The sequence below is a fragment of the Mirounga angustirostris genome, unplaced genomic scaffold (genome assembly GCF_029215605.1).
Source record: "Mirounga angustirostris isolate CCGP_5_RB_7025 unplaced genomic scaffold, mMirAng1.0.hap1 SCAF_3, whole genome shotgun sequence".
Lineage (NCBI taxonomy): Eukaryota > Metazoa > Chordata > Mammalia > Carnivora > Phocidae > Mirounga > Mirounga angustirostris.
The window spans coordinates 190,921,491-191,209,848 of record NW_026991711.1 but is presented as its reverse complement, the minus strand read 5'-3'; the positions used below and the strand labels follow the sequence as shown (position 1 = coordinate 191,209,848).

Below are 288,358 nucleotides of genomic sequence, written 5' to 3'. Positions count from 1 at the left end.
GGGACCTCATTTACGTAAAGAAAACATATTCAAGAAGACAGATTGCAGTAAAACAAAATATTAACAATGTCTCCCCTCTGGTTAGCGAAACTGTGGCTGGTGTGTGTGTGTGTGTGTGTGTGTGTATATGTATTCACTTTTCTGTATTTTCCAAATTTTCAAAGCAAGTATGACGTTGGTGATCAAGAGAGAGTTTGTCTGACTTTCATTTATGGTTCCCTGGACAGAAATCATATGGAGGCGCATATCTTCCCAGTCTTTGAAGACGACTCTAGACTTGAAAGTGTTAAAAATTCTGGTGTCAGAGAAAACAAAATTCGACTTCAGGTTGTGAAAGGTCCCGCCACAGCCACTGGCGGATTTCACACGGGGCTGCCAGGCACAGGCGAGGGCATCGGTCCCCAACCCACAGCCTGTTCTCCGAGAGCCACCCTGCAGGGAAGGGCAGGCTGCCAACAGGGAGCCCTGAACTGCTCTGTTCCTAGCTACCTGTAAAGGGGTGTGGGAGAGAGCAGCTGCCTTCTGCCAAGGACACAGCTAAGCCCAAGTTGCAAAACTCCCAGCTGATATTCCTCGTTATGGTTGGGTCTTACACTCACCACCTCACTAAGCCCTCAAAACCCACCAAGGAGGTCAGGGCTATATTGGTCCCATTTTACAGATGAGGAAACTAAAGGTCAGCAAGTTACAGTAAAATAACCAGGCGTTGGATCTAGGTTCCATCCCCACTGAAACTTTCGGCCACTAGGCAGAGGCAAACAGACCCTCTCCCCTTGACCTGAAGCCTCCACTCCTTTGCGGGACTCAGTACCAACTTCCTCAATTACCGCCTGGATTCTTTTGACTGGATTTGTCCTTATGCGGGGTCTTCAGTCCTTCATCAAATATTTGTTGCAAGCCTGCGTTCCCTGTGACACCCGGCGAGGCTGGGGGTTTTAGAAGGTGTTCAGTACACATTACAGCTCCCAGTCCTTGCCCAGGGGGCTGCTGGACAAGATGCAGAGAGCGGTGTCTGGAGGTCGTCATTAAATCGTGATTCCTGCCTGAGCTCGCAAGGGGCTGGCAGCCCACAGGTCAGATGCAAGCTCAGGTTATTTTAGCCACAACTGGCCCCAACCGCCTATACCAGGCAAACAGGCTCCACCTTGACTTGAGAAGAGCCACAGCATCCCGGCTGGCGGGAAGGGCAGCGTGCAGGAAGGGAAGCAGGATGAAAGGAGGAGGGATGAGTAAAAGGATGAGTGGACAGCGAGGAGACCTCAGGGGAGCAGGGGCGCCTGGCCGAGAAACTCCGACGGCGGGTTCAGTGCTCTTCCCACGCCACCTGTGGCCTCTAGCCTAGGACACGCTGAATTGTGTGACAGCTGAGCCTGGGGCCACAGGCCTGCTCATTCGGGAGCCTCCTGCCGGGCATTTGCTTCAGCTGTCCCTGTGATTCTCTCCTCTGTCAACCACACTCCAGGTCGTGGTGGGTGGGAAATGACTCATTGATAAGCACAGAGGGCTAAGCCAGTCCAGCCCCAAGGCTGTGGAATACGATGTGTGTTTTAAGAAACTGCCAAACCAAGATGCCCAACCCTGTCTGCAGAAACTTGACCCATTCATCTTCACATGGCCCCACTGCCTGGTTCCGGATGTGGTTGCTGCTTCACGTAAGCTGAGTGTCCCCGCAGGTAGACTTCCATTGCTGTCAGTGTAGCTGCACCCAAGGACCCCCACAGGGCTGGGCAGGAAGCTCACAAGACCTGGGAAGTCAGCCAGATCCGGGCTCGAATCCTGCCTCCGCCACCACGGCCGAGGCCACGGCTTGGCCCCTCAGTGACACAGTTCTTATCCGTAAAACAGAATGATTATACGTAGGGGCCAAGGCTGGGCTAGTTGCAATAAGCTTGGTGCGTAGGGTACAAAATGTAAGGACCTACCCTCAGATCTGCAGGTCTGGAGACCGAGCACTTCCTTAAATTTCGTGCCTTTAAATTAGACGGCTTTCTTGCCTCACCTTAGTCCTGGTCCTGCTTGTGGCCACAATTGCACGAAGTCTAAACACCTGCATACCCTCACCTCATGCCCATAAACCTGGGCTGAAAATCCCCCTCTGGTCTTCCAGGTAATTGCCTAAGACATTGTTTCACCCACGGAGGGTCTCAAGCCACTAATGTAAATTGATGTGAAATCAATGTAGAGAGCCATGGCCAGCATTTAAAAAATTGACATAGACTAGACTTGCCTGGAGTGGAATAAAAATAACAGAATATCAGAATACATCTTACGTGCTTTTCATAAGATACGTACTTTTCATAAGATTCTTGCTTCAGGGGTGTGTGTGTGTGTGTGTGCGTGCTAGATGTAAACTGTGTTTCTTATCGTGGCCTAGGACAGACCTGCTCCTCCTGGCCTGCTGGTCTGCACCTTGCCAGTCCCCATCCCATCCCAACCTGCCTCCAAGCACACGATGGCTTAGATGCTGAGTCTGGCAGGTCCGTATTTTGTGTGCATCACGGTTTTTTGTGTGCTTTTCCTCCCCTGTGGGGACTCGTGCTCTCAGCAGCCAGTTTCTGGGGGATGATAATGACCTACTGGACATCAGCACTGTAGGTTCTGGCCATGGTCATGGCCACAGCTCAGCCCATGGGATGGGAGGGTCAGACCTGTGGACGAAGCTCAGCCTCCAGGCAGATTGGGTGGGGGTCCTCTCGTAGTCCAGGCCCTGGGTAAGGCCATGATGCAGGACCATGGAAGGTTAGTCTCGGGAGTGACAAGGGGAGAGCCTTACCCCTGCCCTCACTGCCCCTGAGGAAATGAATGGAGCTGGCTCAGAAAAAAACACCTGCTTCCTCAAGCAGCTGAAATTATGCTTGGAACTCCCTCTGGGGAGAAAGGAGATGCCAACACACATAGGACATATTCCCTCTCCTGGGGGTAAGATACAGACTCTTACCTAGCCAATAGTAAAATGCTGTATATAAAGACACCAAGGTGCTGAAAGCAGCCAGGAAAGGGAGCTGATGTTTCCTGAGTGCCTAATGCAAGTCTGTGTCCCTAGTATTTCATTCCATTATCAGAAGAATCTATGGAATGAGTGTTATTCCATCCACGACAGATAAAATGGAAATTGACCTATGTTTTTAAGAGTTGGGAACCGGACTCCTACATTCACCTATACTTGATGCATTCCTTTATTTATTCAACAAGTAATGATCAAGCAAGTATTACAATCACATGCTAGGCAAGATACAAAATATTAAAAAAAGTTAAATGCCCTCAAGATGTTCACAGTCTCATTTGGGAAGATGGGTGGGTAACATTTAAGTGCATTCAAGTCATCTATATTCTTTTGACTCAAAGTAGAAGGTCCCGTGGGGGAGTGGGGAATTCTGCCAGGACAGGGTGGTTGGGGCAGGGAGGGAAGAGGGTGTAGGATAGCAATCCTCATCTGGGTAAGGTCAGTTTTGACTGGAGAACCAGTCAAAATAGGTTCAAATAGCAAGGGCATTAGCAGAACAAAATAAGCATAGGGGTGGAAGGGCAGGAGGGAGGGTCAGCCCTACAAAAGGAGGCCATTTTCAGGAGACATGTGGGCACCAGTGCAATGTGGCCTGGAATCCCCGAGGAAGATGGTGGCCAGTGGGTGGATGGGAGGCAACTCTCAAATCCATAGTAAGTATTTTTATGAAATAGATAAGTCCTTCATCTTCATCTGCCCTGGTCTTAATCATGGAAGTCACATTTTCCTTAACATCCAACTCAGAGGACAACCAGTCTCAAGTGTTCTTGAGAGTTCAGAGTTCAACGAAGACTGAGAAGTACAATGGGGCACCTGAGCTTACCCTGCGAAACGGAAAGAGCGATGCAATGTTCATGGGCGCTGTTGTCTTTTGAGGACTGCAGAGGTCATCACTTTGGAAAGTGTCTGCTTGCTCCATTTTCCTACAGACTCACCTGCATCCATGTGGCATAAACACCAGGAGGGAAATGCATTCCTGGGGCAGGTAAGTGAGCGAGAGCCAGAGAGGTCTCCTAAGTAGGTGGGGTAGCCAGGCACGGAAAGAGGTCATGGTCACTTTCAAGGAGCTGGGACAGGTTTCAGGCAAGCAGAGAGATTTGGGGGACTTTAGCTCCTCTCCACTGTTGAGCTGTTCCAGATGCAATCTGATTTTTATGCTAAAGACTCGTGCACAGAAAATGATAGGACTGCAGGCACTCGTTAAAAAGTTTATGTTCTTAGTGGCATGTGGGGATGTGTGTGTGTGTGTGTATGTGTATATACACTTGAGGTGTTGGAAATATAAACATCTTGAATATTTTATTTGCTTTTCTTCCAACTCAAAAAAGGCCTTCCTTCTGGTTTGTAATCTGTAATCCCCTTGGAAACCCAGGATGTAATCTGATAGAGAAAACTAAAACCCAGCAAGGTTTCACAGGATCCTGACTTGGCTTTTCTTGGAAAATGGCTTCTCCCGAGATTGCTTTCACGCGTTTTTACAAGGCCATTTTGGAATACTGACTATGACATTTGATTGGGCCTTCCTTTAAAAGGTCAGGTTTGCTTTAATAATGGTACGTGTCTTTACTGTGCGTTAATAGGAAAATACTGGCCAGTTGACAGACCTGAGGCAGAATGTATATTTTCAACCATTTGATTAAGACCTTCTAGAAATGGCAACCCAGCAGTGTACATAAATATTGGAATGTGGTAGTAATTATAACGTGTGAACAGGACAGAAAGGTTAATTCTGCTCATTTTGACACCTGAAGGTGTCCAGTGAAATGTCAGTTAAAAATGTCCATATAAAGCCATGCTCCTTTCAGCTTTAAGTAAGAAATACACATCTGATATTAGCCAAAAAGCCGAAAAAACCAGATAATTCAAACCATATTCCATTATCTACCCTCTGAAGACTGATATCCTAAAGAAACGGCATGTAACAATGTGGGTTCTTCAGAGTTCCAAAGAAAGAGGACGAGGTTCTTAAAGTAGACCCAGAGAACATCCAAACCCCTTGCTCTTATGCAAGAGAGCACAGTCTCGGTGGCCGGGCGGTTGTGCGGTTGTGCTTGTGTGGTTGTGTCTTCCTGGACGCTGAGCTGCGGGAGCCTGGGTGCCCCTGGCGTTGGAGCACTTCGCTGATGCTCTACCTTGGACACCCCCCCAGACTCACTGCATCAGCCCGGCAGTGTAAGAGCCCCCGGGGAGTGCCCCAGGCCTTCGTGGCTGCATGCCCACTCTGCCCTTGCACGTCCTCTCCTCCTCTGCACTCTGCACGCCCCTCCAGGTCCCCATGCTCCTCTGTGCCTCCTGAATCCCGAATACCCATGAGTTCCATTCTGGCCACCAGAGGAACTGGAGGCCTGAAAAACACATGTGGTTCTTAACTCTGTGGCTTTAAAGGATGCCTTTCCCTCATGCCTCCATAAAATTCTATGGGCCGTGGCCCTGCTTGCTGGCCGCGCCTGCCTTATAAGACAGATCATGAGGCCTCAGCACAGATTCATGGTCCTATCAAAAGCATGAAAGTTTTATGCAATGCACCCTCATATCTTTTTCTACCCCTGACCAAATCACGCACTTCACTCTCAGCAGGAGTTACCCCAAGGAGACTTGTACGAGGACCGCCTGGATCAATGGCCGCCCTTGATTTGTCTTTAGAACTCCTGTAGAGCTCCCAAATCCATCCCTGGGTCAGCCCAGAGTAGCCAGCTTGCTGCAATGACCCCCTCTGTTCTCCGGTGAAGAATGAGTGTCCAGATCATGTGTCCGTGGGACCCCGCCCCCTGCCCTTATGAGAGAGATGAGAACTAGGCACGATGGGAGCCATCCTCAAGCTGCAGGGCCAGGCAGCCTGCCCCTGGAGTGGGGGACTCATCTGATGACCAGGGGAAGTCACAGCCAGACCATGATACTGTGCAAAACACAGGGACTTGGAACCCACACATTCCTGAATATAGCTCACAGCTCTACTCCTTACCAGTCATGTGACCTTGGGCAGGGTGCCCACCTTTATGCCACAAAATGGGAAACTCTAGCCCTTAACAGACTTCTGTGGAAATTAAATGAGAAGTTAAATTCAGTGATGTACATAGTGGTACTCACCAAATGTTCGTCCTCTTCCCCATAATTCCCACTCCAAAATCGAGTCTCCACTGCACTGCTCCCTGAGCTGCCCAAACACCTGTCCCACCGCCAGTCCTCTACAAGGGAGCCTAGGGAGTGTCTCCAAATTGTCCCATGAGGAACACAGATCCACATGCTTCCCACAGCAGGCAGGACACGTTTGTGTGTTTGCTTTGTTTGTCCAGAGCACTCAAGGACAATCGAAGAGGACCCATCACCCACCTCTACCTTCCTAGGCAGGTAGCAGGATGCCTGAGTCTCTGGGGCCCTTGGAAAGAGAATTTCACTTGAGTACCTAACCTTAGAATATGCAATTTGCTATGCAAATATTTGCTTGGAGTCTCCCTAGACTTGCGTGTCAGAGAGGGCGACTAGCAGTTCTGGTTTTCTTTCCTGAGCAAACACTTCGCAGTTGTCTGACACTTGGAATTGTGTAAACCATAAAATTAACAATGGCCCAAAGATCAAGACCAAATTGGACATTACAGAGCAAGTAGTAATACGCAGGCTTCATTCCTATGGTGCCAGATAAATCTCTCCATCTAGGCACACAAATGAAGACCTGGTTGAATAGATCTCCCCTGACTCCTGAGCAAAAGTTGCTCCCCAAATTTTGGAAAAGTGGAAGGAATTATTGTAGGTACTCACTTCGCAAAAATCAAATTTTCAAGTAACCTAAAAATAGAAGTGGGTGTATTTTTAAGGACCTGAAAAATCTTTTTTAAATAAAAAATCATACTAATTTTCAATTATAAAATGCCCAAGTGGATAACAAAAGTAATAATAATAAAATTTAACGTTAACAATCCATTACTTGACGTCCAAAAGTCCCAGCTTTGAAGGGATTACATATGGTGTGTTTACCTCTGCCAACTTTCAGTACAATTCTAGGAGATTTTATGATTGCAAATCGCAGCATGTAATAAACAAATACATTATTAAATTAAGCATGGCTCTGGATGCTTACTGCTAAGAAAAGAAACTCAAATAAATAAAGTGAGAAATAATTTCACACTAAATAAAACATTCAACGAACTTTACAGACCCTTTCCTCTGCCCCCAGAGTGCCCATTCAGTCCTGTTTCCAGCAGCCCACGCCTGCCTTGCACATGCACACGGGGTTGGACCTGCTCCGGGGCTGAACTGTTGCCGGGGTCCCATCATGGCAGGAACTGCACTCACACACCAGAAGGATCAGATGTGTAGGTAGGAGCCAATGTAAGGGGGTCCAGGTCACTCATTCAGTCATTCAGCCTAACTGGATGACTACTACTCCAAAGTGCTTGTATATTAGGAGCTGGGGGTGGGGGGGTAGGGAGAAGGGGAAGGGAGATTGCAGTAAGACACAGCTCACAGCTCCTACCCTCAGGGATCTTACACTCTATCAGGCTGGTAAAGCATATAAAAATAAATAAATGCATAAAATCAAGATAACAGGAATCGTGAGCATTCATGGAGCCTTTCTCTGTGCTCACCCAGGGTTGAGTGTTCGGCAAACATGAGCCCATTCGGGCCCCCTCCCACAAGCCCTGGGAGGTGGATGGCTCTCCTCTTCAGTCCCCTCTTCAGTCTCCTCGGCTCACTTTGAGCAAACTTCCAAGCTTCATCCTGTTCCCATAGCCCTGGATTCCTAACTTCCTTTGCTTAGCGTGTATTTTGATAAGCCGCCTTAAATCACTTTCTAGAACATGTGATACCTTTACAAGAACATGTTTACTAAATTCAGCATGTCTGAACTCAAACTCCTTACCATTTTCTCCAAATCTGCTTCTCTTCTGGATTACCCTATTTTGGTTAACGGTCGTTCCAGTCCCCAGAGCTCAAACCCTGAGGTCACCTCTACTGAGTCCCTCACATTCTCCCAGCTCTGTCTCCCTCCTCTGCCTGAGTAGCCCTGGTCACTGTCCAGTCCTCCAGCAGCATCTTCCTGGCTCATTCTCACCCACTTTTGCCATCCTGGGTAGTGCCTAGACCATTAGTAACCTGGGATGAGGACATGCTCTTCCAAGCCCTCCTCCGTCCATGCCATTTTGTACATTGTTGCCATACATTGGTTTCCTGAAGCAGAGTTCTCATGACATCATATTTAACCCAGATTTAACTTCATGTAGCTGCTGAAGCCTGTCCCATCCATCCACTCATCTACCTACCCTCCCTCCCACCCAGCCACCATCCATCCATCCATCCAGATGGATTAGGAGCCTTTTCTCTGTGTCGGCCTTGTGTTGAGTGTTTTACAAGCACTAAACCATTCTGTACCTACTTCCCAACCCTGTAAAGAGGACATTTCTCCTCTCCTCAGGTGCTAAGCACTTGACCAGATTAGAGAGATAAAACACAAAAAGTATGAGGGACTCAGCAAAGGCCACTGACCACAGGGTTTGAGCTCTGTGGATTGGAACTGCTATTAACTAAAATAGGGTATCTAGAAGAGAAGCAGATTTGGGGGAAATGATAAGGAGTTTCAGTTTAGACATGTTGAATTTAGTCAATGAGTCCTTGTATGTCTGGACTTTGAGAGAAAGGCTGAAGTTTAGATCTGGAAGCAAATTAACAGGGTGAAAAATAATGTTATCACATTAAAGAGACCACCAAGGGAGAGGATAGAGAAAGAATGTCAAAAGGCCAGGAAGGCAAATTTGGAGGTATCCCAAATGTTATGAGTTTAGAGCAGGGATCAGTAAATTTGTTTCTGTAAAGAGTCATATAGGACTTATTTTAGGCTTTGAACGCCGTATACCTCTGTCACAACCACTCAGCACCGTCACTGTAGGGGGAAAACAGCCACAGACAACGTATAAGCAAATGTTTGTGTTCCAATAAAACTTTATTAACAAAAACAGGCCAGGGTTAGATTTGGCGCACGAGCCATAGTTTGAAGACCCCTGGTTTAGAGGATGAGAAGAGGCCTATAGCCATGAAGCCCAAGGGAGGGGAGTAAAGAGAGGGCTGCAAGAGCGGGGACCACCGTGCATTGGTGCATCGGGCACCCCCTCCCCCCAGTGCCCTGCAACTTCCATCTGCATCTTCATCTCCTGCGTTTCTCACACTGGCCACGTCTTTGTACCGATGAACAAAACAGAACTAAACTGCACAAGATCTCATTGCCACGGCGTGTGGGATCCAGGTTCAAGTCCACTCTGTCCTCTGCTAAGGAACAACAGGACGGTGCACAGACTCAAAGAGGAAGGATGCATAGAGGAAGCAGCAGATGAGATCCTGCTGGTCAGAGCAGACAGAACAAGGCGAGCTTTCTCTCTGTGTTTACTGAATCCTGCTTCCCGGGGCCTTTCCACGGACCCTGCAGTTCTGGGTCTTCTGAGCCCCTAGACTCTGAGCGCCGCACGGGGCTTCCATGCCAGGGAGCTGGATTGCCTTAGAGCCTCCCAAGAAAAACTCTGCTGGGACAATTTTGACGTTCAGACACTTCCCTTCCTCTTTCCTCGCCTCAGCCAAGAATCCCGTGTCAGGAGGACCAAGTTTCTCCACCTAAAAACACCTCGCTAGAGGGACCTGGAGCACAACACTTGTGGGCAGGAAAGTCCACACTGGGCCAACGAAGGGGTGAGCCCTGGCGGCCCTGAGCCACTGGCCACTCCAGACTATAGACTGTCAGAGCCTGCCTGCCCACAAGTGAGAGCTAACTAGCCACCGCAGAGCCCTGCTCTGAGCCCCTGTGGGACAGCCCGTTCCATGTGAGGTATGCTGCCTTCCTTCTAGCAAGTTCCTCTCCTCAGCCTCCTTCCTGCCCAGCAGGGACTTTGACACCTGCAAGAGATTTTATGCCATGCCTCCCATGCTGCTAGCCCCTCCCCGGCCTGCAGGGTGACAAGGGTGCCCAGGGATGGGGTTATAGGCACCTGGAGGGGCCCATCTCCATGGGTAGGGCCAGAGGCTTGGTCACAGTGACAGTTGCCCACCTTTTCTCTCTGACCAAGTAGGTCACCTCACCCCCTGGCCACCTCGGGAAGGTTGTTGTAGACATGTCACACTCCACGTTCTTGGCCATCTGATTAGAACAGGGGCCTCCCCGGAGGCCCGGAAGGGTGGACTCCAGGGAAGGAGGCCCCGATCCAAGTCCTCAGAACTCCCCTACGTGCAAATGCGATAAAAGAGAACAACTCTGTTTTTTGCAAGGCCAGGATGAGAGAAGGGAGAACGAGCCTCCTGGCCATGAGGCCTCGCCTGGCTGGGACGTGCCTCAGGTGTCCGGGCTGGCTAGGTCCTCTTCCCCTCAGAGGGCAGATGGGCTGCGGTGGCTGCTGGCCAGGGATGTTTCTGATCGAGAATCAGGGGGCTTAACTGTAGAGGCTGAAGGACATGGGGGTGAATCCTGACCCCAGGTGAGGGAGGCGGGTGCACTGTGCCGCCATCTGTCCTGTAAGCCCGGAACAGAGCTGGAAGGTAAAGAGGAAGGAGCATGCTTGATGCTCGGCAACAAATGCTTCTGATAGTGTGGAGGGAAGCCAGCAAGTTCAGCTTCGGCATCCTGGGAGTTGGGGGGGGCACCTACTGGACACCCCAGGAGTTAGTAGAGTATCAGACACGCATGCAGGAAGATAGGGATTTAGAAATCATCTTGTGCTGTGCTGAGAGCCGACTCTTCAGAGAACATGACCTTTCCCCCCCAGGAGAGTGGGTGTTGAGCAAGAAGGGAAAAATAGATGAAGTCTCGAGCTGCAGGAAACCTCATACAGAGGGGTGCAGAAGAGGACAGCTCTCTGTCCGTGTCTTCATGGAGAAGAAATGCCCCCAGCCTCCCTGTCCGCCTATCTTCACATATACACACAAGTGAATGAATGAACACACACACGCATGGACCGTGCGTGCACTTGACAGCTGCTTTTGAATCCAAGGCCAAAAATAACCACCTTTCAACTTGGGCAAGTCACTCCAGCTCACCAGTATTTGTTTGTTTGTTTATCTGCAGAATGCAAATAATAATTCCACTGGTTATGAGAAGGAGGGAAAGCTCGACCCAGCGTAGGGGTCCACTGCCTGCCACTGCCCCTCCCGTCCTTCCTGGGCCACGTTGTCTTTTCTGGAAACGGAGGCTATCTGGAGAGGAGTGTCTGAGGTCCCTTCCTGCTGACATTCTGGGACTCTAACTGCGCACGTGAATGCACGGGCTTGGGGGTATGCGGTCCGAGGGGAGGGCCAGTCCCACAGGAGGCCGCGTGTGGAGGCGGTCGGCACGGCTGGATTCCCGTGTCTTGGCTCAAATCCGAGATAAGAGAAAACATTCTTCCTTTTCAATCACCATCATGACTGACAGGTTCTGCAGGGTTCCCTCTGCCTGTGTGGAATGCAGAAATGTCAGAGCGAGGCATTCCAAAACCTGGGCCTTAAGAGCGGAGAAGTCCATCCCCTGCTAACTGCATCTGGTAGCAGCGAGCACTTCGGCCCCACGGCTCCTTCTCCTGGGGGAGACTCTGCAGAAAGGAATGTATGGGCGCGCTTGCAGTCTGACCAAAGGAAATCTCTACGCTTCCTTAATGCAATCTAAAGCTAAAAATATAAAGTTGAGATTCTCCACAGCTCAGTGCGGTATTAATCTTATTCTACCCGAAAATCCTATAGGATTTATCTTACAGCAGGTCATAGGTAAGTGGACTCAAAAGTTTGAAGGAAAATGTAAGGACCACCTTTTCCAACCACAGCCAATGAAGGAGGCTGAACGTTTCACCAAAATTTGGAAAAGAAAAGAAAAACAAATGGTCTCCTAAGAGCTAGACTATACTATTTACACATAAAAGGACACACCTAAGTGTTGTGCAGAACTCTTTTTGTGGGAGAGGGGCCCTGCTCCCTTGCCTGCAAAGCCTGCTGTCCTTCCATTTGAGGACAGAAAGCACAGAGACACAGGACGCCGGACAGAGAGCCACCAGGGAAAGTGAGGGTTATGGCCGAGGGAGATCATGTCCCTCTCAGGAACAGGACAAGTCCCAGGACCCACCATGGGCATGGATTGTTGGGAACTCTCAACCCAGTGCCCTAAATACAGCAGGATTGTCATGGACAAGGGCTCTGGGCTCAGACTCACCCTGTGCTCAACACAGTGTCCCCGGCGTTTGTGAGTTCCACAGCCCTGGACCTGCTACTTTATCTAAGTCACATTTTATGTAGATAAATATTATATATATGTGATATTTTTGAACATGGAGCAACCATCCATAAATGTTAGTTTAAAAAAAGCACACACTAGACTCACATAATTAGCCACTCGGTAACTACCTTCCGAGTTATAATTTGGCCCCACCTCCAGGGAATGGATGTATGGTCGGGCTGTCTGCAAGCACCTTCCTACACACACCTGACCTCGGGGAAACGTCTTGCTTTAGGAGCCTCATTTCAGAGAGGCAGAGGGTGTCTCCGCTTCCAGGGATGATGGCCAGTGCCCCCACCGCAGCAGGGACCTCAGCGGCTGTGGTCATTCTGCCCCTGAGAGCCGCCTGGGAAATGACCCTACTGCAGCCTAATGGTCGAGCCGTGGGGAAACCGTTCCCCACACGAGGGGCAGGACCTGCTCGAGCTCCTCAGTGCCAGAGCTGTCCCTGCCCCAAATGCCCTGATTCCAAGACCTCCCTAAGCCCCACTTTAGCCCCTAGGAATTGCTTAGAGTTCAGGCATAAAAAGGTTACCTTGCAAGTTTTGGCCAAAGCAGTGGGTGCCCCAGCAAGATCTCAGATTCTGAACTAAGTGCAGAAGAGCAAGGGAAATGGGGACCGTCTGACCCGGCAGGAGCGGAAGCGGCCGCTGAGAGGAGCCTGCAGGTGCCCAGCCAGGGTGGGCGAGCGCACGGCCACTGGTAGCCGGGGCCCCGACGGGTGGGTTATAAAGGGCCACGTGGTTGCTTGCTGCTTATGAAGAATAACTCACTTTCAAGCAGAATATTCTCAACAGCTCCCCAGTTCCCAGGGTTGGAGTAGTGATCTGGGAAGTGAGCGGAGCGTCTATTGTCTATTGTCCGTCGTCTGCCGGGTGGTCCCAGAGCTACTTGGCTTCCCCCGTGTGTGTTTCTATAAGAAGAATGCCTGTCATACTTTGGATATGCCTTCATTTGGATTCAAACCACTTCAACATGCTCAACCCCACATCAGCATTCCTGGGCTCCCTCAGTTGGCAACATGACCTGCTTCCCCCCGCAGATCCCACAGACCCCGCCCGGGAGCCCCCTAGAGGCATGTCCTTAGCACCCACAGTTCCGTGGGCAGTGCAGGGCCCCATCTCCAGGCTGGTGTCCACCCCAGGTCTCCTAGATCCCCTGGAGCCTGGCCAGAGGGGAGGGAGCTGTGCCCAAGCCTATGAGCCTCGGGACGGAGAGGTACCTTGTGGCATCAGGAGAAAAGCAATAAGACCCTTTATCAGGTGCAGCTGCTTCCTCCTGAAGACGTCACAGCTGAGGCCCGCCTGAGAAACTGGATCGCCTCCAGGTCCTCCCTACAGCACCCTACCCCGGTCACACTTCACGGCCCCTCCCAGCCCAAACATTGCCCTGGAAACCGGGATGATTCCCCAAACATCATCTTATTCCCACGGCATTCAGGAACTCTCTGTGGAGATAGGTGGGGGCCTTGGGATTCTTTTTACAGATGAAGGAGCTGGAAGCCAGAGCGAGCACATCCTCTGCAGCAGTCTCCATAACGAGCCGCATGGCAGTGGCGGCTCTCTCAAAAAAAAAAAAACCCGAAGAGTGAAAACCCAAATTCTCAGAACAAATGAGAGGCATATTGATCATTCTGCGGAAGGAACCACCAGCGGCTTCACCTCAACGGATGATGGCTTTCCAGGAGCCCATGCAAAGGCAAAGCATGGCCCTCCAGGGACGGGAACACACCCACGGCCCCTGGGCCTGTGTCCTGGAGAGCAGGCTAGATAAGGAGAGGGCGGGAGGCAGCAGACAGAGGTTCAGGCCTGATACCGGCCCCTGGGCAGGAGGGAGGGCCCAGGAGTCTCAGATACACCCATGGTTCACCAGCATAGCGGCAATGAGAAACAAAACCCCTCCGCACCCCATTTCTGATTTATTCCACATGCAACGTAAAGCCCCAAAGGGAGGGCGTCCTATTCTGGGACAAGCTCCCAGGTATGTGGGTGACCCCACCGGGAGGCGTCCTTGTCACCAGAGTGTCAGCTCTCCGGACCCCTAGAGGAGTGGCTGCAGAAAATGTGATGCCCACACCAGTGATCCCGGCAGGTCCCCTGACCCTTGACACCCAGCCCTCCGTTGCAGAGTCTTCCATCTGAGTCCTCTGTGCCCTCTGCCTTCAGCCCGGAGGCCCTACATCTGAAGCCGGTCTTCCTCCCTTCCTTCTCCACACACGTCCGGGTGAGGCCCGCTATGACCCACCGCTGTGGAGCCGGCCCTGGCTCTGGCCTGGGCTCTGCACCATTCGCCCTCCGCCCCGATGTCCAGCTCCAGCCAGCAGCCGGTGACATCAGCTCCTGATGAGGGCCCCCCAGCTGCCGGGGCCCCTGTCCAAGTGCGGGCAAAACCCCACACACCCAGAAGGGCCTGCGTGACCCCAGAGACGTCCCCTTCTCCACTTTCTGTCTGGAAAGGATATCACAGCTGTGCCTGGAGGGAGTGAGGAAGCTTCCATTGCAGGCTAAGAAAAGGCCCGCTTGGAGCAGGAGCTGCTGTGGGCCCGGGGCCTGGGGCCGGGGGGAGCTCACGGGACGAACGCAGGCTCCCATCTCAGCCCATGACCACTGCTACCAACGAGTCAGCCTTCCCTATGGCGCCAGCATTCTGGTCCCGGGGCCTGCTTTGTGGGTCCAACGCAAGAAGCTCTGGCTCGCCATAGCTCGTCTCAACGTGGACATCGCTCGGGGGGGTTGTGGCAGAGTGATGCACACGCACACACGTGCACACACACACGCACTCGGGACGCCAGGCGTGGAAGTGGATGCCTGGCTTCCACGGGCCCGGTATGTTTCCGCCTGAGCTGGGTGAACACTTGGCATGCAGTTCTGGACGATTATGGAAGGAGGACTGGGACTGAGAGAGGCTCGGGGTGAGGCGTGGGAACGGGCTTTGCGGTGAGAAGGGTATAACAGTGGCAAAGTTCAGTGTGTGCAAGGACCCACCCACGCCCACCTGCTGACAGGCCCCAGGGGACACAGCGGTGCTGAGTAGGGAGGGTCGCCCTCCTCAGAGGCTGTGACTAAATCTGCTACTTGCTGTGGACACAGGCGGGAGTAACGTGGTAGAACACCGAAGAGGCAGGGAAACCCAGTGGATAGTTTGACCAGCAACAGCTGAGGGGTGACACTGAAGCCCAGAGGTGAGGGATGAGAAGGAGGGAGCCCTGCTCATGCAGTGGGGAGTGGAGAGTCAGGCAGAGCACCTGCCACATGTGCAAAGGTCCTGGGGCAGGAAAGAGCTTGCCATGAGTAGTGATGAAAAGAAACTCAGAAAGTGCAGGAAACAAACTGAGGGTTGCTGGAGTGGGGGGTGGGGTGGGAGGGATGGGGTGACTGGGTGATAGACACTGGGGAGGGTATGTGCTCTGGTAAGCGCTGTGAATTGTGCAGGACTGTTGAATCTCAGATCTGTACCTCTGAAACAAATAATGCAATATATGTTAAGAAAAAAAAAAAGAAGAAGGTAGCGGGAGGGGAAGAATGAAGCGGGGGAAATCGGAGGGGTAGAAGAACCATGAGAGACGATGGACTCTGAAAAACAAACAGGGTTCTAGAGGGGAGGGGGGTGGGAGGATGGGTTAGCCTGGTGGTAGGTATTGAGGAGGGCACGTTCTGCATGGAGCACTGGGTGTTATGCACAAACAGTGAATCATGGAACACTTCATCTAAAACTAATGATGTAATGTATGGGGATTAACATAAGAATAAAAAAAATAAATTAAAAAAATAAATTAATTAAAAAAAAAAAAAAGAAAAGAAACTCAGAAAGTATGGGAAGAGGGACCCAACAATGTTCCGATGAGAGGGTGGAGACCAGATGGGGCCAGAATTGACCATGATGAGGAGTTAGGGTTTATTCTATTTTATTCTGAATGCAATGTTAACATTTTACAGGGCTTTAAAGAGGGACGGGATAGGATTTTTTATAAAGCATTACCCTGGCTGTTGCGTGGAGACAGGACATCATGGGTCAGCTTGGGAGCAGGTAGTACAGCTTCTCGCCAGGATCCCCAGCACGTGGAGACAAGTAGAAGGGCAGAAGTGTGCAAGATGCATTTAGGAGGGGAGGCAGGGCGGGAGGGACAGAGAGGTCACAGGTTTTGAGACTCTAACTGAGCAGCTGAGTGGGCGGGGGGCTGGGGAAGCCAGCAGGGGAACATGGGCAGGAAGCCACAGCAAACGGCCCCTGTCCTGGGACTTGCATGGATCAAGAAGGAGGAGAAAGATGCCAGACCGTCCACATGCAGGGAATTCCAAGCCTAGGATCTCGGTCTGGGATAAGCTCAGAGCATGAGCAAGGCTGGGAAGAGGTACGCTAAGAGGAGGCTGGCTTCTTCTGCACTCTGGACGTAGGGGAGACGCTGCAGGTGGAGGCCAGGCTCTCTCACACTGGGCCCCTGGAGGATGGCCAGGCTGGCCAGGTGCATCCCCAGGGCAGAGACCAAGTGATGGCAGAACGAAAGGACCTTCTCCTTATGCCATGAGCATTCTAGGTAGGGCTCTGACTTAGACTCAGAAATCTTCCACCCTCAGAAGTTTCTGGAACTAGGTTTCCTATGGCCAATGCAGGCAGGCTTCTGGTATCTTATAAGAGGCACAGAGGGGAGGGCTGGCACAGGCTTCTTATCCAGCTGGAATGTGCCGGAACAGCCTAATATCCAGCTTCTCTTACACTGGGGCGATGCCAAGCCAGTGACTGGGCTAAGCATCGGTCCACTAGCAGCACAGAACTGGCCTTATTCATGGAGTGAAATTGGGGTCCCTCTGTTCACACGTGGTAGCTAACGCCCACAGGTCATGCACAGAAGGTCTTTCAATCCTGGTAGAGGAGAAGGGTTCAAAATGCACATGTCTGGTTGAGGCAAAATAATGGCCGAAATACATGAACGTTGTTAAACTGGTAGTATTATCATTAATCTCTATTAAATATTGAATTCCGTCTCTGTGCACCTAGCACATGTCGAGGTCCCACAGAATTTTCTCATTTCATCCCTACAGAAAACCCGAGGGTCAGCCAGCATGACCTCCCCTCTACAGAGGAGGAGGAAAGGGAGCTGGAGGGTTTAGACACGCTCTTCTGAAGGGGAGGGAGTGGGGCTCAAACACTTCCCCATGTCCCACGCTCTTCACCATGACTCCCCAGGTCCCACATTCTCCACCACCAAGCAAGAAGGGTCCATGACATGAGAAGTGGCAGCAGGAGAACCCTAATTCTATTCTCAGGGGAGAAAGGGTTGGGGAGAGCAGGCTGCGGGCGCTTGGGTGGGCAGGATTCATAATTAGGGAGAGATTTAGACTCAGAATAAACATACATTGGCTCACCTTTTTGCCTCTAATTGTAAGCAAAGAACATTTTTTGGAGACAGACGCTCTGATAGCTGACTCCCACCTGCCGTTCACAGCAAGCATGACGTCAGGCAGGTGGCCTCACCGCTCTGGCCAAGTTTGCTCATCGCAAGATGGAGGGGGTGTTGCTCATTGTAAGATAACTACCCGCCCCCCCCTCTTCCGCCGCCACCTCCGGCCTGCACTGAGCAGAAGATCCTAGTACATCCCACGGCTGCTGGGGAGCAGCTCGGTCCTTCCATGACAGGCCCAGGCCAAGGGCCAGGATTTATGAAGTTGTTTTGTTTTCTTTTTGAAGCAAGGCCAACTTCATTTTATAGGCACTAGCTTCCCAGAAACGGGCAGATCAAGGTGTCTCTGTATTCACTTTTTTTTTCCCTCAAGTCCATGGAGACAAGAATAAAATCCCCCTTTAAAAAGGACCCACACCCACTTTCTTCTTAGTCAATTCCAGTAAATCAAAACCGAATAATAATAATATGCCCCAAAATACCAGCGTCTGATGGGCTTGAGAAGTGTCATGGCCTGGAAGTACTCTTTGTCTGGTTATGTCCCTCACTGATGTTTTTTAGAAGTTTGTTCACAGAATTTTCCTACTGCAGAAACCCTGCCGGGAAGGACAACAGTCTCAGGATAGAGAGCCACAAGGACCCAGACTCCAGCCTTCTCGCTAACAGCGGCAACCTTGATTAGTCCTTGGCCTATCTCATCCTTGTCCTTACCTGCAAAATCAGGCAGAGAGGCTGCCGGTGGGGCTGGCTCGAGGACCAGGATGGTGGCAGGACCAGGTGTCCCACGAGTGAGCTTCCTCCTTGTAACTGCTCATGGAGGACAGAGGGCCTGGGAGTGACAGCCCCAAGACCTTGTATTTCCTTAGCTACAAACTGCACGGGAAAACCACAATAAAGTTCCCAATTAATTGGTAGGCCATGATGAGAACCAAGTAATTCCAAAACCGCTCGCCTGAGAGTCCCAGAATTCTGGGTAGCTCAGAGGCAGGGTTCTGGCAACAGAGCTGGAAGCCGTCAAGCCTGACCTCCCTGAGCAGCATCATCCGTGGAAGTTACAACGTTCCTTAGCACCAGGCTGCTCTGCCCACAAGGGGCTGTTGCGGAAGCTTGAGCCTTCGGCTGACCTGAAAAGGAAGAGGAAGAAAAGCCAGAGCTGCTGCCATGAAGTTCTGCCTCCTTCTCCCTCCGAACCTGTCTTCCGGCCTCGGGAGATGGGTTTCTGATCCTGGCAGGGCTGCTCAGCTGCGTGTCCCATGGCATCAGCCTTGCCCCCCAGCCCCGGAGACCTGGCTGGCGTCTCAGTCCTCCAGCCAGCTCGGACACTGTCAAGAAAATAAGGAGCGGAAAGGCACAACGATGTCTTTGCATAAAATAATCCTAGAACCATAGCCCCACTGTGATTTCCTAGTGCTTAGATGGTGTGGGAGCCAAGTCTTGTAGGAAAAGAATATGCTAGCCCTACTCACCTCCCTGCAACAGGTCAGGAAGGAGCTGGGTTACTAAGGTGGCAGGTCCCCACTGCGTGGGACCAAACACCACCAAAGAAATTGAAAATGGCTTAGATGGTGTTATGTAAATTCAATAAATAATCTTCAGGGGGGTCTTATATTCGAGGTTTTTATAAACTTGGTTTGGGGATGGGAGAGTATTTAGCAAGGTTTCCACTTGGCTTACTCACCCTCTCAAGATGCTCATGTACCCTGCTTCCAAAGGAGATTTACGGACGATACCAAACATTCAGAAACTGGGTTACAGGTGCTTTGCCTTCAACATACAGCATCATCTGTGATGCCAAGTCACACTGCATGAACAGTATTGCAATTCTCTTGACAGAAAGCACATTGCCAAGGACACTGGATGGAAAGGGATTACATGAAACAGACTTATGCAGGTCAAGAATGTCTTAAATGAGAGCCAACAGCAATTCCATGAATACTGTTTCTATAAACCAATCAAGCCATTCTTGGTGGAAGCGAGGGGATTGCCAGATTATAAAATAGAGGATGCCCAGTTAAATTTAATGAATCATTAAATGATTAAATGATTAATGGATCATTAATGAATTTTTTAGCACACCTCATGCAATATTTAGGACATGCTTACACTAAAAAAAAAAAAATGAGTCAATGTTTATCTAAAAATCAAATGTCTCTCATGACCCTACGTGGGGGCCCTGACAATTACACATTGAGTAACCTCCTTTAGCCCGATCCCGCCACCTTATCGCTCCTTTTAGGAACGGGAGATCCTTTCTCAGTATGAATTACTGCCTCGTACATATTATGGTTCCAAACTAGATGCTTTTGTTGTCAACCTTTGTGCTTCATGAGCCTACTTTGCAGAAATGCTTTTTTAACTCTTCCTTATGACCAGGTCCTGCAAATAATCATTGAATTGTATAAACCCATGGATCTATCCTAGTATTCTTTGGTTTTTTTGCTTTATAGCAATGTGGAATTTTTTTTTCCAGTTTGTCCATAAGGTTTGCATGTTGTTATATTTTTGAGACGCAAACTTGAACAGGGCTGGAAGTGTCACTGACGTGTTAAAGCTGTTGCTCTTTGCTTAGCGTTTCTCAACATGAAAACTGACTTTGTTAAATTTCCAGCAGGAAATATTTGGCCTGGCTGTTAAGTTCTTGGTTGTGTGTAACAGAATCCCCACCAGCCTAGACGTATGTCAGGCGAATCCACTGATGTGTCGACAGCGGTAATCTTAGATACGGTCTAGGGCAATACAAGGATTATTAAAACAAGGTTGGAGGAGGCGGATAGCTTCCAAATCCATCCGAATCACCTAATCTATCCGTCAGAATCTCTGGCAGTTAGATTCTGGACCAACGCGTATGTGGGAGTGTCTGGATGATTGTACCCTGAAGCTATCATTCGGAACATGGCTCAGACCAACTTGTCTTGTCTACACAGGCCACTGCATTTCTGGAAATAAAGTTCAACATTACAAACTGGTTTCAGGATTAGTAAGTAGCTCCCGGTTATCATGCAAATAGTGGAAATCATCAAGTGGGACTTGTTCAGAAATCCCTAAAGTTGCTCATGAAAATGTATCTAAACGAGTGTGTTCTAAGTATAAATTCTCTGAAGATCTTACACTGGCCAAATCCACACAGTGAACCATCCTGGACCCACAAGAAGTCACTGGATGTTTCCCTCGGCTGTTATATGTCAAATCCTCCCATTTGTCCCCCCTAGCATCCATACATATTTGTCTATTTTGATACCTAATTAATACATACCCATCAAGACAAAGTGGAAAATAGCCATAAGCAGAAAGAAAAAAGTGTGTGCATTATCCCACCACCCACAGATAAAACATAACCGCAGCTTTAAAAAGTGAGATGATTCTATAGTCTTGGCTTTCTTACATAAAACGTGGGCATTTTTCCATGGCAGTAAAGATGTTTTCACAGCCACATGGCATTTCATGGTAGGGTGAGCCATAATGCCTTTAACCACCCCCTCATTGTTAGAGATTCTGGATATGCCATTTTTCACTGTAGTAATCAATGCTGTCAAAGCATCATTCATCACTGATGCTGAATTTTTGTAAAACATCAAATATTTTAATAGTTTGTAACTGTGGTTTTGATTTTATCTTTGACCCATCAGTCCTGTAGGAATGTTTTATTTTGTCTTGCTTTGTTTTAATTTTCTAGGGTCTGCAGTGTCCTGTTTATATTCCTCATTTCTCTCAAGTTTTACTGGATTGTGGTCAAAGAATGTGGATAGTACTATTTCTGCTCTTTGAAATTTATTGAGGTTTTTTTTTAATAGTTAAACATTAAGTCAGTTTTTGCAAAGGTCCCCCTAGCGTCAGTTAGAAGGTGATGGATTCTCCCTTTGTTTTTTGAGGGGGCACTCAGGCACCCCTTGTTTATCCTTATTTTTTCATTATTTTTTGTATTATGTTAGTCACCATACAGTACATCATTAGTTTTTGATGTCATGATCCATGATTCATTGTTTGCATATAACACCCAGTGCTCATTGCAATACATGCCCTCCTTAATACCCATTGCTGGGCTAACCCATCCTCCCACCCCCCTCCTTTCTGAAACCCTCAGTTTGTTTCCCAGAGTCCATAGTCTCTCATGGTTCATCTCCCCCTCTGATTCCCCCCCTTCATTTTTCCCTTCCTTCTCTTAATGTCCTCCATGCTATTCCTTATGTTCCACAAATAAGTGAAACCATATGATAATTGACTTTCTCTGCTTGACTTATTTCACTTAGCATAATCTCCTCCAGTCCCATCCACGTTGATGTAAAAGTTGGGTATTCATCCTTTCGATGGCAGAGTAATATTCCATTGTATATATGAACCACGTCTTCTTTATCCATTCATCTGTTGAAGGGCATTTCAGCTCTTTCCACAGTTTAGCTATTGTGGACATTCCTGCTATGAACATTGGGGTGCATATGGCCCTTCTTTACACTACATGGGTATCTTTGGGATAAATACCCAGAGTGAAAATGCTGGGTCATAGGGCAGCTCTATTTTTAACTTTTTGAGGAACCTCCACACTGTTTTCCAAAGTGGCTGTACCAACTTGCATTCCCACCAACAGTGTAAGAGGGTTCCCCTTTCTCCACAACCTCTCCAACATTTGTTGTTTCTTGCCTTGTCAATTTTTGTCATTCTAACTGGTGTAAGATGGTATCTCAGTGTGGTTTTGACTTGAATTTCCCTGATGGCTAATGATGATGAACATTTCTTCATGTGTCTGTTAGCCATTTGTATGTCTTCTTTGGAGAAGTGTCTTTTCATATCTTCTGCCCACTTTTTGACTTGATTATTTGTTTTTTTGGGTGTTGAGTTTGAGAAGTTCTTTATAGATCTTGGATATCAGCCCTTTATCTGTAGTGTCATTTGCAAATATCTTCTCCCATTCCGTGGGTTGCCTCTTTGTTTTGTTAACTGTTTCTTTTGCTGTGCAGAAGCTTTTTATCTTGATGAAGTCTCAAAAGTTCATTTTCACTTTTGTTTCCCTTGCCTTTGGAGACGTGTCTTGAAAGAAGTTACTGTGGCCGATGTTGAAGGGGTTACTGCCTATGTTCTCCTCTAGGACTTTGATGGAGTCCTGTCTCACATTGAGGTATTTCATTCATTTAGAGTTTATCTTTGTGTATGGTGTAAGCGAATGGTCGAGTGTCATTCTTCTGTATATAGCTGTCCAATTTTCCCAGGATCGTTTATTGAAGAGACTGTCTCTGAAGAAGAAAGCAAAATCTCTCTTTTCACAGATGACATGATACTTTATGTGGAAAACCCAAAAGACTCCACCCCTAAATTACTAGAACTCATACAGCAATTCAGTAATGTGGCAGGATATAAAATCAATGTTCAGAAATCAGTTGCTTTCCTATATATTAACAATGTAACTGTAGAAAGAGAATTTAGGGAATTGATTCCATTTACAATAGCAAAACCATAAGATACCTTGGAATAAACCTAACCAAAGAGGTGAAGGATCTATATTCTAGAAACTACAGAACACTTACGAAAGAAATTGAAGAAGACACAAAAAGATGGAAAAACATTCCATGCTCATGGATCGGAAGAATAAACATTGTTAAAATGTCTATGCTACCCAGAGCAATCTATACCTTCAATGCCATCCCGATCAAAATACCAATGACATTTTTCAAAGTGCTGGAACAAACAATCCTAAAATTTGTATGGAACCAGAAAAGACCCCGAATTGCCAAGGAAATGTTGAAAAAGAAATACAAAGCTGGCGGCATCATGTTGCCTGATTTCAAGCTATATTACAAAGCTGTGATCACCAAGACAGCATGGTATTGGCACAAAAACAGACATATAGACCAATGGAACAGAATAGAGAGCCCAGATGTGGACCCTCAACTCTATGGTCAACTAATCTTTGACAAAGCAGGAAAAAATATCCAATGGATTCTCCCTTTGAAGAGCACACACCTTGACTCTTAGCTCTCAATTCAAAGTTATTAATTATAGTATTCAAATTCTCACCTTTTTTTCCTCGATCTCTTTTTTTTTTAAAGATTGATTGATTGATTGATTGATTGATTGATTTGTCAGAGAGAGACAGCACAACTTCAGGAGAGGAAGAGGGAGAAGCAGGTTCCCCACTGAGCAGGGAACCCAATGTGAAACTCGATCCCAGGACCCTGAGATCATGACCTGAGCCGAAGGCACTTAACCAACTGAGCACCCAGGTGTCCCTTCTTACGTGATCTCTTAAAATGCAACAAATGGTTTCCCGCTGCTGTTTATTTCCAGCAAGGTCCAAGGCAGGTGATTTTTGTCATCTGCATGAAGTACATCCTTCCGAGGGTTCCAAATCTTTCTTGAGGAACAGAAGTCATCAGCACCCAGAAACATCGCTGTGTCTCAGCCATAGCGATTATATTTTTTCTAACATTACCCTGCCATGTTTTTACCTGGTCCTAAAAACAGATCCTAAATATGACCTAACTCAGCTTTTGGAATTCTGGCTGACTTTTACCTCTTCTAACCCATTTCAAATTCTGTTACCCATTTTTCTTTTTCTCTAACCACTTCTTCTTAAATCTGCCATTTCCTTATTCATGTCTGCCTGGCTGTGTCCTAATTCCCCTCAGACTGGGCAGAGTATGTAAAAGGGGAAAGAAGCTGATGTCTACATTTCCCTCCTGTTTCCTGTAATAAATTCTTCTAAATGTGTTTGCTACCCGTCAGTTGCAACATGAGTTTGCCTCCTTCTGTGACGTGGCCGTCTTCCCATGGGTAAGGATGCAGGTCTGGGCCATCCATCAAGGGATGCTGTCTGACCAGAACGGCATCTCTGGGAGTCACTCTCTGGGCCCCTCCTCCCTCCAGGCACGTCACCCACCCCAATCTTCAGCTGGCGAACAGGCCCCTACAGATTTACAGGGAAGGTGCTGACGGCTAGTGTGGCCCTGCTCAGTCCCTTGGTCTCTGCCTAATGTCTTCTCTCACTGATGAAACCCTCCCATGGAGACCCAGGTGTCCAGCCAGGCCAGCTCTCCCACACCCAGGGTGGCTTTGGCTGGCTTTTTATCTGCCGAATTGGAGGATTACTACCTCTTACCTCGAGTAAGACTGCGGATCACAAACGTGCCCCATGAAATCAGACGATCCTCCTGGGGTCCGGAGGAGCCACTTGGAGACAAGTTCCACATCAACTGGCTTTCCATTCGGCCTCCCTGAGGGTCACTGCGGGCAGGGCAAAGGGAACACAAGAGGTGACTCCACCTGGACCCAGTGTCACCTTAAGTCCTGTGTCCCAAGGCCCGGGTTGTGGTGAGCTTCCCTGAAAGACCACCTTTCCTGAGGACCCATGGCCCTCACTGACTCCTGGGGAAAGAGGAGGTGCCTCCTGGAACTTCTCGCCTACACCACACCCAGCAGAAAGCCCTCAACATTCGCGGCCATGGAGCCTTCCACCTCCACGACTCCCAGCACTGGTGGCGTTTGCCTCCCTAGTTTTGTCCTACCGTCCATCTTGGTCTTCAGTTCCAAGGAGAGAGACAGAAGCTGCAGGGTTGGTCTTACCCCCGTGACATGTATAGGAATAACAGCTAGGACACGAATGAGGCCCTCATCGCGTGCCAAGAACGGTCTTGAGCACCCAGCATATACCAACCCACCTAATTAGGATTCCCAGATTACAGAATCAGGTGACTGCTCCCCAACCATACAGGGCTGAGTGGCGCCAACGGTCAAACTCAGTCCAGCTGTGTCTGCATCTTAGCGCCCCCTTTGTGCCTTCCCATCCATGCGTGGAACTGGCCCCAGCTGCTATACTCCAGCATGTTTTTCCCCAGGTGACAGAGAAGGGAAAACACGAGGGACAGTCATGCAAGCTTAAATTCTGGCCCCTACCAGCAGTCTCAGAGCGGACCCTTGGACTTTGCATCAGCTATGAGATAAACAGATCGCAGGGACAGGGGCCTCCCTGGAAGGGCTCCCCCAGCTCTGTGCCGGGACTGGTGAGCAGACGCCACCTCTGTGGTCATCAGGGCAAGTGCGTGGAATGGCCCTTCCACACCATGCTTCGGAGAAGCATCTGCAGACAAACTGCAGCTTTGCTGCACGTGGAACACGATGACGTCTTGGTCTGCGCACAGACCCGTGAGCGAGCACTTGGACCAGAAAGTTGCTGCTTCCTTTAATCACCTTCAACTGGTTCGACGCAGCATGTTCTCCATCTCAGGCACAATACAAAGTTTAAGAGAAGTATAACTTGGCAAACGTAAGGAGTGCGAAGAAAATGCTAACTAACCATCTTCCAGCCAGTGCCTGAGAATAGCAGATGCCTGGATGGTAATAACATTCAGGTCGATGCTTTTACTAGTTGGTGATGTCACAGCGATCTCTCTGATACCATCCACCCCGCAGCCCTGTGATTCCCCACTACACACACACACACACACACACACACACCCAAGGGCAAGTGCGAATTTACTCTGGAAGCCATGGAAAAAAATCACCACGATGTCGTTATCCAAATGGGACACCTCCCAAACTGTTTATTCTCTAGCTACCAAAATGCTAACTTCATTGCAAGAGAATCCAAGTACTTAAAAGATACTTTGCCAAATTAATGCTATGACATACAAACATAAGTGTTGTGGGGTTTTTACTCTCCTTAATTAAAGATCTCCATGGAGAAATAAACAAATAGTTTTCTATTCAACAACATTGAGGTAAGAGGTTGGGAATGCATCACCATCTGAGGTACAGGAACTTTTAAATGTCAGGAGGTGTGTGATTAATTTGGAGTATTCCGAGGTCTTCCTGGGTGATCTCAAGCAAATTTCCATGCCTCAGTTGACTTTTCCAATCTATAAAATCTTGCAGGGATATTAAGATCAGTCAAAGAATGCCTATAAAGTGCTTTGAACGCCTCAAGTTAGACATTAAATAAATACCCTGTGTTATTAGAACTCCATTGGGGCAATAGAATGTTCGAAATGGGACTTTATTATAAATACTCCTTGAAGTTTGCCAAGAATAAGTTGAATGGGCAAAGCCAACATACTTGGCTGTAACTTAATCCAAACTTGGCATATTTGCCAAAACTTGGCATCATGATGCATGAATAGGGAACTCTGCAGTGAACATGAAAGGGTTCTATTATTTTGAGCCAACTGTTTAGCTGAATTTCCATACCATTCATTTACTTGTTCTATCCCTTAAATCGCTGCAGTATAGAGGAAAGCAGACGTACAAAATAAAAATAAAAGTTCCGTAAGCCTGTTTGCATTTTCCTACAATTAATGTGAATGAATGTAAATTGGTTTAAATATCACAAAATCAACCCCCACGTTGATTGACGAGGATGGATAAAAACCAAGATCCCCTTTCTTAAGTTCCCACAGCAAAAGTTACAGCAGCACGAAACTGACTTTGCATGGTAATAACTATGTTCTCTTGAGTTGATCAGAGAAAGCTATGTGTACAATCAAATTAGATATATTTTAACGTCTAACATCTTCCAAAGAAATCATGATTTTCCGTGAGTTGGAAGGAGGGTTAGAATTGCAAATTCAAACCTTTTGCATTGCCTCAAAGCGTGCATTATGATTTTGGCGTCTTTATAAAGACACAACATGAGGCAATCACCATTATTCAGAAGAGGGGTATTCAGTCACTGTCAGGAGATCAGTCAGGGGAGATAGCGGGGTGCACAGAAAACCCCGACTGATCTTGGAGTTGGGACTTCTGCAGTCTGACCTCACCTCTGTCATGAACTAATTGTGTGGGAAAGTCAATCCCTCCCGGCACCACCCTGTCCTTAGCTGTAAAATGACAGTGCAGATCCAACGACTCCTCTTCTCTCAACGGCGTTCCTAGTGAGGATGCGGCTGAAGGATACGTGCCAGGGGGAAACCGCCCCAGACTGATGTTCAAACCCTCACTCATACCTGAGAATGAAAGTGTGGGAACAACATTCTTTAATCAAACCCGATGTCTAAGTGTCCTTCCATCACCTGCTCACGGGAAAAAGAAAATGACTTACTGTCCATTCGAGGCTGTTGGGCACCTTCAGCAGCAGACCCAAGAGCCTGTGTGTCCCCGAGTTTCAATTCAGCATGTAGTTCAATTCTTGCATCCGCATGCATACTCGGAGGTATGTTTCCAGATACGCTTAGCAGGGGATGGCATTCCCCCATGATGGGTTGCTGGGGTGGCTGGTGAAAGACCTCTGGATTGAAAATACGAGTCGCATGGGTTCTGGGTGGATACATGGGGGACAATACCAGGTCCAAGAGATGAGCCCACAAAGCAGCACATTCAGGGTTTCCGCCTTGAACACACGCTTTCAGCAAATGAGAAGACCATCTGAATGCTCTAACTCATCTTAAGATGGAAAATAAACGCCCACCAACATGGCCTTCAGCAAACTACGGGAATTGCAGCCCCACATGCAACCAGCCCCACACTGCATCCGGCTTTCTGAGCTGCCTCCCCCACCCACGCCCGAGCCCCGGGAGAGTGGCCGGGACGCCGCGGGTCTGAACTCTGCCTGGGGTCTGAGCGTGGGCCTCGCCGCCAGGCTCGGCCAAGCCGGCTGGCTGAAGTCTGCAGACTCGCTCCATCTCCAAGAGAAAACAGACACAGACGCTGGAGTTTGGGACGTGCCTGGCTCGCCAGGAGGAGAACGCTGTGGTGAGCAGGCATCACCCTCCTGCCGGAGAGGAGGTGAAAGACGTCTGAGTCGCACCCCGGGGCCTGATGAGGAAGAGGGGCCTCGCTATGCCCCGGCCCTGCCCGGGCTCCACTGCAGGTCGGGAGCCACACCCGGCTCTCCTGGCCCCTGAGGTGCTGGACCCAGAGCCCGGCCCAGCCGCTCATTAAACACAGGCTCGCCGTGAGGACTGAACAAGATCACATACCAAGGCACTCGGCACCGGGCCCTAAGGAGCCGTGGGTGCGTGTTGCCTACTCCTCTTGCAAAAGATGCAGATTCCCGGGCGCCTGGGTGGCTCAGTTGGTTGAGCGACTGCCTTCGGCTCAGGTCATGATCCTGGAGTCCCTGGATCGAGTCCCGCATCGGGCTCCCTGCTCGGCAGGGAGTCTGCTTCTCCCTCTGACCCTCCCCCCTCTCATGTACTCGCTCTCTCTCATTCTCTCTCTCTCAGATAAATAAATAAAATCTTTAAAAAAAAAAAAAAGGTGCAGATTCCCACGCCCTCGGTGATCCCACCCCCAACCTGAATATTGTGCATCCTTGCATCGAGCTTCCCGGATTCTCGCCAGGCAGCAGCTGCAGAACCATCTGGGAGTCCTGTCTACTCCAGCTCATCGTACCCACCAAAGTTTACCATTAAATTATCAACCCCCGTTCCTTCATGGTGCTTTGCACTGATGCAATAAGCAATAATAGCTCTCAAATAGGAGGGGGAAATGGTTATTGGCTTCATTTCCCGGTGGGAACGAAGGTTTCCCAAGAGCATCCTGTCCTGCCGATTTCCCCAGGCCACCGGAGGAAATGTAGAACATTCACCTCATTGTTCCAGTCGCCCCAGCGGTGGGCTAATCTTAGCGTAAATACCACTCACCCCCTTTTCCACATCCGTGTCCAGAAAGGTCAGAGCTGACTCGTCTCAAAGCCAAGGCCTGGCGATTTCTAGCCCTCGTCTGAACTTTGGCGGAATGTGAGAGAATAAAATCGGGAATGTTTGCCCTTCTTGCGGCACGGTGGGGAGAGGTGACAAGAGTCACAGCCAACAACCTCCCGCATTCACACCAGCGCACATGCACGCCCACGTGCACCATCACGTACACACGTGCACACTCAGGCAAAGGAGTACACACACTCATCCTCAGAGACACGCGTGCAAACGCAAACTCACCCACACATGCACACACAGCCTATAACACCGCAGGCCCATAGCCCAGGGTCACTGCCCAAATCCGTGTACCAGGGGCATCGCTACCCGAGCCTGCGGAACCCTCAGGTCACAGAGGGCCTTATTTGTGGATGCTCTTTGTCGACAACATAAGGGTTTATTGGGCAAAAAATCGTCCACTCTGTCCCTCAGCCAGCGGGCAGGCCACTGGCGGGCAGGCCTGGCATCACTTGTTGCTGCAGACCGTGACCCTGACTGAGCCCTCAGATCGCGAGCCCTGGGTCCCCGCCCAGCAGAGTGCATGCACCTGCATGTACCTGCACACATACGCACGCATACACACACACACACACACAGAGTTCTCAACCACCATTGTTCAAGCCCCGGGCCTGGACCTCAGCCTTGGTTTACAGAAATTCAGCTGCGTCTGGAACATTCCTTGAGTCCCAGTCACTTGGAGGAGGTTCGAGCTCCCTGATGTTCAATGAACCTCCTTTTTTTTCCTATGAGATAAAACTTGGCAGCATAGTAAGCATCTTGTACTTTTAATATCTATGGAAGACTGACATTTCGATTTCAAACCTGCATTACAAACTTTGAGGCAGCGGAACTTTGGCATGTCCACAATGAAATGAACTCCACACGCCCTCAACTTACTCCGAGTCAAACAGCAAGACGCGTCCCGAGCTGGGCTGTCTCGCACATGCCACACGTCCTGTCCGTGACGGTGGCTTCTCCCGTCTCCTGGTGGCCACCACTGGCAGGCCGGGGCTGCACTCACCGCCGGGGTCCCCCACCGTGTGGTCACCACCCTCGGTCCCTCCACGTCAGCCAGTATGGGCATCAGAACCTCCATGTCCCACCCGGGCACAACGTGGGGGCTCCCACGGAAAGACCAGCCAGAACCCAAAACTGTCCCCACCAGCCTCCAAGTGTGGCCACTGCCCAGAGGTGTCCTCCCCGCCACCGCCCCCACCTTTGTGCACCAGAGACCCATCTGGCGTCCACCATGCTGGCTCAGGATGAGGGGTGCAAGAAGAAGGGGACCCACAGATATGCACTTCTGCGCTGACTGCTGCCTGGGACGGGTGCTCTGGCGGAGGGAGGCGGGGACACACGGCGCCCACCGAGGGGTCAGGGGGGGCCATGGGGAGCAGGGGTGGTGAATGGGTCCTAGTGAAGGAGCGAAGGTGCACACCCTGCTCACACAGACGTGGAGATGCTCTCATTGGATTGTTTATAATAATGAACACACATGACAAGGTCTGCATTCCTTTGCTAGGACGGCTGTAACAAAGTCCCACAGACTAGAGTCCTTAAAACAACAGAACCTCATTGTCTCCCAACTCTGGAGGCCAGAAGTCCAGGGTCATGGTGTCGTCGGCCAGGCTGGTTCCCTCTGAGGCTGCGAGGGAGGAGCTGTCCCGGACCTCTCTCCTTGGCATGTGGACGAGAACCTTCTGCCGGTGTCTTCACATGGTCCCCCCTCAGTGTCTGTCTCTGTGTCCAAATTTCCCCTGATATAAGGACACCAGCCATTAGGTTTAAGACCCACCTGAATAACCTCATTTTCACTCGATTACCTCAGTTAAGACCGTGTCTTCAAATAAGTCACATTCTGGGGGTTGTGATGCCAACAAATGAATCGGGAGACACAACCTAACCCATCCCAATGTCCAAATGTAATGACTAGTCAAATAGGGGTAAATTACAAGCCGTTAAAAGGTGGTGAAGGACACTCAAGGTCGATGTGCATGGGTTGTGACATGAACTGATACGCAGAAGAAGAGACCTGAGAGCAGCGCATGCGCTGGGGGCAGAAGTTCATCAGGGAGCCCGTCCTTGTGCTGTTGTCCAAGTGTTATTTGGTGGGGCCCCGCCACGGTTACCACTGCGCTAGATGCGGGGGCCCCAGCCTCTGCCCCACACGGCAAGCAGATGTCAGAGCTACACAAACATTCCTTTCAGTTCTCGAGAGGCTGCAAAAGCCGCCGGGTGACCACGGGGCCCCGGGCACAGCAGATGCCTCGTGCCTGGTCAGGAGCCCCACCTCCAATCCGGCGAGGAGCCAGGGCGGCAGAGGGGCCGGGTCTTCCCACGACCCAGGCTCCCGTGCAAGGAGATCCGGGAGGTCTGTGTGCTGTTATCGGAGCACCTGCACCGCTGGCCCAGGGGCAGGACGTTCGTCCTCAGGCTGCAGAGAATGCGCTGAAGGGAACAGGGAGTGAAACTGGACATTCTTCTTCCAGCCCAGTGGGGTCCTGTGTTGTGAAAATCCAGGCCCTCCAGTGGGTCGTTGGCTGGTGTGAGGGACAGGGAGCAGTGCTACGAAACAATCAGCATCTGCCTGACGCGACAGCAGCCTGGCTGGTCAGGGGACCCCACCTGCTGCCCACCCATGAGGGAGCACTGACATAACTCGCGGATGGGGGCCCCAGGCTCAGATGTGTGACCCAGGCAAGGAGATAGCCAGCACAGGAGCAAGGAGCATGCTGCTCAGAGTCAGGCTGAGTCCCCAGCTTCAGAGCCCTTACAGGCTGGAAAGGGAGGGGCGCCGTAGAGTGTCGGGACATGCCTGTCTCTCCAGCTGGTCATTTGGCTTCATCTTTGAAGACAGATTGCTACTCTGTTTGGGGAAAAATAGTGATAAAACACTCTCATAATCACTGTGCAAGGGAAAGCCAGAATCCTTCCAGGGAGGGAGTGTTGGAGACAACCAGGAGCCAGACTGCTGTGTGTGGGAAGAATGGCAAAGGCTGCTTTTGTTGTTGGCACATTTGTAACAGGGAAGACGTGGTGACAGGGGCCCCAGGGGGACCGTGGGGGTGGGGAGGAAGCTGTCCCTCAAAGTGCTTGGGAGTGTGGCCTCCAGGAAGGGAGGGCATGGTCCAGGAGGTAGGAGGCACCCCTAAAACACAGCAATGAGGGAGAGCCACGGGCAGATGGAAAGAGACAGCCAGAAGTCCCCACCACGTTGACTTTCCTGCCTCATAACCTCCCTGCTGGCCCGGCCTTCAGTCAAGTTGTGTGGGCCATGACAGCGCCATCTTTGCTATACTTGGAGTAATTCATAGAAGGTGCTGTGGACTTCCAGTATGGACTGGGGAAAGGCCAGGTGCTCAGGGGGGTGAGCAGTCAGACTTGAGATGTTCAGACAGAACCTGAAGAGGCAGGGAGACCACCAGCTCCACATGAGTGACCACCAGGATGGTCTTGGATCTTGTGTCACCAGGACCACCAGAATGCAGTGGGTGGACAAAGGGTGAATTTCTTGTGATTTGGTTGTTAAGAGGCCACCTGGGTGGCCTGAGCCTGTGGCTCTGGGGGCAAGAGCTCCAGGGAGATCTTGCCATCGTCATAGGGGCCCCCGAACATTGAGGGCTGGGGGCAGTGGACAACAGAGCCAGTCCACGTCGTCTGTCAGGATAGACCAGGTTACACTAGTGATAAACCATCCCCACCCAGCTCCTCTAGGCCCTGTCCCTATAGACAGACAAGGTAAAGCCAAGCTCATGCCTCCCCTCCAGCCACTGTCTCCATCTGAACGTGAAGGCAGATGCCCCAGGGTCGCAGAGCTTGGGTTCCACCAAGAACACGGGGACATTGAACACAGTCCAGATGTGCGGCTGGCTGAGCCAGAACCAAAAAACCCTCTGCCTGAGTCCTGGAGAAGCAGATCTACTCAAGACCTCAAGACCCGAAAGCCATTCACAATGGCAACCTGACTTCAACTCAAGAGAAAAGGATTCATCTTGGATTTCCTAAGGCGAAGTCCCGAGATGAAGAACCAGAGAAAGATTTCCTTCATTTTGAACTGTTCCTTTTTGTTCTTTCTACTGAGAAGAGCAGCCCAAGTCTATCGGTAAATGTGAAAAATCCTTGTGGAAGCATGACTCCCAGGCATGCAGTGGGCACGCGGTCAGGTCCGTGTGCGATTACACCTGCAGCACGTAGCTGCAGATTCAATCAAGACCAGGCGCCGAGGGCCTCAGCACGTTCCAGTGACCCTCGCTCCTATCTCCCCGGGCCACATCGGCAGTTTGCTCCAGTTCGAGCAAAACCAGTTCTGACCAGTGCTCAAAATCAGCAGCTGATGGGCTGAATCCAGCCCCCACCCCCCCGAAGTGTTCTGTTTGTCTCCGGTATTTTTTAAAATCAAGTTGGTTGTCAGTATTTTAAACGCTAACTTAATTTTAAATATTTATAAACTAGTTCACGATTTCGAAATTCCAGCTATCTGGCTTCCTCTGAAAATCCAAGTGATCCAAACTGACTGGGCCTACACCCCTGCCGGGCAGCCTGGTGCCCACATCATCCTCATCCACACCACCCACCCCTGCCTGTTACCCACCTGGCCCCGAGACATCGAAGGTTGTGGCCCCCGGAGAGAGGGTGTGTGCTATGAAGACGCAGGAAGGCAGCCGTGCACCTGAATTCCAGCTTCAGCACCTAGAATCATGTCGGGTCCTGGGGAGGTCAGTGATCCTTGCTGAATGAATGATTAAATGAACGAATGCTCACATCGAGAAACAAACTGAGCCTTTGAGTCAGGCACTTGGACTAACCCCTTTGCTCAGCTTCTTCTTAGTTTTCTGAGCCATTCGCTCACAATAATATACACCAACTCTGCAGGTGTTAGTTGAAACATACAGCTGGCAGTGCCCAGCTCCCCAGGCCACAAGGGTCCTCCCTCCATCACAGCCCATCCTTGGAGTCAGCAGTGACAGTGGCCAGAATTGGTCTGGTCCTCGCACCTGACTCTGGCTCACCTTTCCACCTTCCTTTTCCCTTTTGAAGACCCTGTGATTACACTGGAGCCACCGGGATGATCTCCCTACTTTCACATCAACTAATTAGCAACCTTAATTCCCCTTTGCCAAGTAACACAACGCTTTCACCAGTTCCAGGGATGAGGATAGGGACGTCCCTGGGGGTGGCATTTTCACATCCACCTCGGGCACATCCCCAGGAAGTGATGAGATGACACGGAAGTCCTGCTTGCGGGATTTTCCTTCTGGTGACGCTCGCCCCTGAGCAGATGCAATCACAGCTTACGTCAGACCAGGGCAGCCAAGGTCAGTCTTCAAGGGCACACAGGATGCGGTCGGTGCCATTCGAAGGCGCCAAGTGCTCCCCACGTGTTAGGTGCTATGAGGGGGGCTCAGGGTAAGAAGAGAAGGGGGGCACGGGCGCCCTGAGAGAATGTGAGGGCCAGCGGGGAGGGAACCATGGGCTACCGTCCACATGGTGCTCCCCCCCGGCTGGTGGGAGGGCAGGTGCAAAAGGCACAGTTTTCAGGGCGCTGTGTCTGGGCAAATCATTTCACTTCCTTAAAACTTCATGTACTCAGCAGCAAAACGGAGTTGAGAATGGCCACCTGACAGGGGTGTGGCGAGGAGGAAGAGATGGGGCATGTGTGCGCCTCGCCGTCCCCGGTCCTGGGTGCACGGTGGCCATCGGGGTGGGCTGGCTTTCCACCGAGGCCACGTGAGAGCAATTCGAGTCTGCACTCTCGTCTTCCCACCCGGGGCTTGCTCACCCCGCTTCCATCCCTCAGAGGCACAAACCACTCCCCACCCCACTGCTCATGACCCATCTCTTAGCTTAAAGGAAGAGAAGAGTGGCCTTCCTTAGAAAACCACCTGAGGCCTGTCTTCCAGCCCTGATGAAGTTGTCTTTTCTGAGACCGGCGTTGCGGCAGGTCTCAGACAGCTCGGGCTTGCTTCACCTCCTGGCTGTGTGATCCCAGACCACTCACATAACCTCTCTGGATCCTCTTTTATAATCTCAGGCCCTGGACCCATCTGCTCATCTTGGTCCTCACTTAATCTGTGAACAACAGAAGACCGTCGGCCTCTGTGCTTTTCCAGCTCACACCAAGGCCTGGCTTCTTTAAAGCTCAGCTGAAACTCCTGGTTCTACGCCATCCCTGATCAATATCCTGTTGCTGCGTGTGGTCAAAAAACCCCATGATTCACCCAGAAACTATGCTCAATGATAGATAAATTAAACGGTTATAACTTGTTCTAATTACTTCATAAAGCCTGTAGAAGGCTTAAAACCCATCTGGATGAAAGCAGCATTATTAATATAAAACATTATTGTTATGGCAACACATGCCGTTATGCCAAAATTCCCGAGTCCCACCCTTCAGAAAAGAGTACTGAGCGACGCCCTTGGTATCCGGCCGCTGGAGGCTGCTGTGTGAACAAACATCCTCCCCGGATGAGGGGACACCTGCCTGATCGGGGCGGCTCTCCGAAGGGACAGTATTCCCAAGTCTCTGTTCTGCGAGAGCGAGGAGTCCAGGCAGGCTTGCTAAACTGTGAGCCACGTGCCTCGGTGATTAGGGCTGCAGTTTGGGCAGCCGTTCAAAGACGCCCCCAGGAGACACTCAAAGCCCTTCTCAGCCCCGAGCAGGATGCTCCGTGTTTTTATTGCAGGGCGATCCAGAGTTTCTGGGAGAGCAAGTGATATCCTATAAGCCATGCACGCACACTCATTCCCCGCTTGTGTCCTAAACTTTGCAGTAATGGTTTGCCTTTTCTTCTCCCCTTGCAGGCGAGCTGTGCAGGTTTGGCCGCAATAGCCGGTCCCATTGACAGGACGCCGAGGCCGTTCCAGCAGGAGGGGAGCCAGGGAGACTGTGCTCGTGGCCTTGAAGTGTCCCGCAGGTCTGCTCCTGGAATTTCAACCCTCACTGTCCCCACTTGTCTCCTGGCCCAGCGTGAACGTTGCTGGGGCCAGAAAATCAATTGCACAGGAACGGCATGAAGTGGGGGCTAGAACAGAAGTAAACAAAGCGCACGAAGGAAACCTCAGGATTTCCTTAACTGTGAACGGAGGCAGGCCAACGGCAGGACTTGCATGAACCTCCCCTCGGGGACAGCTAGCAGGTGGTCCTCAGAGAGCCAAATCCGACCTCGCCACAGCTTCCCTGTCCTATACCTGCCTCTGCAATCACAGACTGAGTCCCATCTCTTTTAGTAAATGAGTGTATGCCCTTCTGTGCACAGAACTAGCCACCACACTGCCGGGGCTTCCCTGCACACAGGTGAGCTCCCTGGGGTCTCTTGGCCCTTCCTACTCTCACAGCTGGGCACCTGCTCGTTAAGATGGGGGTGGGTCTGGGGTGGGAGGTGCTTCTCCTGTGCAGAGTTTCTTCAGCTGCTCTGTCCCTGGAGCTGTCCAACCTGAGGCTGGAAGAGATTCATTCACTAGGTAGACACTAGGGTGTCTCAACCTCGGCACTATGGATGTTCTGGACTGGATCATTCTTTATTGGGGGGGGGTGCCCTGTGCACTGTAAGATGTGTAGCAGCCTCCCTGACCTCTACCCACCAGATTGCCAGTAACGCTTCCTCCCAGCAATGACCAACCATGTCTGCAGACATTGCTAATGTCCCTCGGGAGACAAAGTCACCTGGTTGAGAACCACTGGGGTAGAATATTGATTAGGATTCTTCCACCTGCAAGGTCCTAACCTTAATGATTCCATGAATTTCCTACCTTTTCCCGGATCATCTGCTCTGTTCAGACTATGAAACTACTGAGAGCATAAGACTAATTTAACCAGGACAGCAACAACAAGAACAAAAGAACTTGGTATTTTGAACGTCCTCGAGGAGTAGTACAAGGATTATGATGGTGAAGACGAAGGTATAAACATGTCCCATTCCCATGTAGGAGCAGGAGGGTGCTGAGCTAGGCAGAGGGGAGGCCACAGAAACAGGGCTCCTTTGGGATTTCCTTTGGGGCCAAGAGCACTCACAGCAGACAGCTTCGTAAATGAACTTCACAAAATGTTCTTTCCACGTGGAGACAATGGTTTCCAGTCATTCCAGCCGCAGGAAGGGGGAGGAACTGAAAGAGCCAACGTTTACATAAAATGGGGTGACTGGTGCTTAGACCTCTTCAGACAAATGGCTGGCTAAAGCAAGGGATGGTTTTTAAAAGTTGAGAGCCAGCCTTCAGACGCCTCTCTGCTGCTGGCTGTAGGAAGGCCAGAATTGCTGACTGGTTTAAGGATGCCCCCGGGAGAGCCTGACCCAAGATTTCAGAGCATCTGATTCTGGTTGCCAGAGAACTCGGAAATCCAAGGGAAGAACGTCCATGCCTCCCATGTCTCCTATGTCGTGGAATTTCATTATCAGAGCCCTGAACGTGGGATATAAAGCCAAGGACATGATTCCTTCCCCTCACTGCCTGCCTGAGTCTTCTCAAAAACATCTTTTTAGCTTGGGTTCTTCAATAGGGGTAAGATTGGTGGCTAGGATTGAAATGAGTGCTTTTAAAGAAGTTCCTACACTATTCTTATCCCTAAAACAGATATACCTGGATGTTGTCCATGATAGCCACACAGGTGAGGGAATCAAGACTGAATGTCAGGACTGGCTTCCCCACCTGCTGCTCCTTGGGACTACCTGCTGTCCCAGGAGCTCACTTGTCTCTGTTTTAAATGCTCAGTATGTCTGAGCACAGACAGCAAGAAGCTTCTCTGTTCCCAGAACTCAGCAGAATCAGGGTGTGAGTGAGAGAATCCCAGCTATGAAGGCTACTGATAAAACAACCCAGAACCCCAGTCCCAGACCTACCTCCTGCCACCCACCAGAGCCTCAGTGTATTCCCAACACCTGAGAAATGACCCATTTTGCCATCAGAGTTACTAGTGGTGAAGAAGGGCTCTGCACTCAGGTTGTGGTCTATTCTAGAAGAAGCAGTGGTGTAGAGACATATGCTAACAACCTCACGGGTGCTTGGTGTGAAGAGCCCTGATCTGCCGCTCTTGTCAAATGAATAATCCCACCATGGCCCATTTCCGGCTACCCATGTGAAGTCAGCTAGCTCTCCCAATGGCTGAAAATTTAACATTCAGCTCTTGCAAGCCCGTGTGAGCCACCTCGGGCATGCCACGGAGTCTGGGACTCTTTCTCCTCTGCAATACCACCTCACTTAGCTCTCCAATGTACCTTATTTACTCTTGTCTCATAAATGCTGAAGAATTAAAAACATTTTTTGGCAAGAGAACCAGACACTCTGGCTCTGGAAAAGACAAAGGGGAGTTTCAACAAATCTTAGTTTGCTTTTTTTTTTTTTTATAAGAGACATAGTAGCTGCAAAAGAGGGCAAGAAACTTTAATGCTCTCAACCGCGAGCCCTAAAGAACACACACTATACCCAACATCAAACACAGCCAGATTTTTATCTCCCAGAAGAGGGGAAGGTGATTTATGTTTCTTCAACTCTTCTCAACTAGGGAGTAGCCTGCCTCATAAAATGAGGCTAATCTTTATTATATATCAGAATTGCTTTTACCCAGTAATTTTTTATGGTGGTTGAATATTGATAGTGTCTCCAAAAACAACTGACTCTATTTTACCTGCCTTCACCAAATGATTTTAGAATTTTAGATTTCTCTTTAGTAGCTGTGTAGATTGATTTGCAAGGTTAGGGTCATCTCTTCCTTATTTAAAAATAACTGACCACTTCTGATGAAATGATGATCACAGGTTTGCAAGATACACTCTGCTATCACTCCCCAGGGCAAAGAGAGAGTCTGAGCAGTTGGGGACTCCAGGACCAACCATCAGGAAGAGAAACGGCTTTATAAACATAAGAGAAATGCAGTGATAACCCAGAAAGTTTAGGGAGAGAACTTTATTATAACACCTCAGAAAACTTCATATAAACATCCAAAGCCACCCGAAGTCCCCTTCTCACTCATGTTTATTCCAAATGACAAACAGCTGGAAAGTGTTGAGGAGAAAAACAATGGCCATTCATTCTTCAGGATTTCCGAGGAGACAATGTGCACGATTTTATCTTGATGGCCATTCTAACTGGGTTAATTTGTAACCCCTTACTTAACCCAGGGCTGGGGTAGGGGGTAGGTGAGGGGTGGGCAATGGGAGATGAGAATGACTTCAGAGCTAATTGCTGGGCTCCTTCTTAAGCAAACTCACCGAGCACTCATAACTTGGAACCAGTTCAGGTCACTCTAATTTGCTAGACATGCCCGCTATTATCCATACTTTAATGTACAAAGGCAACACAAGAGCCAAGGCGGCAAGGTGGTGCCAAGACTCAATCACCATTAATGTGCATATTAAAGGTCAGCGGGCTGCATAGTTCAGTTACACCGTGCAGTAATCCGTCATGTCTAGTGTAACCCAAGGACTCCTTGAGACAGCCCATAAAGCCATCTAAATTTGACTGTTTATGAAGGTTAACCCAAGAGCACTGATTACAGCCATGGAGTTGACACACATAATTAGGTTAGAAAAGCTCTCTAAGTGAAACCGTAGACAGAATCTTATAGAAACAGATGTTTATCCAACTAATGCTGTTGGGTGAGTGCCATGTGGCCCTGGCCGTGAGATGCCTGAGTCTGGAACATCCTCTTACTCTATAGCCTAATTATAACTCAGAGGTTTCTATTCAATGGCAGATGATTGTACTGGCCTGGGACCAGCCAAACGTGGCCAGAGAGGTCCTGCCTGCCTGCTGCCCTGTTCCTCACACCTCTTTTGCAGCCTTGGACTTACACCAGGCAAAAGACAGACTGGAGTTTCGCACAGGAAGAACCTGGCAGAGACAGCAAAGTCACAGGGAAAACAGAAGCAGCCATCCTGATATCAAAGCAACATGGCAGTCAATCCATAACTCCAACCAAAATGCCACTTTCTCCTACACAATTAGAAGAGGAGCAAGTCACAAGGGAGGATCCCTAAGCTGGGAAAATGGAATAAGCCAGAGGACACAACGTTCAAAACACTGAGTTAGTGGGCCCCCTTATCTTCTCACCCTGGGAGGGAAAAGGAAGGGAGTGGGGACTGATAACCAAGATAGACCTCAGAGGGCAACACCTGCTCCCCACCCTCCCACCACCACCAAGGGGTTTTCTTTCTGGGTCACAAGTGAGATAATCCCTAGCCACAACTCACCAGAGAGGAAACACTCTCCCTTACCAAGGGACACACACTGGTAACCTGAGCAACTTGACAAGCAGCACTAGTCTGTGCGTGTGTCCCTGACATCCTTGAGAAATACAAACTCCTTTCCCATTCTAATTCATTGTCTTCCTCTTCCTGCAATTTCACAGATAACAGAAGTCTAGTATATTACCATAAAGTGTGACGCCCATGGTTGCTCATCTCCTTCTATCCCCAAACTCCCTCCTGCATTCCATTCCCTCCTCACTAACTGGCCATCCATCAGATAGTCTCTGTGGCCTCATCCCCATTCCCGCACCACCACTGTTTCCTATCAATTCTACTTCCAAAATTGCCTTGAGTCTGTCCTCCTTTGCCCATCTCCTCTGCGGCCACCTGCTCCAGGCCTCTGCACTGGTCTCATGCTCGGTGTCCCTCCCCCCATGCTTGCCCACTGCACTCCATTCCCCATGTGACAGCCAGAATCATCCATTTAAATCCTTATACAATCAGGTCATCTCCCTGCCAAAACCCTTTTATGGTTTCCTACTGCCATTTGGATAACATCCAAAACCCCTTTCATGTCTAAAAGCATGATGGAACGTAATGAAAAGTAGTACAATTAGAAACCATCTTAAAGAAGCAGAAGGGGTGGGTGTCCCAATATCCTGATATGAGTTTATTGTAACAAGTTAACATTAAATTGAGCTGTAAGTTCCCTAAAAGCCAGTCGAAAGTAGAACACTTTGGGCATAATTGGCATTTTTTAAAACAAAAGGTGCCATGAAAATACATCTGGAGAAAGCTCCTAATGCTAAGCCCAAGGATTTAACTCAACCTTTGTCTAATGATGGGAAACCCATTCATCATGACTGGTGTGATAATGAACCTCTCTGCAAGTCCACGGGGCACAACATGGACTAATACGTGGCTCAAACAAGACACTCTTGTACATGAAAGTGCTTTGTAAACTGCAAAGGGCATTAACCAATCTTAGGTAGTCTAAACTGAAAGCCGTATTCCATTTCCATGTTGTTTGTATTGCCCCTCTGTTCTCATAACTGAATGGGAAACATTTCTGTGGGGGATAATTGAGGTCATGTGGTCAAGGTATTTTGTTTCTTAATGAACTAAAAGTGTTTGGCGAGTTTGCCCATTCTAAAAAAAAAAAAAAAAAGAATAGACAAGATCTGTCTCCCAAATATCCCATTTCTTAAGCAAAGCTGAGGCACGTGTACAGAGGGGGTGCTGCAAGTCAAAGGAATGTGAGCTGTAGGTTTTACAGCAGACATGAAAGTGGGGCAGTGTCATTCTGTCATGAAATTTAATACGGAGCTCTATGAATTTAGTTCTTTAGGGATAACGAACCATTCATCCTTCCATCAATTCAGAAGAGACATCCAAGTAATGATCAAGTGTCTATTTATTGCTTTTGGCCATGAGCACAAATCAAGAGCATTCTCAATGGAAAATGGTCAATCGTGTAATGAACCCAAGGAAAGGATTTTGTTTCAATGTTGTTGGAAAGTGATGGTGTGTGCTCCTTAATCCAAACCTCCCTGCTGCCTGACTCTCCTTCACTCTTCTCAGTTCTCTACCTCCCACACCCCACAAGTAGCCATGAAGGTCTCTACTCCTCACCTTCCCAAAGCAGGTGCCCAAGAGCACTCTCTTTAGAGACATTTGAAACTTTAGAACATTGATGTACAAGGAGGAGTCCTATCCCCCGGCTACCTGTGTGATCATGCAAGTCTGTATAGTGCACATTCCAGTGAACACCTTGTTATGATGAGTGATTTTCTGCTCTACGTTGGACATCTGGTAGTATATTAGGCATCTAATATATCTGGTTGGTAGTATATTAGGCGATCTGGATCTCCTATTTTAACAGCAGTCACTCAGTCTATATTTAGTGCACGGGTCTTGGCCTGTATGTGTGGGCTGTAGGTTCAGTGACAGTTTGGATTGGAACCCTTGCAGTGCTATTCTGGTCTACTTTGTACACTGCTCAGAGGCCATGTCCAGTTCTCAAAATTTCTGGTATATTTATTAAGGTCATTTCATATTTGAGCAGTTAGATGTCTGCCCAGGACTTCTTATGCAGGTTTGAAAAATCCCTTTCTTCAGCTCCCTCCCATCTGAAATGCTCTGTTTAGTCTCTAAGTTGGGAGGAGTAGGGGCACCAGCTGCCATGAGAGAGGAAGCCTAGAGTCTCCTGTTTGTCTCCATTGACACTAAAATAGTGAGGAAAGGGAGTGCCTCTCCAGGTCCTCAGTGGCTGCCCAGAGTGGGGGACAGGGGTGGGTATCTGCACTCCCCTCTCAAGCTCTGCAGATACCACCTTGGGGTGGGAGGTGGGGGGCATCCATGCTGTTGGGTTGGGGCACAGGATGTTGCCAAAAAACTTCCTGTCCTACTGGGTTGTCTGTGTCCTGGTCTTTTGGCCAAAAAGAGCAAGACTGTCTTGGTGTTTTTGTTGTCTACTCCTCTTGGCAGTTCCGGGTTTCAGGTTCCCCTAGCATGCAGTCTGGGATATATGGGACATAAAAAAAAATCGTTTTTAAATAAAAAATTTTTTAAAAAGCCAGAGAACGTATCACCATGCTGTTATTCCTCAAGCCCTGAGGGTCATAGCCATCCCTTTTTTTTTTTTTTTTTTTTTTAGGATAGAACAAGAGATTCTTGTGATGGAATTGTTCTGTATCTTTTTTTAAGAATTTATTATTTATTTATTTATTTATTCATTCATTCATTCATTTATTTTAGAGAAAGCGTTAGCGTGAGTTGGGGGAGGTGCAGAGGGAGCAAGGAGCCTGATATGGGACTGGATCTCACAACCCTGAGATTATGACCTAAGCCAAAAAACCAAGAGTCAGACGTTTAACTGACTGTACCACCCAGATGCCCCACTAGCCAATCTTTTTGACATTCAGAGTCATTTTAGGATTGATTGTCTATTGCCTCTGTCCAGGGTTTTATTGTACTTAGCAGGAGCAGCAGAGAGATGAGTCTACACCATCCTTTCCAGGCTCAGAAGTCTAACAAACTTTTATTTTGGAATAATTTTAGATCTATAGAAAAGTTGCAAGGACAGTACAGAGTCCCTGTATATCCATCACCCAATTTCCCCTAATGTTAACATCTTATATAACTAGGGCACGTGTGTCCAAACTAAGAAATTAACATTGGTGCATTACTCTCAATTAAATTCCAGATTTTATTGGATTTCTCCAATATTTCCATGAATACCCTTTTCCTAAATGCATTTAGTCAATCATGTGTCCTCCGTCTACTCTAATCTGTGATCTTCTATCAGTACATCTTTCCTTTCTGTGATCTCATAGACTTGAGGAGTACTGGTCAGGGACTTTGCAAGGCCCCTTAATTTGGGTTTGTCTGATATTTTCTCATGATTAGACTGGGGTCATGGATTTGGGGGAAGAATCCATGGAGATGCAGTGATCTTATCATATCACAAGGGACACGATATCAGTGTGATTTATCACAGGAAATCCTAACCTTGATCACTTGGTTAAGGTGGCATCTGTGAGGCTTCTCCATTGCAGTATTAGGATTTTTCCTTTCCATACTTTGTTTTTTGGAAGCCAGTCTTTACATCTGCCCACTTAAGGGTAGAGGATTTTCAGCTCCACTTCTGGGAAAGGGAATTCTATCTCTCTGATTTGGAATTCTTCTGAAAGGAAGACTTGTTTCTTCTCTCCCATTTCTTTATTCAATTCTTTATTTACACCAGTGTGGAGTAATGTGTGATTACTTTATGCTGTATGTTATAATCCAATATTACATTATCTATTTTGTTGCCAAAATTGTTCGAGCTTTGGGCACTGGGGCCTCTTTCAGGTCATTCTTCCTCAGTTCTAAGGGTGAAACTGGGCAAGAAAGTCCAACGCTTTGTAGGATCCCCCATAACCCTGCCCACACCCTTCTCCACATACATCCTAACACTCATAATGAATACTGAAGTAGGGATCTTTGGCCATATTCAAAGTTTCCAAAACTATCTTTTAAAATAAAAATTTATTTATTAATCTTATAACTAAAGCAAATTCTTCCCTTGGTAAACAGAAATCAACTTTGAGTTACAAATACCTCCAAACATGAGATAGCTCAAGTGAAATTCTCACTACACTACTGCTATGAGCTTTGTTGAACAGCAACTGAAGTATTACCCTTACACCAGTCAGAGGAAAAGAGACAGTGCACTCAGGAAATTCACTTTTAAATAAGCTACATTTGTAAAACATTATCCTAGGGGCGCCTGGGCTCAGTCAGTTGAGCAACTGACTCTTGGTTTCAGCTCAGATCATGATCTCAGGGTCATGAGATCAAGCCATTCACTGGGTTCTGTGCTTAGCACAGAGTCTGCTTGGGACTCTCCCTTCCTTCTCCCCATCCCCCCTGCTCTCTCTCTCTCTCTTTCTCTACAATAAATAAATAAATTTTCAAAAAATGGAACATTATCCTAAGAATTATAATTCTACTGAGCTTCCATTTGAGTATTTGTATAATCACTTAACTATAGCATCAAAATCAAATAAGACAAATTCAGTATTACTTTCGAAGAGAGACAAAACTTCACTGTTTCTGGATCAATAGAAAATATTGTTAAATAACAGTAAGAAAAATACTGTTGTACCATCTACAAATAAGATAGGATGGAAACAACTGACTAATAAAATTCACATTTGTATAATATATATTTATAAAACACCATCCAAAAAATTATGAATCAAGTCTCCATTTGAGATGTTATATAGTTACTTAACAACAGTAAAAACAAATTAAAACAAATTTCAAAATTATTCTAGAAGAAAGACAAAATAAAATTCTTGCCATGTTTTTGGATGATTTTAGTGGACTTGTTAACAACAGTAAAGATACTATAATTGCACTATCTACAAATAAAATAAAATGGGATCAAGTAATTTATGAGTCACATTTAAATAATCTGCAGTTATAAAACATTATCTACAAATAATAAAATCCTATCAATTTTCCATTTGGGCCAATAAAAACTAACAGCAGTAAAACTAAAAAGAAAAAAACAAAAATTATTTTGGTAGAGAGAAAAGTGCCTTGCTGTGGTTCTGGATCTTCAGAAGCAGCCTCACTGAAGGTGGGGGCAACTCAGAAGCAATTCATTTCTGCTTTCAGGCTTTGTGGACAGTGCTTGGTGTAGACATATTTCTCTGTAACTCAGGAGAAGATGTACTGGGCAAGGTGGCCCCATGGGTGGGGAAGACTCCCTAGGCAGTTTTTTCCTCCTGTTCTAGAATCTGGGGAAGGACAAAGTCCTCCTCCCAGAAGCTACCCCCCCACCCCAGGGCTCCTGGAACCCATGGCATCTGACAAATAATGATGGAGCTCGGTCCAGCCGCACCCCATACTCTGGCAAGGTTGGATCAAAGCCACACCCTCCTTCCCATGTTCAGTGAACGTTTGCCATGTGGGGATGGGACTGACCTAGTGGAGGCTCTTGCCCCAGGGCCTTGAACCCTGGACCCCCACCGGCCACAGCCCCGGTGCTCCTGTTTTCTCATCAGGTCTGCCAAATGCCCCATCAGCAAGAGCAGGGACAGATGGATACTTGAGAAACCTTTAAAATTCTTCCCCAATATTTTCGGTCTCAAATAAGCACTGAAATAAGCATTTTTTAAGTGGTGTGGGGGTCTCTCCACCAAACGCATTTTCCTGAGCTTTTTCTCTTGGAAAATAAGCTGCCTTGGTTAATAGCCAGTGAACCCTTCAAATTTTTCCAAAAGAACTTTGGCTTGTATTTTATAGGTGTCATATGCGACACCTTCACATGTGTGACTGCTCCTATCATGTGCTTTGGAAGACTCTCCTTTACCTTGACAGGTAAATCAGATAACTGGTGAACATTCTTTCTTTTCCATGATGCAGTTCAAGAGGACACAGCCTCTTCCTTCAGACTGTGATTTTCTAACTGTGGTAAAGCTTTCTCAGGGTAATGACCTCTTGTGTGATCTTTAAGGGCATTGATTGTTTTATCTGCTTCAGTTAATCTAGTACATATTTGGATCCTTTTTTCCTCAAGAGTTTTTACATAGGTATTTAACTTGATCACATCAATCCGTGTCTTTAGAATCCGTGGATTCATCTATGACACAATCAGATCCCTGTTAATGGCTCGGAGGAAACTTGCCCTAATGAACCCTGCCACCTTTCTCCTTCAGTTCCAGAATCCAGCTCTGTACAAGGATTAGAACCCTGGGATCAGAGTTTCCACAAGGTGCAACCCAGTTTCCCAAACTAGTTTCCCTATATCACCCTTGTCTGTCCCAACATCCCATGACACTGATTAACATGTCCCCAAAACAGCATTTCAGGGCACACAATGGGAAAGATAGATGTGCAATCATTGTAGGTGTTTAACAAGGTATGTGAACTTGGATTTGGGAAACTGCCCCATCCACGTAGAGGACATAGCACAGCATCTGACTCCCAAAGAGTGCCCAGTCTTGGAGAATGGGTCTGCTCTGTCCCCCAGGACTCTCTTCTTTGGCTTGAGTGTCCTGTAGATGCCCCCAGCCTTCTTGGGAAAATATTCCTAAGATCTTGTCTATGACAGGGAATGACTCCAGCCCTTCTTGAACCCTTTGGATCTGACTAGAACCAGGTTGTTCCATAGTTAATGGCTTTCCACATGTGACCTCCCTCTCTCTGTGAGCCTCACAACCAGAAAGTTGAGAAGGAAACTCCAACATGACTTTGATGGACTTCTGGTGTTAGCTGGACATGTAAAGAGCTTGGAAGTCAGTGTTCCATCCTTGAAATAAGAAAAGCTGGATGAACTGAATAAACAACTTTTCTTGGACCCTTCAGAGAACTGAGGTCTCGGGGCAAACCACCACCCTGACATCTGAAGAAATACGTGCCCTGAGGAGATGGAGGACCTTATATTGACTAACCTGGAGCAGAAATCACCAGATGCCATAAGCCAATAGGAGCATTAAGGTAAGAATTTTGAGGAATTGCTTGACTCTGAGTGTGGTATACTGAGTGAGAAGCTCCTGGGGGCCATAGTTTTAGAGAAGGCCCCACATTTCTTCAGGTTTTTCCTCCAGGAACTCCAACAAACTCTCATGGAGAGGACTGGGTGAATGCAAAAGGAATACCCCTGGTACTTCTCATGGTCCTGATAGGAGGAAGGAAGGAAGGAGTGTGTAATCCAACCAAAAACTTCCTCCTTAAGGAACAAAGCCTTCATCCTGGGAAGGACATTTCCAAATAGCAGCAGAGATACCCCATCCAGTGTGTGATTCAACCCCGTCCCCATTCCCTAAACCACCTGCTTAGGCCTCCAACCATAATACTAGTGGACAATAGCTGAATTACTGTCAGAGACAGACTCTGAGGAGAAGCACAAAGGGAGACAAGAACAGTTGAGTTCAGTGATGCCAGCCCCCCAACAACACTGTTCTACGTTCAGCTACCATGGCACATTAACTGAGGAATTGCATAAAGCACAGGCTTCACCACTGACTCTCCAGTCCACAGACCATGACATAAATAATGACATGCATCACATCAGCCCTGAATCCCATCACTTCTTCCAGAGTCTGTGGTGGATGGTCACTCTCTTACCCAGTGCTTCATGGACAGCAAAGTGTCTATTTCTGTTGCCTCCTGTGTCCCAGTGATAAAACCATGCAGTATTTACAAAGAATGGATAATCATTGTTTTAAGATTTTATTTACTTATTTGAGAGAGAGGGGTTGAGGGGGGAGAGAGCATGAGTGGGGGAAGAGGCAGATGATGAGGGAGAAGCAGATTCCCCACTGAGCAGAGAGCCCAATGTGGGGTTTGATCCCAGGACCCTGGGATCATGACCTGAGCCAAAGGCATACACTTAACCAACTGATACACCCAAGCACCCAAGAATGGATAATCAAAAGAGGAAATTGGCCAACATACATGAGAGTGCATGGAATAAATGAAAGTGGTTTGTTCAGGGAAAATTCAAATGGAACAAGAATGGATTTATAGAAGAAGCAGATGACCACGGCAATGCTGGCACCAACTGCCATGAAGAGGCCCCACCTGTGAACCAGGAACTTAGAGAGGCACACTGCTCAACACACCTGAGGACAGTGGTTCTTACAAAAATGATGAGGATTTCCCAGTGCCATGGTGCTGGATCAATTTCACGCTAAAGGAACGCCCAGAGATATTTCATGACGTTATAAAAGCAAAGGAGAAAATGTTGGAGGCTGATCAAAATGGCAACTTACCAAAGCACAGAGAAGATCTCAGTACCTACAGAAGTTATATGTGAGAAGAAGGCAAGCACTGTTCACACACTGTCAGAGACAGACTCTGAGGAGAAGCATGAAGGGAGACAAGAACAATTGAGTTCAGTGATACCAGCTTGATAAAAAACTTGATAGTTTTTTACAAAGAATGAAACACTAATTCTTAATGTTTCTAATGTTTTACATTATGGTACTCTAAGTAAATATTAGTTTTACTATTTCTTTTCATTTTCCTATACATTGGTAACCAACGGCATGAGAGTTTTTAATGTTTTGACAAAATATTTTTAAAGTTCATGGAACCATCATATTTTTCACATTGATTATTGAGATCACTCTATGTGGTTTCATCTTCCATGGTCATTTCTAGAGCCCTACACAACTATACAAAGCAACGATACCTGTATATGAACAATCACTTTATTTTTTTTATTTAATTTTTTAAGTAGGCCTCAGATACCCCTGAACAATCACTTTAAATGCAAATGGTCCAAACACAACAGATAAAAGACAAAGACTGTCAAAGTAGATTAAAAGGAAATAAAAGGACTCAAATACATGCTATCCATAAGAAACACATTTTAAATATAAAGACTCAAATACAGGGGCGCCTTAGCTCAGTCTATTAAGTGACCAACTCTTGATTTTGGCTCAGGTCATGAACTCAGGGTCATGGGACTGAACCCCAGGTCGGGCTCTGCCCTCAGCAGGGAGTCCTCTTGTGATTCTCTTTCTCCCTCTCTCTCTGCCCTTCCCCTCACTCATGCAGGCATGTGTGCATTCTCTCTCTCTCATTCTCTCAAATAAATAAATAAATCCTTTTTTAAAAAAAAAGACTCAAATACATTGGGTATTAAAAAAGAAGAACGATATACCATAGGGATAATCTAAAAAATGCTAGAGTAGCCACATTAGCCTCAGACAAAGCAGAATTCAAAACAAGGAAGATTATCAGGAGCAAAGAGAGACATTATATAATGATAAGTGATCAATTCTTATGGAAGACAGCAATCCTAAACATGTATGCACATAATAATAGGATGGTAAAATACAAAATACAAAAAGCAAAACCTTATAGAACTGAAAGGAGAGATCGATAAATTCACAATCATAGCTGGAGACTTCAACATCCCTCTCTCAGTAATTGATAGACAAAGCAGGTAGAAAAAAGGAAGGAAGTAAATGACCTGAACAGCACTACCAATCAACCTGACCTAATTGACATCCAACAACATTAGAGTATACATTCATTTCAAGAACACATAGAACATTCACTAAGATAGACTACGTTCTGGGGCATAGAACACGCCTTAACAAATTTTAAAAGTTAGAACTCACACAAAATACATTCTCAGACCATAACAAAATTAAGCTGGAAATCAGTAACAGATAGAATACTGGAAAATCCCCAAATATTTGGAAATCATACAATACTCTTGTAAGTAACTAATGAGTCAAGAAAGAAGTCAGAAAAAAATATTTTGAACTAGGAGAAAATGAAAATAAAACAAAAATTTGTTTGATGCATGAAATCAATGCTTAGAGGAAAATTTATAGCATTACATGCATATTTTAGAGAAATATATTTAAAACCAATAATCTAAACTTTCACTTTGGTAAAATAAGGAAAGAAGAACAAATTAAACCTAAATGCAAGTAGAGGAAGGAAATAATAAAAATGAGAACAGAAATCAATGAAATTTACAATAGAAAAATAGTAGACAAAAACAACAAGCCAAAAGCTGGTTCTTTGGAAAGACCAGTAAAGTTAATAAAACCTCTAGCCATGCTAATCAAGAAAAAAGAGAGAAGACACAAATTATTAATACCAAAAATGAAAGAGGGGTAAAAATAAACATGTAGATCTATGGAACAGAAGAGAGAGCTCAGAAATAGAACTCCAAGAATATGATCAATTGATTTTCAATAAATGTGCAAAGGAAATTCAAGGAAAAAAGGATAGTTTTCAACAAATGGTGCTGGAAAAACTTGATGTCCATACACAAAAAATAAGCCTTGATCCATCTGCCACCTCATATAAAACTTAAGTCAATGGGTCATAGACCTAAACGTAACATGTAAAACTGTAAAGCGGATAGAAAAAAAATCACTGGAGGGGGCATCTGGGTGGCTCAGTGAGTTGAACATCTGCCTTTGGCTCAGGTCATGATCTCCAGGTCCAGGAATTGAGCCCTGCATGGGGCGCCCTGCTCAGCAAGGAGTCTGTTTCTCCTTCTCCCTCTGCCTCTCCCTCTGCTTGTGCTCTTTTTGTCTCTTTCTCTCCTCTCAAATGAATACATAAAATCTTTGAAGAAAAAAAAGAAAAAAACACAGGAAACAAATCTGTGACCATGTGTTAGGCAAAGAGGTCTTCAATAAGATAATGAAAGCACAATCTATAAAAAAGAAAAAGGGGAGGGATGCCTGGGTGGCTCCGTCAGTTAAGTGTCTGCCTTCAGCTCAGATCATGATCCAGGATCCTGGGATCAAGTCCCGTGTTGGGTTCCTTGCTCAGCGGGGAGCCTGCTTCTCCCTCTGCCTGCCTCTCTCACTCTCTTATTCTCTCTGACAAATAAATAAATAAAATATTTTTTTAAAAAGGAGAAAAACTGGACATCATCAAAATTTCAAAACATTTGTCCTATGAAAGAGAAGACAAGCCACTTAATGTGAGGAAATATTTGCAAGTCATGTAACTGACCATGAACCTGTATCAAGAATATATAAACAACTCTCAAAATTCAACCAAAACAATTTTTTAAATGGACAAAAATCTTTTTTAAAGATTTTATTTATTTGAGAGAGAGAGAATGAGAGAGAGCAAGCACATGAGAGGGGGGAGGGTCAGAGGGAGAAGCAGACTCCCTGCTGAGCAGGGAGCCCAATGTGGGACTCGATCCAGGGACTCCAGGATCATGACCTGAGCCGAAGGCAGTCGCTTAACCAACTGAGCCACCCAGGCGCCCTAAATGGACAAAATTTAAACAGACACTTCACCAATGAAGATACACAGGTGGAAAATAAGCACATGAAAAGATGCTCAACATCGTTCCTCCTTAAGAAAATACACATTGAAACCACAATGAGCTACCATTACATGCTTACATGATTACAATTTTTTTTTTTGAACAGACAATACCAAGTGCTTGCACAGATGCAGAACAACTGGAATTCTCACACATTGCTTGCGGGAATCAAAATCAGACAGCTTTTCAAAGCAATTTGGCAGTTTCCAATAGAGTTAAACATACTCTTCCCATATAACTCAACTAGCCACTTTCAAGTTCTTACCCAAAAGAAATGAAAACATGTCCACAAAAAAACAAAACAAAACCAAAAAAAACCCACAAAAATCCTGTACTGGAGTGTTTATAACATCTTTACTTCTGATTGGCAAAAGCTGAAAACAACCAAAGATTCCCTCAGTGGGCAAATGAGTGAACAAACTGTGATACATCCATACAACAGAATATTGCTCCTCCATGAAAGGACCAGGCTATTGATACATGCAGCAACAAGAATGAATTTCAAATGTTCTATACTAAGTGAAAGAAGCCAGACTCAAAAAACTACCTACAGCATTATTCTATGTATTTGATCTTTTGGCGAAAACCTAACTGACTATAAGGACAGAGAACAGATCAATGTGACTATGAAGAGCAGCTGGGGGACTTGGGGTAGGGGTGAAGCTGCTCTATATCCTGATTGCACTGGTGGTTCCATGACGATGCATTTGCCAAAACACACAGAATTGCACACCAGAAAAAGTGAATTTTACTTTATGTAAATTTTTAAATAACCTTAAGAAGTCAAGGTCCATTGTAAGTATCCACTAATTTATGCACTCAGTGTTTACCAAGTGACTATTTTATGATGCAGACTTTGCTGGATTCTGTGCAGTGGCAAACAAAATAGATATGGTCTCCACTCTCTAAACCCACTGTCCAATGTACGAGTTGGCAAACTATAGCCCAGGGGCCAAATCCAGCCCACCCCTTATTTTTGTAAATAAAGTTTTATTGGAACACAGCCATGTCCATCTATCTATCTGTGTATTGCTATGGCAAAGTTTAGTTGTCACAGAGACCTATGGCCCACAAAACCTAAAACATTTACTATTTATCCCTTTAAAGAAAATGTTTGCCAACTCCTAATATAGGGGGTCTCAAACTTTATATTGACCTAGTATCTTTTGGGTGCCTGTTAAACTCAAGTTCTATCTAGAAAATTTCTAACTGAGGAGGTTTGGAGCAAACCCAACCATCTAGATTTCTAGATGATTCTAAAGCAAGTGGATCTGGACCTCACTTGGGAAAAGCTATTTCAGAAATACAGACATGAAGCAAAGAATGGCAATTGAGTGAATCTTGTTTGCAGGGTTCAACTACAATTCATACATTAAACTCAAGCTTGACAGTCTGGCCCTTTTAGAAGTTGTTTTAACTATTTGAAGGTGGCACCCTCTGGGTAAAACAATATTTTGAAAACAGATGTTTCAGAAGAATTATGGGCACGGGGTTATTTTACTCACCTTATCTCCCATTATGAATACATATAAAACTGTTCAAGAATTTGGTAATAAAACCACACATTATTTTCTGTTTCAGTCCCAGTCCAGGCCAGCCAGGGTTCATCAGAGAGACAAGACGGCCCCTCTGCAGGGAGGGTAATAGCTGTCTCCATGTGTAATCCTGGCAGCAGAGGGGTTGAGGTGGGGGGTGGGAGGCTGGGGCGAGGGTCATGGGGGTGCTGTGGGAGTGGGGAAGGCATGTTGGAAGAACCAGAGGCACTTTGGGGGAGACTTGGCCAATAATGCTCACTGCACAACTACCCCCAGTTCTAGAACTTTCCACAGTAGCCCAGTCTGCCAAAGCTCCCTGTCCCTGCTTGGCCTGCTTCACCCTTCTCAGAGCATGAAGGCCAGTTCCTAGCTGGACCCAGGTGTCCCCACACTCTTGCAGAACTACATAAAATGAAAGATCAAAGCAGAAGAGAGACCATCCTCAAGGAGCAGAGGATGTCGGTGTGAAATACTCACCGCCCGTGAATGCTAAACTTGCCTCTGAGTTTCCTAAAAGCTAGAGTGGAAGACAGAATAAACAAACCACAAACTACTCATTAGCAAAACGCCCTGGCCATGGGCAGCAGCAAGTCACAAAATGGGGGGAGGGTCTGGAGCAGATGTGGTATCTGCCTTTCTGGATGTGCCCATCAGCCCGTCTCCAACAGCAGCCCCAGGGGGACCTGTGGTTAGTTGATGTCTGTTCATTTCAAAGGACAAGTTTGGTGGTCGATTTCGGGACTCTGCAGTCAGCCCAAAGTAATCCAGAGAATTCTGTCGGCTTTAGGACTCTAAGAATAACTATTTGAGAACATTGCAAGATGGGAATATAATTGCTTTTATTAGTAATTAAATGACATCACAGCTGGGAAGACTTTATTTTGAGAATGAAGCTACCCATGATGAAAAGTAAAATTATTTTTGGTCTCTTGTAACATCTCCTTCACAGCTTATAATTCTGAAGTCTCACAGAACATATGAACTATGTCCAACATGTAAACATAAACTTTTTTAATACTACTTACTTCGTAAATATACTTAGCTTGAACTCTGCATCTGAAGCCAAGATGGTCTTGCTCTATAATTAGTAATGAATTCTTGTCTGTCTTCTTTCAATTATTTTCTTTCTGGTTATTATTTGACAAAGGCAGTATGTCCAACAGGTGTCCCAGCTGACCTTTCTCATCAGATCACATGACTGGAGCATTCCACCATGATGGATGGGGAAGGAGATGAAGGGGATGCGTTTAGTGCATGCAGAAAATCAGAAGATAAATTCCAGACTGGAATGAAAAGAATCCCCATTGCTCTCAGGACAGTAGGGCCATAGTGAGGCTAACAGTGATTGATGCTGCCTGAAACATGACTTCCTACACCCTCACAAAGGAGCAGAGAAAATCAGAACTCCAGGATCCCTTTCTTGATTAATGGTCATGTGAAGACAGAATAGAAGTAGTTATGGCTCATCTGGCCCCTTGTGAAGCCATGACTCATTTACCTCTCTAGATTTCTTTAGAAATATTTGTTCTAGGGGCACCTGGGTGGCTCAGTCAGTTAAGCGTCTGACTTTGGCTCAGGTCGTGATCTCGGGGTCCTGGGATCAAGCCCCAAGTTTGGCTCCCTGCTCAGCGGGAAGTCTGTTGCTCTCTCCTTCTGCCTGTCTCCCCAACTCGTGCTCTCTCTCTCTCTCTCACTCTCTCTCTATCAAATAAATTTAAGGAAATAAAATTTTAAAAAAAGAGAACTATTTGCTCTATCTAGGACTGTCTTATCAAAAGCCATATTAAAAGAAAATACCATTTCAGAGAATGTCAAACTCTAAAGGCTGAGAAATAAAAGTGACAAAATGCATGATCTCTAGATATTGTATCTGTATTTTAGATCACACAAATAGTCATGGTAAATTTAGGATTTTTTTTGCCCTCAGAACAATATTCAGAATATATTATGAGTTGTATTGTGCTGAAAACCTTTACGTCATTGACATCCTCTGTGCTGTAAAACAGTCACTATCTCAAAAGTCAACACACACACCTCAAGGTGGATAAGAAAAATCATCAAGACTCTTCATCAAAATCCAAAATGCCTCAAATCATCTTTAAAATCCAAATGATAAGGAAGGAGTCACAGAACATATTTCAAGGAGAAAAAATAAAAAGTCTCAGAGGACAGCTGTGTGACAGGGATGTGTAGTTGATGAGACATCAGGCGTGCCGTGGAGCTGGGGCCACTCAGGGCAGCCTGGGGGCCTCAGGGGCAGACACAACAGGCCAGCTGAGCTGGTTCCAGAAGGAGAAAGGCCCTGGAACCACAAGACAGTGGCCCCTGCTAGGGGCAGCCTAGGTGTCAGGGCAATGGACTTCAGACCAGTCAGCTGAGCCCCTCCGGCCGTGGGGGTGCGCCGAGGCACAGAACTGAGGGTAGGACATTCCGGGACAGCGACCTGGAGACTGAGGCTGAATAGTGGGCATCTGCTGGGCGGATCGCAGGGCCTGGATGGAAGGGAGGTACAAGCCCCTGGGGGTGTGATCCTGGTGTCTACTGTGCCCTCCATCCTAGCTGCCCTCTGGCTCCCAAAGGGAGTCCAGGCCTTGTGTGTGTAGCCTGCTCACCAGGGTGTGTGTGTGTGCGTGTGTGTGTGTGTTTGCGCGTGCATTGTTTTCATTTTCTGGGGCTGCCATAACAGGTTACCACGAACTGGGTGTCTTCAAACAACAGAAACTCTCACAGTTCTGGAGGCCAGAGTGGGAGGTGAAGGTGACTGCCGGGCCACATTCACAGGCTCTGGGTGAGGGCCCTTCCTGCCTCTTCCAGCTTCCAGTGGCCCCAGGCACCCCTTGGCATGTGGCCACATCGCTCCAGTCTGCCTTCTAGGTGTCTCTACAAGCACACTTGCCACTGGATTTGGGACCTACCATTTAACTAAGATGATCTCTTCACCTCAAAGACTCTCCTTAAATTTTGTGTATTTTACTTATTACTTTTTTTATTAAAGTAACATTCCCAGATACTTGTGGTCAGGGTGTGAGGTCACCATCCAACCCGTACACCTGTGTAGTCCATGTTTTAATGAAACCTTCTGCTCTCCTTTCTCACAGATGTCAACATAAGCTACAGGCTCCTATTCAGAGGGACTGAATCTCGAAAGGTGAGGCCCAAGTGGGCCAGGAGGTGTCATTCAGGAGACCAAGTGGCTGCAGAGACCATGGGAGCATCAGGACAAAGGACCCCAGTGGGTCTCCAGTCCCTCCCTGTTGACCATCAGTGACCTTCCCCTGGGCTTCTCAGAGAAGGGCCCAGAGAGGAGATATTAGGTGTTTGCCTGAGATGCCAGGCAGGGACCAACCAGGAGCTTAATAAATGTGTTCTGGGGCAGCTAACTACTTGGGCTACAGTATTTTAAACTAATAGAAACACAGAAAAAAATGAGGTCCGGGGCGCCTGGGTGGCTCAGTTGGTTGAGCGACTGCTTTCGGCTCAGGTCATGATCCTGGAGTCCCGGGATCAAGTCCCGCATCGGGCTCCCTGCTCGGCGGGGAGCCTGCTTCTCTCTCTGACCCTCCCCCATTTCATGTGCTCTCTCTCTCTCATTCTGTCTCAAATAAATAAATAAAATCTTTAAAAAAAAAAAATGAGGTCCAAAATCCAAGGAATTCTTAGGAAACCAGCCCATAACACTGCTCAGACTGTTTTTCTCTCATATTTTGAACAATTCATCTTTGTGTTTAACACACAAAAAAGCACGTTGCTAGGCCAGGCTTTGGCTTTTTCTTGGAAAGGGCATGATTCAAGTGAACCCCAAGGCCGATTGTGAAATAATGCTGAGCCAGTGGTCGTGACTCAGCGCTCCGAGGCAAAGTAGGCCCAGGAAGAACTCCCTGCCCTGTCTGCAAACACACTTCTTTGAAATCAAGCCCATTTGTCATCCCATCGGCTATTTTTCCTTCACAGCACCACTTGGGCTCAAATGACCCTTCAGAAGGCTCAGGGCTGGCCACGAACATGAAAACATCCCTCCCCGGAGTGGAGGGGTGCCGTGCGTCTAGGGGAACAGCAGATGTGAGCACAGAGCAGGGACTCTGGGGTGGCTCAGCCTCACTCGGGAAGAACGTGCATGACCCAAGCACTGAGTCACTCCTTCGGCGTTGTTTTTCTGAACCTCGGAGACGTTTTGGAAACCATTCACCCGCCCCTCCCCTGGAAAGAGCTCTGTTGGACGTCATTCTGGTCTGGTGGTTCTCCAAGAGACACATGTGTCAGAAGACCCCGTGAACTTTCTAAAAAGTACATGCCTGCTGGCCCCACCCAGACCTGCCGAAGAAGAACCCCCAGGAATGGGAGCCGGCCATGTGTTTGGTGGTTTTGATTTTTCTTTTGTGTTCATGTTCCACAGGTGACTCCAGTGTTTGCCACGGAGCCACTAAGAAGCCCTGAGTCCACTGACCCGAGGTGACCATCCAGGACACGGAGCCCAAGGATACACATTGAGCTCACAAAGACCCTGATCCCTAACTCCCCAAGTACTGACTCCTTTAACATGCCCACGGACGGCCCTTTAGGGGAGAATCAACCCCACGATGTCTGAGAATTCAGAATCCCTGACTCATCCTGGCACATTGATCCAACCCCCACGGAGGAAGCAAGGAAACAAGGCTGTTTGGAAAAGAGAAAAGCACAAGCAGCTTACACGTGAAGGCATTTTATGAGGCAGAAACCCACCCGTTGAGAAATAGTTGTGGCCTAGCCAGGAGGATGTGGATACACCAACAAAATCTTCTTCCATAGATTCCAGGGATCCAGGGGGCAGGTTATGGGACAATTGGATAAAGCAGATTCATTCCCCCACTGGAGCCAGAGCAGGAGCCGGGGAATGACCTGGTACCCTCGAGGAGGCAGGATTACAGGGCAAGAGCTTGACATGCAGAGGCCTGGCAGGCTCCTGCCAGCCGATGGGACCCTCCCGGCTGATGGGGATGGAGGGAGCCCCAGGACTGCAGCAGGCTGGGGGCTCAGTCCTGGGAGCACTGTTCCGAAGGCGACCACACAATAGAAACCAGAATGGAAGGGCCCCCTCCTCTCTGAGGCTACATTCACCCTCCCCAGTTGTCCAGGCATGCCTCTTACAGAGGTTGTACTTTTTGCCCCCAGAATCCAATTAAGCTTCTCTCACCATATTTTATTGTTTTTATTTTTTTTTCTTACTTTCTTTTATTTTAGAACGGTTCTCCATCTACCACCCTCTGGTGTGTTTATTTTTCATGACATTGAACAGAGAGTCTAGGCTGGTGGTCTTGCAGAATGTCTGGCATTCTGGATTTGCCTGATCATCTCCCCTTTATTAACAGCTTGGAGAAGGCCACATAGGTGCTGTTGCCGCACATAATTATTGTTTTGATAGATGATCTGTCTCCTGGGAGCCCCTCCTTGCTCGCCCCTACGTCATCTCACCCAGGAGCACCCCCCTCCCTTGCTTCCGAAGTTAGATGTTCCTAATTTCGGTATGCCTCCCTGCAGGCAGCCGCCATCTCTCCAAGAGCCCTGGTTCCCTTTGGCAGAGAACAGTATTTAGAAACCAATGTCTGGGTGGTAGGTGTGCCCATCACATCTGGAATGTCACTGCACCTCGGCGCTGTTGGTGCTGGGTAACAAATAAATACACATTCTACTCTGATACTTCGAACTCAACCCAACACCACAGGCTCCTCTCATCTCCCCCATCCCATATTTGTGTCTCCCTCTTCTACACTGAGAGCCCTGGACCCCAACATGGCAGATTCATGTATTTTATCTATCCTACAATACTTACAAAGTAATTTCAAGATTACATAATTACAGCAGTCATGCCATTATCAATAACAAATCTAATTAGCCAAGTTCAAAGTTATTTGAATTAAATTTTCTCTTGTACAGTTAGAATTATCAACTTGACACACAGCTAAATTAGTTTATGCTTTTAATACTCTAAGTTTGTTTTCTTCTTACCATTTTGTATTAAACTCTATCTATGAGGGGTGCCTGGGTGGCTCAGTCAGTTAAGCATCTGACTCTTGATTTCAGTTCCGGTCATGATCTCAGGGTCATGAGATCAAGCCCAGTGTCAGGCTCTGTGCTGGGCATGGAGCCTGCTTAAGATTCTCTCTCTGCCTCTGCCCCTCCCCCTCCCTCTCTAAAAAAACAAAACAAAACAAAACAACTGTATTTTTGAAAATTAGAATATATATAGTGCAAAAATCACAATTATATACAAAGTTATACTCAATCTATCTTCCATCCCTTCTTTCTACCCAATTCTTACCCAACCCCCAAAGGTCACCACTTTGACCAACTTCTACTTTATCATTTCTGTGTCTCCTTTTGCACAATTATGCAAATATAATCATCTATTCTTATTCCTCCTTTCTGACAGTCTTTTGCACCCTTAAAGATATATCCTCACCTAATCTGGAAATCTTATCATATCAACTCTTAAAGATCTTCCCCATTATTTATCTTACTGATGAACGTTATTCTGTTGCTTGTCAAGCCTTCCCATTTCATTGCCTCCCTCATGCAGAATTCCCACCAAACATCAACTGGGAAGGAGAACATGGGGCTTGATGAGGTTGTGGAAAGGGGAGGTTAGAAGGGAGACCAGAAATAAAGGCAGGTCAGGTTCAGATGGTAACTTGATGTCTACCTGTGATAGAATTCAACACAGCATGGCCTCCCTTGGGAAAGATGGTTTCAGCAGGACAAAAAGGAGAAGGGGTCCCATAATGTCCAAGCAGCAGGGGTTTTTTTGCAGGCTCAGAAGCTGTCCAGACAGCCACTAGCAATGAGTAGAAGGGTTTCATGGGCTATGCCAGAGACACAGTCCTACTTCAGCAGATTAGTCAATGCATAGGGTGCACTGTGTATCAGATGCAAAGTCAATTCTGCAAATCAGAATGTTAAAGCATTTGTGTAGGATTGTACATACATATGGCACAGTGACAGGTAACATGACACTTAACAAAAGCAGCCTTGTCCTCAAGAGCGGGGATTCTCAATTTGGGTATCCGTGAGCCCTCTGAAATCCCTTGCAAAATGTGTGCGTGGATTTCCGCGGGGGGAGTAGGCAGAGTTTTCATCAGGTTTTGAAAGGAGTTTGTGACTCAAAACATTTTAAAAGTTAAGAAACACAGATGTGGGGGCCAAGAAACTAATGGCAGAGCAGATGGCTGTGGTCATTGCATTGACTATAGTTAAGCCAATGCAATCAGGGAGAATGACCTTCCTGGGCTTCATCTGTTATAACCATGGGTGCCCTTTGCCTACGTTATCTCATGCATCCTTATAACAGTGCTTTTACTTAGCCCTGTCCCAGAGGGGTCGATAACAACCCCAAGGCCATGACATTGGCAAGTGGTAAAGCTGGGATTTGAGCCCATACCTGCCTTATTCCAGAGGCCACATGCTGAAGCCCACATCAAATGGCTTCTCGCCAGTCTGGCCATGGCCAGCGCATCACATCTAGTCCTGTGGACTGTACTTAGAGACCAAGTGGGAACATAGCCAGGGAACATAGCCAGAGAAGAGTGGCCACATGGTGTGAGCGCTCACAACCCCATCACTGCAAAAACCAGTCAGGTGCTCTTTCAGACTCACCTCTCCTCAGAACCACAGCCAGCCGAGCCCCCTGCAGCCTCCGCCTGCCAACGCCTATATCTCGGGGCTCCCACCTGGCCCCAGGCTCTGGCCAGCTCCAGCACTAGCTCCAGCTCCTGGGGCCAAGTCACCACCTTTACCCACCTCTGGAATCTGGGTCCTCATGTAGGTCTGCATTCTGCTTCCCTGGCCCTCTGCCCAAGGTACCCACGTGGACCTTACTCCTGCCGGCTGATGCACTCCAGGAAGCCTCAGCCTCTCCATCTGCTGGCCCGGATTCCCACCCTGGTCCAGAGCCTTGTTATTGTACACACACCCTCGCCGGCATCGGCTCCACCAGAACCCCCTGCCCTCTGGACACGTCATGTTCTCTTCCAGATGGAATTCCTCCCAGAGACTCCAGATGTCTCTGCTGTTCTCAACAGCACCTGCAGTTTTGTCTTTAGAGACACAATGTCCTTAAAGGTCATGAAATGAGCTCTTCTTATAGAAATGCATCATGTTAGGGCGCCTGGGTGGCTCAGTCGTTAAGCGTCTGCCTTCGGCTCAGGTCATGATCCCAGGGTCTGGGGATCGAGCCCCGCATCAGGCTCCCTGCTCGGCGGGAAGCCTGCTTCTCCCTCTCCCACTCCTCCTGCTTGTGTTCCCTCTCTCGCTGTGTCTTTCTCTGTCAAATAAATAAATAAAATCTTTAAAAAAAAAAGAAATGCTTCATGTTAGCAATCAAGAAATTAATGTCAAAAGCTAAATTATGGCTTATTATTATTTTTAAGTTCATCCTAAAAACTTTGTATCATATGCCCACGTTGTTAAAAATGCACCATCCTGCAGAGGAAAGAGTGGGGCATCCCTGCATTGCAGGACTGGCCAGCGGGCCCAGAGTTCCTCGTGAATATGGATGCCAGTAGGTAATATCAGTACTGAGGCATCCAGTGGGAATACAATTAATATCAAATGGAAAGAATCCACTTATTTGAAATTATAGCAAAATGTTGTATTCCCACTTTCATTGGACTGCATTTTTCTTGAGATTGGTCTTTTTCCATGACTTTTCTCTGGAGGGAAGTTAGGAATATTTTCCAATATTTAAGAAGGAATCATCTCCTTCTTAAGGACATCCCTGTGTTTTGAATCCGGTGTTTTTCCTCAATTGAACAGATGGGATTTTCCATTAGCTCTTTCAGAGAAAACTTGGAATCCGTGTGTCTGTAATCAGTCCTGAAATCCTACCTCTCCCAATAACACTGCCACTCAGCTAGGTGCTTAGCAAACACATTTATAGCCCTTAGCATGTGCCTGGCACAGTTCTGAACACAGCAAATAGTAACTCCTATGTACAGAGGCATGACCCCATAGAATTAAGTCTGTGAAGATGGGATTCTACGTGTCATTTGGAATTTTCTAGAAGTAAAATTTGTTTTTAATTTTATGCTATCTCAAGGAAAAAAAAGACGTGTACAATGCTATGGTGAGAAGTTAATAGGATGGGAGAGGGATGAGTGACAACTGACTGCTAAAGGCTTTCTTTTGGGGGTGATGAGAATGTTCTGGAATCAGAGTGGTGATATTTGCACAGCTTTGTGAATATTAAAAAAAAACACGCACAACTGATTTGTACAATTGGAAAGGGTACGTTTTCTAGCATGTGAATTGTATCTGGATTTTTTTTAACAGGATAAGAAGACAAGAGAAGCACCAGTTCTGCTCCTTTCCAAGTTATTGCTCAAACTCCAAACTGGCCATGACATTTTCCCCTCTTGCCTGGGACTCAGATGGAGAGGGAGGAAACAATAAAATTGAAGAAAGAGAGAAAAGAAGGCTTGATGGTGTGGCAAGAGTAACCAGAGAGGCCGTCATCTCTTGGAAGTGGGGAACATCTGAGCAGAACGTGAATATCCTGGCCCCTCTGCCTGGCCCCAAGCCTTGCCTTGCATCCTTTGCATTCAGCAGCTTTCACCAGATGACCACCAAGCCAGGGCTGACGGACCTGCCTGGCTGCTAGAGTGGGGCAGTGGGGACAGACAAGGGACAAGCAGATAAGCAGAACAGTGTCCACGCCCTGAGATGCACAACCTTCAGGAAGAGAGAGAGAAGGGGAAGGAGGAGCCCAGAACCGGGAGATGTTCCTGAGACAGAAGCAGAGCTCAGAGTGGAGGGAGCAATAGGTTCTGCTGGGGACTCAGGAAAGCTTTCCAAAGCAGGTGCATTTGAGCAGGGTCTTTAAGGATGATTAGAAGTCCACCAGGAGGCCAGATGGACCTCTGGAGAGGGCGCACTGGAGAATGGGGTTCAGGAATGAAGGTAGAACATAATGCATGATGGTGGAAGAGGTCAGAAAGGACAAGCCGAAAAGGCCTTGTGCGCCATGCTGAGAAGGAGATCCAGCAAAAGCTTTCAGAAGGTGTGTCTGAGAGCAACTCCACTGGACGTGGCAGAGATGCTGGGTCCAGGGAGGAGGGAACAAGATGCCAAGGGAGAGGACACAGTCCTGGTCACTCCCAGGGCTTCTGGCTTCACCACAGGAAGCCCTTTTTGGAAATGCTGAGATGCCCATGCTGTGCAGACATCCTGAGGCTCTTGTGGGTCTGGAGCTCAGGGTGCAAGGAGAGCCTGCACAGAAACAGTGGGGTTCGGCCTGCCTGGAGCACAGAAGCTGTGACGGGGAGCGTGGGAAGAGAGCTCAGGACAGACCCGCGGGGGATGGAGAGAGGAGGACGGTCCACAAAGGAACTGAGAACAGGAGAAGGAACGTAGCCAGACAATGAGGAGAGGTGGAGAAGTCGGGGGAGGGAAGGCCCTGAAGGTGGTCATCCAGAAAGGCGGGCCTGGTCTAGGCTGAACGCTGCCCCCTGTGCTAAGACCAGATCTCATCCCACGTGCTACCCAAATACACTACGACTCCTCTTAGAGAAAGAGCTTGCCTACTCCTTCCTCAGTGAAAAGGATGAGGCCCTTATCTGTCAAACATGGGCCCCGAGCCAGGGGCAACGCCGCACTCCCCACACGCTCGTCCCCTTCATTCTGCTCACCTTGCCCAGAGTTTATGTTCCTGAGGCAAACTTGTGCTCCTGACTCAGGCTGTGGAGGACGCTCCAGAACAGAGAGCTGTTCTGCCAAGTGGCTCACGGCAACAGAGAAGCCTCTTACAGATAGCCTTCTGCATGGGCCTGAGCATCTTCCCCAGCACACGCACAGAAAATGCTTTCTGGAGGCCTTTTGTAAATGCAGGATTTCCTGCATCTGGCAAAGGATCTGTTGAGGGAAAAAAATGAGCCATCACATGGGAATGAGAAGTGTACGCGGCTTTATGATATGGATAATGTAACCATCACACGCACACACACACGCGAGCCAGGACCTTCTAGCTATTCCTCGCTTAGCCCCAGCAGTGGATTCTGCTGCTCTGGACTGGATTCTTACTCTTCTAGGCTCCAGGATTCCAGGCCATCTGAGCCAAAATCATTCTGTATTTAAAGCCTCATTTACTATTTGAGCAAATTGGTTAGACTTTGATCTGAAGCTTTGATCAGATCCCCCATTTAAATGCATTCTTTATCTGAAGGTTTCTACAAGGCTCGAATCTGCCAAAAAACTTTCCAAAATGGAGGTTTCCTGCCTGCCCTGTGGGCTCAGGAGTGACGGGTGGTTGGAAGGACCAGCAGCCTTGCAGCTCCTTTCTCTCTGTTCTTACGTCCCATCAGTGTTTGTCCTGCCGAAGGGGAGGCAGCTCCAGTCCCCCTTCGGAGCCCCCGCTGAACCATCATCTCCAGTGGAGCAGACCCTGGACTCCGGTCTCTGGTTCTAGAGAGCTCCTGTGACCTGAGCACGGATGGTCAACTTCACCTAGGCTACCCCAGTAGCTCTCAAAGACTCCCAGCAAACATGTGAAATCCAGAAGATTCTGACGCAGTTAGTCTGGTGGGACTTGGGAGACCACAACTTTAAAAAATGCCCCATTTGTCCAGCCAGGTCATACTCTGAAAAAAGGTGCCCAAGAGAAGTCTTTGTGACCCCAGCCGTCACTGCTGGCCTTCCCTGGGGCCTCAGCACTTCCTTCTATCACATTAGCAAGGCAGAGCTGACGTCGAGGTGCCCGTGTGGGGCACAGTCTACACACACCCCAGTTCATCCCTTGTCAAACATCCTCAAATTTTTTACAATAAAATAGTGAAATAATTGAAAATTATTGAAAATAATTTTCTCCTTCCTGGCTCAGGTCTGCTGCTGGTAGAGATTCTGAGGGAGCAATATTGGGAAGTGAAAACAAGAAGAGGGTCCCCAGTGGCTCCATAAAGCCCCAGGCGGGGGGCAAAGCACTTACTTGGGAGCAGAGGGGAGGCAAGATCAAACATAGTAAGAGCCAGTAGGCGGAGGCCCTGAGTCAGAGGTACTGTCTCACTTCGTCTTCCCAATCATCTCAGTGAGGGATGGGACAGTGTGTATGAGTTTCTGGCGGCCGCTGTAACAAAGCACCACAACCTGGGTGAACAAACTGTGTGCATTCACACAACAGAGATGTTTTTTTCCTCACACAGTTCTGGAGGTCAGAAGTCCAAAATCTCGGTGTTGGCAGGGTCATGCTCTCTTAAGGCTCTCGGGGAGAATCCTTCATGTGTCTTCCCAGCACGTGGAGGCTCCAGGCATTCCCCAACTTGTGGCCGCCTCACTCCTACCTCTCCACACGGTCTTCTTCTCTGCACATCTGTTTGTCCTCTCCTCTTCCCATAAAGACACCAGTCCTTGGGTTTAGGGCCTACTCTCTTCTCAAGATCCTGAACTAATTGCATCTGTAAAGAACCTAATTTCAAATAAGGCCACATTCATGGGCACCAAGGGTTTGGATATGGACATATTTTTTGGTGGGTTGGGGAGAGACACTAACCAACCAACTGCGGGGGAGGATGACCATGCTACCCCTATTTTAGAGATGAAGACATAAGAGGAAAACCTCAGTAGCTGATACGGGCACACAACTGGCAAGAAGCACAGAGCACAGTGTGGTGGTGTGTGTGAGTGTGAGCGTGCGTGTGAGTTCTGGAGAAAGAGAGAGATGTCTTTGATTTCTGATTATATCCCAAAGCAAAACTGAGTACCCAGAAATGTAACTGGTGTTGAGCCTTCTAGAACCGGGGCGCTCAGGCAGACAGTCTATCCCTAGAATGCAGGCCACCCAGCCATAGTGTGGCCGACAGCAGGTAGCCGCCCGCCCGCCCTGGGTCTGTCCTGGTGGCACCTGAGACAACTACCGCGAAACAGAAGGACACATTTTTCAACAAACACACTCACTGGCTTTTCTCCCTGAGTGAACAAGGACGCTTCCCGTGCTAATTAACAAAGACTCACTGGCAAGGGTCTCACCTGGGACTCACGAGGCAGCCTTAATTTATGAGGATTGATCATAAATCCTGATTTAATGGTAATCATTCCTCAGCTTGTGGGGAATATGTCAGCTGTCACAAGAACCCAGGGGCTTCACTTTCCTCCCCTAGTGAGTTGAGCCTGATGCTTGGAGAGAAGGCGCCTGAACCATCCTCTGGAAAAATTACAGAAATCTAGGAAGAGACATCTGAGATTCCAGACCACTGATCCAAGACTGAAGAAATGACAGCAGAAAACGTGGCTGGGGAAGGACACTGCATCAGCTTACGCTTGCCACTGACTTCGAGGAAGAGGCAGGCGGGAGGGAGAGGACAATATGGAAAGTTAATTAACCTGCCAAATGGATAATCCGTCACCTGCATTTCAGAGCTGAGAAGAGAATGGTGCAGGAACAAAGGAGAGCTGTCCCTAAAGCCAAGAGCATGTAGAAGCCGTCCCCTGGACATGCAAACCCGAGACCAGGGAAATTGGGAGGCCATGTGGAGGTCCGGGCTCCCGCCCCGACTCAGCCCATCACGCCAGAAAAACGGGCTTCCCGTTTTGTGAGCTGCCGAGATGCCCCCGTGACTGTAATCAACACCAGCTAGGACCGCTTTCTCAGGCTGGCCGGGTCTCCACTTAATCCCCTGTTTGTCTTCCCTTACTAACATCTTAACTTATTTGATCCTTTTCTCCCAATTGCCCCGTCCTGGCTGAAGTCCTCCCCTGCGTCTCACGGAGCCCGGGGCGGTCAGCTCCCAACTGCCCTCTCGCACCTGCTTCCATGAGGGCTGGCCCCCTGGCTCCCTGAGCACCCTCCACAGCCTCTGAGCCTACACAAGGAGGCCCAAGTCCTGGCGTGACCCACAGGCCTTCCACAGTCCCAAGTCCCCACCACCGTATCAACACGATGCCCTAGAAACACAAAGCCACCCCAGTTCTGGCCCAGTGCCCACTCATGTGCTGAGCCCACTGTGCTATACCTCTCCCCACTGCCCACCTGGCCATCCTTTAAAAACCCTTTCCGACAAGGTGTCCATAAAGCCTCCTCTGACAGCTCCCACCCTATGGGGTCAGTCCATTCCCGCCCCTCTCTCCCCTCCGTGCCCCTCCCCCTCTCAGGCCCTTGCACCTGTGCCCTGCCCATCACCCGCCTTGCCCTCCACCCCATAGTTGTCTGCATGCCTCCATCCCTTCCATACTGTGACTGGGAGCTCCTTGAGAGACACCTGTCTCCTGCCTTTCCAGATCCCAGAGCCCACTGCTCTGCCTGGCACAGGTGTAGGTCCCTGTCCCCCTGCCCCGCCTCAGGGACAGCATCGACCTTAGACATGATGTGACAAGAAGGGCACTTCAGCTCTGTGGGCTCCCTCCAAACCCCACAACCCTGGTCAAACCAGGAGAACAACAGACAAACCCAGACTGAGGATAGATGCGTACAAACATCTGACGGCCCTCTTTAAAATACCCCCCCCCCCCCCAGGCAGAAGTAGATAGCGTGGACACAACATCCACAGTGAGCCTGGACCCTTGTTCTGTGGCCACGGAGGATCTGTACTTCGGGCTCAGGGTGAAGACCACCCGGCCACCTCCTGCCCCGGCCCCACCAGTCTGTGGCCCCACCAGTCTGCGGCCCGAAGACACATGGCTATTTCAGGAGTGACTCACCGAAAGCCACTCCCCACCTAAAACCACCCCGTGCTCCCCTCTGCCCTTGGGAAGAAACCCAGAGTCCGCACTCGGGTCTGGAAGATTCTGCTTGGCGTGGCCCTGCCTCTGCTCCACCCTCCTCACCGCGGGAAGCCATGCTGCGCCCCTTCCACCCCTCAGACACCCCAGATTCTGCCTCGTTGGCCTGCCCTCCCCCAGGCCGACGTGCCCACTGGGAAACCGGCGTCCCTCCAGAGGGGGCTTTGTCACAACACCAGCGGTCATCCTCAGATATGACATCCTGCCTGCTGACCGCCGCACCCACTGAACCCTGGGCCCTGGGCCCCATGCAGGCAGGGGTCGCAGACGATCCCTGCAGATCCAGGGCCCCGCGGCTCCTCAGGGGCTAACCCAAGGGATGGAGGCAGGAGGCTGTCTCCGGGCTCAGCATCCTGGAGAGACGGTGTAGACTCTGGTTCCAGATACACGGGGATCTGAAGTGGGACTTTGAGAAAGCCCATCGACTGCAAAGCCTCCTTCCCCATAAATCTGCAGAAAGAGATACCACTTCGTAAGGTTGTCAGGATTACATAAGACGGCGTGTTTGAAGAGCCAAGAGCCTTGTCTGGCACGGAGTGCGATGCTCATTATCCCCTAATTTTTTAAAGATAGAGGGAAGTCAACAGTGTGTGTTGTTTAAATCCTTTCCCAAACCAATTTCATTGCTGTCATTCTTCCACACCCACAAAAGGGCCTCACGTTTTCTCCCCATCCGAAGGCACCAGAAACAGCCCATTTAAAAAAAAAAAAAAAAAATGTTAACTTTCTATCTTTCCCACATATCCTGAGTTCCAAAAAGATATCATAACAATGCGTTTTGAAGCAAATGTCTCTTTTTCTGCTGCTAGAAAATACAAGGTAAGTGGTAAAACTACCCCGAGGTGAAGGATGCCCACTTCGGTGAGGTTGCCGTGCAGTTTGCTGTCAGAGAAAGGACCACAAGAGGAGGCGGATCGGAACCGACAACAAAAGGGGAGAAAATAAAACCAAGGAGCAAGACTGTTGAATCTCAGATCTGTACCTCTGAAACAAATAATGCAATATATGTTAAGAAAAAAAAAGAAGAAGAAGAAGAAGGTAGCAGGAGGGGAAGAATGAAGCAGGGGAAATCGGAGGGGTAGACGAACCATGAGAGACGATGGACTCTGAAAAACAAACAGGGTTCTAGAGGGGAGGGGGGTGGGAGGAGGGGTTAGCCTGGTGGTGGGTATTGAGGAGGGCACATTCTGCATGGAGCACTGGGTGTTATGCACAAACAATGAATCATGGAACACTTCATCTAAAACTAATGATGTAATGTATGGGGATTAACATAAGAATTAAAAAAAAAAAAAGAAGCCCACCCTCCCTGAGGGCTCGCCCCACCTGCCTCTGCTCCCCGGGGGGTTTATGTAAACTTCCCTAAACCCTCAGGCTGGCTTCTCTCACCTGCTCCGCCTCCTTTCCTAGGAGTTGTATTATTACTACCAGCTCCTTTCTGGGCTTGCATGAAGTGCTCTCTTCAGAATGGCGGATGAATTGGATTAAAAAGCTGGAAATTGTTAAAGGGAAATCAGCATCAGGAAGCCCGTTCCCGTTTGCACCGGTTTCCGGCTATGAGCAAATGCGGAGGCTGCCGTCGACAGCGCCGTCGACAGCCCCGGGCGTAGGGAGGCAGAAAGCAAAGCGAGGCGTCGTGTCTCTGCCAGCACAGTGGACACTCGTGCCCAGGCCCCCAGCTGCCTGGATGGCCTTGTTTCCCCTGATGGAATCAGGTTTCACCTCCTCTCTGTGACCCCACTCGCCCAGGCTCACGGCCCTCATTTTGTCCCCAACTCTTCGTGCCACACACCCCCAAACCCAGCCACTGGGCCTTCCACACGGCGTGGTTCCAGGGCACCTTTCATATCATGCAGTGAATAGGTAGCACCTTACAGTTACCCGGGTCTGCGTTTGCCTCCCCACGATGTCCCAACCCCTCCACCTGGGCCCCTTAAGCACAGGAATCCCATCTTATTCATCCTGTACCCCAATACCTACCTGTGCTTGGCACCCGGTGGGAGCACAGCAGGGCTCGCCTTGGACCCCCGGCTCCTAACATTTCCATTGTGAAACTCCTCCTCACTTCTGCTAAGAGCCGCCAGCCCCAGGCTGCCTCCCCTGAGGCCCTGAGGACAGAGGGCTGTGGTTGCCTTTGCTCTGCACCTTACGAGCTCCATCAGCGTCTGTGACAGTGAGCTGTGGGATATCCCAACGACACCCCGGGTCCATCTCAAGATCTAGACTCCCAGTCCTGAGCTCGGCATCCACAAATCCACCCGCTCCCTCCTCACCCCCTAAATACACTCACTAGTAAGCAAAGTCGCCAAACTGAACAGGCCAAAAATTGTTAAAATAGGAACCTTTCTGAGGCCGAAGCCATCCAGAGGAAGTTGGAGAGCACGCCCGAGGTTCCCCTTTCCAGCAGACAGAATTGCCACGGGTCAAGAAAGGCTCAACTTTAGAGACGAGGAGCCAACCAGCTCCCCATCCCTTGCATGTCTCCTCCTCCCCTGAAAGTGCCCCTGGATGGTTTCCAAGTCCTCAGCCTCCCACTCCTCCTCCAGAACCTGCTCCCCAACCCACACCAAGCAGACGAACAGCAGGCTGCTGGGCAAAATGTGGATTCCCAAACGAAGGCGAACACGGTGGCGTGCTAGACACAGAGAATCGAAGCAGCCAGGCTGACGTGCTCAGGTTTCCCAGGTCCTGAGGATGTGGAGTGACCGACTCTCGAGGCTGGAAGCTCAACCCCATTTCATGCACATCTCTACACTGTCCAAGATAAGTGGGTGAACACCTCCTCTTGGATGCCTCTTTTGACTGGGACCTCATCACCACTAATTCACATTAGGCACTGATGACATCTCTACACTGAGCCAGCTTCTGGCTCCTCGCCCTGGAGCCCCTCACCTGGGGGCACATAGAATGAGTTGAACCCACGTACACACGCACTGTCTCCAGGCAGCCCTCTCATTCCCTGACCAGTGCTGCCCATCAGCTTGGCACACTTGGCCTGTCCCCTCCGCTCTTCACATCAGGCCTGGGACCCAGGGCCACACTGCAAATGGGATCTGAGCAGCGCACAGCTCTGGGGAGCCCACGCCTTGACGTGATGGGCTATTTCCATCCTGAGGCCCGGAGATATTTGAGCAGCCACCCTGCTGTCCTGACTCGCTCTATATTTACAGCCCAATGCCCCTCACGTCATTTTCAGATGAACAGTTGTGAAACCAGCTCCCTCAACTGTCCTTTCCCAGTTGGGCTTTTCTGTATCTTAGTGTAAGTCTTCGAAATAACCACTGCTGTCTATCTCTCAAGATATCTGAGTGTCTTATAATGAAGACACATGTGGGCAAAATGGAGTAGCTGCACGTATATAAAAGAAAGGCACAGCCAATTCCTTCCATTCCTAGAAATGAGATGCTTATTACATTTGAGCAAGCTTTTGCACAGAGCTTCCTAGAAGACAATGCAAAAAGGGAAGCATGACAGGTTTCCAGTGGCAGCTAAAAGGAGGCATTGTGAGCCTTGAGTCAAGACCAACTTTTTCGTGGCAGGAATGCAGAGAGAAGTCCATGTCACATGTTTGCTTATGTGAGCACCATTAGGTAACATAATGGGGAAAATTGGTCACAGTGGGGTTCTTCAGGTTGGCGTTTCTCCTAATCAGACTAGGGGAGGAGAAGCCGTCTGGTGCTCACACTGGGACGCAGAGGCAGCCCCATCGAGACCACATTTCAGCACGTTCAGAGCACTGCGTGATCCAGCCCAGAGGGTCTTTCTGGACCCAGAGATGCTTCCAGCAAACTGAATGTCCAGCACAGTCTGTGTCATGTGAGAGCATACGCAGGCAGTTGCTGGAGTTTGCACCCCGTGACACTGGCAGGAGGGTTGAGCAGACGGGAATGGGCGGTGTCGGAGGGCACTGCATGCGTGACTTGGACCAGAAGATGCGGACTTTGCGCCCCAGCTGGAACAGCCTCCCACTGACCGGCATCTCCTTGGCCAAGCACAAAGCCGGCCCCCGCGGAGGGCAAGCAACCAGGGACAGAGAGGCGCCTTGAGGGGCCAGGAGGGGAGCCCCAGGCACCCGTCCCACACGTGGAACTGGCCGCTGCTGAGCGCACGAGCTCCAGGCTGGCCCTGCACCCCACCAGGCGGAGGCGTCAGGGCCCCGGAAGACCCCTCAGACCATGTCAGAAAATGCATTCGAGCCTAGATTATTGGAGGCATCCGTTTCCGTCCTTTCTTCCTGGCTTCCACTGCCTCAATCACAGTTTTCCTTTCTAGTTTATGTTTCTCGTTTTTCTGAGTATTATTTCCTACTTACTTTTATTTTTAGTCCTAGTTTACAAATAAGGTAAGCAGGAAGCAGGGTGAGGAGAGTCTCCACACTCGGCGCCTGGACAGCCTTCCATCCCCCTCCTCCCAGGATAAAGCCTCCATCCCTCCAGTGAGGATCCCCATGACACTGAACGGCCCTTCCAGACCCGCCGTGACTCAGCTCCGTGAGAGCGCATGGGTCCTGCCAGGGCACAGGCACTTCCCGTCTCTGATCCTCCGCCACTTGGTTTCACCTGGTCTCCACCTGTGAGCTCACGGACATCCGTCAGTCCTCGTGAAAGCCTCCAGCCAGCATGCTGCCGGCGGCCCCTGCGGCCTGATCTGCCCTCACACCGACCACGTCTCCCGGCCTCGTCCATGTGTCGACGCACCTCCTGGGTGCTGACGATCAGAATCGTACGTGGCTGCACAACAAGGCGGAAAGAGCATGCATTTTGGATTTGGATTCTCAAAGCAGCATGTCCTCTTCGGCCCCCTCCCCATGTGCTCCCAGGCAACACCACTAGCCCTTCTGAACCCCACTCCCCATCTGTGGTTGGGGTGCCGTCTGTTCCCCCTTGCTGCAGAGCGAGATCCACCCGTGAACTCCCTGCCACGAGTCTTCTCGGGCTAGATGCAGGAGGTAACATGCATCATTACGACTGGAAACCTACAACAGGCTGCTTCCAGAGAAGTGGCACCCCATCCCTGCAGAGTGTGCCCTCCTGGGGTGACCGCTGATGCCCTGGAGAAAAGAGCTCAGCCAGATGCCCAGGAAAATGCATGACCCTTCCCCGCCCTTCCTGACCAGCAATGGTTGCGGTCTCCTCGGGCTTGTCCTCGCCCAGGCCTCCAAGCGCCGGCAGTGAGAGGGCGGGAGGCGCCGGGTCCCTGGGAGGAGCTGCGAGGATGTAGAGAAGTGCAACGGTCACAAAATCCAGCACTGAAGGATAAAGGCCATAGGGCTATCAGAATGAAGATATGACAGTCAGAAGAGAAGGGAAGGGATTCAAGATAGACGTCGGCCTCCCTGTTGGGTAAAAGAGAGGACAGGGCGGCCAGAAGTGGGGGGCCACAGAACTGAGCATCCTCACGTCCCTGTGGGACAAGCAGAGGCCAGTTTCACGTGGCCAGGGCAAACACCTTAGAGCCCCTTCTTCCTTCTGAGCTCTTGCTGCTCCCTTTTCTTCCTCTGGAAAAGGGGAGTGCTCCCACCGGCCTCACTTGGTCATCTCGCTGCCCGTCCGCAGCCGGTCCCGCCACTCCCCTGCCCGTCCTCAGTGGCTCACCGCCCCGGCCAGCCCCGACGTTACTGGCCGCTTTATGCAGACCTCATCTCTCGCACGGAGCCGGAGGGAAGCAGTTTGCATGCTCATCACCCAGCAGCTCCTGCCGACAGAGGCCGGCCCGTTTCCTCTTTGTATTCACAGTGCCCGGCACACGGTGGACACCCCCAGGTGCTGGATCAACGAATGAATGATGGATTCAATGAACAGCCCTACAGCCTGGGGTCTCTCCTACTAAAGAGTAAACAGAGTCTTACAGAGGGCTTATTTTGCACTAACTTGCAGGGGCTGAAAAATAAATAACTTGCTCAGAATCCTAAGAAATCCAATATCAAAGTCCTTAACGGGGGGGCCGACACGTGCACGTTACTGGCCCGGCAGAGGAATTTTAAGGAGCTCTGGGTTCACAGCATCCGCGGGTCCGTGTGAGCCCCGAAGCCCCCGAAGCCTTCTGCAGGGACAGCACTGCCATTCATCGCGGCCTGCCTCGGCATCGGCTCCGGCTGGACGTTTTACTCCACGTTTATTTTGCAAGCAAACATAATTAAATGTGAAGGGCTCCAGCAGCTCCAGCGAATAAACAGTCTGCTGGACGGAGCGGAGCGAGCAGGAAAGACAGTGCGGAACACGGCTGGCCCTGCGAGGCCCCGGGTCGGCCCTTCCGTCCGCCGCAAGCCTTGGGTTAGAGCCGGAACGCAGGGACATTCTGGGTCTGTCTCAGAAGCAGGAAAGACTCCAAGAGGCGGAATGGTTTCTGAATAATAAAGAGTCGGCTTGCTGGCATGGAATCTGTTCCTTGGTTTACAGAAACGAATGATCAGGGGCTCAGTCCCTCTTCTTCTCCTTCACAAAGTGGGACAAAACCCAAAGCCTTCAACCTCGCCGCGCTCTCCCCTCTGCCTGCCAAATCCCCATCAGTATTCGCTCCACGGGCTTCACCTTTTCTCTGGGTTCAATGCAACCTTGCACAAAGCTCACACTCCGAAGGCGGCCCCAAGCCTCTGAAACAGAGCAGGTGGAGGGCCCGGCCCCTGTTGGGGCCCAGTTCCCGTTTCTGGCGCAGGTCATGCCCAGCCCTTGTCCCAGATTCCCACGGGGATCCACAGAGCCCAGCGTGGGGACGACACGGACCCAGGAGCACCCGCACAGCGCCTTCTGTCAGAAGAAGGAATCTTTTCATTTATTCCTCTGTCAAAAAATACTTGAGTACCTACTTGGCGCCAGGCAGTGTATCCACGGTCTGAGGCACCGAGGGTACCCCAGTGGAAAAGTCAGGGCAAACCCCGAGCTTTCTCCAGCCCAGCCACCTCCTTCCCCTTCCAACACCCACCCCGGCCCAGGACCGCCGGTCACCACATGGTCAAGGACCCTCGGATTTCACGGCTTCTTTCCTCTGCCTCCCCCACTAGCTCAACTTCTCCAAACACACACGGTGCCTCCGATAACGCATTCCCAGCTTTACTCTCTCCGGCAGCAAGTTAATAACATACCACCACGACCCCCCAGGAAATCAGCCATGCCCTAATCCCTGTAATCTGTGACTGTCCCTGGAGATGGAGGGATTCTCCCGGATTGTCTGGGTGGGCCTTAAATGTCATCGTGACACTCCTTCCAGAAGGAGCCAGAAGGTAGGCTTGGCCCCAGAAGAGAGGGGTCACGTTGACAGCACAGGCAGAGGTGGGAGGGATGCCCTTTGCGGATGAAGGAGGGACCATGAGCCAAGGAGCATGGGCCTGTAGAAACTGGAAAGGCAAGGAAACAGAATCTCCCCCGAGCCTCCAGGAGGGGCCACGTGGACAGCACCTTGATTTTAGCCTAATGAAAGTGATTTCAGATTTCGGACCTCCAGAGCTTCAAGTGTGTATGGTTTTAACCACTAAGCGTGCAGTAATTTGTTACGGCAGTCATAGAAAACTAATGCATGCCTCTTCCCTCGGGTGGGGCTTTCCCGGCTCCGTAGTCTGCAGGCCTGGGAGGGCTCCTGGGCCCCCTGATATTTCTCCTCATTTGTAATACACATCAGTTCACTACTTGGGCAGTTATCATGGAGCATGTCTGAGTCAGGCCTGGTGCCTGGTCTTGTGGAGTTGCCTCCCAGCTACAAGGCTGTTTGCAGACATCCAGTGATGGGGAGCTCACTCCCATCCAGCGAAGCCCATTTTATCCTAGCACCAATCTTGCTGTTAGAAAGTTCTTTCTTTGACTAGAATATAACTCTTTGGAAATCACTTCTTCCAAGGAGTTCTGAGAAGCGAGCTGCCCAGGGATGAAGGCCACACTGCCGGGTCTGTTCCTGAGTCTTCGTTCCACATGCCACACTTCTGTGAATGTGGCCGCAACTGAATCACTCACCCCTGAATCCGTTCCCTCATCCCCCCGGAATCCCAGCCTCTAACACACCTGCTATCATCAAACACATCCTCCTTGTTCCTACATACTTGTTTTTTTGTGGCCAAGTCAGATTTGCTTGTGAAACTCCACCTTTTTAGAGATGATGTAGTATTTGTCCCTGACTGTGTCATCCATGTCATCCAACACGCCCATAGGCTTCTCAGCCGTGTGTGTGTCATCCGAAAAATAGTTCTAGTTTTGGTCAAAGTAGAAACCTCGGTGATGACATCTCCTGACCCCCAGGCCTGCCCTGCTGAGGACCACCAGACGCACACTCCAAGGCCCTGCCATCGGACGCCTACCACCACTTCATCAGCTGTGCTGTCAGGCAGAGGGGGCTTCTCCCAAGCAAGAAGCGGTTCACACATCCCTGAGCTTCATCATCTGGAGGCCCAGCTATCAGCCCTCCCGTGCGTGCATTCCAGGAGCATTAGGGTACCAGGCAAAACCCTCCCACAGGGATTCCGCAGAAGACACGCGGAGACAAAGAGCATGCTCATCAGGCCACTGGCCTCCCACAAAGATTGGTGAAGCTCTCTTATCGGTCTCAGGAACACACACTACCCCTGCCAACAGAAAACAGATATCGGTAATTAGAGGCCTGCCATTCATCAGACGCGAAGGATAGTACAACTAGGAAGCTAAGTGTGGGAGGATGGAAAGGGGGCACTCAAAATATATCATTAGCCTGGCGATCCAGAAGGGGGCCCCCGAGATCCCTCCAGCCCCCCAGCGAAACCCCCCTCGTGCTGTGGGTCCGTGCAGCTCATTGCTCACAGGCCGGTCACAGCCCAGGAATGAAGGGAAGAGACCAGCCTCCATGTGAGAAGTCGGCTAAGTCCCACGGGGCCGTCCTGACACAACCTGTGGGTCATCCATGCAGACCCTCTCCTGGGCAGGTACGCACATGACCCTACTAGGGACACGTGTGGCCCGAGTTTGTCTTGGCATGCGGACACTCACGGGTTCTGCCTCATCCAGCGAGGCTCTTTGTCTAGTCCACAGGGCGGGCTGCAGGCCCCTTCCTGTCTGTCTGTGTATGCAGACTTCACTTTTAGGGCAGCAGAGCGCTGGGCGGTGGGAACACACCTCCACTTGCCCTGTCACCCCTTTCATGACAAACGATGTGGCCGTTTCCAACTATTTTCTGTTACTGACGACACCTTCCTGAAGTCTTGTGAGCCGGCCAGGCCCTGCCATCGTGGGCTGAGGTTGGTGGAGCCCCCCGCCATGCCGTGGACACGTGGAGGCTCCCCCCCGCACCTGACGCGGCCCTGCAGTGGCCCACTGGAATGCCCTCCCCACGACCTGTTGGTCACCCACCAGACCTGCGTCCCCACCTGCACACTCAGCTCCGGGGAGGCCTCTGCTGAGCCCACCGAGTGTCCTCCCAGGCCAAGCCTGTTGCTTTCCATCGTCAGAACATTCCTGTCTTCCTCATCCTCATTTTGCCCCCAGCACCTGCTACGGTGCCTGGAATACAGCAGGCGTTCAGTACCTATTTGCTGAACAGAGACAAGAACAAATGAAACTCATGCAACATATGACAGATGTGGGACTTCCTGCATCCCATGCTCACCCCCGGGCGGGACCCAGCTCACCGTTGTGCGTTTGCAAGCCTCCACACATCTGCATTTCCAGGTCATTACCGGCCACCCCTCGACGCCATGGCCCGTTGACAAACATGTCTTCCCCTGTTCTGCCCCGGCGAAGCTCTTGGTGGTGCAGGAAGCAAAGGGGGATTTTTGAGCCCTGCTGTGTGCCCGGTACCAAGGGAGACATTTTGAGGCATTGTCTCACCCAGTCTCATTCAGGAATCACCAGGTCCATCTGTACTGGGTCGGGCAGTGTCCCTCAAAAATTCAGACCCACCCAGAACCTGGAGATGTGTCCTTGTTTACAAGAAGAGTCTTTGCAGTTGTAACCCAGTTAAGGTGAGGCCACGCTGGTTAAGGGTGGGCTCTAAATCCAATATGGTAGAATTGGCCTTATGGACTGAATGATTGTGTCCCCCGCTAAAATTCAAGTACCAGAACCCTCATCCCAATGCGATGGTATGCGGAGGTGGGGCCTCTGGGAGGTGATCAGGTCATGAGGGTGGAGCCCCCGGGAATGGGATCAGCGCCCTCGTGAGAGATGGCCGGCAAGCTAGGCCAGAATTGTCGGAAATGGATGTGTGGTGTTTATAAGCCCGCCGGTCTGTGGTCCTTAGTTCTAGCAGATTGAACGAAGACCTCTGGTGTCCTCACAGGGAAAGAGCAGACACACAGACACCCAGGGCAGGGCGGGAGGGGAGGCTGCCGTGCGCAAGGGAAGCAGGCATCTCCAAGCCCATGAGCTCCGAGGGTGGCCGGCAGCCCCCAGAAGCTGGAGGAGGCACAGCAGGCCTCTCCCCTGCGGGTTTCGGAGGCTGCGGGCCCCGCGACACCTTGCTTCAGACATCTGGCCTCCAGACTGCGGGACAACACATTTTACTGTGTTAAGCCGCCCGGCATGTGGCACACTGTTGTTGCAGCCCTCGGGGACGGCCCTGCCATCCTTCCTTCCTCCCTCCCTCCTTCCCTCCTTAGATAGTGAAGGCGGGGAGCGGTTACACAAATCCTCTGCTCATGGGCCCGGCACTCACACCCTCGGGAGTGGGGAGCTGACCCAGAGCAGACACACAATCTGCAGAGCCCAGCGCAAAACCAGTGCGCACGTTCTTTTGCTCAGAAGCGTTCTCTTTGCCTCCTCCGTCTCTCTCGACCTATCACAGTGGGTTTATCTGCTATTGATGTCACTCTCGCTTGGGCACAGGGATACAGGCCGGGTGACTGCAGGCTTGCATGGGTGTCGGGCCCCACCACGCACCCACCCAGGCCTCCGCCGGGGCTGAACACCATGGAGGCGCCTGAGCAGAGTGGCTGGGAAATGGGGGCTCAGGGAGGCGCAGGGGGTGCACCCTCCATCGTCCCATCAGACTTCGCTGACAAAACACAGATCCAAAGATAAATAGGATTTCCAGACGGCGAGGCCAGGAAGTGCAGGCCCTTCTGAGCACACGCCCTGTGACGGGGCTGGTCCCACCCCTGATCACACCAACCCAAGGCCACTCAGGAGAAGGACAGGAACATCTAAGGAGCCTGGTGCAGGCCCGGCTCGGCAATTTGCAGAGGTGACAGGTGAGCAGTCCCTTAGCTTCTGTGCCCATCGTGACCCCCAAACTGTCCTTCCAAAAGATATAAAAGAAAACTGGAACTTTAGTAAAGAGAGATCATTTTTGGCTTTCCTTTGCGTAAACTGGTCACCTCATCTCTACTGGGCCTCCTGTTCCAGTCCATCCACTCAACGTGCATGTCCTGAGAACCCCACACCACGTGCAGGTGCTGGGGCCAGTGGAGAGGTGAATGGGGTTCAAGCGTGCCCTCGGGGATTACGCAGTCTAACGCAGAAGGAGAACCACAGTGGGTGGCTGTCACAGTCAGACCCTCTGTTAAGTAGCAGCGAGCTCAACCCCATGTGCTTCGAAGAGCAGACTTGAACATGATCAACAGGCAACGGCCAAGCTGTCTGGCCCCCAGTCCCCACCCCCACATGACCCAAAGGGAGATCCCCCCAATTTCAGGCTTCTTTAGTGCTGGACGCCTCGAACCAAGGTGGCTGACAAGTTTCTCCTTCAGGGCCACCCCCAGCTGATTGGCAGAGCGTCTGTGAACACTGTGTTAGAAGGATTTCAAGCCCTCCAAATGTATTTTGCTAACGGTCTCAGGCGAGCTGTACCCCGGGGCCAGGCAGGCCTCCTCTTGTGCACTCAGACCCAGCGGTGAGTCGGGAGGGGTGGAGAAGGCTGCCCTACGCTCAAGGTCACTGCTCCAGTTAGGGGAGCTCTTTTTAGGAGTTGGGCCATTCGCTTTGGACATAATGAGTCCCCTCAAGCCGTCCACCACCAAGAAACAGGCTAGAAGGTTTGTGCTGATGCATACTTGTTACTGACACTGAAAGTAATTCGTATATGACGTTGAGCGGTTGAAATGAACTCCGCTGAGCTGACATCACAAGACTGAAGCATCAGGACGGATTCCTTTCAAAGGGCTAGTAGGTATCGCTGGACTTCCATGGCTCTCACCTGTGTTTGAACTAAGGCCAGTACCAAAGGCTCGCGATCAACTTGACGTTGCTTTGATAAAACCTTTGTGGGACCACAGCGCCAGAGGATTGCTTTATTGAGAAATCCCAATGCTGAGTCCAGGACTGAGAACACCTGCGTCTGGGGGTACACTTCCCACTGGCCGGTTTCCCCCACTGTCCCTCCAGTGAGCAGTGAGGCTCTCTGGTTGCAGCTGGCCTTGCTACTCTGTGCCCAAAGCCTGGCTCTCCTCCTTGTCTCTTTCCTGTCAAGACTGACGTGTCTACGGAGCTTTGCTTTGCATATACTGCTGTGGTTGCCAAAAGCTTTTATCACGTGACCGGAAGAAAGCCCCTGGACTTCATCTTCCTAAATCTGCCCCTTGAAGACCACAGCTGGTCCATGCATTCCACTCGAGTACCTTTTGGGTGTGTTCGGTTTGTAAGAACATGACATCTGGCCCGGGGCACTAATTTTCAGAATAAGTGTGTACGTTATAGGGCTAACTCCCAACTTCCTGAACAGCCCTGGACGGGCATCATGAGGCGGGCAAGCCACCACCCCGGGTTCTCATGCGTCATGGGCTAACACAAGTGGGGTCACCACAGGGGTAGCTGGCTCCGCTCTTGCGTGACGTCGAGTGTATTAATACATAAGGCACCTGGAAGAGTGCTTGGCATGAGTGAGTGCCCTGTAAGTCCTCACCTTCACCAGCCAGTCACAAACCACCCCTTTCTAATTCATCCCAAGTCACATCAAAAAGAAAACCCATCCCACTGTCCCCTAAAGAAAAGGAGGTCTTGGGGCACCTGGGTGGCTCAGTCGTTAAGCGTCTGCCTTCGGTTCAGGTCATGGTCCCAGGGTCCTGGGATCAAGCCCCACATCAGGCTCCCTGCTCAGCAGGAAGCCTGCTTCTCCCTCTCCCACTCCCCCTGCTTGTGTTCCCTCTCTCGCTGTGTCTCTCTCTGTCAAATAAATAAATAAAATCTTTGAAAAAAAAAGAAAGAAAAAGAAAAGAAGGTCTTGGCATTAAGCAGCCCCGTGCGAGGGAGCGATCAGAGGTGTGCCCTCTTGCAGAGTGGCCGAGAGCCTGAGGGACAACGAATGACAAGCCCTCATCACACCATGGGCACCCCGTGAGTTAGGGCTGTTGTCCTCGGGGACCTGGTGGCACAAAGGAACACCACCTTCTCCTATATCTTTATGCCTCGAGCACGGATCTTTCCACCTGCAGTTGGGGCACAGTTCTTGTTTAGTGATACCTCATTAAGGAGCTGTCATCTAAAACCTTCATTTTATCTTGAAAATCAACATTACATAAAACAATGGGGGGCCATGACGGCTTTGCATTTGCATTGTTTTTCTCATTTTTCCATTTCTTTCTTTAAAAAAAAGATTTTATTTATTTATTTATTTGAGAGAGAAAGAGGGAGCGCACAGACGGAGAGTGAGAAGGAGATGCAGGCTCCCCACTGAGCAGAGAGCCCAATGCAGGGCTCGATCCCAAACCCTGAGATCATGACCTGAGCCGAAGGCAGACGCTTAACCGACTGAGCCACCCAGGTGCCCCTTCCATTTCTTTCTACAACAAATCCAAAGTAGGTCACAAATATAGATAGTAACTTGGTTTTTTTTAAATACCAAACAAAAGTGAGAAAGGAAAGAAGTCAGGTGAGCTAAGAAGGTGGCTGGGATTAACTATAACTTGACTCTGAGTCTTACATGTGGAGATGGCAGCTGGAGCCCATGAACTTCATTCCCCTCCACTCTTAAGCATTCCCTTTGAATTGTCTTTGAAAACAGGACAGAAATTCGGTAGCTGAACTGGAAAATAATGCCATGGGTAATAAATAACAAGAACTTCCCATAGGTATGTCGCTGATGGGACGAGGACCCCACTTGCCTTTGGAGGCATGACCAAGTCACACGGCGGAAGAGCATGCATCAGAAGACATATTGCAAATCTTCGGGAAATGCGATCTGTCACGGTACTATGGACTATTTTACCTTAACCTGTAGTATTATCAATTAAGGAACCAGTTCAAATAAGTGTTATGGAAATAATTGTTTATTATTCATCTGTATTTCAAAATAAAATTCATGAGGAGTCCCTGGGTGATTTTTCATGAAGGAGTATAAGCAGAAGGTAGCCTCCAGTTGGGTGAAGGGTAACAGGCACAAGTAACAAGAATGGTAGCTTGATTGGGTCTTAGCCTGTTGCTGTGGTCTTTGCACCATGTTCTATGCCAGTGCCCTGGGGTTCGCTGGCGGGAGGCGGGGAAGAGGGAAGCCTCCTTCTCCTGACTCACACCTTAACCAGAGCAGCTGTGATTCTTCTGTTTTTCTCTGTATTTCATTTCACCTGAACAAAAGGTCATGTATCTCAAAAATGTTTCAATACCATCAAGCTAGTCCAATCTGCCTTGTTTATACATAAAGAAACTGAGGCTGGCCTCCATGGGACCTACTTAAAGTCCCAGAGCTGCCTGAGCAGATCCCAGGGCCCAATTCTGTACCCTTAACCTGGGATCCTTGCTGAAACATCGGGCGGCCACCACACACCTGAGCTTCTGAAATCGGCGTCAGTCACATTGTCCTACCTGGGGCCTAATCATATGTCTGGGTCATCAGGTGCTTTTGTTATCACAAGATACAAGCTTGAATTATAACAGCAGAAATCACACAATGCAAGCAGCCATGGCATTTTTCTCATAGGACTTGATGGAAAGTGGAGATATTAGATCATTTTAGATTATTTCAGAAAACTCATTGCAAAACAAACAAGTCTAAGGACAAGCACGACCCTTGGATTCTCAGAGGTCTTTCATTTCTGCTAGACTTGCTAAATAATGTCAAGACCCAAAAATGTCAGTGACGTCTATTACCGGAGACTATGATTTTGTTTTTAATGGTCAAAACCTGAGTTATCTCCTGTTTAGATCGCAGAAATGTCAGGACATGCACCACATGAGACCCAGCCAGCCCGACACACAGCTAGGACAGGCTCGCGGTCCTGGTACTTCAGATCTCTCATCTGGAATTCATTAAGTGGTAATATTATTAAGCTCCTAGTCAAATGGAAAAAAGAACTGTATTCATTGGAAATGTGAAGGTATTTGAATGTCAGCAACCAGGCTCTAGCTCTAGGGACAAGGTTTTCTTGAAAGAAGTGTTACTACGGCAACACGTCTGTTTTCCTGGTCATTTCACCATTTCCATGTTGTTGTCACCAAACCTCGCTGTCAGAAATGATGTGGGATATGTAACAATGCTTCGTGTGGGTAGGGCACCTTCCCCCACTGTGAGCCAGCCTCCGTTCGCGGCACCCCAGGCCCGAGGCATGAGCAGGGCACCTCTCGGCAGGTCAGACAGGTGGCTGGACGTGGCTGAGGTCACCCAGGTGAGAAGGGGCAGAGTTGGTTCTAGAACACTGCTGCCCGGTCTCCTGGCTCAATGCACCACCCTGAGTAACCCCTCCACAATCTCTGAGCCCCAAGTGCTTCTGCTGTAAGCTGAACTGGGTTCCCCAAAATTCACACATTGCAAACCTAACCTGTGGTCTTTGCACCATGTTCAAAGGGACTGTATTTGGAGGCAATGCTTTTAGGGAGGTCATTTAAGTTAAATGAGGTCACAAGTGAGGCCCTCAACAGGTAGGGCTGTGGCCTTCCACGCAGAGGGAGAGGCACCAGAGATGATCCGTCTCTTCCTCCTCCCACCACATGTGCACAAAAGAAGGGCCATGCGTGGGCACAGAGGGAAAGTGGCCGTCTATAAGCCAGGCAGTGGGCTTTCACCAGAAAACATGTTTGCCAGCACCTTGATCTTAGACTCCTGGCTTCCAGAACGGTGAAATAACTACTGTTTGAGCACCCTTGTCTGAGGGCTTGGCTATGGCAGCCCAAGCTGACTAGGAGGTGAAGGCCTTAGAGGGCCAAGGGATGGAGTCTAGGAAGCAGGGCAGGGGTCTTTTCGGAAGGAGAGCAGACGGGAGTGGAGGCGTGAGGGCCACAGGACGGGGCAGGGCTATGCGGTCACTGCTCTGTGTAGGTTCCTGCCCTGGGGCCTATGTAAAGCCATGGCACTCCCGTCTGGGGCAAAGTCCACTGAAGGACATGCCCAGCCAGGCTGCAAGGCAACGGGCCCCACTCCTGCCCGGGGGAAGGGTGAGCTGGAGATCTGGGCATTACCTAGCAATGCCGTGGGAACCTGGCCAGCCCTGCTAGGTCAGGGGCAATCTCAGAAGGGACCCAGGGTCAGGGGGAGAACTGGAGCCCTAACAGCCTCCCTGGACAGTCAGGCCCCAAAAAGTGCCTTTGGGGGGCACCTGGGTGGCTCAGTTGGTTAAGCGACTGCCTTCGGCTCAGGTCATGATCCTGGATCCCTGGATCGAGTCCCGCATTGGGCTCCCTGCTCAGCAGGGAGTCTGCTTCTCCCTCTCCCGCTCCCCCCTCTTGTGCTCTCTCTCTCTCTCACTCTCTCTCTCAGATAAATAAATAAAATCTTAAAAAAAAAAAAAAAGTTCTATATTTAAAAAAAAAAAAAGTGCCTTTGGTATCCGAGCAGTTGTCCCTCCTCTTCCGGCCAGTGCCAGAAGGAGCATCTCAACTCCTCAGGCTGGGGCAGGTGGAAGAAAAGAAGGTTGGTGTGGGCAGGCTGCTTTGCTTGAGTTCCTGAGAAGACACCATGAAGTGTCCAGAGAATGGGTAGGAACATGGATCTGGGTCTCAGACGGCAGGTCGGGACTGGACACGCAGAGCAAGGAGTCCACTGACTCAGAAGGAATTTGGAACCAACATATGAGAAGAGCTGTTGTAGGTGAATGGTCCATGCACCCCAATCCGTTTGTGGAAGCCCTCGCCCCTGTATCTCAGAAGGTAGCCACATTTGGAGATAGGGCCTTTAAGGAGGCACATAACTTAAAACGAAGCCGTCAGAGAAGGCTCTGCTCCAGTCTGGCTGGTGGCCTTACGAGAAGAACTGTAGACCCCCCGAAGGACAGCAGGGATGCCCACGCACAGAGGAAACACCAGGTGAGGACTCCGCGAGAAGACAGACATCCGCACGCCGCCTGCCGAGGAGAACCATCTCCGCAGAAACCAACCCCCGCAGCACCCCGATCTCGGACTTCCCGCCTCCAGAACTGTCATTCCAGCCCCACCTGTGGTTGAGGACCCCTGCGAAGAAGCAAAGGAGCAGCGAGCAGCTTCCGTGGGGCACCTACTCCAGCAGACACTCCCGGGGGAGGCCATTTACCTGCCCAAAGCAAAGGTTGCTTCTGTGAGCAGGAGGGACAAAGCCAGGGCCCGGACTGAACGCAGCCGGGGGAGGGCCAGCTGTGGACACAGCAAGAGGAGCGACCCTTCAAGAGGCTTGGGGGTGAAGGGCAGACCAGATGCAGCAGCAGGCTCAGGACGCCAGGCGTCCGGGGAAGATCTGACAATTTCGGTTTCCTTTTGTTCCTGGTAAAGAGCGTGTTTACCATGTGAGAAACTCAAGACTGCTTTTGTGGAAGAAGTAGCAGTGTATGGCTGGGATATGATGCATCCTACAGGATCCAACAGAAAACATATGGCACTCAGCTGGGACTGTGGACCGAATTTAATACTGAGAGAACGGTGGGCAGCATTAAAGGAACTGAAAGGGATGCTGAGACACCCAAGGGCAGTCATTAAACACTCAGACCCAAACACAAGAGAGCAAGAAGCAGTGATGCCCCCATCAGGCAAGAATGGGAACCGTGGAAGGGAAGGTGTCCTGCATTAGAGGGGCGCCTGGGTGGCTCAGTCCATCAAACCCCCGACTCTTGCTTTCGGCTCAGGTCATGATCTCAAGGTTGTGAGATCGAGCCCTGTGTCAGGCTCCAAGCTTAGCCCGGAGTCTGCTTGGGATTCTCTCTCTCTCTCTCTCTCCCTCTCCCCCTCCCCCTCCCCCCACTCCACTCTCTCTAAAAGAAATAAATAAATCTTAAAAATAAGAAAAGAAGGGGTGCCTGGGTGGTTCAGTTGGTTGGGCATCTGCCTTCAGCTCAGGTCGTGATCCCGGAGTCCTGGAATTGAGCCCTGCGTTGGGATCCCCACTCAGCGGGGAACCTGCTTTTCCCTCTCTGCCACTCCCCCTGTTTGTGCACTCACTCTCTCTCTCTCTCATTCTCTGTGTCAAATCAATAAATAAAATCTTAAAAAAAGAAAAAAGAAGTCATGCATTAGAGGACATGGTGTTTTTCTCAGAACTACAGCATTGACCCAGGGAGGGACAGAAAGAAAGACCTGATGTCTGCCTCCTTTCGCCTCCTATCTCCTGGAGGCTCCTGTAGACAAACCCATCCAAAGACCGAGGGCGAGAATGCACAGCCAAGGAGCCAGGCTACTGGGGTCACGCCCTGGGGCACAGGGCAATGGGATCATGAATCTGGGGGATGTGATGGGTAGATTGTGTCTTCTCAAAAAAAGTACTTTGAAGTCCTATCCCCCAGTCCCTCAAACCGTAACCTTCTCTAGAAATAGGCTCACTGCAGATGTTCTTAGTTAAAACGAGGTCACACTAGAGCAGGTGGGCCCTAGTCCAGCAGGACTGATGTCCTCAGGACAAGACAGCTGTGTGGAGCCAGAAACACAGGGAGAACACTGTGTGGAGACAGAGGATTAGAAGGATGCATCCACAAGCCCAGAATGCCAGGGATGGCTGCCAAGGATTGAAGCAGAGAGAAAGGCAGGGGCAGATTCTCCCCTAGAGTCTCCAGAGAGCTCACAGCCCTGCTGGCACCTTGACTCTGGACTTCTAGCCTCCAGGACTTTGGAACAAATGCCTTTTGCTTTCAAGTGGCAGTTTGTGGTACTTGGTTAAGCCAGCCCCAGGAGACTGCTACGGGGGCGCTGCACGGACCAATGGGCACATTTGGGAAACAACCATAAGCAAAGCCCTTGACTGCACTGGGGGGTGAGCAGAGGGGAACTGCACTGCAGGGTCAGGAGTAGAGGCAGTAAGTGAGCCTCCTGGGAAGAAGGAAGGGCAGGGCGGTGCGTGGGGGGTGGACATTCCAAAGGGGATTAAGGGCAAGCCCTTCCTTCTCCAGGGTGTGACAGGCAAGGTCATCTGCCCTGACACAGGGGTGGGGGCTGGAGTAGGAGTAGGAAGGGAGAGCGAGATTTCTGAAGAAGGGCATAATTGAAGCGTCTGGGGAATCCACCTGCACTAAAAGGCATCCATATGATTGGCACCAGTCTACACAGTCTTGGGATTTTTCTCCAGCAGCAACTATCCTGGGACGGGACAGGATGGGGATGTGTTTATCAACCCCGGGCTGGGGATGTGCAGTGTGGACTCAGGGAGCAGCAAGACCCAGTAGGACTTTCTATGATGAAGGAAATGTTCTTTATTTTTTTTATTTTTATTTAAATTCAATTAATTAACATAAAGTGTATTATTCATTTCAGAGGTAGAGTTCAGTAATTCATTCATTCAGTAATTCAGCATATAACACCCAGTGCTCATTACATCACGTGCCCTCCTTAATGCCCATCACCCAGTCACCCCATACCTCTCATCCCTATCGCCCTCCCCTCCAGCAACCCTCAGTTTATTTCCTATAATTAAGAGTCTCTTATGGTTTGTCTCTCTCTCTGATTTTGTCTTATTTTATTTTTCCCTCCCTTCCCCTATGCTCCTGTTCTGTTTCTGAAATTCCACATGAGTGAAATCATATGATAATTGTCTTTCTCTGATTGACTTATTTCACGTAGCATAATACCCTCCAGTTCCATCCACGTCGTTGCAAATGGCAAGATTTCTTTTTTTTTTTTTTTAATGGCTGAGAAATCTGCACTGTCCGGTGAGAGAACCAATAACCACACATGGCAACTAAATGCTTTAATACAGGCTGGTGCAACTGACCGACTGAATTTATTTTCATTAACATAAATGGAAATAAGCACAGGTAGCTCTTGGCTACCATATTGGATCCGGCATGCAGTAGAGCAGGTGAGGGAAGGCAAGGCTGGTTTGCGCCAAGGAGTGCACTCAGGAAGCTGGGACCACAAGGTTGGAGGCCCAGTTGGAGGCTCATCCAGGCAAAAGAACAGTCTGGAATCATTAGATTCTTTCCTTATTAAACTTCTCAGGGAGGAAATTGGTGATGGTCTAGAAGTTGGTGGAGAACGCCTTGGGCATGTTTAGGGGTGACAGCTGTATTGAGGCGTGAATCTTGGAAATTATAATTATTATCTAACACCATATTCTTTTCTCAGTTGACACAGGCCACTGTGTCCTCCAAGGATCCTGGGCTTCTCTTACATGTGAGCGGCTTTCTGAAATGTTTAAAAGCTTCCCAGATGTGCCGAGGAGATGTGTCCTAGAGACACATGATATGGTATTTCCATGGTGCTTCATTGTACCGTTGGATGCTTCCCCCAATGTTTTGGGGGAAGAAATCCCTTAGAGGGGATAAGATGCCTGTTGATTAATTAAATTGTGCAATAAGTCATTTGCCCTCTCCTGGGCCTTATTAAGCTACAGGTATTCCATAAAGGAGCCCCCAAAGGAACTATAATGTCTGGAGAAAAATATTTAACCACCCTGAATCATCTGCTAAATTTCTCACTGGTTTTCTTGAGGACAAAATGCATTTTTAGAAACTTGGCAGTTCCCCTCTGCTCACCCCCCAATAAATTCTTGGATCCTTAAATAGGGGAGCCATGCTGCCCAGGCTTATTCCAGAAAAGCAAGCTGGGACAGGTTGTCTGGGCAGAAAGTGCCCAACCCAGACCTCCAAACTCTCAATTCAAACCTCTTCTGCTATGTAATGTCACCTCCTAAGCACCACTGACCCAGAGCAAAGCAAAAATACCTTCAACTTAACCCTTCTTCTCAAAGTTCCATAAATTTCCACCATGGTATTTGCTCAGACACATGAGGAAAAAAAGAACTGTCTTATAAACAGCCATACGAAAGAATTCTAAGTACAGAAGAAAAATAAATGTTGGGAAATCTATACTTGTGTGCATAATGGAAAGATGTGCCCACTGATACATTTGAGAATGACTGATAAACTGTCCCTTTAAGAGAGTAGGAAACGTGGCCACAGAGCCAGGCACCGTGGCTCACACAGCCCTGGGGGACAGTGCTCTGTGCCCCAGATGCCAGTGACTGGTCATCATAAATCTCCAAGTGTAAATCCCCGGGCGGGGGGTGGGGAGTGGCCAGGTGTTCCCAATGATAAAATTCACAAGGTAAATGAAAACTCACCTTATACAATATTTTTCCTCCATTGACAAAAGATACCTGCTACCCTTTGTTGAGTCCAGCTGTGGTCTCCGTTAGTGCCGACCCTGGGGTGCCGGTCTCAGAGCCCCCCTGCTGCGCACCCCCCATGCCCCCACACCCCCTGCGACCCCACGCCCCAGCCCCCATAGCTGCGGCTCCGGGAAAGGGACCCCTTTGTGGGCAGCTACTCATCTGGTCTGTGGATTTTTCATACCTAACCCCTCAGTGCTCTATTTTTGCTTTTTCCCGTTTATTCAAACATAATTGACCAAAAAAATCATTCAGAAAACCCTCATTAAATCCGGTGGTTTTTATTCTAATGTAGTGGTTATGATGTCATTTGAGGACTTTTGAAAAACAACCTTTTTTTTTCCCCCAAAAATCTATGAAGTTGGCCTCACCTCTTAAAAGGCTGGGTGTTATCTCAGTAAAATGAGTATCCCCAGGCGATGTTTTCAGAGGGTACAGCCTGGTCCACCCATACACAGGTGACCAAAATGGCAACATTTCTCTTTAGCCAAACAGCACATGAGGTTTCTCTTACTAAAGTAACACCCAAAGCTCGCCTTTGGCTCCTGCTGGTAAAAATCCATTTTAGCGCCAGGATGGACAGCAGGGTTTAGTGATTAATGGAGTCATTCTAGGTAAGAGTATTTGGCAGTACAGCTAACGTCTTCCATGAGCCACAGAGCTAAACAAAAGTAACTCACTCTGACTTGTGAGTTTTGTTCTCAGTAGGAAAACGGAACCATTCAAAATAGTATTTTGTGTGTCTCTTCTTCTGAAAGTAACCTGCCGGGTGCTGCGGTGGAGGTGGGCGTGGGAAGCAGCCTGAGGTCGGTTCGGAGGCTTCCGCATCATCCGTCTGGAGCATCGTCCCCGTCACGCCACATTCCCAGGACTCAGGAAGGCACAGCATTGACAGCTCAGGGTCTGTTGTGATGACTGGTATTATTTGCGGGTCCGTCTGATGCTCGGCCCCACCACCCGCCGAGGCTGCTCCCCGCAGACACACTGCCAGTAATTAGAGAGGAGCCTGCTTCCCCGGAGCTGTCGCTGGTGAGTCCTGGCACGATTTACGTTGTTTGGTTTTCATTAGGGAACCTGCAGATAGTTGCTTTCAAAGAACGCAGCCTGCCCTGAGGCTAGATGTGGTAAGTCTTGGCCAAATTTCGGAGAGCTTCGTGAAAGTGCATAAATCAGTCAGCTGTGTCTGAATGAGTGAAGTCTTTGTTCTCTCAAAGGGCACGGGTCTCATTCATTCGTTCCTTATCCCAGCAGGTACTCAGGGCTCCTCTGCGTGCTGGGCACGTTTGAGGACCCTGAAGACACCAAGATGAGCGGGACAGTCTCCTGTACAAAGGTTCTGCTGCCCTCCCCCCAGTGCCTTTTGGGTGAAAACTACAGCAGGAGATGGAGAACCCGCAAGTGAAACAAAACCCAGGCCCTTCTGTGTCTTCTCTTCTCTTCTGTGTCAGGTGCTCCCAGGTGGGTCTGTGTCAGGTGCTCCCAGGTGGGTCTGTGTCAGGTGCTCCCAGGTGGCTGTGGTGCCTGATCTTTGCTGTCCCTTCTCTGCCATACCTGAGATTGCATCGAGATGGAGTTTTGAAGGCTCTGGGTGCTCAGGGACGAACAGAGTGGACAGCTGCCTCGAAGAAGCATGTGGGGTAGATTCTGATGAAGGTCCCTCAAGGACTTCCACCTCCTCCAGGAAGCCCTTGAGGGCCGGTAGGGCGAGCTGGAGCCCCATCCCTGTTGCCAGTTGGTGGTGTGCCACAAACTGAATTAGTTGACCTCAGGGAAAGCAGCCTGCTGACCACCACGTGCTCCGGCCCTAGCTAAGACCGAGGGTAACATGAATTGAGTCATCGTAGGTGGGGCCAAGAATTTGTTTTTTATTTTCCCCACTGTTAGCAATTTTTGGAAATCTGTGAATTCCTCAAATATTAAGCACGTAACCACAGGGTGGGGTTTCAGAAACTAATCGCAAGGGGCTATTAAAACGGGAAAAGAACTTAACATTTGAAATGTTAGAACAAACAACCTCTAGTAAATATGGATAAAGAGAGTGATAATACGGAAAGAATTCTTCTTCGAGGGGACCAAGAAGAGGGCACGGCAATCAGCCACGTCCGGACGAAGTTAAACCTGCCAAGCTTCCTGATGGGGGAACAGAGCTAATGCCTGGATTCGTGTGATAACCTCCAAGCCCCGCCTGCAGGCACAGGCGTCCCCAGCAGTGTCCAGGCTGGCCTGTCACAGGCTTCCTCACACATCCTCCCAGCTGTCCCTTGATGAGAATGTCACACACTTTAGCAAGAGAGGAAGAAGAGGCAGACAGGCGAGGGGACGGGGAGGGGGCACTGACAGACAAGTTCGGGGTGCTGGACTGTCGCAGAACAGTCTAGATCACCTCTCACCACACACTTTGAGACATACACCAGAGTGGAGTCCGTATTCTAGAGGAGAGAGTCAAGGCTCAGAGGGGCTGAGTCGCTTGTCCAGAGCAAGAATTTGAATCTAGATGGGTCTGATTCCTAAGCTCTAATGCCATCTCTGAACCAGAACATGCTGGAAAGAAAGCAACAAGCAATTGGCGGGCAGAGGAAGCCAGCTTTGGGGCATGGGCAGTACTTGCTTCCAGAGCCCAGCTGTGAGTTTGGTGGTCCATCCCACGGAAATCTGAAATGGAAGTCTGACTCATTGAGCTCCTGGCTTCAAAGACTCAAGCTGGAGGAATCCCCTGAGGACTGGTCCCCTGGTGTCATCTGGCCCGCCCTAAAGCCAGGGACATTTGGAGAAACATAACCCAAAGTGGAGTGAAGCACACTTCAACTGGCGCAAAGCCAGACCTGACCCCCATAATCATCATCCCTTCCGTCTTGACCAATTTCTTAGAGCTGAGTTAAAATCCAAATGGGTCCACTCATTCTGCATATTCCCTAACTGAAGGAAGTGTTGCCAAAAAGAGCAGTCACTCAATTATTTATGGAGTCAATGAGCCTCTGGGAGGCCGGCTATGTGGCCAGGCACAGCGTGAGACCCCAGAGCCATGGAGGTGCGGTAGCCGTCCCCCCAGCAAGGCCGGCTCTTGGAATATGATTGAAGAGATGCTGCTAGGCACAGAGAAACATGCAAACACTCTGCTTGCTGACCATTCGAATGTAGGGGTGTTTTCTGGATCAAGTAACCAAAAGTAGGCGCTGCACATGAGTGAATAGCTCATTACAGAGATGACTGTTGAAACAAAACCCTGCTTTATGATTAGAAATGCAGCAAAAAGCCTGGCCCCCCCGCCATAAAGGATCTTAACTGAGTAGTGCAGCCTCTGATTGGCTCCCCCTAAAAACAATATCAAGTTTCAGACATTTCAGGAGTTTACACCAAAAAATAAGCCACGTGGTTTGGGGTTTCCGCCTTCATCACCTACCATTTCTTTGTGGCAGGGATCCAGCTTCTAAGAATAAGCTTTCTATCCATATGGCGATCAATATTACTTTTCTCCATTGTCAGGAAAAAGAATGAATTGCCAGTTTAACAAGCTCAGAGTAACCTCAGAAGACCAAATCTAGCTATCAGAGAGAAAGGAAGGGAAATGAACCCCCAAGTAGAAATGGATGAACTTTGCTGAGGTTTAAACCTACTTCTTCATCTGTCCTTCCTTTTGAGTAGAACCCCAAAGGTCCAATTAACTATTTTCAAATACTACTCCTGGGAGGCAATCTTGTTTGGCCTTTGGATAACCTCTGACTTTGGCAAATTCTATAAAATACACGTGTATTTTATCAGAGTATCTGCTCTTGGAAATGAAGAATCAAGGACTTATGCTCAAATCCATAGCTCGGAGGGATGGGAGGAAAAAGAAAATTCTTTAGTAAATTGGGTTTGGGTCTCTGGCAGTGCTGGGGTTTGCTCTGGGTGGCTGGGCTGGCTGGCTCAGAACCCCCACTGGGTCCCTGATACAGTCCGCTGAGACCAAGTCCTTCTGGGGGCAGCGTAGGGGAGCAGCCTCAGAACCCGCCCATCTTAGGTTCAGACTTCAGCCTCATCATTTACCCTCCTGGTGCCAGCACCTCTATGCATGAAACAGGGCTGATAAAAACACCTCCCTCCAAAGCCCAGATGGAGATCAAGAGATAGACTCAGCCCAGAATCCTTAATCGCAGGAAACAAACTGAGGGTTGCTGGAGTGGGGGGTGGGGTGGGAGGGATGGGGTGGCTGGGTGATAGACACTGGGGAGGGTATGTGCTCTGGTAAGCGCTGTGAATTGTGCAAGACTGTTGAATCTCAGATCTGTACCTCTGAAACAAATAATGCAATACATATTAAGAAAAAAAAAAAGAAGAAGAAGAAGGTAGCGGGAGGGGAAGAATGAAGCGGGGGAAATCGGAGGGGTAGACGAACCATGAGAGACGATGGACTCTGAAAAGCAAACTGAGGGTTCTAGAGGGGAAGGGGGTGGGAGGATGGGTTAGCCTGGTGGTGGGTATTGAGGAGGGCACGTTCTGCATGGAGCACTGGGTGTTATGCACAAACAATGAATCATGGAACACTTCATCTAAAACTAATGATGTAATGTATGGGGATTAACATAAGAATAAAAAAAAATAAAAAATAAAAACTTACTGAAGTTTAGCTTCCAGCTAGTCATGTTTTAATAATTTCAAATATGGATTAGAATATATGCTATGTTCAGACACATCTAAGTCTGAAACATTCTGCTTATTCATGCCAAAGCATACTTGTTTAAATTTTTAATTTCTAATTTCAATTTCTTCATATTAAAAAAATATATTCAGAAAATTAAAAAAAAAAGAGAGAGAGAGAGATAGGCTCAGCCCAGCGCTGAGCATCTACACTGGAGTTTCCTCCTTCCACCTGCTGCCAAGGGCTCTGAATTGGGCTGTGCCCACTCCATTGTCTCCAGTGGTTGCTCCCGTGGCATTCACAGCCGGAGCCACCGAAACACCCAAAGCTTGAGCAAAACTTCCAGGAACTCCTGCTTTTATACGCTAAGAAAACTGTAGGTTTTTTGTTTTTGTTTCTTTTCAGTTGTGTGGGCCTCATACTACTGTGTCAGTCAAAACACATGGAGATACTTCTTGTGCCTTTGCATGGAGAAAAGAAAATCCATATACAGCTTAGTATCTCAGTTTCCAGGTCTCCGAGCAGGAAACCATTTGACATTGTGGGAAGGCCAAGTCCAAGGCCACCTCCTGCTCAGATGAGCATCTGTGGACTCAGACGCCCTATCCACTCTCACTTCTGAAGGTAGCCATAGACGAACATGCATGAGACCACCCCTTAATCCACTAACACCGATCCTGGTCCTGCTTTCACTGTGTTATCACTGCATTCCCCCTGCAGGCAATATAATGGAGGGAAGCTCGGGGTGCTGGTCATCCATTTGTCTGTTCAACAGCTCCACACTGAGCAAGCAGCGAAGAGCCAGGCTCAGTGCCGGGCGCTGGCTGAGCAGAGACAATTTCCCAGTCCAGGCCCCCGCGTCTCCCTGGGGAGACAGGAAGTGAAGGCGGGCAGGACAAAGTTCGTGGGAAGCTCAGGAGACAAATAACATCTGCTGACTGCACCTGCCCTATCGTGAGGGCATACATTTATCAGGCATGGTGCCCTGCAGTTTATACACTTCCTCTGATTTAAACCTCAAAACGAGCCCATGAAGAAGATCCCTCCAGGATCCCCATAGTATAGTCAAGGAAACTGAAGCTCTGAAAGCTTATGTAACTTTCCCAAAGTCACACAGAGGTAAGTAGGGAGTAAAACCCAGATCGACGAGAACAAAGTGGGAGTTTGTGACAATTCTAGTACATGCTGTTTGTTTGCCTATGACCTTTGAGTTGCCAGCCACAACTTTCTCTGTGTTGTCTGCTATTCAAAACCCCTGAGGCACCTTGATAGTGGAGGGTAGGAGGCAAAAAAAAAAAAAAAAAAAATCCATATATGTAAAGGATTATTAATAAACTCCTGAGTTTTCTGTACAGGGAAGTACTTGGTGAGCGAAGCATGATTGGGTGCCTTAAACAACCCTGAAACTTAATTTGAGGATGAGATATGGTCACTTATTAAACATAACTTATTCAACTGATTTTCAGATTCTTTTGTGCAGCCAAGCCTAAACACACGAGGTTTGTAAGGGTGGCACGGAGGTTCCCAGCCCAGCTCCAGCTCACCGCGGGGTCCACAGGGCAGGGTGCTTGTCCCAGGACCTTCTGGATCTACTGGAATCACCACTGAGTGGAGCTCCGTTCCATGAGAGTGGGAGAGCCCCGACTTTTGCAGGTCGCTCTGTCCTACGCGGACGCCACACCCAAGACATTTGATTTGGCGGCCAGGCCCACCGCTCAAGCTCCCCTCTGCAAGGGGTTTGCAGGGCCTAATTGCCCTCCCGGTTACTAAGAGTTACTTGTGGATCAGTTCTAATCCATGGCCTTGGGCTCTTCCTACAGTAGTTTTAAATGGGTCCACACACTTCTCAGATGTCTCTTATGGCTTGATTTTTCCATGTTATGTTGAGCACAGAACACATTTCCCAGGCTGAGTGGAAATGTGCTATAAGCATTTGCCTGGATGCTAGGGAAGCCAGGGATGAATAAACATTCACCGAGGAGACCATTTCCTCCTGCGGCTTCCCAAAGGGAGAGCTGCTAATTTAACAGTCCAGGGCAGTGCCTCTGGGGGAGACCTTTTCCTGCCACTCAACATCAGGGCAAGCCCCCCGGGGTAAAGTTACCTCCCCCACAGCAATCATGCCCAGCCCTTGAAAGGCATGACTGCTCTATCAAGGTCTGTCCTGCATTTTCCGGGATGCTCACCCACAAGGTGAGTCTGAGGACGGGTGTGAACCACCACTGACTTCTTCCCTCTCCTGGGATGCTCAGAGGTAAGTAGGGAGTAAAACCCAGCCCTACAACTCAACTGTTGGGCTCTGCGGCCCTGAAAATGCTTCCATGGGCACGTGAGTCCAAATTCTAACCTGAATGATGACCAGCATCACCTGGAAAAATTTTAAAGACTGTGGGTTGTAGGGTTCACCCTGGAGCTCCCAAACCAAAACAGCCATGGGCCGACCCCAGGAATCACTTTTGTTTCAAAACCTTCCCAGTGGGTAGCCCTGTTGCCAGGCTTGGAAACCCTGCCAGGTTCGCTAACCCAGCTCTGCGGGCCAGAAATACAAGTTCTGTAAGGACTGGGCTCCACACAGCCAACAGAGCTGAGAAGGTTTCTTTACTCCAAGACATCTCAAGCATCAGGTTTGCCCAGGTACAGGTGAGGTTCCTACAAATGCAAGACAGCACGTCTTAAACCTGTCTGACCACAGAAAGCTCTTTCTCAAGGAACGCTCCGGGACGCTGGCAGGGCTGGGCACAGAGGAGCAGTCATCCCCTTCATTCGTCATCCTCAGGTTAGTATTTGTGCCCTTGGAGCCCAAGCTGCTCAGAGCTGAACTCGGCTGAAATGTGTTTCCCTAGAACCAATCCCAGTGATCCTGCTGGCTGACTCAACCAGGACCCTTGCACTCACTGGGTCTGTTTCTTCCCCATAAGACAGAGCTGCCTGAACCCCACGGGCTCACATCTGAGAAGGCAGAGTCTGTCCCCTGTGAGCATCCAGCCTGAACATTCAAATCTGGTTCTGAAGCCGGACAAGGACCTGGAGCAGTCAGCGGAGACCGAGCAGCCCAGAGATGATGAATGGATTGAGGCAGCCGCGAGGCAGGCCACCAGCGACCACACCTAATTACTCACTGGCCACTCGGGGCCTCTCTGCTTGAATTCCGCATCCCGGCTCAGGCCGCTGGTGTGTGCTTCTTTCCCCAGCACACATGTCATGCGGATGCCCCAGACCGCTGGATGCCTTCTGTTAGCCTTTGGTCACCATCAGGCAGATGTGACCCCCTGAGTGCTAACCAGGAGGCATTTGGGGTCACAGGAGTCTACATGGACAGCATCAGAAATAACATAAAGTTTGACCCATGGCGTGACAAGTATTAGAATTGACTCCGAAGAAAACAGACAAGGAAAATATTGAGTGCAAAGGGAGAGGGTATGGTGAGTGAGAATCAAGGATGCTCCCACGCCCGCACTGCCCTTGGCAGGAGACTTAGTCAGGTTCGGGGAAGGACTCACTAACTCATCAGATTCAGCCAGGAACAAGGAGAGCACGCCAGCCACCGAGAGAAAGAATGTAGCTCAGGGGCCTTCGTAAAAGGTGCTGACAGCCCTGAGAAGCCATTTGAGGACGATGAGACAACCCAGCCTTCAGCATCAGTAGGGCCCGAGGGACCCTGGAGGAGGTGGGTTACCCGAGCCAAAAGGTCAAGGCCACCTGGCAAGAGATGCTCCATGGTCAGGCATGACGGGTGCACACGAGGACCACAGAGGATGCAGCCATTACAGAGATGCTTCCCAAAGCAGGGAGGGAGGAGAGAATGCCCTGGCGTCTCCCTCCTGTCCCCACCGGCCCAGGGTGGCCGGAAGCCAGCGACTGGGGGTCCCCAGAGTGCAGGGCACCGGAGAGAACAAATCTGACACTCATGTGAAGGATGAGTCAGTGGACGGAGACAAGGTTGAGGGTCAACCAACACATGAGACTGAGCCGGGAGCCGCCGTGGCAGAGTGACGGGGGGCTGCCGACCGTGTGGGGACGGCAAACCCATCAGACACTTGCAGGCACTGACTTACCCTCACCGCTCCGGATCAGTCAGTCCAGTCAAGAGAGGAAATTGGAACAGAGAAAGTTTAATAGAAAGGGTCATAAACGATAGCAAGGAATCCCTGGCATATCTTCCAAAACCTTCACCACAGTGGTCGTGGAGAAAATTCAAATAAACATAAATAAACACATAGGCACGTGTATCATCTTTTACTTTCTATCTTCTGAACCTGGAATAAAATCCGAAGTCCTGCAGAGAGAGAAACCAATAAAAAAAACACATTTATTTATGCCTCAAACCCCAGAGTACCAGCTTGCAGACTCACACTTCCAGAACTCTGTGAGCCAGGTACTAAGCACAGCCATTATTAAAACTACATTATATGAACTTCGTAATAAATGCCCTTTTGAAAAACAAAGGCAATCAATACTCAGAACACATCACTTCCCGATTCTTCTGTTCCATCTCGCTCCTCTCGGTGCTCTTGGGGCGACCGACAGGATTGCATCTCCCCACTGGAAGGGCCACCGAAGGTGTGCCACGGACCCTCTTGCCTCCACTCTGCCTTTGGGGACATCACACGGGGAGTGGGAAATCGGCCACAGTGGGAATATTTACCCCAGGGGAATCAACAGATACTAGAAATCAGGACTTTTTCTTTCCTCCAAAGAGCCAGTTGTTGAACATTTAGCCAAGACACCCCTGGGTGGCTCTGAAAACACCACAGTCTTAGACCCTCACGCTCCATCCTTGCTCCACAATCGGGAGAGACCCCCTCCCCTGTGCACCCTAAACTAGGTGCCTCCCTTGGAGAAACTGAATCAGAGTCTGGGCTCTGGGGCCTCAGGCAGGGCAGCCAGTGGTGAGAGGCAAAGGCTAGAATTGGGACAATTAAGCAAAAGTCACGTGGCTGGGACACTCCCACCGCCCGCTTCCCTATCCCCTTCCGGAATGCCCCACGTCAGGGCTACACCCAGAGAGAAGGATCTGGGGAAAGAGGCCAGCCTGGGAAGAGAGCCCTGCAGGCACAGAAGCTCAGGTTCTCAGCTCGGTCAGGTAGTCTTCCTGCGAGGTTCCCTGCCAGGACCCTCCTCACTACACAGCGCTTCCAAGCTTCCAGTCGGGCTTTCAGCATCCCGCTGTGAACCTTGAGTAGATCGCCAAAGGTCAGTAGCTGTTTGAGAAAAACCCCGATGGGAAAGACAGAACCCAAAACCAGCAAACCGGAAAACAGGAGGAGAAAGGTTAGGCTGGAGCCTGGTGGACACAAGCCTCATGCATGCAGGACTGGGCTGGGATCAGGGGGCACACCTGTCTGCCCACCTGGGGTGTGGGCAGGAACATCCCTGCAAGGGGCTGACTGGTGTCCCCTACACAACGTGTCCACCCAGCAGGTGAATGGGGGCTGATTTGAGAATGATTTTTGCGGATATAATTAAGGGTCCTCAGTCCAATGACAGGGGTCCTTATGAGAACAGGGGGAGACACAGAGACGCAGAGCAAGAAAGCCACATGAAGCCAGGGGCCCCAACGGGAGTCCTGCAGCCCCAAGCCAATGAAGGCCTGGGGGAGCCCCCAGACGCTGGAAGGGCATCCGTCGGGAGGAGCCAACCCTGCCAACGCCTGGATTTGCGACTCCAGGCCTCCAGAAGTGTGAGGCAATGTACCTCCGTGGTCGTAAGGCCCCCAGTTTGTGGCCCTGTGTTCCAGCAGCCCCAGAATAGAGCCTTCCCATCATCCCGCAGGAAGCCGAGTGCGCAAGTGGTCCTTGCCCAGGACCACAGACATTCAGATTCCAGATCCGCGGCTGGACGGGCAGGCTGGGGGAGCCCCCACCAGCCCCTTCAGCCCCCAGTCCCCGGCTGGCGGGACGGAGCATAACAGCACGTGGACGTGTCTTCCCATTTCTGCAGCTGAACTTTGAGAATGTCCACGAGGGGCCAGGCCCCCCGTAAGTGCTCAGTAAATGCTCCTGTTTCATTCATTACACCCCGTCTGTTATGGACTGGGTGTGGGTGCCCCCTCCCCTCACAAAATCCATACGTTGAAGCCCTAACCGCCCCCTCCCCCTGCCCCGAGTGGCTGTATTTGAAGATGGGACTCTAAGGAAATAATTAATTAAATGAAGTCATAAGGATGGAGTCTGATGGGATTAGCGTCCTGATAAGAAGAGATGCCAAGAGCTTGCCCCCCGCCATGTGCACAAAGAAGAGGTCATGTGAGCATGCGGCGAGATGGCAGCTACCCACAAACCAAGAGAAGCCCGCGGATGAAGCCTCCCTGGCCAGCACCAGCCCGTGGTACTTTGTCACGGCAGCTTCCCCCACTGAGCACCGATGGCCCAGGGAGGGGGTGGGGGAGCAGCAGGGAGAAGGGCAGAAGCCGATGGAGGTGAAGCCAACGGGAGGAGACCCAGGGGAACAACTTACCCGGCGTTTGTCCTGCCCGAGACAGCGGGGCTGGGGCCTGATGCTCCCACATTCCCAGGCACTGGCCACGTGACATTTCCCGGCTTCGCTACAGACCCGGAGCCCCAGGGCCCAGGGCAGCAGCTTGAGGGTGCAGGTCAAGTGCACAGACCAGGTAAGAAAGGCAGGGGCAGCTGGGCACACGGGACACACACCCCCTTCCTGTCATCTCTGGCAGTGCCCCGAGTATGCTTCGCACATAGCAGCTGACCAAACTCTCAGCCTAAAGCCCCTGTGTGAGCTGGGAGGAGAGAAGGCAATGAAAACACTGAATTTCACGGGGCTTGGGGACATGGAGAGAGGCCGGCACTTACAGCGTGGTCTCCGTCCCCTCCACAAGCCGCAGCGAAGACCTGGCAGGCACCCGTGACCCACCGTCACCCCGTCGTAGGTGCCACCGGAGTTTAGCTTGCAGAGACCTGCTCATTCCTTTTGGAACCAGGCCTCCAAAGGTACCTTACAGAGCGGGTGAGAACAGAGTGCAGATTCCCACCAAAGCCTCTCTCACCGTTCCCCAGACATTCTTGTGCTAAAGCCTCATTTTCCGTGGGGGTGGGGGTGGGGGTGGCCATTAAGACCTTTAATTCCCACTTAGAAATCAGCTCCTATCACACAGCGATGAATGATGCCAGTATTCGTTAACTTGTGGTCACCTCTCGGATGCCTTCCCCTTTCCGTAACACATTTACTTTTAACAGCGACGGCATCCCAGCGACTCTCCCGAAGCCTGCCGTCCCACCCCGTGTCCCCTGGGCCTGCCTACTGGAGTCCGTCCGTCCCCGGGCTGGGATAGGAGCACCCCTGCTTTGTAAGCCTTCCCTGATTCCTTCTGTAAAGGCTCACTCCCTCCCGTCAGCCCTATTTCCAGAAAAGGGCCACCAGGATCCTTCTCGCCACACTGCCCTGTAACGGTTTCTCTAAGTCTCATTGTCCATCTCCCCTTCCAGGCTGGGAGCCTATCAAAAGGAAGAACAAAGCCCCGGCCGTCTCTGACGTTTTAAAGACAAGCACAGTGCCTGGCACACCGTGGCCCTGCACAAAGCTCGTGGGACCCTTGATTGAATGAACAAGCGCATGGATGGATGAATACATTAACGGAAACAAGCGTGGAATAAATTGCAGAGAAAGACATCCATCGGTTGCCCAGCTGGGCCACTGACGACTTTTCATTTACACTTCAGGCTCCACACGAAATTCAAATTCTCATTACAGGACCGCATAAAACACAATCCGCACTTTCAACAAGGACCCTGAGAAATGCAGCGGCGGGAAAACCTTTAATGCGTTCTTCCTATTGATTACAGCGCTGCAAAAGGGAATGAAAAGATTAGCTTCAAACACTTTCATGTGAAAGGCTAAAAGGAAGCAAATCCAGCATGGTATAGCGGAGCCCGGGGCCCTTTCAGACGAGTGGCGGCCACCGACATGTCGTGTTTGCGGCTCGCCCCATGATATGTTGCCGTGCCAACATACATTCTGAGTCACCCAAGCAGATTTAATGCCATTGCCACAATGACGCTCTCTTTGCTGTTTCTTCTAAAACTTGTTAAAGGGAAGATTCCGACCTACCTAGGAAATGATTTTAATCAGTTTAGTTCCGGAAATAACTATGGAAATTCAGACCTTTCCATTCTGTAGCTTTCGGCACACTGTCTTGTGACAAACGGCCGATGATCACCGCGTGTCCCCCAACACGTCGGGAGAAATGACATATGATTGGCAGCCGTTCTGAATCCCACATGGAAAGGTCTGAGGGAATAAGCATATGAAAAGCCAACAAAAATGAAGCTTTTGGAAAATAAGAAAAACGCCAAAATTGCCCATCACCCTTCCCATCCCATACAGATGACCATCTGCATTCTTCAGTGAGAATCCTCCCCTGTGACCATTTATCTCAGTCCTTGAGAAGCCCGGCCCTGGGGAATCTAGACAGAGGCCACAGGTACCGTGACGTGTAGCCATACACAAGTGAACAGAAACCCACTCGTACCCACCAAACAAGCCTGGAAAATAATGTGAGTGCACCAAAGGTTGGATACACAGGTCTTCCCAGCTTAGGATGGGGTTACGTCCCAAGAAACTGAAGAATCGTTGCAAATGCAAACTGCCTACAGTAAGTCAGTTTCCTGTAACGCCTTAGGCAAACTACAACCATTCCATATCAAGGGCTTTTGGTGTCAAGATTTGGGGCTGCTCACAGGAACTGCATATCTGTGCACCATCCAGGATGTAAGGGGCTTTCCCTGGGAATTCTGGGACTAAGACATGGGGTGGGAAGTGCCTTCTAATACTGGCAGATCTTCTCAAGCATTTAATCCCCTGGAAACCATCACCCTGGGAGGTCTGAAACGTCAGGGGCATGCATCCACCCAGAGACATGCCTGGGGTTTAGGAGCGAAGCCCAAACCTCCAGTAGGGGATTCCGGGGACCTCCCTGCACTTATCATCCCTTGCATTCGACCCCATCCGGTGCACATCCGCAGCTCCCTATGGGTCCCCAGGTTCTGAGATACTGGGCTTAGCGTGGATAGGGAGTCACCTGGACCCAGGGAGAAGAAGCCCAGTGATGCAGAATTTCCAGGTGCCTCATAAATAGGCCACATTCTCGAGTTGCCCCCTCAGACCTCCAGAAACAGCCAGCCTGTCGACTTTAAATTTCTTGTTACCCAGTAAGAGATCTGGACACAAGCGTCTGCGGGGTCTCACGCCAGGTTGCCCTGAGCCTACTGGGAGGACTGAAGTCCATCATCCAGGGGACAGATTTATTCCTTGATGCCCACAGGATTTGACATCCGGTGTTTTCTTCTTCACTCGCAGGGACCCAGGAAGCTGTGTATACGTTGGCGCACATGGAAAGCATTCACGAGTAACTCCCTGACGCAAGCTGCCATCAGATCAGGGCCACTGGTCCTGGCCTACCTCTGCCTTCGGAGCAGGGTCAGAGGGAGGCGGGAGAGCAGGAAAGCCTCCCCCTCTCTCCAGTGGGGTGGGGGCTCCAGGCCGCTTCTCTCTCCATCCCACACCCCACCCTCTGCTGGAGCTCCAGCCACCCCTCCTGGGGTCCAAATGCCATCGTGCACAAAATCACTCACAGCTTCGCTACCGTCTCGCGAGGCTAGCATTTTCAAAGATCTTTCCATCAGAAGCGATGCCAAGCGAATGAATCTCCAAAGGGAGAAATGTCAGCGTCGGGCTCTCTGGACAATGAATTTGAGGAGAGCTGGGGGCTTCTGCACTAAACTTCTTCCCTTAGAGCCCACCTCCTATCTAAAACCTGGCACATGGCTCCTTCTCCCAACTCCACATCCACATCCACATGGGTAGGATGGAATTTCTTTAATATTAACTCATTATCCGCCCCCCCTCAGAGTTCTGTACCCCTTGACCCATGCCTCCACCCTCCACCTGCAATGCCGAAGTCCAGAGCCAGAGGTCCCGGGAGGGCTGTTACAGCCAGAGATCAAAGGAAGGGCTTTGGAGTCTGGGTAACCGGGATGAATCAGAGCAAGTCTTCAAGCCTCAGGCAGGGCAAAGAAGGGGATTTCTAGGAGCAGAGAGAGCTTCGTCGCCGCAGCATCCCTGAGACGGAGCTTGCACACCAGAGACCCCACAGTGGTCTGAGGGCACCGTGTCCTGGGGTCCGGGCGGAGATGGGAATCCCACAAAGCAAAAAGGGCTGCATGGTTTGTCTAGAATCAGTTCAGCGTCTGCGCACCCGCCCTCCACCCCTCAGTGCAGGAGGGGGCAGCTGGGTGATTGTTGTGGGCAAAGGGTGGTCAGAAACCAGAAAAAGGCCAGGACAGGCCACCAAGTCCCATCCCCATGACCCAACATGGGGTTGGGGAGCAATAGAAAGAGACCCTGCAATAAGAGGACACAGAGGAGACCTGCATAAGCACCAGGCAGGCGATGGTGGGCATTTCTGAAGTTCTTGGCAGGAACAGACAGTGAGGACCACCCCCACTTCCCTACGTCACCGCCTACAGAGCTTGCCCAAAATCCCAGGGTAACTGGGCAGGGGTGGGGAGCATCTCTGAATTGACGGATATGAGACCCCGAAATAGAAATTCGGTGGAGTTACTTCTTACGTTACACCTACAGCACAGCTGAGCTTATGGCTTATGCCTCCACCTTGAATTTACTATTTGGTAGAGCTTATTTCTGTCTGGACTTAGACCACTAGAAGCTCGGAGCCAACTGCAGGCCTTTCCTATTGTCAGGAACACTTGTCTGGGGCACGAATCAAGGGCTTCTCTGTGCCATCTGCTCTTACTTGCCCTGGCTCTTGGGATCTTTGCCTGTAGTTAAGCTATTGTCCCACTAGCTACACTGTTGTTATCCAACTGGAACCCTGTTTGGAACAAGGCAAGGCACATATGCACCTGAGAACATGTGTGTGTATCAAGTAGATATTTAGAGTAATTTATAACCCTGGTTGGAAAACTCTCAGCCATAAGGAGCCATCCTGCAGCAGGCTCAGTCTATGGGCCCTGGGGGGCTGTCGGGGCCGGGGGGCGAGGTGCATGAGGACTTTCCAATATGGTAGCAGCCCCCAAGCTCATAGTGAGAGCGGAGCTCCTGGCGGGGTCCATCCTTGTGTTGGCAAATAGCTCCCTGTGCAAATCAGTCCCATCAAAGGTGGAGGTGGTGAGGGCAGCTTTGGGGAGCCGGTCGTTCCCCCCTGCCCGCCCAGACGCACCTGCCTGCTAAGGCCTCCACCATTCTTTCTTGTGGACCCACAGAGCATTGGTGAGGGCACAGCAGAACTGGCCATTCTGACCGTGCTCTTGGAAGCCACTCGTCAGGTGGATTTATTTGGTAATGCACGAGCTGACGATTCGCTCATTGCTTGGCCTCAAGAAGACGGTCACTGATCGGTGTTATTTTTTTAAATGAAGAGTTTGTCCTGTACACGGGAAGAGAAACAGGACTTAAACCACAGAACCTTAGCAGAGAAGTGTCAAGGGGCTGTGACATGCGGCCCTGGGGGCACATGGGGGTACACATAATGATGTGAGTCCTGGGTCCTGAACAGCTCTGGGCCAACAGCAGCCAAGAACCTTCTAGCACCAGCGTGGCCTTGAAAGCCACACCTACCAGCCATCTCTTCTCCCGCAAATACGTTGCATGACATTTTCTTAAAAAAACCAAAACGCTCGGGCGCCTGGGTGGCTCAGTTGGTTAAGCGACTGCCTTTGGCTCAGGTCATGATCCTGGAGTCCCGGGATCGAGTCCCGCATCGGGCTCCCTGCTCAGCGGGGAGTCTGCTTCTCCCTCTGACCCTCCCCCCTCTCATGTGCTTGCTCTCTCTCATTCTCTCTCTCTCAAATAAATAAAAATCTTTAATAAAAAAAAAAAAAAAAAAAAAAACGCTCAATACGCTCGAATGTTTTTCCTCTTATCTCATTGCATCCAAGTTAACTCCTTGGGTTTTGCCTTTATGGTAGCGCTCTTTCCTTAAGCATATTAGGTCAAACTGACATGCGGTATAGATTTGTACTGTTATTATCATGCACGCCACCTGAAGGCCAAACATGCTTTTTAACATGGACACTCGGATGCCTTTTCAGGAAAAACAAACCTTTATTTAAAAAAAATAATAATAATAACTTACAAAATTGAGAGAACTCTCCGAAACGAGACTGTTCGTTTTGTGCACAGCATTGCAGCCTGGAATAGTTTTGCTCCACTTTGCTTCTTTTTAACGTAACTTTACAAAACTATGAATATCACAAACTGCTTTACAGAGTTATTCCTGTTCCATATCCCATGCTAGTACAGAGCACCACACAGATACAAAACTATCGTAAATAAAACACTTCAGCCAGGCCTGGCATAGATATATAGATTTATAGATTCATATATATATATATATATATATATATATATAAAATTTCAAAACAGCTAACAATTAATGTCATCCTTAGTCAAAACTGAAATCAAACTAGCTTTAAAACTACAACACTCTGAATATATGTCAGCGTCTTAGCTCCCATACAATATTTAAAATATATTTAAACTTTCAAATACATTTATAAGGTACACCGATAATGAGAAAATAAAAGTCTTAAGATTTAAATACAAATCACCATATAAAACCTCCAGGGAACACAGAACGTCCTATTGTACAGAAGTGCAGGCTAGCCTGCCCCGCGGCGGGCTTGGACACACGACGGGCCGTGGACGCATTGGGACGCACGGCCTCGCACGAGACCCACCACCACGGCCCGAGAAAGAGGGGAAGGGTGCTCGGCGGCCCCCGCTCCCCTCTCCACGCTACTCCGGCCTCAAACCCCGAAGCCACCTTGCTTTACTCTTGGGAACGACGCAAGCCAGTGCCGTGGAGAAAGCAAGCAGACTTGTCCTGGAGACCCCGCAAGGCGCGTCACTTGGTGTTCTGCTCCAGGGCGGAGTACTCTGTTTCCGACACCCTGGAAGCATCGATGAGCTTGGTGAGACCTGTCTTGGCCGAGTACTTAAAGATGAAGGCCTTCATCAGCTCGTACCTGTAGTTACGACTGATGAAGCTGTAGAGCACGGGGTTGACACAGCAGTGCACCAGCGACAGGCACTGCGTGACGTGCAGAGCCGTGAAGAGGAAGTTCTCCAGCTGGCAGGTGAAGGGGATGTAGTGGAGGATGGAGAAGATGTCCAGGAGCACCACCACATGGTAGGGGAGCCAGCACACAAGGAAGACCACCACATAGGAGAAGATGATTTTGCGACTGCTCTGCTTCTCCTGGTCGCTGGATGCGGCGATGGCTCGGGCCAGCAGGCAGTAAAAGACGGCGATGATGCAAAAGGGGATGGCGAAGCCCAAGACCACAGAGATCAGCTCCATGCTGATGAGCCACTCCTTGACGCTGTGCTCAGGGTAGAAGGAGCGGCAGTAGGTCTCGTTGTTGGACGCCGACGTGACAGTCTTCAGGTAGTAGGTGTCGGGCAGGGACACGCAGAAGGCCAGCAGCCACACCAGCGCGCAGATGGCGCGGCGGACCACCTTCTTCCTGCGGCTCGAGGTGCCGGCGAAGTAGGCGATGGAGAGGTAGCGGTCCACGCTCATGCACGTGAGGAAGAAGATGCTGCCGAACAGGTTGATGGAGAAGATGAGGTGGGTGATCTTGCACGTGAGCTCTCCCATGGGCCACTGGTTATGCTGCACGAGGCTGACCACCCAGACGGGGATGGTGACCACCACCCACAGGTCGGCGATGGCCAGGTTGAGGATGTAGCAGTGCGTGTCGTAGCCGGTGGTCTTGGCCTGGATGTTCACCCAGACCACCACGGAGTTGGCGATCATGCCGGTCACGAAGATGAAGATGTAAATGAAGGACAGCGTGTACAGGAGCACGCTCTTGTTGGGCATGTTGGGACACAGCACCGTGTCGACGACGAGGCAGTCGCTGCCGTTGCATGGCCAGCTGATGTCGGAGAAGTTCCCTGGTTCCGAGTAGTCGAAGAGGTGCAGATCCATGGCGCTGCGGGCAGCGAGCTGACGGCCTGCGCAAAAATCAAACAGAAAGGATGCAATGGAAAAGTGGCTCCGTTAGGAAACACCGGAGTGCCGGTCAAGACGCTTTTCCGGCGCTCCGCACGCTCGGCGGTGTCTTCCCAAAGAAAGGAGAAAAGGAAAAGCGTAGCAGAGCTCCACACAACGACATAAAACGGGCCCGGCATCCAGGTTCGCATGGTGCCTAATCGAGAAACAGGGACTGCTGTGTTCTCCAGACATCACCAGCCTGGCTGTGCCCACAGTGTGAGAGCGGCATGGTCCGGGGGCCCGAGAAACATCTGACGGCCACAGCGACGCTGACGGCTCGCTCAATCCTAGCAGAGGACAGTGGAGCCATTTTCCCCACGTCCCAAAGAACGGCAGAGTCCATCTGTTCCTGGCACTGCTATATGGTAAGTATCCTGCCCTGGTGTCTTAATGAGAGTGCTTGAGATCCCCTCCCACATGTGCACCAAAAATGGGACTCAGTGCATTTTCCCTTCCTGCCGAATGTGTGTGGAAACCTGGGTCCTGGGCCACCTTCAGTTCTCATTCATGAAGACCAGAGGTGTGCAACGCCCTGCAGCTTGATTGCACCCCAAACCTGCAGACCCTGGGTTTGTCGTGGGGTTTTCAACGAAGGGCAGCCACCCAGCTGTCTGGAGCTGTGGGCCACTGCCTAGGTTCCCCTTCTTACAACTTGTGCCAAGCACAAAAGTCACCCCCTGCTGCACTTCTGGGGGAGGGGGAGGCAATCGTCTCAACTGTCTTTCCTGCTGACCTAACGTGAGGCCAACACTGAACTGTCACCAATATCCACAGAGAATTCAGCTCCAAAGTACCACTTGTGCCAAGAAATGATCATTTCTCCCCAAATGCCCCAGCTAGGAGAGCTGTCTTCTACTGGGGCCCCATCCACTCGAGGGCCCTGAAGTCCCTGCAGGACACGGCCCTGGGTCGGCAGCCCACTGGGTGACCCTGGGAACAAGGGCGCCCCGCTAGGAGTGATCTCACATGCAAAGGTGGTTTTCCTTCCTTCTCACGGGTCATAGGTAATGACTGATCCCAAGTTAAGCTTCTGTGCCAGGTTCATCCAAAGTGGACCCCAGGTCACACAGGAGGATGGGCAACCCTGGTCCACCTACGCTAACGGTATGAGGACACACAGCTGGGAAAAGCACCCATCCCGAGACCAGACCTTCCTGGGTGGGAATCCTGATTCCTTCCTCACTGCTGTTTAACTTGACTCGCTAACCTGTCTTCAGCTGTATTCTCAGGACACCAGCACCATCTTACAGAGGCACCCAAGAACCAAAGGGCCCAATCCAGAATCTAGCGCATAGCAGATGCTCTGTAAATCTCCACCCTCACCCTCCTGTCCCTTTGGCAAAAAGCACAGCCCCCCTTAATTCTTGCTCCACATTTGAAACGACCTCTTAACTGCCTAAGTAATACAAGTCCCTGCCTGGAGGGAGATGCAGGGGAGAGCAGGGACGGGCAGTTTGATAGGTTTACCTTCAGAACAGAATCCCTGACGAGTGAGACATTCTGCTGCCTCCCAGAACCGGCTCCTTAGCCTCAAAACTCACAGCAGGTGACCTAATCCTAAATCTTAGTTAATGGGGACCACCTGCAGGCTTCTGGGCAGTTCTTCTCCACGTGTTTGAAGTGGCCATCAGTCCCTGTCCCGGTGACCCAAGCAGGTCCCCGTGTCCCCGCTGCTGAGGGGAGAAGCCCAGGCCTCCCAGCTGCAGGGCCCAGAGCCGGGAAGCCGGTGGTCCTCAGAGCACCCCACCAGGAGGATCCCCACGCCCTGTGACCACCAACTTGGGCCAGACCAGACAGACACACAAGCAGAGGAAGCACCCGGGGAGACTCAGCACGATCACGTTTAGGACAAAGAAACTCCTCACATTATGAGACTTTGGACCGCCCCGTCCTAAGAGGCAGCTTAAGGACCCCCAAAGGACGTGGGCACAAGGGGCGGCAGAGGACACTTGGAGGAGCCAGGGCTCCCTGACCCACTGGACTGGCCTCGGGGTGGCGTGCTTTGAAGCTACGATTTCCACCTCCCCCTGGCCACTAACCTGCCCGGGGCTGACCCTCCCCTTCCCATCCCTCGAAGCCCCCAATTCCAGAAGAGAACAAAGCAGGGATTTCGTGGTTCTAATGTGGTGACCCCTTTTTTCTCCCATTTCCTTAAAATGAAGCACACCTGCAGCATGGCCTAGTTTATGAAGTGCTTTCGCCTCATGACCTCATCGGACCCCGGAGTCCCTGCAGAGCAGAGGAGCTCGCTGGAGGGCAGGCCGCAGCCCCAAAGCTGGGCAGAGGTGGGCCTGGGCCAGGCAGGGCTCCCTCCTCAGTCCGCACCGGTGCAGCCCTGAAAGGCCTCGGCACACACAGCCACAGAGCCCGGGGTCCGGGCCGTCCACGGGACCGTCCACAGGCCGAAAAGGAAGGAATGAGCCCCAGCCCTGGTTAGCCTGACTGGGTCTAAGCACCCCCAGCTCTTTGCTCACCACAAGAAGTCAGTGAGTGAGCTCGGGCCTCCAGTACGATTCAGCGGACAGGCGCCGGGCACTGCTCAGTGTGGACAGCCAGACCCACGCAGGCATGAGGGTCTATGAGAAGTCACCTGCCTCTCACACCTGCCCTTTTGGAAATTACCAGGTCAAGGTGTCCGGATCCACCCTCTGGTGCTACAAACCGTCGCTAATGCCAGAGCTCCAGCCATGGTGGGGGAGGGCTCGGGCCCCATCTGTGGTTTTCACCTCTGCCCTCTGGGCAATGAGCACCTGATTTAGCGATCACCGGTCCTCTGAGCCAGAAGCGTTACCTGCTCGCGGGGCACGGCTCCCCTCAGCTGTCCTCTCCCTTGCCTTCGGGGGGCACAGTGAGACTCTTCCAGCCAGGGCTGAAGGGGAGAATGGAGGCTTCGAGGCTCCTAGCTCGAGCGTGAAAGCCAGCTGGCCCCCCGTCACTGATCTCCCACCACCCATCAGCCCAGGAGCTGAAGCCCGAGGTCCGTGCCCTGACCACCCCCTCCCCCAGGGGGACCCCCTGGGACCCCCTCCCAGGGCGGACGGCCTCAGTGATCAAGAGAAGGAAGGAGGCACAGAGAGGAAATGAAACAAATTGTAGACCTCAAACTCCCTGCAAATCCAAACGGGGGACTAAGGAAGGAACTACGACTCACAACAGCTCAGCCCTGTCCTTTCAGTATTTTATATGCGTTTGGTTTTGGAAACAATCCAGGGCCACTTCCAGAAAAGAATATGATTTGACAAAGACAATCTGCACCGTACGTCCCATGTGGTCTGCAGCAAAGGCCCGTCTGCCCGAGCGAGTGTCCAGGAGGGCTGGGGCAGGGACGTCCACTCGATGCCTTCCCAGCGACGGTGTGTGGCCACCACAGGAGAGAGGAATCTTCCTCAAGTGACACCCTCAGAGTCACCAATATGGCGAACTATGGAGTGTCTACCCAGGCCCCTGGATCTCAAAGGCCTGGCGACAAAGCTCCTAGCAGGCCATAGGAAACCTCCCTTCCTGTCCCGGTGGAGGGAGGGGGCCGCCTAATGGACCACAGGGGCCACTTTAACTCCCTGAGTGTCCCACACCAGAATCCCAGCTGCCTTCCTGCAAGAGCAGATCGCCTCAGCGGGTACACAGAGAGCCGACAGCATTCTGCGTCCTTCGGGAAGGATCCGCGCTCCTGTCTAAGCGGTCAGGCCTCTGGGCCAGTGTGCTGGTCTGTGCCTGCCGGGAAGCAGCAGTGGTCTGACCCGGACCTGCAGGAGACCACTCTTCCCACTGGGACCAGCCACTCTCTGCTGGGATAAACCGGCAACTCCATTGCCGCCAGCCCGGGGCCAGAGCTTGGGAAAACTTCCAGAGTCACACCTGAACACTGCCTGCCTCCCTGAGGGCTCGGAGCCTCCCCCAGGGCAGGCGGGAGGATGAGACCCCCTCACAACCAAGTGGTAAGGCAACTGCGTAAAGGGTCCTGACAAAAGGGAAAACAAAAAACAAAAAAACAGGGCTTTGAATTTTCTACAGCTTTTTGATTTTACAAGTTCACACATTTTTCCTCTCGAAAGACTCACGTGTCCCCAACTGTACATGCATGTACTAAAGCACTCCTCATTAGCAAAAAACCGGAGACAACATAGATGTCCATCGGGAGAGGAATGGTTTGATAAAGTAGCGCGTATCCACCACCTGAAATACAACAGAGCTGCAAGAAGACAGAGGGGGTCTGCTTTTGTGAAGCGCGGAAGTTGCGGCACATCTGAATACACGGACGTAAAAACCAGAGCAAAAAGTGCGCGCAGCTTTATGTGTGAACACACGCGCACGAAGGCAGAGAAAAGAGACCAGCGGGAAGGAGGAAAGCTTTGGGCGGCCAGGGTAGGGTGGGGGCACAAAGGGGGCTTTGTAGATTTTACTCCGTCAACTTCTGGACAATTTGAAATTTGACATCAAGAATTAGGTAGATTCTGATGGAGGGATGTTTCACAGAACATTAGCGGTTCAAGTTCCATTGTCCTAGAGCCCAGAGACCCGACTGAGGGCAGACAGCTGGACCTTGCCCCCGTCCGCTCCCTTCTACCTCGCACTCCCCGTGCTTTCTCTGACTCTCCTCTCCACAGCGGCCACGTGCTCTCGACCTTGTCCCACACCCGCGCGCAGGGAGCATCCCCCTTCCGCCGGGACAGGAAGGGAAGTTTCCGATGGCCTGCAGAGGACCCAGCACCTGGCCCATCCTCCCCACCGGCCTGGGGTCTGCAAAGGGACTCATCCACCAGCCCCAGCCCCAGTGGCAGAAGGTTCCTCTTGGTCAATGTGAGGACTTGCCTGGGAGATGTGCCTCCCACTTCTCAGGCTCCTTATTCATCAACCCAGTATCCCCCGCAACAAGTGAACTATGGCAAGTGGCCCGGGGCGTGTCACTGCCTCCAAATGGTGGCCTGAGCTCACCCAGGGAGCTGGCGGTCAAGCCAGAATTAGACGTCCCCAAGGGTGGTCTGCACGGGGTGGCAGTTGGCCTGCAGAAAACAGGCCCTCTCTCTGGCCCAAAGTCAGTCCCTCCGCGGCGGAGCCTGCCACGTGTTCAGGCTCCTGGTTGCTGTTCCCCGAAACGGCCTTCAGCATGTTGGCAAATCCCCACTGCAGACCTGGAAGATTCTTCCTGACCAACCCCCTTAGCCGCTCCTATCCCAGGTGACCGTCCCGTTTCTCCCACCTCGTCCCCCACCCAGGCCACACATCTGTATGTTGTGTCACTCCACGTTCTTCCTGCCCAAGCCCCGCAGCCTCGGATACCACACCCAGCACGAGGCGGGTTTTTGGTGCGTCCACGGTCAGAAGTCAGTAGTGATAAATCAGGCTCCACCGAGACCAGGGGTCTGAGGCCATCACTGGGAACAGGAGTCCACAAGAGGCTTTTCTGAACCCCTCATCAAGCGGAGACGAACATCAGCCATTTCAAGCCCCCAAACGTTTGTGGAGCCTCCTCTGTGAAAGGGCACAGCTCTGGGCCTAACAGACCGGAATCACCATGCCCCGTCCCCCAAGAACTCGCCCGCCAAACAAGAAGGGCAAGAAGGCAGCAGGGTGGTGGTGGGTGGCCCCCAGAGCTGGAGGGTGAGGGATTTCCAAGCCAGTGGTTTAGGAAAAATGGAGGGGTGAGATGATCAATGATATGGCATGAGGAGGGTCACTGAATCTAGCTGAGCCCAAGCTCCCCATGAAGGAAAGCTGGCTGGTGACCAGGGTCAGGAGCAACGGTGCGGGCAGTGGGGGAGTCGGGCTGGGCCTGCCCATGCAGGAGCCACAGAGATTTTGAGCAAGGGTGCGGCTTGCAGCAGATGGTTCTTGGGGGCACAGGTGTCACAAGCCATGTTGAAGGCCGGCAGTGGGGTGCTCTGAGGACAGGGTGCAAACAGGCTGGAGGAAGGTGCTCCTGCCCAGTCCCCGGTGGTGCAGGTAAGATTACCCTGGCCAGGCCGGGGCTGGGCACTAGCTGGGACAGTGAGGGGCCCTCTGGCCCTCGGGCTCTTTAGGACCTCTGCCTCCAGGCGACATTTTTTATCGGCTTTCTGCAATTTGGGATCTGGGTCCTCCCAGCAGGAAATTTCACAGAGCAATTCTGTGCTGTTCAGACTGGATCACCTCGTTCGGCCTCTCACTGCCGCACACCTGCGGACCCAGGCCAGGCCAGGAGAAGAGACCCGCTTATCCATGGCTCACAGTAACTCTCTGCACTTCCCCAACTTCTCCAGAGGCTTCACCCAGGGGGAGCCATGCTCTGGCCTCCTTGCCAGAGTCCCACCCCTTCGACGCTAGCTGGCATGCGGTTCAGGTGAGGAGAACCCACACCACCTCTAAAAAACTGTCAGGCAATTGCACATCATTGGGGTCAGCGTTTTTTGTTTTTTGGGGATTTTTTTGTTTTTGTTTTTACCGATGCTGCATTAAATCTACAGGGAAGTCCAGAAAAGCTTCAGCCCCGGCAGACTCCCTGCGGCCATCTGCTAGGGCTGACAGCAGATTGGGGAATGGTCTGTCCCCCAGTGCCAAGCAAACAGAAACAATGCTGTCTTGACTACGACTTATTTCACACAAGTAAGGAACTGGTCTAAATCATTAGAAAACTCAAAAAAATAATAGAGTCAAAGAGAAAAAAAAACTCCCTATCCTGATTCAGATAGAGGCCACCTATTGCTGGGGTCCTCAAAAGACTTCCTGTTAAGGCACGGGGTGGGGCATCCTCACCCACTTTCAGGTATTTGGGGGAGAAAACGAACCCCACATCCAGAAACCCGATCTGGTCTATTGTGCTCAGCTGCCCATGGGGAAGCAGGGTTGTGCCCAGAAGGGCAGATCCAGAGACCCACGTCACAAAGGCTGCCGGCTGGGTTGGCCGGGTGTAACCAGAGCCCTCGTTCCCACCCAGCTCAGGACCTGGATGAGGCAGTGGGAGGTCAGCCAGGCTCTGGGCCAGACACAATAGGGTTCTCAGGAGAAGGCGACTCCATCTTGGCCTCTTCTCATAAAACTCAGTGATGATCCCCGCAAAGGTATCTGTTACCACAAGAAAATTCGAAGACGCGGGCTATCCGGACACACAGTCCTTTCGCTGTCCCTTAGCCAACAACGGTCCGAAGCCACCTGAGTCACTCAGTCCCTCCACTCTTCGAGCGCTTAGAACAAAACAGAGTCAGCTCCCAGACCTACCTGTGGCTCAGCAAAATGTTCACCATAAAAATATGCAATCCCCTCATTACTTTAACAAGGAAAGCACCTACTTTTTTTTTTTCAATTCTAAATTAGTAGATCCTTAGGTTAAAAAAACATCAAATATTCCCTGCAGAAAACCATCAAGTATTCAAAATCAGATAATCCCCTTTTTTTCCCTTTTCTTTTTTTCTCTCCCTCTCTCTCTCTTTTTTTTTCTTGCTTGTTTGTTTTTACTTTAATAGGAAATGTGTGTCCCAGGGCTATAATTTTCTGGACTTGAAAAACACTTGACATGAGCCAGTCTTGGGTTTCTTTCTAAACTCTACCTGAGTGCGTGGAACTCAACTAGAAAGGCGTTCTAAAACCGTTCTTGTTCCTAAAAGTAAAACGAAGTTCAAACCCTGTACTTTTTCGTTCCAAATTCCATTTGTGCCCGGCAAAAACCACTGAGAAAAATCTAAAGTCCTGATCTTGAAGGTTTTTCTCCTCCTCGGTTTACTCTTAGGGTTTCTAGAGTGACGGTCAGCCAGTCTCAGGTCTGAGTAACTTCAGCCACTCCCTCAACGCCTCCCTGAAAACAGGAGCCCCTCTGCCTAGATGATCGCACAAAAAGCCACTGTTCCTGATTAAGTAGGTTTTTTTGTTTGGATTTTTTTTTTTTTTTCATCCAGAAAGCCTATACTCTGCCTGTTCTGGGTCTGATTAGAAACCATAATACCTTCTCAATTCTCCCGGGACTTGCTGTTAATAAGGGAAAAACTCACCTCCCAAATCCTGACTCAGTTAAGCCCCGGCAGCCTGCCTCGACTATACTCTCTGGAACTTTTTTAAAACTATGATTGCAATGCATGACCCCTTTTAAAAACTGGACAGGCAGCAAAATACAGGCATTTCTCAATTTTCTTTCGCTCTTCCGCACCCCGCCCTGCACCCCCACCCCCTCCCCCCATCCCCGGGAGGCTGTGGCATCCAGCTCAGCAGTTGTGCACACGTTCAAGTGTTTATGGCAGAGACCTGGGGAAAAAGAGCAAACTGTTTCCAAGCTAGAGCTCCCCTGCGCAACTTTGCTTTAAAGAAAGGCTTTGCATCTGGGGAAGCTCCTGAGCTGATGGAAGAAGGACAGGGAGTTTATCCATTTAAAATCTATAAAAAGTTAAGCACAGACCCCAGCAGCCTCCACTTTCTTTTCTAGGCAAGCCTATTTGATCTCCACATTTTCCTGGAATAAATAAAAGGACACAAAGGCAGCATCTGAGCTTAAAAAGAAAAGAAAAAGTTACCACATTGAAACTTTGCAGAATGAAGTTTCAGGGGATGTCAGAGCACCAAATACCTTCAAAGAGCTATAAACCATGTCAGGGGGCCCTCTTCCACTTTTGGAAAACCTAATGATCCTGTTGTGAGCAAGTGAATGGAGAGAAAGAGAGAGAGAAGAGAAGAGAGAAAGGAAAAAAGAGAGACAGAAAAGAAGGAGGGAGGGAGGGAGGGAGGGAGGGAGGGAGGGAGGGAGGGAGGGAGACAGCTAGTCTGACTTTTACAACTTCTCATTCTCCCTGGAAGTTACAAGTCTTGGCTAACCACCCACCCCTGACCTCAGTCCAAAGCTCTGTCAGTCACCCCTTCAGTTTTCATGCATGCTAACAATATTGAACAAAAGTCACGCTTTACCTGAAGGGTATATTTAAATTACAAAATCCTAGACTTGTGTGTGTGCCTTTTTTTTGTAACTGAAGTTGGACTTACCTTCTGAGAGCACAATAAATACTCAAATTAGATTAGCAAGGATGCAATCAAAGTCACGGAGACCGAGCTGATTTAACACTCATTCTTACAGCTTCTGGGCTTACAGGAGCTGGTAATCCCCCAAAGCCCCGAATTCAAATACATTCTGGAATCACAAAGATTCACAGCGCAGTTTAGTGCTTCACTTAAGGATGCCCCTTAATAAAGTGCACATCTTCTGCAGTTACATATTTACTGGCAAGTCCCTCTATTTGCCGACTGATCTATCAGTCAAAAGGGTTAGCAGTGTGTTGCCAGGCTGTCCCCTATGCCAACTCTGAGCAAGCAGAATGGCCAGTCTGCATTCTTGCTAAGTTCTCCACTTACCCGAGCTTAAACGCCCACAGCAACAAATAAACACCAGATTCCTAAAGCCAACACACACACGGAGCGTCCCTTCCACGAGTGACTCAAGGAAACCTGCCCTTTTTACTTTCTGCAGCAGAAAGGTGAGCGCCCAAGTTAGCGGACAGGCTTTTTGCAAGGCAGCCATGCAGCATGCAGCCCGTGCTTTTCAGAAGCCAGACCTGCAGACTCTCAGCAACCATCCCAGCGATTCAGAAAGAGCCCTTTGAAAAAGACCGCTTCGCTGAAGAGCAGAGACCCTGCCCGCCGTCCTCCCCCTCTTTCCCCGGCAGGGCTGCGGAGAGCAGTTTCCTTACCTCGGGGCTGGGCTCGGGCTCAGGGCTTCCTGCGCGGCTTTGGCAGCGCTCACCGCCTCGGGGCTGAGCAGTTTGCAGGACTGAGCTCTCCGGCGGCGGACCTGCGTTATATACACTGCAGGAAGGCGCCTCTAGGTGGCAGCTCTGTCACCCGCACCTCCCTCCCTCCCGGCCCGCGCCCCCCTCCCCACACACACGTGCAGGCACACACACACGCACACACGCACACGCACACACGCGCGCACACCCCTCTCGTACACCCGGGTCTGTCTTCTCCCGCGCAGCCCTGCACCCCACAACGCACTCTCGGGAGACCCCAGCCGCCCTTGACTTGCAAAGTCTAACGAAGCCACAAGGTCCGGACCCCGCGGGGGAACATGTGTCAGCAGAAGAAAAACTGCAGAGAAACCCTAGTGCTTTGCGAAATCATCAAATATTTATCTGGTCTCAGGTATATCTTTAATAATCCCATTACCACCAAGAGTTCCTTTGAATGCCTCTTAGCTCAAAGGGAAGACTTTGTTCCCAAGACAAATTGCTCTGACCCTCTGAACTTCGGTGTCGATTTATTTGGCCTGGGTTTTCTTTGTCAATCCCTCCAAAACAGAAGTGACAGTTTGGGTATGAGCAGTTAATCGGCACCATTTTAAATACCCCAAGAGTGGGGGAAAGGGCTTTAGAAATAGATTTTAAGATTTTATTTGCATACTTTTATTTGGAAAGGATTTCGGGTCCAAAGTGCTTGAAAATCTAAACAAGATGGTGTTCTGAAATGCCTACCCAGTGCCAGGCACACGTTAGGGGTATAATAAAATGTCTTTTGATAGTCTTTTTTTGAGGTGGGTTTAGCAAATGCTTTATTGTGATTAAGTACTATTATTACTGAAATCTACATTCTTATCAAGAGGTGTAGAGCTAAAGTTCTGTCCGTGGGACAATTCAGCCTAAGAATGTGTTCCGTACCGTAGCCACCCCCAACGCCCTATCTAGAAAAATCGACCATAAAAGGGCGACCTAAACTTTCACTTTTACAACCCGTGCTCGCTGAGCTTTTTCCCCTAGAGTAACGTGCAACGCTTCGGTTTGGGGCTTGCTTTCTGCTTCTCGGGGGGTTCCCCAAGGGCACAAATGCGTGGAGGCACCCGCAGGTTCCCACTTTCTCCCCCGCTAAAACTTTTTGAGATTCTTCTTATACTTCTTGCTAAAAATAACAGCAGACAGCCAAACGCAGAGCCTGGAGGGGCTGGGAGGTCGAACTCCCCCGCGGCTAGAAGGCCCTGGTGTGGAGAAAGCCCTTGGCAAAAGAAATACTCCGTTGAGATCAAAGCTTCCCATTTTTCTCCCTCAGCCAGAGCACCAAACGCGAGCGCCAAGCGCGCACCTGCTCCCCCCCCCCGGGGGCCACGCTGCCCCGCCCCGCACGGGTCCCCTGTCGCCTGGGCACCCGAGCTCCACCTCCAGGCGCCCGGCGAGAAAGCTGCGCTAAAGGAAGACCGTGGGCAGCTGGGCGCGCACGCCCGGGATTTAGGGCCGACCGCAAGAAGGCTTCTTCACAGCTCTTTGGCCCCGGTTTCTTCTTGTGCGTGACCCTTGTCTGAGCCTGATGGAAATGGACACATGGCCAGCGAGCAGAGGGCGCCTCCGCGACACTGGCGCACGCGCTCCGCTTTCTGTTTCCATGAACTTGGCCGTCTCTTCTGCGGAAAACGCGTTTCTCCCTTGGCAAGCTCGGACGGACGCAGGAGCGAAGCCCCGGGCCGGGCTGGAATCCGCTCTGAACCGTCTCTAAAAGAAAACGCGCCTGGACGAGAAACGTGCTACAGGATGCAGTCGCCGAAGTGGAGGAAGGAAAGCCCGACGTAGTTGTCAAGAGCACCACCGCCACCACCAACAGCAACGCCCCGGGTTAGGCGGTGAGGCCCGCCCTCCCCACCGGGTTTGCGGAGCTCCCGGGACCCCGCCCCTGCTCGGCCGCGTGCGCCCCGCCCCCGACCGGGTGCCACCACCCAGCCCTGGGGAGCACGAGGGGCCAAGTGAGCACCGCTTCGTCAGGGGGCTGGATTCCAGCACCGCGGGCCCCAAGATGTCTCTTGGAACCTTTGCGGGCCTGCCCCGGCTTTGTGGAAGCATCGCGTTGCCAAGGGAGGCATCACACGTAGTAGTGGTTAGCTTGGTAGGAATGAGTTTGGTCACCCCCGCTAGGAAAGTCCGAGAAGGCAGGATTGGGCAGGTGCCGCTAGGGCTGTCCCAGCTGACTCAGGACTGAGCTCCTGCTGCGCTTTCTAGCCCTGAATACTCGGCGGAGCGCGCGGTGGAGGGGTTTTCAGCCGAGCTCGACGCTCCTTCCCTGCGTATTGTCTGCACCCGGCATTTTAGACTCCACCGAGCAGACTCTCCCCCTCTGACCTGATTTGCCTGCAGACAAAATCGTTCCAACAGAAGCCTCTCTTCTTGCGGGGCTGTGGCAGCCGGATCGGCCTGCTGCCGAAACCCCACCTCACTGTAAAAGCGCCCTTATCCTTAGTAGGCTGGGCCTGGGCTCCTAGGGAGCACCATCAGAATGGAGTCAGCATGGATTCTGGCGGCTGCAGCGTGGCCCCGGACACGCTCAAGGGCACCATCGGCCTGAAGACGGAAGGCTGATTTTGCACAACTTGGGTCTTCAGTCCAACTTCACCAGTATCACATTCCAGACTCCCGGAGTCATGGCCCTGGAAGAAGCTGCATCATCTAGTACCTCGGCCTGGTGGGTATCCTCTCAGCTACCGCTGGACATTGCCCCTGAACAGCAGACACAGGCCCCTTCTCTGGGGGAAGGACCTGGAAGTAAACACAGAGCCCCACCCCCCAAGGAGATGGGGTCCCCAGCCTGGGCTCCCTCCAGACGGGTCTGACTTGGAGCTCCAACTTACATACTGTGTCTCCTTAGGCAGCTTAGCCTTTTTGAAAATGAAGTTCCTATCTTTAAAATAATTATAATAGGGGAGGCTGAGTGGCTCAGTTGGTTAAGCCTCTGACTCTTGATGTCGACTTCGGTCATGATCTCAGGGTGGTGGGATGGAGCCTCACACTGGGCTCCACGCTCAATGCAAAGTCAGCTTAAGGTTCTCTCTCTCCCTCAGCCCCTCCCTACCCCGCTCTCTCTCAAATAAATAAATAAAATCTTTTTTAAAAATAATAATTATAATAAAACCTTCTCTTCTTGCCAGGTGCTTCTCAGGATCAAACGAAAGGATGCCTATGAGAGACACCTCACCCGTCCCAGAGCAGCTACTTCTCCTCCTCCCCCTGCCCCAGGCTGAGGCAAAGTCCAGTGACACAGCGTGGTTTTTTAAGGAATAAAACAGATGTATAACCCAAGGCTTGCAACATTTTATGAACCCTTTGGTAACGTCTGGACAGGTTTCATAATAAGAGCGTTTAGCTCCTTGCTGATCTAAGTGTTTTGCTTACCTTCGTTCATTTAATCTTTACGGTGACCCGATATTGGCACAACTTTTGTCCCACTTGTGTAAGTGAGGAAGGTAAGGCCCAGAAAGAGTGGATAACCTGCCCAAGCTAGTGAATGGAGGGGATTCAAACCCAGGTTTGTCTGACTTCCCAGCACAGACTGTCATCTGGTGCCACAGAAGACAAACTCTTGAATGAAAAGAGGAAAAGCCATTGCAAAATATAGATCAGGCTGTCTTAGGTTGGGCTTCCTAAAAGCAGAACCGTGGATGAGAATTCGGAGCAACCCATACATTAAAGAAGTGCTCAAGAATAAACTAGCAAGGGAAGGGAAAACCCACCCAAAGCTATGATCCTGGCCAAGTCTCAGCGGCAGTCTGACCCCCTTCATGAGCCTCCGAAGCCGGCAGTCCACCCTGACTTCATTCCAACTGCAGGCAAGGATGTTGGCTTTCCTACTCGTACACCCTTCAAAGCCTGGATCGGGGCTGCCGGGTGGAAAGGTGGGGAACATAGCCTCACCCTTCTTCCTGTTCCCACCCTGTGTGGACAAAGCAACTCCAGTAACCTGAGGTCAGTCTCTCAAAGATACGTCCCAGTCACAGGCAGGCCTGGGCAGTAAACCCACATTAAGTGGACACACAGACACACAAGGAGGCCGAAAGGATCTGAGAGCATGCCACCCGAACCCACTGTACTAGGCATCAGTGGCACCTCTTATGTCAATTTTGACCCAAATAAGAGAATACTCACTAATTAACACTCAGACCAACTTGTTTCTACCTCAGGACCTTTGTACCTGACATTTTCTCTTCCTGGAAAGCTCTGATCGTTGTATGGTTATGTCCTTCCTGTTGTTCTAATGTCGACTTAAATATTTATTTTTAGAAAAACCTTCTTTCGCTGCTCTGGTCCATTCCAGTTACTCTGTCATTATCCTACATTCTCCACAGAACTTACTGCCAACCAAAGTTTCCAGTTTAGTATTTGTCTTCTCCCCACCAGAGTATAAATTCCTTGAGGGTAAGAATGTTGCTATGTTGTTCACTGTTATATCCCCGTGGTCACACAGGGTGCTTGGCACACGGTGGGGGTTCATAAATATTAACTGAATGAATAAACTCAAAAGAATCTCACTTTTGAATCAGGTTCTTGCCCTCCCTGTATTTCACTCACCTTCTGCCTCATAGAAATGGAAAGTGGGGAAAAATATGAATAGGTACTTCACACCAAGTTGTGACCCCTAAAAATATGAAAAGTGTGCAACTTCCTTAGTCATTGGAAAAATACAAATTAAAACACAGTGTCGTTAAAACTGCACACCCCCAGAAAGACTAACATGAAAATTGGAGAATGTTAGCAAGATGTGGAACCACCAGTGTGCTTCTCAGACTATGTGGTGAAGGACAGTGTTCTTTTTGGGGTTTTTTGGGGGGGGGGTGTTGTTTTTCTTTTTGTTTTTTGTTTGTTTGTTTGTTTGTTTAGATTTCTAGTGCAATGCACACTGAGACATGGTCCCACTGAGCATGACTAGGAAGGAGCTTCTGCCACTGTGTTTCATCACGCAAGTGCAACATACGAATTGTCTATGCAGCAGCCTGTCACACAAGGCTGCTGACCAGGTTTTTGTATGTCACAGGGATGTCATGTTTTTTTATTTATTTTTTTTATTTTTTTAAGATTTTATTTATTTATTTGAGAGAGAGAATGAGATAGAGAGCATGAGAGGGGGGAGGGTCAGAGAGAGAGGCAGACTCCCTGCTGAGCAGGGAGCCTGACGTGGGACTCGATCCCGGGACTCCAGGATCATGACCTGAGCCGAAGGCAGTCGCTTAACCGACTGAGCCACCCAGGCGCCCAGATGTCACATTTTTTTAAACCTTCCTGAATGGTTTCTCACTCTCAACTTCTAACCCTGCTTCTTTGCAGAATAGTAGAAAATAGCTCCCAGCCCACAATTCAAGCCACACTGGGCTGTATCCCAATGGTGGAGGTGTAAACTGGCACAATAATTTTGGCAGTATTTACTAAAGTTGAACGTATACATGCATATGACCTAGCAATTTCATTGCAAGGTAAAACTTAAAGGTGTATACATTGCACCAAATGAAATACACAAGAATGTTTACAATAGGACTATTTATAAGAACTCCCCAAACCAGAGATAAACCAACATGGGCAGAAAAGAATATAATAAATGAATATCCTTCATGAATGTAGAGATAAAAATCCTTCAAAAAAAGCAAATCAAATACAATATATACCATGACTAAGTGGGACTCATCCTGGAAATGCAAGACTGGTTTAACATTTAAAAATCAATATAATTCACTAAGTTAACAAAATAAAGCATTTGAAAAATTCAAAATCTATTTGTGGTAACAACCTTCAGCAATCTAAAAGTAGAATGATTTTGATTTAATTCTTCAATTTGATAAGGGACATTATGAATTTGATATAAAGCATGTATGAATACTTAAAATTCACATCATACTTAATGGTGAAAAATTGAACACTTCTAAAACTATAAAAAAAAAAGGAAGCTATCCATTTTCACCACTTCCTTTCAGCATTATACTAGTAATCCTAGCTATTGCCAATAAGGAAGACTTAAAAAAAATAAAGACATATGCATTAGAAAGAAAGGTGTAAAATCGCCTTTATTAGCAGGTGACATGGTTATTTACATAGAAAATCCTGACAAATCTACAAAACAACTTCAAGAACTAAGTGGTAAATTTAGAAAGGCCTCAGAATACCAAGTCAGTATACAAAGGTCAGTTGCATTTCTATATATCAGCAGCAAACAATTAGAAAATAAAATTGTAAAATTCCTTTATAATAGCACTTAAACCCATAAAATATCTAGGAATAAATTTAACAAAAAACACATGAGACCTCTACAACAACAGCCCTGAGAGAAAGAAGAGCAAAATAAATGGAGAGATATACCATGTTCATGGATTGGGGGATTCAATACTGTTAATATGCCAATTCTCCTCGAACCGGTCTATCGAGTCAATGTCATTCTAATCTAAATCCCAGAAGATTCTTTTGTAGAAATTGGAAAGTTGATTTTTTAATATTTATGGAAATCCGAAAGACTTCAAAATAGCTAAAACTGTCCCATAATGGAAGAATGTTGGAGGACTCACTTTGTGATTTCATGGCTTACTATAAAGCCATGGCAAACAATCTACTGTGGTATCAGCAATATAGGCAAATAGAGCAAGGGAACAAAATAGAGAGTCCAAAAATAGACTGAAAAGCACAGGCAATTGATATTCAACAAAGGCACCATAGCAATTAGCAAAATTTAAGAACGATTATATTACTATATCATAGTAGAATAAAATAATTGTTGTTATAGGGGTAGAGATTAACTGGAAGGGAATTTTCTGGGGTGAGGGCAATGTTCTATATATTGATTGGGTCGGTGGTTACATTGGGTGTTTATATTTATCATATCTCATCACCTGTACACCTAAGATCTGTGCTTTGCATTAAAATTTACCCCAATTTTTAAAAAACGTTACACAATGTAAACATAAAGTAACACCATTTATTTAAAGTTTTTTTTTTTAAGATTTTATTTATTTATTTATTTGACAGAGACACAGCAAGAGAGGGAACACAAGCAGGGGGAGTGGGAGAGGGAGAAGCAGGCTTCCCACCAAGCAGGGAGCCCGATGTGGGGCTCGATCCCAGGACCCTGGGATCATGACCCAAGCCGAAGGCAGATGCTTAATGCCTGAGCCACCCAGGCGCCCCTTTTTATTTAAAGTTTTAAGGCAGTCACAGAAAAGTACATATTATTTATGGAACTATGCAAAAAGCCTACCTAGAGGTAAGAAAGGCTATATACCAACTTGAAGACAATGGTTACCTCTGAGGAGGGAGAAAGAAAAAGAGGATGGAGTGGGATACACAGGAGTATCTACAGTCTCTACAGTATTTTTATTTCTTTAGGCAAAATATTCACATTTGTTAGATCTTATTGGTTGAGCCCACGAGTATACTTTATATTACTTGCTGTTCTCTGTGTTTGAAATTTTTCATTTTTGCTTTTAAATTTTAAGGGGAAAAAAACTTGAAAGTTCTGAGTGAAGCCTTGCTTTCTCTCCACTTCATTGTGAAGTTTGACACAGAGAAGAATGTTTTCTGATCTCTGAGTGAGTCCAGGAAACTTCTGCCATGAGAGTATATCAAAGCATGGAGGGCCTAATGAGATACCAAGCATGTCGGGTCAAACCGAAGTCTCATTTTTCTGAAACTTTGGCAACATTCTAAAGTACTGTGATTTCACACTCCTCAAACTTCAATATACAGATTTTTAGCTTCAAAGCCTAAAAATGATTCAGCCCAAAAATATCTGACCTGAAGATAAGGAAGAAACGTCTGAATATAACTAATAAAATTATTTCAGCTGATTTGAGTTTTGAGATTACAAATTTCATATATGCTAATAGAGTTACACATTTTCATTTCCACCTATGTTTGAAGATACCTCTAAAGACCTTAACACCATGGGATGTCAAATTAACAAGGGAGACTTATTTCCTGTCTTCTTTCTTTCCTTCCTTTTCTATTTTTATTTTTTATTTTTTAATGATTTATTTATTTATTTTATATAGAGAGAAAGAGAGCAAGCACGGGGGGAGGGGCAGAGGGAGAGGGAGAGACAGAATCTCAAGCAGACTCTCCACTGAGCGTGGAGCCCCACGTGGGGTTCAATCCCACGACCCTGAGATCATGACCTGAGCCGAAATCAAGAGTCAGATGCTTAACAAAATGAGCCACCCAGGCACCCCTATTTTTATTTTTAAATAATTGGAAACTTGCAGAAAATATTCAAGCGAAGAGTAAAAACTCTTTTTCCTCTGAATCATCTGAGAGTAAGTTGTTGACATGATGCCCTATCACCCCCTAAATACTTAAGTGTGCATTTCTCACGAACAGGGATATCCTCTTTCGTTATCTGAATGCAACCATCAAAATCAGGAAGTTAACACTGATACATTCCTACCTCCAAGTGCACAGATCCCATTCAAGTTTTGCCAATTATGCCAATAATACCTTTTGCAGAGAAAGGATCCTCTGAATCATGTGTTGCATTGAGCTGCTACCTCTCTTCCATTTCGTTCAGTCCAGCACACTTTCTCAGACTTTCCTTGACAATTATAACATGGAACTGTTTGAAAGTAACAAGCTGATTATTTTATAGATTTTCCTTCCATCTGAGTTTGTCTGATTGTTCCTTTTGATTAGGCTCAGGTTGTATGTTTTGGTGAGAATTTCACAGAAGTGAGGTTGTGTTCTTATTACAACCCATCAAATGGTGAACAACATCAATCTGTTCCATTACCAATAGTGTTCACTCTGATCTCTTGATTCAGAACTGTCTGTCAGGCTTTTCCGCTGTACTTACTCTTTTCTCCTATGTAATTTTGAGAGTAGATAGCTTGAATCTGGGCAAATATGTCATTCTTCCTCAAACTTTCCATTTATTCATTTTTTTATTTGTATCTGTACAAACTTGTGGTTTCCTGTCTTAGCGAGTTATAATCCATTACTGTTAGTATTTATTTTGCAGCTCAAATTTTTCCCTAATTTGGCCAGTGGGAACTGGCATCTGTGTCCTTTTAATATACCTCCATCATTTTTTGAAACTTCCATTGTTTTCTGGCACAAGAAGATGATCCAGGCTCATCTTGCTCTCTCTCTAACCCAGTTTGGAATCAGCCTTCCAAAGAGCCTTAGTAGACAGTGGTTTTTAGAAGCCAAGATCTGGGTGCAAAATGTGCTTACATCTAATGTGTATTGCAATTGCCTTCTCCTCAGTGACAATCCTGGCTTCCATTATCCTTATTATGGTAATTCATTTGAACATTATATTGCATTACTTGTATTACTTTCCTGTTGCTGCTGTAACAAATCACCTTTTCTTACATTTTTGGACATCATAAGCCTAAAAGCATTGTTCCAGTGGAGAGTCTTCCCTTCTGAAGGCTTCAGGGGAGACACGTTCCTGCTTTATCCAGCTTCTAGAGGCCACCCGCAGGTCTTGACTTGGCCCCTTCCCCACATCACTCCAACCTCGTGTTCTGTCCTCATGTCTCCTACTCATGACTCTGATCTCCAACTCCCCTTGTATAAGGACCCCGTGATGACATTGGACCTACTTGGATAATCCAAATAATCTCCCCATCTCAAGACCTTAGCTCAATCACAACTTGCCATAGAGGTAACATTCACAGGTTTGGAGGAACAAAAAATGTGTTTGGGGATCAAAGATGTGGACATCTTTGGGAGACCTTGTCATCCCTCTTCCCCTTCTGTGAATGTCCTCCTCACTCTCTCTGGGCCCCTACACCCACCATAGGACTGACCTGTGAGAGTGCCCTGCTTATAACCCATTCTGAGTCTCCATGGCTTCCCACTGTGGGAAGGACTTAATTGCTTTAGGACTGAATTGCTCAGGAAGAAAACGGAAGAGATGGGGCGGAGTCAGATCTTATTTTCTAGATACACTTTTTCTAAAAATCATTAACAACAAATTCCCAGAGTTACTACTTAAAATTATATTAGCTTCTACAGAAACCCTGTATCAAAGAAGTGAGCCAATGACACCCTTGCCTTTTTTTTTTTCTTCTTTTAATGTTAGGAAAGGTGGATTGGTATTCTTTTTTGGTGATTGCCAGAAACCCAACTTGAATTAGTTTAAGCAAAAAAAAAAAAAGGAATTCATTGGCTCCTATAACCAAACCAAGTCAAAGAGGTACTGGGACTGGCCTCAGGGATGGTGGGCACAGGGGACTCCAGTGACATCGGGAGCTTTCTCTCTGCCATCCCTTCGTCCCTCTCAACTTGGATGCATTCTCTTTAGCTGGAGTCAGGCCTGGAGGCAGCTTTTTGGGTTCATAAGATCTGTGCTTCATCATCCGGTGTGAAAAGAGACTTCTCTTTCCTACTGCCATTTTGAAACGTGCCATTTCTGACATAGATCGGGAGTCACTCCTTAGATCAGTCACTGTGGCCAACAAGACAGATCAGTTACAAGTGCTCCATTTTGTCCAATCAGAGCACATTGGAAAAGGTTTTGGGGGAGATATGACCAAGTCTTGAAAAGAGACCCAGACACATGGAAGTGCATTCATCCCCATGCTTGGTAGAGTGAAAAGGCTCTGAATTGTCAGAAAGGTCATAAGATGTGTAGTTTACAAGAGACAGAAGCTTTGGGGAAGAAGCAAAGCAGAAGGACTGGGTTCATATATCTGAAGAGTTTATCTCATATCAGGTGGCAGACATAAGGTAAATCAGAGCCAGAACTGGAGACAGAAGGGGGCTCAGGGTGAGGAGGGGCTGTCTGACCATCCCAGGTGGTGGTAGGCGCCTTGCTGTGGATGTCTCACAAGCCTGACAACCACTCAATGGGGATGTGAGGATTGGGACACAATAGGGCTTCGAGCGTCCCTTCCAAACTTGACATTCAGTGAAACCTTGCTGTACGCTTACTGACTTACTGCCCCTCAGCTGAAAATTCACCCTTTTTACTGTTCTGTAATGGGTATGAGTCCCTTAAAAATTTTTACTGTGCCAGTTGGCATGATGTACAGTTTTGTCGGGGGGCCGGGGGCAGAGGGGCGTGGCTTCCTAGTTTGGGTGTGCGGGTTATGGAGTTCCCAATGTGCATGGCAGCCAGCAGCTTCCCCCAGCACCCAACATGGTCTTGTAGCAGAAACTTGGGTGGTTTTTTTTTGTACAAAATCTGGGTTGCCTGTCATGAGACATTTCCACAAGAACAGCTTTCCCCAGTTCCCTAGAGGACAGAGTTCTGATAAGTCCTGACAGTGAGTCACCATAGTAACATCTCTGGCGTCCAGGAAGCCCCAGCCTTGCCCTGTGTTGTGAGGTCTGGGCCTCAGCCCTGGGGTGATGGCTGCTCTTATATCTGCCAATCCTATCTTCCTTAGAGTTCTCTCTACTTCTTGCCAGCCATTCTCTCCTTACTCTAGTCCTCTGTTGTAGTTAATAATGCTCTACATTAAACCTTCCCTGTTCAGGTTACTCTCTCCTGTTTAGATCCTCATGGATGCACCTGCCTTGTTCCTTATGATGCTTTTCCTCTCCCTCCCATTCAGAGTATATCACCCCCTCATGGATCCAGGGACCTTTCATATAGATCCGTGGGCACAGGCCTTAATCACATAACTCATATTATTAATGTAAAATGTACAAAGGATTAATAACCCCTCAAGGGTAAGGGAATGTGTCTTAATCACTTATTTTCCCAAAACCGGAGAAAGGGCAGGTATCAGAATCACCTGGAAGCTTTTCCAAAGTCCCACTGAAGGTGAGTCCAGCTCAGACTCCCAGGTGTGTCTCCGAGTTGCTCCTTAGGACACTGTGTCCTGCCCCTCAGAAACAAAATCAGCTTGTGAGCCTCTCTCCTGGACCCTATCTACCAATGGTGCAGAGAGCAGGCGTGCAAGAATTTTCAGAACAAAGACGTACACAAATGGAATAACAATGCAGGACAAATCTCCCACAGTGACTGCAACAAGTTGAAATGAAATAATTAAAATATCACCAAAGAGAACACTTTCTTTTTCTGAAGGTCATAGTTTTTTGAGAACTTTTCCTCTCCCTTTACTGTTACAGATGCTTACAAACCAAACCACCTCACTCCACAAGCCCAGCACTGGCTCATTCAAAACTGCTCTGAACACAGGCCTCCCGGGGCCCCTGTGGTGCACAGCCAGCCTGTCCCTCAGGCCTCCGACCATCGGTGTCTCAGGGGCTGCCCATATAAGTACTCTCAACCATGTCCACGGACGAGGAGTTTCCTTATTCATCTCAGATTTTTCACCAGGAACTTCTCTATCTGTGCCTTAGTTTACTGACCTTACGATTCTGTTCAGAGCAACCGGGCCATATTCCAGCTCAACCAGTGTTGTTCTTATCTGGAACCTGTCTTCTCTGTTCTTGCTCTTCTTCATTGGCTTCTCCAGATCTTGGACTTTTCCACCTCTAGCAGAGCTCTCTTTAAAGGATCGCAAGCATAAATATGCCCAAATGTCACTATCTTTACATGGGGGCTATCTTTACATGGGGGGACATATGGGGTGCCCTTTAGATCCACACCGCCCCCTCCTCCACCTGCTCCCCACCCGGGAGGCTGAGCCGGTGGATGCATCCATGGGCTCCGGGGAGCTCTGGCTTCTGGTGGGACCAGGCAGCAGATAGCAGGGGAATGTCACCCTGCTCTCCACCCTCACCCCACGGTGTCTCGCAGAGCCACCAACTCCACCCAACTCTGTCTCCGTAACGGTAGATCCAGGTGCTGTGGGGCTCACACAACTTGGGCGGTCCCCTTTCAGAAAAAGAATGCAAAATTATGAATACAAAACACCGGGGCCACTGCCAACTCCCAAGTGGGCGGTGGGGGGGAGGGAATTGTGCCAAAGGGAACTTGTAATCAGAATGTGTTTACCCAATGGCCATTAAAATGTGTTACTTCTACAAATGTTCCAAAAGATGGGGTAATGTGAGCAACCATGACAGCCTGTCCTCTCCTGGGGCCCAGGAAGGGGCCTGAAGAGGCTGGCATGAGGTGTCCCTGACAGTGCCATGTGCACTCACGTTATTAGTTTTAGGGGTAGAATCCAGTGATTCATCAGTTTCATGTAACACCCAGTGCTCATTCCATCATGTGCCCTTCTTAATGCCCATCACCCAGTGTCCCCATCCCCCCCCAGCAACCCTCAGTTTTAAGAGTTAAGGGTCTCTTACCTAATTTTTTGACAAGAGCAGACATTTACAATTTTTTCCAAATAAAATGACCCCTCCAGCACCAAAACAGAGGTTGCTTTGGGTCACGGCAACCCGTAGCAATCACTACTGTCAAAGAATAAAGCAGAGGAGGAAAAGCGTGGGAAAACACACCAAAACTCTCACGGTGGTTTTCTTGGGGTAGTGGGGGCCATTGTTGACATTCACTTACTTCTGATTTTACTAATTTCCTCAATCGTTCACCATGTGAAATAGAAACAATGTGAATGAACAAAATCGATGACAGGTAGGTGGGAGGAGCTCCTGCCTCTGTCCCTTGCCGCCATCTCCATGCACACCCGAGGACAAGGTCAGTCACCTGCCAGGAAGCTCTCCCTAGGTCCTCACACCTCCTCTCAGGGTTTCAGAGATTAAGGGGTTAAAGCAGATTTAAGTCTTAGAAGATAATCGCTACTTGCTCTGGGAAATCCCCCTGGACTCCCCTACAAAAATGTAAATACTTCAAATCAGGGTATTGGACAGGAAACCCAGCAGAAAGTCCCACCAGGGAAGAGACCCATTTCAATTACTAACATGGGGATAGAAAGAAGAGTTTGATGATAAGAATCAAGGCCGGAGCCCAAATACTGGTACCTGAGTTCCAAGGCAGATGGGACCCACGGCCTCCAGCCCACGCCCAGGACAGGGCAGGCTGGCGCAGAGGCAGGGTGGGGACCGACCTCCCTCCTGGCCTCAGCTGCAAGAATCAGAGGACCTGGGGCCCAGAATGCAGGCAGACAGAGATCTTGGAGTTCTGTACTCAAATATAAACCAGTGCTGGTAGATGCTGAAAATGAAGGCAAACAGCCTAAGGCGCATTTTCTAAGAAGTTTGCAAATATTCCATTTGCCTTTTAGAAGCCATCATTCTGTGGGTTAAGGTTGGGGAGGGAGAGCAAGTGAACAGTCCCAACACAACATGTTCTGATTTGGGGGGTCAGTTAAATCAATGCCTGGATCCCACTCTCCCACAGAGACAGGGCGCTTTGGGAGGTAAGCTCCCACGACAGCCCCTGAATGTCAGCTCACAACAGTGTACCAGCCTCCATGGGCCTCAGAGTTTCACGGGGAAATGCTTTCTGAGTCCCTCCTGGGGGGGTGGGGCAAAAGCACACTTCCCATCCTGCAGCCACCTTCAACTCAATGTCCCCGGTGGGGTCTCCAGACACCGCAGCAAGGGACTTCACCTGGCCAGGCAGGAAGGGCACTAGGGCTCTGGAGCATGAGGGGTCAGCGTCTTGACTGGGACCCTAGGAGGAGCCCTAAATGCTGCGAGGATGAAGGAAAAGCAGGGAGCTGGTCATGCAGCCCTGCATTGGCTTACCCAGGCTCCTCTGACACCAGCTGTCAGGTGGGATGTGAAATGCAGCGGTGGGTGACCCCCCGTCATGGCAAGAGACCCGAAGGGCAGGTGCATCTACGGTGCCAAGGGAGACAGGGGAGACTAGGGCGGGAACTCCCGTGGCAGCGAAGACACAGCCTCTGAAACAGGACTGAAGCCGCTGGTAAGGCTTAGCAATAAGACATCAGCAGCACAGGGCTCGGGCCTTCCAGCCATGGGAGCAGGCAGGTACAGATCACTGCGGCCACTCACTGGGATAGCCAAGTAGGGATGTACATGACACGTCAAACGGTTTTATTAGCAATAAACGTAACGTAATGACAGCAACAATAAGTAAATATCGAGTATTTATTCTTTGACAGGGCCTGCATTTATCTTTGAACCTGCAGAGAGTATTAATACACCCATTTTACAGATGAGGAACCTGAGGCTCAGAGAGGGGCTGTGCCTTGCCCAAAGCCATGCACAACTATTAGAGTCATTCAGTCCCCAGCCTGGTGAGGGAGGCTGGGTCCTTTGCTATGCGAGGACTGACCTTGTCTGGAGCGGGCCAGCTTTAGGTTCACCCTCAACCTTACCCTTAGAAAGTCGCACTTGCCTAAAATAAAGCAAAGCAGGGGTGCCTGGGTGGCTCAGTCGTTAAGCGTCTGCCTTCCTCTCAGGTCATGATCCCAGCGTCCCGGGATCAAGCCCCGCATCGGGCTCCCTGCTCCGCGGGAAGCCTGCTTCTCCCTCTCCCACTCCCCCTGCTTGTGTTCCCACTCTTGCTGTGTCTCTGTCAAATAAATAAGTAAAATCTTTAATAAAAATTTAAATAAATAAATAAATAGATAGATAGATAGATAAAACAAAACAAAGCAGTCACACCGGCGTGGATTCCCTGAAAAGCTAACGCCATCAATCAGCACAGATTTCACTGCCCCATAATGCGGAGAATGTTGACTCTTGGCTGGACACCGAGACATTGTCTTTAACCTGGACCGGCCAGATAGCAGGACCTCATCGGGCCAAGACCTGCTCTGACATGCCAGGCGCACTCGTGCCCACACAGGGGCACAAGGATGATGTGATTGATTTCTCCCCACACCCACTAACACTGCACAGACTGGCCTGGGAAAACCAGCCCCTCCCGTGACCACGGGGATGGGAAAAAAAACGGGGTATAAAGAAGGAGTCCACACTGCTGTGGTCTGGCTGGCTGCCTGCTGCAGAGCTGGAACCCCTGATTAGCCACTTTCAAGGAGCACTTCTCAGAGGGGGCATCCCTGGCAGATGGCACTTGATCTGTCAAAGACAGTCCTTGCCAGCATCATCACCCCGTGCAAGATTACAACAGGAAGCCTAGATGGGTGGAAGCTTCTCAGTCACTTTAGAGAAATCGGTGATTTGCAAACACCATTTGCCCATTGATCCTCCAGAAATAAGTGGATTGAAACATGGTTCATAGCCCATTTTTTTCTACCAAACACAAGACATCATGTCCACCTTCAAAAAGCACCCCACAGGGAAGTAGTGGGCACTGCAATCATTTGTACCTGCCATTACACGAGGGCACATCAGAGGTGGCTAGCTCCCTTGCACCTGCAGCATGCATCGGCTGGCCATGAACCATGCACCAATCTCCCAGCCCTAGCCGTGACCCTGTTCTTATTCTTACATCCAGAAATGCAGCCAAGGGGAGGATGTTACCCTGAAGAACATCTTTAATCCATTATAATTTAGCTAAACATTAAGTCACCTGCAAACCTACTGGTAACATGCGTCCCAGTGATCCAGATCCAACAGTAGGTCAAGACACCCCATGGAGAAAAGTCCTTGGGAGAGATGGACATGCCAGTGCACTGTGGGGGAAGGGGGGGGCACCGAGGATGAGAGCCTTCTCATTGAAGAGGAACACAGGGTACCAGGAGTCACCCTCCTGGCAGGTGCAGGGGACAGATGGCACACTCAGAAGGGTGGCTGAGTGGAGATCCATAAAGAATGATGGGCAGCCTTATAGAGACCAACCAGGGACTGCAAAGCAGTCTGGGGCCAGCAAAGCTGGAAGCATCCCCTTTGTGCAACCCCCTTGGGCCTGAAGAGTAAGAGCAAGGGGTGAGAGAAGAGCCTGAACCCAGCAGAGCTAGACTCGCAGGAGAAGCTTGCTCCACGGCAATTGTGGGCTCAGACAAAGCCCCATCAGACAGGGAGAGAGCAGGGGCAGAAATGTTTCAGCCTTTGAAAACATCTCAACTCAATCTTAGTGGAAAAGAGAAGAGCTTACCTCATTTCATTTTTTTTAATGTTATTTGTTTATTTGAGATAGAATGAGAGAGAGAGCACAAGCAGAGGGGCAGAGGCAGAGGGAGAAGCAGACTACTGGCTGAGCAGGGAGTCTGACATGGGGCTCAATCCAAGGACCCTGGGATTGTGACCTGAGCTGAAGGCAGATGCTTAACTGACTGAGCCACCCAGGTGCCCCTCATTTTAGATAAACAAAATTTATCAGTTTGTCATGGGTTCTTACTAACTCACTAAAGCAGTCTCAAATTCTCCCAAAGTTGAACGAAGATAACTAAGGTTCTATATTTAATTAAGCAATTCTAATTTTTAACCAAAAGCTGCTTAAGTTAAAGTTTTAAGAATAGCATAAATGTGTGTGCCCTTGTTGTTTGTTTAGGAAATATATTCCAGAATGATAGTATGTCCTCTTTAGATACATGTAAATGAGCTTTTAATAAGCTACTTGGCAAGAAACTCATCCAGTAAGTATAAATTACAATTAAATAAATACTGAACCGTGCTGATGTGAGTTTTTATTGGCTGTTATGTCAGAAAAAGCTGACATCTGTGATTCTCCTCAACAATACTCCCTGATCTTCCCATTCAGTTGCATGGGGCTCCCTTCCCAAGCTGAGCAATTGCTCCTGTCCAGAGGTTGGCAATATCCACTCTAGCTGGATTAATTTGCTCATGAAAGATGGGACAAGGGACAGAGCTGAGAGTTTAGATCAGAGTCTTCCACACACAAATGCCACACCCTCTGTGGGATGATTAAGAAAGACGGTGAAGAGGGGCACCTGGGTGGCCTCTGGTTAAGCGTCTGACTCTTGATTTCAGCTCAGGTCATGATCTCAGAGTCATGAGATCGAGCCCCGTGTCGGGCTTCCTGGGTGTGGAGCCTCCTTAAGATTCTCTCTCTCCCTTTCCCTCTGCCCTTCCCACCCATGCTCATGTGCACAAGTGCATTCCGGCTCTCTTAAAAAAAAAAAAAAAAAAATGATAGTGAAGAACCTCAGTCCTGGATAGGGAGAAAGGGATAAAAAATATTCCCTGACAATTCATAATAACAGACCAGAACTTATGCAGGTTTATGGCCTAATTTCTCCCACCTTTGTGGTCCAAAAATATCTCGGCTGAGAATTTGGTATGAAGTAGACCTTCCTGCAGCAGGCAGACTAAAGCAAACACAAATGCTCCCTGGAAGAATGCACTCTCAAGCCAGGCCTCAGAGTTCCCTGAGATGAAGAACACTGGTCTTGAGTTCACAAGTGAAATAAACCTAGAGGGGCATCTGAGTGGTTCAGTTGGTTAAGTGTCTGACTTCGGCTCAGGTCATGATCCCAGAATCCTGGGATCAAGCCCCAAGTCAGTTCCAAACTCAGTGGGGAGTCTACTTCTCCCTCTGCCCTCACCCTGCTCATCCTCTCTCCCTCTTTCTCACTCTCTCTCTCAAATAAATAAATAATAAAATTTAAAATAAAATTTAAAAAATAAAAATAAAATAAACTTAGAAAAATCACAAAGCTCTTGAGGAAACAACGTACCATGGTCACTGAGTCAGCAGACATGACAAATGACAGATCCAAACCTGCAAAGACACAGATACTGGACTTAGTGGATACAGATTAGAAAAGAGGAATATGGAAAACCACAGACATGGAAAATGGGAATAACAGATGAAAAGATATGGAGGGCCAGTGAAAGTGCCAGTCACGTGTCTAATGGAAGATCCAGGACAGACAGAAGAGAAAGAGGATGACACAGTAATTGGGGGAAATGGTTCTGAATTTTCTAGAACTGATGAAAGACACAAATCCACAGGGTCAGGAAGCACAAGGACTCTCAAGCAGAACACACACGAAACACTCCACACTTGGATACATTACCAAGAAGTTTCAGAGCAAAGTCAAAAGTGAAGATCATCAGAGCAGACCCAGAGAAAAGACAGACTAGCACAAAGAAATGGCAGTCAGGCTGAAATCTGACTTTTCAGACCACAGAAGAACAGAAGCCAGAAGTCAGGGGAATAATATCTTTAACAAGATGAAAGACTGTAGCTGTTAATCTGGAATTGTCAACCCAGGACAATTATCTATTAAGAATGAGTGCAAAAGGGGTGCCTGGGTGGTTCAGTTGGTTAAGCGACTGCCTTCGGCTCAGGTCATGATCCTGGAGTCCCGGGATCGAGTCCCCCATTGGGCTCCCTGCTCGGCGGGGAGTCTGCTTCTCCCTCTGATCCTTTCCCTCTCATGTGCTCTCTCTCTCTCTGATTCTCTCTCTCTCTCTCAAATAAATAAATAAAATCTTAAAAAAAAAAAAAAAAGAATGAGTGCAAAATAGGGCGCCTGGGAGGCTCAGTAGTTAAGCGTCTGCCTTCGGCCCAGGTCATGATCCAGGGTCCTGGGATCAAGCCCCACATCGGGCTCCCTGCTCAGCAGGGAGTCTGCTTCTCCCTCTCCCTCTGCCCCTCCACCCTGCCCCCCTGCTCGGGCTCACTCTCTTTCTCTCTCTCTGCACTCTCTCTTTCAAATAAATAAATAAAATCTTAAAAAAAATAGAATGAGTGCAAAATAAAACTTGTTGCAGTTGCATTCAATTCATCTGTTTAAGTGTACAGTTCAGTGATCTCTAATATATTTATAAAGCTTTGAAACCATCGCCAAAATCCAATTTTGGAACATTTCCATCATCCCAAAAGATGCATTTAATTTTAAAAATTAGGTCCAAGTACTCATTTTCCAAAGAGCATTTTTATGATAACATATCACATATACATATTGTCAAAAAATATCTGTGGGACTATCAAAAGTTGAGATTTTTACCAACAAACCCTCCTTAAAGGAAGAAATAAAATTATCCCAGAAAAAAAAAAAAAGATCTTATATGTAAGAAGAAAGGATGAGCAAAGCAAATAAAAAACTTGTGGGTAAACTATTCAAATTCTGATTGTGTCTTTGTGGAGCTTATCCTTTTTGGATACGGAATACATATTCTTTTCTAGATAAACACAGAGACAAATTCTCCCTTCAGAGTGTCTCTCATTTAGGGCCAAAACTTTAGTAACTGTGTTTATATTTTTATAGTATGATTTGAAATATGTTAAAAAGAAAAAAAAGTATAATATTTTTAAAGTGTCATTATCTTGGTGTGGAGATGCTCTGGAAATTTTTTATTTTTTACTTATATTTTAATAGTTTTTCCATGTTTTCTAGAAGCAACATTGCTGAGGTCTGAAATGATGAAAGGAGACACCCCATGTTGTCCATGAAAGGGTGCATGTTTGTGGCCAGGGAAGAGGGGTTCTCCCTAAGAGAGGTGGAGCAACATGTCCTCACCAACCCCCAGCTTCCCACATTCCCCTGGGCTGACAAACATCTCCTCTTCCCTGAGTGCATCACTCTCACTCAGGAGGGTGGCCATGCTGGTGGACCTGGATGCCCTCCCCAGGGTGAGTGGCGTCTGCCCAGCCTTGCACTTTGCAACTTAGATCTCGGAGAACACCCTTGCTCCTTGCTCCCCCAAATCCAAGTTCTCACTGTGACCACCCAGAACTGATGTGTTTTATTAAATTTGTAGTGGAAAAGTAACTGTGTGTTAAAATAACACGTGAAAGAGCCCCTCCCGTGTACATGGAGACTGAGAGACAGAGAGGAGATCACTGGCCGCTGAAGTCAAGGAGCCATCCTTCCAGAATGATCCCTGACCCAGGCCGATTCCCCGTGTGGGCACGCCAGTCATCAAAGGACCCGCTTGTACCAATGACTCAGTAAGAAACGGTCTTCATCTCACAAGTTCAACACAGTTAACCAGGTACCCAGTTTCTCGTGAGACCAACCCAAGTTCTGGTGTGATAATAAAACGTTTCTGCTGCGTGGTGTTTCACAGTTCACAAAGGGCTGCCATGCATTTTCTCCAGTCACACACGCAGTGCGTCTCTGAAAAGGAAGCAAAACTCTTGTGGTCAAAGTACAGCTCCCTCCTTTGTAGTCGTGCTGAAAAATAACCCAGAGAACAGCTGCTCCCGAGCTTCATTTCCTTTCTCACATGCTATAAACTTGGGGCTCTGCAGTTCTCATCACACTGTGAGCTTGAGGCATGTGAAATTCACCAGTGATCAACTACACCATGCAAATCATTTCATAAATAAACATGACTTCTCTTTCTAGTAATCTACGAGTATTTGGCTTGGAGAACACAATGAAGTTGCCCCCAGAAGAGTTATAAAATATATTCCCAGGGGTTTTGGTTTCCAGCCCCAGAGAGAGGAGATCCCATATGACATGCCATAAATTCTGCCTGTTTGAGAGCTTTCAAAAGTGGCTGTCCTGAGACCAGAGTCCATCCGGAATCCCCCATCCCCTGTGCACTGGTGAAGACAAGTGTCGATGGGAGAAGGAGAAGTAGAACCTCAGGCCCCACTGAACTTCCTGGCCTTTATTGGTTTGAACCATGCTCAGAAGAGAAATGTTTTGTTTCGGCTTGCTACCAATTTCTCTTATGGACAATTTGCATGGAGTCCTAATATTTTGTCCATCCTGACTACCGTATCTTGAACGTCATTATCAAAATATTTATTATTTGGCTACGGCACCCTGGCTTCATGATTGTGGAGTGTCAGATGTATGAAGTAGCATCTTCCTCTTTAACTATAACACTGATGGACCTACAAACAGGTGCAACATGTAAAAGAGATATCACATAGAGACACTGAGTATGGATACAACCTTGAAATGGCGCGTAAAATGGAAAACATGGCAATTGTGTTTCTGGGTGGGGTGACCAAGGGGGAGGCTGTGAACACCCAGCATGGTGGGCATTCTGGAGTTGTGAATGATACTACACATGAATCCCCTAGTTTATGAGGGTGGCAGTGCCCCTGAAGGTCAGAGAGTTTCTCTTAGGTCCTTCAGTTGCAAGAAGCAGAGGTGCTCTAAGCCTCACTTAAGCTCCCATCCATGAATAATGTATAGAAAAGACCCTGAGTGTCCCATGGAATTCCAAGGGAACCACGACTAGTATCCTGAGGGACTGCAGGGAACAAGGAACACCAGCCCCTGAGGTGCTAGGCTTCCTGGAGGTCCTATGTCTGCCCCCTTTCTGCTCTGGCAGCTTGCCACCATCTGTAGACCAGATTCCTCTTCTTTACGGTGAAAACCAGTGGCCCCATTCCCCTATAAATATGTCCAAATGTCTCCAATTAAAATAAAACAAAATCCACATTGTGTCTTGTAGATTTCTGCCATAATTTCTTTTTTTTTTTAAAGATTTTATTTATTTATTTGAGAGAGAGAGAATGAGAGAGAGCACATGAGAGGGGGGAGGGGCAGAGGGAGAAGCAGACTCCCTGCCGAGCAGGGAGCCCGATGCGGGACTCGATCCAGGGACTCCAGGATCATGACCTGAGCTGAAGGCAGTCGCTTAACCAACTGAGCCACCCAGGCGCCCTTCTGCCATAATTTCTAAGTTCCTTAAAATAATTGCCTAAACTCCGCATCTCTACTTTCTTCCAAATGCAGCCCAGGTCTTTTCCCTGAGCATCAAACCCGCATGTACCCCTTTCTTGCTATACTTGAAATTTTTGGTTGAGCCAAAATCTTCCCCCTAAAATCTGCTCCTCCTCTCCTGTTCCCCCAGCTCAGTCATAAGCCCATAATCCATCCAGGTGCACAACCCACACACTGGGGGTCACCTTCACCCTGTCCCCTTCACATTCACCATCTGCGCAGGCCCTCTTCCTATCCATCTGGCCTTCCTTATGTCTCTCTTATCTGCCCTCAGCTCTACACTTCCCAACGGCAAGTCCTCCAGGCTTGGGGCCAACCATGGGACAGCCACCCTGCCCACAAAGGAAGCCATGGAAATGACAAAGCTCTCCTGTGATGACCCATAACACAGCTGAGTGGCCTCCAATAACTACAGCAGCGGTGAAAACCTCTCTGCATCCTGGGCCCCTGTGTGTCTCTATGAAGCTACAGACCCCTCTCCCAGGGGACAAAAATCATACATAATCATACATATCTGTAACCATGACGTTAACAAGCACAACTCATGGATAGAATAATACACCAATTCTATTTATTTTATTTTTGTGCCACTGTTCCTTTAAATTTACTCTGGGAGGCTGATTCTTTCCCTGCCCTTGGATGGAATTTAGGTCACAAAAATTTAGGACCGTCAATACTCTGGTCACATCCAACCAATAAAAGTACCCATACCCGTCAGTAATTAAAATGTCTGGTGTGGTGCTTTAATCAAAATGTGGGATTTCAGGGGCACCTGGGTGACTCAGTCGGTTAAGCGTCTGCCTTCAGCTCAGGTCATGACCCCAGGGTCCTGGGATCGAGCCCCACATCGGGCTCCCTGCTCAGCCAGGAGCCTGCTTCTACCTGTACCTCTGCCACTCCTTCTGCTTGCACTCTCTCTCTCTCTCCAATAAATAAATAAAATCCTTTTTAAAAATGTGGGATTTCATTTAAAGTTACTCTTCCTTGCCAGGCTCTGCCTACTCCTGGCTGGACACCTACTTAGGAGGCTGGGGGCTTCACTCTCTTTCCACGCTGTGTGTATTTACTCATATGGGGTTAGGATACACAGCACATTAATAACCCCAATGTCTTCTTTTCATCTCCAACCCCTTTTCTGTAGCTTCAGTGTGGCTGCAGAGGTAAGTACGACAGCTTTCGTCTTCACCAGCTCCCGCACCATGGCTACAAATCCCCCTTTCGAAATATGGCACCCATCTTGGGGTCACAGTTGAAACTGAAACAAAGCGGTTCCATCCGTCTCCGAGGGTCCATACCGCGTGAGCCCTGTCCTCCTCGGTGGGCGCCTGCCACTGTTCCCCATGCTGAAGCCTGGTGAGATCCCCTAAGGCTCAAAGTTCTTCCTGTGCACTTTCTCTCCCCTGTCCTGGAGCAACCTCCCTTTCCCATGCACTAGGATAATCCCACCCATCATTTTGTACTCCAAACAGCACGTCATCCAGAAAGATTTCCTGATTTCTTTGTTGCTTTGGTAAAGCCTGGATCACACTAGACTGTAACTGTTTTCCTTCTCTCTCTCCTACAAAAGACTTGTACTCCTGGAGGCCACAAACCAACTTCTTTGTAGCTGCACCGGTCTTCACGGGGTTTTAGACAAGTAGTTCCCGCTAGGGAACAGAAGCCATGGCCAAGAGTGCGAAGAGGCAGGGCCTGCTCTGAGTTTTTACAGGACTCTCTCAGAACGTGGGGGAGGAATTCCACGCCGGTCACTCAGGCCCAAGTGTGGTCCCAGATCAGTACTGCTTTCCTTTCGGGTTTGCGCCGTGTCCGAGAACTGTCATGTACTTTCTCATTTACATGTAAACTCTGCCTGAAACGGGACCTCGCTTGAAATACCACAGTGCTGCTCGGCACGAAACCTGCGCCACTCCTTCCTAGCCCAAAACTCGTGTAAACAGGATTATAAGTCTCTTCCCGTCAATTTGCTTCGATGGTGTGGGAGACCCAAGAGATGGGCCCAACGCCACAAGGTAATTACTGAACTACGGCTGGTTGGGGAGGTTTCCCAGCACTTTTTTTGACAGTGTGCCTCAGCATAAGCAGGCGTAGCGATTTTGCAGGCAGGGGTCCTTACCTCTTGCGATTGCTGGAGTTAAGGAGCGGCGGGAAGGCGGGCGAGGCTGAGGACGCACAGCCCAAGGGTGGCAGGCTGCTCACGCCCCCTGGTTAGACGCTGTCCCCGGGGAGCCCCGCCGCGGACCGGCTCCAAGCTTGCGCTGGGGCTGGATGCCGCCACAGCTGCTCCACGCGTGAACGCAGTGCACTATTAATCCATTGTGCTCGGGCAGCTCTGGCCCCGGCTGTAACACATCTGTCCCCGAGACAGCCATCTGCGCACAGCAGCCCGTGTGAAAACTCACTCGCTGCCTCGCCTCCCCACCAGCAGGAAGGTGGACCCCAGGGATGCGCTGGTAAGTGTTTGCCAGCTTTGGGGGAGAAGTCCTCATTTGTACTCCTTGCTGGTTTCCGGGGTGTAGATGCGTGCATCACTGCTGCTCACAAGCTGCCAACACGATGTCGCGGACAGCGAACTGCAGAGACAGGAGGACGAGGGCTGTGAGCCGACTGCACAACACCGGCTGGGCCCTCGGTCCTCATCACCAAGAGGTGATATTCGTAATCGACAAGAATTGGAAATAGCTCAAAGGTCTTACTCTCTGAGAGAAGACATAATAAAAGAAGACATATGGCCTGATTTCCTCTATGTGAAGTTCTAGAACCTGAGAGCTTACTAAAGATTCCTATAGACTGGATCAGTGAAGAAAGCTGGCACAGCCTGTCTGGGCCTCCTTTGCCCTGAGCTACGGTTGTCAGGTTGAGCAAATAAAAATACAGGACACTTAGTCATGTTTCAGCTTCAGATTAACCACAAATAATTTTTTAGTGTAAGTACGTCCCATGCACTATTTGGGACATCCAGGGCACAGACACACATTGGACGTACTTACACTAAAAAATTACTCATTGTTCATCTGCAAATCAAAATCAACCAGATATCCTGGGGGGCCTGGGTGGCTCAGTCATTAGGCGTCTGCCTTCGGCTCAGGTCATGATCCCAGGGTCCTGCGATCGAGCCCCGCATCGGGCTCCCTGCTCGGCGGGAGGCCTGCTTCTCCCTCTCCCACTCCCACTCCCCCTGCTTGTGTTCCCTCTCTCGCTCTGTCTCTCTCTGTCAAATAAATAAATAAAATCTTTTTAAAAAATGAACTAGACATCCTGTTTTATCTGGCAAGTCCACACTGTGGTTTCCTGTGACCTTTCTAAGGGCCGAGAGGTCCGCAGACCTGGTCTAGGCCCCCGTCACTTCTCAGAGAAGGGGAGAGAAAATGTGGGTGCCCCAGACCCCTTCCAGCACGCAGGCCCCCTGTCCCTGCTACGCCAGCTTTGCCCTTGATTTCTCAAAAGGTTGCAGGGGTGCAAGGCTCAGGTGGGGAGGCCAGCACCCAGGGAGGACACAGAGCTTCCCCTATGGGGGCAGAGCCCAATCTCTGGCTTGAATGGATCCCTTTGACCACTTTTTCATTATTGTGAAATGTGACAATGTGTCATTACTGGGTGCTGTTTTATGTGTCTGTTCTGCTTTTCTTTTCCAGAGATGTCTAAAGCTCCCGTCACTTCACAGAACACGCTCAATCACAGTTAATCAAAGAGGGGATTACAGCACACAAGACTTTTAGCCAGTTTCCAAGAAGTCAAAGAACAGGTGTGACAGCCCCAATATTAACTGCACCCCGCAAGCGAGGGCAGTCTGATCTGTTTATGCTGCCTTTCACACTAGTAACAAAGAGAACCCTTTGAAGGAAAACCTGTTAAGAGTTGTTTGGGGAATTATTTTTTAAAGAACCATTTTTTTTTTTTAGAATGCCTACTTTGAACATAAACACTTTCTTAATAGGGTTTTTTTTTTTCTTTTTCCTAGTCTGGCAACTAAAATAGGGTGTAATTTGCAAGAGCTGATTCCCTGAAAGAAGAACATTCACTTGCTTGAAAGAACATGAATATATATCAGTGAGAGAAACGAAATTTGACAAGAAAATTATACCTCTTGCGGAAAGCGCAAAAAATAATAAGGTGGTGGAAGGGAACACTTTGAACATAAAATTAATATGCACTTTCCCTCCCTGCTCTTCTCTGCGAATAGTCTCTAACCCTGGCTCATAAATAATAGCAGCCAAAAGATAAAAACGTGAAATTTGAAGGTGGGATGCATTAAAGAAGCAAAATGCGGACTTTAAGCTGTTGCAAAGGATGAGTCGGACGGGCCTCGCCATGTCCAGGGGTGCCCTGGGGGGCCCCCCACACCTTTGGAAGTTACACTGGGATGGCCCGGCTGAAGAGGCTTTAAGACGTTTGGGTCATGGATCATTAAGATCCTCATACAAATCAAGAACCTGCTTCTTGGAAAGTGCACATACGCCCGTGTGCACCCAGCCTTCCAGACTCCTGCAAGGATTTCAGACACTGCCCCCACATTTCCTCCTGGAGCCCAGATCAGCAGTCCTTGCGCTAAGCACCACCACCGTCTTTCCCACTCCTCAGCAACCCCCCCCCCCCCCGCCCCACCGACTGACCCCTCTGGCCTCTCGAGCTTGGAGCTGAGCCCGACTGCGGACTCCAGACCCCTCCTCCTCTATCCCCCCACACACACACAGCAGCCCAGGCACACCCCTTGTTGTTTCTAGTCAGACCATGAATCCTAGGACACTTGCCATGTGTCACACGGCCGGCTGACACCTCGTGGTGAGAGATTTGGGGCAGGAGGCAGAGAAAGAGTGAGGAGAGCCCGACTGTGCAAGGCCCTGGTCTCCAAGAGCTTCTGCAGCCTCGTCTGTGAACGGGGGTGATGGTAGTACCCACCTCAGGGGCCCCAAGGAAGACCGGATGACACTATGTATATAAAAGTGTCAAGTGTTGGACAAGTGTTACTAGGAGTGTCACTTCACACTTAGACAGTGATTTGCAAAATGCAAAGCATCTCCGCTGGAAACTCACTATGGGTCATTTACTGGTTTCTTACAATCCCCAGGAGGTAGGAAAAGTCAAAACGACTGCTCCCACTTTACAGGTGAGAACACTAGCGTCTCAGGTTCAGAGGGCTGCTTTTCTTCACTCCCAAGCCTGGTGCATGGTTCCAGAACCAGTGCACCAGGCAGAAACCCAGGACGGAAGGTCACCGAGCTACCCTAGATACAAGGCACAAGCCACCCACATGCCACCGACGAGCTTCCCAACAGACCAGGAGACCGCTCAGCCCTGGCACCAAAGGCCCGGCGTGGGATCGGGCCCTGGAGCCCATCAAAGGCCCCTCCTTGAGCCCCACCTCACATCCTCCTCGCAGGCCTTCTCCTGCTGCACTGAGGCACAGCCAGCTCGCTGCAGGTGCCGGCTCTGAGCACTTTGCTTCCACGGCCCCAAGGCTGCCTTGCGCCTCTGACACCTGCCTGTCGCCCATGCACAAAGACTGGAAGGTGAATGGAATCCCACAGCCCGCAGCGGAGGCCAGCGTGAGGAAGTTCCTTCTATAACCTTGCCCTTCTTCCCCATGTCAGTCCCCATCTCCCCACACTGCTCCCCGCTGCTCTGTGCCCACCTCCTTCCCATGGCCCAGCTAGGGGAGCCCCCCTGGCCAGTATGCAAAACCTGCTTTCCTAAAAGCCACTGTGATTGGGACTTAGAAGACTGCCCTCCAAAGGGCCTGGATTCCAACACTGAGATCCCATTCCTGACTCTGCCAGAGAGGCCACCGTCAGCCTCGCCTCCCCCCAGAATGCCCCCGCTGAGCCTGGGCTTTCCTCAGTCATGGCTAACGCAGCTCTGGGGGGCAGAAGCACTGCTTCTCAGCCCCACCCAGGACCCCCCAGGAGCTCACAGCGGGGTGGTCTGATCAGTTGATAAATACAGCAGGTGGCACCAGGGGTCTGACCAAGACGTCCTGCCGAGAACCCTACTAGACCGGCCGAATGGGTCAGTGCCCGGTCAGCAAAGATGAGCTCATCCATCCATTCATACTGCCACTCCCTGATGCAACCTGCTTTCTCTGAGCTCCAGCTGGGCACAGTTCAGGTGCTCACACACAAGACAGACCCTGCCATCATGAAGCTTACATCATCATATGGAAGTAGACACTAAACAGGTTGAAATCCAGCTATGACATCATTTCAGTGGATGATGATGGTAAAAAGATGAGTTAGGGAAAGTAGCTGGGAATAGAGGGGGATTGTCTGTTCCCGATTCGTTTTTAATGGCTCTGTAACTCTACTGAAGAACGGAGCAAAACAGTTCTAAATATCTTCTCTACCTCGGACTATTCACATCAGACAAGGAAAGCTATGCTGCTCTTACCTTTGTTAAAGAGAATCACTTTAAGTCCGTACTGCCGAAGTGCCTTTCAAACTTTATACTGATTTATGCTCTGACCAGTGTTGCATAACTGAGCTGGTTCTCGAGAAGCCTCACCAGTTCCTGAGTGTTGTGTTCTTTCCGATTACTGAGACTTTGGAATTGACAGTATTTCTGAAAACAATAACAATCATTTTAATTTGCATTTCTTCCAAGATGTGCTCATCTTGGCCCTTTGCCCTCTGCCCTTCCGGTGTGGTCTGTACCTTCGTCTTTCACCTGAGACCCACGCTGGTGACCAGGAAGGCACCCAGAGCTGGGAGCACCTCCAAGTAGCCTGAGGTGTCCCACCACAGGCACCTGTCCCTCCACCCGAGAGCTCTCTCTGTGCCCCCAGACCAAGGCAGGCAGTGCCTCAGCTGTTTTCTGATGAGGATCTGAGTGGCATGGAGCAGGGGAGCACAGAGAGCGGTCCTAGCTCAGAGCTTGGTCCACTGAAGCGTGGGCAGGTCCACTGGTGGGATCAGAAGGGCAATGTATACAATGAGCATGTCTGAAGGAATTGGGAGCTTTTGGTTTCTGGAGAAAACACAAATAAAACAGTAGGTTGTCGCATGGCCCCAGATTTCCTCATCAGACTCTTCCAGGAGATTCAAGGAATTTCAAGGCACTTCTAGCATATTCCAGGCCAGGGAGTTTAGACCATTTGTGTTTAGTGCAATTATCAATATGGTCGGGTTGGAGTCTGTCATTTTGTTCTGTGTTTCTTATTTTCTCCACCTTGTCTCTGTCCCCCTTCTCTTCTTGGAGAGGTCTACAGACCAAGAGCAGAATAGGCTCCAATACAGAGGTGCCCTGTGAAGAAACCCCATCATCTCAAGAAGGGAAGACCAGGAAGGGTTGACGCACCCCCAGATTTTCAGGACTCCAAGAAAACACAGAACACCAACATTTAGCTCTTTGCCACCCAAACTAAGTCTATTTGATAAAGCTAAAAGAGATATTTTTCACTTTAGTAAAAAGAATGGTTTTAATTATTCGAACTGTGGCTGTCAGTTCTATTTTTCTGGTTGCACGGGGAAAAAATGCTGTTTTGGCAAATGCTCTGAACTCATTTCATCAAACTAAATATTCATAAAAATTCAACAAAGTGAATTATTTCTTCCTTGCAAACTGGGAAAAGACAGGCAATTATCGCCACAGATCAGGTGCTATAATGCAAATACATGAAAATACCACGCTTCTCGGGTTTTGAATGAACCCAACACTTGGGATTTTAAGACGTTAACACAGCTCGTGACTGTGCATTGCAGAGTGTTGGTGCTTTTTTCCCCGTTTGTTGGGGTGCGGTCACCAATGCTCACATTTGTTAAGGGCACTTAACAAACAACACTGTGCGTGTGAACAGTGCAAATACTGGTCCGGGAAGATGCGCGAAGCACACTCCAGTTGCACTAAGTCAGCTCAGTGAGACTGGAGCCTCTCAGAGAAATGCAACAGTAACTTTAAAAGAAGGCATTTGCACTGGTCACAGGTACTAAAATAAGTAAGTATTGCTTTCAGTCAGCAGTAACATAAATCATTAGTGGACTTCCCCGGGCCCAGAGGAACAGGAAGGATACTCTAGTACTCAGACCTTCTAAGCACATGGAGGGCAAGAGGTGTTTCTTCACACACAGACACAGATAAGACTGTGATCTTTAAGAAGAGTGATCCAGGGGCGCCTGGGTGGCTCAGCTGGTTAAGCGTCTGTCTGCCTTCGGCTCAGGTCATGATCCCAGGGTCCTGGGATCGAGTCCCACATTGGGTTCCCTGCTCAGCGGGGAGCCTGTTTCTCCCTCTCCTTCTGTCCCCAGGCTTGTGCTCTCTCTCTCACTCTCTCTCTATCCCAAATAAATAAATAAAATCTTAAAAAAGAAGAAAAAAGTGATCCAAAGGGAAATATTATGGATCCTAGAACCCTCTAAATTATTTGATTCAGACAGGAAGGCGGCTGATGAGACACGCGGGGGGGAAAGTCCTGCCGTGGGCCACCACAAAGGGGCTGAGACACCAGCGTGTGGCAACAAGAGGACAAACCTGGACCGGCTTTGTGTGAAGGCACCATGCACCCCAACCTCTTCAGGTTTGCAAGTCAATAAACATCCCTTTTCGCTAAGCCAATTGGAGTTGGTTTTCTGCCATTTACAAGCTAAACAAAATAAACAACAGCACTGCAGGAGTTCAGAGGGGGGAAAGATCGAGTGACTGAGCTGGTAGGAGAGGTTTGTGGCAACTGTGGGGTTCATGGGGTCCCCTACGAATGAGGTGAGAGCGGGCAGAGGGGTCCCAGCCCTTAGCTGCAAAAGAGATGCAGACTTGCAGTTATAACATAAGTCACGAGGACGAAAAGTACAGCTGAGGGAATAAAGTCAATAATGTCATAATAACGTGGAATGGGGACAGATGGGCTACACTCAGTGTGGCGAGCGCCAAGTCATGCACAGACTGTCCAATCACTGTGTTGTGCACCTGAAACTAATACAATATTATATGCCAACCATACTTCAATTAAAACTTTTAAAAAATAAAATGATAAACCACAAGAGGTCATTTATGACCCTAGTCAGGCATGTGTCACCTAGGAAAAAGTAGTTTGGTGAAGAAGAACCAGAATTAAAATTTCGTTTCCTAGGGGTGCCAGGATGGTTCAGTGGGTTAAGCATCCGACTCTTACTGATCTCAGCTCGGGTCTTGATCTCAGGATCGTGGGTTTGAGCCCCACCTAGGGCTCCATGCTGGGCGTGGAGCCTACTTAAAAAAATTTTTTGTGTTTGTTTTCTAAGAAGAAGGCTTCAGTATTGAGAAAGAAGACGTGGTAGTTCTGGTGCATGTTTTGGCTCATCTTTTACTGAGGAGATTAGAAAAATCCCCAGTCTGATGAACAGCCTGAAATTCCAAGGACTACAGGCTACAAGAATTCAGGGTGCAAATTTAGTCTGAATCATAGCATCAGAAAACCTAACCAAGCGGGAATTTTTAGTCTCAGCTGAGCCATGGCTGGCCATTGTTACTAAAAGTGCTCCTAGTGTGTTTACATTTAAGTAAAAGGTAACCCTCTCTGAGCCCGGAGAATGAGAAAAGCTATCAATAATGCCTCTTAACCTGTTACGAGTTCATAGCAGGTCAATGTGCCTCTAATAATTCCTTCATCTCCTGATTTATGGTGTTTATTGGATGCTGTGAGCAATGAGCCTTCCTGCCATCTCCCCGAGCCAGTGCAAGCAGTCTTTGCTCGGCTGATGGTACCTAAACGCCACAGCACTTGCCTCTGCCAAAGACCATCGTACCCCTAGATTTTCCTGCAAGCCAGGCTTCCCTCCAGCAGTGAAGTGAGCAGCTCAGGACTCATGCACGTCACCCTAACTGGTTACTACCGTGAACTTTGAATGGATGTCTGCTGCCGGTATCTTTTTTCCTTTCTTACTGTACAGCCCACGTAGTGCAAAATGGTATTTTGTGCTATTATGAAAACCTCCCATGCGTAGTGCAAAATGGTATTTTGTGCTATTATGAAAACCTCCCATGCCGAGACTCAGAGTACATTTGTTTTGTTTTGTTTTGTTTTAACACGGAAGTGTCTCTGGGAAGGCAGAAATCCTGGAGTGCAGCTTCACTTTGCTGACATTGTTCCTGCTTGACCCTGGGCACTCAGTAAATGCTTCATAAAGGAATTTGGCCGCATCTGCTGAGAAGGGCCTCCCAGACAGCTGCAGCCCGCCCCGCTGCATGAAGACTGCACGCAGCAGCCTCGGTATAGGGCAAACTGACTAGTTAGACAGTTTCTAAATTGGCCAGGAGCTGCAATAAGGCACAAAAGACATTATGAGACAAGTGGGAACGTGTTCACTTCATAAAAGAAGCATAGGTACAGTAGGGCTGGAAAAGGGATGGGTTCACTTCTGAATGCAAAAGAGGGAGGCATCTGATATAGGATATTTTCCTGCACGCACACACACGTTCACACACTCATTCTCTTACACAGATTTTCGTATCGTATCTCCACATTTTGAAGCTGGACATTAAGAGATCTACCTCTCAAATAATGTCTACTAATTTTTTCTATTAGCCAAAGTGTTGTTTTTTTTTCTAACCACCTGATTTAATAATCTGTGGCAGGTAGAATTCTATAAAAAGGATCCGAAGATGCCCACAACCTTGGTCGATATGCCTGCATCATCCCCTCCCCTTGAGTGTGGATGGATGCACAGCTGAAATGGGTTAGCAGCTCCCTTGATCGGGGTACAACCTATAAGCTCATCTATGGTGGCCCACAAGCAAGTTCTCTGGCTGTCCTTGCAGAGGTGAGCTGCCGTGTGCAGGGACAGAGCTGGGACCTCAGCGCTGCTTCTAGGATCTGAGTCCCCGGGGGCTCGGTTCCACACCACAGGAAACTAAATTCTGTCAGCAACCTGAAAGAGCTTGCAAGAGGAAGCAGAGCTCCCAAAGGGAATGCAGCCTAGCCAGCACTCAATTTCAGCTTTGGGAGACCCTGAGCAGAGAGCCCAGCTGAGCCGTGCTGGGATTTCTGACCAACAGAAACTTCCAGACCCTGAAAGGGTTCTGTTCTAAGCCCCTGAGTTTATGATAATGAGTTGTACAACAAGAGAAAACTAAAACAGATTCATTTTCTATGGTTTTTACCTAATTCTCCTTTTTTTGCCTTGTCTTCACCTCTGACAGTTTATTTTCTCTACTCACCTCTGCCTGAATTCTGCACCCATTATATTATTAAGTGGTAATACAGCCCCCAAGTCCCAAAAAGGGGAAAGAGGGTGTTAGTTCAGCTTCTTGCTAATTCATCCAGGCCTTGAAACAAGCAGAAATAAAGGTTATCCCACTCATTCTCCAGCAGGTAAACATACAGGATTTGATCTGGCACGTGATCGTCCCAGACTAGCACACTAGCCAGTGGGAGAGAGCAGGGACAAGGCCTTTGTGCTAGCCTCTGACCATGAGGAAGCCAGGACCTCTTTCAGAGCCCGAAGACATCCAGCATCCAACCCCCGGAAGGGGAATGCTGGTCTCTCAATTCATTTCAGCAACAAGGAGAAAGGAGCCTCTCCTGGCTCACCTCTTGTCCTCTGAGCTGTATCTTCAGGCTTGCAGGACATTTTCATTCCTTCTCATCCATCCTCAGGTCTCTGCAGGGGATATGGATAATCAGATGACATTCTGATGCCAAGCCTTTTTGCACAAGGGAACTAGAAATAGACACGTTTCCAGTGATTTCTCGATCTGAAGTGGAGAATTGGAAGGAGTAGTCACAACCAGTAATAGTAATAAATGGAGAAAACATTTAAAAAGTTGAATGAAATAACTGAAAATAATTTTGGGCCCCTGGGTGGCTCAGTTGGTGAAGCGTCTGCCTTCAGCTCAGGTCATGATCCCAGGGTCCTGGGGATCGAGTCCCACGTCGGGCTCCCTGCTCCACAGGGAGTCTGCTTCTCCCTCTGCCCCTCCTCCCACTTGTTCTCTCAATCTCCCTCTCTCTCTCAAAGAATAAATAAATAATCTTTAAAAAATAGAAAGACCTGAAAACAATTTTGACTATACATCATTCATTTAAACCCTAGATTATAATGATTTCATGGCATAATACCTCATGCATGACCCTCCACTTCTCTGAAATGATTTCCTAATCCATGCGTTATGGTCACAGGAAGGTTATCAGTACTTTGAATGTAGACGTTGCAGTTTCTTATTAATTTTATGTTACTATTATTGGCCTATGTCATTAAATCTAGATGCAGGTAAGGCATGAAAAGAACAGATGTTAAGAAAATAGTCCTGAAGCAAATAGTATAAAGGAAGAATATCCGTCAAAGAAATAATCTATCAGTGCTATGGAAGAGCGAGCCTAGAAGTTAAAGGCAATTAATTATTAAAATCAAAATAATCACAGTTCTGTCCAGCCCCGATGAATTAACTAGGACAGTGCCAGCCCTCCTGCCGTAAACAACAATTGGATAAAAGTTGTGTATTTACTGATTTTCATGCGTTTCCAAACAATAGGTGGTGCAGAACCCAAGAGAAGACAAAGCGGAAGTGATGCAATCATTTGCAGGAGTAGGTTACAGACAGACTCGGGCTGCTGTCTTGCCACCCTCTCTCGCTTGCTCACTCTGGCAGAGTCCAAGTTCCGATCTGTGAGCCGCCCAATGGAGAGGGCCATATGGGAAAGGACCAAGGGAAGCCTCCAGACAACAGCCTACCCAGAGCGGAATTCCCCAATCCAACAGCTCACGATGAACTTAGTCCTCCTGACAACAACCCTTCAACCCCGTGACCAAGCCATTGGATGAAACCACAGCACGGATGACCCCATGAATGCAGCCTGTGAGGAGCCTGTGAGCAGAGGCCCTGCTGTGCTGTGCACAGATTTCAGACCCATACAGATGCTGAGACAATAAATGTGTATTGTTGGGGTCCCTGGGTGGCTCAGCCATTAGGCGTCCGCCTTCGGCTCAGGTCATGATCCCAGGGCCCTGGGATCGAGTCGAGCCCCGCATTGGGCTCCCTGCTCCTCAGGAAGCCTGCTTATCCCTCTCCCACTCCCCCGCTTGTGTTCTCTCTCTTGCTGTGTCTCTCTCTGTCAAATAAATAAATAAAATCTTTAATAAAAAAATAAATAAATAAATGTGTATTGTTTTAAGTCACTGAGTTTTGGGATAATTTGTTACGCATTAACAGATAGCTAATACAGAAGACAAACAATAAAGATAATTAATAAAACCAAAAGTTGCCTCTTTGACTATATTAATAACAATGATAAAGCCCTAGCAAGACTAATGAAGGGAAAAAAAGAGAGAAAACACAAATCACAAATATTAGGAATGACTAAAGGAATATCATCACTGATCACACAGATATTAAAAGGACGGTATAGAAATATTACAACCAATTTAATATCATAAATTCCACAAGTTGCATGAAGTGATCAAGTGGCCTGAAACACACAACTTACCAAAACTAAGAATTGGAAAATCCAAATAACACTATATCTATTAGAGACATTGAATTCTTTAAAAAAACAAAAAACAAAAAACTTCCCACAAAGAGAATTTCAGGTCCAGGTCACTTCTAGTAAGCATTTGAGAAATAGATAATAACTACCTTGCACAAATTCTTTAAAAAGTACAGAAAAAAAAGGTACATTTCCCAACGTATTTTAGGAGGCTAACATAACCATGAGAGCAAAAACTTCACACAGATATCAAAAGAAAATAAAGACTGATATCCTTCATGAATGTAGATGTAAAAATCCTCAACAATATCTTCTATACATAATGTTGCAGTGTATAATAAGGATAATCCATCAAGTGAGGGTCATCCCAGATATGCGCTCAAAAATCAAACAATGTACTTCCCTACATAAACAGAAGAAAGGGGGAAATCATATGATCATCCCAAAGATTCAAAAAACACCCAGCGAAGTTCAACACCTACTCGGAAAGACACCCACACTTACACAGACACTGGATTCATGAGAAAGGTGTCGAAGCAGAGCAAGGAGAAAAGGTGGTCTTCTCATGAACAGTGTGAGTAGATTTGGATGTTCATACAGAGAAAAACAAGATTTAATGTCTATATCATACTTCAAAGAAAAACTAATTCTGGATAAATTCTAGATCTAAATGTGAAAAGATAAAACAATACAGCTTCTAGAAGAGAAGGTAGAAGAATATTTCATCACCTTGAAGTAGGTAAAAAAATTCTTAAATAGGACTGGAAAAAACACTAATCGTAAAGAAACACATGGATATATTAGGCTTTATTAAAACTAGGAAATTCTTTTCATCAGAAGACATCATTAAGAGAGAGAAAAGGCAAACCATGGGGTGGGAGGAGTTATTCTCAATAAATACATTAAGCATGGACTTGTGTCAGAATACATAAACGTCTTCTAAAAATTAATAAGGAAAAGACAGAAATTCTAATAAAAGTTGGCCAATGATTTCCACTGTTGTTTCACAAAAAAAAACAAAGCAAAAAAAGATATCCAAATGGCCAAAGAGGCACATGAAAAGATTCTCGGTACTGTTACTCATCAGGGAAATGCCAAATCAAAACCACAGTGAGATGATAATACCACAATTTCAAAGAAAAAGAAAAAGACAGAAAATTCCAAGTATTGGTAAGCATGGGGAGCAACAAGAAAAGTTGAAAAAAATATTGGTGCAAACACACTTGGGAGCTGTTTGGGCAGTACCTGCTGAAGTTGACCATGCACACACCCTGAGATCCAGCGAGGGGCATGTGTGTGTACTAGAATACATGTGCAAGAATTATACCTGGGGAGCCTGGGTGGCTCAGTCGGTTAAGCATCCAACTCTTGGTTTCAGCTCAGGTCATGATCTCACAGTCGTGGCACTGAGTCCTACATCTGGCTCTGCACTCAGCGCGGAGTCTGCTTGTCCCTCGCCCTCTGTTCCTCCCCCTTGTCACTTTCTCTCTCTGTCTCAAATAAATAAATAAAATCTTTTTTAAAAGAATCATTCATACTAAGCTCAGCCTGGGAACAACCCAACTGTCCATCAGCAGTAGAATGGATAGATAAACTGTAGTCTGATCATACAATGGAATACTACAACAGCAGTGAAAACAACCTGCATCTACATGCAGCGATGTGGATGCATCTCACACTCCCAAGTGGGTCCATGCCTGACCCAAAAGAATACACGTGAGATAACTCCATTCACATAAAATGTATATAGGAAGTCTTCCTTTATAAGGGAAAAATTAATCTTTGGAGTCAGTCAGGCAGAGGTTGGCAGAAAGACACAGAATGGAATTAGGAAGGGCACAGAGGAGCTCCCAGGAGTCTGCTCCTGTGTCTTGATCTACGTACTCATTATATGAGTGTTTGCAGATGGAGAAAATTCACTGAGCTGTGTGCTTAAGAGTTGCACCCTCTTCCACACTTGCTATAATAAAAAGTATTTTATTTATTTATTTTTTTTTTTTTTAAAAGATTTTATTTATTTATTTGACAGAGAGAGACACGGCGAGAGAGGGAACACAGGTAGGGGGAGTGGGAGAGGGAGAAGCAGGCTTCCCGCGGAGCAGGGAGCCCAATGCGGGGCTCCATCCCAGGACCCTGGGATCATGACCCGAGCCGAAGGCAGCCGCTTAACTGACTGAGCCACCCAGGCACGCCAATAAAAAATATTTTAAAGGTTGTAGCTCTTACTATTTCTATCTGCAATTTCACGTGTTAGGACAACTAAGAAGTCTGAAACAATGCCCTTAGCATAGAAAAGCAGAAGATAACAGCTCCCTGGATGGCTTTAATGCTTCAGCTCAGCACACAGCATCAGCAGGCTGCACTGGGTAGATGAACCAGTAGGATGCCTCGTGGCGGGGGGGGGGGGGGGTCTGCCAGATGACACCATCCTTGTGCCCTGCCCTGGTATGGGGCAGCACCACTTCTCAGAAGTACTGCACTTCTAGAGAGAAGGGAGAAACAGACAAGGACAAGCCAAGAAATGGCCAGAAGACTGACGGAGGATGAAATGTGTGTGTGAAAATCTTCCTAGCCTTCTGCCTGATTTTTTTTAAACGGAGATTTTATTTCTATTAAGTCTAGCAGTGAACTGCGATAAACGAAGAGATTGGCTATATATTTTCTCTGCTGTTAAACTGCATCTTACTGATGCAGTCTGGGCCAAAGGCAGTTGAAGTCTCTAAATACCTCTCATTGATGTATCACTTTGTTTGAGGAACAATGCAGCTGTTATTTGCAATCAGCTTTCTACCCCGGGCAGCAAGAACTATTGTTTTATTATAAGCATTGTGAAAATCGCACAAGAGGAGGGAAATGGTTTGAGAGTCAAACAGAAACAAAACAAAACAAATTGGACAGACACGTGCTAGTTATTCAGAAGGATTATCAAAATACAGGGAGACAGTCGTTTCTGAGGCTGTTTGAAGACTGAATTTATCAATGGCTTGTGGAAATCATGTTCGTTTTAAAAGCAGGTGTTCAAACAATGAGAAGTGACCTCCTTTGCACCTGGTTACAAAAGCTGCCTCAATGTTTGTGGGAAAAAAAAACAACAACAACAGGATAATAATAATAATATTTAAAAAAACATCCTGCTTTTGGCTAGTTCCTTTTTATTTTTTTCTCACACTGGACAGTCTTATTTATAGATAATAAAGCAGCTTATAAGAAACACACACACACACTCATTTCCCAGCGGAAGTGATGTTTATTTGACGTAAAAGAGCTTTGCTCTTTGTATCGTCTGTTATCTTTGGAATTCCATCCAGAATATAATGTTCAGATTACTAATATCCATTTTAAATCTGTTTACTAGCATGGGCTCGACAAAATCTATCAAATGAGACTCATTTCCAGCCCAATATCCTTTGCTATGTTATTGTAATAGACTGGAGAGAAGCCAAGATTCACAACTCACCGTTTCGCTGTTTGCGCGTGCAGACTTCAGCTGTCGGAGCCGAGTTTATAACCAATACCGTTACAAGCCAATATCTATGCTGTGAGCTCTCCACTGAGCAACCTATATGGAACAGATCTTTGGCATCTGGGATTTCTCCCAAGATCACTGAAAAAACCCCAAATTAAGAATACTGCTAATTGAGATGTGGATTTTGAGCAGACACCATGGCAACCCCAGGGGTTTAAGGGATTAGCTGCCACATAACAGCAGGTGGGTTATAATTTGTGCCAAGTGCCCGACATCTATTATTCATTTAATTCTTATACCCATCTTCTGAGGTAAGTAGAACTGTCCCTGTTATAGATTATAACACGTCCCGAACATCGGAGGTTGGTCAGGAGGAGTCAAGAGTGTGAATGTTGGGGGCGCCTGGATGGCTCAGTTGTTAAGCGTCTGCCTTCAGCTCAGGTCATGATTCCAGGTCCTGGGATCGAGCCCCGCATCGGGCTCCCTGCTCGGCGGGAAGCCTGCTTCTCCCTCTCCCACTCCCCCTGCTTGTATTCCCTCTCTCGCTGTCTCTCTCTGTCAAATAAATAAAACCTTTAAAAAAAAAAAAAAAGAGAGAGTGTGAATGTTGGGTCTTGGGACACCAGGGGTCTGCCAGCGTTTACTTTCATAACACGAACAAATGAAATGAATGCTCTATTCATTTCCAGTTACGCATGCGAATGTAACAAGCTTAGCATGTCACCGATTTGCTTTCGTTCAGACATAAAAGGTGGCGTGTCACAGCAGAGGATGTAATATCTGACATTTTAAAATACACCTCTTAATGCAGAATGCCATTTTATACTTAGAAGCACAGAAAATGTTTCTTACATGGAAGGTGAGAGGAGAAGGCCTTCGAATTCGATTTGAACGTGATACCTGTCCCCTTTTATCTGCCCTGCCTTCATGTTCTGCAGACCCGACACCTATGGGAGCGGAGTCAGAGTCCGGTGCTTTCTGTCCCGGAGCCGTGAGGTCCCATCAAGCGGCGGCGGACTCAACGGGACTCCTAGAGCCCGGCACTCACACCGGACAGCCTCATTGGCAGCCTCTTCACAAGCCAGGTAAACTCGTCTTTGGAGGACTCGACTCCTCTACCGGCATGGGAGGGGAAGAGAGAAAGCCAACAGTGCTCAAGTACTGAGTTTCCAGAAAAACCTTTCATGAACTGAATCTCCCCAATGCTCAGTACACGGTGACACACCACCCAGGTTTCTAGCACATGGCAATTTAATACCATTCCAGGAGCCACACCGAATGCTCTGAGTGATGGGGTTGGTGGGGGGGGGGGGGGGCAGGTTGATAAGCATGATCCTGTAAATGGGCGAAGGTGGGGAGAGACACCAGTGACCCTGGGTGGGTCCCTGCTGGAGGAACACACGTGTGCTGGGCAGGAAGCCACAGATGTGCCATCTTCCCTGGGACACTTGCCAAGACTTACCAAGACTGTGCTCGGGCCGACTCCCGCTCTGGTAAAGGCCAAATGCCACCACCCTGAGCCCCAGGCAGGGTCCCGTGTGCCGTGAGAGCAGAGGGAGAGGCCTGGGACCCAGGAGAGAAAGCAAAGTGCGGGGTGTGAAGGGCTGTCCATGCACATTGTGTGTGTGTGTGTGTGCAGGGGGGTGGGGAGAGCCGCTTTTAGACCAGGGTTTAAAGATCAAGTGCGTTTGGCTGAGGAATACAACTTCCAGTTCTTTCTTTCCGTGTACCCTAAAAATGAGCTCACGCCTCCCTGCTCACGGCAGCTTCTGTGTCCTGGTTTTCCCTTGCCGGCAGCTCTCCTGTCTCCTCTTCCTCACTGAGCATTACCAGCCGTCAACGCGGCAGCTCCAGCTCATCGCGTCTCAGCGCCCAGAGCTCCGCGGGCGGCCCTGGCCCCCTTCCCGGCGCCCGGCACCGAGCCTTCAGCATCACCTCTCAGAGCCGCACCGCGCGCCCTGGGAATTATACTTCCTCGGTGCCTCACAGCTTCTCCTTGACTCTCGGCCTCCTGCGCAGAAAGTCCAGGTCCAGATATATATAAATATTGGCAATATGTACATACATACATATACACCCACATATATATACACACATATGCAGTATCTACATGCAACTTACACATTTATACATATATATACACATACACACGGCCAAATATGTATATGGCAAGTTTTTTGTCATATATATATGACATATTTATGTATGTCATACATATATACATACACACATAAAACATACACATATATATGCCATTTTAAGCATGTAGTTTGGTGGCATTAATTATATTCACAATGCTGTGTAACCATTCAGCACTATTTCCAAAATTTTTCATCACCCCAACCAGAAACTCCACACCCATTTGGCAATAACACCCCATGCCCTCCTTCCCCCAGCCCTTGGTAACCTCGAATCTGCTTCTGTCTCTATAAATTTGCCTGAAGAGATAGTTCATGCTAAGTGACACCGCACAGTATTTGTTCTTTGGTATGTGGTCTACTTCACTCAGCCTAAGGCCTTTCTAGTGTCTTCCATGTTGTAGCAGGTGTCTGCACATCATTCCTTCGCACGGCAGAGTGTTATTCCACAGTATGCTCACTCCACATTCTGTGTATCCACTCCTCTGTACTCCCTGTCTTTTAGAGTCTCTGTGCCCCGTGGTCATGTCCGTTCTCCTGCTCAGCTAAACCTCAGCATTTCTGGGGGGACCACATACCCCTGGCCTCAGTCTGTGATGCCAAACCTGTTCCCAGGTCAAACAGAAACACCAATTCTCGAATGAATGTATCCCCACGCTCTGCTCTCACGCCTCTCCCCATGTTGTTTCCTTTGCCTGAAAGGTTCTCCTTCTGTTTCCTCAGGCCACAGCCCCGCTCAACCTCGGCATGGCCAGCTCGGATCCCACCTGTGGTGTAATACATTCCATTTTCCCAAGGGCCACGTGACCCTCTCGGTTCTAAACTTTGACCTTGATCTCCTCTGCTCTACTCTTTGAAAGCAGGATTCATATCAGAGTCATCTTTTCCTATTGCACAGTGTCAAGTGCTGGGCTTCGTACAGAACCAGCATCAATAAGCATCTGCCTAAATGACTTCATATATATCAAGACTGGTGGGAAGACGGACTTCCCCAGAGACCCGGCAGTCGGATTATGAGACTGTGTAAAAAGACATTTACATCTAAAATGGAATAAAACATCAATTACTAGGACAAAACACAGTAACTATGAAAAAGATATTGATCAGTTTAGAGGATGAGTTTGAATAATGATTTGGGCCTCAGATGTCTAGCAAAGCACAGAATATGGTCACTAAACAAAATGAAGGTAGTATTTTCATGGGGAAGAGAATCTAAGACCACTGAGGCATGGCAGGATGGGACCCTGGATGGGACTGGGCAGGACAGAGCACCAGGCAGTGTGGCCACATTTGGTCTGCCCCTGCCAGCGCCACCCAGCTGGGGGCTTAGAGCCTTCCCTGGGCAGGGTGCGTGGTCCATCTGTGTTTGGTGTGGACAGCGTGGTCTTCGGGTAGAGGGTACGCCTATCTTGTGTTTTAGTCTTGCTCTCACTGGGAAGAAGGAGGAGGGCAAGAAGTCTGGGTACTGGAGAAGGTGGTTCTGGAAGCGTTGAGCAGTACCCCATTTTGATGGGGTAGCAGTCTGCACTCCCCTCCTCATGTGAAAAGGCAGGGCTCACTCTTACAGCCTGGGTTGTCAGGCAGAGGTCTAGACAGAGGAGCTGCCCTGGGGTGTTGTACGTCAGGTGCTGGCCCTCAGGGAGACTCAGGTGGGAGTGAGGAGCCAAACCCCGCAGCCAAATTCAGCGGAGAGGCTCAGAGTGGCCGGTGACTCTGAAAAGAAAAGAAGGTCAGGAGCTTCTCCAGCAAACCTCACGTGGATCCAGAACAGACCATTAAAATCATTTGTGAGTTCTCAGAAAGGGAAGCAGAGACAAGCGTTATCATTCTGGGTTCTCCTAAAAAACAAGGCAGAGCAGACGAGCCTAGTCTTAAATTCCCACAGTCACTAGCCTAGTACCTGAGGACAACGCTGTAGGTCAGCAACGCCCTTGACCAACTCCTTATCTCACGGAATTGCTGAGAAATACGAGCCAGATGATAGGGTGGCGGGGCAGGTTTACAACTTGTCAGCTGATGGAAATTCAGACACACTTCCAGTGCTGTGCCCAGTCTCCCTGGCTTTCTCATAGAGAACATTCCGCCTGGGGACTGGATGGCTCACGTGGTTCAGCAGGAGACAGCGGAGGAAGAAGTAGAGTTTGGTGGACTGTGAACACCGCCTGAATCAACAGTGTGATGTTGATGAAGGGCCTACCAGCCCCCACCTGGGAGGTTCTGTTTCACCAGCTTAAGTCTGAAGGACACTGACTTGAGGACAGCGTGACAATGAGCATGATCGCAGGGGAGCCTAATATTTTGCCATGGCACAGAACTTGAGGGTGCTTGTCCTGTAATCAGAAAGACCGGGGCAGGGGCGCGGGGGCTTAAACGTTTATAAGTCTGCTCTGCTAGAGGAGGGTTGTTCTGCTTGGCCTGGAGCCTTGAGTAAAAGGATAACAGTGAACTCTACAGAACCAGAGTGGACTTTCGATAGGGGCCGGGCGGTCCCTCTCCTTGCCAGTGTGTGGGCAGCAAAGGTGCACTCAAGGGATGGGAGTGTCCTGGGGCCTGAAGCACTGGGACACGGTCGAGTGGACAGTGTCTGAGGGCTCTGGCAACCTGCCATTCCTCCAGGAAATGAGCCTGTGATAAGGAAGCCTGAGCCCTTCTGCATGGCTATCCCCTCTATTCCTTGCAGGCAGAAGGCAGCCAGATACATCACCTTTCTCGACAGCACTGTGGGAACACTTGTGCTTTTCTCAGAACGAGCATTAGCAAATATTTGCCCAAATGATTGCATATGGGAGAAGATACATTTTCCCGGACACCTGGCAGTCTGATTATGAAGCTGCGTAAATTATCAAATACTGAGGACAAAGTCACCTTCTATCTCCCTAGTTAGGCAGCATTGATTTTTTTTTCCTTAAAGGATAAATGATTTGAGAACCACTGTTTTTAATCACATTTGTCTCACAGAAAACAATTTTTTTAACAGATATTAAGATAGTTGTTGCTCCCAACAAAATGATAATAGTCAGGGGTATAGTCTTTGAAGTGAGATTATCAGGTGGTTTGAATGCCAACCCCACCATCTCCTGGACTGTGGCCTTGGACATACTTAACCTCCCTCGGTCTCAGCTTCCACATGTGTCAGATGGGGATGGAAATATTACCCGCCTCATAATGTTAATGGGAAGATTTCATGAGTGAATATATGTCAGGTCCCACAGAGTGCCTGGCAAACAGTAAGTGGCCAATAAGTGGATCAGCTGAGCAGCTGCAGAGCTCATGAAATATAATCAGAGAAAACTCTGTTTGTTCTCCTGCTATGCAGACTCTGGGAGACCTTGTTCCACTGTCTTCCCACACCGAGTACTTGTTTGTCCTTTGAACATGACTTACATCTTTTGATTGCTGGATTTTATCCTCAAGTGATTTATGTTCTAGAAGAGCCCGAGTTATGGCTCTTCCTGAGTGTCACCTACGCAACGGCCCATTCTGCCTGCTCCCAGGATGGCAGAGCCCAGATTTGGTTCTTTTATCTACTGTTCTCTTTCATAATGCCCGTAAACCCTGATTTCTCTAAGACGATAATGGTGATCACGTTTCCCAGCTGGTCCTTTGTGCTATCTCAAGATGTCACAGAGTAAGGTTGTAATGTCTGGGGTCGCTGCAGACATTTTATGACCATGAGGGAAGTCATCCAACATCTAACGGATGACAACTCCAAAAGATGGAAAGACCTTCAAAGAAGGATGATGTCACTGAGCCACTGAAATAACCAGCTCCAAAACTGTCTCGCCTCTATTCTTGGAAGGGAGACTATAAATCCTTATTGTTCAAGCCATCAGACATTGGATTTTCTATTACTTATGTTTGAAAACATGCCAATTCATGCACGAGTGCTATATTTCCTGAGGGCTTTCATATTTGGGAATATTGACTTCAGTGAGGAGAAATATCTTGGGTCACCTTTCTCCCCCAAACCTTTGTAAATGTTGCTACCTTTTCATCTGACATTGAAAGCTACCATGGGGACATCTGAGGCCACCAGATGCCCCTACTACTTCTCCCTGAAGTTCAATCACACCTCCAGATCTTTGGTGTTGGTTGTTCTATACCAGTGTTTCCTGGAATACAGTGAGAACTTTGGATCTGCAGATTTAGTTCTCTTCTTTCTTTCTTTCTTCTTTTCTTTGAAAAAAAAATTAATATTGGAGGACTCTCTTTTTAAGGAATAGCAACTAACCCCTTTCTGATCGCTCAAATGACGCAGTCTTTTTCCTGTACATTCACTGTAGTTGATCCAAGCTTTTCCTGTAAGTCGGTAATTCAGATGAATTGTGCCCAGTCTGCTTTTTGGTCTTTCTAGTTTTGGTTTCTCTATTGAATATTTCTGATTTTGATTTGGTTGCCTTAGCTGTATCATCTCTCTCTTCTCATTGTGCTGCTTTATTTTTTCTCCCAAACCTTATTCTATTAAGTTAGTGTTATTATTAATTTATTCTATGACATGGGACACATATGAAGAATTTGGTTACATTTTCTTCCAGACTAGGTTCTTCATCTGTTTCACCCATGTCATAATTCTGGGTTTTTTTTAAGATTTTATTTTATTTGAGAGAGAGAGGGAGCCCATGCATGAGTGGGGGTGGGGAGGGGCAGAGGCAGAGGGAGAAGCAGACTCCCTGCTGAGCAGGGAGCCTCAGTCCCAGGACCCTGAGATCATGACCCAGACCGAAGGCAGATGCTTAACTGACTGAGCCACCCAGGCGTCCCTCTTTTGTTTTTGTTTTTGTTTGTTTGTTTTCCCTTCCCCTGTTACTAACGTCCTACATTTGGATAGTAGATTTGTTGCTTCTGTCTTATTTAAATCTAACACGGATTGCTCTTTGTAAATCTTCTGTTCAAATATAATGTGAGCAAATTCTCCTTGACTGCTTTCTCACTATATCTGAATGAGTTTGAGAGCTGGAAGATTGCATTTTTATCTACTTTTCTATGACCTGTATACGCACTGAGGATTAGGGCTGATCCACTGGATGTGTGCAAGTCCTGGGCTCTGCTTGCTCCTGAGATTCTGTTAAACTTCTGCCACCATCCCCCACCCTTGTTAGGAGCCCACCCTGTTTCTGTGACAAACTGTCCTTGGATTTTGAATCTTTGCCTCTATACAGTGCCAAGTCCTAGAAAGTGGCAAACCCTAGTGATTTTTCCCGGCTCTGGACAGGTCCTGTGGGCAGTAAGGGCTGTTTTCTACTCGTGATAGTTTTGTCTCACCTGGATTTCCCCAGGTAGCTTGCTTCTCATCTCACTTTGCAGATTCATGTCTTCCTTGTATCAAAAAAGCATTAGTGAGGAATCTTGGTATTTTGTCTACTTGGTTTCCTTCCCTAGTGGGGATCTTTGGGGAACGGGGATGAGATTCAGATGCCATTCTCCACTGCAGACTTTTATTTCACTGAGCACAATTTTTTGAAGTTTATGGCACAAAGTTTTACTTAATTTTTTGTTTAGTTGCTCTTTTCTCTTGTTGTTGTTTTTCCTGATTTTTGCTCTTCTTTTGTTCATTTCATTAGTAATCGTGGAAGAGAGGTTCTGTGATCCAGAATCACGCTGTCCTTTTTATGTAGATGCCTTCTCCATGCTCTTTCAACTGCATTGGTTCTGAATATATATTTCTGCTGGAATTGCAGGTTATAAAATTTGCAAATTCACTAAAGATGAAGAAAGAAGGGCAGTGAAAGCAGACACTCACAGCGACCTGCTAATAACTAACATCCACGTGGCATTTTCCATTCACAACACACTAGCTCCTTATCTCACTTTCATTTCGCCCAAAAGGGCAGGACTGCTTCTGCCCTGTATCCCCGGACCCCAAGTCTGCGCTTGGCCCGGAGGAGAAGCCCAGGCAAGTTCTGAACAAATGAATGACTGTCATCCCATTTTACAGATGGGAAGACTGAGGCTATAGTCAAGGCCCTTGTCCAAGAGGGGGCAAACGGGGAAGAGGGAAGACGGTGTGGAGGACGACGAGCCAGCGGAAGGGACCTGGGCCGGTGGGTCCGCCGGGAGGTCAGCCGCTCACCCTGGTCCCAAGCAGGCGGCGGCTCCCTCCCGCCGACCAGCATCCCGCCGCGCCAGGGCGCGGTTGCCACGGAAACCGGGCAGCAGCGCAGGCGCGTGGAGCTCGGGGGGCGGGGACGCGCCCGGCCGGACGTAAGCCCGCACTGCGCAGGCGTAGCGTCTCGGTTGCTAGGTTCCGCCTCGCGGCCACTGTAGGGTTCCCGAGCCTCCGGGGGCCAAGGGGACGTTCGAGCTCACCCCTCTGTGCCTGCGCGCTCTCGCCTTTTCCGGCCCAAAGCGAGAGGATAGCCCCGATCGCCGTCCGCCTCCTCCTGAAGGGCCTCTCCGTGGACGCCCCCGCTGGTGGTGCGGCGCCTGCAGCGGCCGCCCTTCGGGGCGAGACGGAAGAGCTTCCAGGCGGGCGAGGGAAAGAGGGAAAGTAGCCACCATGTCGAACGCGTAAGTGAAGGGCTGCGGGCTGAGAGCCCCGGGCGGGCGTCCCCGGACGGAAAGAGGGCTCGCTCTGCTGCTGTGCCTTTTCCTTCTCTGCCCTCCGCTCCTTCACGTTGGCAAATGAAGGCAGGCCCGGGACAGAGGACCAGGTTCTTGTGGACAAGGAGTGGCATGCGCTAGGTCTCCCTCCTCCGGGTCGCACGCCGCTCCGCCCGTGGGGATGAGCCCCCGTGAGCCCGTGGCTCACGCCCTTGCTGCCGTCCTAGCGGAGCAGCAGCGCCTGAATTCAGGACGTTGCGCACATCGCCTGCTTCTTTTGTTCGTCTTTCCCAGTTACACGTGGATTGCTTTGTGGAAACACCCAGGCCCCGCATTAAGGGAGGAGCTTGAGGAAGCTCTATGGCACCACTCTGCTTCTCACAAGGAACCGCCGTGGGCGGTGGGCGCACCGGAAAGGGGGTGCGCCCAGCGCTTGTTTCGTTGGGTCCTCGCCGGGACCATTTAGGACGAGTGACGGGGCTGATCCTGCGGGCGCCGCGCCGAGTGTGGGAAATACGGCAGCGCGTGTGATCTTCCCGACACCCCCTAATGCAGGGCCTGTTAATATTGTTATTCCCATCGTACAGCTGAGGGATCGGGCGCAGAGAGGCCAAGTGGTTCATCCCGAGCAAGCGGGCGGTGCCATCCCAGCCTGCAGGCACGCTCTTACTAACCCTATTGGTAGGGGGGGAAATGAGAGCAGAGAGATCGGGGCTTGCTGAGATGCGGCAGGCGGGCAAGATAGGGAGCTCAGTTTGGGGCATGCCGAGTTTGAAGGGCCTACTGGAGGTCAAGTAGGCAGTTGAATATTCGAGCCTTGAGTTCAGGAGAGAGCTCTGTGTATGAAATATAAACTCGACAGGTGTTGGTATGTAGACGGACTTTACTGACACGGCATGAGTGTAGACAGAGAGAAGGGGTCATCAGGTGGTAAGAGACTGGGGAACAGAGACCGGCAAAGGGATCAAAGGTGTGATCCGTGAGGAGGAAGCAAAACGGGGGTGTTCTGGAAGCCAGGTGAACAGGAAGCAATGTTTCTGGGAGGAGGGAGCGACAGACTCAAACACTGCTGAGACAAGTCAGAAGAGAACCGAAGTGGGCCATCCGTTTAGCAAGGCGGGGCCCGCCGGTGCCCTTGACCCTCGCGGGGGATGGAGTAGGAAGGTTGCTGAGAGTGGGAGGGAACAGGAGGAGAGACAGTGAGCATGGCCAACCTTTTAAAGTTTTGCTATAGCTGGTGCAGGGAAATGGGGCCAGGAGACAGATTTTTTTGAAGATAGGAAGCAATGGCATGTTTCTTTGCTAAAGGAAAGGGGATGGTGAGGAGGACGAGGGAGCAGTGGGGTGATGTTGCTAGTGGGAACATGAGCTCCAGCAGGTGGCTCGAGGTCTTGGCTTTGAGGGAATTGAGGACGGTAGAGTCTGTCGGTAAATGCTATTCTTCGGTAGACACCTTGTGGGGTCCTGGAAAGATGGTGTAGGGAGTAGACGATGGGGACAGTGAGGGGCAGTGGTGATGCCACCTGATGAAATGAGGTGCAAAGCTAGGGGATGGGGCAGGGAGAATGATCTGGAAGTGGCGGTGAGGAGCAAGGACATTGACCCCACGCCCCGACAGCGGTTGGAGGAGTCTGGCGGAAAGGGAGCCTCTCTTGTGAGGGCTGCAGGGAAGGACAGCGGGCCTCCCTGAAGCAAGAAGGCCAAGGGAATATTCTGGAAAGAGGACAAACAGCTACATAGTATTGGAAGAATTTGAAGATTTATCCTATATAAAATATCTTGGGAAGAATTCTCATTTTGCAAGATTTAGATTTTTCGTCGAAGCACGTGGTATGTGTGAATAGTCCAGTCTTCCCTTCCCCCACCCACCTGGCTACAGAAAATCTGCCAAGCTATAGAAATAACAGTCTGGCCGTTTTCAACTGTCATATTCCGTCTTCTCTACCCACAATCCTCCTGACTTCAAAACCTGCAACATTTCTTGGTCATATGCTCAAGTCTGAAACCAATCATGTGCTTAAAAAAAAAAAAATTCTAAGTAGTCTCATGGATAAAATACCACCTTCTCTTTACAAGGTGCATTTAAAATTTCACGAACACTTTCACAGCTGTTATCCCATCCCACAGTAATCCCTTGGGGTGTCCAGAGAGGTGTCCTTATCCAGATTTGCCACTTGAGGAAGTGAAGGCACAAAGAGGCTGTGGCAAGTCTGAGACCCACTGCCTCAGGAGACAGCATGAGGTCTCCCCATGCCCATCAGCTGCAGCGCGGGCAAGAGACTGGGGTGTATGAGTGCCTGGACCATACTTGGCAGCAAGGAGAAGCGAGGTCCTGATGCATGCCTCCGCACGTGTGCACTTTGGAAACATTGTGCTGAGGGAAAGGAGCCAGACCACAAGGGCCACCTACTGTGTGGGCCCATTTATGTGAGATGCCCACAGTAGGCAGACGGATACAGAAATTAGATTAATGGTGGCCAGGGGCTGGGAGGAGGGGGGACAGGGGCTCCTCTTGGGGAGATGAAAATGTTCTCGAGTTAGATAGAGGTGGTGGTGGTGAATATACTAAAACCCACTGATTGGTGGGTTTAAAGGATAAAATTATGGAACGTGAATCATATCTCAATGATGTTCTTATTTAAAAAAAAAAAATTTGCGGGCGCCTGGGTGGCTCAGTTGGTTAAGCGACTGCCTTCGGCTCAGGTCATGATCCTGGAGTCCCGGGATCGAGCCCCACATCAGGCTCCCTGCTCGGCGGGGAGTCTGTTTCTCCCTCTGACCCTCCTCCCTCTCATGCTCTCTGTCTCTCATTCTCTCTCTCTCAAATAAATAAATAAAATCTTTAAAAAAATTAAAAAATAAAAAAAAATTTGTCCTGCGACATCCCAGGTCTCACGTAATGTTCCCGGGCACTGGCTCAGCAGAAGAATGCAGGGACCGAGGGGCAGCGAGGCGGGGCGGGGCTCAAACCGGGCGGGGACTGCATGCAGGGGCAGTGCGGGCTCCCCAGGCTGGCCAGGCTGAGTCACAGTGGCCAGGCCCTGGCGGTGCAGAGGCCGGTGAGGTTGTGGCCAGTGGGCGCACAAGGAGGAGCGTCAGGACAGCAGGGAACCTGGAAGGCAAGGACGCCAAGGTCAGTGTCCAGAGGAAAGGGTGATGATGCGGGGTGGGCTGGCTCACATGGCTGCCTGATATTTCCCATCACCCAGTGACCCGTGCCTGGTCGCTCCAGAAGAGCAGCAGGTGAGGAAGGAAGAGGCTGCCGCCCAAAGGCAGGACTTGGAAAGCTCAAGCTACCAGGAGAATCCTCAGCCCAGAGTTCCAGTGAGGGGTCAGCTCAGCCATGGCCCTGGAGGGGTTCCTGCCTCTTTGACCCTGGGCGGACGCCAATGAGTGCACAGAGCTAGGGCAGCAAGTCTTCCCCGGGCTGGGTCTGTCCCAAAGCGGAGTCCAGGCATTCCTAAATTCTGGGTGCGTTCCGTCCACCAATGTGGGTGTGGTTGCCCCTGGTGGAAGCACCATCTACACAACATCCCTTGATCACGATGGGCGTGGGTCTTTGTGGGATTCAGGTCACCCCACCTGCACCCCACAAGGCAGCCTCCGTGGGGTCTTGCACAACCTTGGTGCTTACTGGCATGTTCAGTGCTTTGAAGTCTGATAAATGCCCCTTACTTTTCATCACTGACCCCAGCCCCACATTTAGAAATTATGACTAGATTTATTTATACAGACTCCAGTATATCATTCCCAGATTCTCGGTAATGTTAAATCTGCCTGTCAGTCTCAAGACTCTGCTTTCTTGGGGCGCCTGGGTGGCTCAATTTGTTAAGCAGCTGCCTTCAGCTCAGGTCATGATCCCAGGGTCCTGGGATTGAGCCCCACGTCGGGCTCCCTGCTCAGTGGGAAGCCTGCTTCTCTCTCTCCCTCTGACTGCCACTCTGCCTACTTGTGCTCTCTCTCTCTGTCAAATAAATAAAAACCTTAAAAAAAAGAAAATTTAAAAAAGAGTCTGCTTTCTTTTTTTTTTTTTTTTTTTTTTAAGATTTTATTTATTTATTTGAGAGAGAGAGAGCATGAGATGGGGGAGGGTCGGGAGGGTCAGAGGGAGAAGCAGACTCCCTGCCGAGCAGGGAGCCCGATGCGGGACTCGATCCCGGGACTCCAGGATCATGACCTCAGCCGAAGGCAGTTGCTTAACCAACTGAGCCACCCAGGCGCCCGAGTCTGCTTTCTTTTTATCTTGTCTCTCCAGCCTTCTGCCTGTTCTGATCCTCCGCAGCTAGCATTCTAGAATTTTCTTCAGTTACATCTTGTGTGGCTCCCACCATATTCATTCTTAGATGTTTAATCAGTAGTGGGAGAGGGGTTTCATTTTTCGTATTTTTCTCTGTGTTCAGTGTTTGTGGCTTTTATTGATGTCTTGCAACTTTGCTGCATAGTTGACTTCTTATATTTTGTTACCAATTTCCTTGGATTTTGCCACTGTGTCATTTACAAGCAGTTTCTTAAGTCTTTTGTGTGAATCCCTTTTCTGTCTGCTTGATGTTCTTTCACTCCTGTCTTTTAGATTTCTAGTGTGTCTCCTGAAAATATTTTTGGTCTCCGGTGTTCAGCGTTTTGAAGGGCTGACAGCATCTGTTCTTTGGGGTATGCGGGCGGTATTCTTAATCAGGCATATGCCATAAATTAAATTTATTGAGCATTTTCTTGTCATCTGTGGAAATAATCTTCAGTTTGTACCATTCTGTTGCTGTATTTAGCTCAGCTAGTCTTCATGCTGAACTCTCGCAGATTCCTGGGATGACCCCTCCCCGGTCAGAGGGAACCACTCTTTTGATCTGGGGCTGAGTCCTGTTTGCTAAGTGGGATTTCAGATCCGAGTTCTAAACAAAATTAGCCTGTAATTTTCTTCTGTAATGCTGTCCTGACAGGTTTAGGCCACAAAACAAACCACATGGCTTTCTGTTTTATGTGAACATGGGTTGGACAGCTGGTGTCACCCGTCAGGTCAGGGGAGACCTGAGTGTGCCGCCCCCCTCAGATGCTCGGAGTCTGGGCTTTGGTGAACTAGGAACAGGCTCAGCTTCTGGGCACCCTTCCCAGCTTCACCTCCCCCGGGGCAGATGCTTGATAAGCCAGTGTTCATTGTCCTGTTTGTTTCTGTCTTCCCTTCCCCCCTCCTGTTTGCCTGGTTTTTTAAGGTGCAGAAGGCAGAATCGCCACCATACGTGCGCCACCTGATGCTGGGACCCGTTGGGCCCAGAAGGTGTTGCCGTTACTGTTCTGGGATGGGGTCGTTTCTAATAGATAGTCATTTCTTCTGCAAGGACTGGCAAGTCCTGTGCTAACCAGAATCTAACTGCCCCCTGTAAACGTTCTCTCTTCATAAAGCCATCTGGCAGGATGTTCTTTCATTAGCGATATTTTTTAAGTATGTCCAAGTTTGGAGACATCTGACACTCGCACCCCCCGGGCGGCGTGCCCAAGGCAGTATTCAGCATCCACACTCAGTGGAGGACTGTGGGGAGAGGTGTATATTCAACTGTAAATCTTGGCCCATCACAGCTACGCCACCTGATTCGTCACCCTCATTTGCTTTCACCCTGAAGAATGGGGGCCGCAAAGGGGCTCAGACTGTGAGCCCTGGAGCCAGACTGCCTGGACGCGGGTCAGCTCTGCTGTGCCTCTGTTTGCTCCTCTGTGAACTGCGGGGATGACAGCACCTGCTTGAGAGGGCTGTTAGGTTTATGAGAGCTGATACCTGTAAAGCGCTTAGGACGGTGACCAGCATTATGTACTTTTGAGCTGCTTCCATCCTCATCCTCATCCTCATCCTCATCCTCATCATCTGAACCTGAAAGGCTCTTCACCCACCGAGAGAACTTCTGACTTTTGGCCAAGGAGATGAAAGTCTCTCATCTCTGTTCCAGGAACATAAAAATAAGAGATTTAAAAAAAAATGTTTTTTTAATGTTTTATTTAAAAATTTTATTTTTAGGGGCACCTGGGTGGCTCAGTAGGTTACGCATCCGACTCTGGATTTTGGCTCAGGTCATGATCTCAGGGTCCTGGGATGGAGCCCCGCGTGGGACTCTGAGCTCAGTCAGTGGGGAGTCTGCTTGTCTCCGTCTCCCACTGCCCCTCCCCCTGCTGGCACGCACACACTCTCTGAAATAAATAAATCTCCCTCTCTCTCTGAAATAAATGAATAAATCTTAAAAAAAGTCTTTAATTGTTCTTTTAAGTTTGTATTACTTGGTAACATACTAATATGTATTTATTATACTGAATAGTGGAAGAGTACATTTTAAAATAAAATGAAAATATCTTAAATTGAAAAACTAAAGAATTGGAATTTTTTTAATGCAAGTTGAAACTCTCTGCACCAGGAGCAGCGTGGGAGTGCACAGCAGAGAGCAGAGGCAAGCAGGAGGCCTGGCCAGGCCCTGGCACAGGGACGGGCACTGTGCTCTGGGATTGCTGCCCCAGCGGGGCCTGGTTCCAAACCAGCCTGGAGGACTGCAGCTGGACCCGCATGAAACCGGGTGGGATCGCCCTTCCCAGCAGGATGGAGGTGGAGGGCACGTGCCTACAGCCTGCCCTGGGCTGTAGTAAGACACCAGCTTCTCAGCTGGAAGGCAAGCTAAGGAACTCATAGGCACTCAGTATATATAAAGAACCCCCATAAACTAATAGACAAACAATCCAATGTAAAAACAAGCAAAACAAATGGATAAACGATCTGAGGAAGAGAACTTGCAAACAACCCCTATGCAGGTGGATATTCAATCTCATTTGCAACCAGGTGAATGGACATTAGAATGTTGAGACTAAATTTCTCACCCATGATCTTGGCAAGAGTTATGATTATGTATTTTCTGGTGATACTGGTGGTTCTTTTATTTTTGGTCAAGGTAGAGGCGGTGGTACAGTGTAGAATAACGGTTCCAAGCCCAAGACGGGGCTCAGACACTGACCTCACCTCTGAGGAGCAGGCCACCTCCTCCCACCTCAGCGGGAGTAACAGGAGCCTTGTTCATGGAGCGTGGCCAGGGTCACACCTAGCACAGGTCACAGCATGCGGTCAATTCCAGGAAGTAATGCTGGCAATTTCTCAGAGGGAAGTGTGGAGAATGAGTGAGGAAGGGCAGGTAGTGGGAGCAGAGCCGAGCACCAAGAGGGGATGCCCGCTAATGACCTTGGGAAGGTCGATGAGGGATTCCCAGTAAAACAAGGTGGATTTTATGAGCAATTTTATTTCCTGCTCTTCCTGAATCACCTCCAAAATGGCAATAGGGGATGTCAAAGGCTATAAACACACGAGGGCCAAGGGAACGTTAGAGCATTTGCCAGGAGCTATCACGAGAACATAGAAGGAGGGAATGCAGATGAGATGAGGGGGGAAGAGGCAGGCATATGGGACCTGAGCGCCAGCAGAGGGGGAGGGAAGAAAAGCCCACCTTCTGGCAGAACCCTGGCAAGAGAGGAGGCAAGGTCTGGTCCTTCTGAGGTGGGGCTAAAGGTGGTAGGTCTGCCTAAGGGGCATTTTGACCCCAGAGAGCAGGTGCCCAGCCGCCCCCGTGCTGACAGAAGAGGCTCGTGCAGGCAGCCTGGACCTGGGGGTGCCACACACAGGTGAGAATGGGGTTGGGAGGCCAGGCTGGTGGCAAAGAGGAAGGGAGAGCCCTCACTCCCCTTGACCCACTGGCTCCATTCAGGCAGAGATTGAGCCCCCCCGGCCAGCACAAGAAAGACCTAATGGGTTGTGGGTTTCCCCCTCATCCCAGGGAAAGGGCCAGGATCCTGCCCACCCTCTCACCCCCGGGAGAGTTAATAAGCCTCTTCCCAGACACACTGATCTTTCCATTAGCCTTTCATCTGATTCTGGGACATAAAGAGAGCCAAAGTCACCCAAAATGTCAACCAAAATTCTGCCTTGGATGTGTTGGTCAGAGTCCAGGCAGGAAAAAGATGGCACCCTCAGCAGGATGGTTAAAAAAGGGACTGGCAGAAGAGATGGAGACAGAGTCTCAAGGAACCGATGAGGGTCATGGGGCGCAATGCAGAGCGGCTACCACCCTGAGCCTTTGGTAGAAGGAGGCTCCCAACCGTGTGCTGAGCCACCAGGGAGGCAGTGGGAGAGGACAGACCTGCATCTCACTCTCCTCTGCCCTCCAGCTCCCTGTCTGCTCCACAGACCTAGGGGCCGGCCTCCCACGCCAGCCATGCCTTGCTTCTTATGTCCCACATTATGGTTCTCAGGTTCACAGTTATTGCGTAGAGCTGTAAGTCATTCACTCTCCACTGCAGGGACTAGTCCGCTGGGAATACACTGCAGTTTATTTATTCGTTCTCTTATTCATATACAGTTGGTTATCTCCTTGTTCAGGCTATTGTAAAGAAACGCTTTTATGTTCATTGTAATACAGATTTACAAGAGTTTCTCTGGGGAATGATTGTTCATTCAGAGGGTCTGCCCGTGTTTGACTTTACAAGGTGGTGCAGAATTACTTTCCAACGTGGTTGTTCCAACTCATAGCCCACCAGCTGTGTGTGTGGACAAGTCAGTGGAAAACTCTGGCTCACAGCTTCTTCATCTCTGAAATGGGTGTAATCATGCTGGTTTTACAGGTACGGTGAGGAATCACTCTCATCACTGAGGTGAAAGGATTTTTAAGCTGCGTAGGTGATAATGATAGCGGCAGTCATGTCCGAAAATCACGTGCACCTCAGAAGAAGACATAAATGGTCTAAAGGGAACTGTACTCCGTGCTCCAGGTTCACATTTGATGCCGTGTCACCATTTGTTATTCCAGATGCCCATTTTGTATGGCTCACAAAGGAATTTGCACTTATTCTCTGTCTTTCCCCAGAATGTATAATAAGATGTGGCATCAGACCCAAGAAGCCCTCAATTCTTTGCTTGATAAAGAGTCTCAGAACACGATGGAATCACAAAGCAATCAAGTTTTCATCTTCCAAATGTTGGCCACCTTCTACATAAAATACGTGCAGATCTTCAGAAACCTGGAGGATGTCTATGACCAGATCGTCCACCCGCAGAAGCGAATATTGATCCGAAAAATACTGGACGGAGTGATGGGTCGCGTCCTGGAACTGAAGAATGAAATGGTGGAATTGGAATTAACGGAGTTTCATTATTTTGATGACATCCTACAGGATCTAAAGTTGGCTCCTGTAAGTACTCAGCTTTTTCTCTTATCCGTTTCTTGTTATTTTAAATAAGCTATGTAGGTCTCTAACCAATTTTCTACAGACTTTCTAGACATCTTTGCTGATTGTTGTATGAAAAGTTGAAGCGTTGCCCCTCAGCTGGGCCATACCCCCCTGGACAAGGATTGGGTCCCTGTAGTTTTGGGCACAGACAAATCTTCACACAGCCCTTGGGTCCATCGGACACTGAAGTTGTTTTCTTCCTTGTCACCATGGTGTCTGCCCAGATCTGTTGGCTGGAGTAGGCCATCTCTTCCATAAATATCCTGGGACACAAACCCTCCCGATTTCCAGTCGAAGTGCCCCTACTTCTGTTTCCAAAGGAGATCTCCCTCTGGCCTCTGCTTCCCATCATCTTCTTCAGGATGAGCAGCCTATTGGTTACCAGTTCTTTCTTCCCAGATGGATGTGTTTCCTCCTCTGCTTTGGGTCTTTGGTGACTCGGGGATTTTTGGCAATAGGCCTTTGAGCCTCAGACAAGAAGGAAGGGCATCCTCCCTCTCTGATGCCCTGGAGCTGTGAGCATTCTGCCCCACTGCTGCCCTCCCGACCTTCACTGCCAAACACCCAGGGTCTCTTCTGACGCACTGTCTGGCCGAGTCTGCCAACGCCAGTGGACAGACAGCTCACTTCAGTGTCACGGTCCTGGGAGCTCACTCTTCATTTTGAAAGGAACATTTCCCGAAAATAAAATTAAAAGGAGACAGTGTTCAATTTTCTACCTGGTGTTTAATGCCTCTTCCTTTTGAAAATATTTGGGATTCTATCAAGTTTATGTTTCTTTCTGGAATAGACTTTCCTAACATTATTACTGCACTTCATTAGAATGGACTCTAAGGAATAACTAAAATGATTAGAACGTGAAGATCACTCCAAAACTTTTGTGTTTATTGCATTTGTTTATAAGAGTGTGGATTAAAGCACCAGATTTTTTCGATTAGGTGTACTTTACTCACCCATGTGAGTCTATCAGGAACACCTGAGGATAAACATGAAATCAAATCATTAAGTCATATCCCTAAATTGAATTAACAAAGTAATATAAAATGTGTTAATTTAATGCCAAGACTATTAAATAATATTCTCAAAGCTGAAGAATAAGAAATTTATGAAATTTATGTGGTGGGCTCCTTCAGATTTTCTGGTTCACCTGGTTCATCTTCTCAAAGGCCATGAGCACTGAAAGGGGTGAGGAATGAGGGACATTGTCCAGGAACCTTTCCTGGTGGGAGACTCTCAACTGTGTTTTCCACCATTTCCGAAGGGTGCACGGTGAGCCACGTGATGACACTGGGGCACGTCCAACAGCAGCAGCATGGACCCCAGAGCTGTGCCGGGCCAGGGAGACACATGTGTGCCATCTCTGGGAGCTGCTACGTGGCTCAGTTCTGCACCCCTGTCAGGGCCTCCATGGCTGCCACCTGCACAACACACAGCTCTCCGTACAATATGACCCACAGTCCGACCACAGCTGGTCAGTTCGGGGATGGGTACTGGTGGCTGCACCAGGCAATCCTTCCCTCAGAGATTCTGAAACTGAGACAGAGACACCAGTTCCTGTCTCGGAGTCTGAACTTCAGGCTCCCAAATTTGTGAGTAGTTGGAGCCTTTGTTCTGAGATGCTCAGAAGAATGAAGAAAGCTGCTCTTGAGAGTGAAGGAGGGAGAGAACGAGAGAGAGAGAGAGAGAACAAAACAGACTCACCAAGAGGAGCAGAAGTAAATGGCAGAGTCCTGAAAGCATCTTCATCCCTGGACACATCCCTGCTGATGAGGAACTCCCCACTGTGTTCCTGCCCTAGGTCCACAAAGTCTTAAGTCCATCCATCAGTGTCCCCTACGGCTAAACTAACCGGAAGAGTGTTTCTGCAGCCTGCCATGTAAGGAGCCTTCCTAATAGGTCCCTGATATAGAGAAACGTGTCAGGGAGAGAGGGAGTTTCTCTGCCATAAGAAGTGTCCTTGATTCCACCCCGTAGAGGATGGAAACTCCGTTAGTCTAAGAAAATTTGGTTTTCAAAAACAGTTGCCACCTGGTACTGATATCGTCTCACCAAGTCCTAAAAAAAGACACCCCTTTACGGGATAATGCTTCTTTAAGGGAAGGCCTGTTCAAAATCCCCTGGATGGGGGAGAGGGTGTGGGGAGTTACACCAGAATGGGAAGAAGGGGAGCTGACCCTGAGGACCAGAACCTTAGCTTTGCCAGGCCAACTGGTCTACCAGAGGCAACCAGGAGTGTCTGAGAGTCTAGGACAGTGTTTCTCAATGGGGGTGCCCAAGGGCCCATCCCATACCCCCGAAAAACACTTCTATACTCCTGATTGTTGAACTTGGGCTGGTAAACCTTCGTGTGACCTCCACTAACTGAAATACTTGGTAATATGCATAAATGAAAAAACAGAAGTTGATATTTATTGCATAAAAAACAAGTTTCCTAATAAAGCAAATGAACTTTACCAATAATTTTTGTAATTTGGGGTAATTTAGGTAAAAATAAGAACAAATTATTAGGGGAAAAATGTGATCATTTACATGCAAGTAATGATACTGATGATAACTTACGAGATTGAATTCAAAGATCTCTACATCACCATGCTTTGCTATCTTAGTCTGCATTATTATTTTAGGTAGGCTGAGATGATATTATGTTTCTTTAAAGACCTTCATTAAGTTATCATTAGTTAACTGAGGATTAACTGATGTGGGTTCTCAAGTTTTACTGTAATGATTAAAACGAGGGCCATGGTGATGGTTTTTTCTTGTGACTTTGTGTCTCCTCAACGGTAATGAATTCTCTTCACGCCACCTACCTCATCACCTCTTAAATCAGGATGGGAGGTAAAGTGCGTCTCTTTGATGTGCAGTCCTTACTGCATAGCTTAGATGGATTTGAGTCCTGGAATTGTGACAAAAGTGGCAGTTTTGACCAATTGTGACAAAATTGTGCCCTTTGGCTCATTCTTTCTCTTCTCTAGCAACAATTAGATATTCCCATTCCCAAGTATTTTTTGAAGGAGAAGCTGGAAGTCATCAAAGGAAGAGAGAAAATCCTTGCTCAGATATTGGCCAACACTGGACTAGATATACCTGAAAAGGTTCGTATATTATTTTAATAAACATCATTCCATAATCTATAAAACCTTTTTCCGTGGCTCCTGATTGTGTGAGAGACAGATTATTTCCAGTGGGAAGAAAGCAGCACCCGCCCCTCGTGCTATTCGGTGTATGTAAAAAGTTGCTTACCTTGGGGACGTATTTTTGATGATTCCTGACCATTATTTTTCAAGAACTTAGAAATAGAGATCAAAACATAATGCTTTGTTGGTTAAGTCAGTATCTCTGAGACTGAGCAGATTTATCAGCTCGGTTTGATTTTTCGTCTCAGACCCCTAACCTAAAGTCAGAAGCAGAATGCTTTCATATGAAATAATTAAGCGTTAAGCTAACCTCCTGGTCAGTCTTTCCCTTCCAGACTTTTCCGCACGGCACTGCCACATCCACCTTCTGACAAGTCTGCTTGTGCATTTCAGTGGCCCTCGCTGCCTCCCGCGCATCAGTGCCTCACGGCCCTGGCTGGTCATGGCCCATGTAGGGAGGCGGCAGTTGGCCATCCCAGCTGGGACGATTCCAAGTGAAAGGGGCACTGTCAGTAACTCTGCTGGGAAACAGGTGCGGCCCCAGTGCCCAGGGGAAACCAGCACATGTGGGCTTCCTACAGACAGGCCCCGTTGGGTGTTGTCAGCCTGGGTCCTGGTGCCAAGGAAGATTCCAAGCGCAACCAGAATGACAGTGGGGTGGGAGCAGGACGTGCCCTGTCTGCCTGCTGCAGGAAGTGCTTGGGGTGCTCTGTGCTCCCTCTCGGCCGTGGACATGCTTCATGCTGCATAGAGGGCTCACTCTTCTCCCCACAGCCCAGCCTGTCGAAATGGTACTCATTCATCAGAGCCCGACCTGATGCAGCACCCCTCCAGAAACCTGACCCAACTAACTCAGGACCGTCTCTCCTTCCTTCGCCTCTCCCCTAACTGACTGATCCTCCCTCTGCATTGCATCCCTGGAAATCCGTCCTGGGGCTATTTCAAGTAGGGGTCATCACCATCCTTGCACATGTTGGTGCCTTCAGTCCATGCATCATTCAGAAGGAAGCACTCAGCGCTTCACCCAGCTCCCCCAAGGTATCTCCTGGCATGAAACATTGACAAGCAGTGCAGAATTCACAGAGGATTTTATAGGGGAAATGGAGGAGGGCGATGACGTACACACTATGGTCAAACCCTAAAAATTCCCCTTTGCTGTTTCCCCTTTCTGCTGTCCCTCTTTGCTGGTGCAGGGTCAGCCGCTGGGAGCTTTCTCTCCGCAGCAAGCCCTAGCTGGCTCCACTAGGTAGAGCCGTCCATCTCCATCCCAGCCCCAACTTCTGATGGGCCCAACATCAGCAACACGCCGGGCTCTGGGCAACAGCCCTTGGCATCTGTGTGACTTTCTCATGCCCTTCAGTGCCTCACGAGACCCCACTTTCACCTCAAGCTGCTTATTTCTTGAAGATATATGCAATATATATCCCAAAAAGAATTTTGAGAGGCAAATATTGCCATCCAGTCCTACATCTTTAATGCTTAGTATTTACTCTTGGGCCCTCTGTAAATGCTCAAAAATGAGTAGACCACTCAAACCCTCAGAAGTCTTCAATAAGGGCTATAATGATTTCCAGAATGACAATATGGAATCTAAAGGAAATAATAATACAATAATAACTAATATTTGCAGGACACCTACTATCTGCTTAAGCTCTTGTACATACCTTGTGCGGTTCAATGCCGACATGGTATCCATTCTACTCTAACCTGCTGAGTGCATTATTGGAAATGTGCGCTCACTGAAAATTTGAGGTGATGAGATCTCACTGAAAACCAAACTCTGAGGAATTGTGACATGAAAGAGCCCCTCAAAGGGAACCAGGGCACCACACTGGGGAGCAGAGGAGGAGGGTCAGTCTTGGTTCAAATTGGCTCTACCCCTTACTAACCACGGGAGCTCAGGTCAATTCTATTTCTTCTGTCAGCCTCGGTCTTAACTCTTGACTGGTCACAAAAATACCCACCTTGGGGGTTGCTTTGTGAATTTGCCGAGATTATCTATGAAAAGCCTCTGGCTTCTGTAGGGTCTCAGTAAATGCCCCTTTCCTTTCCCTGCTCCTTCCTGGGCACCGTCCCCCCACTCCCACCCCCACCCCCACCCCGGGGCCATTACAGAGAAGACATCATCATGGGAAACAGGGGCCCTGGTGATGAATCGGAACACCCCACACTTGGGACCTCAGGGTCTGGCACCACGTTCTGATAAGGTGGCCATGCTGCCCTCTGAGACCTTGGCAAGGATTCAGCCCATGAGTGGGTGTTTTCTGATTCAGAAGGCCTCTCCTTTCTGCCTCTGTCCCTGCATGAGGCTCCACCCAAGCCAGGCCACATCCCCAGCTTCTCCCGAGCCCCAAGGACCACAGAGAGCCTCACCCCTGAGCCCACTCAGAGCTCTCGCAGGGCTCCGGATGCCCCAACAACCTTGCTCTTGACCCTCCTCAGGAAATGTCACAGCCCCACACCTGGCTTTGCTTCCCCCTAGCCCATCTGAGGTCCCCAAAGGCAGCATTTTACCGCATGAGCCCTGGTGTTTCTCCAGTCATAAATTACCCATCCCATTTGGATGTTTTGAAATGCAAATTTGTAAGTACTAGAAGACATTTCACATATAAACTGAATACTCCTAAAATGATTTTAACATTACTCATATTTACTAGATCATCCTAATGGATTGGATGGATTTTGAAGTCAGCATTTTACCTCATGTGTATTTTACATTTTAAGTTCTCATATTAAAGATGTGCTTTTAATTTATATGTTTCTACTATTAAGTTAATAAAACATGAATAGCAATTTTGAGTTTTATTGAATCCATTTTATTAGCATTCCTGGTATAATTTGCTGCCAACCTAAAATATTGTGGAACTAATTGGTATTTTGTTCGGAATGGTAGAGGAAAACTTAGGGGGTTTCTTAAATCGGGGACCAGAGCAAGAGCCACGGCATGTTATCAAAATTCACATAGTTAATGAGTGAGATGGTTAGTATTAAACCACCATCAGACTCTTCATCAACAGTTTGGGAACTCCTAGCAAGGTTGTGTTTAGAAGTAAGCACATGATGTATATGGAATCAACTGATAGAGTTAACATGTTTAAACATTGATTTAACTTGAAAGTTTTCACAGAAATACACCGTAAAGGGTATCCCCCTAGAAGAGGCTGTTAAACTAATCCAGATCGCTGAGAGAGCACGGCAAGGTCGCCTAAGAGCGATGTTCATGAAGCAAATCTTCCTCCAAGAATACAGAGCAAAGCAAGCCAAGATCCTTGGCGAGAAAGTTGCTGACGTGGGAGCCGCCGCGCTGCAGATTCAGAAGGTGCGCGCGTGGTGCTCGTGTTGCTGGGGACAGGTGTCTTGACACAGATGCACCCCAGGGCCAGGGGTGAGCTCTGAAACCCCAAATCCCAAAATCCTACCTTGAATAGAGCTGGATTTTAAATTCCAGAGAGATTTTTTATCTTACCCTGGAGAAACCGTTAACTAAGCTTGGTCGTGTTTTTTAAGATTTTATTATAAATAGGTATAGAATGCAGGGCATTTGGTTCAGATATTTTTAAAGGTCATTGATAATTGTTGGAAAGAATGTGGCTCAAAATTCATTGAGGATTTATATCCTCAGTGTGTATTCACACACAGACGTAACCATAGAAAGGGAGCAAGGGTCCACACCTGCTGGCTTGCACAGGTGTGTGCTTTTCACAATACCAGTGACCGTCACTAAGCACCAGGACATCGATGTTCCCTTTAGAAGTGGGCCTGAGGTTTCCTCCCCAGATGAGCACTGTGGGTTTGCACCCGTCTGTTCCCAAATGGAGGCTAAGGTTGCTTGCAGGAAAATGCGGAAGCTGGCTTGTGGGACAAATGAGAATGAGAAGGGAGGGAAGGAAGGCACCGGGACACAGACCCCAGCCAGAGAGTCAGGACCCCATCCCTGCTGGGCTCTGAATGGGGATGGAGTGGGGGGGCAGTGGAGGCACCCATAACAGACTGTTTCCTTTCAACTTTCTGTGAAGATAGGAAGTTGTAAACAAGCATCTGAGTTCAGAGCTGAATTGTACCAGTCTTGGACGTGACCATGTTCTATTTCCCCACATTTTAATGACAACTTTTCTCTTAAAACTATGAAGCACCACCCTTAGATCTAGCCCCACACTCCTGAACTCTGGAAGTTTCTCTTGAAGACACCCAGGTAGGGGACTCTCGCTAATGAGACTTATAGCCATTTCTTCTCTCCCGGCCCCACCTACCTTTATGGACATAAACATTGTGCACATTTGAGATGTATGACGTCATGATTAGATAGACATATATATTGCAAAGTAATTATCACCGTAAGCGTAATTAAAACATCCATGGCATCACATAATTACCAGTTTTTATAGTGAGAGCACTTTAGATCAACTCTCTTAGCAGCTTTCAAGGATACAACATGGCATTGGCTACAGTCACCATGCTGTGCATAGACCCCCCAGAACTCATTCATCTGAAAACTGGAAGTTTGTACCTTTTGGCCACTTTCACCCATTTTCCTCACCCCCCAGCCCCTGACAATCCCGAATCTACTCTGTTTCTAGAGGTATTTTAGATTCCACATCTAAGTGAGATGATACAGTAGTTGTCTTTATCTACGACCTTTTTCACTTAGCTCACTGCTCTCAAAATTCATGCATGTTGTTACAAATGTCAGGATTTCCTTCTTTTTTTTGGCTGAATAATATTCTGTTGTGTGTATATACCACTTTTTTTTATCCATTCATCCATCAACTGATGGGTTGTTGCCATGTCTTATCTATTGTCAATAATGCTGGGATGAACATGAGGGTGTAGATATCTCTTCAAGACAGTGATATCACTTCCTTCAGATATGTATCCAGAAGTGGGATTGCTCGGTCATAGGGTAGTTCTGTTTTTAACTTTCTGAGGACCCTCCATGCTGTTTCCACAGTGGCTGTGGCGGCTTGCATTCCCATTGGTGCACAAGGGTTCCCCTTCCTCCTCATCCTCTCCAACACCTGTCGTCTCTTGTCTTGTGGATGAGAGCCATTCTGACAGGGGTGAGGCTGTCGTCGGGCCAGCAGTGGGCTGTGTGGTTAGCCGATTTGCTTCCAGATCTTGGGCGAGTGTGGATCCTGTCCAGTCCGTGGGTGAACGGGACTGCCCCAGGCGCCACTTGTCCAGAAGGGCGGCTCTGGAACAAGGCTCCACAGTTGGGTCCTCAAACAGCGAATAGGCCATTTCTGTGATTTGTTCTTTCTTTAAAATTTTTGCCTGTGATCACAGAAGAAAAAATACTCCATCGACGCACATGCATGCACAGCCTTGACTGTGTAGTCATTATACCGTTTGAAATGGGAGAAAGGGTAGGATGGTGTTCTCTTTAATTTTTTAATGTATTAGACAAGTAACCATGTCTTTGCTTTTAGGTCTGGCGAGGTTTCCATCAAAGTAAGAAAACCGAGAAACAGAGAGAGGAGGAGATGATATTCCTGGGTATGGTAAGTCCTCTTGCAGACAGGATATGCATGTGGGTTTCCTAAGACTCGTGTCTCCCTTAGAGAGTTTTTGTGCAAAGAGAGGAGAGAAAAATAAATGACCAGTGACTTAAAAGAATGGAATTGCCTGTCCTGTACAGAAGTGTGCCCCGGGGTGAGGGCCACACAGAGCGGGCGCGTGTCCGTTTACACATCTCTGTTAGAGTACGTGGGCCGCCCCAGAAGTGGAAACAAGCTACGAGTTGCTCACAGTATACCGTTCCCTCGTGATGTCTGCTCTGTCCCCTGGTAGCGTTTGTGGTCAAGAGAATGGGTTTGCTCCAAGATAGCTGGCTGTTTTCGGGTGATCTCCACAGTGAGCACTGAATCAGAGTTGAAAGGGTACGTATTAGGTGTCCGTTGCCGTGTGACAACATTACCACAATTTAGCAGCTTGCTCACACACTCATCACGTGTTCTGTGGGTCAGCGGTCTGGGCTTAGCTGAGTCGTCTGCTCTCGGGATCTCGCAAGGCCGAGGGCCGGGTGTCATCGGAGGCCCAGCGGGGGTAAAATCCACTTCCAGGCTCATGTGCTTGTTGGCAGGACTTAGTTCCTCGTGGGCTGCAGACCGAAAGCCTATTTTATTTTGTTTGCTGGAGGTGGCCCCCAGCTCCGCATCGGGTGGGCCTTTCCATGTGGCCACTTGCTTCATCAGAGCTGGCAAGGGAGAGGGGGAATGCCTACAACCTCATGCAATGACCACTGAAGTGGAGTGTGTCACCCTTGCCCTGTTCAGATCGGTTAGAAGCAAGCATGGTGCACACCAGGAGGTGGGGATCTTTGGGAACCATCTTAGAGTCTCCATCTGTCCAAGGAGTTTTCTGCATTGTCTGCACCATCAAGCCAAAGGCCTCTGAGGAGGTCTTGCTTGTCCTCTGCCTGAGCGCCTCCTGAACGTAGAGCCCCTGCTTCCCAGGGCTGCCCATTCTGTTCCGTTTTAGAAGCTTCTTCCTTTCATTACCTGAAGCCTGCCCACCTATAGGTCCCGCAGCCTGGCTGTGGTTCTGTCCCCCGTGGCAACTCAGAATGTGTATGCTTCCCCATCGCCTGATGAGCCTTCAAGGATTTGAAGACAGCTCTTGAGCCCCCTGTGCCAACTCTTCTCAGAGCCAATTACCACCACCGATGGTGACCATTCTGGGAGCCTTGCTTCCTGACTGGCTCACTTTCTCTAAAAAGACATTACAATTTAAAGGAAAAGCAAGCCTGTTACCACATTGACTGGTGCGTTGGAATGATCTACATCATTCGGGGCTCCATGTTTAACGCCAGGATAAAAACATCACACGATAACGTTGATAGACACAGTGACCGAGTCTTTGAAAATGCTGATCAGGAACCAAACTCTGGTGAGGCTAAAAGAAGAAAAGAAAACACATATATGCTGTATATAACCACAGACACCAATACGTTAAAAAAAAAAAAAAAAAAACCTATTAGTATCATGAGTGACTAAGGTCACAAATTAGAAAATACTGAACAGAGAAGATTATCTAGGGAAGTCTGAATATCAAAGCAGACCTAAGAGGTAAAATACCTCAATAAACCAGTCACTGCAGCGATTGCTGGAAATGTTTTCCAAGCACCGGGGTTCGTTTGGGTCCTGTGAGAGGTAGGGGCCAGGATGGAGTTGGACACGCAGGTCATTTACTGGGAGGAAGGGAAGGAGGGGCGGAGAGGCCGGGGGAGCTCCACCGGGAGGCAGGGGTGACGAGGCAGGGGCGAGGCAGAGGGATGGGGAAGGAAGAGCCAGCACGATACCACACTTCCAAAACAGAGGCCGACACCATCTTTATAAATCTATGCTGATAAAAGAAAAGAGAACCAGGAATGGGGATGCCAGGTCTGGGCAAGGACCCAGGGACCAGGGTAGCGCGGGGACCACTCGCGGGAGTTTAAGTGAGCGCCCACCCGCCTGAGGAGAGTTCGTCTCATCACACACGTTAAACCCCTTATGCCTGTTTGCTCAGAAATCCCAACCCTTTGCAACTTCTTTGCTGAAAAAAAAAGAAGGAAGTGAACAAAATTTACAATATATAAATATTCATATCAGGGTAGTTTTATAATTGTAGATTGATGCCCAGTTAAAACACCCCATTGTATATCTTCAGAAGTGATGTTTAGAGTTTCTCTGTATGGTCCAAAATGTAAAGTATGAACATGTGATTCTATTTTTATACTTTTACTTATTCTTGCATTTTCCTATGATCAACGTGTATTTTATGTCTAAAAAATTAAATAAAATACATGTTCAAAATTTTATCAGAGGGGAAAAAGATAGGAATCATGGTTTAAACAATTTGTAGCTTTTTTAACTGAAACTTCATGTAAGAGACGCTGAGCTCTAGGAAACAAACTGAGGGTTGCTGGAGGGGAGGTGGGTGGGAAGGTGGGGTCACTGTGTGATGGGCATTAAGGAGGGCACTTGATGGAATGAGCACTGGGTGTTACATGCAGCTGATGAATCACTAAATTCTCCCCCTGAAACTAATACAAAAAGAAACTTTAAAATTAAATAATATCAATTCAAAATACCTTTTCCCAATTCTGTGTACTTCTTATCAAATGTGTATCTCAATAGGACAAAAATCAGGGTTTAAGATTTTTCCTTTCTTTCTATTTATAACAGTTAATACACTCAGAGAATACTGTAAGAAGTGAAAAAAAGTAATGTAATTTATACTTTTTTAACCAGTGTAAGGATGTAGTTTTCATTATATTACTCTTTTATTTCTTTTTGTAAGTTATATTTGCTAATACTGCACTTCATCTTCTCACTTTTAGAGAAATCAAGGGGTCTCCAGTGTGTGGTTGATCCAAGAGCACGGAGGCAGTCAGCTCCGTCGTTCTGTGATCAGTCATAAACATGTCCCTTGAAACTGTGGTTTCCCATCAGGTCTTCTTGTATAAAAATATTAGATGTTCTTTTCTGAGATTTTAGGATTTAAAAACATTAAAGGATCTTATTGGTGATATTGTTAAATATAGAAAAAATGTAATTCAGTCCCACATTCAGGATATTGCTGTGTCACTGTCACCAATTTGATGATGGCACATTCTGAATAACAAATGGTGTGGCGAATACACCTGGTCTTGGAATGTCTTGTATCTCCCTTCGGCCCCGCATCCTGGACCACTCCGCCCACAGCTGTGACCTCCAGGACTACCTCTGTTGTCAGCACAGAATTTAAAATGTGAATTATTTTGCTTGAGAAAGGAATTCAGCTCCATGTTCCAGACACTTGGAAGAGCATAGTCCCCCGGTGAAGGGCCATGGGACCGCTGCATGTGTTTATAAAGTCTCAGTTGTGACGGCCCACCTTTATTGGTCACAAAAATATGGTAAATCATACCTGAGTATGCCTATATGGTTTAAGAAACACCTTGATCTTGATCACCTACATTCTTGATTTCCCTTTGATCTTTGATAAAAGATAAGTCAACATTTATTTTGGGGATTGAGACCCTCACGGACTGCAGCCCGTCCTGTACTGTGCGGTTGTTGGGGCACGCTGTGAGAGCCACGTGGGCAAGTGGTCTCTTCCACTATCGCAGATTATAAATATATCTATATATTAAGTAGGCTCCAAGCCCAGTGCAGAGCCTAAGGCAGGGCTGGAACTCATGACCCTGAGATCAAGACCTGAGCTGAAATTAAGAGTCAGACACTTAACCAACTGAGCCACCAGGCGCCCCGGAGATTTTTATGGTTTAACACATTTGCTGGGTGGCATACTATCTAGTCATAAAAAGAAGGAAATCCTGGGGCACCTGGGTGGCTCCATCAGTTAAGAGTCTACCTTCGGGGCGCCTGGGTGGCTCAGTCGTTAAAGCGTCTGCCTTCAGCTCAGGTCATGATCCTGGGGTCCTGGGATCGAGCCCCACATCGGGCTTCCTGCTCTGCGGGGAGCCTGCTTCTCGCTCTCCCACTCCCCCTGCTTGTGTTCCTGCTCTCGCTATCTCTCTCTCTGTCAAATAAATAAATAAAATCTTCAAAAAAAAAAAAAAAGAGTCTACCTTCGGCTCAGGTCATGATTCTGGGGTCTTGACATCGGGCTCCCTGCTCAACGGGGAGTCTGCTTCTCCCTCTCCTTCTGCTCCTCCTCCTGCTTCTGCTCTCTCTCTCTCTGCCAAATAAGTAAAATCTTTAAAAAAAAGAAGAAGGAAATCCTGTCGCATGCTTTAGCATGGGCAAACCTGAGGACATTATGTTAAGTAAAATAAGCAGTCACAAAAAGATAACTACCATGTGATTGCACTTATCTGAGGCACCCAGATTCGTCAAACTCAGAGAAACAGAATAGAACAGTGGCTGCCAGGGCCTGAGGGAGGGGGAGAGGGCAGATGTTGCCCAGTGGGCATGGAGTTTCGGTTTTACGAAATTAAAAGTTCTATAGATCTGTTTCACAACAATGTGAATATCCTTAACACTACAGAACTGTATCTTCAAAAATGACCAAGGTGATAAATTTTGTTACGGCTTTTTTACCACGCTTATATATTTTTTTTTTTTTAATTCACCAGGACATTGAAATGTATACTGAAGTGGTTCTATAAGAATCATGAATATTCGCTAGTGGTCAAAAAATACAAATTAAAAATTAAAGGAGATACTGTGTTTCCTTGAATCCTGATGTCATCGATTATAAGATGCATCGCGATTTTTACAAGATACTGTCAAATAAGCCAAAACACAACCTAGATTGTAAGACACATCCATCCCTATTTTCAGATACATTAAACTAAGAAAACTATGCATCTTAGAATTGGTGAGAATAGGGTAAGTTCTTTCTATCTTATAAGCAAACAAAAAAAGTTTTTTCAAGTTGTGATTATTGACAAGAGTGAGAGGAGATGCTGTTTCTCCTACATGAGTTACATCAACTCGGCCTTTCTAAAAGACCGTGAACAACGTGCCCCAAGTTCGTTAACATATTTAAATCTCTTCGCCCCCACGCTCTATTTCTGTCTTAAGGAAATCATCAGAAACAGATTTATGTGCATGGGAGTTTCCTACAGTGTTCTTTTTAATAATGAAAAACTGGGGATAAAACCCATCAGAGTAGGGACGTAGTTCCATAAGTCCTGGTGGACCTACATTAATGCTGTAGTGTATCACCATGGAAAAGCATGTTCATGACTAATTTTTGATGACATGAAAATGCTCGAAGTGAAAATTCAAGGTGTAACATTATACATAGAATATGATTTCAACTAAATATATTCACACATCTATGCACATGCTAAAGAAAGAAAAGATACCACATTCAAATAGCACTCTTTTTTTTTAATGTGGGGACTTCAGAAGATTTTTTTCTGTCTGTATGTGTATTTTCCAATATGCTTAAATTTTACTGCAATAACTGGAAGAAAGTACACATTTAAAATGAAAGCAAATGGCTGTAGAATCATATCAATTTTTTTCTCCTGAAATCTCCACACCATTTAGTGCCTTCGGATGGGGAGATAGACAATGACACAAATTTGTTTCTCTGTCCCACCCATCAGAGGCACATAGATGCAAGATGTCATGATAAACACAATGGTTTACTCCACTTTGTAGTTTCAAGACTAAACTAGCAGTCAAAAGATTCAATCTAAGATCATCTAAGTTTGACACGGAATTTTACGTTAATAGTTTAATTCCTTTTCATTTAATTCAGCATACATTTACTGAACATCTACTACATGTAGCATTCCAGAAACCTGGGAATGGCCCAGCGCCCTTTTTCACCCTGAAGTCTTAATTATTTACACTGATAGCACACAAAGATAGAATTTCATGTTTATTACTGTAATTTTTCTGTTTTACTTTGGAGTTTGGAGTCTACTCAGCTCAAATCAAAGAAGTCTGTATTAGCTTTTCAGCAGTACAGAGTTTGGATACTATAAAGAGACCAACTTATCTGTTTTGTGTTAAACGTAACTTTCTTCAGTTTGCCTTTTTTTTTTCAAGTACGTCTCGTCCTGCTAGTGTGTGTTCTATTGAAATTTTACACCATTGAGAAATATATGGATTCAGTTCTTAAAAGAATGGTATCTTCTGTTCTCTGGCTGATAACTATAAAAATCCATTATCCCAAATCCAAGAAATGTTTTCAATTGAATCTACTTCCCACTACATCACTAATGAAGATATTGTCCACTCATTTTAAAATTTTACTTTTCCATTATTTCATTTCATTACGTCATGCCAATGACTAAACCATTGACTTATCTGATCAAAACAGTATTTGTATGTTTGGGGAAGCTTGGCGTGTTTCCAGGTATTTAATAACTGAAACCAGAATAAGAGCAAGAGACATCATTATGCCTCCCATCCCTGACCAAATGTTTCCTTTACCATTGTCATACAAATTATTTTTTTGATATTGCCATTTTAAATATTTATATTCTAAAATCTACAAAGAGAAATAAATAGCACTCTAAAAATTCATGTGCAGTTATTTTAATTGGCAGAGCCAATGGAGTGGATCGAGTGGAAGGAAACTTAATGAATGTAATACATTTCCTTCTGTGGATCTCTTTGAAATAATTTGTCCTACGGTCATGCCCATCATATATTTTATGTTACCCTGGAGCTAGCAATGTTTTCATTATAATAAAGAACACTGGGGGACACTTATTAAAGAGGAAGAACCATCACTTTGAAATGAGTCAACAAAGTCCTCAAAGCACCCTAAAACCCTGCTCACCTTCAGATTCTAACATCAAACAAGCTACACTATCATCATTTGCTGGTCAATTTGGTCTTTCTTATTTTGGAGCTTGGGCACCCAGTGAGCTCCCAAAAGGCAGGTCCCTCAAAGGCTCCCCTCGGGAAGGTGGTTCTTCCGGTGTCCTCCCTAGTCATGGGCTCTTCTTTGGCAACTGCTGTCAAAGCCAAAATGAGTGAAGAGTCAAAATGAAGTGCTCCTTATGGTCACACTTTAGTTCCAACCAAAACCCATGTCATCCAGCGTGGTCGTGTGTATTATTCATTATAGTTGGCTTCCAATGACGTTTCTTTCTAGAAATAAATTTATTCTCAAAAACACGGATTTGCCATTACATGTGGGGTTCTGCTTTGCTTTGTTTCAGTTTTATTTTACTTTTTAAAGGCAAAAGAGTTGTTCCCTAAGTGTCTCTGGGGGAGGCAGCATCTTAGAAATGAGGGCATGTCTTCAGGGACCAAATTTGAAGGGTTTGCTCCGCCATGTTGATGAAGAACCAGGCATGTGGGGTGGCCAGCTGGGAATGTGCACCCAGCTCTACCATGGAGGGGGTCAGTGGAGGTCCTTAGAGCAACATACTTACCCCCCTCTGAGCCTCAATTTCTTCTTCTGCAAGAGCAGGATGATGCTACCTATTTCTCAGAGCTATTAGAAGAGCATCAAGAGAGATTGCAGGTAAAGGGCCTATCCTGGAGCTTAGGGTAGGATATGCCTTCAAGGAATCATGGCCAACGTCGATCCTCTTGGAAAATTTCAGTACACTGTCACAATAACTGAATAATGAAGAAGTGTGGTAACTTTTCTGTGTAACGAAACACAATATATTCCAAAATAAGTTGTTGCATAAAGTACACATGCCACCAATTTCCAAATATGGAACTCTCTTGGCCTTCGTTATTTGCTGCTCAGATTTATGAACTTGAAATTAGTCTGTTAAAAGTAGGATCTCCAAAAGCAGGGGAGCTGGAGCAGCTCACGTGGTCGGAGTCTAATCCAGAGTCACCTCAGATAGCTGCGGGTGGGGGGGAGTTCTGAAGATCCCGAAGGCAGGAGGTGCTGCCCACCCACCACCCACAGTATGTGTGTTGCACCAGAAAAAAGTTCACAAACCAGGAAAGGCAGTGACTTTGGTACATGGGTGCATGAAAGGCTCTTAGGCTGAGCAGGGAGATCCGAGCTTGAGGGAGGACACTGTTTTCTATTAAATGGGATTTTACAGTCTAGTTACTTGGGAACTTTCAGTTTGATGTTAAGTTGTTACTCTTGTGATTCTGCTTTACTCTCGTCCCGAGTCCCCAGATCATCAGAAATTACATGATGAAAAGAATTATCTTCCTTACCCTCCCTTAGTCGCCTGATCCCAGGATTTCTTTACCTACATCCTAGGGCAGGACGTTCGTCCTTATCTGTCTTAGATTAGGGCCCATTACACAGTCGGTTAATGTAGTGGGTAGAGTGGTTAAGGCCATGATCGCTGGAGCCAGCCTGTCCGCGTTCAGATCCTGGTTCTATCATTTCCTAGCTGGGGGAATTTGGGTGGTGACTTGACTTCTGGGTGCCGCGTTTTCCACATAGGCGAAATGGAAATGGTCATAGCACCTCTCGCGTAGATTTGTGTTAATTCCTAAAGAAATTGCTGTCTGTAAAGCATTTAAAGTAGCATCTGACACATTGCACACAGGGAGCACGAGGTGGGCGTTAGCTGTTACTTTTCTTCAAATGGTTTAATATCATGGGTTTAGATGTTCACATCATTCATGATTCAAAAATCCTTGCTAATTGCCAGGGGTTTTTTTACGTATTTAAGTTAGCTAAGACCAAAAAGGTCAATGTCACCATGTTGGCAAAGGATGGAAAGACAGGCTCTGTCCTATACTGTTGGGAGGAGAGTAAGTAAATCCTGTAACATCTTTGTGGGGCAGATCAGCAATATCTATCAAAATTACAAATGCACAGTTTCTAAAACGTATGATCTATAGTACGCGTAAAAAAACACACCATTTTTAGGGGCGCCTGGGTGGCTCAGTCATTGAGCGTCTGCCTTTGGCTCAGGGTCCTGGGATTGAACCCCACATCCTCAGGGTCCTGGGATTGAGCCCCACATCAGCGGAGAGCCTGCTTCTCCCTCTCCTTCTGCTGCTCCCCCCTGCTTGTGTGCTCTCTCTCTCTCTCTGTTGTCAAATAAATAAATAAAATCTTTAAAAAAAAAAAAAAACCACTTTCAGACAAAATGGGTTAAGCCAGAAGAAACTTACCAGTGGAGAGACCCAGCCAGCCACAGAGGGTCAGAGCAGAGATGCCAGAAATAGACCCCACGGGCCGAAGCCCCAGTCCGCCCGGGCATGGCTGTGCAACACCAGGCGAGTGCCTTGACCCCCCGGCACTTCCGCTTCCTCCCCCATAAAATGAAGATAGTAGGGCCACCTACCCATAGGGTATTAGGAGGAAGAAATTAGTTAAAATTTGTGAATCCCTTAAAATCGTGCCTTATGACCTAGAAGTACCATCATCCAAGTGTTTATTTTAAAAAAATGTTCCAAGAGAGTAAAACACAAAAGTAGCTGATGAAGCTTCTATCACTAATCAGTTGTAAACTCAACTTGGCCATTCTTGGCCCCGCTCCTAATTTAGCAAATCTTAGAATTACTAAACAATTTTCAGGAATTAGGCTTGCGGGCTAAAAAAATTTTTATTATTTAATAGTTTTGCACCCACTAAAATGATGGCATCCTAAAATAAGGACCTACCATAACCAGAGGGCCCAAGCAAACCATTGCCTGTGGCTCTGCAGACAGTTTTTCCCACCTCTTCTGCCGGGTTCATCTTTATAAGTAGGTATATTTGTGTAAAAGCAGACATATAAATACAGATGTGTTACTCTAAATGAAATGATGGAACAAAATGGCTTATTTTCATAAACTAAGGAACACCACACCCACCATCCTGAAATGGATCAGCTGAAGAGCAGCCCCCTCTCCGCAGCATGAAACATTCATTCCATGTGCAAAATTAGAGCGAGAAGCTTGTGGCTTCTTGGGGAGTGGGGAGCCGACCGAGCCTGCCTCTAAATGCTTCCTAATGAACACCAGTGCACGCTGTGTTCGGGAGGCGCTGGGGCTAATTAATCTCTGCATTGACGACAGCCAGAGACTTCACAGGACGGCCATTTGCTTGGAATAGATGCTTTCCTTTACCCTCCCTGCTCCAACTTTGCCTTCGGTGACAACAAAGCACCACGAGGAAGCAAAACCCCCTCAAGACAATGAGCTTCTAGAGAACGCTGCCAGCATTAAATCACTCATCAGCAAGTGTATTTGTGACTGATAAATTGAACAGATTTTCATGTGGACAAATGTCCATTTTATCTGACTAATTTGAACAAGGATTTTTAAAGACAAAGCCCATCAAACATTAGATAAGCATTTTAAGTTAATGGACCGTGGAGTCCTATTTCCCCACAAACCCGGGAAGCATCATCAGATGTCCTATTTTTACAGCAACATCAATTATTAATATGTATATTTTTGCTGACAGAGGACCTTGCTATAAACGTAAGTTTCGCTATCCCGTTCTGGGTCATTAACTGTGGAAAGCTTGTAAATATAATGGTTTATTCACATGGGAAGCCTTCATTAAGATGCATTATTCTACAGCTGATGTATTTCAATATATAGTGTATTATCATGTTCTCTATTTCCCTTTAATATTCGTAATTTATTTTTAAATGAGTTGCTGTTTATGCGGTGAGTTAACAAATTTGAATTCTATATGACCAAAGTTGCTAACGAGGAAAAGATGTTTTAGCCCAAAGGAAAAGCTGCTCATTAACATAGGACCTAAATAGATTATAACCTTTACATTCAAAAGCAACTAGAGAAAGAAGCTACAAATGACCCCAAATGTATTTTTGTCAGAGAAAGTCTATATCAAGAAACATGCATGAATACACACATATTAACGGCCCAGCATGGTGTAATAGGAGAAACACAGAACGGAAGGAATCGGGAAACCTTATTGCTAGCTTCTTCATTAACGTAGAATGACTTGAGAGAGCCACTTAGGCATGATCCTCAGTTGTCCTCATCTGTTCAATGGGATAGTCACGTCCTCATTTCTACCTCCAAAATGGATGTGAACATCAGTAAGGAAACGTGGAGGAAGAACGCAGAGGACAGAGCACGGGCCACTGGGCTTGTTACAAAAATCTAGTGAGAGTTGAGAGATTTCTCTGCTCCACTCAAAGATCATGGAAGCGCTAGGAAGTTTGCGGAACACTCTGTAGTGTTGAACAATTGCCAAGACGCAAATCAGAGTCATCCACTCACTGCTTCATTTTTAAGGGATGAAAGGGGGAAAAACCAGCTACAATATAGTTTATACATGTACATCTGTGAAAGAAATCTGCTGGGTATTACCATAAGAACAGAGTAATTGGGGGTGAAGCAATACCATATGATTCATTGATAGAGTAGAGAATCAGAACATTAATGCAAGACTTCAAAACAATTTTGCACATTCATTACAGACAAAGAAATTTGAGTCATTTGTAATAACGAGCCATTTTAACATCTTCATGAAAACAATGAACTTTAAAATAGTCATTGCAGAGATCAAATAAAACTTGTTCTGTAAATTATAAACTCCCACTTCATACGTTTAAAATGTAAACACTAGGAATAAAAATATCACCTGAAAGATATTAAGAATTGGATACTTTTTAAAATGATTAAATAAAGGAAATTTCTATCTCTTTGTTTTGGCACAAGATCCATAATATAGTCATGCCTTGAGCGCCTGCATAGAGAGGGAATTTAGATCATTTGTTGTGAACGTGTTCTTTAAACTGATCCTATAATCTTCATTCTAGTTTCACTTTTAAAGCGGTTTTAGCATTTTTTCTACCATAAAAGTTGGACATTTCCATTATACTAAACTCAAAGTATTATATGTGTAATTTTTTTCATCTTTTTCACGGACTTTGTGTTGTTAAGTGGATGCTGTATTCTAATGGCATCTCGATTGTGGTTTCTAGTTGAGGGTCATAGGAATCTCTTGGAGATTGTGTGTGTGGGTGGGTGTGTGGGTGTGTGTGTGTGTAGATGCATACTTGTTACAATTACCTATTTCATCCACTTTGAATCTATTTTAATATATGGCATCAATTGAGTCTTTAAGAATATCTTTTTTCCAGTTAATTGATTGAAATGTATAATTTTGTTAATGTCCCTTGTAAATGTATGTCCTATACTTGAATTTTGTCCTGTATTTGTTTCAAAGCTTTTGAGATGAACTTTGATGTTTTTCTCTTATCCCTGAAATTTTCCTTGTACGGTAACTCCTAGCACTCCTGGGTTCACGGGCTCAGACTTTGGTGCACCTGACGTTATGGTGACAGTCACCATCACAACCGCAGTAAATGCACGGAAGCGTCACTCAGTGCCAGGCTCTGGAGCAGGGCCTCACATAGAGGAGGAAACTGAGCCACACCAGTGTCAATCCTTTTACAAAATCACAGAGGCAGCGGGTGGCTGAGCCTCAACTCGCACACAGGCTTCTGTCCCAAACCCCAGAGCGTGGCTTTAGATCAGATAAACCAGGGGTTGTTTCCTGCCTCTGCCATTTGCCAGCTATGTGAATTTGGGAAAGCTAATTAGCCTCTCTGGTTCATTTCTTTATATTCTACAAACGCCAGCCTGGCCGGATTACTATAAGCGTTGAGGGATTACTTCTGTAGAGTGAGCATGCACTCACGCCAGAGTGATACCTGCATCTTCTTCTTGAGTCTTCTATTAAACAGCTCCTCCTCCTCCCTGCTCTCCCTCTCCCCTTTCCTCTCCCCTCCTCCCTCTCTCCCTTCTCCTTCTTTGTCAGTCTCTGCCACAACTTTTCCACATTGTCCTTGGAGTGTGAAAGCCACAGACAGTATGTAAATGAATGGGCTTGGCCATGATCCAGTATAACTTTACTTACAAAAACATGCACGTGGGTCAAGTTTGACTTGTGGGCTACAGGTTACCAAACCCTAAACCTGGATAATTATCAGAATCACCTGAAGATTTTCAAAAGTTACTAGTTTCTTCCTGTTTCCTCACCCCCAGGATGAAACTGGGAATCTGTTTTTTTAAGCTCTCCAGAATTTTGAGAGGAAAAAAAAAAAAAAGAAAACTTGGAAAAAATTACTCATCAGTGTATTTGAGGATATGCTGCATCTAAAAAAATTTCCCCAAACAAGATGACTACTAAAAACAAGAAGGGAACAAAAATAAAATAAGAAAGAATTCTGGGGAAATAAAAAGCATGCCCCCAAAGGCAAAACAATAACCCCCCCTAAAATGTTAAATAAATGCAAACAAAAAATGGACATAACTGAAAACCAAATGAATTCTGGAAGATAAAGTTCAAGAACCTCCTATAACATAGTACAAATAGATCAAGGAGAGATGGAACGTACAAGAGAAAAGTGAGTTGCGGAAGATTAATCTGGTGGCCTGGCGTTTTATCTAATATTTGTTGCAGAGAGAGAAATGGGGGAAAAGGAAATAACAGAAGGGAAATTTTCAGAGTTGAAGACATAATTATGTGTATTGAATGGACCCACCAAAGGGAGAATATGGTGAGTGAGGACCTGCCCACACCTAGACGCATTTCAATAAACATTCAGAGCTCCGAGTGTAAAGCAGGAGGGAGAACAGCTTATCCACAAGGAACAGCAGTGTCCAACAAGCCGGTCACTGGGTCTCTGCATGCTAGAAGTCTCCTCCAGGGAAGCTGCCACACTCCCATTCAGGTGGGAGGGGCCCAAGGAAACACCTCGGAAGGGCAAGTACTTGGAAGGTTCACAGTTGCACGTATGCATTCTGAAGATTACTCTCATGTGCTTGCTTCAGCAAAATGAAAACTGAACACAAGAAAGACGAAGAGTAAACAGAGGAATCAGAACAACTTAGGGTTAAATTTAAATAGCATTTGCTAATTTCCATGACGTAAATATACCCATTGTCGCCCAGTCAAGCTACTAAGCAGAATAACACAGTTGGGAAGATACGCCTTCTGGCATACCATTATATAGTATTTTCACCATAGAGATACAACAGACATCAATAATGTCAAGAACATAGATGATATAGTAATACCCAGCAAAATAATTAGGAAGTGATGAGTTTTGAGAATTGAGAACTTTGTAATATAATTTGCTCCCTAAGTTTCTGCAGTTTAGCATTTTAGAATGGCTATATTTAACAACCGCTTGCAAAGTTCTAGAAAATGTGTCAGTTGGCTCTCATGAGCTATTATGGGCTGGCTCCAGCACACCAGTGAATATGCCCTTTATTTGCTGAATGGCCGAGGCTGACTTTGAAATGCGTAGAGCTCGGATCCTTTGTGAGGGAGACCGTCGTTCAGCTTGCAGAGGTGGGATTCTGGGCACCTCCGCCCCGTACATGTTTTCCTTCTCCAAGTCCCTTTTAGTTCAAAATCTCCATCCAAACCCATGTTGTAAGGTCTTGGTTATCTGACATTGTTCGCTACTACGTCGTATGTTACTTTTCTCTTGCCAACTCCATTTCTTTAAAGATTCTAGAGAACAGGAATTATGTCTCAAAATGATTTGGGTTGTTTTGTTTTGTTTTGTTTTTTGGCTTTTTTTTTAAGTAGACTCTCCACCCAACTTGAGGCTTGAACTCATGACCTTGAGATCAGGAGTTGTATGCTAAACTGACTTAGCCCCCCAGGCGCCCCTCAAAGTGATTTTGTATTTTCTCTTACCACAACCCCCATAGACATTAGATGACAGAGACCAGTGCTGAGCATTTGACTGGTGCTTAATAGCCAGACTTCTGTTGACTTGCTAATCAGCAGATTTTGAAATAGAACATTCTAACAAAAAGATGTAAAATCAGGATGAATGTCTGGAGTCAGCTGAGAATTCCTACTTGGGAGGCCTTTAACAATAGAACAGATGTTTGCAGAGTTGATTTCGGGGCAGTTTTTCTTAAAATCAGAGCACCCAAACTTTTTATCAGTCTTTCTTCAAGTACTTTCTCCCTCTGTATTCTTTGTTCTCCCATTAACCAAGAACATTCGGAAACGCTTTCTGGAGTTTGAACTCTATTTTTTTAATGTTTCTTGACTATGCATTTTTCAAGCTAACTCCCGCCCCCCAGATTCTGGGAAATGGTATAAAGTGTTCCCCATCTTTCCTCTCCATAGTGGTGAATCATTTCTTCAGATTTTCCTGCCAGATCTGATTCTTTCTCTCTGTATGTATTTGTTGTAGGCCTTGATAAGATGGTGTCAAAGATATTGACGTACTTCATTAGTGTCTGATGCCCTTCACCAGTACAATAACATTTATGATCTCAAACCTTTTTGCTTGTGTTTTCAGAAGCCACCTCCTCTGTTTAATGAAGTCAGTGCTACAGTAATCCAGGCTGAAAAGGTGAGCTCCCTAAGGAATGAGGTCCAGATAAAGCATGAGGAGAACTACAAAGAAGCCTTGGTTACAATCAAGGATGACCTGAAATTAATAGAAGGTCCAGACATCAAGGAGAACCTTCAAGACCAGATCCGGCATTGGTTCATCGAATGCAGGTAAACGTGAGCCGCACCGAGATATATCCTGACAGCCCCTTCTGTAGGGGTTGAGGCTCTTGTATGTTTTCAAGCACAGAAGTACATCCATATAGATTCATGGGGATTTGGGCTTCGCTTTAGAAGAGTGAAATGTCAAGGCTAAGAATTCAGGAACTAATTTTTTTTAAATGAGATTGCTTTTTGTGCTGGTGTTTGCTTTTTTAAAATAAGGTCCATATAATGGGACGCCTGGGTGGCTCAGTCAGTTAAGCATCTGACTCTTGATTTCAGCTCAGGTCATGATCTTGGGGTTGTGGGATCAAGCTCCATGTCGGGCTTTGCCCTGGGCATGGAGCCTGCTTAAGATTCCCTCTCTTCCTCTCCCTCTGCCCCTCCCAACCCCACTTGCAGGCTCTCTCTCTTTCTAAAAAAATAAAATAAAATAATAAGTATATAACATTGAAAATATACTTTTAAATAAATAAATAAATAAGGTCCCTATAATGCTCCTGTGTTCACATGGAATTGAACGTCACGGGTGGGTTTCATGGGCCAGATCTGTCTGGAAACCAAGGGGTCCAGGCACAAGCAGGTCCTGCTGCCCTCCCCGCTGGGGTCTGGCCTGCCTCTCCACGTGCATAAGCCTCGAGATTCTCAATCACAGCTCTGCTCTGTCAGAATTCTCTGAGACCGCTGCTTACCCTGTGACCTGATACGGAGGCCCTGGGCCTCCTTGAAGTGATGGGGGGGTAGCAGTTCTGGGGACAGGGCCCCAGGGCTTCCTGCATGAAGTGTCTTCTTTAATGCTCCTGAGTGAAATGTAGTGATTTAAAGATTTTTTTTTTATTTTTATTTATTTGAGACAGAGAGAATGAGAGATAGAGAGCATGAGAGGGAGGAGGGTTAGAGGGAGAAGCAGACTCCCTGCCGAGCAGGGAGCCCGATGCGGGACTCGATCCCGGGACTTCAGGATCATGACCTGAGCCGAAGGCAGTCGCTTAACCAACTGAGCCACCCAGGCGCCCGAAATGTAGTGATTTAAAGCTTGCTCCCAAAAGAGCGTTGTCGAAAGGTATTCGTTTTTAGAGAAGCACACAGAGTAGCACAGACACTTGTGGACCACAGAAGTTTCCACACAGGGGAACACACACTTTGTAGAAAACCTAGTTAGAGCAGTTTTAAAATCTATTTTATTTCAAGAAGGGGAGAAAAGGAGGGCAGATTGTAGAGATCAGTCCCAGGAGACATGGAGGCCAGACTCAGCCTCTGTTTCCTTTAATGGGCACTGTGCCACATCCCATTGGGTTCAGAGATGCTCAGACACCCACTTAAGTTAGCTCATCAGAACCGGAGATTTTAACTGTCAGCAACAGAAAATCAAACTTCGTCTCAACAAATGACATTAAATGATATTCATACCCACGGCAAGCAACCTCTGAGATGACCTCCAGTGACCTCACCTTTTGTTCCTCATAATGTCCTCCCCTTGAGTGTGATCTAGACCTAAAACTTCCCTTCTGAAGGAAAAACAGTGGCAGAAGTGATGGGTGTCACTGCCTTCATGCCTGCCTCTCTCGCCGTCTCTCTTGCTCTGTGCCTCGCTGCTCAGAGAAAAGTCAGCTGCCGTGTTGTGAGCTGCCCAGGGGAGAGGCCCATGAGGGAAGGAACTGAGGGCCTCACTCCAGCAGCCTGGGAAGAACTAACTTCTGGTCAAATCCACTGTGAATTGTCCCCCCAGGGGAACCTTCAGATGAGACTGCAGCCCTGGCTGATGCTTGGTTTGCAGCCTGTGGGGAGACCTTGAGGCAGGGGCCCCCAACACAGCCACATCTGGTCCCTCCCCACAGAAACAGTGACCACATAAACGTTCGTTGTTTCTGTCACTAAGTTCTGATGTAACATGTAATGCAGCAGTAGATATCAAATATGTATCAGTTACTTTTACAATGATTTAGAGACATTTCAGCCATCATAAATCCTCTTGTGGTAACTTTGTATGGGATTCTAATACATTGTTTCCTCAATAACACTTAAGTTTTATAACAAACTATGAATGTTTGATATAGCAATTAATTGCTTTTGATTGAGGAGTTCTGTCCTTTATTACACAAATACAATTTTAAAATACTGATGATATTTAAAAATTCATAATTCATTAAACTTGTGAACTTTTCTTCTGATATCTTATTTGTCAAGGATATGTTATAGCAAAACAGGACACTTTCGGTGAAAAGATATTTAAAGTGAAAAGTTAGAGATTGTATTAATTCTGTGCCAGTAATGATCATAAACAGGTGAATAAAGCTATTGGCAGAGAGGGAGGCATATATGTGCACATACATCCTCCCTTCTCCATCACGTTCTTTCCACTCCTATTCTGGTGGTGGTTTCCTGGGTATAGAGTCAGAACTTACCAAACTCTACACTTTATGTGTCTCTCTCTATATATATCAATTATACATCAATAAAGCTGTTAAAAATGTAATGGCATTATATCAGCAAAGATATCAGTGTTTTTAGCTCTTAAAAATAGCATGTTTTTCTGTTATCCAAATATCAAAACCCAGTCTTGGGTTTTGTCCTCAGACTGCCCGCTCTCCTGCTCACAATCTAAGAAAAACTTAGCTTTGCCCATTGCAGGTAACTCAGGGTCTTCTGGTTTGAAATAGTCTCTTTCAGATGAACTGTCTATTTTGAGTATATTTGGAGTCAATTCAAATGCCTATCAAGAATGTTATACCACTCTTCTTCCCCTTATGACATCTGATGACAAAGGGAAGTTAAACCCTCACACCGATCCTTGTGGGTTGGACCAAGCGTGAACAAGGTCTGGGTGCACGCTGTTGACTGTGCCCTGGCCGGGTCCTGCAGGTGGTCAGTGGAGTTATGTGGTCCAACGCAGAGTGGCCAGCCCACTTGGTCCTTGGAAGGCTTCCTTCTGCAACTTGTGATTTCCATCACATGCCCCAATCACTGGGCACCTGCAATCCTGGTCTCTTGTTTCTGAGCACACCTTCGCTGGGATGCCGGTTCCCTCGGGAACCCCACATCCCCCAGGAGCACAGCTTCAGGGCATGGACATGGGCAGCCTCCTTCAGACCCTCATCCACCAAGTCCCCTCCTCCTCACCACCATCTGACTCCCTTCATCCCCGTCCAACAAGCTGCACACGCAGGAAGACAAGCATGACCCAGATGTTCCTAGATTCTCTTCAGCCACTTTGGAAGTTCAGCTGGGATCTCAGCACTCACCCCCTCCTTCATCAAGACCCCTAGAGAGTGAGGCTCAAGGACTCAGGCTGTGTCCCCACTCACCCGCCTTCTCTCGCTTCCTCCCACCACCTTCTGCCTAACTTCTTGTTCAAGTCGAGACTCTTTAGGAAACCCTCCCTAAGGAGTCTCCCTCCAGAATTCCTCCCTGTCTCCTGCTTGATCTGACTGGCCCCATGCCCACCATTCCTGCCCCTGGAAATTCGCATAATGATTAAGAACACAGGCTGGAGATTGCTGTGTAGCCGTGGGCAGGTCATGTGGCTTCCCTGTGGGTCAGTTGCCCCCCACCCCGTGCTATGAGGACAAGACTCACACCTACTCCATGGGGTTGCTAAGAAATGCAGGGCACTTAGACCTGTATGCCAGGCCAGTTTCTGTTTCTACGGTGCTGTAGCCACCTGCTCACTGAGTGCCCCTCCCCTAGTCACACAACAAGCCCGGCAGCCCAGCCTGGCGTGGAGAAGGGAGGTGTATGAATTCCACGATTAAGCAGTGGATCGTGCAAGCCATGATCCCGCAGCACTCCACTCTTATCCAATTACCCAATCGTGTCCAGAGGAAATATACTTGGGGTGATTTTGTGCAATCGTGGACATTTAGGTAGAAAGGCATAGTTTCAAAAGAATGGAGTCTTCCAATGAAATCACACAGATGTATGATAAAATTCATTTTTAGAGTGAGAAGGATACGCCCTGTGTTCCCTACCCTCAGTTATCAGGACCTTCTCTCCCCTTCTCTCAGGACTGCAGAGAATAGGTTTCCCACAAATATGTTTACGATAAATGAAATGATGCTATACATTTTAAAGTCTAATTTACAGCTAGGTGATAAAACCAAGTTGAAATCAACTGTGTACAGTTATAACCCAGAATAAGCTGAAATCTATAAAATATACCTACATACGCATCTATATTCATATACATATTTATCTTATTAAATATATGTTTGTATATGCATGGAAAATTTCTGGAACGATAACCCGGGAAACTGTTAGCATGTCTACGTCTGGGGTCTAGTGTGGTAATGTTACTTTTTATTTTATATTCTGTGCTATTGGATGTGTTTTTTAACAAGTATTATTTTTACAATAAAAAGCGACATGAAAAATATATTAGAAAGCAAAGAAAGAGAGCAATTTGGGATAATCCAAAATAAATATTTAAAATTTTAAAACCCTAATTTTCAGAAAGTAGGTTAATGCAATCACCACATAATACTCTTGGAAATCATCCTCTGATAAAAGAATTGGGAGACATGAGGCTGGTGGTAAATGTGAGTTCTCTTCTGGAAGGTTCACAGGAGAACTTGGCAAGCCCTGGTGTCATCCTAGGAAGGGCCCCTTCCATTGTGCCAGGGGTTGTGGGCTCCTCTGGAGACCCAGCCCTCGCTAGCCAGTCCCTTGAGAACACTTCATCCTGATGTCACTGGCCTGACCATTTGGAGGCCGAGTTAAAGCAGCTTCCATGGAAATCCAAATCAAAACCTCAATGAGATACCACCTCACACCAGTCAGAATGGCTAAAATTAACAAGTCAGGAAAAGACAGATGTTGGCGGGGATGTGGAGAAAGGGGAATCCTCCTACACTGTTGGTGGGAATGCAAACTGGTGCAGCCACTCTGGAAAACTGTATGGAGGTTCCTCAAAAAGTTGAAAATAGAGCTACCATACGATCCAACAATTGCACTACTGGGTATTTACCCCAAAGATACAAATGTAGGGATCCGAAGGGGTACGTGCACCCCGATGTTTATAGCAGCAATGTCCACAATAGCCAAACTGTGGAAAGAGCCAAGATGTCCATCAACAGATGAATGGATAAAGAAGATGTGGTATATATACACAACTGAATATTATGCAGCCATCAAAAAGAATGAAATCTTGCCATTTGCAATGACGTGGATGGAACTGGAGGGTGTTATGCTGAGCGAAATAAGTCAAAGAGAGAAAGACATATATCATATGACCTCACTGATATGAGAAATTCTTATTCTCAGGAAACAAACTGAGGGTTGCTGGAGTGGGTGGGTGGGAAGGATGGGGTGGCTGGGTGATAGACATTGGGGAGGGTATGTGCTATGGTGAGCGCTGTGAATTGTGTAAGACTGATGAATCACAGACCTGTACCTCTGAAGCAAATAATACATTATATGTTAAAAAAAGAAGAAGAAGATAGCAGGAGGGTAAGAATGAAGGGGGGGAAATCGGAGGGGGAGACAAACCATGAGAGACAATAGACTCTGAAAAACAAACTGAGGGTTTTAGAGGGAAGGGTTAGCCTGGTGATGGGTATTAAGGAGGGCACGTTCTGCATGGAGCACTGGGTGTTATATGCAAAGAATGAATCTTGGAACACTACATCAAAAACTAATGATGTACTATATGGTGATTAACATAACATAATAAAAAAAAAACAGCTCCCACGGGTGTGCTGGGCATCATTCGCAAAAACAGAAGGATTCCTCTTTTTTTTAAATAATGTAAGGTCAAGGGCAAATTTATTTTCTTAATTGGATTACATGTATCTGATGGACTTTGATAAAAATCCTTTTCCTTGCTTTTTTAAATCAAAGACAAATAAAAAGCAAATATTGTCTTTTGAAACATGAAACATGATCAGTCCTCAGGCTAAATTCCAATAGGACACACAATGACAACTTGGAAAAGTTACCAGAAGTAACAATTAATGTATGCTTCCGCAATTTAAAATAGGTATGCTGAGCTCATAGCTGCCAAATTATACTCAGATTTGTTTTTTAAGTCAATTTTTAAATTACTTTAAAGGAATCCTGTTTTGCCAATGTTAAAAGTAGCACATGCTCCTGTAGAAAATGCACAAGACAGGGAAGAGTGTAGAGAGTTGGGGCGCCTGGGTGACTCGGTTAAGCGACTGCCTTCGGCTCAGGTCATGATCCTGGAGTCCCGGGATCGAGTCCCGCATCGGGCTCCCTGCTGGGCGGGGAGTCTGCTTCTCCCTCTGACCCTCCTCCCTCTCATGCTCTCTGTCTCTCATTCTCTCTCTCGCAAAAAAAAAAAAAAAAAGAGGAAAATTAAAATCATTCCTGATCTCAGCATGCCAAGGTTGCTACTGTAAAAGTTCTCGGTAAATTTCCTTCCGTCTTTTTTCTCTCACATGTGTATTTCATTTCAGTTTTATGAATCTTTTTTTAATTTTTTAGAAGTTAACATTGGGTTTTCCCATGGCCTTAAAATATCTTCCAGAAGATGTTTTTAATGATTGCTTAGCATTCTACGGCATGGGTGTACTAGTGAATGAATTGATTACTATCTTTTTAATCTTTTGTCAAATTGATAAAAGAAAAATGTTCTTGGTAATCTTTCCATTTGCACCTGTCTTATTAATGAGGGAGGGGGGAGGTTGTGGGGAGTGTGAAACTCTTTTGGGTTTTGTCAGTAGTATCTCTTCTGTGAACCTCCCTGTCCTGTATGTTTCACTCTGTGACATCTTCTAAGTGATTTCTAAATTGGAGTCGTCTATGTTACTGATACTAAAGCTGTTTTGGATACATTATTACAGTAATGACTTCTCAGTTATCATTTGCCTTTGATTTTTTTAGCTGGCCTCTAAGAAAGCTAGAAAGAGAGAGGAAGAAAGACACAGAAGGAGAGAAATCACACAGCCATTAAGAACCCATTGCCCACTTTCCGTGCCCTGGGTGCCTCTGAGCCCCACCCTGGCCACCTGGCCCACACCTCCGCCTGTGGTTGTTGTGGGTGGCTAATGAGACGGTGCAGATGAAACACCTGGGCCCCAGAAGTTTCTCACTGAGGTTATGAATTTTATAGGTATTGTCCTACTTTAAATGAGATTTTCTCCAAATATCATTTTCTATTATTATTAGTTGTATATTTTACTTACTTATATATATTTTTTTATTATTGAGGTATAGTTGACATAAAATGTCATATTAGTTTCAGGTTTGCAACAGAGTGACTCAATAAGTCTATATATTACGTGGCGCTCACCACAAGTGTAGTCCCCATCTGTCCCCACCCAACGTTATTACAATATTACTGTGTTCTCCAGGCTGTGAGTTGTATATTTTATGTATTTTTTTAATTTTATATTTTATATATATATTTGCACCATCAGCTAAGTGAACTCTCAGGTTATTTCTAGTAGTCTTTAGTTGATTGTCTTGGATTTTCTTGAACATGCAGTCATGGTAAAAACGTGGCTGATACTCTCTCCCTGTCCCCGTAGTTACTCTTCCGGCTTCTTCCCTCCCGGGAGGCTCCAGGCTCTCCACTCCGTTCACCTTGACACTCCCTCTCGTGGTGTGTTTCCCTTGGCTTCACACTTAGGCTCCAGGTGTCGAGAATCTTCTGGATAGTGAGGCGGTTGTGTTTATTGGGCCCTTTGTAGAGGCTGAACTATTCGGAATAGCTGTTTTTGTCAAATATTGCAATCTTGGAAACATGATTTCAGTTGGTGGGTGCTTCCGTTGTTCACCAAGGAAGCACCAGCTCCCTCCACCCAACCTTCGGTCCCTCCTCACACCCCCGGAACCCCGCTCAAATGTGGGCGCTCATTACCTTAGCTCACCACTGGCCTCCGTTGTAATTAGAACCATTTGCTGACTGGATGTATTGTGTGCGTATTAATCTAAAATAATAATAATAACAGAGACTAAGACTTATTGAGTGTTTTTATTCAGTGCCAGGAATTCCAAGTGCCTTTACACGTTAATTTAACCCATGCATTAATTTGCTATTGCTGCTATAACAAATTACCACAAACTTGGTGGCTCAAACCAATAGAAATTTATTTTCTCCCAGTTTTGGAAGTTGGAAGTGTGAAATCAAAGATGTGGTCAAGGCTGTGCCCCCCCCACCCTACCCCACCCCCCAGAAGCTCTTAAGGAGAGTCTGCTTCTCGCAGACTTCTCCGCAGCTTCCGGAGGCAGCCGGCGTCCCTTGGCTGATGGCTGCATCCCTTCAGTCTCTGCTGTGTGGCCACATGGCCTCCTCCTCTTCGGCATGTCCCTAATCTCCCTGTGCTCCTCTCTCCAGAGGACACCTATGATTGCATTTAGGGCCCACCCAGATAATCCAGGATAATCTCCCTGCCTCAAGATCCTTAACTGACCCACATTTACAAAGACCTTATCTCCATATAAGATAACATTTACAGGCTCCAGGGATGGGGACCCAGTATCTTTGGGGGCCTTTATTCGGCTAACCACAATCCTCAATAGCTCTGAGATAAGCACTCTTCTCCTTTTCATCCTATGGTAGCATTCAGGATGAAGGACAGAACTACACAGGTTTGCTGTAAGAACAATGCTTTACCCTAGACCCGTGCTGTCCTGTTAGCCTGTCTACACTGTCCAGGGGCGTAGCCCAAGCCCCGTGTGGCTATTGAGCACCTGCAAGGTAACTAGGGAGGATCTCAATTTTTAACTTTATTTTATTCTAATTCATTTGGACTTAAGCTGAGATAGCCACATGTCATGAGTGGCTACCATGTTGGACAGCGCTATCATGGAGACACTTGTCTTCAGAAAAGAGCTTGCTCCAGTTGATATGTCTCTTGGCTTGGGACCTGTCATAAACTGTGACTCACATTTCAAAATCCATCAATAAGCTTTACTTTAAAGTATCATCAAGGGGTCTTGGAAGTGTCCTCGTCAAACCCCTCAGGGTTGTGAGAACCCTGAAGCCCGGGGAGGCTGCCTGCCCACAGCCAGCCCTTGAGGGGGACTGTGGGCTCCCGTCACCAAAGATGCGGCTCTCTGCCTCACTGCCCTCATGGGGCATCAGCCACCTAAAAACCAGGGCTGACCCCAGGCCTTCAGGTCTTGCCAATTGTCCTGTTACAGAGCGTTGGCACTTCCTCCCCACCTACGTTTTGTTACTCAGTGTGTGGAAACTATGCTGGACTTGCCACTCAAACTTCAGTCCAGAGAGTAACAGCCCCAGATGGAGGGATAGCTCTAGGAGCGGCCCCGTGGCACTTCTCAGATTTTAACAGACTCCTTTTAACCCATGTCCTCTTAAGGAATCTGGAAGAGATGTGCGTTAGGTAGCCTTATTCCATTTTTCAAGCCAACACACTGTCATTCAGAAGAGATGGTCAAGAAGAAAGGCTCTGGGGGCTTGGGGTGACCTTGGTCCTCAGCAGGGTGGGCCTGGCTGGGAATGTAGTAGACAGAGCCACTGTCTCTAATCTTATTATGTGATCTTATTCATGATGAACACGTACATTATAAGTCACACATATACACGGGAGTAGAGTTTGTAGAACCAGGCAACATGGGTTCAAATCCCAGCTCTAGGCCTTACAGGCTGTGTGACCTTGAGCCAGTTACTTAACCTCTCTGGGCCTCCCATTTCTTAAAATGAGGATTTTTTTTAAAGATTTTATTTATTTATTTGACAGAGAGAGAGTGAGAGAGGGAACATAAGCAGAGGGAGTAGGAGAGGGAGAAGCAGGCTTCCCGCTGAGCAGGGAGCCTGATGCGGGGCTCGATCCCAGGACCCCGGGATCATGACCTGAGCCGAAGGTGGATGCTTAACGACAGAGCCACCCAGGCATCCCCTAAAATGAGGCTATTAATAGCATCTAACTCAGAGGTAGGACAACATCGATTAATTCATTTAAAACCCTCAGAGCAATGAGTGGTGTGTGATACACCATCCATAATTATTTCAAGCATAGAGGAAAGCCATCATTCTCCAGACACAAAATTTGCAGTTTTCATTCCTGGCTGTGGGGCCTTGATAATCCCAGCTGAAAGCATCTTTTCAAAACGCAGCATTGGGAATCTCCAGAAAGAGAAACTGGCTGGTGGCAGATCAGGGAGAGGTAGGGCTGCCAGGGCTGGGGGTGGGGACAAAGCTGAGGGGATAATAACAGGGCAGGCAAACAAAAATTAGACAGCATGGAATGTGCTTCAGATCACCAGGGCGGAGCAGTGACATGTCTACAGATCACCAGCAAGTGTGCATTCTTTCTAGAAGAGGTATTGGAATGCTTTGTTTAGGAGGGGCTTTGTTTGCTTGTTTCATTTTTAAAATTAAGATATCGTTGAAATGCAGTAAAATTCGCCCTTTATTGCACCATTCTGTGAGTTAAGCTTTGTCACTTTAAGGTTTGGACCCAGGGAGACTCTTCTCTTGCTCCCTCCCCCGCCGGTTATGCCAATCTGGGCTCCAGGAACTCACACTGGAGGGGATTCTAGAACTGGGGTGACTATACTCACTGCCCAGCAGAGCCCCGGGCCATGAGCAGAAATCTGCTGAGGGTGAGTGGTTTGGATGGAGGGAGAATGCCAGCTCCCCGTTGGCATGGGAGAGTGGGGGGCTGTCCGGGTTTCGCCCCACTCTGGCCTCCAGCTGTCCCCGCCTGGATGTCCTGAGCCCTCGGGCCCACACCAGCTTCCACCACGACTTACTTCTTCAGAAGCGGGTCTGTTCGTCTCAGCCTCTGTGGCTCTCTGCTCTCCTACAAGAGAAACTGCACCAGGAGCTTCCCGCAGACACTCTCCTGGGATCCCAGAGCTTAGGAAGTCTGAACCAGTGGCTCTCCCGGGGCCCAGGGCTCATGAGAGGCAGGGCTGGAATTCATACTCAGGTCTCCGGATTCCAAAAGCCACGATGCTCCCACACCACCCAGGGTGTCTCCTTGCTCTGAGCATTCCAGAAGCAGAAACCTTGTCCCGTGTGTAATGTCATCTTGCAGGAAATATGACGGTTATCTGAGGCCATGGGGCTCATTAGATACCACCTGGAAACCCAGGGCTTTCCTTCTGATTCCTTCTCTTTCCCCTCCTCCTAAACATCTGCACAGTGAGCATGGTGATGGTTCTATGTAGGGAGAAGGAGAGAGAGGCACCGTGGGATTCCAGAGACCTGGTGTGCCCCAGTTATTTTATAGATTTCAGAGTGGGCTCTGAGAAGCGAGAAGTTGGCTAAAACCTAGGTATTTACTGGCAGAACTGAAACCTGGCTGTGTGAAGACTTGTAGAAATGTGAACGTCTTATAAAACAGAACTGGTTTCAGGGCAGGGCTCAGAATTGGGGCCTCTGAGTACTTTTCAAGACATCAAAAAGAAATCACTAGAATGTACCTGGCAGATACCGTCTGGGTAGTAGGGCCCACAGCTGGTTCTTTCCTTTATACCCCTCCACGGAGTTTTCTGCATGGAGCAGGAATAACTTTCAGAATGGAAAAAGGAGTTTCTGGAGGACAGGGAAAGGGTTGGTCACACACAGTGAGGTGAGTGAGGGGCTCTTTATTTTGAATCTACCGTTAGTCAATCCTCGAGGGCAACTGCGGTCTGGAGAGGAGATGTGAGCATGTGTATGTTACTCAAACCGGGAGCGAATAACTTTTCTGCCATCTGTTCTGGTGGAAAATATATCAGGTTGAACACGGGACATAAGAAGAGGTGGGATGAGAAATTAAGTGCCCGGCATTACCCGCCAAGGCCTCAGGGACAGGAGCACCCGCCGCATGAAATCACATGTATTGTACCAGCCGTCACGCTAAATCAAATTAAGAGCACCCAGCCGCCGGGGCCTCTCGCGGTCTATCCAGGTGCCAAGTCATGTTGAAAGACAGGCCCTGAGGCTCTTTCGTGAAGGCAGCGGACAGACGCCCTTTCCATGGGCCGGGGACCACTCCGGCTTCTACCCCCAGCTCCCACTGTGCCCTCCACTCTGCCGTGCTTCTGTGTCTGTCCCGCTAGACCACAAGCTTTTGGGGGGGAGTGGGATAGTGACGTCTTCCTCTGGTCCTTTCCCGACCAAGCACAGGGCCTGGGATTCAGCAGACGGAATACATGAATCGAGCTGAGCTCATGGGTAGTGAATACCCAAAGGTCCAACTAAATATTGTCATTAATATTGGGCCAGACTGCAGTGCCTCTCATACCAGAGCCTGCATCAGAATTAGCTGGAAAGCCTGTTAGAACACAGGTTGCTGGGCCCCATGCCCAGAAGGTCTTGGGTGAGAACTGAGAGTCTGCATTTTTTTTTGAAGTTTTAATCACCTCCCACTCTTTTTACTTTATTACTTTGTGTGTGTGTGTGTGATAAAAATACTTAAGATAGGGCCTACCCTGTTAGCAAATGTTTAAGTATACAATGTGGCATTGTTGACCATAAGCATACAACTAGATCTCTAGGAGTCGGTCGTCGGTACAACTTTGCACCCTTTGACTAATAGAGCCAAATTGTTCCTCCCCTGACAACCACCATTCAACACTCAACAATAGTTCACTTCACCTGTGATACCAGCTGTTTGCATTTTCCACACATCAGGCACTTTTCCTCACCACCAGCCCGGTGCCCCATAATTCAGCACAGCTCGGATGCAACCCAGAGACCGCACTGGACCCCAAAGACAGAGGGTCAGGTCCTACAAGACTGCTCCTGCTGCGGATGTCAGTCATGAGTCTCGGGCTGTCCCCTGTACTTCCGACTGATCAGCTATAAATTGGGGTTCCCACGACTCTCCCCTTGGGTTCTGTAATTTGCTAAAACGGCTCACAGAACTCAGGAAAACAGGTGTACCAGTCTATTATGAAAGGAGACAGAGGAACACCCAGATAGAAGCGATGCGGAGGGCCAGGTGTGGGGGAGGGGGCACCACCCTCCCGGCGCCCCCCGCCCCTGGTGCGTGTTCACCAACCTGGAATATCTCCAAACCCCGCGATTTGGGGATGCTTATGGAGGCTTCATCATATGTAGGCATGATTGATCATTAACTCAGTTTCCATCCCTTCTCTGCTTTCTGGGGAAAAGAGTGGGACTGAAAGTTCCAAGCTTCGCATGGCTCCATCTTTCTCGGGGCGAGCCCGCATTCAGCCGCCCACCAGACATCATTTCAGGGGAACAAAAGACACTCCTATCACCCAGGGATTTATGAGCCCCTGTGTGAGCAAGTGGGGTCAAAGGACAATTGCTAGAACAAAGGATGCTCCTAGTGCTCTGACCACTTAGGAAATGACAAGGGTTTTAGGAGTCTGTGCCAGGAACCAAGGGCAGAGACCAATATATATTTTTTTTCTATTACTTCAGTGTGCCTCCAGCTCTGAGGGCCTCAGTTCATTTCCTTTGGGAATATACCCAAAAGTGAGAAAGTGTTTTCATAATGGCTGCACCAATTTACATTCCCACCAACAACACACAAGGGTTCCCTTTTCTCATTATTTTTCATCTCTGATACGAGGCATGCTGACAGGTGTGAGGTGATAGCTCATTGTGGTTTTGATTTGCATTTCCCCGATGATGAGTGATGTTGGGAATCTTTTCATATACCTATTGGCCCTTTGTATGTCTTTGTTTGAGAAATGTCTATTCAGTTCCTTTGCCCATTTTTTAATCAGGTTACCTTTTTTTTTTTATATTGAGTTTTAGGAGTTCTTCATATAGTTTAGATGTTAACCCTTTGTTGGATATATGGCTCGCAAACATTTTCTCCCATTTTATAGGTTGCCTGTTCATTTTGTTGTTTCCTTTGCTGTACAAAAGCTTTTTTGTTTAATGTCATCCCACTTGTCTAGTTTTGCTTTTGTTGCCTGCATTTTTGGTGTATACTTTGAGTTTCTAACAAGCTCCAGGGTCATGCTGATGTCCCTTAACCAAGTAAGGTCAGAGAATCTTCAGAATTAAGCTTTATGCCCTAGAGCTGCCCTTTTCTGTAGTTTGTTCTGTGGCTGTCTACAAATGATTATTTTTAAAAGTGGCACCTAAGAAATGAGTTGAAAACATACACATCTGACTGTTTTGCTAACTTACACTTTTGCTCTTATGACTACCTTCCGAGGCTCCCCGGAGTCTTGAGATAGACAAGGGAATGAATGCCTTACTCCTTAAATGAGGAAGGGTTGACGGGTGAACGACGCTGGGGTTTTGAAGTAGGAGTGTGTGGACAGAAACTGACCACAGCCTATTTGAATGGGAAATTTCTGCATTCCTTCTTAGAGTGATTTGCTCTTGCCTAGGTATCCGTTTTTCTTTACAAATAAATATTTAAGACAGAAAGGTGAAAGTAAGCTGTGTGTGTCATTTTCTCAACTGAAGAGTAACCAAAATCAAAATAGTAAATTACATGATCACTAACATATTGTTTCTTTTAATAAAATAAGAATGGGCAGAGGGTAAGGCAGGGAGGTTCCCACAGGATTGAAGCATGAGCAAAAGTATTACTTTCGAATCAAGAAGGAATCTTCCACCTGGAGTGATAACCGCTTATAATATCCCACTAATAAGTAGAAACATCAATGAATAAATCAGATTCTGCAATGTGCCACTAAGAGACCGCCCTGCTTTGCACACTACTTTTTCCTCCTCTCCTTTGAGAAATGGTGAGCCCCTCAGTTTCCCAAGGAGGGCCATGGTAATTAAGTCCATGTGCAGCCAATTGCCTTTATTGAGTGTAAGTGAATTTATAGGCAGCAAGTGACACTTCTGGAGGCTTCTGTGCAGGGGCACAGACTGCTTTCTTTAGAACACGGGGGAAATTTATGAGCCTGCTGACATTAATGGAGGTGGCTGGACGAGTGGGGGTGGGGATCGGCCGGAAGCCCCTCCATCCATATATTTTTCATACTTGATGAAACACAGATAAATCTCTGTCCTGGGAGTCTGAAATGGTGGGACCCACTGGAGCACAGTGTCAGACCTCAAGGGAAATATTTATCATTTTAGTAGTTCTGCTTTCTAAATCACTGCAAACTCTAGAGCTGGTCATTTTCACGTTTGTGCAAGACTTTTTGACAATACGCATAAATTTTTAATAGGCCCTCACTTTACCAAGCGTTCTGTACCTCATACTCGCTAACTGAAAGATATAATAAGGCATGGGTGTTTTTCTCCTCAAGCTTCCTCAATAAAAGCGTATCCAGTCAGATGGCTATGTCAAATATATTTTTATAAGAAAGTAACATTAATCATGGAGTAGATTCTGTAAGAAACTAACATTGCCTTTCCCCACCAACTTCTGTCACATATAAATCATAGTTTCTAGAGCTGAAAGGAACTTTAGAAATGGTCTAAGAGGAACACCGTACTTATTTTTTAACAAACTGAAGGCATAAACCTAGCTCAACTACACCATGTGGCAGAGGAAAGCGAAATAGGTACCCCCCCCAAACCCCATGACAGAGCGCTTTGCTTGGCCACACAGCTAACTAGCGCAACAGCCCAGCTTTCGTCATTTCCAGGAAACGACTATCTTCACGATGCATCTAGCCATCAGATGCTTCTTTATGTGTCTAGAGCTTTATTTTGCATTTTTATTACTGGAACCTCAACCAACCGTTGCTTCCATCACCATCGGCTCAGTCCGCGTGGGTCCCGAAGGTTCCGGAGCTGCTCCAGGTCAGGGTCTGCGTGGGCAAGTCACTGAAACCTGCCGAGCTTCGGTTTTCTCCGAATTCCACTGACAACAATAGGAGTACCTACCTCGTAGGACAGTTGGAAGCAGTACATAGGACGATGGCATCGAGTTCTGAGCACATAAGTGTTAATAATGAATACATTACTATGGAAGGTTCTTTGCAATTCCTTTCAATACATTGACTAGGTCAGGTTATCCAGAAATTACGCTGCATTTTCAATGACCATAGGCCGTCACGTTGAAGACATTCAGGTACAGGCAATATTAGCAGATTAGCTAGATTAGCAGCAGCTGACGTAGGGAATGGACCTGTTGGCTGGGGGCCGAGGACATCGTCCTTTCCAGCTGGAAAGGACATCTGACTTGAATAGTCTTCCTGGTTCTGCGAAATCATCAGCTTTGTCCAACAAATGCCCTATTTTGAGTCTGACTTTGGTTACATCATACAGATGGCAGTGCAATCATCCGAAAAGAGAGAGGAAAAACCCTGGACCAGGAGAGCTGTTAGAAGCTACCCAAACAGGGGCTCCTGAGTGGCTCAGTCAGTTAAGCATCTGCCTTTGGCTTGGGTTATGATCCCAGGGTTCTGGGATCAAGCCCCACATTGGGCTCCCTGCTCAGCAGGGAACCTGCTTCTCCCTCTGCCTCTTCCACTCTCCCCCGCCTGTGCTCTCTCTCTCGCTCACTCGCTCACTCTCTCAAATGAATAAATAAAATCTTGAAAAAAAAAAAAAAAAAAGCTACCCAAACATGCTGTTCTATCCCACCTCCGACAACCAGAGGCCCAGGGCCCAGGCCTGCGTTCCCGGCCCTTCTCTGTCTCCCTGGCAGTCTCATCCGGGCACATGGCTTTCCATCCCATCCAGGCTCGAGAGACGTGGAGATCTGGCGGTCCACTCGGAATCACTCAGATGTCCGGGGGACCTCCTAGGCTCCACATGTCCAAACCCTCATTCCCTCCGAGCTGCCCACACACAGCCTTTCCCATCCCAGCAGATGGAGAACCCACCCTGCCAGACACCTCTCCTCTCAGCCCAACTTCTAGTCCATCAGAAAATGCCATTGGCTTTACCTTCAGAATATGCCCCAAATCCACCCACTTCTCAGGCCTCTCTCTTCGCTGCCCCTGGGTCTGGTCTGAGCCACATCAGCCCCAACCTAGGCTATGTGGCCTCCTAACACAGTCCTGCACTCATTCTAGCCCTCCCCCCCCCCAGATCTGTTTCAGCATGCTGACAGTATTCACTATCTACTGCTGCTAACGTATCACTCCGGCTTAAAACCTAGAGGCCGGAAACCCATTGAGAGTCTCACCATTGCGGTGGATCAGGAGTCTGGACTTAGCTGGAGCCTCTGTTCAGGGTCCCAAAAGGCTGCAGACAAAGTCTCGTAGGTTTTCAAGCTCTGTGGTGGCAGGCAGCACGCAGTTCCTTGTGGGCTGCCAGACCAAGAGCCTCAGTGCTTGCCGGCTGTTGGCTGGAGTCACCCCCAGCTCCTGGCTAAGTGGGCCTCCCAGTCTGGCAGCAGGCCCCATCAAGGCCAGCAAGGGAGAGAGTCTGGGAGCAAGGTGGGAATTAGAACCACATAGAACAATCAGAGAAGTGACATCCGCTCGCCATGCTTGCTGTACTCTGTTGGTTACGAGCCAGCCACCAGTCCCACCCACACTCAAGAGGAAGGAAACACACAGTAGCACGAACACAGGGACCGCGTACAGTCTATCCACCACAGAGAGGAAGAAACATCCTTTAAAACCCTCAGGCGGGCCATGACCCTGCACCGGCTTTCTCTGCACTCCTGGCCTCACTGTCCTGCGGCATTGGCCCCGACCTGCTGCTCCCAGACATCCAGATCAGCCCATGAACACCTCCCTCCCCAGAGCAGGTGCTGTGAGGATTCCGCAGGACCCCCTCCCCAGGAATTCTCACTCCCAGACGTGTCCCAGCAGGGGCTGGGAGAAGGGAAGTTAGAGGCATGCGATTATGGTGCTGGAGACTTATTCTATAGGATTTTTTAAAAATTACACATCGTGATTTTCTTGTTGTTGTCCATCTCCAACCTGTTTGTATTTTGACTTTTGTCTCTGGCTCAGTTGTTATTTCAGAGAGTACTTTTAGATTTCCAAGGGGCTCGAAATCAGACCTCAAGTGTTTATTCCCACAAACATAAACAGTTAAGTGGTAGGAAAATTCAATGTTATGTATACTAATAAAAGCAATATGATCATCTCAGTTCACACAGAAAAACGATTTCATAGCATCAAATACCCACTTCTTATTTTAAAATTTAAAAACAGAAAGGCCAGGATTAATTCTTGGCATAATAAAGTATGAGATGAATAAAAACAAAGACCTTTATATCTTGTGTTTACTGCTTTTTCCCAGTGCTCAGTGTCTAGCACATAGTAGATACTCAATAAATAAGCTCTGAATTGGTGAATGAATGAGGAATGAATGAAATATCCAGTATTTTTTAAAACAAAAGAAAGCTCTGCACTTAATGAAGAAACACTGTAGGCCTTCCCATGAAAGGAAAGGACCATATGGGTGGATGGCTTTTGCCCCTAATAATAATCTGTGCCATAATAGAAATTGTTTTCAGTAGGATGATATGAGAAAGAAATGAGAATAAATATTTTAAAGCAAGTGGCAAAATGTATTTTTAAATCAATGATAGACTAAAGATGAAAGAAAAATATGTGAAAATTTAAGAAGTCCACAAATGTTAAAAGGACTTGAATAAATGGCCAGATAGGCCACGTTCCTGGTTAAATGGAAAGAGGACACATCTGCTCTAGGTAATTTATAGAGAGAGTGCTATTCCAATTAAAATCTCAACAGGATTATTTATTGAACTTGAAAACATAATTATTAAAGCCATTAGGATTAAAACAAGAAGAGAAGAACAACAGGAAGAAAAATGGCATTGTGTTTTCAAGTATATTATAAAGAAAAATAAGGTAAATGCATTATACTGATATGAAAGCATAAAAACATAGATCAATGGAGCCAAGTAGAGAGCCCAGGCACTGACAAACAGATGGAAATAAATAGTGTATGATAAATTAAGTAAAAAAAAAAAAGTCATAAGAATACAAACAACATAGTTGCAATAACTAGATTGATTTAATTATTAAGGTCAACAAGGAGTAGAAAGCAGAATGGAGAATTTAGCCCTCCTAGAGACAGGTCACAATTTTCTAACTTAAAGAAACAAAAATATTGTCAAAGAAAATTGGACTGATTCTACTGTAAAATTTACAAAGTCTGTATAATAGTCAAACTCTAAAATAAGACATAAAAGGAAACCAACCAAATATGACATTTGTTTTTATTGTAATTTATTTTAGCTTATCGTTTTATTTAATTATCAACATAATTCCCATATGCTATAGCAAGGAGAACAATACTAAAACATACAGGGAAGAGCTTGTTGGCCTTCCTCTGTCCATCCACATAGCTGTGCGTGACCCCAGCTGCATCACACTGTGTCACTGTTCACTGGTCTCCACGCACCTGTAGACAGAAATACACACCCATGAGGCTCTCTTCCTCCCTCTTCCCTCTATAACGCACATCACATGAGGATCTCTTCCTCCTTCTTCCCTCTATAATGCACATCACTTCCCAGCCTATTCTTTCTCCTTGATATTCTACTATTAACATCCCCACTATTCGTATAGAGCAGATATGTCTTGGTGAGAGCTGAATTTATTCATCCGTACGAGTGCTTACGAAGTGCCCGCAGTGAACAGGTAAAGAAGAAGAGATGAAGTCAGGTCCAGAAGTTGAGTCCCACCGCGAGGCTTTACCATAATTGTAGAATCCTTCCCCAGTGGGCGATTATTTGCGGAATTTTATTACAGTTTTTATTATTTACACTTTTTGCTAGTACAAACAGCACATCACAGAGTACCTCTGCTTTCGTTTCTGTGAGGAGTCATAACAGTAGAATTGTTGGGGCAAACGTTGTGGAAGGTGTTTAGAGCACAGCAAGTGGCTGTGATGAGCGGGGGCGCCCTGGGCATCCAGGTAGAAGTCTAAGCCGGAATCCAGGCTCTTCACATAAGGAACCATTTGCCTTAGGATAAGTTGCTTAAACTCCTGAGTTTCCAAATGTCCTCCTTTGCAAAATGGAGAGAAATGCTCATCTCGCAGAATTTCTGTAAGGATGAAATGAGAAACTATTTTGCAAAAGGCATGTGTGAAAATGCATTGTAAATGTTCGTGCAACAAGCATATGAGATGTTAGAAGTTCTGCTACAAGAGTGGACCCAAGAAACCAGGAGACACAGATATGCATGGGGCACATAACAAAGTGTCAACCTTACTAGCAGCCAAAGAAACTCAAATTCACATCTGGCTTCCATTTTACAATATGATGGAGGCATCAGAGGAAGGAGAGAGCTAACCTATTGGTGCAACAGGTGAGCGGATCGCCGGAGAAGCCGGGCCCCACCCCCCCCGCCCAGGAGAAGCAACCAAGTCAGGTTCGGGTCTCCTTTCTCGGCTCTTCACCCAGGGCTTTCTGTCAGCAGCAGGTCTCAGGAGATCTTCCAGAGAAAAAACATACATCCAGGAGGGGAGCACGCCCCATGCCCTGGAGTAATCTCACTGATAAAATTTAGAATGAGGAAATTTTTAAAAGAATATTTATAAGATCTGTCAGTACACATCCCGTGGTTATTTCAGGTATGGAAATAACCACCCAAATGTCCTGGAATGGGAGCTGAGACAATAACTCATTGATCACATTTTCTCAACACACTTGGCTCCGGGCTGACAAAAGAGCTTTTTCCATTTCCTGGTGCGGGAAGATAGAGCCACATGGTGTGCTTGGGTGTGAATTCTCTTCTTTTGGGAAGTGACCAGGGGGCTTTTCCCAGTGTACCACCATTACCCTGCCTCCCCCGGACAATCACCTCTGATTTTCCCGAACAGGTTGGTGTAGTTAGCAGGAGATGCCCATAAAGTGTGAACTCAGGTGACCTGCACTGGGTTGGGTCAAGTGCACGGCAGATTTAGACAAGCCAGGTCGGCACCTTGGCATCTAAAAGGCAGTTTCTCTGCCCCAGTTCTGGCCCCTGCCTCCAGACTGGGGAGCCCTGGTGGAAACAAATTTCAGGCACGATAAGGAAATGGCAACACCATTGCCTGAGCCACCCAGATAACCAGGCAAACACTATTTGTACAAAATAAAATAAGGGATACTTCCCACTTCCCCCTGTGGAGATGGAGAGTGGGCAGGAGGGGCCACTGGCCTCCAGGCAGAATGGCAGCTTGGGTTCCATGTGCCTCAGGATGGAGCTTCTCTCTTGGGCTAAGAGAAGCTCAGAACAAACGCCATATCTGTAGGGCCAAGACAGGGTTTGGAAGCGAGATCATGGACCAAGGATTTGGGTAGGGGTGGGGGAGAACCAAGTGAGAACAGATTAGGACCACACAGTGGGATCCCTTGTCACCTGTGAAACCCACACAGAAGCTCAGTTAGGGGAGAGCAGGTGTGATGGGTGCAGATCTCGCTTAGGAGCTAAGAGGTTGGAGACCTTTACCCTAAATAACTCTGATCGTGCAATGTGGAGTCAAGAACAGGACTGATAGAAGAAGCTGGAAGGAAAGACCACCACAGCTGTCCAACCCTGGAACAACTAGAACATATCATCCCCTAGAAGATTCATTCTCTGGCAGGGACAGGGACCTGGTGGCTCCTCGGCTTCCTTCTTTTGTACTATTCCAGGAGCAGTCCAGACTGAGTGATATGGAAATGTCATTAATTTTTGAAAAATACTAAACAGTCTCTAGAGTTTAATATGTAATATATCCTACATCCAGTGTTCAGATTCAAATCTTTCTAAATATACTTAGGGACAGGATTCAATGAATCACCTCAAATAAAGCCTATCTTTTGGAAATTGGGCTTACTTTAATACAAATTTAATTTTGTTCCAAAAAGCTGAATTCTTGCTTTAAAATAAATGTGACCCCCACGGGATGTGCCGGCATCTGGTGGGCCGGTGACTCAATGCTAAGACTCTGAAATATCTGATGAATCCAGTCATTTCAAGCTCCATATCCGCTTCTCAGGCTCTGTGTTCTCAGACTGTTTTCCCCTTTCTTGCTTCTCCTTTTCCGTCCTGTTTTGTAGACTTGGTGAGATGAGGGAGCCGTGCCACGCATGGTCCAGGGGATCTTTCATGCAGCCATGTGCCGAGTTCCATTTTCTGCCTCACCTGCTCCATTAGGTGGTCGGGTGCCGGCCTGCTTTGACCTTGCCTGTTGCAGCCATTGGAGGACAAATGGAAGTTGGGGTGGGGGTGGGGCATCCGGGAATGACATCACAGCGCAAGCTGCACGTTAACTTGGCAAATCAGCAAAACGATGAAATGTCAGAGATAATCAAATGTCTTTGGAATCAAGATTCAAAGTATAATTGAGGGAAAGCTGTGATTTCAGTATTTATGCACAGAGGCAGTGTGTTTAACATAATCATTTTGCAGAGATTGTTGTGTTAAAATTTAAGTAGAGAAGATCCCCGCATCCATTAAAGGGTTTTCCAAACCGCAAAGAGAAACCAAAGTAATTATCCAAAAACATCCCTGTTCTTCTCCACCCCAGATATACCTACCTCAGCAAGGCCTTCGGCTGTCAGATAAGGGGACACATATTTTACTTGGCCGAAAATTTTAATTTATGCAAGATAGTCAGGGAAGACCTCTGATACGATGATATTTCAGTGTGTGTTATCTCTGCGGATGAGCATGTCTCTGAGGAGGGAGAATCCAGGTAGACAGAGGAGTAGCTGGGTCAAGTGAGCAGGAGGAAGGTGGTGGAGGTCCAGCCAGGGAGGTGGCAGGGGAGTGTTACAAAGGCCATTGCAAGTGGAGAGACCAAGTCATTTAATGTGCAAACCAGGACACTTAAGAATGAAAGGGGGTGCATTATTAATTGCACATGAACGAGGCCCGTAAGCAGGGACATAAGTTAATTATGGGGACACTGGTTTCACTTTGAGTGAGACAGTTGGCAGACTTTGGAGCAGAGAAAGGGCATGATATGGCTTCTGTTTTAAAAGGTTCACTCTGGCTGCTGTGAGGAGTGTAGTGGGAACAGGAGCAGAGGGGGCAGCAAGGATCCAGTTCCTTGTAGGAAGGCATGGAGAGATGGTGGTGGCTGGGACCAGTGCAAGCAGTGAGAGGTGGTCGGACTGCCGGGGTGGCGGATGGATTGAACAGAGATATGAAAGAGGAGAACACACGAGCAGGATTCTAGATTTTTGCCCCTGGAGCGACTAGAAGAGTTCCCATATTCTGAAATGGGGAAATGCAAGAGGAGGAGGAGGAGGTTGGGGGGACAAGGTGAGAACAAGGGTTGAGTCTGGGCCATCTGGGCTTGAAGAACTCATTGCACTTTGGAGGGGGATGCTGGGCAGGCAGTTGAATGTAGGTCTGCAGCCCAAGGGACAGACAAGTAGGAGACTGGGCGTTGAGAGGTGAAGCCCACGGTGCTGTCTGAAGCCATGAAACCGGATGAGAGCCTGATGGGTATGCACAGAAGAGAGCCTAAGGATGGAGCCCTGGGTCCCCCAGCACCTACAGGTGGGGAGACGAGACCCTGGCCCAGAAGGCTAAGCAGGTGGTCAGCAGGGGCAGGAGAGCATGGAGGGAACCCAATTAGCACTTCATTTCAGAAGGAAGGGACAGTGGAGAGCTCAAATACCGATTATAGGCCATGCAATCTGAGCTCCTTCTGTGTGAGGAAGAGGAGGGGGGGCCTAAAAGGTCAGAGGAGGAATGAGAGAGGCAGAAGGAAGCCAAGAAAGAGAACCTTCCAGAAAAAAAGGACTTGGCCATCTAAGAGATCCAGAGAGAATGGAATGGAGTTGTAAATCATCCTCAGAAGTCAGAAGCAGCAAACTCATCACCAAGCTCATGGATTAGCTTCCTAGGGTGACCATAACAAGTACCACGACCTGGGCAGCTGAAAAAGCTGGAATTCACTCCCTCACAGTCTGGGTCTCCAAGTCCAAGACCTCCATGGTATCGGCTGGGTTGGTCCCTGCACAGGCCGTGTGGGAAAGCTGCTCCAGGCCTCTCTCATTGGTATGTGGACAGCCAGCTTCTCCCTATGTCCTCACACGGTCCTTGCTCTGTGCATGTCTGTCCTGGGGTCCGAATTTCCCCTTTTTATAAAGACACTAGTCATACTGGATTTGAGCCCACCCGACTCCACCCAGTATGACCTCCTCTCAACTAATGCTATCTGCAATGGCCCTATTTCCAAATAAGGGCACATTCTGAGGTCCTGGGGGTCCGGACCAGGCTGGCCCATCCTGGAGAGCAGTGGTCCCCAGTGAAGAGAGGGGGCCAGCCATCTCTGCCTGATGGCAGCTCCCCACTCTCCTCCCCCAGGACACATTCAGACAACCGGTGGCAGAGTCCTGGGGAGGGGTGGGTAGGAGAACTTTCCAGGCCAAGAGCCCATCATTTTGCAATTCCGGTTGTTTGAATGATATCGATGTTCCCACCATGTGTCAGCCCTAAGCACAGCGGTGGGTTTTCTGGACAGGGGCCTGGATGGGCACCAGTGGTGTCCAGACTCTGTGGGTGGTGGGCATACACCATGTCTGTGCCCCAGGGAAAGGACCACCTCCGCCCCTGGTGATGTGGGGACTATGGAGAAGGCGAAGACAGGAATGACACACCCGAGGGGGCAGTGGAGTCCAACAGAAACCAGATACATTGTTTCCACTTGTAATCTTTCCTGACACCATGTCATTGGAGAGCCTCAGTTACTCCCCCAGCAGTCCCCAGATGGGCTGTCACCTGCAGCCAATGCTGTCAGCCCCCAGCGGTTTCTGCCAGAAACACAGTGGGAACCAAACTAATATTCTCGTCACTCATCAATGTGAGGGTGACCACCAGCAGCCAAGGAAACATAAAATAAAATTCAAAACCTGTGTTCTCTCAGCATGCTCTAGGTGACTAAGTCACAGGGACAAGGCTAAGGAGAGAAGCCCAATCAGTGCAAACCCAGGGCGCACTTGGAATATCCCAAAGCAGGGAAGCAAATGCCGTGGGGACGGAGGACTCCTTGATGAGGGAGGAAGAACATGGGGTGGTGTGAGCACAGGGAAGTGTGTGTGTGTGTGCGCGTGTGCGTGTGCATGTGTGCATGTATATGTGTGCATGTGTGTGCAGGTGTGTGGGAGATGAGACAAAACTATACGGCTACACTGTCATTTCTAGATACGAATTTTAAAATATATCTTTTAAATATGTACCTTACAACAGTTTTTACATTTTTTAAGGTCAAGACATCCAATTTCAGATTATCATGAATTATTCAAACTAATGTCACTAAAAAAATTAATATGTTCTTTTATCTGTTAAAAATAAATATAGTTAATACTATTTTGCTAAAAAAAGTACTATGAACCATGTAATATTTTTAAATCTTACTATGACAATGCATGTGTGATATAATTAAGAATTCTACTTGAGAAATGGCACATGTAAATCCTTTTGGGTTTTAGTTTATATAAGTTTCTAGGTTTGTTCTGTGTCCTCACAAACACTCAAGCTTTGAAGTGTGGAAGTAAAATTAGACGGCGGAGCTGCCTGTAAAGATGGCCGCCGGGGGAATGGGTGAGTGGGTGCACAGAAGAGAGAGTGCTCAAGCTTTTAGTCCAAATGTATTCGCAGGCCAAGTGATGCACAGAACAAGACAGACTGTGGTCAGGCAGTTTAATAAGCATTGAGATTTGAGTCTTGTGGACAAGCAGTGTCTGAGGTCAACTGTTATGTACCAACCATGTGATGGTGGAAGGTGAGGGCACTGAGATAAGAGCTGACATTTTAATCTTCAGATCACTCTCTCCCATCACTGCACCCAGAATCTAGTTGGTACTAATCAGGTGTTTGTTGATTGACTATATGGATGGATGGATGGATGGATGGATTGGTGGATGGATGGATGGATGGATGGATGGATGGATGGATGGATGGATGGATGGATGGATGGATGGAAGGATGGATGGTTGGATGGACGGACAGATGGTTGGATGGATGGGCAGACAGGTGGATGGATAAATGAATGCGTGAGGCCCCCAAAGTAGCTACAATGATGGCAGCTCCATTGACAGAATGGCGTACTTAGTGTGTGATCTCTGTCGTCTTTGTCCCTGCATTTGTCCACACATGCCCCATTGTATTCAGTTCCTTTCAAAGCAAAGCTGAGGAGCTGAGTCATGTTCCTACTGAATGAGCCCACAGGAAAGGTTCAAGAGACCTGAGATATTTTGTCCAGACAATGATGTGACTATTTTTAAATGTTTTCAGAGTAATCCCACGGAAACAATGGGGTCACAGCAGGCAGGCCGTGCTGGCTCCTCAGCATGAACCAGGCAGTGGCCCCAGCTCAGAATCGTCGTGGTCCTCACCATCACGCATCTGCCTAAAAAAAAGTTTCATTTAACAATATCCTTGAGGACACAGTAAAAAATAATTGTATTAAGACTTGACCCTTGACTACACAGCTTTTTAATATTCTATGTGACAAAATCGGGAGTGCAGCCTTGGGCTGCTCGTGGAAATAAGGTGGCCGTTAGGAAGCAAACCTGTGAGGTCGTCTGCCTGCAGCTGAACCAGCCACTTTCCATGGAACGTTTCGAGAAAATGACTGACAAACTTTGGCTTTTGAGAGACATTTTCTCAAAAGTGAACCAAAGGAGCCTGAAAGAAAAGCTCTGACCTAGCAAAAATTAAAATTTTGGCAATCTCATAATCACCTCTGTGAGCCCTGAGAGCTTCCCCATTACTTAAGAGTCTCGGTTTTGAGACTAGTGTAGTTATTGATGAATGTGATTTTGATATGATGGGATGTGTCAAATGTGAGGACAGAATTTCTTCCCAAACTTCAACCAAAACAGCACAATGCGGCAGAATGAATACAGAAGCACGTATGAGCATGCGGCTACCTTCCATCAAACCAGACATTAAAAAGATTTCAAAGATGCAGAACGGGAATGCTCTTCTCCCTATTTTGTTTTGTTTTGTTTTGGAATTATAGTAAAAATGTTATTTATGTGAACATATAATGAGTTTATCATTGTTATTTTTAAGTGAATTTAAAATGTGTATTTTAGAAATTTCCCGGTTTTAATATTTATCACAGTAAATATCAACAGCTATAACTCATATAAACAAAAGCTCCTTGAGATATTAAAAAATTATCAAGAGTATAAAAGGCTCCAAAGTCAAAAGTTTGAGAACCACTGCTGTGGACTCATCTTAAGCACGGTTGTCTCCTCTAATCCTTAGATTCTCCATGCTGGTGGATTCGTGGAACTTAGAAATAGTAACTACACATGCCTCCTGAAATTCCTCAATATTAAGTTGCAAAGTCTGCTTTTTAAAATGTAGAAATTATACGGTGACACAAAAAAATCACTATTTGGAACCCATTCGAAATGGAGCCTTAGCCTCACGGAAACCAAAACTTGCCCGCGTATTTCATGCACTATTACTAAATTTGTCATCCGAACAACTCCATCCTTCTGTTTAGTTTCAAAATCCTGTGTTTATCCTAAGTTTTAAACAGGAAGAAGTGATTTGTGCTTCTGTCTTCATTCCTAACTCAAGCACGGAGTACCTCAATAATTAAAAAAAAAAAAAAGAGGGAGAAGAGTACAATCTGTTCTAAAGAGAGGTGTGTCCATCTTGGAGTAACAATTACCTGGAGGAAGCAAACCTCTAGGAACATGGCCGGGTCCTGCTGCTCCTTCGAGGCGCTGTGTCCAGCCGCGAGGGGCAGGAAGCTTCCACCCTAAGAGCACTCCCCCATTTCAGTTACCACGGGCAGAGCCAGCCAGTGGGAAGTATAACAGAGACGACAGAGATCATTCCTACTTGATTTCCCTCTCTTTCTTCCTCAGGAACTTAACCGGCACATTTCCTGAATACCCTAACGTGGAAGAAGGAGGGTCTGCCATTATCTTTTCCAACAAGACCCCACAACAGGTACGGAGATGCTTGAGAAATAAAACACAAATCTATTGTAATCCCATTTCTTTAAACTGTAACCTGAATGGGTTCATAGTGTCATTAGTTTTGGGTTATTCTCCTGCAAATATTTACGTGGAAATATTTCGATGTTTCATCAATTATGTACTTTTTAAAAATTTTTTATTGTTATGTTAATCACCATACATTACATCATTAGTTTCTGATGTAGTGTTCCATGATTATGTACTTTTAAATTTATTTCAAAATGAATTCATTCTTCCTCCTAACCTTTGAAAGAGACGTGACAACACATGGGGCTTACTTTCTTGGTAAATTCTGAGCAGCTTGATTTCAAGGGCCCTTTATGTTCTGGTCCCTGCTTGCCTCTCAGTGTCATCTGCTGTCCCCTCGTCCCCCATCTTCCTTCCATGAGCCCCAGCAGTCCACCCGCCTGCCCTCCTCATGCCCCATGTCACTGTACCTTCAGTGTCTTTCTGCACGTCATGCTCTCCTCTTATCCCAGGCTGGCCTTCTACCCCTTGTCCCCTGCTTCATTCCTGCTCACCTGTCGAGAGTCAGCTCTTTGCCATACTGATGTTCTTCCACAGAAACATCTCTGTAGATGCTCCAGTGGCATCTGATGAAATTGACTTCTAAGGCTGTTTTTAGAGATGTCTCAATAAACTAGAAATAGGAAAACTGTTCTTAACCTCAGAGTATTAATCATAGAAACCAAGAGAAAATTGGCATCATGCTCAACAGTAGAGCACTAGAAGCATTGCTATTAAAAGTGAAACTCACACTCATATACTCAAGCTGATATACTGGACCACATAAAACTCAAATGGCAAAAAATATCATAATTGGAAGTAAAATCATATGATAAACTGGAGAAAATATTTGCAGCATAGGTGATAATAGCTACCTTTCATACATAAAGGGTTCTTAGGAAATAATAAGAAAAATCTAAACACCTCAGTAGAAAAGAAGGCAAAAATGTTAATTTTTAAAACTTTAAAACTCACTAGCAAAGAAACTCAAATATAAAATAATGTTACTATATCTCTTTTCACCTATAGGATTGGTAAAAATTTTAAATCATAATCATCGCTAGAGTTGGTGAGCATGTGGAGAAAAGTCACTCCCACATATTGTAACTGGATACATAAATACATAAATTGGCATGACCTTTTTGAGGGACATGGACCAAGTAAACATCAGATGTTTAATGTGTATACTCTTTGACCCATAAATGCTATTTAAGGAGTTTACATGAAACAAATAATTAGACAAGTTGCCATAGACCAGAGACAACCAACTTTTGTCATAAGGGACCAAATAATAAATATTTGAGGCTATGGAACACAGATCCTCTGCCACAACGACCCAACTCTTCTGTTCCAGCATGAAAGTGGACACAGACCGTAGGTAATGAATGGGCATGGCTGTGTTTCAATAAAGTTTTATTTACAAACTGGGCAGCAGCCCAGATTTGGCCCATGCATATGATTTGCCGACCCCTGCCATAGATGATTGAAACAGCTGTTGGGGGCCGCCCCGTTTATAGCACTGACAAAGAGAGCAGGGAACCAGTTAGGGAGCATGAAGCACTACACAACAGTAAAAGCTCTGCTACAAATCAGGGTTTCTCCACCTCAGCACTCCTGACCCCACGGTCAGCCTCCCGTCCCCCCGTGCTCCCCCGAGTGAGCCATCAGGGTCAGAGGGACGTGCTCTTCCCCACCTCCCTGTCAGGAGCTGACACAGCTCCTCAGCCCTCGCTCCAGCCTCTGGCAGACTCCTGTCCTCCTCAGAACTCAGTGAACACATACTATCCACCCTACAGTGTGGCAGTTCATCAAGCCCTGCCTTGAGTGACTGTCCTTTCGACCTGGTGTTATTTCCCTTTGTTACCCTGTGAGGTCCTGTCGCTGCAGCTAAATTGTCAGGACCAAGCTGTGTCGTGAAAGTCCATGGCCAGGGACTAAATGTGTTTCATGTTAGTTTAGAAAGGTAATAATTACAGGATTAAGCATGTTGGTGCAATGACTACATTGTGTACACAAGAAACATTCGAGAGTAGGGTTAATGTTGGCTAAAAACAGAAGAAGATGAAGATGTCTGGCTAATACATTAAAATAAGACAAAGAAGGCCACAAAGCAGCATGACTTGTAAAGACAGGTGATGGAAGAGTCTAAACAGGGTAGAGGTGATGAAACACTGTCCCCCCACCTGCCAGGTCTGCAGCCTCAGGGGGCTCCTTCCCTATGCGCCTCCCTCCCTGCGCCGATGTAACGATTAGATGAGGTGACTCGTGTAGCGCACCTGCAACAGTACACGTGGAAATCTCGCAGGACATCGTAATAATTGTCACTGAGGGGAGGAGGAGGATGAAGAGACAGACCAAGCATAACCATTATAATGTGTACTTAAAGAGTCAACTTTATATTTGTTAAAAAACAAGCAGTACAAACACTTTCTACAAAGTGAGCATAATCACGTTGATACCAACACTCCCAGAGAAGACCAAATGCAAAGAGAATCACAGATTAGTCTCCCTTACAAGTATTAATGCAAAAATTCAAGCTGAAATATTATCATGCCAAAACCAGCAGCACATTAAACAAGCAAAACACCACAATCAAGCGGCATTTATTCCAGAATGCAAGAATGGCTGGGGTTGAGGATGTCTGTGGATACACTGCATCCTATAAAGAGATCCAAAAGGGAAAACCATAAGTGCATCTCTCTGGATGCTGATGGGGTCTTTTACAAATTCAACATCCATTCTTGATTTTTAAAAATAAAACAAAAAAATTAGAATATAGGGATACTTCTTCAACATGACAAAGTATTTCTTAGTTCAAGATCTAATATTATGCTTAATGAAATTCACTAGAAACAATTCCACCAATGTCATGAAAAATACAAGGATGGCCATTGTCACTGCTGTCCCCTAGGATCTATGAACTCTGTTGGATACAAGAAAGAACGTAGAGATATATGGAACGGAAGAAGCAAAATGATCACTTTTTGCAGGTATGCTCTACACTTAGAAAAGCAAAGAGAATAAATTGAAAACTAAACAGTGTAAGAAGGAAGATGGGGAGTTACAGAGAGCAAAAGCACTGGTATGTACAAACAACGGCCATATAGAAAATACAACAAAACAGTCCATTTACAACAGCACCAACAATACAAAGATAAAGCATCCAGGAACAAACGTAATAATAAATGTGTGTTTTGTGTGAAGAAAAGTTTTTAAAAAGTGTGAGGGATACAAATGGAAAGAGGGAAAAGCACACCGTGTTCTTAGGTAGGGATACTCCACATTGCAAATACATCACTTCTCCCAAACATCATTTGCACGTGTGATGTGATCTACACAAAAACACAGATGGCGTTATGTTGGAGGTAGGGCAGGCCACTCCAAAGGTGACCAGCCTGATTCTAAACTTTAGGTGAAAGTAAATAGCCAAGAAAAACCAGTAAAATTCTGAATGTAATTACACAATGTAATGAGAAGGAAGTAGCTGTGCAGTATTGGGCCATGCTATTAAGAACCCATCGGCACAGATAAATAACTAGAAAGACACATCAGTGGAAAAGAATAGAAAATCAAGAAATATACCCAAATACATATGCCAATTTAGTACATAATAAAGATGGCATGGCGCCTTTCTTAGGTAAGGGGGAAAATTTAATAAATGGGATTAGAGTAACCAGGTTGTCATCTGAAAGAAAGAAGAAAATTAAATCTCTATTTCTTTATACCTCACCCCAGAATGATTCCAGATGGGTCAAAGATTTAAGTGCCAAACAAAACAAAAACAGAAAAGATCTAGAAGAGGCCAAGGAAGAAATGTTATAACCTCAGAGTGGGAAAGACATTTCTACCTCCATTGCACAACCCAGGGGTCGTGGAAGAAAAAAAATGAAATTTTAAATGATACACACAAAAATTTTCTAACCGGCATGGCAAAACAGACCCCAAGTGAAGTCAAATGACAGATGACTCAGTAGGATAATTACTTGTAATGAGCACCCCACACAGGAGATCATTTTTCTCATATATAAAGAGCTCCTACAGCTCTATAAAAATAAAGATCAATAACCCAATATTTTAAAAAGCCAAAGGATATGAACAGACATTTCTCGGAAAAGAAAATGTAAATGGGTTTGAAACATAATAAAAGATGTTCAACATATAAAAAGATGATCAACCCCATACGTATAACAGAAACGCAAATTAAAACTACACTGACAGACAAAATTGATAAATTGAACCTCATCAAAATTCAAAACTTTTGCACCTCAAAAGATGCCATCAAGAAAATACAAAGACAAAAACATACTGGGGGAAGATATTTGAAAACGAATACCTGATAAGGGGTTTGTATCCAGGATAAACAAAGAATTCTTGTGTCTCAATAAGAAGACAATTCAATCAAAAAATGGGCAAAAGACTTGAATAGATGGGGTGGCTGGGTGGCTCAGTCGTTAAGCGTCTGCCTTCGGCTCAGGTCATGATCCCAGGGTCCTGGTATCGAGTCCCACATCGGGGTCCCTGCTCGGTGGGAAGTCTGCTTCTCCCTCTCCCTCTGCCTCTGCTTATGTGCTCTCTCTCTCCTTCTCTTTCAAATAAATAAATAAAATCTTAAAAAAAAAAAAAACTTGAATAGACAATTCACAAAGGATCCTAAATGAATAGTTAATTGGCACATGAAAAGATGCTTGGCATCCTTAGTCTTTAGGGAGATAAAACATAAAACTACAGTGAGACCATTTCATTCCCACTAGGATGGCCATAATCAAGAAGACAGACAGTAAAAAATGTAGAGGGTGTAGAGGAAAAGGAACCCTCCTATGTTGCTGGTAGGAATGCAAAATGGCACAGCCATTTTGGGAAACGCTTGTCCCTTTCTTAAAAGTTAAACATAAACGGAGGGGGCCAGAGCAAGATGGCGGAGGAGTAGGAGACCTGGATTTCGTCTCCTCTCAGGAATTCAGCTGGATAGGGATCAAACCATCCTGAGCACCTACGAACTCAACAGGAGATCGAAGAAAAGAAGAGCAACAACTCTCTCATCAGAAAAGCGACCACTTTCTGGAAGGTAGGACGTGCGGAGAAGTGAATCCGAGGCGATATTCGGGAGGATAGACGGCGGGGGAGGGGCCTCCGTCGGCCGCTTCTGGCGAGTGATAGAGCCGCGGAGCACAAAGTTGGAACTTTTAAAAGTCTCTGCTGAGGTGCAGCCACTCTGGAAAACTGTATGGAGGTTCCTCAAAAAGTTGAAAATAGAGCTACCATATGATCCAGCAATTGCACTACTGGGTATTTACCCCAAAGATACAAATGTAGGGAATCGAAGAGGTACATGCACCCCGATGTTTATAGCAGCAATGTCCACAATAGCCAAACTGTGGAAAGAGCCAAGATGTCCATTGACAGATGAATGGATAAAGAAGATGTGGTATATATATACAATGGAATGTTATGCAGCCATCAAAAGGAATGAGATCTTGCCATTTGCAATGACGTGGATGGAACTGGAGGGTGTTATGCTGAGCGAAATAAGTCAATCAGAGAAAGACATGTATCATATGACCTCACTGATATGAGGAATTCTTAATCTCAGGAAACAAACTGAGGGTTGCTGGAGTGGGGGGTTGGGTGGGAGGGATGGGGTGGCTGGGTGATAGACACTGGGGAGGGTATGTGCTATGATGAGCGCTGTGAATTGTGCAAGACTGTTGAATCACAGATCTGTACCTCTGAAACAAATAATGCAATATATGTTAAGAAAAAAAAAAAGAAGAAGGTAGCGGGAGGGGAAGAATGAAGGGGGTGAAATCGGAGGGGGAGACGGACCATGAGAGACAATGGACTCTGAAAAACAAACTGAGGGTTCTAGAGGGGAGGGGAGTGGGAGGGTGGGTTAGCCTGGTGATGGGTATTAAAGAGGGCACGTTCTGCATGGAGCACTGGGTGTTACGCACAAACAATGAATCATGGAACACTACATCAAAAACTAATGATGTAATGTATGGTGATTAACATAACAATACAAAAAATTTTTTTAAAAAAAGTTAAACATAAACGTACCAAATGAGCCAGCAGCCCACTGTTGGTACTCTATCCAAGAGAAATGAGAATGTGTCCACACAAAGAAGTTTGTACATGAATATAGGGGCATTACTCATAATAGTCAAAAATTTGGAACAGCTTAAATATCCATCAACTGGTGACTGGATAGGCAAATGTAGTGCATCAGCGATGGAATATTATTTGGATTTCCTATAAAAAATGAAACACCAATTGGGATATGCTACAACATGGGGAGACTCAAATCCATGATGCAAAGGGAAAGGAACCAGACCTAAGAGACCACATATTATGTGATTCCATTTACAGGAAACATCCAGACAAAGTGAATAGAGGCAGGGAGGCGATTAGAAGAGACCTGGCAAGGAATGAAGGAAAAGGAAAGACTGACAGTGGACATGAGGGGTCACACTGGGGTGATGGAAATGTTCCAAAACTGGCTCATGGTGATGGTTGCCGGACTTGGTAGACGTACTTAAAATGATTGAATCGTACCCTTGGAATGGATGGATGTATACTATGTAAAATATGTCTCAATAAAATTATAATATATTATATTCTTATAAAAGAAAACAGGTGGTAGGCCAGATTTGGCCTTCAGACACCACAGTTTACTAAAAATATGGTGGCTGACTTAACAGGGCAATCGAGGGCACTCCTCACTTTGGGAGGTTTTGTTATAGCTGAAGCGCGTGAGCAAAATAAATTCACCACTGGCATCTAAAAAAACCCAAAAGAACTACAACGACAGACCATTTCTTCAGCTGTTCAGTTGGCAAACATTAGACACCGTGTCACACTGTGTCAGAGCATATGGGGAAACCAGCGGTCGCCCGCATGGCGGGCAGAGGGGTGAATTGGCACAGCCCAATGGAGGCAGTTTGACAGTATTAAAAATGTACCTACATACCCTTGATCCAGCATTTCTACTTTTAGGAATTTATCTTGCAAATATGCTCATACGCCTGCAAAATTATATTTGTGGGCATTTATGTGTGCAGCATTATTAGTAACAGCAGACAATTGGAAACAACCTAATTCCATTGGTAGGAGAATGGCCAGATCATCCACAGCACACCCATACAAACAGAACAGGGAAGCTCTTTATGTACTGCTAAGAAAGCCAGGGACATTAGTAGGAGGAAAATGCACAAGGGCAGCGCGTATGAGACACTGACATTGGAATAAAATGGCCCATCTATGTTTAATTGTGTATCTGTGTGTACACGTGTACATATTAGTTACTTTGGAAGATTTTGCTAGAGTTGAAAATCAAGAGCAAAGCAAATTCAACATTGGCTTAAAAAAGAGACAAACTTCCAATCACACACCATTTTCAAGCGTGTGGCTGGCGAACATAACACAGCGGTGTGTGTGTGTGTATGTGTGTGTGTGTACGTAGGTGTATTTGCATATAGCTATATAAAATGTCTCTGGAAGCATCTCCAAGGTATTGGGGCTGCTTTAGAAAGCGGATCTTGCTGGCTGGCTCACAGCATAAGAATGGAACATTTCATGACTTGAACTTTTGTAAGTTTTGAATTGTGGGCCACGTGAACGTATTTATCAAAGTATTAAATAAATTAAGTAAGGATATAGAGGAAATAAATAGTACAATGGAGAAGGATTTACAAGATACGCTGAATTGTATGTTCCACAAATAAGGATTCCTCCTTTTTGTAGCTGCTCACAGTTTATACATCAGGTCATTTTTTAAAAATTGTTGGTACATTTCTGAAAGCTTACAAACTTCCAAGGACCAAAAAAAAAATGCTCATGTTTCCTAAGTGCTTCAAACATAAAATCCTGAGCAACCACGATTTAGCTCTATGCGTTGAAGTGAACCTGATCCCCAAGGAAAACATTGCCACTTGGACAAGGGACTTTTAATTCCATCTAGAGACACGTTTTTTATTACCAAATAATGTGCACAACACATACATCACCTCTTATGCTCGCCAGCACCCTTTTCCTGAGCCTCATCATACCGAGAGCTTCACGGGAGCCTAGGGGATGGGTTGGCCTGCAGATAGTGGGAAGAGGGCACGTGACTAATGGCTATAGTGGTGGTGTTTTTTTCAAGTCCAGATGAGACCAGAATATCCTACTTTGTTCACAGTAAAGCTGTCTGTTATACTTTTAAAAGTGTGAACTAAACTCCTAAGAACAACATAGGTAGAAATATCAAAATATAATACTAGAAAATAAACTTCAGCACTGTAGTAAATCACTAATAAGGCATAAACAAGTAGACTGGATCCCAGGAGGATGGTTTGGTAGAACATAGTAGACGTGCAATGATACTAGCCCTTTGGTTTAATTGCATACCGTGCTCTCCAGAGGTAACCACTGTACTGAATTTGATGTTTGTCATTCCCTCATATTTCTGTGTACTTTGACTACATATGTATATATCCTGAAACTGTAGAGTGTTATTTTTTTATTTAACCATATGCATTTTGTACGATAGAATAAATTTACATATGTTGTTCCACATCTTGCCTCTTTTCTTTCTATGTTGTGAAATTCATCCTGGTTAGCGCCTGTTTGAATCCCACCTCAGCACTCACCAGCTGTGTGTCCTTGGCCACGAGACTGAACTCTTTGTGCCCTGTTCTCTTATCAATAAAACGGGCTGGTAACAGCTCGCATCCCTAGGCTGCATTTAGCAGTAAATGAGTTCATCTTTGTGCAGCTCTTAGAACCATGCTTGGTTTATCGTAAGTCCAATGGATGGAAATACTGACTTGATTTTAGAAAATGAAACTAGGAAACTAGGTCCCAGAGCTGGTATGCCACTTACCTCGGTCACATGACCAGTGATGTGACCTAGGGTCTACAGCTTCATATCTCCCAGAAGTCTCTCTCTGCCACAGCAAGTGGGAGCTCAGCAAATACCTGCTGTATAGAACAGATTATATGGGGTTTTTTTACTGAAGAGGTGTGGGCGGGCCTGGCACCCTGGCTGTGGCAAAGACACTGAGGAAGCCATGACCTCCCTCATGTTCATGGCAGCCCTGGGGGCCAGAGCAGCTCTGAACTGGGGGGGGTGGGGGGACTGAGTTCAGAAATGTCCAACTTCCCTCTCATCTGCCCCCTGAGGTCCGACTGCTGCCTCACCGATGAATCCAACCAGGGGCAGGCGGCAGCCGGTGGTGTCCCCACGAGGGTCGACCTCAGACCCAGAGCAGGACAAGGAGGGAGCGGGCACTGATCAGCACAAATACTTCCTCCAGACAGGTAAAACAGTCCTCATCTTGATCGGGCTCCATGAAAGCGCGATGCTTATTTTGTGTTTCTTGCCAGGTTACTGAGGATATTATTGCAAACCAAGAAGAAGAGGAGAAAAACAAAAAGAAGAATAAGAAGAAGGCCACGACATCCAAGAAACCTAAAAAAGAAAAGGAAAAGAAAGGCACAAAAGAAAAAAACAAGGTAAGGAATTTGGAATTTTAAAAGAAATTTTCTTTTAAGTGGCTTCTTTGCTTTGAATCAGTGGCATGATCTCAACTCTCCTGAGATCGCACTCATTCGTTTCCTAGGAAACCGTTCTACCAGCTGTTTTTCAATATTTTTTTATGTTGCTCGATCACCGGTCATCATCCTCTCTATGATTTATAATAAAGACCTATTAGGATAAAGGTGGTTTTAATGACTTCGATACTTTATGTGTTATTCACATATGTGATAGCTTTGACTTTTTATTCCTCAAAATAAATGATCCCCCTCGTCTTTCCTCAAGGTAGAGACCAGGTGACCACTGCAAAGTCAAAATAATAACTACTTTAACCGAAGTGAGTTTGTTCAAATTTTTCACTTCATGTTGACTTATTGGATATATTTTATTGGAAGTTTTTGTTTCTTACTACCCAAAGGAAATCCGAATTCAAATAGTGTCACTTTGGGCCAGGCCTCCCCTTGTGCAGTGGGGGAGGAGGGGCGGCTATCCTAGGGCAGAAACTGGAGGGGTCTTCACCCTCGAGCATGTGGAGAGGTGCACTCCCAGGACAGCATTCTCTCAGCAGAAACTCCATCTATGGGAGATGGAGCTCGGACTGGAAGCTGGAATCATCCTAAAGCATGATTATGTTTAAAGAAGCATGTCTGCACAGACAGATCCTCCTTCACAGCTGACCAAAACTCTGATCTGAATTGACTCAGGAGAATGGATCCTTAAGGGTTATGATCCATCTGTGACTCTGTCCAGAGACAGAGACCCAGCTCTTGCTCAGGCAGCAGTGGTCACATTCCTCATGTTCCGGGAGGTGGGTTCGGGAGAGAAATGGGACAGGCTGCATCATCAAGGACAAGTGATTGGACCAAGGAGTCAGAAATTGTGAGCAGGGGAGAAAGGAGGATGGTGGATATACAATGACAGTACCCAAACTCCAGAACTCTCTCCAAAAGTCTCAATTTTTCCCCCTTGAGAATGATATTCACTGTAGGCTTTTCATAGATGGCTTTTATGACATTGAGGTATGTACCCTCTATCCCTACACTGTGAAGAGTTTTAATCAAGAAAGGATGCTGTATTTTGTCAAATGCTTTTTTCTGCATTGAGAGGATCATATTGTTCTTGTCCTTTCTTTTATTAATGGGATGTATCACATTGATTGGTCTGCGAATATTGAACCCTCCTTGTAGCCCAGGAATAAATCCCACATGGTCATGGTGAATAATCCTTCTAATGTACTGTTGGATCCTGTTGGCCAGTATCTTGGTGAGAATTTTGGCATCCATGTTTATCAGGGATATTGGTCTGTAATTCTCCTTTTTGGTGGGGTCTTTGTCTGGTTTTGGGATCAAGGTAATGCTGGCCTCATAGAACTAGTTTGGAAGTTTTCCTTCCATTTCTACTTTTTGAAATAGCTTCAGAAGAATAGGTATCAGTTCTTCTTTAAATGTTTGGTAGAATTCCCCTGGGAAGCCATCCAGCCCTGGACTCTTCTTGTTTGTTGATTACTGCTTCAATTTCCTTGCTGGTTATGGGTCTGTTCAGGTTTTCTGTTTTTTCCTCTTTCAGTTTTGGTGGTTTACAAGTTTCTAGGAATGCATCCATTTCTTCTAGATTGCCTAATTTGTTGGCATATAGTTGCTCATAATATGTTCTTAAAATTGTTTGTATTTGCTTGGTGTTGGTTGTGATTTCTCCTCTTTCATTCATGATTTTATTAATTTGGGTCTTTTCTCTTTTGTTTTTGGTAAGTCTGGCTGGAGGTTTATTGATCTTGTTAATTTCAAAGAAACAGCTTCTAGTTTCATTGATCTGTTCTACTGTTCTACTGTTCTTTTAGTTTCTATTTCATTGATTTCTGCTCTGATCTTTATTATTTCTCTTCTCCTGCTGGGTTTAGGCTTTATTTGCTGTTCTTTCTCCAGCTCCTATAGGTGTAAGGTTAGTTTGTGTATTTGAGACTTTTTTCTAATTTTTTGAGAAAGGCTCGTATTGCTATGTACTTCCCTCTTAGGGCCACCTTTGCTGCATCCCAATGGTTTTGAGCAGTTGTGTTTTCATTTTCATTTGTTTCCAAGAATTTTTTAATTCTTCTTTAATTTCCTGGTTGATCCATTCATTCTTTAGTAGGATGCTCTTTATCTTCCAAGTATTTGAGTTCCTTCCAAATTTCCCCTTGTGATTGAGTTCAAGTTTCAAAGCACTGTGGTCTAAAAATATGCAGGGAATAATCCCAATCTTTTGGTACTGGTTGAGACCTAATTTGTGACCCAGTATGTGATCTATTCTGGACAATGTTCCATGAGCACTCGAGAAGAATGTGTATTCTGTTGCTTTAGGATGCAATGCCCTCATATATATCTGTGAAGTCCATCTGGTCCAGTGTGTCATTCAAAGCCCTTGTTTTCTTGTTGATCTTCTGCTTAGATGATCTATCCATTGCTGTGAGTGAGGTGTTAAAGTCCCCTATTATTATTGTATTATTATCAATATGTTTCTTTAATTTTGTTATTAATTGGTTTATATATTTGGCTGCTCCCAAGTTTGGAGCATAAATATTTATAATTGTTAGATCTTGTTGGATAGACCCTTTAAGTATGATATAGTGTCCCTCTTCATCCCTTACTAAAGTCTTTGGTTTAAAATCTAATTTTCTGATATAAGGGTTGTTACCCCAGCTTTCTTTTGATGTTCATTAACATGATAAATGGTTCTCCACCCCCTCACTTTCAATCTGGAGGTGTCTTTGGGTCTAAAATGAGTCTCTTGTCCATCGATAGATGAATGGATAAAGAAGATGTGGTATATATATACAATGGACTATTACTCAGCCATCAGAAAGGATGAATACTTACCATTTACATCGATGTGGATGGAACTAGAGGGTATCATGCTAAGCGAAATAAGTCAATCAGAGAAAGACAATTATCATGTGGTTTCACTTATATGTGGAAAATAAGAAACAGCACAGAGGATCATAGAGGAAGGGAGGGAAAACTGAATGGGAAATCAACAGAGAAGGAGAAAAACCATGAGAGATTCTTAACTCTAGGAAACAAACTCAGGGTTGCTGGAGGGGAGGTGGGTGGGGGGATGGGGTCACTGGGTGATGGACTTTAAGGAGGGCATGTGATGTGATGAGCACTGGGTGTTATATGCAAGTGATGAACTATTGAACTCTATATCTGAAACATGATATACTATAGGTTGGCTAATTGAATTTAAATTTTAAAAAATACCCAAACTCCACATAAATGCAACATTTGTATTTATGAAAGCCGACATTTTGTGATGAAAGCCAACATTTTATTAAAAATCCCTTGCATGATTGCAGCCACCCAGCTGGAGGCAATTGCCCCTTTTTCAAGGCTCATCTCCCACACAATGATCAGCAGAAATCTTCCAACTGCACCCCCCCCCCCCCATCTGTCTTTGTCCTTCTCCTTAACCATGTTTCATTGCTGTGAACAAAAGAAGAGAAATCTCTTCCTGCTCACTCTGGGCACAACCCATTCCACTGTAGTCCCCAGCTCAGTCCCCAGCTACCCGGTATGTTGTGTTGACCCCTCACCTAATTCCCACCTTGGAATTATTCCGGGTCTAAAGGAGCTGCTCCATGCAAAGTCCCACCACCCACCCCAGGCAGCTGCATTCAGGGAGAGCCATGTTCAGGTACACAGACCCAGCCCCCTCACTGGGACATTTCTGAAGGGTTCTCCTAGCTCCTGGGCTCTCTGTGGGGTCAGCTGACAGCTCACATCCAATTGCATCACAGCTCAGTTACATTAGCTTCTCTGTCCAGTGCTGCTTCTCTCCCTCCATCCTTGTGGGTGGTGTTCCCAGTAAACCACCTGCATGGCCTCCATCTAAATGTTTCCAGGGAACCCAACCCACAAGGCCACCAGTTGCCCTACTGCTCTGCTTGTGCCCCAAAACTTCTAACTTGTTGCTGAAAAAAATAAGAAGAGAGCTTACTTGGTAGTTAATTTTTAAAGACCTCCTCTCATTCTGCAAGATAATTTTGAAGCCGTGCCTAAGAATAAGGACAATTGGAAGAATTTCAATTTTATTCTAAGCATTCTCTTCCTCTAAATATGCATTAGGGAGTTTGACACTTGCGAATTAAAAATTCACTGTTAATGAAGCTTGTTCCATAAAAAATCTTAAATTATCAGCTATACAATCTGGTCTTTATTGAGTGAAGGTATTTTATTAACTAGCTATTAAGGAGTCATTTAATGATGAACAGTTTGGGACAAAAAGAAAGTTTGAGTATATCAGTACTTATGAAGTAGTTGCAAAGGAAGGGCAAAATCCTTCAGAGTTACTTAGAACTGAATTTTTTCATGAAAAGTACAGGTCTACACAGTGACAACATGATCATAAATGGTACTCGCTATTGAAATTGATATATTTATATTATATTGCTACTCATCTTTGAGGTCAGATTACCTTTTTAAAAGTCTTATTCTAGAATCAATCCCAAGGCTTCTAGAAGCATTCCTGAGACAAGCTATCAAATCTTTGTATGAGAATTGATATTTTGACCTGTAGAAAAAGGCATCTATTATTCATCCTGGTTAAAGGGTAAGGCAGGGGAGAGAAGAAACTAGTTTTGTTTAGCTTACATAACTGACTCACCCCTAACGTTGTTTCACAATGGCACAGCTCTGGGATTATCCTTCAGGTATTTTTATAAACTTGGTCATTTCTCGATTGCTAGTCCATATATAGTCAGAACACTTGGGAAAGACCTCATATTAAAAACAAAAAACTGAGGATAGTCTGAATATTTCCACTCACCTCCATAAATGGAAAATAGACTCTTGTCAAAATATCACAGGAGCACAAGCTTCGTCAGTCCACGAGATGGCTACAGATGAGCATAAGTGGCCACAGAGGGGCTGTTGACAGGGGTTTGGTGGTGCGTGGATCAGAAGACTGGATGGGGACCAGGGACTCCAGGCAGGATTCCAGGCAATCGCTAAGCCCGAGAACCAGAGGACAACTTCAGAGCAGGGACAACAGACACCAGGGAGGGTGTCTGATGTGAGGCTGGGAAAGCTTGGAGCAGCCATGCATGGGGCAGAACCTTCTGGAGAAGACGAGAGTCATCCTGGGGGTAGTGACCTGAGCAGACTTGAGCTGTGTGAGTTGTAATCTAAGGTTTGTGGTTTGTGGTTTGTGGCCGTGGTTGGGATGGCCTGTGGGTGAGGAAGTGACTGAGACAGGGAGATACTTCGGTCCAGGCTGGGAGCACCACGAGACAGGAGGAAGGGTCAGTGCAAGCCCAGGTCCCACCCAAGGACAAGTGTGGGCCAGGAGTCAGAGCCCCTCAGAAGTTTGCATCCATGCACCTGGGAGGATGCATTTAAAGCCAAACGTCATTCACAGGGTCGAGATCAGAGCAAGTGAGTTCCGTTGACCTGGTTGATTTTTTTCTGAAAATAACGAAGAAGGGAAGGTACGTCCAGCTGGTGGTACAAAGATCTGGGCTCATAATCAGCAGTAGAGTAACACCCTTCCCAAGCTCACAAAGACCCACAGTCACCTTTTTATGACCGCTTCCCTTCCCACCTCAACCCCTTCCTGGGGTCACCTCCATCTGCATAAATGTGTCTCAGAGTGACGTACCCAAAACATCTCTCCCCTGACCCTAGTGCAACAGGAGAGGGCTCCCCTTAGACACTTTGTTATTCTGGACTCTGAGGATTAATGAGTGTCCCTGTAGAGTCTTTTTTTTTTTTTTGTAGAGTCTTAAGACTTTTGAACCTGGAGGTGAATGGAAGGAAGTTTAAGAGTGAGAACTTATAGGTTTCAGTGTCCCTGCTCGGATTTCCAATTTACTGTGGGGCGGGTGGCATGAGAAAAGAGAGGGTCTCTGTAATTGTGCACAGCAACATTGTAAAGTAAAATAACTGTGGGGGCACCTGGGTGGCTCAGTCAGTTGGGCATCTGACTCTTGATTTCAGCTCAGGTCATGATCTCAAGGTCGTAAGATTGAGCCCCACATCGGGCTCTGCACTCAGCAGGAAGTCTGCTTAAGTTCCTCTCTCTCCCTCTCCCTGTCCCCCTTCCCCCCCCCAACTTGAATGTGTGTGCTCTCTCTAAAAAAAATTAAAATAAAATAAAATAACTGTGGCTGGTAATCTTACATTCATTTGATCATTTCATCAAAAAAACTTTGCAAACAATTTAACATTTTAAGCATGAAATTTTTCAGTTTTGTATCTGGACCCATCCAGAGATCCCCTATACTGAGATGCTGAAGAACAGAAGCAAAGAGATTGGTCTAGGGGTTTTCACCTTTACCAGAGCTAGTAAAGGGAAAACATAAAAGCCCATAAACACATAAAATTCAAAGATGGGCTTTCAAGAATTAAGCTTTTCATCCCCTAGACAAGAAAAGGAACGTCTATCTTGTACCTTATACAAAAATTAACTTAACGTGGATCATGGACTCACATGTAAAACTGTAAAACCTTTAGGTAAAAAGAGGGGGAAAAATCTTCAGGATCTAGGGCTCTGCACACAGTTCTTAGACTTGAAACCAAAAGTATCCATAAAAGGAAAGATTGATAAATTGGACTTCATCACAGTAAAAAATTTTTACTCTGGGAAGAGGATGAAAAGACAAGATAATGTTTGCAAGCTATAGATCTAGCTAAGAAAGTGCATCTAGAATATATAAAGAATTCTCAAAATTCAACAGTAAAAAAGTTCTTTCTTTTGGGTCTTTGGTTTGCAAACCATCTCTGAAAGTGTTAAGGATTGGCGGTAAGGAGATCCCTGTTAAGAATAAGTGATGGAAGGGAATGCTAGTGTCAGGAGGACATTCCTGAAAACCAATAGCCATCTTTGCAAATATGTTTTCAGTATCAAAATTACACCATTTACCTGACAGGTCGGCTGTGTGGATGTCACGTTGGCTTTAGGAGCCAGAAAAGGAGCGCTAGAAATCCATCCTCACAACTTTTTCCTCTTTGTTATTTTTCAATCCATATGTTAAACCATTTGGAACTATTTTAAATGGATTTTACCTGTCTGGAACACACGATCATGTGAATACTTAAGAGTCTTCTCTATATTCACCAAACTTTGTGCTAAATCCTGGGAAGAGCCTGGCACCCACATACAGCATCATTAGCTTTAAAAGCTTCTGTTTGTCTGTGGGGCCACCCAGCCTTTCTGTGACCCCAGCGCCCCTTCTCCAACCACCTGGCGCAAGGAGGTGCTCCATACTGAACCACTGAGCCAACCACGTTCTTATATTATTTTAGAGGATTTCAAACGAAATTCTGTACTACTTCACAAAGATGGAGATGTGAGTGTTGTGAATTCCCGGAGGCTGTTATCAGGAATAAGGATGTCATCTTGGAAACGTCCGTATTGAGCATATTCTGTGTTCATTGAAGGGCAACGAGAGAGGAAGATAAGAGGAAGTGAGCAGCTGCCGAGCTCCAGAGGAGACAGGCATCCTTAACCTCAAGGAACAGAGACCCCAAGGATAGACTCCCTGAAATTGTATGTAAACGTTTACATGAAAATGCATTCCTTAAGAAGGAGTGTGAGTTTTCTTCACATTTCCTTCTACCTCAACCACTCAAAAACCACTGCTTCCAGAAAGGAACAGTGGTCTAAATCCCGAAAAGGCATGAATAACTTTGATTCTTAATCTCAATGGAACTGAGAGAAAAGTGTGGGCAGAAAAGTAAAGTGACATTCTAAATGCAAGTTTGAAAATAGAGGATGCTTAATTTTTTTTTTTTTTTTGCAATGAGCTATCACATTATTTTGGTGCATTTTTTAAAAAAATGTGGTTAATAGTAATGAGAGCTCCTGGGTTGATTTTCACTTCTAGATCTAGAATTGGAGTATAATTTCACTCCTAGTTGAGTGGAAAATAATCAGCCTCTTTCAAATCACAGTAACCCCTCCCCCAACCTGGAAGACACAGACCCTAAGGGAACAATCAGATTATCTGAAAGCCACTGAGTGACCAATCTGACATTTGAACCTATATGTTCAGAGGTATTTGCCAAATGCCCACACTTTAAAAATGTAACAGAGGTGGTCCTATTTGCACTTTGCCACGTGCCCATTCATGTGAAGGATCCCCGGTTGTCCTGTGCTGGGATTCTCGGACTCTCACTGACCAGGCTTTGGGACCCCCTCCTATTACGTCACACTCCCTTCCCCACTCCACTCCAGAATTGGGTGCCAGGAACTATAAGCAAATCCTACGCAGTACGGAGAGAGTCTTTTTCATCTGGAAGAATCCAGAACAGCTTCACAGAAAAGGACATACTCACCTCAGACCAAAGAGCAAATTTCCACAAAAGAAGATGGGAAAATGGAATTCTGATGAGAAACAAGATGGGCACCTCCACCTCCCCTCCAGCCTTTCCTTACTTTGCAGCCAGCTTGATGTCCCTATAAGCGGCTGGAGGAAGGTGGGAAGACTCAGGCTGGGAATCAACTTTCAGAGCAAAGAAGGAACCAGAACATCAGACAACAGGACCAAACTCAGGGCGTGGGGTACCCCGGGAGAGGTGACTGAAACAGGGGCACCTCAGTGAGCCTGCAGGCGGAGCTAAGTTTCTAGAACCATCCATGCCCTGGTTGGTGGACGCAACATGCCCTGCTCAGACTGGCCAGCAGAGAAACTGCCCAGGTGGGTGGGCAAGGGGTCGGACCTTCGCTCATAAACCAAGAAAGAGCCTGTGTGCCTTACCTTAGTCCAATCATCAGGATGTGTGTGCCTTGTACTGTCTAGTCAGGACAAAGTAGCCCTGTAATTAACAGAAGTATCATTCTTCTTTAACAGGAAGAAGATGAGGGCTGGAAAATGTCACCAAGTGTCTTCCTTTCTATGATGGAGGAAGGAAATAACGTGTACAAAGGTTGGTTTAGGAGAATATGCGGGGCAACTGGGAGTTACCCGGTCCGCCCAGCATGACCCCTGGCCCTAGCACCCAGCCTGTGTGGGGAAGAATTAGGCGCTCAGTCGGGAGAGGCTGAAAACATGCAGCTCATAGCCCGGACTTCCTGTCCATCTCTATTTTAAAATTCCTTTGAGTCGCCTAAAGGCATAGGATCGGTAAAAAGAGCCAGGTATGAATAGTACGAGAACACAATCGAAACCTCCATTCTGTTTTCGAACCCGTAGGACTTCACCTGAGCATTCTCTTGCTGGGAATGAAAGGGATTGTCCTGGATTGTTTAAATTAATAAAATCAATACCAGATGTACAATAAAATGTTTTAATCCTGTAAGACCAAGACAGATGCCCGCAGACCGACACATAATTCTTTTGTCCATTGTTCAGCATAATTAGCATAGTAGCTAGAATCTGAGGGGAGCTGTAAGTGTAGGAATTGGTCTTTCTCACATTCCTATTACAATTTACTGGAACAATTATCCAGCTCCTTTGGCTCCACTCCACCCTCAGGATGAATCCCAACACAGGATGACCTGCCACGATGACCCCGCTCATTGGTGCTTTTTGGTAATTCCTAAAAACTGCAACAAGGATGTGAAGTAGAATATTTCCAAACGTCAGTCATGCATGTGCTTTCTCCCTAATTCTGGTCTTATCTGGACAGCACTGGTACTATTAATTACTTAACATATTTTTTCACAGACTCGTGGTTTTTATCCCCAATAAATTGAGCCTCATCCTCAGCAGCAATATCAACGACATTTCAGGTTTGAGATGCTCGTTGTATAAAATAAAAACATCTGTGCACCACCTGAACTTCTTTCACTTTCCACTAGTGGTGAGGGTCCCACCCTGCACACGATGCTGAACGAGGGGGTAGGGGACAGGGGACATCAGCAGGATTTGGCAGCTGTTTTAATTGGGGAGGAAGGAAGTCGAAGCAGTAGCCTCACGTTATTAGATACCCAAGGCACACAAGCCTTTGTGTTTTCCATGCTCGTCTCATTTGATCTTCAGAACAACCGGGAGAAGAAACACAACTATCCCCCTATCAGCAGGTAGTATTAGAGCACATGCTGCCACTCCAGTTTGAGAAGTCAAATCGGTTTTTTTAACATTTTATTTAAATTCAAGTTAGTTAGCATACAGTGTATTATTAATTTCAGGGATAGAGGTCAGTGATTCATCAGTTTCGTGTAACACCCAGCGCTCATTCCATCATGTGCCCTCCTTCATGTCCATCACCCAGTGACCCCCAACCCCCTCATCCACCTCCCCTCCAGCAACCCTCAGTTTATTGCCTATGGTTAAGAGGCTCTTATGGTTTGCCTCCCTCTCTGGTTTCATCTTATTTTATTTTGCTTTCCCTTCCCCTACGATCCTCTGTTTTGTTTCTTAAATTCCACATATGAGTGAGATCATATGGTATTTGTCTTTCTCTAACTGACTTATTTCACTTAGCATAATACCCTCTAGTTCCATCCACACTATTGCAAATGGCAAGATCTCATTCCTTTTGATGGCGGAGTAATATTCCATTGTATATATACACCACATCTTCTTTACCCATTCACTGGCAATGGAATCTGGGCTCTTTCCACAGTTTGGCTATTGTGGACATTGCTGCTATAAACATTGGGGTGCATGTTCCCTCAAATCACTACAAACCAGACACATTCACTCACTTACATATTCACTCAACAACCACTGTGTCCAATGTGCAAGGCTACCGTGAAGATACAAAGACGGCACGCACCATCAATCTACAACATACTCGGTGTGGTGAGGTGGATGAGGTGGGAACAGGGACACAAGCTGAGTGGCTTGTGCGAATTAGGCTGGCAGCAACAACATCCAAGGCCCAGCTAGGAACCGCACGCATCCCAAGGCAGGGTCACTGGCGTGCAGTGGATGCCACCGGAACTCAGGTGTGTCTGCAACAGGAGGTGCCCTTGTTCACATGCTACTTTGTGCCCCATTGCTTTTGCTCTTTACAGCCACCCTCATGTTCATATTCTACACATCTGTCACCAACCTCCACGGTCGTTGTTTGCACCTCTGAACAGATCAGGTCATTGGCCAGTTCATGTTCTGCTGAAGTCCTCCCTCGGGCAAGTTTTCCTCAGCATGTGGAAGGCCTGGCTGCCTTCTCCTCGGAAATAACTATCAGGAGAGAGTAAGGGGAAAGACAGGTCGGTGAGAGACAGCCAAGCCCTCCTCTGCCATAACAGGGAGTCAGGGGCTCCTGTCTCAAACTCATAAATCAAGAAGGAGCAGTGTGACCACATGACAAGCATATGACAACAGAAACACAGATCCAAGAGCTCTCAGGAAGCTAGACCACCTCACACCCGCCTCACACCCGCCTCACTCCTGCCTCACTCCCGCCTCACACCCACCTCACTCCCGCCTCACACCCACCTCACTCCCACCTCACACCCGCCTCTCGTGGGCTCTGTGCTCTTCCGCCAACAAGCCAGTCACTCCCACCTCAGGGACCTGGTACTGTCCATTCCTCTTGCCTGCAGTCCTGGTCCCTGCAGGCCTTCCCCGAGACCTTTGTGGGGTAACAGTCTCCAGCCTCACCCTGTGCCCACCTGGCTTTACTGGCCTCCAGCTGACGGGGATGTGGGTGTCCCTGCTTCCCCACCCCAGATGTCAGGGCCCCCCGCTGTCTGCCCACTCTGAGAGCAGTGCCTGGCCCACAGTCAGGCTCCATCAACTCATGATTTAAACTTACGAATAAATCGGATTTGCAGATAAATCTGAAACTATTCCACGCAATTTTAAATGAATGAATGAATGAATGAATACAGGAATGAATGTCGTTGGACAGTTTCTCTGGAGGGCAGAATTAGACAGTATTTTGTCATAATCCTTTCCATATTCTCCGACTTGGTCTAAAACAATGTGCGTGTATTATTTTGATAAAAACAAAAATTAACTTGGGGAAATCTGATGTTCTCGTGGGAAGCCAAGGCTGGTGACCTGCTGACCCACTCAGGAAAGCTCTTGAGGCTTTCCACACCGTTTGTGTAATATGTTTCCATTACGCTGTTTGTAGAATATCTGTTTCCATTAAGGCTAAAAAAAAAAAAAAAAAAAAAAGAACCTAAGCGGTGGTCACTTGGGAGCAGGAAGCGTGAAGGACCATTTTCCTAGCTGGGTTTGTGGCGTTTCCTGTGTTATCTGCCAGGTCTCTGGTCATTTAAAGAAATTAAATGTCTTCAACCTAGAATTCTTTTCTCAAAAATCAAAGGTTTTCCTTTTCAAAAAAGACATTAGCATTTTAATCACCCCCCTACGTGAGAAACTGCCCCGGCCAGCTTTTCACACTCTGGGGATGAAAGCTCCTGGGGCAGTTGTTAGTGCTTTGAGGGCCCTGAAAAGCTTCCTGCATTTGTAAATGTCCATGAAATTCTTGAAGGGATTGAGAGGTGCCCCGTGCAGAAGTGTCATGAGAAAAGCAAAATTTCCGCGCAAAACCAGGACCATTCAAAGGGCGGTCGAGGTGAAATCAGCAAAGGACACTAAGCACTGCTTTATTTGTGAGACACAGTTACAACTCCAGAATGAGAATTTGTTACGAGGTGCTTTTACATAAATAATCGCCTCGTGTTCCTTCCTGTTCAATATTCTGCGTCCCCTTCTTTAGGAAATGCACGGCTTCCAGATTTTGGCAAGTCTGTCTAGTGAGAAAGCAAAGTAGCTTCCTCGCCACCGCAAAGCTATTTTGCTGTAAAATATCTTAATAAAAACAGGTGAGCTTTGCTGTTGGAGATTTAACGATCGTGTAAGGGGGACATCTGTTAAACAAGAGTTACTGGTAAATAGCACTTTTTAACACGTTTAAACCCTTCATAGTATTTTCAAGGGGGAGAGCTTACAATTTCAAACACGTAAGGAAAAGTGTTGTAGTTTTCATACATTTTAAAGTTTTCCACAATTTAAGTTCATGTGCATTTCAGAAAATGCTCTGAGAAAGGACAGTTACCTTCAAATGAGGGAAGTGTAAACTAACTCTTCCTTGGGTGAATACGCACCTTACAGACCAACCACAAAATCTACCTGCTAGGGGGATTCGGGGCCAAGAATAAATTCAATTAATGACTTAAAACACATTTTACATCAACGGGCTGATATAGGCAATTTATGCCATGCAATATTTCTCATTCCCTGACTGTAAAACACAGGATAGGCCTCTCTGGCTGGTACTCAGTCACAGAACTGATTATTTAAAATAATAAAAATTCAGCTCTTAGCTTTCTAGCAATTTCCTGTGTGCCCACTCCTGTGGGGGTGGCCTCCATCCCATCTTTTTTGGGTCTTCTCCCTCTTGGTCTTCATGGAGATGTGAACTCCATTCCAGGCTGGTCACCTGCCCCGTCAGGTGATGACATCCTCTGGGGTCATCCACGGACAGGCAGGCATCCAGGAGACAGGTGCCAAACCCACTCCTGGCCCCATCATCCCTTCTTTGCCCCAGAGGCAGGGCCACCTGTCACGTGGCCACCCCGATGGGGAAAGACACATGGGTGACTCGGCTCTATGAAAACTGTGCCATGTTTGTGATTTAGTTCCTTTCTATTTCTTGTAAGTCTACAGTAGCCACCCCAAAAGAACTGGGGTCCTTTCATCATCCTTGGTTTCCAAAATCTGTCCCCCCAGGTTTGCACCACCATAGGCTGTGACCATGGCAGAGCCCTACCTGGCCACGCCCACCTCGGTCCTCTGATGGGAAGCGGGGGGAGCCTGAGAGCCCTTGCTGGACCCGGATTCCAGAGGGGCTCTGTTCTGGCCAACACCCAGCCCCACACTATGCACCGGGAGTGAGGTGGGCCTGCCTGACTTGTGTGGGGCAACATCTTCTGGTCACCATCTCCACTTCTGGAAATTTCCATGCCAACCACTGGGAGCATTGTCAGGTCTTCTGCCTGGGGCTCTCACACTTTCGGAGAACTGGAGCTGCATTTCCACGTCCCATCTTCCTGTAGTTTTCCCGTCCACAGGGTCCTGACCGATCACCTTGAGACGACACATTCACCGGCCCTCAGGCACCCATCCGTCACTTCCACTTTGCTGACAGGTGTCTGCTCTGGGCACAGCTGTCCTGCAGAGTCCCCCTGCCCCTCAGGAAGTAGGAATTGTCAATCAGGAGGATGAAAACCATAAGACGAACAGCCGAGAAACAGTAGGATGGGGGTCCACCTGACCCCAACCGTGGGCTGCATCCCCTGGGCAGACATCAGATGGCCAAAACCCTTGGGGCAATTTTTTGCCCATTGGCCAGGTTTGAGTTGTGCATCAGAATCTCCTTGCTATGCTGTCCATCTCTCCTGGATCTGCAGCTTTTCCTGGGTCACACCACATCTTGTCCCTTCTTTTGTCTTGGTCTCTTTTGCTGACCCCAGACCCCTGTGATTGATTTGCAGATTTGACCCTTCCCTCTCATTTGTTTGCCCAGGGGTCTCTCCAGACACCTTCTCCACTTTCAGTCCTCATGATTGACACCCCTTGCTCTCGACAGCACCCAGATGTATGTTTCTGTCTGTGTCTGTGACTGTCCCTCCCTTCTCAGTCAGCTGCGTCAGGGGGACACACTCCTGGCCAGTCTCAGGATCCCCCTGCTGTGCCCATAAGGGAGGCCATGGTTGAGAAAACTCTGCCCATTCATTCACATGCTCACTGCCAACCAGCCCCGCACAGTCCCCCCTTCTTCCCAAGTGGTAGCCAACATTGGACAGGGGTGGGGAGCCTCTGCCTGGTCCCTGTGGCCCTCCGTTGCCTCCCCAAGTTGAAGGGCATCACTGTCCTAAGGATGAGCTCCCAGTGAAGTAGCCAACTTGCATAGGGGTTGCAGGTTGAGTTCTGGCAAGTTTCCATCACATTCTGAGCACAGATTCTGGGAAAAGATCTCATTTCCCAGACTGACAAGTCTCATTTTCCGTAGGACACCACCCCACATCCGAGTGCCAGGATCCCGCTAATCTGTACCTTGGCCCACATTTGGAATTCCCCCTCTGAGAAATGAGCTTTAGTTCAATTTTTTCCAGTGATACAAAATTATCCTTATTTCCTCCAAGGTCACGTTTCTCTAACTACCCTCTTCACTGCCAGGGCCAGGCAAAAGGGAAAGGCAAAAGGGAAATGTAAAACATGTATGATTTCAAACACATCCAAAAAGTAATTCAAAAATATAGCTGTCAGGGGGAAGTCATGGGTACTTGTATGTTCAGGGCTGTCTTTTAACAAGGGGCTGGGGTCAATCACAGATGGGTTCAGCTAGCAATAAAATCTTTCACATTTTAGTGAATCATGGGAATAATGAAAGTTATATAAAACATATTACAAAAATAGTCATCCCACATTTGTCTAATTATATAATCCCACAATTAATGTATTGTTTTTTACATGGTTATAATCATAAGAAGAATATTACTTGTATCCTACTTTTTATTTTATGTTTTCACATTAGTAGTTTTCTTCTTCATCTATAATAATATAATATTATATGTTATATATTATTATATATCTCTCTCTCTAAAAAAAGATATTATACAAGCACATTTTTCCCATTTGGGAAGTTGGGGGGGAAAAAAGCACATGAGTCTCATCACTCTGCCATCAATAATTTCTTGATTATTTTATTCAAACTTGTATTCCACGCAATAGAATAGAACGTTAGACTTGTGTTTTATATTGCAATAACTGTTTTCGTTCATCTTCATGTTGAAAAAAAATTCATTTTCCTTTCCTTGATCCTTCCGGACCCCAGGCCTGTGGAAGAATAAAGACGAGTCATGGAATTTCCCCCAGGACTATGACCCGGAACTGATCAAACAGGAGAAACGGAAGGAACTGGAGTCGGAGATCAGAGTGCAGGTAACACCGCACTTACATTGCACGAAAACAAATCATCAGCGGCCGCCATTGGGCTTCTTCACAATTTCCCATCCATGGCCAACCCAGATTTTACGCTATTTTTAAACTTCACAAAGAAAACACAAGGCTCACAGAGTCACTCAAAAGTGGTGTGTTTTGTTCTCGCCTAGGTGGATGAGCTAATGAGACAGGAACTAAAAAACTTGAAACTGGCTGTGGACAGAAAAAAGGAGCCTCCAGTCAAAGCAGCAAAGAAGAAAGGAGGTAAAATGGTGAGTAGCAAGCGAGCATGGGAGGGATGAGGCAGATACAGACTCGAACCACGGGCAGGAGAGCCGCCCAGGTGCCCAGTGCTGAGTCTGGTGTGATACCTGGCACAGGGAAATGTCTCCCTTGGGGGGATGTGCCTTGTTCCACCAGGTAGTCCTCAGGGATATGGGCTCATAAATGGGATACATCCAACAGTCTGAGTGTAACCCGCCCCACCCCTCCTCACTGCAGACTTGCATTACCCAAGCCCCACAGATAGGATGAGGAGCATCAGGGAAGCCAGTGGTGTGCCTGGAATAGCTGCCCCTCTCTCCCTGTAGGGAGATCTGTAGGGGAGGCCAGTGGCAATGAGCAAGTTCTTTGTGAATAAAGGATCAGATGAATTGAATTTTAAATTGCCACCAATCCATCTCACAGTGTTTGGGAGTAGCCAGTTAGATCCCAATATGCAAAGTTCATTTACTGGGCCCTGTGAGATAATAGAAAATATATATAGGTCTTTGCCTCCAGTTCCTGGCACAGAGCTCCTAAAACCCTTGTAAATCCTTTAGTCATGAGAGTACTTGGAGCATATTTGTTCTAATGAGACAGCTCAATGGTTGTGCCTGCGTGAGGAAGCCTCCATGAAATCCCGATAATGTCAGGAGGGTGAACACATGCACAAACCAGGAGAGTGACCACCCCGACTCCACAGGGACAGAAGCTCCTGCACTCGGGACCCTCCCAGAACTCACCCTAAGTACCACTTTGTCTGGCTGTTGGTCTGTACCCTTTATCACATCCTCTAGTAAACTGGTGAACGTGAAGTGTTTCCTTCAGTTCTGTGAACCACTGTAACAAAGTAATTGGACTCAGGGAAGGGGTCGTGGGAACCTCAGGTTTATAACCAGTAGGTCAGAAGCACAGGTGAGAACACGGACTTGCGATTGGCATCTGACGTGGTGGGCGGGACAGAGCCCTCGGCCTGTGGGATCTGATGCTATTCCTAAGTGGATAGTATCAGAATGGAGTCAAATTGTAGGACACCCAGCATTGCTTGGTGCAGGAAACCCACACACGCACATCTGGTGTCAGAAGGGTTGTGGGTGTGGTAGTCACGTGGGAGCAAAGGAGACATGCAAGAGGAAAGAACTGGCTTTTTCCTAACCTAGGCCCCTACTTCCACTTTCATTCCACAGCCAGCCCTGCCCCTGGGGCCAGAATCCTCCAGGGAGAGGCCAGACTTGCCCTCCTTGGCAGTGTCAGCAGGGGGCAACCTTTGCCCCTTTGATGGCTTTCTCAGGGTTCCGTGGCTGATCAACCCTTCTTGCAATTCACGTACTCTTAGAGCTTTTCATACATCCAGCTCCATGAGTGTCTAGTCCAGCCAGTCCCTTTAGGATGACGCTATCCCAATCCATTTTGTGTTGAGTTTACAGTTTCACAGCTTAACTCTGACTTTTCAGTTCGACACCTGAATGTCCTTCATAGCCCTCCTTGAGGATACACCCCTGAAGCCTAATGAGGGTCATCTATAGGTTATTCTCTCACTAGTAGGTGAGGGCACTTATTGATGACACCACTGATCCAATTGATGTCTTGCATATCTGCATGAAAACGTGATGTTTTGATGATTGAACATGGAATTCAAGCCAAACAAAATGGGAAATGAAGGCAGGAAGTGGCTGTACCCCTCTGGCTGAAAATAGCCTTTCTCCTTTTACCCAACAAGTATCATTGTGCAGGCCCAACATCAGACTGGGCTTCCTCACCCTCTCACACTACTGGCCCCTCTCATTCCTTACAGCCTGGTGTCTGCCATTTCTGTGTCATGACTCATGATATGTCACAGGGAGGGGTTGCTGTGAATTTCCCTCTTGGAATTAAGCTGGTTTGTCATGCAATGGGTGTGCTCAGGGTATCCCAATAGGTTGATGGTAATTGTGTAACTATGGAGTTTTGAGTGCCCCAAATTCCAATCCAATGACTTAGGCGTAAACTTCGGAGACATACATTGGATGTGGTCTTAACTTCGTTAGCTGAAACTTAATCAACTATACCAAACCCCACCCTCAGGAAGACCATTAGCAGAAGGGGAATAGTAACCTCGTACATAGAAAAGGAGAAAAAGGACTCAGAGGAGTAGAGTTAGGCAGTATTACATCATCATCTAGAGAAAGTGACTTGATCAGAGATTATACAGCAGCCTGAATCTTCCTTTCAAAATACAAATCTGATCTTATCACTCCATACTGAACCTGTTCAATGGCATTTTAATCCTCTAAGATAAAGATGGCAATGTTCAGCCAGGCTTACAAGGCCATGTCTGACCTGGCCAGTGCCCTTTTCCCCAAGCTGCACTTCAGCACCCTAACCTTCCTCTTTGTCCCCCAAACCCACTGTGCTCCTTCCCACCACAGGGCCTTTGCACATGCTGTTCTTGCCCAAGAAGTATCTTTGCTCCCATGCCCCCAGTCCCTAGCCTTGTTAACTCCTACTTATCCCTTAGATCTCAGTCCAAGCCTTTCTTCCTCAGGGAAGCCTTCTGAGCTATCCATAGTAGGTCTGCTTTCTCTGCATACACTTGGCACTGTCTACTAGGTCTTCCTGGTGCTTTATCAGAGCTTTAATGTTATATTTACTAGTGAGATCATTTTGTTGGTATCTTCCTTCCCAAATCTACTCAAGGACTGTAAGTGCAGGAACTATATGATTGTCTTTTTTGCTTGTTCACCATTGTAACCCTTTCTGGCACAAGGCAAGTCCTCAATACATATTATCAAATAAATTAGTCAAATCTAGATCCCACGCAGATTGATTCCTATAAGCTAAATATGTGCCTCAAGACGTCACAGTATAGCATCAGCAGCAATTCACAGCATCCAGCCACCTCCCTTGCTGATTCCATATTCACCAAGCAAACTTCCAATGAGTTATTATAGTTTCATGTTGATTTTTCTGTAAGATGGAAATCTACAGGGTCTGATTCTCTTAGCAATTGTGTGTCTCATTTTAAAATCATCAACTTACATTACCATCTATCCCACATTCTCCTGTAATTTGTAGATCCAAAATTAGGCTTGGGGAACAGACTATCTTTATTAATTTTTTTCATTCAATAAGTATTTATTGAGCACTATATGCCAGGTATATTTCAAGGCATTCAGGGTACAGAAGAGAACCAGACAGACAAAGCTTCGGTACTGACAAAAGCAAGTTTCCACATCTGCAGGACTGGATTGGTCTGGATGTGCTGTCATCCCCATGATGACATCACTGGGTGAGATCCTACCTCTCAGGGACCCTCTGTTTCCTAAGTCCCTCTCCTGTTGTAATCACAGAAATTTTAAGGATATAGGAGTTCCTGGAGAAGCTAAGAAGCTCCTTGAGGGTAAAATTCTTGCCTGACTCTATTTTTTGCATTTCCCAGACTGCTAGCATATATAAGTATATCCTTATATATGCCATATTTAAAAATAAATTGAGAATCTAATTTTAAAAGAAACAAATGAACATTCTACAACTGAAAATTGCAGTAGCAGAAATTAAGAACTCCTTGAACCAGTTTAACAACAGCATGGACATAGCAGAAGACAGGTTGAGCTTAAAGACCAGCCAATAGGAAAACTAAACTGAAGCAGAAGAAGAAGAAGACTATAAAGAACAGAATGGAGAATAAGAGACCTTTGAGACATGGTCAATAGTTGCACTATATGTGTAATTGGAACCCCCACAAAAGAAGGAGAATGGGAAAGAAGCAATATACGAAAAAGTAATGTCCGTGAAGTTTCCCAATCAGATGAAAGACGTAGAAGCCACAAACTCAGGAGCCTTAGTGAGGTCCAAGGATGAACACAAAGAAAACCACATCTCAACACATCATAGTCAAAATAGGTTTGTTTTGTTTTGTTTTGTTTTTAAGACACATTTCCTTCAAGGAAACAAAAATAAGAGTAAGAATTACTGCTGACTTTCTCAACAGAAACTATGAAGCCAGAAGGCAATGAATGGCATCTTTAGAGATTGGAAAGAATTAACTGCCAACCTAGAACTCTGGACCCAGTGAAAATATCCTTCAAAAATGGAATGAAATAGAGATGTTCCCAGACAGACAAAATCTTAGGGAACTTAGCAGCAGCAGATCCACAATATGAAAATACTAAAAAGATATTTTTCAGGCTAAAGGAAATTGATCTCAAATAGAAACAAAGAAGTATAAGAAGGAATGATCAGCTGTTAAAAATATAAAAGACTACTTTTAGAATATCCTATTTTTTAAGGCAAGAATAGTAACAAAGTCTTATGTATTTATAACATGTAGAAATAAAATATATGACAACAGTAACCAATAAGATAGGTAGGGGGAAACGGACTTGTAAGGTTATTGTGTTGTTCAGGACACCATAAAATGCTAGCCTAAGGTAATTTGTAATAAGTTAGTAATTTATTTTGTAATTCTTTAAATGATACTACATATAATAAGTAATAGTGAACAAAAAGTGAGAAAGTAAAAAGTACTTGACTGATTAGAAAGAATACAGAAAAGGAAAAGAAAAAAGAACAGATTGCACAATTAGAAAACAAATGTGAAGATGATAGAATTAAACTTAAATTGGGCGCCTGGGTGGCTCAGTCGTTAAGCGTCTGCCTACGGCTCAGGTCATGATCCCAGGGTCCTGGGATCGAGTCCCGCATCGGGCTCCCTACTCGGCGGGAAGCCTGCTTCTCCCTCTCCCACTACCCCCTGCTTGTGTTCCTGCTCTCACTATCTCTCTCTGTCAAATAAATAAATAAAATCTTAAAAAAAAAAAAAGAATTAAACTTAAATTTTGGTAGAGGGATAGACACATAGATCAAAAGAACAGAACGCACAACCCAGAAGTAGGCCAACACTAATATTCCTGACTGATTTTTGACGAAGGTACAAAATGTAAGGAAGAATAACCTTTACAGTACATGATGCTGGAACAATTAGATATCCACAGACAGAAAAATGAACCTTCACCTACGTCTCATACATTTTACAAAATTTACAAAAATTAACTCAAACTGGATGCACTTAAATGGAAAATGTGCAACTTTAAAACTGTTATTAAAATATAGGAGAACATCTTTGGGATAAGGCTAGGCAGAGTTCTTAGTATAAACACCAAAAGCAGAATTCATAAAAGGAAAATTTGGACTTGATCAAAGTTAGAAACTTCTCCTCCATGAAAGATTCTGTTGAGAGCATGAGAAGACAAACTACAGACTAGCAGAAAATATTTGCAAACCACATATCTGAGGAAGAGCTAGTAACACAGAGCATACAAAGAACTCTCAAAACTCAGCAGTTAAAAAACAACCGATTAGAAAATGGGCAAAAGACACAAGGAGGCATTTCACTGGTGTGGCTATACAGAGGGCAAATGAGCACAGGAAAAGATGCCGCTAGCCATAAATGCACATTAGAATCACAATGAGAAATTACCACACACTCATGAGGGTAGCAACACCAATTGCTGGAGAGAATGGGAAGAAACTAGATCATTCATACGTTACTGGTAGGAATGTGAAATGGTATTGGCGCTCTGAAAAGCAATTAGGCACTTTCTTTGCAAACCAAATATGCAACTACTATACACCCCAACAATTGCACTCATGGGCATTTATCCCAGAGAAACAAAGACTCACGTGCACGTGCGCACACACACACATACCTTAATTCCTAATAACTCAAAACTGAAAACAACAATAAAAAAGAACAACCACTGATACGTAAAATGACCTCTCCCAATTTCCTGAGAATTATAATGAGTGAAAAGCAAAAAAATACATACTCTCTGATTTTGTTGATACAACATTCTCAAAAGGACAAAATTACAGAAATGGAAGAGAGATTCGTGGCTTCTGGGGCTTAAAGATGGGGTGCCTGTGGGAGGGAAGTGAGTGGGTCGGGAAAGGGCCACCTGAGGGATCCTGGTGGAGACAGAAATGTTCTGTATCTTGACTGTTCCAGTGTCAATACCAGTGTCTTGGTTGTGACCTTGTAAGATAGTTCTGCAAGATGTTACCATTGAGAGAAACCTGGTAAAAGTTGCTCAGGATCTCTGCATTATTTCTTACAACTTTATGTGAATCTACCATTTTCTCAAAATAAACATGTTAATGTGTAAAAACCTGAAAATCATGAAGTATCGCTATGTGCAATCACATCAGTGAATCTTGCAATCATAATAACGGCTGAAGGAAGTCAGACACAGGGAGTTTACAGTGTACAACTCCATGTACAACAGCAGGCAGTGTGACTCTACAGTGAGCTCAGAAGAACAGCCACACACAGACTGGAAAGCAGAATGAGAGACAGATCAGGGGTGATGAGGAGATGTTCTAGATGTTGAACCTGGCAGTGTTTAAGGCAATCTGCCTGGACACGGGTATACTCACTCTGCATAAATTATACTGCAATAAAATTCATAGTGAGTGAGGACATAGATGTGGAGGAATGAAAGATGCTGAGACAGTAAAAAAGTGCTTGATAGCCTGTGTGATGGGGAGCATGGGTGGCCCGAGGAGGTCTGAGAAAGAACTTAGCAGCAGGAGCTAGGAGCCAGGAGAGGACGAGCACCAGGCTGGAAGAACTCCATCCACCATGCTGGTGAACTTTAACTTCATCCTGGGTGCAATGGGGAGGTACCAATGGATGCTTTAAACAGAGTAGTGAAGCGGTCAGCAGCACTGTTTTGAAAGATCATTTTCCAAGCACGTCCCTCCAGCTGTCACAGTAATCAGAATGCAGAACCCTCTGGGAACCAGATCTGGGGCCGGATGCTAACAGGGCATGAGATTAGGTGTCAAAGACTGGCACAACTTGATGACCCGAGCATGCAGCACTCTCACCCTTTGTAGATGAGAGCCCACAAGAAGAGAGCCAGAATGCTCGGAGCCTGTTGGCAATCGGGCCCTTTGCAGGCTTCACAGGGTGACCTCACTGTCTACCCACCGAGGGACATGCCCACATAAGCAACCTGCAGTTTCCCAGGCCAAGCCCTCCATCCAGGAAAATGTAGCAACTGCACGTCCGGTGTGCCACAGTGGAACTTCCATCCCATTCCCTGCCACCACGACCAAAAACCACCATGACCCTGCCCTACCTAAGTTCTAGAGCTAATTTGCTCACTTGTGTTTACTAAATTATTGGTTATTTCCATTTTTTCCAGAAAAAGAAAGGGAAGAAAGGCAAAAAAGGGAAAAGAGGGAAGAAGGACAAAGATCTGACAGCAGACAGGTGAGGTGTGCCCTAGCATTGTTCTGCACGTTGAGCGCCAACCATCCCCCCCCCGCCCTGCCCAGAGCAGAGTATAGGTCACAACCAAAATCCGCGGCCCCAGCCTGAGAAAGGCATCCCTCTCTGCCCACCACACCTCCTCCACCCTGGAAATGCTGGGGTTGCTTTTCAGTCCTGCGTGAAGAGTGGTCTCCTAGCCTGCAAGGTGTATGCCAAAGGACGGACACCAGCATCACCTCTGAGATCATGCAACTTTTTTAAGTTTTAAAATTTGTAGGGTTCTTTTTTTTAAGATTTTATTTATTTGTTTGAGAGGAAGAGAGAGAGTGTAAAAGCACAGGGAGGGGCATAGGGAGAAAGAGAGAATCCCAAGCAGACTCCCTGCCAAGTGTGGAGCCTGATGCAGGGCTTGATCCCATGACCCCGAGATCATGACCTGAGCCAAAATCAAGAGTTAGATGTTTAACTGACTGTGCCACCCAGGCACCCCAAAATTTGGGGGGTTCTTAAGAAATTGTTCAAGAAACAGCATCCTGATCCAACTTTTTTTTTTAAGATTTTATTTATTTATTCATGAGAGATAGAGAGAGAGAGGCAGAGGCAGAGGAAGAAGCAGGCCCCCCGCGGAGCAGGGAGCCCGATGCGGGACTCGATCCCAGGACCCTGGGATCATGACCTGAGCTGAAGGCAGACGCTTAACCGACTGAGCCACCCAGGCGTCCTCTGATCCAACTTTTGAGGGAGTACTGACACTCTTGGAGGGCAGAGACTGTTCCCATTTTCTGCCCCATCCTGGGTCCAGCCCAGTGAGGCACTTCACAAGTGGTCATTGAAGAGAAGGATGGGGTTTCACCTCATTGAGGAGTATTTCCATTGCCTTGATCTCCACTGGCCAAACTTTGATACTCATGAATCATTTTAAATACTCATTTTTTAAACTGAAACGTCCCTTCAGTTCTTTAACGCTGGAAATAAATAGGTCTTAGGTTTTCAGGTATTTTCAAGAAATGTAGTGGAATCTAAAAAACAAAATGAACAAAATAAAACAGGTGCAGGAAACAAGCTAGTGGTCACCAGCTGGGGGAGGCCTGTGGGACAGGTGACATAGGGGAAGGGGATCAAGAGGTATAAACTTCTTATAAAATAAATAAGTCATGGGGATGTAATAGACAGCATAGGGAATATAGTCACTAATATTGTAATAACTGTATTGTGACAGACGGGGACTAGACTTACCATGGGGATCAGTTTGTAATGTATAAAAATATTGAATCGCTATGATACACATCTGAAACTAATAGGACATTGTATGTCAATTATACTTCAATTAAATAAGCAAATAAAAATAAAATAAAATACAATCCCTAATAAGTGAATGTCAGAAATCATTCTGAAGGTATATCTTTCTTCCCATGGGTTTTGTTAATGGATACCACGTATTGCTCCCCTGTTTGGGAGTATTTCCTAGTCATCCCCTGGCTACCAGGGATACATTCCAAACTCTGCTTGAGAGCAGATCCATGAGAAAGGAAGCCAGCTTAGAACCATCCAGAAGGAAATAGGAGACAAGAGTGCTCCAGGGCTAGTGCACATGCCTGGAGCCCTGACAGGAAGCCTCTGGAAAGACAGCCAGAGGGCATGTGGGCTTTGGCTCGTGGAGAAAAGGCTCCTACAGTGTTCCTGTAAAGGCAGGTTTCTTCACTTGATTCTCCATCGTTTGGGGACAGGTTCAGGGTCAAGATGCTGTGGCTGACTGCTGCCTAAGAGGGGCTTGGTCAGCATCCTGAGAGTCAGTTGCCCAGTTCCTGGGTCACCAATCCCTCCGAGCACCAACACTGATGCCTCCTGGGGACCCAAGGGGCAGCACAGTCCCTTCCCTAGATGGGGGTCCAGCCCATGCATGCACACAGTGCCACAAGCCACAGGTGTCTTTTAGTAGCTTGTAAAACCCACTTTTCTCCTTTGCTCTCACATTAGTCCCCAAACCAAGAACAGTCTTGCAGGTGAAGAAGATTATGCGAAGTGCCTTATCCAGACACAAACCAGAGCTAAAATCAAATCTACCAATATGACCCGATCACTAAATTAAAATTATTCATTCACATTCTCATGCATGTAAAGATGGGATTACCAAATAAAAACGCAGCTTTAACAATACAGATCACACACACACGTGGCTGGTGAACAATACCCATTAGACTTTGAATATGTTCTTGCATATGCCTCTGTACAGATGAACTGTTGTAAATGAGCCGCAAGCCCTTCTCTAGCAAAAGGAAGAGAGACCAGGATTATTTTATTCACTTCTATGCCCAAATGTACAGAAACAGCTGGTTATCTCATTCCTGGAAGACTTTTCATTTCAATTTCAATTTTGGAGACCCTAGGTCTCTAGACTAGGGCTAATTCCACCAAGTCGCTGTAAGACAACTTCCTTTTCTCTCATCGAGTTATTATCAACCTGAAACCATACTTTTATCATCTGAAGGTAGTTTTAAAGTTGAAATGTTTTATTCCTTAACAGAAGCTCGTTTCACTGGAGAGACCCAAGTATAGGTTTGTGTTCCAGGCTTCTTAATGTATTTTGTTTTGATTGTTTTAGAGAATCTTCTTCAATTTTACGTTAATATTTTATGCATATATTCTATGTTCATATTAAATCGGTATTCTAACTAAAAACCTACAGTTGGTACTTCCTTGCAGGTCAGATGCTGTTATCCCAAATCCCATTACAATTGAAACCTTCTTATTTCGCAGCAGAATTTTAAACATTATTTTAATTTAAACCCTATCTTAAATATGTATGAAAGGATAAAATTCCAGTCAATCAAGGACTGGGGTCATTGAATTAACATTTATCCCAATGGTATTTGGCTTAAATATAACTGATATCCTTGCTCATACTAACCTGGATCATAGAACAAAGAACTGGTTAAATATAGTTATATTTACAATCCTTCATTCTAAAGAAAGACTAGGGTAGAACTAAAACATATGGCCCCTAGAAATAGATAAAACATCTCAAAGGATTAAACTCAATACTTGAGCTTGACCTATCTAAATTCCTACAAGCCAAGCCCCAGTTAATTTCACTGGGAGTTTCATTCATTAAGTGGGATACTGTCTTGATTTTTTCCTCAATTAGTATAAATTACCAGTGTGCTGGCTGTATGCCCAAGGCCCCCTTAGGGAAGTGGTTTTGACATCTGTAAACACTATGGAAAAGTATAACATTCTCCTAAAAAAATCATCACACTCACCGCGTTAGACATTTTGTCTTTCGTAGTAGAATTAGTTCCCCTATAAGCCTTTGTTCTTTATAGATATTTCTTCTAAACTATTATGCTGTTGGGTTAAAAGGAAACATCAATTTCACAAAGGATTAATGATCTACTACGGGTTGCAGATGCTAACTGAATATATAATTTTGGGCCCATTGCGCTACTATTATTGGGCAATTTCTAATTCCTATCTGTGCCATCACAAGGACTAATGAAAGGGCAGACCGCAGGAGGTATAGCTGGTCTCAGATGCCCAGGGATATGATTCTTATTAATGGGAAATGTCAGACGTACACGTGGATGAGCAAAAGTATTGTTTTTTAAAGCCTCATATGTCCCCAAATTGTAGAAACGCTTCCAAAAGTCAACTTATTTGCATAGATACAAATGTGCTTAGAAATAGATCTGGTGAAAGTTCTCTGCATATATGGTGATTAACAGAAATGCTGGTTTTATGTGTCTGCTCATGGAATAGCTGGTCTGCTTTATCACCAGGACCATTGAGTCTCTGTATAAGGAACTGGTGGAAGAAGGGTTGCTGATCCAGGCTCTGAAAGTTAACCTCTCTGATTACATCGGTAAGGTACACCAAAATCAACACATATATGTGCCGCATATGTTGCCCCTTGGGTTCTTAGGTCCCAACAGCTGGAAATACGTTTCATTTGCATTTTTGTCCAAACCAAAACCTGGCCTATAGTGGCTCATAGATTTTTTTGGACTGAATTGATTTGAATTCATTCTGCACTGTGAACTCACAGGTCCTGCTCTCTCCCCGGATGTGGTAGAGGCAGGTTTTTGAGCCTACCAGCAAGATTCCTTGGGGCATTCTGTCTGGCATAAGCTAAACTGAGGAAATGAAAACTTGTTCATACTTTCGGGTTTAAACAAAATGCCCCAGGGGAGCAGCACCTGGAACTTGAACAACACACAGTTCTTACGGAAGGAATTCCTTCCAGAAGGGGCCACCCCAGAAGTAGCTGGAAGGAAGGAGGAGAGATATTTGCTATCACCATCTCTAACAAATGTTTTCTCTTAATTTTTAAAAAACAACATGATGACCTCAAAGCACACGTAAAGCTTAACATTCTTCATAATCCCAGCACCCTAGTGCAGGTATAATGTTCACTTTCTCGCATCTGCCCTGAACCAGGGCATTCTCCCAAATAGCCACAAAAGGATAATCACACTGGAACATCTTGCAATGCCATTACTTAATACCTAGTAGGCAATCAACTCCCCCAATTGTCCTAATAATGTCCTTTATACATTTTTGTCTTTCTGAATCCAAAATCCAATCAAGGCCCATGGCTGTGGGGTTCATATCTCTTTAGTCGCCTTTCATGCCTTTAATCTAGAACAACTTCCAACCTGATGTCTTTCACACCATTGACATTGTCAGAGTCTGAGCTGTTGCACAAACTGTCCTTCAACAGAAGTAGTTTGATGCTTTCCTCATGACTTGATTCAGGTTAAACGTTTCGGGGGGGGTGGGGGAGGCAGGCAGACTACATAGCTGATATTATGTCCTTCTCAGTGTTTCACGTTGGGGACACGTGTGTCCCATCACTGGGGATGTTAAGTATCATCGCTGGCCAAAGTGCTGTTCCCCAGATTTCTCCACTGTCAAGCTTCACTTTCCCCTTCCTAATTAATGAATAACCTGGGGTGGGGGCCTGGGGGTGGGATTCTTTGAGGCTCTGGAGATTCTGTTCCCAGCTGGCTTAAAGGTTTTATCCTCCACTGATGATTTTTGCCTGCTTCGATTACTGCTAGGGTAATTGTAAAATGGGGGTGTTCTATTTCTATCATCCCTTCTATATTTAGTAGGTGCCATTTTTCTAGAAAGAAATGTCCTCCCCACCCTCTTTTTAAATTGTTGTGATATCAGTGTAGAAACATGAAATCTCTCTTTTTTCATTGTATTATATTACACATTGACCTAATTTGGGCCTGTAGGAACAAGAAGGTTAACATTTCCCTCTGAACAAAAAATGATTACTTCAATGCCTTTGAAATAAAGCCACAGTTCTTCTTGAGGGCCTGGGGGGGAGCGTTCATATTTCCTAACAGTATAAGAATTTTATGAGGACATATACTGGAATATATATTGGGTTTCTATTTATTTTATGTGTTTCTTGTTCAACTACCAAAGGGTTTTCTCCTGAATTCCCTTGATTTTGCTCTGTTAATTCTGTTCATATGAAAACATGACATTGTTAACAGAACACTGTCCCTTTTCTTGCGGTTGGGATCTCTGACTTCTTGTCTGTCTTTCCTTTGACATTGTGTATTTTTGTTCATCACTGAATTTCTAGTGTTTGGGCAGTGCCTGGCACAACGTGGAGTCTCCAAAAGCAAATTATGCACATATTTCTCATCTTCTGTTTGATTTCTTACCCATCGTGGACTTTGCAATGATCTCTCGGTCTCCGGGCAGCATCTTTATGACACATAAGGCCAAAGTGAATGCATTCAGACCTCAAATGAAAATGACCCAGTCTAATGAATAGACATTTCTCCGAAGAAGACATCTAGATGGCCAACAGACACGTGAAAAGATGTTCAACATCACTCATCATTGGGGAAATGCAAATCACAACCATGATGAGATACCACCACACACCTGTCAGAATGGTTAAAATTAACAACACAAGAAACAACAGATGTTGATGAGGATGTGGAGAAAAGGAAACCCTTTTGTACTATCGGTGGGAATGCAGCCACTCTGGAAAACAGTGTGGAGTTTCCTCTAAAAGTTAAAAAAAGAACTACCCTACAACCCAGCAATTGCACTACCAGGCATTTACACAAAGGCTACAGAAATACAGATTCAAGGGGTACATGCACCCTGATGTTTATAGCAGCATTATCAACATTAGCCAAATTATGGAAAGAGCCCAAGTTCCATTGACTGATGAATGGACAAAGATGTGGTATATATATATATAGTGGAATATTATTCAGCCATCAAAAAGAATGAAATCTTGCCATTTGCAACGAGGTGGATGAAGCTAGAGAGTATTATGCTAATCAAAATAAGTCAATCAGAGAAAGACAAATACTGTATGATTTCACTCATATGTGGAATTTAAGAAACAGAACAGATGAACATATGGAAGCGGGGGGAGAAAAAAGAGAGAAGCAAACCATAGAGACTCTTAAAGATATAGAACAAACTGAGGGTTGCTGGAGGGGAGGTGGGTGGGGGAAGGGCTAGATGGGTGATGGGGATTAAGGAGGGCATTTGATGTAATGAGCACTAGGTGTTGTATGTAAGTGAGGAATCACTGTATTCTACTCCAGAAACCAATATTGCACTGCATGTTAACTAACTGGAATTTTAATTTAAAAATTGAAAGAAAAAGAAAATGACCCAGTCTAAAACAAAATCAGTCAAACTGCCATGGGGGCTTTTCCATGCTTTCCTTATTTTTTCCTAGTTAAGATCCTTAGCTTGAAAGATGGCAGTAGATCATCCCAAACCCCCATGTAAAAATAGGCAGAGCAACCAGATAGCAAAAGCAGAAACCTGAGGACAACATTTACACCAAAACTGAATGACAAGGTGTCCCCTCCAACCCCAAGTACAAGGAGCTGGGGACACAGAGCAGAAGAACACCAAAATAACCAGCAGGCATTCGCAGGGAGGTCCAGCAGACCAAGGCAGCAACTACAGCCGGAACTGGGAGGGGCTTGGCCACCTCAAAAAAGCACACCACCGTGCTTTTAATTTTTCTGGAAACAACAGAAGCGGGGGCTCTATGACATTTAAAAAGCTATCCCACACCAAACTTTCTTCTAAAAGTAGAAAAAATACTATCTCACATAAAATTAAGCAATGGAAACCTCCAAGATCAAAGCCCATGCAACGTTTCTATCAAAAAGAAGAATGAGGAGTAAATTAACATCACAAAAAGCCACCTAAATGGAGCCCACTCTCTCAAGCAAGCTAACATACAATACAAAAATTACAGAAGAACTGTAAGAATACATAGAATGGAATTAGAAAACCTCAGAAACGAGCTAACAAAACCCAAGGGATATTAGAAATAAAGAGAAAAATCATTTTAGAAAATAAATTATAATGAATCCAAGAATGAACAAATAATGCTTTAAGAGAAATAAAACGTGAAAGACAGAATATCCCCTCCCTCACCCCTCGCCTTCTGAAGGATGCTTGCCCTTTGTATGATCCTTCTGTACCTCAGTTTCCACAATTAGGGGAACAATCACAGCTCCTGCCTTGTCAAATCACTGTGAATAGTGAGTTAAGAGATGGGGCGTTCAGGGGGCATGCTTGGCTTGGTGCCGAGCTAGTTATTGTCCTGCTATTGCTGGTGGTGACATTCTTGCCCAGTCCTTGGCAGGCTCGGGGGGCTGCCAGTCGGAGGGCTTGTGACTTCATGGTGTCTCTATGGGTGTCCCCCCACCAGGCCACATCACAGAAGCAGTGAGTGCAAGCAGTGCGTGTATTTTGCCTGAGGCCAAAATACAAGGAGAGCAAACACGAATTAATATTCCCCTAAATTATCCGGCCCCACCCATGGTTCAGTCCCTGTGCCTTTGGGGGAACATTGACCCGAGGCCAGAGTTAGTATTTCTCGTACTCTCCTCGGTGTTCAGGGCCTGCCCTACAGAGGAGAAAACTCAGCATCTTCGATGGTATGACTTACATATTCACACACATGAAACCCCCGCAGAGCTTCGGAGTTGGCGGCACCCCAGCAGGTCCTGCACAGTCTCAGCAAAGCTGTCACAACCCCGAGTCCACCTGCAGCCGTCTCTCTGCTGATCTCGTCCCGGAAGCTGGGCCGCCTGGGTCCAGCACACACAGCTTATGAGCAAGCCCATACTCCTGACCCATGACCGTGTAACACGCGTGCCCGTCCTCGTCGCTGGGAGACGGTTCGTGTGCAGCCCTGGTGGAGTGGGGGGGGGGCGGGGGGGGCGGCAAACACCGACCAGCAGCATCTGCTCTTGGGCCTCTGCCCCTGGTCCCCGAGGAGCGTATTTGGGAAGCTAGGACTTGTTATAAATTGCTCTCTTCTTCATACTCTTTGTGATGCTGTGTGGGGTAGAATGGAAGGCTGATCCCACCCTTATTTCTCAAATATTTTTTCTTATTTCTCATTATTTTTTTCCTGCTTTGATGTCTCCATTCTCTTCCATTACTTGATTCCTTCTGTACCAGTTTGCTAGGGCTGCTGTAACAGGGGTCACACGCGTTCCCTCACAGGCTGGAGGCCAGAAGTCCAAGATCAGGGTGTCGGCAAGGCTGGTTCCTTCTGAGGGCTGAGGGAGAAGCTGTTGCTTTGCTGTAGCTTAGAAGCTACATGCACCCACCAGCCCCACGTCTCTCTTGCCCCGACTGCCAGCCCTCCTGCCTGGCTGCCCCGATGTCCCTGCGCTCCTATGACCTCATCATTTCATCCCTCGCCTTGTCCCCTGGAGGTTTGCTATAGCCTCTGGGGTTCTGCTGCATCTCCCCATCCCTGCGTCCAGCTTCGCACCTGTGTGCTCATGGCCCCTTTTTATAAAGGACACCGGTCATATTGCACTGGGACCCACCCTAATCACCTCACCTTCACTAGTTGTATCTGCAACGGTCCTATTTCCAAATGAGGTCACATTCTGCGATATCGGGGATCTGGATTTCAACATAGGAATTGTAAGGAAACACAGTCAGACCCACCCGTAACACGTTCCTTGTTTCTTTTCCGTCCACTGTTGTAGGCTTTCTTGCCCTTGTTCATGCCTTGTACTTAAAATGCCTTTTCAGCCACCATTTCCTTCTTCCCTCTCTGGCAGAAGACCTGGGATCTGTGCAGGGGATCCTGAAGTTTCTAACTTCTGCCTGAGTGGAAGGGAAGGGTTTATGGCGAAACACAGCCACACACTTTCAGGATGAGTCTCAACGCTTGGCAAGCAGTGGGGGCTGGTGGTGTCCTTCACTCCATCAGAACCACCACCCACTAATTCAACTTAATATGATGTGTCTAAACGAAATCTGTTAGGTCCTAGAAAATATGGTGCATCTGGGTATTAATATGGATTTATTTAAGCAGGAAAATTGGGGTCACTTTCAGATCATCTCTAATGTCATGTTTACAGCAATAAGCACTGGATTGAATGGAGGCTACAGGATCTCTTCCTGCTTTAGTGAAGGCGAAATTAACCACTCTCCTATTTATTACCTGCTCATTAAAAAGCTCGGGCATCAGAAGCTGCAATGGAAGTTTTCACTATCACTCATTCTCCCCACCAATACCCATTGTCCTTGCCAAGGACTTTTTTTTTTTCATGTGGGAGCTTTGAAAGCCTGCCCTCCACAACAAAACACCCAGCATTATCTAGTTTAATTCTAATTTTCTTAGCATTCGAAAATGCTTTAAAGCTTTTCTTAATTCACATACATGTAAGCGCATTCTATTGGACATACATATAGAACATCAAAAGCTCTGCAAGATCCATACTTCTTATAGAAAGAAAAAGCCAGAAAAAAAAAATGATCAAGACACTGTGACTCATGCATTGAATATTTTGCCTTCAGATTCAGGTACAAATCAAGAGAGAACTGTATGAGCATATAAAGGTCCCTCCTCATGACAAATGGAGACAGGCAAACTAATTTTCTTGGTGACCTTATCTAAATTAGTTAGAAAATAACACTTCAGATTTATGACTAGTTACAATTAAGACCTTTGATGCCTTCTAATTAAACCTGTAAAGATTTATTTCTGTATTATTCCTTTGGTAATCCTTTGAAAATGATAAAAATGTAAATGAATATTACCCGCAAAAGGAGATGTTTCTATTTATCCTAAATTAGACTCATATCCTTCCTTTCAAATGACTGCATTTTAGGTTCAGATTTACACTGCTCCAATACAAATTCCACATTGATCTTAAATAATTTATTTTTAAAGTTTATGCCAATGTTAGGCATAATTGCTTGGAATATAAGTATAAATTAAATAAAGCCTACCATGTTTTAGTCTACTTTGTACGTCCTTCATTTTAGAACTTAGTTCCACTTCAGTCATTCGATAGTCAAAGGTTATTTTTAGAAATCCTAGGAGGTTAGCGTCCTACTCAACAGAATGCCCCGTTACTACAGGGAGATAGCGGCGCTCTCATGACTGGACGGGTTTTCTCAAGTCTTTACTGAGAGAAGATGTGTTCTCCATGACTCCCTGCAACACCATTCTATTTGCTCAGAAATGTTGACTATGTATTCTGTGTTAGTTTTGCAGGTGCCAAGATCATGCAGCTCAGACCAACACAGTCTCCCATTTACTTATCCTCTGTTTCTGTTCCTCCAGGAGAGTACAGTTACCTGGGGACCACGCTTCGCCAGGTATCCATAGAACCCATGCCTTCCCTCCTGGATGTGAGACAGCTCATCGCCCTGTATGGGATCTTGCCACTAGGTAAAGTCTCCACACCCTGTTGAACGTTTCCTAGAAGCAGGAGTGCACTGCTTGGTGCCTTTGGCAGCATCTTCCTGGTTGAATTCTTTGTGCTGATCATTTTGAGTGAGGGTAGTTCTATTGCAACCGTGCATCCCGGAGAGCACAGGAAGGTGCTACCCGGGGAGCACGTCTGCACCGCTTCTGAGTGCCTGCTTAACATTCTGGGCTGAAAGTCCTGTCGGCAATCATCTGGAGAGATAATAACCAAAGCAAGCACCTGCAATTAAAATTAATCAAATTAGACAAAGGGCTAATGTTAGGCTTGCCTTTTATACACAGGCTTCTGTTACTGGGTCCTTAACAAAGCCGGCCTTTCATGAATCAGTGAAAGTGTATTTCATGAATCTAAAGGATCAAGGCTCTACTGGTTTTCACTGACGTCCACTCTAACTGCTAAATAAGATTCCATCATGATTGTTCAGACCAGTGGACCAGACTTCTGAGGTGCAGGTGCAGGAAGGGCGGCTCTCTGATGCTCTCCTTCACGCTTATCATTTTAATAACCTTTTTATGTGTATGACCTGAGTCATCTGGGGCAGCCAGGCTTGGCTCTGATGACAACTCCGGAATAGAAATCATGTTTTATTTGTTTAACTGGCTTTAAAATAATACGGGAATAGTTTGGGCACTTATAATATTGTTCCCCTTTGACTTAGACCTATTGGCAAGAAATGGTTCATTCCCTCTTTTAATGTCAGAAGTAGTAAGTGGAATTGGGGCTCAACATAAATTTTATATATACAAAGTATATATCATAAATAACTATATGATACTTCTGGGGTCAACCAAATAGATATGCAATATTTATGATGTCCATGCAAATAAAATAATTAGCCCTCAACCCTCATCACAGTGAGATGGAAAACAGTAGAGCAGAGAGCACCAAGACCCAGCATGTTGTTCACGGAACTCCTAAGACATCATTAAAGGGGGCAGTATGTTTGATCCTTGGCTCGAGGATACAAAACGATGGATATTGTTTCCAAGTGGCCTTAAAAGCATCAGAAGAAGGATGCTCAGGAAGCATCCCACCTGAATCCTCCTCGTGTCAATGAGGAACCCGAAGTCCCTATGGGCTGCTGACCTCCCCAGGTCCCAGAGCCAGCAGGGATTTCTTCTGGGGACTGGTGTGTGTGTTTGCAAGGCACAAACCGGCCAGACAGACGAGAACATTCACAGATCTGCCTTCGGGTGCTTCCTTTAAATTTCATAGATCTAAAATCGTATCCAGTGGCAACACGGAATGTGTTTGCTGGCCCTGTGTTCAAGTCACCACTGCCAGGACTAGCCAACCCGGCCACTCTGCAGAGGGCCCTGAGGACACGCCGTGAGGCCACTCTGCACCATGGCCAGGCAAAACAAGCACCCACTGGCCTCTAGAGCCCTAAGAGCCTCAGCCAGGGCTCCCAGGACGAGGTGTGAGCTTTCCAAGCCCCCTGGGCAGATATGAGAGCACCCAGGACATATCTGGTCAGCGCTCACCCATTCGCCCTCCCAGAAATATGACTGCCCCCCAGAATATGGAAGGAGAAAAGGAAGGGAGGAGGGCGCTCGGCCAGCACCTTTGGCACATCTGCAACCCTCCCCACCTCCCAGGGACCCCTATGGCTGGCATCAGTCTCCCTCCCCAGCCCCTTGCTGTCCCTTGTTACATGGCTAGCGAGAATTATCTGCCACTCCCCGGCACCTGCCTGACTTCCCACTGCAGGCCCGCAGTCACTGTGCCACCCTCAAGGGTCCTGTCTACACGTCCCAGTTCTGCTCCTTCAGGGGTAGCTCAGGTTCCACCCTCTCCCGGAAGTCGGACCTGAGCTCCCCCACTAACCCCCGCCCTTTTCTGAACCCTCTGTGGCTCACACGGAGCTCAGCACTATTTGCCTCCCGTTCTGGTCACGTCCACTCAGGTTCAGCTCCCGTCCTGGCCATAAACTCTGTACAGCAAGTCCTGACTCTTCCCCACCAGCCCCCAGCCAGGGCCATGAACTGAGCAGCCCCCAATACCAGGGGCTGAACGGACCACCCGGTGAATGGCGTCTGTCTCCGATCGTGAGCGACAGAATCTCCTTTATCATATTACGTTACCGTACCCCTCGCTGACCACAAATAAAGCACACCTACGTCACTGCATTTTAAACAGAACTCACGCAAAACTGGCTTCCAAGTTTATGTTGGGTAACCATAAAAATTGTTCCTGATTATTTGGTAAATTCCCTATATCTTTTCAGTTACACAAGAAAAAAAAGAGAGAAAGGCACAATAATAATTGTATTATGGATGTAGTCACAGCTGATCAAAAAGTGCCCAGCCGCTGCCCCAAGCAAAGTCACGATAGTAGATGCTTTGATCACAGCACTCTCCAGGATTTCATTTCATAGTTACTTCGTGCCAATGTGCACTCCGCGTGTGTTCAGGACAACAGAAGATGCTCGAGCCCGAATCCCGCTCTGGCCCGGAGGAGATGGGCAGTGTGGCCGGCCTCCGAGGGCCTGCGTAGTAACTCAAGGCACTTCACCAACGGGTTGGAACCCAGGGCACACCGAGGAAGTCCGGCTACTTACACCTGGCTCTTACTTCTCCCCTTTCCCTCCTGAGAACCACTAACGAACATTCCCAGCCCCCTTACGGGCTGCGGCTGCATGTCCACATTCCTTTTCCTAAGCTTTCAAAGAATATAAGGCCACTGCCAACAAGCAGAGAAACCCACCCCCCACCCTAGAAAAAATGCCAGAGGTAAGTTATTGCAGGAATGTTCTTTAGAATTATGAGTGTGGGGGAAATTCTAGGGTGAGGGGTAGCAGGGAAAGCCACGTACAGAATAAGCAAGGAGATCCTGGTGGCCCCCACCTTGAGCCCTGACATACAAATCAAAGGTGTCACAGGCTAACTCAGATGGGGGATGTGCCTCCGGTTAGAAATGCTTTGGACGCATTTATCACTGTTGCAGAAAACTGGGGCCAGACACTGGAGGAACAGCCTTGAGGGATCCTCGTCTCAGAGTCGCTGCGCTTCTCTGCAGGATTTTGGAGCCTTTGTCTCTGCCTTTTGTAGGTTCTGCAACGGTGCATGAGAAGGCTCCTTTGGTGAAATCCCTGCTGCTGGCAGGGCCATCGGGGGTAGGGAAGAAAATGCTGGTCCACGCCATCTGCACCGAAACGGGAGCCAACCTCTTCAACTTGTCGGCAGCTAACATTGCGGGGAAGTACCCTGGCAAAAATGGCTTGCAAATGATGCTGCATGTGGTCGTCAAGGTACTTGTTGCCTTTCTTGGTTCCCGGTATCCCTCCCTTGTTCAAATTACATGTTCAAATCTTGCCGTTAGTTTCCCACGAACACGGACCCTAGCAGATGATTTCCTTAGGCTGATGCACCCATCGCATCCTGCTATAAATCACTTCATCCTTGCATCTAGCCGAGCATCCAACAGATAGAAACAGCTCTTTCCTTTGCATAAACAACCCTTACTGTCCCATCCAAATCAACCTCCTCCCACCGCAGGAATCCTTCCTGAAATGTCCCCACGTGTCACTGAAATCGAAAACCACAATTTCTATCTCCAGCCCACCTTCCTTCAATAAGGCATCAGCCTCTTGCATTTTGGGTACTCTTTCACACATGGCGTGAGTTACCAAGGTATGGTTCCTTGGGCACATTTGCGCCTCACACACGTGATACCAAAAGCCTGCGGGAAGCTAAACTGACCACAGGGGAGTAAATGCTCCATGATATCTGGGCTGGAGGATAGGAAATCCTAAAAGATCCATACACTACCGAGCCCCGGGATCTTAGACAAGTTCTTCACCTCCCTGCATCTCCGTCTTATGCCACCAAAATGAAACGGTCAGACCAAATGATACTGTCAGCCCTAAAAGCAATGATTCTCTGATATCATTTAGATATGGGTGATGATGGTAATAGACAGGTGTTGAAAGTAGATAGGTAGTTGATAGATAGGGACATAATATGCATATATACACAAATGGATTAGCAAGTTTTCAAGCATTTTATTACAGAATATTCATATTTAATATTAAAACTTGACAGGATTTAATTTTTATTTCTTTGAGTACCTCAAGGTTGTCTTTATGCTGTTCAATTCACTTTTAGTTACTAGAATGCCAGATAAGCCAGCTTTCACTGCATGAAGATGCCCACCTAGCAAGGAGTCCCCCACACCTGGGGCAAGATGTCAGTTCTCAGGGGCTCTGAGTCATGGTTATATGTGAGCAGTTGCCCGTAGGAATGGTTCCTTTTCCACATCATGTTGACAGCCAGAGTGAGGACATGATGGCAATGGGATTTTGTTCTCTTGGCCACATGGTCTCCACCACTGTGGTGGGTTGGGACATTTCCCACTCTCCTTTCCTCCGCTGCTTGTCCTGCGGGAATCTGTGGAAATAGAATTTTGAAGAGCTGGGAGGTGGGAGGGGAGGAAGGTGAGTGGGGAGTAAAGACCACTAAGCTGTTTAATAGGGCGCCTCTCCTCCTATGGACCAGCCGTGTCACCTCTTTGTGGTGTTCTGTTGAATCTTCTCAGTGGCCCCGTGAAGAGTCCATCCTCATCCCATTTACAGATAAAGACACTGGGGCTCTGAAAGGTTCAGTAACTTGTCCAAGGCCACCGAGATCACATGGCTGAGCTGGGGTTCAAACCTAGGTCCTTCTCTTCTTTGCCCTCCTGCACTATTTTTATTAAGGTAAAAATTATATACGGTGAAATGCACAGATTTTAAGGATACATTTTAAGTGCAAGCTTGGAAAATGTCCGCAATTGTGTTGTCACCATTTTCACGGGTCTTTTGGTCCTCGTATAATTTCTTCTTTGAAATATCTGTTCAAGTCATTTGCCTACTTTTCACTGCATGGTTGGCCTTGTGATTTGCAAGAGTTCTTCGTATGTTCTGGACGCAAGTTCTTTGCCAGACATACATATTGCAAATATTGTCTCTCGTTCTGTGACTTACTTGTTCATTTTCTAATTTTTCAGTCATTTACTTGTCCTATCACTGCCATAGGGTGTTGAAACCTCCCACCATGATCGTGGAATTCTGTATTTCTCCCTTTCGTTCTGTCAGCTTGTGCTTCACAGATGTTGAAGCGCTGTTAGGAGATGTGTCCACGTTTTGGATTGGTGCGACCTCCTGTTTGGTTATTTTATCATTATGATAGGTCCCTTTTTGTCTCTGGCAATACTCCTTGTCCTGAGGTCTACCTAACCTGATACTAACAGAGCCACATCAGCTTTCTCGATAACTCTTTTATTTTCAGTGTCTTTAGAGTTAAAGTGCATTTCTTGTGGACAGCACGTAATTGAGTCTTGCTTTCTTATTCACCCTGAAAACATATGTGGAGCCTTTAGTTTACACTAAATGTGGTTATTCATCTGGCTGTGTTAGGTCCACCATTTTGCTGTTGGTTCTCCATTGTCCCATCTCTTCTTTTATTCTTGTTTATCCTTTCCTATCTTCTTTTGGGTTAACTCAGTACTTTTTATTACTTTATTTGGATTCTTTATTGTCTTTTTAGCAGTGCCTCTTTCTTATTTTGCAGTGATTGCTCTATGGATTACAACAGTCATTTTTGACTTAGCACAGTGTATGCAGAGTTCATATTGTAGGATTTTACATAAAATGTGGGAACAATATAATCCATTTGTTATCCTGTGTCCTTAATGTTTTTATCATACATTTTACATCTAGAAATGTTATAAACACCACAACTGAGTGGTATTATTTTTACATTATTTATATTAAATAGTCATGTGTCTTTTAAAGAAATTACGTCAGGGGGGATTTAGCATTTTGCACTCATTCACATATTTATTCTTTTCAGTGATCTCCATTCCCTTCCACCAATCCAAGTTCCCACCTGGTGTCATTTCCCTTTTAGCTGATGGACTTCTTCAGCATTTTTTTCAGTGCAGGTCTGGTGGCAACAAATTTTTTTTAGCTTTCATCTGATTTATTTTTAAATGCCTTTATAGCATCTCCATTTTTGAAGGCATATTTCGCTGGATATAGAATTCTGGGTTACATTTTCCTTTCAGCGCTTTAAAGATGTACTTCCATCATCCTCTTACCTCCAAATTTCTGATAAAAAGTTATCAGAAATTCGAACTGTTGATCTTGTATATTGTGTGTTATTATTCTCTGAATGCTTGTAAGTATTTTTCTTTATTTTGGTTGACTATAGCTTGACTATGATGTGCTGGCTGTTTCTGTTTTTTCTTTGGACTTAACCTACTTGTGGCTCACTGTGATCATTGAATCCATAAATACATGTTTCATACCAAATTTTGGAAATTTTGGCCGCTGTTTACTTAAATATTATTTCTGCCCCATGCTCTCTCCTCTCCTTCGGATGCTCTAATCACATGTATATTTGACTGATTGTTCCATGAGTCACTCAGGTCTTGTTCTCTCTAGTTTCCACATTGGATAGTTACTATTAGTCTGTACTCAAGTTTACCTACCTTTTCTTCTACCATTGCCACTCTGCTATTAAGCTTATCTTGTGGATTTTTTTTTTTTTTTTTTGGTATTTCTGACATTTTGTTTTTCAGTTATAGAATTTAACTTTGCTTATTTTTATAGATTTTTATTTCTGTCTTGCAATTCTCCATCTGTCCATTCAATATGACTATCTTTTCCTTTAAGTCAACTTAAGAGGCTTTACCATTCTTGTCTGCAATTCCAACATTGGGTCATCTTGGAGTTGGTTTCTATTTGAATTCCGTCCTTGACCGTGTGTCAATTTTCCTGTTTCTTCATATCATTAATAATTGCTATTTGCATATTAGACATTGTGGATGATATGTTGTTGATACTCTGGGCATGCTGGGCTTTGTTCTGACACGCAGTTAAATTACTGGCTGATCAGCTTGAGCTTGCAAAGGTTTTGCTTTCCATTTTGTTATTGTGGGTCTATTTTGATTTTGCCCTTAGTCTAAGGTGCCCTTAGTCTAAGTCTCTTAGGCCTAGAACATCATCTTCACTTTAATGAACCTTAAATGGAAAGCCTGAGGTATTTAACAAGCACCTTTAACTTGGCGAAGACTAAGGTGTGTGCTTAGTTCTTCTGATTTTCCAACTGTTGCTCTCCACTGAGCTTCTCAGAATCTTCCAGCATGCAAGCACATTTCTGAGGCCAGCCAAGGATTTGAACCCGAGTTGGAATTTAAAGCCCAGCAGCCTGGCTTGTGGCCTCATGTGCTTACCCATCAGGCTCTAAGGACTAAGTGCTTCAGAGGAAAAGTAAAAGAAACCTATCCTCTTGCCTCCTCCCCCCACCCTGAAATAAAACCCTAAATGCATTCATTCTAAATACCGAATTTTGTTGACATTGTCAAGTAACAGACAGGAGCACATAAATATTAAACTACTGGCATTTCATAAGCATCCATATATACCAGATCCTGTTCTAGCACTTCTCTATGTATTAACTCATTCAACAACAACCGTATGAGGGAAGCACTGTCATTATCCCCGCTGTACTGATGAGAAAACTGAGGCACAAAGCATTTAAAGTAATTTCCCTGGCCAGCAATGCTGCAACGTGAGCCCACACAGTCTGAATCCTGAGCTGCCAGGTGTAATCACTGCATTATTCTGCCTCTAACTGAAGTAGGGCTAAAGTGAACCTCTTCTCCCTCCTACCAAATGGCTCCCTTGCTCCTGGTATGACCCTAGGACAGAGCCAATGGCATGATCCTGATGTGCTCTATCTCAAGAAGTTATTGTTTCTGCTGCAGAGAGGTTATCTTGATATCAAGTGAGCTATCTTTGCATTTATTAGAATCATTGCATTCTAACATCACGTAGGCCCCAAAACGCTGAACGTCACATTTTCGAAACGTGGAAGAGTGTGTTTATCCAACAAGGCCACTCCATGTCAGAGAGCCTGACACATACCTCATTAAGCGTCACCTTTACCATGTATATAACAGATGAATGAAAGACGCAAAGGTCTCAGGAGTGGGCGTTGTTCAATTAGAAATCACGTTCAGTGAGGCCACTGTGTCCTGGCATGATTGATAGAGCAGTTATCTGCCCTGCAAAGAGGTATTTGCTTTTAATTAACCAAAGAAAAATGGGAAATTATGCCTGGGCCAGAAAATCAAGGGCAGGAAGCCATGGTGCATTCCTGTGTTACGTGAGCCATGGAATGGGTTGCGGCAGGCACGTGACAGAATATGGATCTTCGGCATTTGCAGGAGAAGGTGAACTATATCAGAAGGGCCTGTTACTCATCACGTCTCCATGTAAAGAATTCCTGTCCCTGAATTAATCTCTGGGAAATCAAGAATGCAACTCTTAGGAAACCGCTCCTAAGCACGCTTCTGGTTGGTGGCACTCAGAGCTTCACCCAGCCCACTCTGCATGTGGGAAAACAGTGGGGAAACACGCCTCCGATTTGCTTTCATGGGCACAAATTCCAGTCCATTTTGTGATCGTTATTTTTGGTGGGTTCCTTTGTTTTACACACAATAATGCTAATACATTAACAGCTCGGATAAGGGAGTTCCTTGAAGAAATGAGTTTACTCTGCAAGTAAGCAACTGTTATCTAAAATTCCCTCTTATGCTAAAGCTATATGTGGAAAAGAATACACATCTATTTAGTGGGGAAATATTAGAAATATATCTAAGAATTAAGAAATGTGATAAATGATTACTATTTAATACATATTGTGCAGACAAAAGAAGTTATCTAGGCGCCTGGGTGGCACCGTCCGTTAAGCCTCCAACTCTTGGTTTCAGCTCAGGTCATGATCTCAGGGTCGTGAGATCGAGCCCCACATTGGGTTCCACGCTCAGGACGGACTCTGCTTAAGATTCACTTTCACTCTCCCTCTGCCCCTCCTCCCCACCCCCCACACAGTCTTGGTCTCTCTCTAAAATAAATAAATAAATCTTAAAAAAAAAAAAGGAAGAAGATGAAGAACCTATCAAGGCAAGGCACCAGCCTCCTCAGGTCTTCATAATGGTAAATCGGGATGGAAAAGCAGAAAGGACTCTCCTCTGGACTGGAGTCCGGCACATGCGAAGGGGTTTTACACACACTTTCCTTTTTAACTGCACCAATCCTCGGTGAGGCAAGAATTAAAGTCTCCATTTTGCAGACAAGAAAAGTGAGGCTCAGAGTGCCTAATCTGACTAAAACTACATTAGAACATGGCTCCCGACGGGCCGCTGAGGGAGGGAAGCCTCCGTCGTGCCCAGCCTGTGGCTGCCATGCCCTCACGGTGACCCAAGGGCAAGGGCATTTCTGGGTCAAAGTGTCAGCTGGGGACACTTCAGCGTGAGAAGGTGAGGAACTGGAAGCTCCCACATGCTGTTGGCACCCCGGCAGGTTTCCACGACTTCCGATTCCCCCTTGTCTAGCACCCCCTTCTCCTGAGCCTCTAGTCCTCCCAGGAGAAGGCCGAGGTGAGGCCAGCAGAGCCAGGGAGGCAGATCAGGCAGAGAATTCCTTGTCTCGTGCTCCAGGTCTTGGGAGAGATGTTTTCTCCTCCCTGTGGTCCTTGAGCCCTCCCTCTCCTCCAGTGAGGGCCAGACTTGGAGGGAGGCCGCCCCCCAACACCCGGCAGTGGCGGATCCAGGCCTCGTGGCCCATACTGGCCTGCATGTCTGGACAAAAAGAAGCCAGGATGCTGTTCATGCCTTGGCACCACCCACCAGGGGCTCCTCGTTGGGCTCACAGCCAACAGCCTGTGGCCGCATGCCAAGGGATCTTGCCCAGATGTGCTGATATAAACAGCTGGTCCAGCAGTCAGGTGATGGAGAGCCCAACCAATTATGTTTCTATAGCTCATGGAAACTTACACTCCTGGTTAATAACCCAAACAAAGACATTGTTGCTGTTTGTGGATGGTTTTTTTTCAAACATACAGATATGTAATAAATGTAATAACTATGGGAATCACCTTCACAAGGTGGAATTCAATCAGGATAAAGCAAACACCTACTACACCTGACCCCAAAACACAGAGATACTCCCTTGAAAGAAGGGGAGGAGGGAGAGAGGGGAGGGGAGAAGACAGAAACAGAATTTAGGAGCTCTGGTGCAGCACCAGGGATGAAAATAACAGAAGGAAGGGGCTGGTGACCCTAAGTCCTGAATCGGTCTGCCATCAGAGGCCAGGTCACCTTTCACTGCAGCATGGAGATGGTTTCGGGTTGAGGAAGGGAGTGCACATGCACATCAGAACCTTTTTTTTTTAGTGTGGACTTTATATTTTAAAGCAGTTTTAGGTTCACAGCAAAACTGAGCTGAAGCGACAGAGTGTCTCCACATCCCCACGGAGGGTTGAGTGGACTCTGCAGGGAGGGAGGGCCCCAGACCGTGGATGCCCTGAGCGTTGTCTGTCACTAAGGATGTGCAGGCATTCTGTGTGCTGTGAATCACCGTGTCCATCTGCTCTTGTTCCGTGGAAGGCTCATGGGGATGGACTAGGACCAGGGTCAATCCACAGGTATTAAAGGATTATTAACCAATTTGGAAACACCTAAAGCAGGGAAGGCCTTGGGTGCAGCTAGAATGTGCCACGGGAAGTTGAGGAGAGCCATGCACATAGGCTGTGCTGCCATTAGCCCTGGTGTGGCTGGGAGTGAGCCAGGGAGGAGAAGGAGTTCCAAAGGGAAGTCCAGGTGACTTGTAAGCCCAATGCCTACCAGCATTCAGACACCTTCCCCTTGAATACAGCCCGATAATCAGCAATAACATCAATGTGTTCCTATGGCTAGCACTGACCCAACTCCCCTCACGGCATCTGCCACAGTCTATCAACTGGACCCGTATCTTGGCTCCTTCCTGGTCTTCTCCTCTGCCTCAGTTTACCTTCCTTTCTATACAGGGTCAGCCCAGCCGGGCTCCTGACCCTTTAGTACACCTCTACAATTCTTTTGAGTATCATTTATGGTTTTTCCCAGCTAATACCCAGTGAGGACTTGAAGTAATTTCTGCAATCTCATAAAAGGTAATGCAAGGAAATTGAAATTTTAAATATTTTTAAATAGTGGAAATACAGAACAAAATGTGTTCATGTTTTAAGTACTTAAACAGAATCCAAGTGAGTCCAGTCTGGGAACATGAACCTCCCCTCTCCCCGAGTAACCCACACCTCTCCAACTCCTCCCCAGCATGGCAGCAACTCACTGGTAGCTGTCCGTCTGTGCCCAGCAATTCCCATTCAGACACAGAAACTACACACTCTTTGCAGGCAGGGACCTTGTCTCTCAGTCCCCAGACCCTCCTGTCTCCCACCACTGAGCTTGATACATCACAGCTTGATCACACCACAGCAAATGGTTGGATGGATGGATGGATGGATGAAAGGAAGGATGGGTGGGTGGGTGGGTGGGTAGATGAGTGGATGGTACAGGGCTGAATTGATGGATGGATAGACAAAGGAAGGAAGGGTAAATAGATGGAATGATGGGTGGGTAGGTGGATGGGAAGATAGAAGGAAAGAAGGAAAGGTGGATGGGTAGGTGGCTGGATAGATAGATGATGGGTGCATGGATGGATGGATGGTAGATGGATGGATGGATGGATGGATGGATGGATGGATGGATGGTGGGTGGATGTGTGGATGAATGGGTGAGTGGGTATATGGATGGTGGGTGGATAGATGGATGGATGGATGGTGGGTAGGTGGGTGGATGAATGGGAGAATGGGTGGGTGGGTATATGGATGGTGGGTGGATGGATGGATGGATGGATGGTGGGTAGGTGGGTGGATGAATGGGAGAATGGGTGGGTAGGTATGTGGATGGATGGATGGTTGGATGCATGAGTGGGTGGTTCTTTTCTGTTTGGTAAACTGAGACTCAACCATTAGGGGGGAAAAATAGCTGATTTTTCATCAGGTTCTCTAAGGCAAGCAAAATAGGACATTTTCAGAGAGAACTTCCAAAGCTTCCAGGAGTCATTTGGGCAAATCATATTAGTAATCCAAGCATGCTGGACACAGTTTTCATCGAGGAGCCATCATATTGTAATCCAGGAGAATCTAATTCTGATGGTAAATGTCTGACAGCGTTTCTTTAGAGATTACAAAAGATCAAAGCCATCAAACTCACATGGAAGGAGAAGTCTTTAATTGTTTCATAGAGCTCCCCAGAATTTGAAAAAAAAAACACTCATTGCTGGAAATTCGCCTTCATGCCTGAATTGACACTAACTGAAGCCCTGCAGTTATATTTGACAGGACTGAAGAGCCCTCTACCGGCAGCTGGAGTGAACTGTTCTGTGTAACTTCTGAAAAGTTCAATTATGAATTAATTACATCTAATTGCCCATGACCTCAAACTATCTGTGGGTAATTTAAATGAAGGCTTTTCATTGCTAAATGAAAATTAAAAGAGCAAAGGATACCATTCTTCATTAACAAATTGGCAAAGAGTTTTTTATTGTTAATACTTGTTCAGGAGAGGCATGTAGAAAAACAGATCCACTTACCTACGGCTGGAGAGAGCATAAGCAGAGAATTTCCAGGAGGGCAGGTTGACAATGTGGGTGAAAACGTGAACAACACAAGCCTTGAGACCCAGCAGCTGCGGGTGTGGCCTCGTTCTAAGGGAATGACCCATCATGTGCCCCCAAAACTGTTTAATTTTGTAAGAAGGCAGAAACCTCCCAAAGGTTCAGAAACAGGAGGTTCACTCAGTAAATTATGGGACTTCATGTTAAAATCATGTTGGAGACGTAAATTTCATATTGGGTGATCCAGAATGTAATGCAGTGTTTGAGGCACAATCTCATTTTGGCAAATATGCATGTCGAAGATGGTCTGTAAAGACAGGAGATGTTTGACGATTCACTTGAACGGAGGAGGCAGTGTGTTGTCTATGTGTCTGAATATGTATTCTGAAAATTTTGCTAATGAATACTGCTCTTGCAGTAACAATAAGAAAGGACCAAATTTCCACGAATTTCCATGTTTTCAAAGTTTGATCTGTCTGCCCCTAGTATCTGCAAATATCCCTAGTCTCAGAGACGTGCAGCCTGCGCCAGCACCATCCGTCCCCGCCTCCCCCCAGGGAAGGGGGGAAGCCCTGCTCCCTCCAGGGTCATCCTCTCCTGACTCTCCTCCCATCCCGCACAACCTCAGGTCTCCATGCTCCCCATCCTTCTGAAAGAACGCTCTCTGTCTCAGTCTCTGGCCATTCACACTTCAGCCCCCTCTCACCTGGCTTCTGTCCCCTCCACGCCCTGCCAAGGCCACCAGTGGCCTCCAGAATGCCAAACCCTCGGGCCAACACTGGCCACTGTTGCCCACTGCCTTCCTGCGCCTCTGACCTCCCTGGGCTCAGGGGACGGCACTCTCTTCTGTGCCCTTTGTTCTCTCTGGCACTGCTCTTCCCTCTCAGCCTGAGCCTTCCTGCTGAATCGGTGCCTGAATTCACCCTTGGCCCTACCCCCCAGCCCGTGCTGGGCTCATCCACTCTCCTCCGTCACTTGTGAGCCCCCACCATCCATTCCCACATGCCCACCAACAACGTTCCCAGGTCCCCGGGAACAGCTGCCCAGCCCGTCATGCCTCACACACCCACCGGAGGAATTTTTCTAGAACATGACTAGGATCAAAGTTCTTCATTCAAGTCCTTACAGACTCTCCACAGCTTCCAGGATAAAAGCAAGCTCCATAGCATGGTGACAGCCTTGGTGATGCCTCTGTGACCCCGAGCAGCCCCATGAGGGCACACTTAGCCCTGTGCCCTGGCTCCTGTCCCCAGCATGGCCAGTTCGTCCCCTGCTTTAGGCTCTGTGATCTTCTAGGGACCACTAGAAGCTCTGCTCTAACCTTTATCTGTGATCTCCATTCCTGGTCGCCAGCCTGACCCACATCTCCTTCTTTCTGTCATTAGTGATCCTTGCTGACACCCCATTTTCCTTGGCCCCCCTCACAAGCTGCCCTCCCTGCCCACGGGCAGGGCCTAGAGGGCAGGGAGCCCAGCACTGAGCACAGCACCTGGCACGTCAGAGCTCCTCCGCAAGCACTAATGAAGGGAGACATGTGAGAACAGCTCTCATTCTGGGCTCAAAACAGTAAAGCCAATCTTTGTCTCCCACGACAGCCTTTTGACTATTTGAAAACAGCTCGTTTCCCCCTTGAGTCTTCTTTTCTCCAAGGAAAAGTCTCATCCCTTAGACAGTTCCTAGTGGGAGAGGCTGTCCGCATGGGGGTGCCCAGTTTCCGTGCCTCTCTTCTCTCCCCGGAGCTTAGCACGGCTGCCAGGTGTCCTCCAGCCAGCTCGTGACTGCAGAAGGTCAGGAAAATGGAAAATGCGTGCTCAGGAGGACAAGACAGTAATGGTTTTAGAGTTCTTCCTGCTGGAATGACAGGGGACAGAGAAGGAAATGGGCTAAGGGGAATGAGATGCTTTTGACCGGGCATCTTGTCTACCATGGGGTCACGGCCGTGTGACTCCGGGTTAATAGAAGGTCCGGGGGCGTCAGGCAGACCCATGTCTGACTCCGGGTTCCAACATTTCTCCAGTGCTGGTGCACATGTGACTCCCCCCAGCAGTGACCTCGTATATAAAGGGGGAGATGCTGGGACGTGCTTGGCATGGGCTGGGGCACACGACAAGTGAGGACAGCAATGATGGTGTGGCGATCCAGGCACTTGGCACACGATTATTCCTTGTATTGTTATCGTCGAAGCACTCGCTGGGGAAACATCTTCTGCTTCATTTGATAAGAACTGAGCCCTTCCAAACCACGTCCCCACCAAGGTCCTCCACACAGCCCCATGGGCCCCAAAGTAGGTGGACGGTCCTGTCAAAGCCATTCCTTAACAGGTGCAGGTGCAAACTTACAGAAAGTGCGTAATTTCCCAACGAGCTCCGACGGCGCAGACAAGTTCACGGGACAATTGTTAGCAGGCACATTCAAGGCAACACTGTGACCAAAACAATTTTAAATCAGGTGCTGGAAGTAAGACAGCTGGTGTTGAAATTATCCCAAGCTAAGGAGACTCCTGCATTCAGGACCCTCGGTGTTGCTTACTTGGTTAGAAGCAGAAGGAGAGAAGTCACACGGAATTTCTTGGTGCTCACATGTGCAATTCCCATTAAGAAAAGCAGGCTGTGGAAACCTGCAGCTTGCCAAGTGGACACGGGAGGGGGGAGGCCCGCTGCCCCGGCGAGCACACGATTAGCCAAGGACCCTAGACAACGGTTTATGTGAAAACTGCTGCTTTCTGTTCCGAAGCTACGATTTTTCAGAGGGCGTGAAAAGAATAAGATTTTGCCTTTGTCATTATAAAGTGTCTCTTTTCTAAGAAGCTTAAAACCCAGCATCTCATTTTCTTATTTTCTTTGGGGGCTGGAAGTAGGGAAGCTTTGGACTTAAAATAGCTTGTAGCAGAACAATGCTTCCGTGGAGCCCGCCCTCTGCAGCAGGCCGGCCACATTGTAAAGTCGGGGGGCCGACGGCAAGGAGCCCAGAGAACAGACAGCTGCGGAGGGGGGCCCAGGGTCTGGCTCGCGTACAGGAGGGAACCTGTGGGCATGGCCGTGCTTCCAGCGGACTCTGCAGCCGGCAGGCTGGTCTTGCGTCCTGCTTCTGCCACTCTCCAGCTGTGTGAACTTGGACCAGGTCCCTTCACGTCTTCCCGCTAAGTTTCACCATCTGTAAAACCTGGTTGAGCAGAGTGGCGTAGCGTAGCGTGAACGAGTTGTCATCAGGTGGAGGGCGTGCTGGTTCCATGCTGCGTCAGCGTTGGCCCCGATGGTGTGACGCGTGTGGCCCCGGCCAGCACACGGCCGCTCGCTGACTCGCCGTGATGATCACACCCCGCCACGCCACCTAGGAACCGGGATTACGACCTGCGATCCTGGATTCTTAAACTCTGTGGCTCTGTGTCTAAAAATTAAGGCCTACCAGACAGCGGCCGGCTAGTCCTGCTTCCTCTCTGAACGTGCTGGTGAGCGTGGGGCCGTGAAGGCACACGGCCCAGGGGTCAGACTGGCACCGGGATCAAGTTCCACGCACTCCTGTCTTCAAGCGTGCGTAATCCGCTTCCCCCGGCACCTAATGCTGCAGGAACGGACATGGCCATGGTGCACCTAGTGATTTTTCCGTCATTTATTAAATGCCTGGCTTGGTTAAAACTCACGCCTGCTGACTTAATGATGGTTTAAGAAATACAAAAATAGGAGTACATAACGCTATATTTGCTGTGGCCGGAGACGGCTTTTATCTGTCACAATTTTGCACAAAGCACAAATTGTTGCAAAAATACCCAAACTTTGCTATCGTGGGGGCGCTTTGAAGAGATTGTTCGGTGAGTGGCAATTATTCACAGGCCCACGGTAAGGCCCAGCGCTGGCGCGAAGCCCTGCCCGCCGTGGAGGGGCTCAGAGCCACCTTCCAGGCAAAACCTCGGCCACAAAGGCTCAGCCGCACATCGGCGAACAAATAGCGTCACGGGGGCCCCTTGTGCTGAAACAGCTTTTCTCGTGATGAGCGAGTCTGAATGAACCTGGGAGCAGCAAGTAGGCTGTAATTAAAACTCAAGGCCCAAATGTCCGATTGTTTGCAGCAGAACATGACTGGCTTATTTCAAGCCAAACTAATTTGAGGCTCCGGGTCCGAGGGCAGAATGGGCAGCACGGGTGTGTGTCCCACCCCGAAGGTGGGACAGGAGACAGGGTGGTGCCCCTGCCCTGTTGTGCAGGAGGGGTGCGGTCATGCCCTGGAGCCCCTCCAGGCCCCCCCAACCCCCCAGAGCCATCTCGGGGAGCCACCAAGTCCTGCTGTTTGTTGGGGACCAAGAGAGAAATGCATTTATAGCCAAGTCTCTCCTTCTCCTTGCAGGTGGCCCGGGAGCTCCAGCCCTCCGTGGTATGGATCGGAGACACAGAAAAAACCTTCTACAAGAAAGTCCCCAGTGCAGAAAGGATGGTGAGAGCTTCTAGATCTTTTTCCATTTGGCCTTTTCTGTCCCCCTCCGAGGGGACTCTTACCGGGGACTGTCTTCACTTTTCAAGAACGTCTTCTTTAAGGGAGGAAGGGAATGAAGGGGCAGCTGTCTCTCTCTGCCCTATACATGTCTGTATTTGAAAAACTTCAGTGGTCTGATTTTATGAGGAATAATTTAGGGGAAAAAAAATGAAGGAAATTATGGAAGGAAGGGGGAGGAGGAGCTTTGGACCCAAACATGTGACTCAGAGGTAAGAAACAATTCAGAGAATTTTCCTTGGTTAAAGCAAATGGCACACATAAGGGTTATTATTAGGATTTCCTATTGTTCATAATAATAAATAGAAAAGGCCTGAAATTTATGAACAAAGACCTTCGACAGAACTGCTAAGTGCCTACATTTGGGGCCCCCGGGGAGCCCACTCTCAACTGCTTCCTTCCTTCGTTTCTCTCCTTTAGAAGGCCCCCCTCCCCCGAACTTCCCCCCACAAATCACCAGCAAATTTCCCACAAGTAAAAAAAAATTTGCAGATACACATGATTGTTATTCCACATCAATTTGCACCAAAGCAAATAGTGGTTAACTGTGAATTTCTGATTAAAGTCATAAGGATTTTAATCACTCTCGATCCTTATGCATTATACATCATTTTTAGCAGGTAGAGATGATTTGGATAAAGAATGAAAGCTCCATCTTTTCTTCCCCAAATGAGCCTTGATTGCCCTGTCATTTCAGGAACTCTTAAGAGGACTCATTCATTATTAAATCCGGGAATCTGGGAGTTCGCTCCCTCTGCTGGCCAAGTTGCTACATTGAAGAAAGTCCCCACGTATGAACACCTGAAGGCAGGCGTTACTATGAGCCAGATCAGAAATCTAAAGAGGCGTGCGGGGCGTGTGTAATCCAAGGTGTCACACACCCGACGTCATCAGAAACCTTGTCTTAATGGGCAAGCGCTCCTCACGCCCCCACTGGTCATCAGCCTGGGGAGTAGGGGACGTGGGTTCCGGGCTCACTCTGCCATTCACCTGAGCAGGCTGTGTGTCTGTGAGCAAGTAACTCAACCTCTCTGAGCACCCACTTCCTTAACAACTTAACTAAAGGGTTCCAGAGAGCACAGCCTCCAGTTCATGGGGCGCCCCTAGCATTCTCTGCCATGACCCCCTCAGGCTGTGGCTTTGCTATCAGCAGTTACAGCGTCTGCACCCCAGAGTCTGTGGGGAACAAGGCGAACGCAAAATGCTCATTTGTAAGAGAGCCAGAGGAGCCCTGGGGGCAGGGCTGATGGTGGGGAATGAAATACGGGCTCGGCAGACACCTCCCACAAAGGGAGGCCTTGTGCAGGGCAGGCGGCTGGCA

At 47.2% G+C, this 288,358-nt stretch overlaps 2 protein-coding genes and 1 long non-coding RNA gene across 5 annotated transcripts; 2 read left to right on the top strand and 1 right to left on the bottom strand.

The window, feature by feature from the left end:
- Positions 1-89,933: 89,933 nt before the first annotated feature.
- Positions 89,934-91,214, top strand: LOC135363929 (uncharacterized). The gene is made up of 2 exons (XR_010410353.1): positions 89,934-90,400; positions 90,620-91,214. It is a non-coding gene; the product is annotated as an uncharacterized LOC135363929 (long non-coding RNA).
- Positions 91,215-106,047: 14,833 nt separating this feature from the next.
- On the bottom strand, positions 106,048-117,821 carry ACKR3 (atypical chemokine receptor 3). Of its 3 annotated transcripts, none has more exons than XM_045867666.3 (2): positions 117,663-117,821; positions 106,048-107,984 (listed from the first exon to the last, which is right to left on the bottom strand). In XM_045867666.3, the coding sequence occupies exon 2, from the start codon at positions 107,956-107,958 to the stop codon at positions 106,870-106,872; it is 1,089 nt and encodes a 362-aa protein (XP_045723622.1). In that variant the 5' UTR covers positions 107,959-107,984; positions 117,663-117,821; the 3' UTR covers positions 106,048-106,869. The 3 variants fall into 3 exon arrangements, with proteins under 3 accessions (XP_045723622.1, XP_064443366.1, XP_045723623.1); XM_064587296.1 differs by lacking the exon at positions 117,663-117,821 and adding an exon at positions 117,328-117,612; XM_045867667.3 differs by lacking the exon at positions 117,663-117,821 and adding an exon at positions 116,962-117,307.
- Positions 117,822-165,534: 47,713 nt separating this feature from the next.
- On the top strand, positions 165,535-287,901 carry IQCA1 (IQ motif containing with AAA domain 1). Its single transcript, XM_064585845.1, has 17 exons — positions 165,535-165,545; positions 174,455-174,779; positions 177,791-177,910; positions 181,080-181,271; positions 183,379-183,450; positions 198,585-198,790; positions 226,345-226,429; positions 235,828-235,956; positions 244,803-244,878; positions 251,692-251,798; positions 251,969-252,070; positions 259,247-259,314; positions 263,091-263,173; positions 269,921-270,028; positions 273,119-273,318; positions 286,894-286,980; positions 287,782-287,901. Exons 1-17 carry the CDS (start codon positions 165,535-165,537, stop codon positions 287,899-287,901), a joined length of 2,091 nt encoding a protein of 696 aa, XP_064441915.1.
- The last annotated feature ends 457 nt before the right edge of the window (positions 287,902-288,358 follow it).

What these genes read in the sequence shown, in the direction of transcription:
- ACKR3 (XM_064587296.1), bottom strand. Translation starts at nt 117,493, where the DNA reads ATGGCTGCCTTGCAAAAAGCCTGTCCGCTAACTTGGGCGCTCACCTTT. An exon ending in CTGTGGGCGTTTAAGCTCGG is followed by an intron (nt 107,985 to 117,327) that starts GTAAGTGGAGAA and finishes ATTTTTGCGCAG; the next exon opens with GCCGTCAGCTCGCTGCCCGC.
- IQCA1 (XM_064585845.1), top strand. An exon ending in AGATGATATTCCTGGGTATG is followed by an intron (nt 183,451 to 198,584) that starts GTAAGTCCTCTT and finishes TTGTGTTTTCAG; the next exon opens with AAGCCACCTCCTCTGTTTAA. An exon ending in TGCTGCATGTGGTCGTCAAG is followed by an intron (nt 273,319 to 286,893) that starts GTACTTGTTGCC and finishes TTCTCCTTGCAG; the next exon opens with GTGGCCCGGGAGCTCCAGCC.